Consider the following 242,537-nt stretch of genomic DNA (forward strand, 5'->3'; position numbering starts at 1 on the left):
CCCCTTGTAATGTCCATATTTAACAAAGTACAAGGATTGCCTTATATTTAATAAAGTACAAGAATCCACCTGCAATGCAGAAGCCACAGGAGACGTGGGTTCAATTGCTGGGTCAGGATGATCCCCTGGAGAAGGGCATGGCAGCCCACTCCACTATTCTTGCCTGGAGAATCCCATGGACAGAGGAGCCTGGTGGGCTACAATCCATAGTGTCGCAAAGAGTCGGACACGCCTGAATGGAACTTAGAATGCACACACACACAGATATTACAAAGGTATAGAGAGGTGTGCAGCAAACAACCATGTATCACCACCTGGCTTAAGGAAGAACATCTCAACAAATGCAGTGATCTGGTGCATCTTGAATTGAAATGACTTTTCTCCCAGTTGTTCAAGTCTCTATTCAAAGTGCAATACATGTTTTGGCATGAAAAAACAATATTTCCACTATGGAAAGTCATAACTAACTTGTCGACGTTTACACAGAAAATATTTTTAGTAAACAAATCCCAGTGCAGTGTTTCAGGAGGAAAGTGTGAGGGTCATGATGACAAAAACAATGGAAGACCAGCAGATGTGGCCCAGGCCTTCCTCTCTGTCATCAATCATAAGCCTGTCCTGCCCTGAGCTTGCCAACCAGTAGGTCTCGGGCCCCTAGGGGGAGCAGAATTTATTGTAAGGGGCCTGTAAATCCATATGCACACTGAGTATAGTAGACTAAATAAATAATATGTCATATACACACACACCACTATTTTTTTAAATGTCTGTGGAGGAAATTTTGAATAAAATACAAACTTGCTTACTTGGTTTGCAAAATTAATAGCAGCCTTTGATCAACATGTGTTTTCTCAAACTACACATGTTGAGAGTATAATGTATAGCATGATGCTTTACCTTTTAGCCCTCATACTCAAAAAGGTTGGTCTCTCATTATTGTTATTGCTAGAAAACATCTAGATGATGATTTAAACAGGAAGCAAAAAGTGTTCTTTAATATTTTAAAAATTATTTGCATTATAAAAATCTTTTCTTCAAAACGATAGTGGGGTGTGTCAACACACAACGTTACTTTATTCCCTCTTTGCTTCTGAAGGATGCTTTTGTGCTAAAGGCCTCCTTAGCACACTCACCACAGCAAACACCATCAGATCTTGGAAAAGAGAGCGTCCAAGGACCAATGCTTTAGGAGTCTGACCGGAGTTTCTCTCCGTCCTTTGACCGCAGAGAGTACTTCCAGCGGTAGAAAAGTAGGATCAGAAATCCCACCTTGTACTTCCCTGGTGGTCTAATGGTTAAGAATCCACCTGCCAATGCAGGGGACACGGGTTCGATCCCTGGTCTGGGAAGATTCCACATGCTGTGGGGGCAACTAAGTCCATGTGCCACAGCTACTGAGTCCACATGCGGCAACCACTGAAGCCCACATACCCTAGAGTCTGTGCGCCACGACTGGAGAAGCCTGCACACTGCACCCAGAGAGTCAGCTCCGCTCCCTGCAGCTAGAGAAAGCCCATGCATAGCAACAAAGACCCAGTGTAGCCACAAAAAATAACATTTAAAAAAATTTTTTTTTAAAAATCCCACCTTCCCTTTACTTGCCTTCTTTTGCCTGTCCTGGACCCCGCTGGGCTGCTTCTTTCAGACCTGGCTCATATCTAATTTGCCCAGAAGGAGCTTCGTTTTATGTTTTATTCATACAGAGGAGCCCAGAGGCTTCTTGTGCACTTCCATCTAGTCAGGTGCTTGGATAAATGCACCTTTCATTGAGTGTTGATTTGTTTAGTCGTTATTTGTTTCAAATACATTTGTCCCTTCTCACCAACAAGAGAACAAGCTGCCCAAATATCTGAGCACACAATTCATACTGTGTGTTGAGGAGCATTGACCGTGGAGGAAAAGCGGCAGGCACCCTTGTCTCATGTTCTCGTTCTCATTAGCATCTAATTGAGCAGCAGAAATGCTCTTTCAATCGAGGCAAGTTTTACAAAAACTCTTCCTGTAGCGTTTCCCAAGGTAAGATAGCGCACAAGGTGGCACAGTGACCCAGCATCATTACTCTGAATCCTATAATGAAAAATTGATTTCTTTAGCAAGGTTCTTTCAACCCTCTGATCACACAAGAAAAATCTTAAGTTAGTGTTATCAAGTATTTGACTTTCCTTATGGTGTTCCCTGCCCTCTCTGTTTTTATTTTCTTTCTTCTCTTTCTTCTTTCATTTTTGCAACTGAGAGAGTATCTAGGCCTCACATTCAGAGTTTTAAGCACAAATTAACAATATGTACCTAATTTTTGAAGCATTGTTTCCTAGTCATTGTTGATATGTTTTCTAGCTACTCCCTATTGAAGGCAGATAATGTATTCTTTATCCATTTAGAGTAGTGATACAATCTTTTAAAATAGTAGGAAAAGTGAGTCAATTTAAAGAAAAGTATTATATAGATATTAGAGGTTTCACAGTACAGCAAAAATCATGTGAGTTATTCAAGAAAAAGTTTGTGTGACCCTGTCCTGTCACAAAGCAAATAGATAAAAAAGAGACAAAATACTAACCTGTGAACACAAAGTAGTTTATCAAAGTGGAAAAGCCATTCATCACTCAGCATCCTTCATAAGAGGACCCAGAATAGGTCAACGTTATGGCCATAAGGTGGTGAGTTCTGGCTTGACCCTCTCTGCACAACAGCAGACACCATTGCCACTCGCCATTGGCCCCAGCATCTTTGAAAGTAAAGAAGAATGAGAAAAGCAGTTTATATTCCATCATAGTTTTAACCTGGCAGTGTATCATTTTTCCCAGGCCACAGAGTCACAGGCTCCGTTAATATGAGGGGTTAAAGATTATGTTCTGAGTGGCTGGGAGACTAGTTCTCAAGTGCATTACTCAGCTCAGGGCAGACATCACACGGACAACTGGCTATCGTTTTCAAGAAAGTGGGTGTAAAACTTGCTGTTCCTTTCTATTTGTCTGTGAGATAATTCTGGCTCTCCCTTCCCCTCCAGGATATGGCTGCCAAAATGAATTAATCCCATACCTACCCCATTCATGATGATCTCCGCAACAGGAGAAGTAAATGTTTCTTACTGCTAACTGGAAACATTTCCCCCAAATGACTGCAGATAGCGTGGGTGCCTGCTCCATTGATGGATAATTGCAGCAACACTTTTTTTCAGCAGAGTGGAGACAGCGTCACAGTGGGATCAAATGGGTTGGACTCACTCACTCTGACGTACAAACTCTGGCTGTCTTGCTGCCGAACTATCTTCGCCAGCCAGCCACTTAACCTCTTTTTGGAAGGCAGCTTCCTCTAGAGTGAGACCTGCTCACATGGCTTCTTGTCTGAGCACAGATAAGGCAGATACTGTACAGAGGCGGTACCCACAGCTTAATCCACCGTGCAAAAGTGCTTTCCAGAAGTTTTTACTTTCTAAGTGATTTCTTAGATCAGTTAACTTCAAATACTTCCCACCAATGTCCGAGACTCCTACCAGACAGAAAGACCTTGCTTGTACTGAAGAGCATTTCTTTGTGTGGCTGTGGGCTCATTAACCATGAAGCGTGGTATAGAAGGAGGGGACTTGCTATTTTTTCTGTCTCTATGTTAGTGTGTGCGTCACTAAGTCACTCAGTTGTGTCCAATTCCTTGCAATCCTATGGACTGTAGCCCACCAGGCTCCACTGTCCACGGAGATTCTCCAGGCAAGAATACTGGAGTGGGTTGCCTTGTCCTCCTCCAAGGATCTTCCCAACCCAGGGACTGAACCCCTGTCTTTTACATGGCCTGCATCAGCAAGCAGGTTCTTTACTATTAGCGCCACCTGGGAGGCCCCTATGTTGGCGGGTATCATCTAAATGGAAAGTTTTTCAGTTATTTTGTTGTTTGTTGCATTTTTTGCCTTTGTTTTTGTTTGCTTTGAGACTGAATTTCCTGATATCTGCAGAAAACTTGAGGAATATGCTTTACTTCCTAGAGAAATAGTTTTTATAAAGCAGAGATATCATTTGTGATTCACGGAACATGCTTTACCTTTAGGAATCACCTGGAATGTTGAGAAGATGTACTCATGTATCTACTTAGCCTGAGAACAGATAGTCAAACTTTATTATGGAAATATTCATACATAAAGATGATACTGTTACCTTTTGCCTCAGCCATTACCAAAGAACTGGTTTGAGTTGGAACAGATATTTGCTGGGCAATAAAGAACACATAAAGAACAGATTTTTATTGAAACACTGGCAAGCTTGATGTGGTATCTTGTGTGGACAAATTAGCTTGTGTGCTTGAGCCAAATAGCAGAGAACAAGAGGTACCTAGTTTTTCAGAACCCTGCCCTGTAGATTGTTGATAACCCTGCTGGTTACTTCCTACATGATACTCTGGTAGACTGAAAAAGCAAATTGATTTCCAAAACTTAACCTATGTTTACATAAAAGCACAACATACATGGAATGTTTTAGTCACACTAGATGCTTTGGTTTCTCATTTGTAATATGGAACTAACTGGATTAAATTTAAATCTCTTAGGTATAAAGTAAAATACATTTAATGCATTTCTACAACTTTTGTGACTATAGAACGTGACAAATGGTTGTAAACCAATTTGTGAACATGACCTTAATACCGAGGGTTCAAAGGAAAAGGTTACGGCAGACAAGACTGATGAGAAATTGTGTGTGTGGAAGATTATGGTGAAATGAAATAAAAGAGACCTCAGAAACATTTTTTTGTACCTCATTTGGCCCAATCTGTTGACCACTTTGGCTTTTCATCTGTCTCATTAGAAATAATTTTCAACAAATATATCCATTAGGCAAATTACAAATGGTGTGTTAATGTGTTTGATGAGGTTTTTCATTCTTCTTTCTTTGAAGCTTTGAAAACAACTTCTGTTGATTATTATAATTGAAGTCCACTTGCACATTGGATTCTCTTTATTTCTCATTAACCATGATTTGGGGCTGAATTTCCACCATGGGGAAGTAGCACTGGTGCTAATCCCAACTTGGCAGAATTATTGGGTCCCACCCCGGCAGCCACCAAAATATTTGGGTTTAGTCAGAACACCAGTTCATCACTTCCTAAAACCAAATCTCTTCTCCATCCTTCAATAACCCATTCATAGATCAGAGGGGGAGTGAGAGAGGTGTGAGCCCACTCATCGAATAATAGGAGTCAGCCCTCTGAGATGTCAAAAGAGATCTGAGGTACTCATTTTTTGAGTCTCCTGGAATATTTTTAAAAAATAAGAAGAAATGCCAGACAGGAAAGCAAAAACTGTATTACAATTTAAGTACTTAAAATCATGCTTTAAACACATAAAAAATAAACTAACCTTTTTAGAATGCAGATCAAATGGCCACATTTGAGGCCCTTTGTGAATATAAGGCCCTGGCTAGATGGCCCTTCTGAAGATCTCTATTTCCCACTCATCATGACTCCTGCTCAGATCTATATGGAAGTTCAAAGATCTTTTAGCCTCATCTGATAGGTAAGAAAACTGAGGCCAAAGACTGTCAATTATGTGCTTTGCAGCATAGCCAATTAGTTGATGATAAAGCATATCTCAGTATACTCTGTATGTAGGCAGAAGGCAGGACAGGAGGTCTTGTGTGGGTGGGATGACTACTATCAATTGATCAGGTGATGAATATTGAGAGCATTATTGCAGGGAAATAAAAATATTGGTCAAAGGCACCATAAAATGGACTGAGTCATGGCCAGATGTGGTTAATCAAGACCCTAGATAGAAATTTCCACATAATTTTACTGAGTGTTGCAGTTACAACACTACTCCATAACATGAACCCAGAAGTTCCTTATTTCTAATATTCTTACTCTGTTTTTGGTCCTCCGTTTGGGAATCTATGTGAGATCCCCATGGAGAGCATTCGGGCATGCTAAATCCCATGGAAGAGGTGATGGCTTTTTCCAGTGAATGTCTAAGCTAGGAAGCAGGGACGTTAGGAGTTGATTTTGACTCAGTCTTTTGTGAGACACTCTCTTCTCTGAGTCATGCATTAATAATTTGGATCTCAGAAATGATTTTATTTATTTAGGGGAATTTTACTTTTCTAGACAGCCAAAATAATTCCTCCCTTTTAGCTATCAGAAGCAGGCATTGGAAAAGCTGCTTTCTGTGTCTCTCTCATATTGTTGGGATTCTAGGCTCCTTGGTAACTTGGCCAGCCATGCTGAAGCAAATGTTAGGCAAGCACTATTGGCTCTATCTCCTCAGAGATCATTTCCAGCTGTTAGCACAACACGAAATATAAGATCTTCTAAGCCAAGAAAGCTGGAAATTTTTATTGACTCCCCCATACAAAGTTGGATGCAGTGATTCAAAGGAAGTGTCAATCCCCTGTGTTTTGAGGGTGACAGGATACAGGTATAATACAAATTAAAGTGTAATTTGCTTTGTAGGCAAATTAATTATATGTATCAAAAACTTAAAATGCATATATTTTCCAATTCAAAATGGCAGACTGGACACATGCCTTGAGCTCCCATTTCTTCAAAGATCTCATTGGATTGGTGGTGGTGGTGGTGGTCAATCTCTCAGTCATGTTTCGACTCTCTGAGGCCCCACGGGCTATGTAGCTCACCAGACTCCTCTGTCCACGGAATCTTCCAGGCAAGAATACTGGAGCAGGTTGCCATTTCCTCCTCCAAGGGGTCTTCCTGACCCAGAGGTCAAACCCACATCTCTGGTGTCTTCTGCATTGGCAGGCAGACTCTTTACCACTAGTGCCACCTGGAAAGCCTCCTCACTGAATTAAAATTATGGAAATATAGAATAGAATATACCTTTTATATCTGTATCTCTGAGAGTTCAGTCAGGAAAATTGAGCCAAAGAGTTCAATAGAGAGAACTCTCAACATGGGGAAATATTTATGAAGGCGCCGGAACATGTTAAAAATAGAAAAGATAAATTAACAACATTGGGTGCTACTACCCCTCTAGGGCTTAGAAGGACCAAAGAAGAAGCTATTACGACCTGGAGTCCAGGAGTCAGTACTCTGTGGCAGGAACTGGAACTATGGGAAAAGGAGCTGCCTGGAATCAAGAGATATTGACCAACATGGAAAAATGCAGCCACTTTTAGAGATGTTGCCCAAGGCAGAAAGAAGAGAGAGAAATATCCTGCCTCCTCCCTTCTTCCCAATATCCTATCCGTTTTCCACTGGCTTAACCTAGGTCGAAGCCAGTTGGCATGGACATGTCATTTGCAAGAGTCACCTCCCTCTGATGGAGATGAGAGCCGAGGAACAGTGCGTAATGGCTGAAAGCAAAGCGAAAAGGCTGCTGCCTGGCACAACAGACAGGAGAGTATGTGGGTGTGTGAGTATTGCTAAAGGGTGAGGTATTTAATAACTTCTGGACTACAAAATATAGACTGGGAGCCATTAGAAGCAAAGGGCAGAGAAATCGTCAGCCTGGAATAGACTCTGTCAGCTCTGTACGCAGAGGAAGAAATCTAATCTGCCCTCTGGAGCCCCAGATGCCTTCGGTGCAGAGTCAGCAACATATCAGAGGGAGAGAGTGAAAGATGGAGCTAAAAAGAGAGATTACTTAAAGGTCTGAATATGTTCTGAATTCTTCCAGTCGGCCCCACATCCCCAACATGTACGCCATGAGCAGGCAGCCAGCTTTTTACCCCCAGGCAAAACTTGTTGACTCTTTAAAGAAATTAAGCAAACCAGGAAAAGATAGCGTTTCTAAATGTGTTGGTGCCCCAGAGGGAAGCCATTATCATTGAGGCATTTTGGAGGCACTCAGCTTGACAGCCAACTCTTCGATCGGAGTTCACCAGTCAACACTGCCTGACCCATCCTAGGAGGAAATCTCAGAAGGGAGGAGACCCACTAGGAAAACAGTCTTGTTCACACAAAAGCAGAAACATCTCTTCCACCTACCCCAGCCTCCTTTTTTAATAACTGAAGAAGTCACTAGAATGTGAGGAGAACTAGCAATATAAAAGGAGAAATACCAATTTCTAAAAAACAGAAAAGCACCCTTAGAGTAAAAAAAAAATAACTTATGGAACAAAAAAGAACTTTAAAAATCATCCTTTATGGTTTCAAAAAGTTGCAAGGAAGTATTACACCTATAAAACAAGAAATAGGACAAGGAGGGAACGAGAAATGGAAATTGAAATGTAATTGCCAAAATAAAAAATTTAGTAGAGACCCTAGAAAGATAAAAATCAAAGAAATCTTCTAAAATGTTAAGCAAAAACCAAAAGAGGGACAAGAAGAGGAACAAGTTGAGAGGACCTATATTCAACTAACAAACACCTCAGAGAGAGAGGAGGGCAAAGAAGTGTTGAATTACTCAAGCAAATGATAAAAAAGATACGTTCTGGAGCCAAAGGATAGAATCTTTGGTTTGAAATGGTTCACTGTATGTTTATTGTTTACTCTAGGTGGAAAGTAATTTTTCACCTAGAATTCTCTGTAACTATAATCTCAAAGATACAAGTCCTATATGTGTTTAGGTCTAAATGTCATCTTCTGAAAAGCTTCTTGAGAGTGCTTCAGCAGAACAGATCAGGAACCTAGGAACTGAGGAACAGTAGTTCTGATCCAAAAAAGGAGTAAAGGCATGTCCCAGGTTGCCAGAGGTCTAGGGCAGTGAGACCATAGACCAGGGATATGCTTCTGGGACAATCCATGGCTTGTGCAATAGCAAATATGGATTAGAGTGTGGAAAAACTGACAGTTAACAACAGGGATGGGGTGGGTAGTAATTGAAATTCCAGGGGAAAATATTATACTTGATCAAAATAGGAAGCAACCTAAATACTATGATTTTATGGACTCCATGGACCTTCTTGCTAAGAACAGTATTCTTTGGGTGGCCCAGATTCTTATACAGCAGCCCATAGAGGAGGCTCTGGAAGCTTAGTCTATCACTTGACATGGCATAGATCTATTTTTGCACTAAAGCTTGATAGCTCAGCTGATAAAAGAATCCACCTGCAATGCAGGAGACCCTGGTTCAATTCCTGGGTTGGAAAGATCCGCTGGAGAAGGGACAGGCTACCCACTCCAGTATTCTTGGGCTTCCCTTGTGGCTCAGCTGGGATAGAATCAGCCTGCAATGTGGGTGACCTGGGTTCGATCCCTGGGTAGGGGAGATCCCCTGGAGAAGGGAAAGGCTACCCACTCCAGTATTCTGGCCTGGAGAATTCCATGGACTGTATAGTCCATAGGATCGCAAAGAGTCAGATACGACTGAGCAGCTTTCACTTTCATGACTCCAGCAAATCTGTTTGTTGATTTCTGTTTTAAGAAATAACCTAAGGGCATAAAATGGAAGGTTTAGTTTCTCTGGTGATTCCAGGAGAGAACAGAATAATAACTACCTCGATTGTTTATATGTCAAAGTAAAGCTAACAAAAGATGTAACAAAATTTTTCTGAGAGGAAAGATGGAATAAGAAATAGGATACTAATCATCTCATCTTTAAATGGGGGTCAGGTATAAAGAAATACTCTCAAAATAGTAGAAAGAAACTGGAATGTAGTTATATTATCTAAAATTATAAGAGTAATCAGAACTAAAAGTAACGTTTAGTTTTGTAGAACTAAAAGTAATAATATAACAAACACTGAAAGAAGGAGGTAAGAGGGGTTGATAAAAATAAGTAAATCCCTGTCTTTATCTCAAGGAGTCATTGCCTATTGTCGAAAGGAGTTAAATAGAAGAATATTCGTGTTATCAATCTCTTCAATACACGAAAGTGTGGTCTGCGAATCAGAAGTCTTGACATCACCTGTTAGAAAAGCCAAACCTCAGCTCCCCTAACCCCTGCAGAACTACTGAAGTGAAATCTGCATTTTAACAAGATCCATCAATGCTTCATATGTGCACTAGAGTTTGAATAACACTCTTTCTTAACAGTGATTCTCACATTTAGCTATGCGTTTTTATAGAATCAACTTGGGAGATTAAAAAAATAAATTATTTTAAAAAGGGCAAAGCCCAGACCCCACCTTAGGAGATTACATTTTAAATGGTCTGGGATAGAGTCCAGAAATATATATATATGTATGTATGTATATATATATATATTCATATTTTTTTAACAGTTTCAGAAGTGGCTGCAGTGTGTAGTCATGGTTGAGAATTAGTGACCTAGAATAACTGTGGTAAGTGACCAAGAGGATAGAAGCATAAACAATTTAGAAAATTTGCTTCTGGATCTATCTAGTCAATGGGGAAGCATGGGAAAGAAGAAGATTATTTGGATTATAGTAAGTTATGAAATGTTTGATCTGTACCTTGTGAATGTATTACTTTGAAATATAGGTCAATTTTTTATGCATATACCCTTTGACTCAGCAATTCTACTTCTAGGCTTTTTCTTAAGAAGATAATTCACCAATTATACAAATATTTATGTTCATAGAAGTTCATTATAATGTTCATAATTTTAAGAATTATAATCTATAAATACTGCACACCCATGTTTATGATAGCTAAGAGGCAAAAGCAACCCAAGTGTCCATCATATGATGGAATATAGTTCAGCCTTAAGAAGGAAGGAAACCCCTTCATGTGTTGTACCATGAATGAACTTTGAAGACATTAAGCTAAGTGAAATAAGCCATTCACAAAAAGACAAATACTGTATGATTCCATTTATATGAAAGTGAAAATTAGTCACCAATGGTGTCCTACTCTTTGCAACCCCAAGGACTATAGCCCACCAGGCTCCTCTGTCCACGGGATTTTCCAGACAAGAATACTGAAGTGGGTTGCCATTTCCTACTCCAGGGGATCTTCATGACCCAGGAATTGAACCCTGGTTTCCTGCATTGCAGGCAAATTATTTATTGTCTCAACCATGATTTATGTAAATAGTCAAATTCATAGAAACAGGGAGTGGTATTTACCAAGGACTCGGGGCGGGGGGCAGAAGCTGATGCTTCATGGATGTGGAATTTTAGTTCTGTAAGATGAAAAGTCCTGGAAATCTGTTTCAAAACAATGTGAGTAAACCGTACACTTAAAATGGTTAAAATTACTAATTTTATGTAATGTGTTTTTCATCACAATAAAAAGTATGTATTTTGGTAAGCAACTGTGTGTTTGAGTATTAAAAATTAAAGAAGAGTAGACAGCAAAATAGTTGTAATGCCTAGCACAACTACAATTAAGACCGCATTTCTTACCTTTCTAGATCCTCTAATATTTGCAGAGCAAGCACAAAATATTGTTACAGTTATGAGGAACAAAGAAGCTCTTTTGACTTTGAAAATATAAAACAAAACTTCCATTGGGGCTTACTATGAGTGAATGACTCACGTACTACAACCCCTTTTTTGCCAAGGAGTCTATTCCATTCTCCTGAGATAGTCAAGGCTTCTCTGCCCTGTAGTAGATCTTTAAATAGTGTCTGGATCTTCTGAGACTTCTGCATTTCTGTCTAGTCTTAAAAGAAGAAGCAAAAGCTAGGTAGCCCTTTTGCACATAAAGTAGAAAAACAATAATCTTCAAAGAACAAACTGTGTTGCATAAACTCCTTCAACTTCAAAGAATCATGAAGCAGAGGTAGTGGGGAAAATAAGAGGTGGGGAGTCTGGTGGGGACATTAATTGCTTTAGACAAAATGGCCCAGCCCAAGTGTAAGTTGACACTTTAGCTTTGTGTTGCAACTGTTTTATCTTGACCCTGCCTGTGTACCCCAAGTCACAGTAACAAGTGGGTCATTACATCAGCGTTATTTCACTGCTATCTGTGTATTTGCCCTTGGGCACTGGAGGCTGTGGTCCTTGGCTATGTAAGCTATATTGTGCTAAAAAGGGATTGCTTACCATTTTTATTTTAAAAGATTGGCCAGATAAGTGTCTATGAAAGTATAAGAAAGAGTTAAAGATTTAAAGAAAGTTAAAGAGTTCAAGATTATTAAAACCAAATGTTCAGAAAAGGAGTTTCTCTGTGAATGTCAAAGTCTCTCTGTGGCTCATTATGTAATGCTTTTATATTCTATCAGATATTCAAGTGCATCGATATGACAATGTATATCTCAGTCAGCAAAATCCATGGAATATACCTGTGCAGGGCTTCTTTTGTGATGTTTTTAAGCATTCTAATAAAAATGGCTCCAGATGTCAACACTGAGTGCTTTTTAACCTCATAAAAATCAGATGATATTGCAATAATCTTGGTAACCAAGAGTTTAAAAAATTTGAGAAACATATCATAGAATGAAGATAGCAGTTAGATATATTTCCATCAAAGAATTTAACAAATCTTATCTTCAATCTAATGTTAGACTTGTTATCTTAACCTATTTCTATTCTTGTTATTAGGCCTGAATATACAACTTTGGCTTGTCATTGTCATCTCACTTTTATTTTTAAGGAATAATTCTGAAATTTCACACTTCTGGTTCATCTTTTCCTTCCTATAATCCATTATTCAGTTTAGAATATATCTGACATCTTTTGAAGAGCTTGAATAGAGTTGCTGAAGGTAAAATGATTTCAATAATTCACTAATGATTTTTGCAGTGTAAGTGACCCAAGGTTTTCTATACTTACATAATCTTTCATGATATTGGTTGTTGATATTTTAGTCATGAATAAAGACAGGGAGTGGGGATAAAAGTAAATGAGAGAAAACAGAAGCAAAAAAAGGAAAGAAATGAGGGGGGAAAGCAAAATAAGAAGGGAAGAAGGCAAGCAATCAGAACTGACTTTTCAGATACGAATTTCTTCTAATATTGGCGATAGTCCAGAGCAATCAGTTGAATTTCCACACCAAACCCGATTTGAACATAGATTCATATCTTTACAATAAAAGCAAAACACATAAAAATAGCCCCAAGTTGTTTTATTAAATCTGAGAAGTTTTTTTAATCATAGAGGTAAAATGTTGCTACAGTTTTGCAAAACATTATAATTTTTAAATAATGTCATGCAAAGGAAAATAAACATATTTTCTTATTGCCTCCGGAAAATCTGAATAGCAAGCCACACAAAATTTTTGAGTGGATTTGTGCTGACTTAGAAAACAGTCTCAATATCTGGAACTTAAAAAAATTGTGCTAAGCTTGCAAGTCCTTAGCAGATCAAGAATAAGAACTGTCTTAGGACGTTTGTTGGTTTTTCTTTAGTTTATATGTAGCCAGCTGGTTTCTGACCCCTCTGTGTAAATATCCAGCTTTTCATATAATCAGACTCCATATTACCTTGTTATGACATCATTCTGGTCAGACTTTGATCCCTTACTGACTTTTCCAAACTGTACAACAGAGACTTAAATAACAATAAGAGGATTGCTACTTATCCACTAAATACCAGCTAGTGGTATTTTTTAAAATGCACATATGTATATATATATATATATATACATTTTGAAAAGTATATCCTATCTGATGCTAAGTTACTAAATTTTTGAAAATGTATGTCTCTAGTGAAATGTACATTTAAGTTCCCTCTTGCTGCAATTGTAACTATTTTTGTTCATCTGATATTTTTAAAGCAGGTGAATTGAAATGTAGGATTCAGAAACCCTGTCACTTGTTATTTTTCCATGTGGATAGATGAAAGTAAAGGTTAAGCTGTATTCTTTGGTGATCTGGGAGCCAGGATATAAAACACAAATGATCTTGTAAATTATTAAAAAATGGCTTATTTAGTGTCTGATCAAGATAAATGACACCAGGCAGCTGTAAAAAGAATTCCCACTAGCCATTGACCCATAAACAGTAGTGTCATTTTTCATTTTAGAGAAATATCAAAATCAATTTAAAGTAACACCAAATCTTTAGTTATAATTAAATGTCCTAAATTCTGCTTCACAGGATATTATTTTAATTAACATTTTTTTAAGTTAAAAATACATTAAAACATTCTAATTTCCACAGAACTTGGATGACTGTTAAATATTTATCGTCTTTCTCTGGGCGCACTGTATTTCCAACACCCAAAACAGTGCCTGGTACATAGAAAGTGTTCAATAAATACTGTTGAATGAATGAATATGAGTATAGTAATATATTAACTCATGTGGAAACTTGGATACAATAAGTGTTGTCACACACACCCAAAAGGCAAATGTACAGAATTAATAGACACATAATAATAATGAATGTTTATTGGCCACTTTTAATGTGCCAGGCATGATGCTAGGCCTCTACCTGCCTTCTTTTAAATAATGATCATAATAACCTTTTTTAAAGTGGTGGTTGGCTATCTCACATGGAAAATTGTGGCTTAGAAATAGTAATCATGTGTTAAAGGTTGCAAAGCTAGTAAATAGAGTCTAGTTAAAATTCATACCATCCTGGCTCTAGAGCATATATATTTTTAGAAAGTAGGTACACTCTACAACAGACTGTGGTTTCATGGTAACGTCATGTTCTCTAGGATCATAGACTATAGCCACAAAGAAAAGCAAAACTACATTTACTACTTCTAGAAGAATTAAGGCTCTTGTGAAGTATTTTCTATCAACTGATTAAATGTTTCCATTATTATAGTATATAGAAAATTTAAAATCGATCAATTACATTGTGCTTTTTTCTGCTCAGTACATAGGAATTTATCCTGTAAGTCCATTTGCACAAATGGGACAAGAAGTAGGCATGAGGATTTAATGGTTGCATTTTTTTTCATAATGGCACAAAATTAGCAACAGCTTCAATGCAACTTAGTAGAAGTCTGGTTAAGCAAATTATGAATGTGTACTGGATGGCTACACAGTTATTAAAAAGATTGACAAGGGCTTGCCTGGTGGCTCAGTGATAAAGAATCCACCTGCCAATGCAGGGGACGTGGGTTTGATCCCTGATCCAGGGAGATCCCACATGCCTGGGAGCAGCTAAGCCTGTGTGCCGCAACTCCTGAAGCCCACAAACCCTGGAGCCCATGTTGCCCGACGAGAGAGGCCCCCACAGTGGGAAGCCCAAACACCGCAGCTCGAGAGCAGCCCCAGCTTACTGCAGCTAAAGTCCACGCAGCAACAAAGACCCAGCGCAGCCCAAAATAAATTTAAAAAATTATCTTTTAGAAAAAGATTGACACACAAAATTCCAAATTAAAAAAAAAAAAATAGCAAACTGCACAAGTCTGGGTACCAAAGACTTGGAATCAAATGAATCTGGGTTCACGCCCACTTACAAGATGTGTGACCCTAAGCAATTATTTAACCTTTGTAGACCCCATTTCCTTCATCTGTAAAATGTGGATGCTAATAGTATCTACCACATGGAGTTGTAAATGGTATTGGTGAAGAAGGTGTTGGGGGAAAGGGAGGGGGGTGTAAATGCTGATTCAGCGTATATTTTTCTGTCTCTGTGTCACAGTATTTTAAGTGTCTGAATTCACGTCACTAGCTATTGACCAACAGCAATGGTAAGGGAAAGATGGCCAAATTGCTGGCCAGAATTGCAACACTGTCACATTATTTTTTAAAAAGACTATTTCTAATAGAAATTTTAAATTTTACTAACTGCATCATTTTTACCTATCAGTCCAAGTGCTTCTTTCCATGGCATACTCAATGGAACTCCAACCAGATTCTTTTATTGAATGAGGGAAATAGTCATCAAATACCTTTTTCAAGAGAGGGAGAGATGTCTGACGATATTTTCTTATTTTCCTTTTACATCATTAATACTGCTCATTACATCTCAGTAAAGAAAAGAAGCCAGACAGACATTCCAGGCAAAACAAGATCAACTCTTTGCACCCAGAACTTCAACTCCATTCTTAGTTGCAGCTCTCTGCCTGTCAACTGTACAGTGAAGACATTCAGTTTGCTCATAGAACTGGCTTCAGGGGAAAAAAAGAAAGAAAGAAATCTGCTAAATAAGCCAGCTCTCTGAGCCAATCTTATTATTAGAAGCACAATGAACTCATTAATCTTATTCAGAGTTTTACCTTTTGTCATCATGTTTTTGTTTGTTTTCCTTCCTGAAGAAAAACATGTTTTTAATTCTGAATCCAAACTCTTGATCATCTCCTCCCTTAGGACAAGCTAGTCTGCATCCGTATAAGGAAAGCAAAGCTTCCAAGGAACGTCCTAAGTTCACTTCAATCTCAAAATAGGAAAATTAAAATGACTACATTTCCAAATTTTACTCCTTTACAAATTCCCTGTGACTCACACTAAAAAATCGGGAGGTAAATGAAGGTGAGATTGGGAGCAGGTGGAGCAAAGGCTGCCGGGACTCCCAGGCCTCTTCATAGGCAGTTCCCCTTAGGATAAGTTCACATTCTTTAACACAGCATACACACAGCCATTCCTGATGGACCCTTGCCACGTTTTCTACTTCGTTCCCACTTCTAATTTCAGGTTTTGGCTTTTCTGAACGTACTTCATTTCCTTGCAGGCTAACAGGGCTTTCAAAGTGCAATCCCTATTGTCTGAAACTATTTGCATCCTTCCCTGTTCTGTGTGACTTCTCCTCTTAACTCCTACTTACTGCTCTTTCTTTATCCTTCAGCCAAGATATCACTTACTTCGTGAACTCTGCTGGACCTGACTGGCTGAGGGAATTCTTCAGTCTGCTGCCATGGTTCTGTATAGTTTTGGTCTCTTGATATAGTTGTCACAGTATACCATAGTCCTTCCTGTTCACTGATGAGTTCCTGGGTCTTAGCACAACATTGTTTTTGTTGTTCAGTTGCTAAGTCATGTCTGACTCTTTGAAATCCCATGGACTGCAGCGCCAGGCTCCCCCATCCTTCACTATCTCCAGGAGTTTGCTCAGATTCATGTCCATTGAGTCAGTGATGCTATATAATCTTATCCTCTGCTGCCCCTTTCTCCTTTTGCCTTCAATCTTTTTCAGTATCAGAGTGCTTTCCAGTGAATTAGCTCTTTGCATCAGGTGGCCAAGATATTGAAGCTTCAGCTTCAGCATCGTCCTTCCAGTGAATATTCAGGGTTGGTTTCCTTGCACTCCAAGGGACTCTCAAGAGTCTTCTCCAACACCACAGTCTGAAAGTATAAATTCTTTGGTGCTCAGCCTTCCTTATGGTCCAACTCTCACATTCATACATGCTACCAGAAAAACCATAGCTATGACTAAATGGACCTTTGTCAGCAAAGTAATGACTCTGCTTTTTAACATGCTGTCTAGGTTTGTCATAGCTTTTCTTCCAAGAAGCAAGCATCTTTTAATTTCATGGCTGCAGTTATCATCCACAGTGATTTTGGCACTCAATAAAATCTGTCACTGTTTCAACTTTTTCCCCTTCTGTTCACCATGAAGTGATGGAACCAGATGTCATGATCTTTGTTTTTTGAATGTTGAATTTTAAACCAGCATTTTCACTCTCTTCTTTCACCTTCATCAAGAGGCTCTTTAGTTCCTCTTCACTTTGTACCATTAGAGTGATATTTCTTCTTGCAACCTTGATTCCAGCTTGTAATTCATGCAGCCTGGCATTTCACATGATATATTCTGCATAGATGTTAAATGAGCAGGGTGACATGGACCAACTGACTGGTTCAAAGTTGGGAAGGGAGTATGACAAGGCTGCATATCGTCACCCTGCTTGCATAGTATGCTGAGCCCAAAGGAGAAGTTTAACAAGTAAATGAGTGAACACTGGATCTACTAATACTGGGCGTGTAAAATGTGTCTTACTGCAAACCTGCAGAAGAAAATATAAGATAGTTTGCTATTGAAAAGTATGCTGTATGCTATTGAAAAGGAGAATTCTTGTGTAAACTATTCATGCAACATGTATGAGTCTTCATTGCGTTTCATTAAGTGAAAGAAGCCATACATAAAAGAGTGCATATAGTATGATTTCATGTATACGTCATTCTGGGAAAAGCAAAACTATAAGATCACAAAATACATCACTCATCTCCAGGGATTCTGGGAGAAGGGATGGGGAAACTGACCGTAAAGTGGCAGCCCAGGGATATTTAGAGTGATAGAATTGGTCGATGTGGCACTGTGGAGCTGAACATAGGACTCCATTGAATTTGTCAAAAATTATACCACTGTATGCTGTGCAAGTGTAAAAGAATTACCCCAGGATATTGAGAGAACCCAGACTGGGATGCAGAATGTGACAAATGAATCTAACCATGAGAACACCACAGAACCTGCACTGCAGGCAGGATCCAATGACAAATGCAGAAACTAGTGGTCAGAAATTTTAAGGAGCAATGAAATGTTTGCATCGATTGAAAGTATCTCCTTCAAAATACCTACTAATTACTGTGGTGGTTTTATGTCCATAAATTCAAGAGGGTGAAACTTGATATCCTCTTATTGTGTGGGGGCGGAAGTGGGTGACTTGCTTCTAACAAATGCAATATAGAAAGGAAAAAATAGCAACTTCACATTGGAGAAACCTGGCAAACACCAGGTTAACCTGCGGGCCATAGTTCACATCATCAGTGAGAAGACCTACCAAAATCCTATGCCTCTTTTTTTTTTAAAGATTATTTATTTTGGCTGTACTGGGTCTTCATTGCTGTACGTGGGCTTTCGCTAGTTACGCAACTCTCCAGTTGTGGTGTGTGGGCTTCTCATTGTGGTGGCTTCCCTTGTTACAGAGCATGGGCTCCAGGATGCATGTGCCTCAGTAGTGACGGCTCTTGGGCTCAGCAGTTTCAGCTCCCAGGTTCTAGCACACAGGCTCAGTAGTTGTTGCCTCTGGACTTAGGTGCTCCGAGTCATGTGGAATCTCCCAGGATCAGGCACCGAACCTGTGTCTCCTGCATTGGCAGGTAGATTCTTTACCATTAAGCCACCAGAGAAGTCCCAAATCCTGTTCCTCTTGACGTGATATACTGAGAAGGCACATCACTTCTGTGGATTCCTCTTTCAGGATCCATAAGCTCAGTCTAATCATGAGAAAACATCAGACAAATCCAGATCAAGGGACATATTATAAAATAGCTGACCACGGATGTGTCACAGCCATAAGAGATGAGGAAAGACCGAGAAACCATGACAGACTGGAGGAGATTGAGGGGACAGGACAAGTAGTGTAGTGTCATGGACTGTATCTGAAACAGAGAAAGTCACTAGTGGAGACTCTGAGGCCACCTGAATAGAGGTTAGTTACCGTTTTGCACCAATGTTAACTGCTACTGTTGGTTGATGTGCCATTGTTATGTAAGATGTTAATATTAGAGGTAGCTGAGTGAAGGGTATTTGAAGGCTCTCTTTACTGTTTTTGCAACTCTTTTGTAAATCTGAGATTATTCCAAGGAAAAAATTTTAAAAAGAAAGGAAAAAGGATATCAGATAGCTCACTGATGTGCTGAGATAATGGGAGTATCAGGCTTAAAGGCCATGCAGCCAGAAGCAGTGTCCCTAGCGGTGCAGCGGAACTAACCTCCTCAGTTGAATGGCTCTCTCTGCTGCTTGAATTGCCAACACTTCTGGCACTGTTTCACTCCCAGGCAACTATGGTCTTTGCTGCCCTGGGAATAGGGTCTTGTTCCAATAGTCATTGACTCTAGAAAGAATTCCTTGAAGCTCCTGCTTTGTATCAATAGCTTTCTATTCCAAATATGGCATATGTATGTGATTAGTGGATGTCAGGTCTTATGCCTGTATCTTGCTTAGAGAAACTGGGGAAGTGAATGTCTGACCTTTATTCAGTTTGTCTAATAATGAATAGGTAATACAAGAATATATGAAGGAGTTCAGATACTTGGCAGCCAAGGATAATGAGAAAAGATCTGCTGTATTTTGTGAATATAATGTTGGTATAATTAGAATATTCAAGCTATGATAAAAAAAATCTAAGAGCAATTCAACTTAGCATGTCTGGTTGTATAAAATGGAAAACTAGGTAGAAAGACAAAGGTAAAGGGAAGACAGCTTTGTTTAAGCTTTGGAAGATACGTATTTTGCTTTAACTTCCCAGTATTCACTCTCTTACAACTCATCGTTTTTCTTTATTGACAATCCTGCCCCTTCACTTAAAAAAAAAAGGAAGTGCAAACAAAAAGCACTGCACTGCTTATTTCCAAGTGAAAATATTTCTTTCTCTCTCACTGAAGACAAGTTTTTGCCACAAGATTTCTCCTTGGTTTAAAAATACACATCACTTTGTCTCAAAACATACTTCAATGATTTAATTTATGAAGCAAACCAAATAGATATTGATTTGTACTCAAGCCTTAAAAATCAAGTAAATATCTATTTGTTCTTTTTTTATTCCCTTTTTTTTTTAAATCTTCTGTGAGCAATGAACTCAGTGCAGACAGACTGTAGGCAGGTCTGAGCAAGTATCATCATCCCAATATCGATAAGTTTCCCTTTGTTGTCAGCATGTACCTTCGGTCACATTCATGGTCTCTGCTTATACCCCATCTGTTCTCTTTTTAAACGACGGACAGTTAACTAGCTTTTGAAATGGAGAAAAATGGAACTAATACTCTCTGGCCAATAATGACTTTTTAACTTTCGTAAGAGAGTCTGGTTGCTACCATGGTGAAATGTCCAATGAAAGAGAAAGGGCAACAGTGCCCTTTCAAGCATTAATCATTACCTGTGTCCAGGGATTTGGGGAAAAAATTATGACTGTCTTAATGTGTGAAAATTCATTATAAATTCTGCCCCCCTCAACCCAAACCTTGGCTCATCATGGAGTTATCCTTTGCTCACAACCATGATAGGAAAACTGGCTTTGAACTTCCCAGTGTAACTCAGTCATACTGACAGATGTGACAAAGACTGGGTAGGCTTGGGCAACAGAAAGCTAAGCTCAGATTCATGCCTTGTAAAAATGCCTTCTCAGCTGCAGGAAGCGAAAGTCGTTCAGTCATGTCTGACCCTTTGCGACCCCACGGACTATACAGTCCATGGAATCCTCCAGGCCAGAATGCTGGAGTGGATAGCCTTTGCCTTCTCCAGGGGATCTTCCCAACCCAGGGATCGAACCCAGGTCTCCTGCATTGCAGGCGGATTCTTTACCAGCTGAGCCACAGCAGGGAAGACCTATCTACCTGGACCCAGATCTCACCTCCAAGTTATTGTAGCTTGTGTTTTGGGCCAATTAGAATTTAGAAGTACTCTTTTTTCCTAAGTCTTAATGTGAAGACAAAAGAAGATCCTTCGCTTCTGACTGTGTGAGAACATGGCAGAATGAGCTCAAAGACTAGAACTGTAATAAAGAAAAATTTTGTTACTGCCTCTCAGCATCCCGAGACAAATAGAGAAAGTCTTTTGCTTAGAAAAGATATGAGAGTTATAAGGCTTAATATTCCAAACAGGAGAGAAAGAATGACTCAGGTATTATGATAAAAATGCTAACAATAATAAATAACATTGATTGAACGCATACCATGTGCCAGACACTATTTTAAATGCTTTATATTGATTAACTTGTTTCATCCTCAAAACATCTCTATGATATAGGTACTATTATTTTAATGACCTAACAGATAAGAAAGGTGATCACAAAGAATTTAATAAAACTTCCAAGTGACACAGCCACTAAAAGGTAAAGGTAGGGTTTGGACTCAGGTAGTTTAACCCAGACTCTACCATGTAAGTCTTTAAAGAATCACAAGTTCATATGACTTGTCAAAAGGAGAGCAACAGATCAATCCCTTAGCAGGTTCCAGCAGATTTACTGGAGAGAGAACCAATCTCACTACATGGCCCAATAGGGCCAGAGTGGTTTCTGGGAACAGTCGTGAAACTTAACAGGATTGGCCCTATCTTTGTAGATGAGGCCACGTGTACAATTAGCTCACCCATTTCCCCAAACTGACATCATTAAATACCAATCATAATCTTTATTTAAAACATAACATTCACCCCAGTGTTCATACTCCAGGACTATTTTAGTTCAGATAAATAACGTTATCTGCCATCAAAATCTCAGTGACCTAATAGAGTAAAAGTATATTTCTCGTTCTTGCCATTCTCTGATGCGGGTTGTCAGGAAACCCCTGCCCCGCCCACTTGATCAGGGACCTAATATGCTTCCTTCTTCGATACAAGACTGCCTAGCAAGTGGACGAGGAAAGGGAATGAGAATGGAGGATCCCAAGAGACTTGATAGAGACAAGGCACACGACTTGTATTCATGTTTCATTGGTCAGACTGTCAGGAGGCTAGGAACTGGTTTTGTGTTGGTTCCAGGTAGAAGAGGAGAGCTGTGTGTATACATAGGCATATGCATGGCATACACTGGCCTTCTGTGCTACAAAAATTGCAACCGATCTTACCACTATATTTATGTGGTAGGGCATAGAGTCCTCAACTAATTTAGGGGATAATCTGGGGACCAAGGAGAGAAAGTTTCATTGCAAAATAGCTTGAAGGGTCTGCTGTGCTCACCTGTCCTCTGACCACCCTCCTTTGTTAGGTTCTCTTACTTCCTCATGGGATCAGCTGATGAATTGCCTTTTGACTTTAAATTGGTTTGTTCTTGGGTCTTCCCTGGTGGTCCAGCAGTTGAGCATCTGTCTTCCAATGCAGGAGATGTGGGTTCAATCTCAGGTCAGGGAACTAAGATCCCACATGCCATGGAACAACTAGGCTCATGTGCCACACCCAGGGAAACTCACCTGCTGCATCTACAGGTTTGTGGGCTCCAGAGCCCGTGTTGTGCAACTAGAGAGGCCTGCGTGCAGCAATGAAGACCCAGCACAGACAGAAAAAAATCCATTTGTTCTTCAAGCCTGTGTTAATCTCTTAAATTCTGCCAATGAAATGTCCCACCATAGATTTCTCCACTAGTAAAATACTCACAATTATACTTGAGACTCTGTTTATTTGTCTCCCCAACATTTCCTTAGAGTGAATTGCTAACTACACAAATATTTTTTATTTTTATTTTATTAAAAATAAAATATGACTGATTTCTTAAAAGGTAGGCTTTATCGCTAACTTTGTTTTATAAAGTTAGTGGTAAAACATATAAAAAGACATGAAAATATAAGATATTGTGAAATCATAATTTTTAATGTTTGTGCTTAATGACATGGGCTGTATCCAAACCCTGAGACAAACTCTCTAAAATTAAGATATCACAAATATATTAGGAGAACAAAATGACTCATAATGGGTGGATCACTCCATTTAGCATTTCTTATTATATTTGCTTTGGAAAGTATCTACCTTGCTTTAATGATGAAAGAATTTTGCTGGTCTCCAATAGTTACAGGAGGAAGCAGAGGTTAAGAGCTAAGGCGCTGGTGACAGACCTCTTGAGTTTTATTACCTTGTGTTTTGGGACAAGTCACTTAACCTTTCTGTGCCTCAGTCTCCTCAACTATAAAACAGAGGTAAGAATAAGTACTCATCCCATAGGGTTGATGTAAGAATTACATAAATTCAGTTCTCATAGCAATCTAATGGGGTGGCTACTATTATTTTATATCGACGTGTGAAAACACTTAGAGTAGTGCTTGACCCATACTAAGTAATCAATCAATATTAGCCACGGTCACCGTCATCATCATTATTATTACTACCCCTCCCAATCAAGAAATAGTTTTTGCATTTTCAGATAAAAGTTTTACTTTTATTTTGAGACAGTTGAAATCCAAAGTATTAGGCTGGGGTCCAGAAGAAAGGCTACAGTGAGAATTACTTGTTAATATATACAATAGTCAAAAGTCAGTCAACTTGAGCCCTCATTTTCAACCATAATTTATTTGTTCATTTATTCATTCAATTAATACTTACAGAATGCCTACAATGTGTCAATATGGGAGCTCCACCACTTACTAGCTATGTGCACTGGAGCGACTCTCTACCTCTTTTGAGCTTGATTTTCTCCATCTGAAAATTGGAATAATATCAACTTTTATCTCTGCCGTGGAGAGTAAATTAACTAAGAATTAAGTAAGTTAAGTGAAGTGCTGGCATAGTGCCTGGCCTATGATAAGCACTCAATAAATTATTATTTTTGCAAAAATAAATATGAAAAGGTCTTTGTCCTGGGATATAGTTTTTTCCATACAGTTTTTCAGACTGAAAATCATGATTCATTGGTAGTATGTGGTAAAATCAATTTTTAACATGATATCAGCTTTAAAAACCAAAATTTAAAATAGGTAAACTAGGTTACAGTAAAATAGTATACTTGAAAGGAAGAGATTAAAATAGAACAGTCAAATGACAGTGTATCAAATGTACTGAAACATTAAGTTTACCTGTGAAATGCCTACATGTATATGGATATTGATGTGTGTAAAACATATTGCTTACTATGGGTTGCAACAAGCTGGAGTCAAGATTGCCAGGAGAAATATCAATAACCTCAGATATGCAGATTACACCACCCTTATGGCAGAAAGCGAAGAAGAATTAAAGAGCCTCTTGATGAAAGTAAAAGAGGAGAGTGAAAAAGTTGGCTTAGAGCTCAACATTCAGAAAACAAAGATCATGGCATCTGGTCCCATCACTTTGTGGGAAATAGATGGGGAAACAGTGGAAACAGTGGCTGACTTTATTTTGGGGGGCTCCAAAATCACTGCAGATGGTGACTGCAGCCATGAAATTAAAAGATGCTTACTCCTTGGAAGAAAATTATGACCAACCTAGACAGCATATTAAAAAACAGAGACATTACTTTGCCAACACAGGTCCATCTAGTCAAGGCTATGGTTTTTCCAGTCATCACGTATGGATGTGGATGTGAGAGTTGGACTATAAAGAAAGCTGAGCACCAAAGAATTGATGCTTTTTCATTATGGTGTTGGAGAAGACTCTGGAGAGTCTCTTGGACTGCAAGGAGATCCAACCAGTCCATCCTAAAGGAAATCAGTACTGAATATTCATTGGAAAGACTGATGCTGAAGCTGAAACTCCAATACTTTGGCCACCTGATGTGAAGAACTGACTCACTGGAAAAGACCCTGATGCTGGGAACGATTGAAGGCAAGAGGACAAGGGGATGACAGAGGATGAGATTGTTGGATGGTATCACCGACTCAACAGACATAAGTCTGAGTGAACTCCAGGAGTTGGTGATGGACAGGGAGGCCTGGCATGCTGCAGTCCATGGGGTCACAATGAGTCGGACACAACTGAGTGACTGAACAGAACTGAACTGATGGGTTGCAGACAAGAAACTTTGAAAGCATTTTAACAATGACTGACAGTACTGTTGGCACCTTTAATTGCCCAGAAGTCAAAAGATTGTGTTTGTTATGAAGCTAGTTTGAAGAAATATCTTTACCAGCATGTGGCAGAAATTGCACATGTAGAATTCTTATATCAGTCAATACTAAGGTCTCTTGGTTTGGTGGAAAGGATTAAAACCATTATCTAAAAGTGAAAAATCAAGATTATTGATAAACTGCATTTTTATGCACCACTTCTGCTCACTGTCATTCTGTAAAATAAAAAAGTCACTTCTCGTGGAGATAAGTCATATGGATGTATGGTATACTTGAAACATTCTGCATTAAACCTACTTCCTCAGAGGCAAGGGGAAATCCGGCAGTCCTCTGTCATTCCTTGTGTTTAACCACAGAGACTACTGGGAAGAGAGCTGTCACCCATCGCCTGAAAAACTAGGTGAATAATTGCCGTCTTCTTAGGAGAGTCCTTTGACCTAAAAGCCTTCAATTCCAGATCATCCGTCTTTACAGTTTCTTGGGCACAGAGTCCTCCTGTCTCTTTTTCCAAATTAAAGACATTCAGCAGAGCTGCCACACTAGGCACTAATGAATTCTCTGAGACTAATCTACACAGTAATGAGAACTGGAATCTGTCACTCACTCTCCCAGGAGGTACCAGTTCACACACAGTTACATCACCCTATTAAAATAACTTATTAGCTGCGTTGCTTGTCCCCTGCTATTCATTAAGAAGGTGCGACCAAAGAGACATGTATTTGAACAAATGACGAGATTTAATCTGAATTGTTCTCCATTTTGTTTTTATGCCTGAGTGCACACATTCTGTAAGTAAATGTAAGCATTTTATACAGATCATCAGTACCTTAGAAGCATCAGCAGAATTATGACTTTTCACCAAGTAGATGAGAATCTGCAACCTATTCAAAATGTATATTTCATTCTCTGTATTTTTGTCTCCCAGGAAACATTTGTTTTTCCAAGAGGCTTTTGTTATAGGCATAATGTATTATACCATCAAACCATTGATAAATCATTCTGAGAGCTAAATTGTGGCATAATAGTGAGTTGGTACAATTTTTATCACAAATGCACCAAATTATGTAAACATTTCTTTGCTGTTTATTTTTGTCAGTGTACTATCTCACTAAGAGCATAGCCTTTTGTCCGTATATGGAAGTTACTTAGGTCCTGGCTCTTCCTTTTAGTGGTCGTGTGATCTTAGGGGAAATTATTTAGCTTTTTAATCCTCATTTACTTCATCTGTAGAATGAGAGTAAAATAATATCTATCTCATACCTGAGGTATTTAAGAGGATTAAATGTGTTTAAACACTGCTTGGCTTGACAGTGCTTGGCTTGAGTAATATCTACTATTATCATTATCCAGTCTTCCTCCTCTGAAGAAAAAAATCAGAGATTTTTTTTTAAGTAATGTTTTTTATTTTTCTTTTGATGCAGTTGTCTGTAAACTGCAACTCTAGAGTATAGCTCAAAAAGTACTGAAAAGCAACATCAATGCTTTAGTAAGCTTTGTGGCCCCATTGCATTGCTGGTCCATCCTCAACATCTTTCTCTGAAGAAGAGCATTTCTTCCATGCAGTGCTATGTCTCTGCCAGTTGATAGCTGTGTGGTTGTGACCATACTTCTTTAACTCTCCAAGTTTTATGTTCTTCTTCTTTGGAAAGGGGTTAATAACACCTTCATTGTGCTGTTATGAAGATTAAATCAAATTAAATAAACTTTGTAAAACATCTGTCACTGTGTCTAGCAGGTATACGTATTCAATAACCTGTGATTGTCATGATTATTGTAACTCATAATGCCACTGACTCATCATCTGTAAGAACAGTCCTCAGTAACTTTCTAATAATATTTACATAGATGCAGGCTCTACCCTGTCCACCCTTCCTAGTCTTTCCCATGTTGTCAAAAGCCAGCATTCCCAGGAGTTTTCCTGGAGGCTCACTGGTTATAGAACAGAGCTTCTCAAACTGAACCATATCATACTTAAATAGAATCTGTAATTTTGACCTCATTCACTGCAACCTTATAGCAAACTATATGAAGCAGCCTATGTTAATATCCTAGTTGTTTTATTATTAGGTCATTAGTTGGACTAATACTATTTCAAGAACTTTTATTTTTTTAATTTTTTTATTTTTTCAAGAACTTTTAAATTAATATTTGGATTCATTTCATATGTGGACAACATAAACCACTCACACACTTTCAAAACTATTTGAATTAAAAGGATTTTCCAAAAATAACAATCACATAAGCACAATTATTCTGTAACATAATAGGTTGAAGAAGAAAATTGAATAATTTTGTATTTTTCAGAGTCAAGCTAAATTTATGAACAACTGGCCATTACAATTGCACCCAAATGCTGTTTAAAACAAACCAGATTCTTTCTTGCATGTTGGGACTTGGCATGAGTATGTCTTGGGAGTTTTATGGCCACATGATGCATACAAAATGAGGTGTTGAGTTTCCATTATTTTGCATGAAATATGTCTTTCCAGATTCGCGTTTCCCACAAATCTTATCAGAGTTTTCTAAAATGCAGTATAGTTTTGTTAAAAACAATTCTTAACAGTCTTGAAAATACGTATAAAAAGTTATCTCCACTCTTATTTTTCTTGTCTAGACTGAAACATCCACAGTAGATGGCTCAATACCTTAAAGTAGAAGAAAAGTAATAATAATATGATCAGTTCAGTTCAATCACAGTCATGTCTGACTTTTTGTGACCCCATAGACTGCAGTAGGCCAGGCTACCCTGTCCATCACCAACTCCCAGAGCTTGCTCAAACTCATATCCATCAAGTTGGTGATGCCATTGAGTAATGTAATAATAATAGTAAATACTTCTTTTTCCACACTCTGCCATATTCTAAGTCCTTTACATATATCAAGTCATTTAATCCTCATATCAACCTTATGAAGTAGGTACTATTTTTGACTCCTTTTTACCTTGCAGGAAAATGAGCCACAGAGAAGTAAAGCAACTTGCTGAAGCTCATACAGATAGAAATTGGAAGAACCAGAACTCAAATATTTAAGTTTTTACCCTAAAATATCATCTGGCTAAAATTGTTAACATGGTCAAAACTTACCTATCAATATGAAATTTAGGGCATATCAGTTGGTGATTAAGACGTCTGTCATGGGATACAGTTCAGATCAGTTCAGTTGCTCAGTCGTATCTGACTCTTTGTGACCCCATGGACTGCATCACGCCAGGCCTCCCTGTCCATCACCAACTCACAGAGTTTACTTAGACTCATGTCCATTGAGTAGGTGATGCCATCCAACCATCTCATCCTCTGTCATCCCCTTCTCCTCTCACCTTCAATCTTTGCCAGCATCAGGGTCTTTTCAAATAAGTCAATTCTTCACATCAGGTGGCCAGAGTATTGGAGTTTCAGCTTCAACATCAATCCTTCTAATGAACATTCAGGACTGATCTCCTTTAGGATGGACTGGTTGGATTCCCTTGCAGTCCAAGGGACTCAAGAGTCTTCTTCAACACCACAGTTCAAAAGCATCAATTCTTCGGCACTCGGCTTTCTTTATAGTCCAACTCTCACATCCATACATGACGACTGGAAAAACCATAGCCTTGACTAGACGGACCTGTGTTGGCAAAGTAATGTCTCTGCTTTTTAATATGCTGTCTAGGTTGTTCATAACTTTCCTTCCAAGGAGTAAGCGTATTTTAATTTCATGGCTGCAATCACCATCTGCAGTGATTTTGGAGCCCAGAAAAATAAAGTCTGCCACTGTTTCCACTGTTTACCCATCTATCTGGCATAAAGTGATGGGGCTGGATGAGCTTTAAGCCAACTTTTTCACTTTCCTATTTCACTTTCATCAAGAGGCTCTTTAGTTCTTCTTCACTTTCTGCCATAAGGGTGGTGTTATCTGCATATCTGAGGTTATTGATATTTCTCCCAGCAATCTTCATTCCAGCTTGTGCTTCATCCAGCCCAACATTTCTCATGATGTACTCTGCATATAAGTTAAATAAGCAGGGTCACAATATACAGCCTTGACATACTCCCTTCCCGATTTGGAACCAGTCTGTTGTTCCATGTCCAGTTCTAACTGTTGCTTCCTGACCTGCATACAGACTTCTCAAGAGGCAGGTCAGGTGGTCTGGTATTCCCATCTTTGTAAGAATTTTCCACAGTTTATTGTGACCCACACAGTCAAAGGCTTTGGCATAGTCAATAAAGCAGAAGTAGATGTTTTTCTGGAACTCTCTTGCTTTTTCAATGATCCAGCAGATGTTGGCAATTTGATCTCTCGTTCCTCTGCCTTTTCTAAATCCAGCTTGAACATCTGGAAGTTCACAGTTCACGTATTGTTGAAGCCTGACTTGGAGAATCTTGGGCATTACTTTACTAGCGTGTAAGATGAGTGCAATTGTGCGGTAGTTTGAGCATTCTTTGGCATTGCCTTTCTTTGGGATTAGAATGAAAACTGACCTTTTCCAGTCCTGTGGCCACTGCTGAGTTTTCCAAATTTGCTGGTATATTGAGTGCAGCACTTTTACAGCATCATCTTTTAGGCTTTGAAATAGCTCAACTGGAATTCCATCACTTCCACTAGCTTTGTTCATAGTGATGCTTTCTAAGGCCCACTTGACTTCACATTCCAGGATGTCTGGCTGTAGGTGAGTGATCACACCATCGTTATTATCTGGGTCATGAATAATTTTTTGTACAGTTCTTCTGAATATTCTTGCCACCTCTTCTTAATATCTACTGCTTCTGTTAGGTCCGTCCTATTTCTGCCCTTTATTGAACCCATGTTTGCATGAAATGTTCCCTTGGTATCTCTGATTTTCTTGAAAACCTCTCTATTCTTTCCCATTCTATTGTTTTCCTCTATTTCATTGCACTGATCACTGAGGAAGGCTTTCTTATGTCTCCTTGTTATTCTTTGGAACTCTGCATTCAAATGGGAATATCTTTCCTTTTCTCCTTTGCTTTCTGCTCCTCTTCTTTTCACAGCTATTTGTAAGGCCTCCTCAGACAGCCATTTTGCTTTTTTGCATTTCTTTTTCTTGGGGATGGTCTTGATCTATGTCTCCTGTACAAAGTCACGAACCTCCGACCATAGTTCATCAGGCACTCTGTCTATCAGATCTAGTCCCTTAAATCTATTTCTCACTCCCACAGTATAATCGTTAGGGATTTGATTTAGGTCATAGCTGAATGGCCTAGTGGTTTTCCTTAATTTCTTCAATTTCAGTCTGAATTCAGCAATAAGGAGTTCATGATCTGAGCCACAGTCAGCTCCCAGTCTGGGATACAGTGCTCATACATAATTCCTAACTAGGAAGAAAAATCCCTTCTTTCTTATGGCTTGGTTTCTCTCAAACTAAGCTAAAATTTCTTTCCTGTTTTTCTGATCTGGGCTAATTTGCATGACTCGTTTAGATAAAGCAATGAAAAGAAGATAATTTTAAAAATCATATTATAAATCCCTAACTCAAAATTGAATGGGTTATTGGCATTTGAAAGCAACATGGTGACCGTATCAAGCTAATTAAAAACCAATATAGTTTACTTAGAAAAAGCTGGTTAGGGGGTTAATGTGGTCGACCCTCTAACAGGCAGCATCCATGTGGTTTGGGAGCTGACCCTAATTCCAGAGGCAGGTGATGATTTGACTAAGCCAATTATAATAATCCTATCTTCCTTGCCAGTATTTCTTGAGGAACCAGTGCTTAAACCTATTAGAATACAGCATTCCCCTGGCTGTCATTTAGCTCTAGAATCTGTGGCCTAAGTTGGTCCAGTCAGATTCCATGGAGGGACTTATGGTTCAGAGGAGCAACCTTTATTCTCACTGAAGAAAGATGTGGAATGAAGTTAACCCTGTGGACAACACAGGAGAAGGGGAAGAACCTGTATGTTTGATGACATTGTTACAGTTGCTAAGTCAACCAGCCCCAAAGGCCACACTACCTTGAAGGAGGAAATACATTTTTATCACAGTTTAAGCTGTCTTAAGTCTGGCTTTCTGTTCATTTTGCAGCTCAAGCACAGATAGGAAAAAGGTATTCACCCCTTACCGTTTGCCCTATTGTCTTGGTTTTAAGGGGGCAGTTAGGATCTGTGCGTTGTGAATCACTGATTTAGTTCAAACATATAAACTGAACCAGATTCATGTCTATATTTACTAAGCACATAATGTAACACATGCTGATGTAACAGTGTAGTTATCTCTAAGTACATTCGCAACAGGTTAAGGAACAAGGAGATCCTTATCTGCATTTTTTTTTAGGTGAATAAGTAGAAATTCAGAGTGGTTACATAACTTTCTTCACACTACACTGTTACTTGTTGGAAATTTCTTACTTGAGCTCAGGTCTTTCAAATCCAGTTTCCATTACCCTGGCACTTTGATTCCGGGTGGGAAGATGAGGTTGCATGAAGAACTCCACTTTGTATCATTTGGAGGCAATTTCTGTTCATAGGATAGACCTTACCTACCACTTTGAACATTATACATTAATACCACCCCACCCCCCCACGGCTACTGTATCTTATGGAAAATTACCAGAGTCATCATATGTGTAACAATCTGCAACACTATGTAAATTGAAGTAGGAATATCTATTTTAGCACAGCTAACACATTTCTTAAGTCTCTTCATAGTCACATAAAAATTATGTGTGTGTATGTATGAAAACATATATAAATATATATAGATGTAGTATATCTGAAGCATATTTAATTTAGCATTTAATTTCTTTGTCTCACAGTTCTCCCTGTCTTGGGTTCACTAACTTTAAACATTCTAATGCCACTCTAAATGGAAAATATTTGTAATTCATTCTAGGGCTGCATACTGAATTAGGTTTGAATAACACCGAAAATAAAGATGATTATCACACATGTGAGTGAACCAACCCACTGTCAATCACAGATGACACGCTGTCTGTAGAGCTCTGCTTATCGCTTCTAAAAGCCTGAAGTTCTTCAGAAAGTGCTACCACGGATTCTCTTGATTCTTATAAAATAATTGTTCTGGAAAAGTAAAACCTCAAATAACCAAACATCTTTCCTTTGCCTCTCCCATCCAGCACTTTCTCCTGAGTGTTTCTTTTAAAGCCAAGATAACTTGCTTTTGTTGCAGTCTGGGACTTTAGCATGAAATTAATTTTTTACCATAGCCAACAACTGGCATTCAAGGCCAAGTGTGGCATGCAAATTGTCCAGAGATGCTGTAAACCTAGATCTCAACCATAAGGCTGGGGAAATGCAGGACTTGGGGAAGCAGGGTAAATTCAGACTTGACCAGTCATCCTAACAAGGACTTCACTTCAAGGAGCTCAGTAAGAGTCTTGGTAAGGCTGCCCAGAGCGTGTTAGGCTGAATAGAAATTCCACTGGCTATTCACAGGTAATATCTATTCCATGGATAGGAAGTGCTCCATGGATAATAAGCATTCCATGGCTACAGTATGTAGGCTTGCCTAAATTTGTTTATCCAAAGAACCTATTGTGTGTGTGGGAGGGTGGGCTATAGCATCTTAGCAGACTAGGACTCTATAAAACACACCTGGAGAAGTGTAAAACACCATTTTGGAGGGCTCCATTCAAAATAGGTTAATTACATGAAAATGAAGGGGATACAATAGAGAAAACTTATTTCATTTTATCTATTTTTGTCTGGAAGTTTTACTTTGAATCTTTTCATTGAAATAATAACATTTTGTATCACATTAACACTACTTTTTTTCTAAATAAATTCCTCTCCATTTCTTCTTTTTACTCTCAAGGAACCTCTGATAGGATAGTTAGGACAACTGTGTTTTTTTTAACCCCTGGAGGAGGAAATGGCAACCCACTCCAGTATTCTTGCGTGAAAAATCCCATGGACAGAAGAACCTGTCCAGCTACAGTCCAAAGTCACAAAGTGTCGGACACAACGGAGCATGCACACACAGATTCTCTTTTATGGTTGAAAAAAATGATGCAGGGAGAAGTAAATGCCTTTTACACCAGTATGGGCTAGGTAAGAACATTGGAAGACTAAGAATAAATTTGGCCTGCAGCTAACTTTTGTGCAGTCTGGAACTAAGAATTTTTTTTAAACGTTTGTTAAGAAAAATAAAAAGTGGAATATTCGCTATCTGGCCTTTTATCCCCCCAAAATATGCCAACCTCTGGTCTAGGTTATGCTGTGGTAACAAACAATACCCATAAAATCTCAGTGTTTTCCCAGACAAAAATGTATTTCTTGCTGACACTGCATGTCCAACACCGGCTGTGGGAGTCTCTGCTTCTAGATCACTCAGGAAGCAAGACTGACAGACTGTGTGTCGTCATGTGCTTCTGTGGTTGCCACAGCCATTGCAAGCGAATATGAGTTGAACACTGGCTCTCAAAATTTCCACCTGGGCATGAAACATCCTACTTCTGCTCACATTTCACTGGCCAAGCAAGTCACACGGCCTTATCTCACTTCAAAGGGGCAGAGAAATCCTACCCTGTGAAGAAGAAGGAAATCCAAAAATATTTGGTGAAAAATAGCACTAATATAGGGTACACATACTTGCACACACACATATGTGTTTAGAAAACTAATTCAAGAATCTATGTCCTATGAAGCTTGATTCATTGATTCTCTCTATATATACACATGTATACATATGTATATTTAGATAGATGTGTACCTCTCTATGTATATAGAAATATATAAAGAAATGTCTATTGTATATAATTCTTATCCTATGTATAATTCCATTCATATCAGCATGTAATAGTTATCTCTTTATATAGGTAGATCTATGTATCTATCTGTTGACAAATATTAACATTAGAAGGAAACCTATCATTGGTTGGTGGCTCAGCTGATAAAGAATCCGCCTGCAATGTGGGAGACCTGGGTTTGATCCCTGGGTTGGGAAGATCCCCTGGAGAAGGGAACGGCTACCCACTCCAGTGTTCTGGCTGGAGAATCCCATGGACTGTATAGTCCCTGGGGTCGCAGAGTAGGACAGGACTGAGCGACTTTCACTTTCAGTAAGTTGGTTCTAAGGAACCTCTTATTGTATAGACAAAGACAGGGGGAGTTAACAGTGACGGATTCAAAGTGCTAGTTTCTTATAAATTTTAGGTTCTGGGTAATCTCTCGATGTTATACTTCTTACTGTATAGTAAACTTCTTTTCTAAGTAAAAGCTGTATATCATTTTGAAATCATGCTAGATAGATTTTTATATGGTCTCATGTTGGAATTAGTTGCTCTGTGTGACAAAGAGAAGTCTGCATGCCCTGCCCCAATACACACAGTAAAGAACAATCTTCTTGGTTTCTAAGTCATTGTGGAAGGACTGATGTTGAAGCTGAAACTCCAATACTTTGGCCACCTCATGCGAAGAGTTGACTCATTGGAAAAGACCCTAATACTGGGAAGGATTGGGGGCAGGAGGAGAAGGGGACAACAGAGGATGAGATGGCTGGATGGCATCACCGATTTGATAGACTCCTGGAGTTGGTGATGGACAGGGAGGCCTGGCGTGCTGCGGTTCATAGGGTCGCAAAGAGTCGGACACGACTGAGCGACTGAACTGAACTGAACTGACAGTGTCCTTACTACCTGCCTGCCTGCACTAGGTTGAGCTGTGCTCTGAAACAATTCCTCACCTGAGAGCACAGTGTCCACACCCTTCCTGGCCTAGTGGCAAAGCATGACCATTTCAGATGATAAAGAAGTGAAGGAATCATTTTTTTTCCTTTTCACATATACATCCTTCTTTCAATCAGAGATCATCAGAGGGTTTGTCTCCTTCCATCTTCAACCCTTTAGGAGATGCCAAATGAGAGAAATCTCAATTGTGAGGTTTCTTAACCATACACTAGGCCATTCCATTCATGTATGCTTTGTCCCCAGAGAGCTATTTCCTGCCAAAATGACAGGGTTTACAAATAACCAATTCCTGCTGCGGGAGAAAACCCCTGAAAGATACAATTTCTTTTCAGGAAAATAAGTCACAATATTTAAAGAAAAAAGATCTTAGGGAAAAGCCACCGGTGGAAGAGTCCAAGCAGGTCTTCCATCTGTGTTTGGGGAATGGTTAACAGCAATGTGTGGGAAGTCAAACAAAAATGGAGAGCAGAGATTTTCTTTCCTTTTTTTTTTTTTTAAAGGATGTTTGTTTAAGGAAAGTATGTGTGGGGGCAGGAAGGGGGAGAGCCACAGCTCCAGTGAAAGAGAAGGGACTTGGTGAAACAAATACCAACAGTAGTTCAAAGGTGATGAAGATAGTAAATAAACTAAAGAGGCAATTTTTGTAAAAAATACTTGCCCAGCCATAGAAAGACAGTGAAATTGTAAGGTTGCTGCTGAATAATTAAACCCATCAGTGAGGGCTCAACTCATGAACATCACTGATACCCATCTCAGTTGGCTTCTCTGGGTTTTTCCTTTTTTTTTTTCCTCTGAAACTCTCCATATTTCCATTGAATTTCTTCTGGAATTAACCTGTACCTCTGAGACATATGATTAAACTGCTTTAAAAAGCCTCTGGTTTCCATCTTGAAAGAGAAAATGTAAATGCAAAGAGAGTGCCATAGCTCCTAGCTCTTATTTCTAAGGCATCTGGATGTCAGCAATTTGGAGAATAAAGTGAGGAGGCATTTTATCAGACATTAGAAAAGTGATACAGAAATCCCAGAGAAAATGGCAACTTTTTCTGAGTACAAACATCCAGCCATAAAGGCTATATTTTGATTAAAGATTATGTACACTGTAATGATGAGTTGGAAGAATCATTTTATATGACTTTATGGCTCATGAATATAAACAACTTAAAAATATTTGTAAACTCTTAACTTTGAAAGGAGCCAGTAATAATTTTATTATTTGTCTTCAAAGAGAAACAAGCTTAAGATTCTCATCTTTTCTCTGTGAAATTACAGGGTATCTGATTCTCTGTGAAGTTATGATAATGATAAAGAAACTTATGTAAAAATCTTATCCCCACATATTTAAACCTCTCTTATTGACGTACATTCAAGTCGATGAAAGTAAAAGCATATCTCATATTTGGACTGAAATCAAACTTATTTCAAAGAAAATATTCAAATATACAATGTATCATTCAATTTCAGAAAACAGAAAGTCTTCAAGTGTATGTCTTGCAGGCTTTATATGTTAGTGGATCATACTCAATCCCTGAAGAGTTAATATTCTATGTATACTGTAATTAAAAATAAATAGATCTCCTAAGTCACCTCGTTCTCAAATGTGCCACATGAGGCAAACAGTTCATTTCTATAAAAATAAATTTCTAATTTTGAAGCATTAATTGAGCCTCCCATCAAGAATTCTGTGGTGTTTGTTCATTTATCTAAGATACTTTTTTTTTTCAGACTCATGAATATTTATGAACCACTGGGTTCAATTGAGTATTATAAGAAGTGAGAGGTAGTGTCTTCCAGACGTAAAGGGTGCTTTTAATTCTATTGCTCCTCCACATACTCACTGGCATCTTGTCATGCTTGAATGAGCCATTCAAAATAGAGCTGCCATCTAATCGAAGTACCTGAAGTGGAAAGACGAGAGGAGAATTTAATGAAGCATAAATTGTCTGTTCAGTTGGAGATATAGACTCCTTTACCATAGCACAATTAAATAAAACATAATGGAGGCTTCTATTAATCAACCCCAGCCACCTTCTGTTTTGCAGACACGAAACCTACAGGATTAATTAATGTCTTAATTGTGAAGTGTAATGCAGGGACAGTAAATGTATTCTCTGTGTGCATGTGTGTGTGTGTGTGTGTTAATAATCAAGAGTCTACCATAACAAATGCCCCATTCTGGTGAGGGATATTGGGGAGGACCGTGGAAGGAGGTTGTGCATATAGGTTAAGGGAATATAAAGGGATTCTTTGTACATTTCACTCAATTTTATTGTGAACCTAAAACTGCTCTAAAAAAATGAAGTCAATTTTAAAATGTGTAAAAGAAAGAATCTACCATGTGTAAGGTGCTGTGTTCAGTGCTGGTGGAGGATACTAAGATTGATCACAATGGTTCCACTAGCTATAGAAAACAGTAGCCTCTATCAGGTATCAACAAATTGGCTTTTTTTTTTAAAAAACAAAAAGTCATCATTTAGCTCTTCTGGCTCTGGCTGTGAAAAGTGCAGGCATTGGAATTTGGAGGAATGGGAACTAGAGTGGCTCAATGGAAGAAAATCCCAGCTATTTGGGAGATAGTGAACATCTTTCGATTGTGAACTGTATTGAATTTCTTAATCTTCTGGGTGTGCCCATAAGGGATGACTATGCATGAAAGTCAGAAGCTTAGTCATTAAGAGAAGGGGAAGCTGAGGGCTGTGGGAGGAAGGGTCACCCTTAAGGTCACCCCCTCCCCACTCGTACTTCTACAGGAGCCAAGCAGCTCAAGACGTGGAAATGACAACTAGCAGAGAGACCAACCAAGTTCAGAAAATGGGAACAGCAACCAAGAGATCTAAAAACCCACCAAATAACACCCTATTCATTCAAGTATTCCCTTTGTTAGGAACTATTTCTTTAGCGCCTGTTGTTGTCATTGTTTAGTCACGAAGTCGTGTCTGACTCTTTTGCGACCGCATGGACTGTAGCCCACCAGGCTCCTCTGTCCTCGGGTTTTCCCAGGCAAGTATATTGGAGTGGGTTGCCATTTCTTTCTCCAGAGGATCTTTCCGATCCAGGGATTGAACCCGTGTCTCCTGCATCAGCAGGTGGATTCTTCACCACTGAGCCACCAGGGAAGCCCCTTTGGTGTCTATACGTATATGTAAACATTTGGAGATGCTAGTCAATAGGTATAGATCCATGAACAAGACTGGAATGTTTCCTGTCTTTTTGCCATTGATAATATAGTGATGAATCAGTGCCAGGAGGCTGTATCACCTGCCACTTTTCCTTGTACCATCACAGAGCTCTGGGATCCAATTCAGGCTCATCATTGGATTTTCATCTAGAATAATACTTCAGTCTTCCTTTTTATTGTCTTGACCTTGAATCTTTGAAAAAATATAGGTGTTTTATGTTGTAGAATGTCTCTTTATTGTGGTTGTCTCATGTTTCCTTATGATTAGAATCTTGTTTTCCTTCCATGGCTGTGTAGATCGGTCCTCAGCCTAAGACTCAGGGTGAACCTTCTGCAGAGCCAGAACTTTTTCTCGGTGAACTTCCTTCCTCTGATAACTCTGTCGCATGAATTCTAATTTCCTTGACTTTCCTAAACTCTGATTTCTGTCTCCTCAGCTCAGTGAAATCAACGTGGTTTGTACATTACACATTGTACTGTGCTATAACCTGTAAACTACCTCCAGGAAATAAGCTCTCCCTTTTCTTGCCCTTCTCTGGGATAATGGTCTTGTGATTCCTATTGTCCAATGTCTTAAAATTATTGTTTCATATGTTTTGTCACATTTTCTGATTATTTAAGATGAAAGGATTTATTTGGTTCTTGTATCCTATCATGACCAGAAGCAGAGGTCAATTATTGTCTTCCTGACAATTGAATGCGTGTGTGTGTGTGTGTGTGTGTGTGTGTGTGTGCGCGCGCTCAGTCATATCCAACTCTTTGTGATCCCCTGGACTGTAGCCAACCAGGCTCCTCTGTCCATGGGATTCTCCAGGCAAGAATGCTGGAGTGAGTTGCCATTTCCTACTACAGGGGATCTTTCCAACCCAGGGATCGAATCCCCCTCGCTTGCGCTTCCTGCTGCAGCAGGTGGATTCTTTACCACTGCACCACCTAGGAACTAGAGCATAAAATTTTAGTGCATTGACAGATGCTAAAAGCAAAGAATGACTGTAGTTACCTTCCTACTTGGCCAGAACCTTGTGCTTGTTTCTGATCAGCCCCTCAGAGCCATGCCTCCACGTCACCACTACATTCTCTGCCCAAATCTCCCCAAGGGCCCACCCCTCCCAGATTAGACAGCAGTCATCTCTTCTCAGTTACCTGCTATTGTGACCACATCCTCCTTGCAGGTGCCCGCAAATTACCATCAGGCCTGCAGAACCGAAAAGGTGGACACACATGCCTCAGGGTATCAATAAAGCCAGCCCTGGTGATGGGAGAGCAGGCCGCTCACGATGGACTGTGCGTGACACCTAGACAGCGCGTGAACCTGTTAATCCTGGAACTACAAAAGTCCCATTTGTTTGACTTCCTTGAGACTCATTTCAAACTGATGAAGTCCCTTTTTTAAAAAATGGATGATTATGTAACAAACTTGTGTGAGACAAGGGTTCGGAAATCTTGGCCTCACAGTATGTACCTTTGGCAAGCATACCCTGGGAGTATTTACACTTTCTGTAAGCTTTACAGAAGCTCCACTTCTGTTTTCTTCCCATGTTGGAAGAAATTGGAAAAATTGGACTAGTCCTTTCAGTGAAGTATTTTGGTACTAAAAAGGTACTAACTTGCAGGCCGAAGATGTTAAATTAGTAGCAGAGTTTAACAACTTTTACATAGTAGTTGATTATTGGCAGAAGAAAATTTGATCTATGTATCCTGATTTCCAGCCTGAGCTTTTCTAATGTAAATTTAAAAAGTTATTTCCTAGAGTTTCATGACATTAAAACACTTCAGAGATAAATCTTAGGGAATGGGGTTTTTTTCTTTAGTAATTTAAGTATATACAATTATAAACTATTGTTTTTTAATGTTTTAGACTTTTGTTAAATACAAGTGATTTTTGTCAAGTACAACTTCTTTGTGTTTCCTTTTTGATTCTTCCAGGCTTTATTTCATTGAAGTGTATAGAATTTATTCAGATTTACTAGGTTCACTCATACAATGACAATTGGCTTTCTAAGAACTATTAGATGGGCAAGAAGCCTTTGAGCCTAATAATAGTTCATTCTTAGAAACAGGAAACAAAACTTTGCCAAGATTAAACAAGCCCAAACACCAAAGGTTCCAGGTCAGTTTGAAACAAGAAACCACAAATTTTGATTGGATCTAAACTTGGCAGTGTAAGACTCACAAAGATTGTTTCTAGTATTATATAGAGGAGATATATACACAGTCTAACAAAGGGAGACAGGAAGGCCAGTTTAAACTAGCAGAACATTCCGGAAAGGATTTAAAATTTGAGTCTGTTGTAGCGAACATACGTCTGGAGCCCCAAGTCTCATGTTCTGTCACTAGCACACCTGGACTGAGTTAACAGAGGGACAGATGGCTTTGCAGACATCAACCAACTTTGCTGAGGTGAATGAATGACAAACCAAGTATACAATCTTCCACAGAAATGAGAGTTCAAAAGATGAAGTTTAAACATGAAAAATTCATTTCAGAATTCTCATTTTCTTAACTTACATGATGAAGTCAACTGGGACAACAGCTCCTTTTTTGGGTACCAGGGGGCTCAGAAAAGCAAAAAGATATTTGTGAATTATTTTTGAGTCACTAAAGAGAAAGTAGAAATAAATATACATTAAAATGCTTTTAAAGTGTAACTATAGAAGAAATTATTATGTAGCTGGAAACTAGTGTTTCATTGTCAGCGAATCTCAGGAAATACCTTTGAGTTTGTTAGCACTTCCCTGTGCTTCTTAAAAGGCCTCACCAATTCCAAAGCACAGAATATAACATTTTTAAAAGCGTTTTCTTAAAACTATGACATATAATGCACATAAAGAAAAGTATAAAATAAAATAACAAATTATTATAAAACAAAATAACATGGTAACATCACATATGTCAAGAAATAAAATAATGTCAGCCACCCACAAACCCTTTCCAAGGTTTGGGACATATTGAGTCCCAATTTGAATGAATATTATTCATTCAGATAATCCCATAATGTTTTCAGAGGATAAAAATATTGTAATTCATATCTTCCAAAATTCATATCCCAGATAAGAAGCATATTCAGACTCGAACAGTTCTGGTAAGTGTGAACCAACAGTAAGCCAAGATTTGTATTTGGTTTGAGTGAAACATGTCAAGTGAGGACTTAGAATAATGAACACAGTCAGCATCCAACAGAAAATTCAAATCTGCCCCCCTGGTACTTTGCTTCATGATGAAATTATGCTGTTAGGATCTGAGATCCACCTACAGCTTTTCTTTGTGGCCTGAAAGCCAGTTTCCTGTCAAAGAGAACAGGGAACTATCATAAGGTCTAGAGGCAAAATTTGTGTAGGAGTAGGTTAATATTAGCCTGATCCGGCATTCACTTTCTAATATAAAGGAAGAACTTGTCTTTCCCACAGACAATTTACTTGTTGTTTCTGCTCCCATCTTTCCCAGACCCAATGCTTCCTCTCAATGGGAAATTGTTTCTGGCAGCATGTATGTGGCAGGCCAGACACACAGCTAGAGAGTCTTCACAAATGGATTCCAAGATAGCATCTTTTCAAAAAGGGCCTTGTGCCTACTAGACTACCTTTTCCTCAACTCCCTTTTGCCAAATCTTGTTCAGTATGTTTTGAGATGAGTATAGATTTTTTAAAAAATTTTGCATACTGATTTTGTTAAACTTTTAAGAAGGATAATACCATGGCTGGGTACAATTATTAGGTGAGTAAACTCAATCTCTCTGTGTATATATGTAGCTTTATGAAGAAAAAGAGAAAGAAAGAAGGAAGGATGGAAATCAAGAAAGAAAGTAGGAAAGATGGAAATCAAGAAAGAAAGAAGGAAGTGAGAATTGTCTTCCTGTGTGTGCTTTTCAGCAGATTTCCAGGCTGCTCATGTCTTAGAACTCTTTTTTGTCCCAGCAGAAAGCATATTAGAAGCTTCCTGACTAGCACAAAATTGACTTGCACGCCAGATTCTCGACTCCTTATTGGTTACCTGATCAACTGATCCCGGTCTTCCCTGTCAAGGTGTCTACCTCATGCCCTTGCCTGACCTCTGGCTTCCCTCGTCATTGCCTCCTGCGGTCTTTCTGGTCTCTGCTCACTTGCTGGGGTTTGCTTGTGCGGCATCTGAGTCCATCATGGATCCCGCAGTTGGTCTGGTTACAGCAGAGCCCTGCTGTCAACTTCTGCATCGATATGTTCCATTTCCAACCAAACCACTCGCTCACACCTCACCTTTGCCTTGTTTGAGTCAGTGAGCAACTTCTGAGCTCACCTCCTCTCCCACATACTCAGCCTCACTTTCCTCAAGCCCTGCCCTTGCCTTATAACTTGACACATTCTGTTCAGAGCACCAGGCAGGCAGCATCACTGGCCATTGTTTAATGTACTCTGTACTGCTATTACCATGACTGTTTCTTCAACTATTCTATAAGGGGCTAGTTTAAGACAGGCGCCATGTCTGCACCCGCAGCACCCAGCTTTGTGCCTAGAACTTAATGTGCCTATGCGTACATTTATTGACGAAAGCTTTTAACCTGGACAGGATGATTCAAGTAACATGGAGTCTAATTCCGGATTTACCCCTATCTAATGTTATAATCTTACGCAAGAGATTTGATATACTTGGTTCTCAGAGTCTTCACTTGCAAAACAAGGATGATCACTGGGAAGGTCAGCTTCAAAATTCAATTCTGCTTGCTACTCAGAACCCTAATTATGAAATCTTCCATAATGATACTACTCAATTTTCATCCTAAAAGGGGGATCTGCATTGTTCGCACCATTATTCAAAACTGATTTTCATTAAAAAGCCATTTTTTAAGGCAAACGATCCATATCTACCTTTCTCATGCCCATCACAATGCTGAAGATAGGTTCTTCAAATCCTGGGACTAATGTAAGAGATGAATCGCCACCTAGTGGACACGTCCCTAGCCTGAGCCCTCCCCACCGGAACAAGAGGAAGCTTTGTTCTCTGGATGATGGATCCCACCCATAGTTTCTCCTTCCTCCACCGGACTCACATCTCAACCCTATAACTGCTTTTGCTTTCTGAAAATAATAATAATAATAACAGAAGCATTCATCTTGATAAGAAAAGACGTATTTGTTTTGATGATATCTGGTTTAATTTTTTACCCATTTGTGTTTCACATTTACGGTGGTAGGCATTTTCAGGGAAACGATAAGGTCCAGCAAACTCAGACGGGATCTTTTTAGTCTCTTATCAATTTGGTTCGAAAACAGTCCTTGAGCGTTCAAAGACGCCTTGGCTAGACACGCAGAAAATGGACGGTAGAGTTCACATGTCTCCCAAGCAGAACAGACTATAGACAGCCCAGCCTTTCACCCAGTTCCTCACCTAAGGCTCAGAGTTTTACAATTCTTTATTTTTGTTTGTTTGTTTAAAGGAAAACCACTTAGAAGCTAATTTAGGACTTTGGTTTAGTAGTTATTTCCATGTACAGTGGAATCTTTGCCAGGGTCATATTTTCCCTGAGCTTGACGAAATCTAAGTGACCTCTACTTGGAATGAACAAAAGGATACGATTGCACTAGATTTTCTTTCTCCACCTAGGAAAAAAATAGCCATGAGTTCTGTCAGTGGAGGTTGAAAGGAGCTTCGGAGAAGGTGGTCTTGGTTAATTCATGAAATATCAAGAGAATTGCTGCAAATCTTTAACGCAGCTTTTGATGCCTCTAAGATACTTATTATTTTAGCAGCAGAAATGTATTCATTTAACCAGCGCTAATGATTCCTTCCCGCAGCTTCAGATTGGCCATCTATTCATACTGTAATTGCACCATGAGACTACATTTCTCCAGCCTTCTCCACAAACACATTTTCTCCCTTTTCATTAGTTTTTCTCTTGCCTCTTAAGTGCCTCCAGCCAGCTCATGACATTCTGATAATTTAATTCCTCTTTCCTACAACCAACAACCCAGTACAAAATTTCTTTTGCCTCTCTACAGACTTTTGTTTAATTTCTCTCTCTGACATTTCTTACTCTGTCTCAAAAAGACTTTGGAAGTTCTTTGAACCTAAAAATAACTTTTCTATTGATCCTAATAGATTCCAACTGAAGTCCTCTCCCACCCTGTTTTCTTACTCCCTTCCTTCCTTCCTTTCAAGATAATCATTTGAAACAGTTCTAACCAAGGTATTGACCCAGTCTCCCTGAGTTCTGCAGACATATTCCCAGTGGCAGTCCTGTAGAGCCTCAGTCCTAACTAAATCATTCATAGGATTTTGTCAAGATTTCTAAGTCGTAGTCTCATACCTCACTCTTGAACAGACTTTTCAGACTTGCTCTTTTCACCTGCACTTTCTAGAAGCAGGTATATAGGTCAATCCAAACAGCCAAGTCAAAAGGACTGGTTGGGAATGGAGGGAGGAATGAAGAAATTATAAACTTGGAGCCAGCCTTGCTCATGCTTTCACCCCGCAGCCCCCAAAGGAAAATATACCGTCATAAAAAAACTACTCTCGCTCTTGTGTTCCATTCATACCATAAACAAGATCTCTACAGAGATCAAGGACAAAGACTAATTTCAGAATGGATGTACTAATCAGTAAGCATTCAATAAATATCTATCAGTATACATAGGCTATCTTAGGTGAGTAGAAAAGAGAAATAAATATAAGGCACAGTTCTTGGATTCTCTGAGTTTACAATATTATTTGAATGGAAAAACTAATATTTAAAGATTCATGGAAAACAGATGTGATAAATCATATCTAGTTTTTTCCTATAGAAATCATGGCAGAATTAAGGCTTGTGTTGTTGACCAAAACTTGATGCTAAGCCCTTCATGGAATTCACTATGAGCGCTACATTAAGTGTAAATAGTATACCTGTATGGCATAAATGTTTCTAAGAAGTGTATCAGGAGCTAAAGCCGTGAAACATGGTATATTCTGTCAGGTGGTGAACAGGCAAAAAAAAAAAGAAAAATATATGTTTACATCTTAAGCCCTAGAATCTGGGAATGTGACTTTATTTAGGAAAAAAAGCATCTTTGCACATGTAATTAATTTATGGATCTTAAAGTGAGATTACCCTGGATTGCCATGATAGGCCTTAAATACTGTGACAAGTATCCTTGTAAGAGACAGGAGAGAAGACACAGGCCCAGAAGAAAAGATTATGCGAACACAGAAGCAGATATTCAGATCTTACAGTCACAAATCAAGAGACCCCTGATACCACCAGAAACTAGAAAAGACAAGGAAGGTCCATTCCTTGAGCCTTCAGAGATAGAACTGCCCTACTCGATTGCAGACTTGTAGTTTATAATTCTGAGAAAATAAACTCCTGTTGTTTTAAGCCACTAAGTTTGTAGTAATTTGTCTTGACAGCCCCAAGATATTAATACACATGGTAACTAATTACATAAAATCTTCTGATGATCTTACTTAACGTAATTTCTGCTTGACCTTTACAGTAATAAATCAGAAATTAAAGGTATAGTCATATAGGATTAATGATCAGATTTTCTCTGGGGAGTGTGACAGAATCTTTGAAGAGATGTCTGGGGATGATAAAAGAGTTACAGAAACTTATCCATGTGTATCTGCTTTGCGCTCACCTTTTTTTTTTTTTTTAAAAAGTTCTGGGTAACACCCAAAGGAATTAGAGGGTAAGCTTTGGCTGATCTGTTACCCTCAAATCCAAGCATGTCTGGCTTCTTGAGGCAAATCTAATTTATAAAAAAAGTGGATTGTGTTCCTTATATGTAACACAGTTGAGAAAACCACATCACAAATCTTTAAGATATGCAAACCAATCCTTTGATCTACCACAGTATTACTTCATCATTTTGGAATCCTTAAAGCTATGCTTGGATTTGATGACCAAATCATTGTTGAAATTTGACACTGAATGTGTATAATTAAAAGCATTTGTATCCTAATCAATAAGGCTGAGTTTTATCAGACATTGTTTATAATCATAATCATTGGTCATCTTAAGGGACATCTAAGATCTAATTCTAAAGTAATGGGATTGATTCCTAAACAAATGCCAGGCATATAGTAGGCATTCAATAGATAAATATTTGTTCAATGAATGTATTTATTCAGCTAAAAAAAGAGTTTGACATCAGTTTGCCCTCTGATCAGGATGTGCTTAATTAAAATAAACCCATTAAATCTCAGGATACCTGTGGAAAATCAGAGACAAACCCATCTTGTGTCTTTGTGTAGAAGAAACAGCCGAGAATCCCTGAAGAGGCTGGAAGAGTGATGCTGCCTGGAGTGAGATAAGACAGCGGCTGGGACCGGGGTAGCTGGAGGGCTCACCCTCCGTCTTGAGGGAGCCACCACTACTCAGTTACAGCCAACTGTCGCCCTGCAGAAATTTAAACCTATTTGGCCATTCCTCTTGTATTTTCAAGAGAAGCCAGAAATATAGATGAGAACACTTGCCATTTTAAAAGTTGGCAATGAATTCACTTTTTTAAAAAATGCTCTGTGGTGGCCAAACAAAACACATCTGCTGGCCAGATAGAGCTAGAGTCCTCCGGTCGTGGTCTCCCTCAGCATCTTTCCCGTTCTCTACCTCCCTCAGATTTCTCTCTGCTTCCTTTTTCTCCCGCTCTCTTTCCACAGCCTTTTAAATCACTGATTGTCTAGAAATTAGTGCCTGGGATAAAAGTCATACAGGGCAAAAAGACCAGGGAACCGGATGGGTTTTCTATGTCACAACAAGGCTTACCTTGTGTTAAGTCAGAAAACAGATCAGGAAGCAAGTAAATGGGCTTTCGATGTCATAAATATAGCTGGGGTTTAGTCCATAATCTAATGAATATGTAATCACTGGAAAATTCCTGCTTTGGTTTTTGTTTGTCCTTCAGTAAAATGGAGATTCTTGTTTAGTCACTAAGTTGTGTCTAACTCTTTGCAACCCCGTGGACACCTCTGTTTATGGGATTTCCCAGGCAAGAATACTGGAATGGGTTACCATTTCCTACTCAAAAATGAGGATAATTGCACTCATATCAACGGCACCATTATTGTGAAACCAAACGAGACAATATGTTTGTTTGTTTGTTTTAATGCTTCTAGGGCTTCCCAGGTGGTGATAGTGGTAAAGAACCTGCCTGCCCATACATGAGACATAAGAGATACAGCTTCGATCCCTAGGTCAAGAAGATCCCCTAGAGAAGGGCATGGCAACCCACTCCAGCATTCTTTTTTTTTTTTTCCTTTATTTTTATTAGTTGGAGGCTAATTACTTTACAATATTGTAGTAGTTTTTGTCATACATTGACATGAATCAGCCATGGATTTACATGTATTCCCCATCCCGATCCCCCCTCCCACCTCCCTCTCTACCCGATCCCTCTGGGTCTTCCCAGTGCACCAGGCCCGAGCACTTGTCTCATGCATCCAACCCAGGCTGGTGATCTGTTTCACCCTAGATAATATACATGTTTCGATGCTATTCTCTTGAAACATCCCACCCTCGCCTTGACTGGAGAATCTCACAGACAGAGGAGCCTGGTGGGCTATAGTCCATAGGGTCGGAAAGAGTCGGACACGACTGAAGCGACTTAGTAGACATGCAGGGAGGAGCTTGCTTTTATTTCTTTATTTATGACTGTGTTGAGTCTTCGTTATAGCATACGGGCTTTCTCTAGTTGCATCAAGTGGGGGCTACTCTTCCTTGCAGTGCGTGGGCTTCCCATTGCGGTGGCTTCTCTTGTTGTGGAGCACAGGCTCTAAGGCACGGGATCAGTAGTTGTGGCACATGGGCTTAGGTGCCCTGTGGCATGTGGACTCCTCCTGGAGCAGGGAGCGAACCCATGACCCCTGAATTGGCAGGCAGACACCCAACCATTGGACCATCAGGGGAGTCCGAGATAATAGCTTTAAATGAACCTCATCAGTGTAAAGGGCCAAACAGTTATTAACCATACAGTAGTTACTAATAATGAGAGGTGTACTGGTGTGCTGCATGTTTGTTACCATATGATAGTTATATTCAGAGAGAGAGTAGCCAGAAGTCAGAGAGTCATAAATAAAACCTATAGGAATTCTTGTAGTGAGTTCTACAAGACTGTATATAATTCAGTGCTAAATTATGTAGTAGAGACTAAAAGTGCTGTAAAATTTCAAAGAAGATTGATGACAACTTTAGTAATAAGAGAAAGAGTCTTGGAGGGAGACTCACACTAGACTTCAAAGGCTGCGAAAGGTATGCATAATATTACTGGGTTGTTTCAGGTATCAAAACAAATTTCACTTTAGAATTACATTTTTATGAAAACATCCTGTGTAGAACACCAAACATTTAGTTGTTGGTTTCCCAGACCTCATTCATTCATTCATCCATCCATTCATTTATTCAGCTGATACTTATTGACATTTATATGTGCCAGGTACTTTGATAGGTGCTAGGAAGACAGGAAAGAGCAACCTACTCCAGTCCTCTTGCCTGGAAAATTCCATGGACAGAGAGCCTGGTGTCGAAGTCCATGGGGCCACACCAAGTAGAATATGACTGAACAACTGAGTACACACACACACACACACACACACACACACACACACAGAGGCACACGTGGTCTATGCCCTCAGAGAGCTTACCATCAAGAAATTACGTTTGGGGGCTTTCCCTGTTGATCCAGTGGTTGAGAAACCGCCTGCCAATGCAGGCGACACAGATTTGATCCTTGCTGCAGGAAGATCCCACATGACACGGGGCAACTAAGCCCTCGGGCCTCAATTACTGCACGCCACCCCCCAGGCCGTGGAGCCCACGCTCTGCAACAAAAGAAGCCTCCACAATGAGAAGCCCACGTACCACGAGAAAGGGTAGCCCCCACTCACTGCAGCTGGAGACAGCCCCCGCGCAGCAAGGAAGACCTCGTGCAGCCAAAAATAAATGAATACATGTTTTTAAAAAGAAAATTTAAGTTTGGAACATGCTAGGTTAATCAAGATGAAACCTTTTGGGGTGAAGTTACTGTTTGTATGTGTATGTGTATATATATATATGTCTGTTTACAATTGAAGGATTTTCAGACTTTTTTAGTATCCTTAAGTCTGAAAATATAGAGAAAATGGTATATTGAGAGTTATTTTATAGATCAGCAATTGGACCCAATGTTTAGACACCTGAGAAATAGTCTAGAGGTTGAAGAAAAATATGGTGCATATTATTTGAAAACATGATGTTAGATTCTTCGAACATAAATTTATCTTCTGTTTTCTATGTATATAATAACAGCCAATTTGTAGATTATAGAGATATTTGAAGGTATCCGGGAACTCACCTAGTTTCACTGGTTAATAGGGCTTATACAGATTTAAGAACACTGTGATCAACAAAATATGAAATCATCTAATATTGTTCAGTCACATTGTTATTACATTACCAATTTTTAGGATGTCTATCATAGAGTTGAGCTGTTTTTTAATTGTATTTTAGAAAAGGATTCTCTGACATACATTACCAGCAGTCTTACGGACACATTATAATACTTGTAATGTAAAATGTGCATACCTTTGCCACTTGACACTGCGGTGTTCATCCCATCTTTGGTTTCAACAAATCCAAGCCTGAACTATGTAAGTAATAAGTAGCAGAGGACTTGATTACTAAATCACTATATATCCAGACAGAAACTTAAAGTGTTTCTCAAAATGTTGTGTGAAATTGGTTTTTCATGAAAAATAAGTTCTTTTCAAATTATTTTATTTAATATTGCTATATTATTATTTATTATATTGATGATATAGTATCTAAATAATTTTACTCAATGTAAACTGAGTAAAACATACTACAGGAATGTTTAGAGTCTTTAAGATGCCAAAGCACATTATGGATTTTCAAAACAAAGATTAGTATTTAGTATTTATGGAATCAGAGAATCCTTTTTCCAAGACATAGGTAAAGGAATTAGTACTCTAGGAAAATAGTCTGGATTCTCTGCTTTCTAGCATGTAACATTTTCTTTTAATTCTATATCCCTCAGTTACTTCAACATTTTTAAAATTATAATACTTTTGAAGATAAAAGCAAACCATAAAATATTATATAGGGTATAGTATTTTTATTAATGCACTTAAAATATATGAAATATATTTTAAAAACATGTATATATACATAGCCTTGAAAATATGTAAATAAAAATGTCTAGAAAGCTATACAACAAAGAATTTGCAGTGCTTTTCTCCAAAGGCTGGCATGACTAGTAAAACTTCTCTTCTTTATTATATTAATATTTTCCTGAAAGATGTATTGAGATAATAATAATAATATAATAATAACATAGCATAGAAAGATTAGAAAGGTGAGATGTATGGGCTTAAACTTGGGATTTAGAGCAGAACATTAGGAGACCCATAAGAACAAGATAGGGGGCATTAGGAAAGGAGATATCTTAAGAGGAAGATGTCAGAAGGGAAAGCTGTATCTCTTGTAGAAAACTGAATAACTGATTCACATTGGAACAGTGGTTCAGTTGTATCCATTTGTGAGCTGGATCTGGCTTGTACCCTCAGCTCAGGGTCAACTGTATGCACCTCTTTCAAGGAACTCATTCAGTGATACCACACTGATAACTCAAAATTGACTATGATGAAAGTCCTTAAGCCATGAAAACTGGGTAACAGTATAAATCAGGGATTCTGCACCTCCAATCCAAAGAGCCAAATGTTAAACACTTACCATCACAGTACTGGTTATATCCAAGCTGTTCACGCACCTAAAGTGTGTTTTTCTTACTGCTGCTCAGCGCACATGTATCTCTTAAGAGAAAACCACCTCTGCTTACACCACTTAAAATCTTGAAAGGAAATGATTAGGTTAATTTGGTCAATTTCAAGTTGATAAAGCAGTCTTAGGGAAAAAACTTTGAGGAGTTCTATCTACTAAATGAAGATATTTTTCTTCCTCCACCTGGACTCCATCCAGCCATTCAGCCAGCCAGCCAGAATTATAACCCTCAGAAGTAAAAAAGGAAGGAGGCACTCAACGTACAAACTAATCACCTCAGATTATTTCAACCTGGAATACCTAAGGAGCTGATAGGGTGTTTTCTCTTACTTGGCTCTGTGAATTGACTTTTCAATTCCAGTTATTTCTATGGCCATAGATACTTATTTTATTTCTATGTTTGGTGTTAATATTGGTATTTAACCTAACAATAATCCTAAAAAAAAATTAAGAAAGCAATTCTATTTACAATAACATCAAAAAGAATAAAACACTGAAGAATTAATTTAACCAAAGAGGTGAAGAGCTCATACAGTGAAATCTGCCAAACATTGCTAAAATAAACTAAAGAAAATATAGATAAAAGGAAAGACAATCCATAGGCTGGAAAACTTAATATTGTTAAGATGTCAGTGCTACTCCATGAAATCTACAGATTTAATGCAATCCCTATCAGAATCCCAATGCCTTTTTTTTTTTGCAAAAATAGAAAAACCCATCCTAAAATTCAAATAGAATCTCAAGGGACTCGAAGTAGCCAAAAAGTCTTGAAAAGGAAGAACAAAGCTGGAGGAATCATACTTCCTATTTTCAAAACTTACTGCAAAGCTACAGTAATCAAAATAGTACAATATTGGCATAAAGACAGACATTCACTTATGTGAAATACACTTATGTCAAATTCATAGAGACGGAAAGTAAAATGGTGATTGCCAGGGGCTGAAGGCAGGTGGGAGGGGGACGGTGAACAGAAGAATCAGAAGTTATTGCTTAATAGGTATAGAATTTCAGTTTTGCAAGATTAAAAGAGCTTTAGAGAGGGATGAAGGTGACAGTTGCAGAGTCATGTGAATGTACTTAATATCACTGAATGATACACGGGAATGGTTATTTAAAACAGTAAATTTTATATTAAGTGTATTTTGCCACAATACAAATATTGGGGGAAAATAGTAAATTGATTTTTCAATAATTATGGTAAAACATTGACTATAGTTTTTAAAGATTTCCGCCTACACCGCTTAAGCTTTCTCTTCTATCTCACTCATCATTCTTTACTATTGTTTTTGTTTGGCCTCACTTCAGAGCCTTTGGATGCAAAATGTTGATATTTAAAGCTCTTAAAATGCGGACACATTTATTCACAGGCCTTTCACACACAGTGAGGGCATTTCACTTGCCCAGTTCCATCCCCAGTCTGAACCTGCACTGGAGGGCATTATCACCAATGAAAGCCTTATGGTCCCGGCCTCTTTGCCTTGGGACACTCAGCACCTGTGAGAGGCTCCCCCAGAGATTGCTCAACATTCTGGAAACCATTTCACTTCCCCCTCCAGGGGCTGCCACTTTCCACCCCCACTACCTCAGATGTGTGCCTGTCAGGGGTTTCACCCAAAGGCTAGAATCATTTTCTCCTCTAGACTGGCTTTCATTTGAAACAATACAAGAGAAGGAAGAATAACATGAGGGGAATGGATATTTAAAATGTGCACTGATTAGAGCCCTCCGATCCACGAGTCCCTGAAACTCTCACTCTGTGACTTCCCAGAAAATGATAGCCGGTGGCTCAGATCAGAGCATCTCAGGGCTGACCTTCCTTTAGAGTTGTTGGAGAGTGGCATTTAACTTGCAGTAAATCCCCAAAGCTACGAATATACTCTTCACAGAGGAATCATCCTGCTGACAGCAGAAAAGATACAAAGCATGATGTGATATCTGTTAATCAGCCACCAGAGTGCCTAGGGCAAGCACGTTCTTTACAAACCCTTTTTAATGAGAGTTGCTTGATAAACTGCCTTAGTAGTAAAGTAAAATAAATGATGACAGGTCCTTAGAGGTCTCTCTTGCAGCTCAGCTGATGTATAACTGAGTTTCTAAGCTACCCATCTTCATTGATTAAGTTCTTACAATTGACTGGGTGCAGCGCTTTTTCATGTTGCAACTCTGGACCCATTAATATGACTGTCATTCGCATTTCAATAAAGCTGTTGAAGGAGCGGGAGGAGAACGGGGAGGGGGAGCTTGCCACAAAGTAGGGATTTTTTTTTTCTCAGCTTTTAAAAATAAAAATAGATTGTTAGACACTAGCCTGATAATCGGTTATTGGTTCCATGTTCTGGACCTTGGCTGAAGTCCTCTGTGTACATTAGAACCTTCAATATCCACGAGAACCCTGTAAGGTAAATAGAATTATAATCCCTATTTTACAGATGAGTATACTGAAGACTTCTCTTTCGGGGAGAGGGTAGAATTAAGTTAGTTTCCCTAGTTTATTTAGCTAGTGAAGTGGTGAAATCACATTTCATACTCAGGCAGTCTATTGCTATTTCAACCTTTATAAAGTCCATGGGTGATTTTTCAATAACGACAAAATAGGTACACTAAAGAGTTTACTTCATTTTGAAAACTGAGAAGGAAACAAAAGAATATCTAAATAGAAATCAGATGTATTCTTTCTCATCATTTATTTTTTCACTAAAAAATTTTTCAGGATATCTCACTGTCAATCACTGCTTCAGAAATCTGGAATATAAGTATAAAACAAAATGAAACCAGCCAAACAAACAAAAAAGTCCACAATCCTTGGTTTATAGTCTATGTAACTCATGAGTTGTAGCCTTCTGGAATAAATGTAATAAAGGAAGTGCATATAATTTATAGTAGCTACCTCTTCTGAGAAGAAACAGGAGGTGAGGTGGGGGTGAGCATTGGGACCACTTCAGAAAAACTTCATGGAACACTAACGGCTTAATCCAGTCTTGAAATTTTGGTCCAAGTTTTCCAGATAAAGCAAGGTAGGAAGCAGAGAAAGATGTTTGCAGGCTATAGAAACAGTATGAAGACAGGCAGGATGTTGTGACGGAGTAGGTATTTTCAAAGGTAGAAGTTATAGGGAAATTAAATTTTAAGTCAATTTGTTATAAGAAAATCATGTGTATTAGAGTTGGAAATTTCTGGAACATATAGAGTATTCATTAAGCTATAGTAATTTACAGAAATAAAGATGAAAGCCCATTGTGCCTTGTGGCCAAAAGGTTAAAAAAAAAGTAAAACTTGAGGAGGTTAGCTATGATAGACGCTGAAGGTCACAATGTGTGACCCGGGATTGCTCAGTGCATGGTATCTCTAAGTGATATATCAGTAAAATGAAAATAATTTGGGTCTGGACTAAACTTTTCCTAGTAAACTGAATTTTACATGGCAACAGAACCACCTCAAAGTTGTTTTAATAAATGAACTAATGTCTATTAAACCTGCTTTACAAGCTTGATACTTTTATGAAAATGTCATCAGCTACTTTTCTAAATCCCACTTTCTTTTTAGGTAAATGGAGCGCTTGAAATGCTAAAACTTTACTGTTCATTTTTCACCTTATAGAGTCTTATTTTTATGAAATTGCTGGCCTACTTTTGTTGGAAAATTTTAAGTCTAACATTTTTCATACCATAGAAGCAGACATTTCTTAGTTGTCTTCTTAAATAATTTCTGGTTTTATTTTTATAGGTTATTAATATTAACTTAATTTGTAAACGATGCATTAACTTTAAAGAAACCTCCAAAGACAGTTTTTTTGGTGTGGTTTTTTTTTGTTGTTTTTTTTTTAAGGCCAGAATTTCCTGAAGATTTTGAAGCTGCAGTTCATGTTTATTATGACTACCTCAGGGACTGATAGGAGTCTGAGAACATGAGTAAGTTATTACAAGAAGTCCTATTGAGCTTATTTCAAGAACATTTCTATCTGTGAGGGCTTATACCCAAGGCTGATGCTATCATATCGTGTTACTTTGAAGCATGGTAGAGGAAAAAAAAGAGGTAAAAAGAAGCATTTAATTGACTAAAAGCAAAGGAACAAAACACCAATTGATTTTTCTATGTTCTTGCGTAAAACTGAATGAGGTAGAAGACAAATTATCAAAATCAAAATAATAAATCCCCAGAACAGAGTCTATCATTATGTCCAGGGTGGTAAGGATTTACAGAGCACTTAACTAAGTCTGGGGCCTTCACTGTGATAAGTAGTTTGCTACACACTTCCCTCCCTTTTTTCTTTTCTTTTCTCTTCGGAGGGAAGGAATAGGGCAGTCACTATTCTCCTTCAGCTTCAGTTTAGAAAAGAAGGGGGAAAAAGTGGCCCCCTATCTATAGAGTAAAAACTTCCTAGGAAAGTTAAAGAATACTTATTCTTTGGCAATTCCATAGCAGCCTTTTCCTAGATTATTTTACTTTGAACCAGATGATATCTCAGGTCTGAGAATAAAAACAAAATGTGTCACAATAAATTCACATTGTCATGCTCTCATAAGACATACTTGAGCTTGCTTGCCTTCTGTAAGCTCCCTCAGACCCTCTCTGCCCTCACTTTCTTTCTCTGTTTCTCCAAAAACTGTATAGAGACATATATGGTATGTTGTACATGGAAGTAGCCGGGGAACGAGCCATGTCTCAACTGCTTGAGGTAGTATCTTTTCTCTCTGAACTTCAGTTTGCCCTTCTGTGAAGTTAGAAAAAGCATTCGCTTTTCAAGATTATTTTGAAGATACACTTGGCTTGTATTAAATACTCAACAGTTGGTGGCCACTGTTACTATTACTTTTATTGTTATGATTATTTTTATTACTGTCATAATCATGTCTGGAGAATAAATGAAAGAAATTTGGAGCTCATCTGAGATTGTAGCATCTTTTGTGTCTTTTAGACAAACACTATCCTGGAAACAAAATATTTTGGTTTCCATAACAGCAAGCGAGTACAGTGATTAGCAAAATAGAAGAAATCAATGCCAGCCTTGTATATTTACTTTAACCAAGAAGAACATCCTTTTTCAAATCTGATGGTCATTGTTCCATTCCGCTTAAAAACTACTGCTGGCTGCAAACTTTTTGAATATAACTTAACCCAGCATTTTAGGTTAAAATTGTTCAAAGATCATTATTTCAAGATGGCTAACAGTACTGCCCCATGAAAGCCACGAGCAGCCACGTGAAACCAGAACTCCCAGGGACCTTCACCTCAGCCATACAAACACAAAGCTAATTTTCAAGCAATATGAGAGTATTTGAAAACACTTTTATTATTACTAATTACAACAAAGAGCCAACTCATTGGAAAAGACCCTGATTCTGGGAAAAATTGAGGGCAGGAGGAAAAGGGGACAATAGAGGGTGAGATGGTTGGATGGCATCATCGACTCAATGAATATGAAAGTGAAAGTTGCTCAGTCATGTCCAACTCTTTGTGACCCCGTGGACTATAGCCTCCCAGGCTCCTCCATCCATGGAATTCTCCAGGCCAGAATTCTGGAGTGGGTAGTTGATGCCTTCTTCAGGGAATCTTCCCAACCCAGGGATCGAACTCAGGTCTCCAGGTTGCAGGTGGATTCTTCACCATATGAGCCACCAGGGAAGCCAAGAATACTGGAGTAGGTAGCCTGTCCCTTCTCCAGCGGATCTTACCAATTCAGGAATCGAATCAGGGTCTTCTGCACATGAGTTTGAGCCAACTCCAGGAGATAGTGAAGGACAGGGAAGCTTGGCATGCTGCAGTCCATGAGGCCACAAAGACTTGGACACTGCTTAGCGACTGAACAACAGCCACTTATGATATGGTGGATATAGTAGCATTTTATTTATAGTCATATAGCACTAGTTAGGGTAGGAAAACTTCTGAATTAATAAAGAATGCTTTCTTTTAGGACTATTTAATTTCCTATGGAACATACTTGCACAAGAGGGAAAAAAATGTGACTTTTCAAGGAAGGGGGAAACTTGTGAATTAAACTATGAATTTTAAGGTGTTTTTGGAAAAGTATCTCAGGTCTGTGGAGATAAAATTCAATTTTGTAGTTGCTACTATTATGCACATGTATTTTGGAACAACAGGCAGATAATTGCAAAGCATTATTACAATTCACAAAAAAAATTGACACTTTTTCTTACAGCTGCAGAGTTGATCTCATATTTCCCACAGATAAAACTGATATTTTATACTTGTTTTCTTATTACAGATTATTTCAATCATCACCTAACTACATCTCCCAATTATAGCACAATTTTAAGTACCAAAAATCAAACTGGGCCCTTCCAATAAATGAAACCCCAAGTATCACATGTTTAAATAAACTGAATTTGAATCCAATATCTAATCTTTCTTTCATAAAAAGCCTCTAGTCATTTATGTCAAAATTGGACCTCCCAAATGGAGTTCCTATGTACCTATTTCCATCCTCAAACCACTCATTTGGTTCACAAATCACATAATTATGAGTACAAAGGGATCTTGGGAAGTGCAATCACTTCACTGGCACATGTAAGTAAAATATGGATGCTCAATTTCCATCTTAATGCATGCAAATGATAGACCCACACGTCCAGGCATCCTAACTGCCCCTGTGCACAGCCTGTCACGTGGGCTATCAAATTTAAGGAGAGAATCCTGTTCCTCGGAACATGTTGAACAACATTCAGCAGAATTGTCTCCAATTCTAATTTTGTTCAAATGTCTTACTTTCATTTCTGAGTACATAAATATTGAATTCTAGCCCTTAACATATTTTTATCTTTTGCCTAAGAAAGTTGATGTGTTACTGTATTTTATTTTATAAAGAAACTGGCATATTGTCCTCTGTATATTCTATAATGCTTGTAGGGCTTTAGATCTAGGATTCGCTAAAAGTGTAATCTAACCTCCTTGAGCTTTGGCTGTCCTGATGGGAGAAATGAGACTGTATTCAGGGCTGCCTTGTACAACACAGAGGCTGTACACTGTGCAGTGTGGAAGATCCTTGCACACCTGGACACCACCGCTCAACTCTCTGTTAAGATACAGGTTTAATCCTTGTAACAGAGACTCAAAATTAGTGAGTTAACAAGCTATGCGTTGATTTCTGTCTCGTGGGTCAATCTGATTAACTGCATGTAAGCAGATCACCACTGCCATGGCAGAGCTCCCTCTCCCTTGCTTCTCTGCCGTCCCTAGGCTGTTGTCCTTACACACGTGATCCAAGAAGGCTAACAACCACATCTGCATTTCAGGCAGCAGAATAAATCAAGGAGGGAAGAGGGTCCATGTTGCCATCCTTAAAGGACATATCCTAGAGTTTGCTCACGTAATTTCCCCTCCTTTCACATTGGCCAGAATTTAGTCATGTGGTCCTGTGATTGCAAGAGAATCTGGGAACTGTTGTCATTTTCCCAGAGTGATGATCCAAGAAAGCTGTGAAGGAAAGAGTGACCTATTGGAGAGACAATTAGGGGAAGCGCGCTGACTAGATTTCTTTATTTTCTATATTCTTAATGCTCTGGCATTTGAGGCCTTGATCCTGGAGAGAGTTCTCCTCTTGAAGCTAGCTAATTCCTAGAAATGAGCATGCCTCCTATTCAAAAACCAACCTATCCAGAGCCCAAGCTCCCATTTCCTTTATCAAACACCCACACACCAAGCCAACACCTACCTAAACCTTCCCGGAGCCAGGGACCTGACAACTAGGGAATACTATTCAACTACCCAACCCCACATTGCTTAGTGACCCTGCCCTGTCTTTCCCATACCTGCCCATAAAATAGTAACAATAAAAACTCCTGGTCACATTCTGCTTTTGCTCCTCTTCTGACTCAGACCATGTCTGGTCCTTCCCGAGGTGGCCCTCTGGGGCATGCCATCTGTCTAGGGATCTGTGAGTGCAAACTTCTCTCTTTATGACAACCATGCCCATGTCTGCTGTCTTACCATACCTGACTAAACAAATTCTGGGTACATTTGTAACAGAGGGAGCAGTCAGCCTGTTACTATCTTCCACATGTACTACACAGGGATAGTTTGAGGATTAAGTGACTAGTGAATACTAACTTTGTAAATACTAACATTCTATACAAACATAAAGACAGTTATATAGTTAAGTTCAGTCACTCAGCCGTGTCCGACTCTTTGCGACCCCACTGACTGCAGTTACGCCAGGCTTCCCTGTCCATCACCAACTCCTGGAGCTTACTCAAACTCATGTGGGGAAATGACACCTAAATAATCCATGAGTAAAAGATCTTTAATATGAAAGTCTTTAATTTTAATATCATTTATTATGTCATAAAGCTGAATCTAACATCCTTCACCACTAACTTTTATTTGATTTAGCAAACACTGTAAAAAAGAATGGCCAGACTTGAGAGATGGAAGATGAATTCTTATCCCAAGGTTGATGATAAAGGGGCAAGAAGAAACTAGATTCCCCGAGTTTTAGACACTTTCCAGAGAGCTGACTTGTCTTTATTTGGGTTGGTTGTAGGGCTGATGATAGTGGAATTTTCTACCATGAATTGCTGAAATTTTACTTGGTTTTTCTTTTACTACTTTTAATTTTTATCATGAGCACACTAATGAGAAATGTAGAAAGATAGAATCTCTCAGGTAGTTGCTTTAACTATTAACACTGAGTTAGGTTTTTTTGCTTCAAACTATTTCTCAACTGTTGAACATCAGATGCACATGTATTACATGGAAAAATCTCCCAGCAAAAGCTACAATGCAAATATAACACAATTTATGTGCAGGACAAACTGGTTGTATAGTTGACAAATTTAATACACATGAGAATGACACGGTATACTTGTTTATATTGCACATTCCTGGATTTCACTCACAGAACTTCCAACTTAGTGAGTTTGAAGAGGGCTCAGGCAACTGAAATTTTATAAGCATCACAAGTAATTTTTTTAAATATAGGTTTACCATTTTTGATAACATACTTTGTGATATAATTCATATACCATATAATTCACCCATTTAAAGTACACAATTAAATGCATTTTATTATAATCACAGTGTTATGTATCCATTAGCACTAACATAATCCAGAACATTTCCATTAACACAAAAAGAAACGCCACCCCCATTAGCAGTCAACCCCATTTCCCCAGCCCTAGGCAAAACACTAGTCTATATTCTCTCAATATACATGTGCATATTCTGTTTCATGTAAGTGGAATCATATATTATGTGGCCTTTTGCGTCTGCTTTGTTTCCTTTAGAGCGATGTTTCTGAGGCTCATCCATGTTGCACCATGTGTATATCGGTACATCAGTCCTTTTTATTGCTGAATAATATTCTTTTATATGGATATACCATATTGTATCCATATAAAATAAAACTGATGGGTATGTGGGTTGTTTCCACTTTGGGCTATTGTGAATAATGCTTCTATGAACATTTGGATTTAAGGTTTTATGTGGATATATATTTCATTTCTCTCATATATACACCTAGAAGTGAAATCACTGGGGCAAATGAGTAACTTTATGTTGAAACTTTTGAGAAATGGCCAGACTGTTTCCCAAAGTGGCTGTGAAATCTCATATTCCCAACACCAGAGTCTGAGGTTCTGAATTCTGCACATCCCACCAACACGTGTTACCTGACATTTTGGTTCCAGCCACCTTAGTGCATGTGAAGTAATATCTCATTGTGGTTTTGAATAATATTTTCCTGATGGTTAATCAGCATCTTTTCATGTATTTGCTGGTTGTATATCTTCTCTGGAGAAATACACATTCAGGTACTCTGCTCATTTTTTTAAAATTAGGTTATTTATCTTTTTGTTACTGCATTGTAAATTACTTTATATTCTTTATATATACTTCATATACTCTAGATACAAGTTCCTTATCACACAGATGATTCGCAAAAATTGTCTCCTATTTTGTGGATTCTTTTCACTTTTTTTAAGCACAAAAGTTTTCAATTATCCTGTAGCCCTGTGTTTCTATTTTTCTGCTATTACTTGTGATTCTGGTGTCAGAGCTACAAATTCCAAATGACTTTTTGTAGTGGCACAAGATATATCTTGAGAAACGCTGACCTAGTTGCAGACGGTCCTTGACTAGCTCATTCTTTTGGAGCCTGCTTTTGTGGATGTATTGAGAGCTATTGTCAAGGATAGCAGGGAAGATTAGCCTAATCACCCAAGTTACAAGACAGTCTTCCATTTAGTCATCCATCTAGTAGCTATTAGAGACATTGTGAAAATTAGAAAGAGGCGCCAGCTGTGAGAAAATGGAATCTTTTATACAAGTCTTGATGGTAGGTTTGTATCAAAGGTGGAAGATAGTTTGCCCCTCCCCCCTGTCCTGTGTAGCCCTGAGCTGGGTCAGTGGCTTAACTAGCAGACCTTGGGAGCTATTTCAAGTCCTGTTCATTCACTCGGCTGGACACTTGTATAATGCACAGACTACACAGCTGTACATGGTGGCCTGGCCACTTTACTGGGGGCTTTATTTTGTTATCTCATCAAATTTAGTGTTAATACCTCTATTGTGTAGATATCATTGTCCCTCTAGGGCCAATGAGGAAACTTGGGTGGGTCAATTGGCTTCTTCAAGTTTACAAAACTTGTACATAGTAGAATGGAAATCTGTGCCCTGATCTTGTAAATTCAGTTCTAACCGTTTTTCCAGTATGCCACTTTCTTGTATTCTATGTGTCATTCAAGTTTGAAGACCTTAAAGTTTATTAAATATTTCTATCAGAAACCAGATCAGAAGCACCCTGACATGTTGGGAACCTATTTACCTTGCCTGAGTCTGCACTCAGATCACTACTTCCTTCCCGTTGCTTCCCTATGTCAAACACCTGCCCTTTCCATTTGGGGGTTTGGCAGTTCTCCTCTTCCAGTACTGCTGAACCACAGGAAGATCTCTTCTACCTTCACGAAGTTGCCACAAGGCTGTGAATCAGAAGAAATGCTGGAATTTGGTATGGGATTACCTGATCCCTGGACTGCCTGGAAGGTTTTATTCAAATGAGACATGAAGGTCTAGGATATGAGGTTCATGACCACACACAGGTGCACAAGGGCACAAGTAGAAAACCAATGGGCCATGGCAGGGAGACTGGAGGAAGGACTTTGACAATTCCTTTCTTTGTAGGCAAATCTTTTTTTTTTTTTCACCCATGAGATACATGTGGCTACATCTTTGGACAACCCAGCAACTTGGTTTTTACCTCACCAATATCTCTCATGCTGCCTTCCATCTATATTATATTTCATTTGTGTGTGTGTATGTGTGTGTGTGTGTGTGTGTGTGTGCGGAGGGCTGTCTACTTTCTTTCTTCTCCTCAATGGAGAAATGAAAAGGAGCCTATAAGAAAATAATTCACAGAAATTCAGGATGTCTATAAGAAGTGGAACTCAGCATAGAAAGTGGATTTGTTGTTCATCCTTGAACCTACCTGAACAGGAGCAAAAGTATTTGGAGAGAGGCAATTAGATGGACAGAGGGTAGTCTGTGTTCCCACTATGTGGCCTGGCAAGAATCAGGGTTTAGGTATTTTGATGAGATAAGTGAAATCGACCCTGAATATTCACTGGAAGGACTGATGCTGAAGCTGAAGTTCCAATACTTTCGCATTCACCTTATGCGAAGAACTGACTCATTGGAAAAGACCCTGATGCTGGGAAAGATCGAGGACAGAAGGAGAAGAGAGTGAATGGGATGGTTGGATGGCATCACTGGCTCAGTGGACATACTTTTGAGCAAACTCAGGGTGATAGTGAAGGACAGGGAAGCCTGGCATGCTACAGTTTATGGGGTCACAAAGAGTTGGACACAACTCGGTGATTGAACAGCAACAACACGGTGATAGAACAGGAGGTAACTGCACTAAGCTGCCTTGCTGGTGTCCCAGGGGTGGTCTGTCAGAGTAGGGGATCACAGCACCAGGGGAAACAGGGAATGTGAACTGAGATGGAGTGGAGCAGTGTGAAATAATCACAGTTCCATCTTCTAGAGCAAAGAATTGCACAGGGGGGTGTCCCTGAAAGACTCTTGAAAAGTACATATGTGTGCTCAGAGGCCAGCGTTGGGACACCTGCCACACCAAGGACATCTGCTGTCACTCACTGTTTCGAGGGAAGCTTTCAAGATCCCAGAGAGAATTGTAACAGCAGACAGTTAAGTGAGACAGCCTTGTCCCTTTCCTTCACCCTCACTTCTGCAGTTCATAACACAGATGCTGAAGACAGGAAAAGACAAGAGCAGAGTCCCAGAGCAGTCTGCCCCTCCCTGCCCTGTGCCTGCATCACAGAGGAGCAGGACTAGTAAAAAAGTTGATGGCCTCTCCCCTGTTACCCCCCTGTCATGACCCTTGAGCCTCAGAAATAGAAGCTCTAGTAGAAAGAAAGCCTTAATTCATATATGAGATTCACGCATTAAACTGTAAAAACAGGAATATATTAATGAAAAGTATACAGATTGTTATGAAACCTGCCCAAGATCAAGAAATTTATTGTCAGTGGGAGGGGGACTTTTGAAATAGTCATTTGGGCAGTGACTAGAAAAACCCACTGACTTCCAGGATTTTAATTCTCATCTCACTGAGTAGAGTCTGCAAGATAAGCTGGTTTTAAGCAACCTAATTTTGTACTCACCTTTGCTCTTTACCACTCCCTCTCCCACTGTTTTCCAAACATCATCTACTCATCTGTTCCCAGATTAACACTGTCTTCACTCTGGTTCTTCTGTTTGTCATCCTTCTGTCTTTGTTAGGTATCTCTGGGTCATCCTAGGAAATAATTCTCAATTACAATTGAGTTTCTGACTTGTTCCTCCGGTGTGTGCATTCTTGATCTCTGTTTCACTTCTTCCCCTTCTGCGGATGTAATCGCCATTCCAACAGGAGGTGCCCTTGCCTATTTTGTTTATAGCCAGGTGTGCCAGTCTCTACTTATGTATCACGTAAAATTGTTCTTTTAGATCTCAGAACACATTGTCTCAAATATTTAAAATCATGAGGCGCCTACTGATTAACAGTGTACACTGAGGACTGCAAATACAGAAGTAATGGGAGTTTACAACTCCCTTACAAAAATGTCACCACTGTTCCTATTTGGTTTGCTGGGGATTTGGCTTCCTCAACTGCAAGAGGAAAAGGGATTCTCTTGGCCCCTGGAACTGGGGCCCAAGAGGAGTCAAGGCTGCTGATGGCACATGGTGAGGACAGATGGCCCACAAAAGGGGAGCTGGGTCAGGATGGGGAATCTTCCCTGCTTGTTATATTTTGGTCCCAAGTGAGAACTGGACCATAAAGAAGGCTGAATATTGAAGAATTGATGCCTTTGAATTGTGGTGTTAGAGAAGACTCTAGAGAGTCCCCTGGACAGCAAGGAGTTCAAACCAGTCGATCCTAAAGGAAATCAACCCTGAATATTCATTGGAAGGACTGATGCTGAAGCTGAAGCTTCAATACTTTGGCCACTTGATGCTAAGAGCCAACTCATTGGAAAAGACCCTGATGCTGAGAAAGATTGAGGGCAGGAGGAGAAGGGGATGACAGAGGATTAGATGGTTGGATGGCATCCCTGACTCAATGGACATGAGTTTGACCAAACTCTGGGAGATAGTGAAGAACAGGGAAGCCTGGCATACTTCAGTCTATGGAGTCACAAAGAGTCAGACACGACTGAGCTACTGAGCAACTTCTAATTTCTCAGAGCACAGAAAACACTCAGCAGAGGGTTCATTCCACATCTGCTGAACACATATGGGCTGACTACCTACCGCGAGCCGGGCACTGGGCTAAGGAACTCTACATACAGCATGAACCTGACATACAAAGGCCCTGTTCTTGCAGACCGTCCACCAGTGACCACATGTCTGAAGTAAGAGGACTTCACAGAAGGTGAATTTACAGTTCTTCTAGACCTTAGCTTCCATGAATTTAAGATTCATTTGATTACCAGGAGGCCACTTTTTAGGTCTCATCTTATCTGGTTATTTCTTCCTGGGAGTTGAGATGTGTGAAAGAGGAGACTGACAAAGCTGGCCTAAAACTCAACATTCAAAAAACCAAGATCATGGCATCCAGTCCCATCACTTCATGGCAAATAGATGGGGAAAGAGTGGAAACTGACAGACTTTATTTTGGGGGGCTCGAAAATCACTGCAGATGGTGACTGCAGCCATGAAATTAAAAGACGCTTGTTCCTTGGAAGAAAAGCTATGACCAACCTAGACAGCACATTAAAAAAGCAGAAACATTACTTTGCTTACAAAGGTCCGTCTGGTCAAGGCTATGGTTTTTCCATTAGTCATGTATGGATGTGAGAGTTGGACTATAAAGAAAGCCGAATGCCAAAGAATTGATGCTTTTGAACTGTGGTGTGGGAGAAGACTGTTGAGAGTCCCTTGGGCAGCAAGGAGATCCAACCAGTCAACCCTGAAGGAAATTAGTCCTAAATATTCATTGGAAGGACTGTGCTGAAGCTGAAACTCCAATACTTTGGCCACCTGATGTGAAGAACTGACTCATTTGAAAAGACCCTGATGCTGGGAGAGATTGAAGGCAGGAGAAGGGGCTGACAGAGGATGAGATGATTGAATGGCATCACCGACTCGATTGACATGAGTTTGAGTAAGCTCCAGGAGTTGGTGATGGGCAGGGAGGACTGGAGTGCTGCAGACTGTGGGGTTGCAAAGAGTCAGACACGACTGAGTGACTGAAATGAACTGAACTGAGGCAGACATACACCTTTAGAAAAGCCCTCAACTGACAATAGGCGTGTAAATACTCCAGCTCCCTCTCTCTCAGATAGGAGACCTCTGAGCTTCCTGTTCTCCTGGGTTTCTCAGCGTCCCATAGTGAGAATATGCTCCAGCGGACCTCAGTGGCAATCTGCTTGAAGTGCACCCCTCCCTGCCCCTTCTCATTCACTACTTCTCCCTGGACATTTCTTAGTCTCTCCTCCCAAGTAAACTACTTGAATTCAAATCCTTGTTTTAGGACTTGTCTCCATAAGAAAGAGCCCAAACTAAGATAGACATTGTGTTGATCCCATTTCTTTTTTTAAAAAATGCCATTGGAATTTTGATAGGGATCCCACTGAATCTATTGACATCTTTTGGTAGTATCATCAATATTAATTTTTCTAACCATGCACACAAGACATCTTTCCATTTATTTTTTTCTTCAAATTTCTTTTCTTAATGTCATGTAGTTTTCAGTGCATAGGGCTTTCACTTCATGGTTAAATTTACTCCTAAATGTTTTATTTTTTTTTATGTTACTGTTTTCTTTATTTCTTTTCTTTTTCAGGTAGTGGTTACTACGTAGAAATGCAACTGATTTTTGTGCATCCTGAAATTTTACTGGTTTATTAACTCAACAGTTTTTTGATGACGTCTTTAGAATTTTCTATAAACAAGATTGTGTCATCAACAAATAGAAACAGTTTTAGCTCTTCTTTTCTGATTTGGATTACCTTCTTTTCTTTTTCTTGTTGTCATGGCTAGAAATTCTAGTACCGTTTTAAATAAAAGTGGTAGCAGTCGGTGCCTTTTCCTTGTTCCTGATCTTAGTGGGAAGGCTTTCAGCTTTTCACTTTTGAGTATGATGTTAGCTCTGGGATTATCATATGTGGCCTTTTTATTATATTGAGAGTAGGATGGTGGTTGCCAGTGGCTCAGAAGTGGGGGGAATAGGAAGAGATTAGTCAAAGGGTACCAACTTTCGGTTATAAGATGAGTAAGTTCCAGGGATCCTTGGTGACTACAGTTAACAATACTGTACTGTATACTTTAAATTTGCTATTAGAATAGAGCTAATATTTCATCATAACAACAACAAAATGGTGACTACGTGAGTTAAAGGATGTGTTAACCAAGCTTATTATAGTAAAGATTTTATAATATAATCATGTATCACATCATCATATTGTATGCATGTGTGTGTGTGCTCAGTTGCTCAATCATGTCCAGCTCTTTGCAGCCCCATGGACTGCAGCCTGCCAGGCTACTCTGGGGTTTTCCAGGCAAGAATACTAGACTGGGCTGACATTTCCTACTCCAGGGTATCTTCCAGACCCAGGGATCAAACCCATGTCTCTTGCATCTTCTGCATTGGCAGGCAGATTCTTTACCACTGTGCCAACTGGGAAGCCCCCATTATGTTGTATAACTTAAACTTATACAATGTTATGTGTTAATTACATCTCAATAAAACTAGGGGGAAAAGAGATAGATATTGTGTGAGATGGTATGGTGAGGAGGAGGTAGTCACAGGCAGCTACCAACGAGAGAAAAAGAGATAAAAATTCTCCAGAGGAGATGCAGAAACCGGGAAAGGGAAAGGCCAATATTCATTCACAACTGCATTTCTGAGGGAAGCTATAAATTTGATACTATATTTAAAATCAGATTCTTTCGACCTTCTGAGGACTAAGAAGAGTAACAGTTTTTAGCACAACGTTCTTTTCTCTAGTTTTCTAATGTCTACATTTAATATTCATGTCCAGGAGCCAGAGACCCTAATGTCCTTGGATTGATCAATTTCCTTGACTTCTTTTCTCATTAGAATGACATTTAATGCTTTCCTTCCACCATTCAACTTCAGTTTGATTTATCAACTCTGGAAGGCTTTCAGAAACTTGAAATGAATTCTGAGTACATACCATCTAACTAACTTTTTATTATGGGAAAATAAAAAAATACATTTTTTTCATCTATGACAAGATTAATCTCAGGATTCAATGTCAGTAGAATATGTGTGTGAAGAGATTTTCCAGTGAAGGAAGTAGCTTTTTTGGGCTAGCATTCTTCCCTGATTCACTTGTAGTTGATGGCATGTTTTTAAAAAGTGGCTGAGTGGACAAGCCACTGGACATGCACACACAGACAAATACTTTTCCCCCTCTAAGTTCATTTGTCATTATGTAGAGGATAAGCTTGACTACTCTAATAAATATTTGTTCTATAGACATTGTAAACTTCTTTAGGATGGGAAGCAATTCTTCCCTTTTGAATTATGCCTGAACACCTAAGGTCTAACACAGTGTACATAGAAGGTACTCAGGAAATGTTTGTTGAATTGAACAAAGAAAACAGAAATCAAATTGAGAGTGGTCTGTTTGTGACAAGTATTTGCACAGCCTTATAGATAGTCTTCTTTTTCTTGGTGAGTTATAGCAAATATTTGATCTTGTTTGTATCACAGGGTTGAAATGTGATTGCTCATAATATGTGATAAGAGCCTAAAGTCCCTGACATTCAACTAGTCCTGCAATTCTTTCTACTGATAGAATAAAAATAGTAACTGCTGTTACTGCTATTCCTTGTTCTGATACCCATACTGGAGTTCTCCAAACATTCTTCTTACTGAACTTCCTTTGTTTCCTGCCTTGCTTCCACCTTTGTTCACAGATGATACTAATGATGCTATGCTGGCTTTTTGCCCCATCCTTTGTGCTTTCGGGCTTCGCAGGTGGCGCTGGTGGTTAAGAACCCACCTGCCGAGGTAGGAGACATGAGATGCAGGTTCGATCCCTGGGTCTGGAAGATCCCCTAGAGCAGAGCACGGCAACCCACTCCAGTATTCTTGCCTGGAGAATCCCACGGACAGAGGAGCCTGGCGAGCTATGGTCCTCAGGGTCACAAAGAGTTGGACACGGCTGAAGCGACTTAGCAGACGTGCACGCCTGCTTGATGCTTTCATTAAGCTTCTTAACTCTGGGTTTCATTGTCCTCTAATTAAATGAATGGAGCCTGGTTCTCACTGAAAATACACAGCAAGTTTTGGTCCTTACCCGTTCATAGATTCTAAGATCTCTACCTCTTCCTTGTGTTCAAAAACCATATTCTTCATTTAGTCTTGGTTTGTTCAGACAGACGCTTTATATATGTATAAAAAATTAGCATATTTGTCAGGCTGTGCAGAGGAAAAGAAAAGAATTTGAGAAAGTGACTAAGGAGAGGAGGAAGGTTGATACCTGTGATTTGATTTAGCTGGACTACTTTATTTGTGCCTTGATCTTCTCCTGTCTAAAATGATGGCATTTTTGATACTCTGCTCCAAGCAGCCTCCCCAGGGCAAGTGTAGATGTGTTGAGCCATTTGGCGGCTGTGTGGACCGACTCAGAGATCCTCTCTTCTCCCTAATGAAGTCATCTCCTCTCGGCAGCCCAGCCTTTCCCATCACTCCATGTTGGAACTTGGCTTTGGCTTGCATAGTTCCATCATGATGTAGATGGTCTCCTACTTCAGTTCTGGAGAAATCTACCCAACCATGAACAGGACATTTACAGGAAAGAAAAAAAAGAACTCTTTATTGAAAGAAATATTTTACTGTAACATTTTGATTTGGAGGTTGGGGAGCAAAGGCTTGGTATCTGATTTCTGGGGAAAATCACATTTTTCATGGCTTTCTAAGGATATTTGTCTGTATTTCATTTCTCTGAGTAATTTATTTATTTCAGGCTAAAGTGTAATGAGATTGTCACCACCACTTTGCCTTTTGTAGGGTTTCTTTTCTTTTTTAAAGAAAGCAACAAAGAGTATATATTACTTCCGCATTTCCTAGAAACCAAAGATTTGAAGTGTTGGATAAAATGTCTATCCCTAATCTGTAGAGTTATTTTTGTTTTTAGAAAGCAGTCTTAGAGGGTTGACTTCCTTTTTCTAGGGTCTTTGAAGTTCGTTAAAGGTGCATTTTTAATCTTTCACATTCTTTCACCATCCAGAAAGGATATTTGCTTACTTGTGCCTAGAATCAGCCAGATCAGGGATGTGAAATATGAACTGTTTTCTGAATGTGGATGGGACTGGAGCCTTGTCATTCCTAGCGCAGCCACAGATAATACGATGTCTAAGAACACTCCACCTGATCAATAAAAAAGGAGAAGACTGCAATGTGATCCCAAAGGACCTCAGAAGGAGGTTTAGATAAAGATAATGAAATTCCCTGGAGACCCACCTGACATCTACACCTTTCTTCTCTAAGTCATTGGCTGGCTGCCCCTGACCTCAGCCAAGTTCCTAAAGACAAGATCAAGGCAATGAAGCAAGGCATGTAGCTTCTGGCTTCTAGTTTCTTGCAGACACCAACCCTGGGAATGAAGAGTTTGTTTTAATCTATGTCTGGGACCATGGAGTTTACACACAGAACATGATTTGAAGGGGGAGACTCAGAATGATATTTTAATTACTGTTTGATTCAGACAAGTGTATTGGGCAAATACAGTTTTAGTTATGCATGCCTGCTTGCTAAGTCACTTCAGTCGTGTCCGACTCTTTGCAACCCTATGGACCATAGCCCATAAGGCTCCTCTGTCCCTGGGATTCTCTAGGCAAGAACACTGGAGTGGGTTGCCATGACCTCCTTCAGGGCATCTTCCTGACCCAGGGACAGAACCCACTCTCTTGTGTCTCCTGCATTAGCAGGTGGGTTCTTTACCACTAGTGCCGGTTTTAGTTATAAAAGCTGCAAATATATATTTTCTCATTCAATAACTTGGGGAGAGAAAGAGAGGGAAAGGAAGAAAGGAGGGAAGAAAGGAAGGAAGGAGGGGGGAAAGAGAGATAAAGTCCTCAAGGACAGTTACAGTTGCCTAGAAATAATAGAGCTGTAGATTCTGCTGAATGTACCAGGTATGCTTTCCTTTTTATTCCTTCTCTATTATAAATAGCCAGAGGGGAAAATCTGCCTTAGAAAAAGAAAGCAGATATTCAAGGGTGTCATTTCATTCTGGTTATCTGACAGCCTGAAGAGTGTTTAATTTTCTAAATAATAATGTTACAAGCCAAAGTAAAGAAAAGGTGTGTAGTATAAAGCTTTCCAACGTTGTCCATGTTCTGACTAGTTACGTCTGCCTAAGACAGTGCCTTTGCCCTGTAGAACTGCTCAATCAAGAGTTGTAATGTCTGTGGACATAACAAGGTGCTGTAAATGTTGGAAGGCTGGAGAAACACATTTGGCAAGATAAAGGAAATTATCTCAGGATGTAAGGAGTAGCTGACCCATAATTTTAATCATGTTCCATCATGTACAGATGGTATTATTTATAGTGAATGTTAACCAGTAACATTTGCTTGAAAATGGATATTAATCTGCTATTAGCTGCTTGCTGCTGCTCCAGGTCTCCTTTGTAGAAAAGTTTTACTTAACTGAATTATGAAGGGAGAACAGGATAATGGAGCGATAATAAGCTTTTCAGATTGGCAGATCTACCACTTAGAAAGTGGCCTTGGGTGGAACATTAAACCCAACTAGGTTCTACCAACTAGGTAGAACCAACTAGGTTCACTCAAATTTAAAAATGAGATTAATAATACATACTTTGAAGTGTTTCAGAGAAAGATCTAGCCTAATGCTTGGGATACAAACTTCAATAAAGACTGTTTTATTTCATTTTTCTCCCTTTCTGAGTAAAGTCTTTACACAGCATAAAATTGCTATGAGGAGCACTGAAAAGACCACTGGACCAGAAGTCAAGAGTTGTGTGCCGGTAACAGCTCTGCTATTAACCATGTGACTTTAGAAAAAGTCACTTTCTGGGCCTTAGGTTGCTTATCTGTTAAATGTAAAGATGAAAATCTGTTTCTGTTCTATGACTCTCTTATTCTAAATATATTTTAATGGACTGGAATTTCAACATTGGGAATGGTTGTCTAATAACGGTGTGTGTATGAGTGCTCAGTTGTGTCAGATGCTTTGTGGCCCCATGGACTGTAGCCTGCCAGGCTCCTCTGTGGAATTTTCCAGGCAAGAATACTGGAGTGGGTTGCCATTCTTTCCTCTAGAGGATCTTCCTGACCCAGGGATAGAACCCGCATCTCTTGCATCTGCTGCACTGGCAGGCAGATTTCTTACCACTAGCACCACCTGGGAACTCCCTATAATAACTGTACTAAGAATAAATAAATCATTGTGAAAATAAATATGTTGATTTCCAAAGCCTATAATTAATAGGCTATAATTAAAAGCCTATAATTATATTAATAATATAATAATCATTCACAGTATTGAACTGATAGATCAGTCAATCAATCACATTTTGAGGACTGAAATTCTCCTGACCAATCTTCTACTTGTTTATTAATTAAAATCTATGATCCTGGAGACCACATACAAATTGCAAAAGAAATATTACAATAAGAGTCTAGGCTACTACAAGCTTTAAAGTATGAACTTAAGTCAACTTACTCAAAGAAATTCAATGTGAAAACGGACTTTCTCCTTTAATTATCACTGTTGTGAGATGTTGAGTTTGATACAATTTTAATAGGGACTTCAGTGAGAAGAATTATCTCATTTTCCATATTTGGAATACTTCTATTTTTGTGTAGAAAGAAAAGTGTGCTACCCACTCCGGTCTCCTCCGTGTTAAACTGATATGCACCTCGGATTTATTTTGTTCTCATTGTATAAACTCACACTTGACTTCAAAGAAAAGGGAAATACAAAGTCCCTCTTTTCTAAGGGGCAGAAATCCTTTGTGTCAACTGGTTGACCCTTGCTCTGTCAGGTCCTCTTGGAAGGCTTTTGTGGCAGGAGGCAGGGACTCTTCCCTGTGTTGATATTGTTTACATAGTCCAGTGGACCTGGCTGAGAATAAAATTCACATAAACTCAGGAAAGATTATGGCCCCATTTCCTGACCACAAGGGAGGTGATTGATACAACCAAGGAACCTCGGCTGCTCAGAAAAATTATTAAATATTCTGCCATGAGGGACACTTGGAAAGACTGAGGGAAAAAAAGAAAGAAGAAAGCCGAATATAGCCTTCTGGAGGTTTGTGGCAGGGGAAGAGGATCTGTTTGAGTCTGACAAGGGATTTGCCTCGGGGAATTTCCTGTCCAGCCCCGTTATTAGCAGGGTCTTTGTAGATTGCTCAATGACGCTGGGCTCCCCATTGGGTAGCCCCGGGGAAAGGCAGTGGGGGGATTCTTACACTTCCTCTCTAGGTCTCAGAAGGCCCCCCTGGTCTCAGGGTCTCTTTCAGGTTGGCAGAAGCCAGGACCCTGACACTTGCCTCAGATGGGACAGGCAGGCTCGGTGGCCGCGTAGGCACGCTGTAACCAAGTTCTGGGCTAATTTTTACAGAGTTTTGTTTGCTCCCCAGAAGAACCGACGGTACGCAGTGGTCTCCTGCGGGCCTGGCCCACGAGAGCCTGGGGGCTCCTTTCCCCCGCGCCAGCACGGGCAGCGCGGGGGGCGGGGAAGTGGGGGGGCAGCGGTTTCCCCGCGCACTGCGCGATGCTCCTTGGTGAGCCGCTGAATGGGGAGCGCGGCTGTCCCCAAGCCGATTGGTACTTGCTTGTCAGGAAGAAACGCCGAGAGGTGGGAGTGCCTGGGGAGGGAGGCAGGCGGTCCCTACCGCCAGCGCGGAGAGCTGCCTTTCCTCCCCTCTGCCTGCTTTCCCAGCCTGGGCTTTGAGGAGTGGCTGAAGCTGCGGAGCGCTTGAGGAGCCTGTGAATGAACCCTCCTCCTCCTCCTCCTCCTCCTCCTCCTCGCCGAGTCTCCTCCTCGGCGCTGACGGTACAGTGATATAATGATGATGGGTGTCACAACCCGCATTTGAACTTGCAGGCGAGCTGCCCCGAGCCTTTCTGAGGAGGAACTCCAGTCGGGAGGGCGCAACAGCCGCGAACCTTCTTAGGTGCTGCGGACAGGCGCGGGGACGGGGATTTGCGGCCAGCCCCGCATCCTCCAGCACCGTCCCGCACGCTTCCCCAGGACACCGCGCTTCCTATGTGACCCGCCCCGGCAACGCCGAGCCCAATCGCGCAGCGCTGAGGTGAATTTTTCCCCCCAAACTGCAATAAGCCGCCTTTCAAGGTAATCACGTTTCTTTTGTTCCCCCTTAAAAAAAAAGAAAAAGAAAAACTTATAGGAAAAAAAAATCGGGTTTAGAAAAAAAGTACATTGTGATTGGTAGAAGGCTTTAATTAAGGCAAAGAGAACTATCTTTGAGAAGTTAAGAAAATATAGGCACTGTAAAAAATGCAGGTAACTTTCAGAAGGATGTTTGGAGAGAGGAATAGGAGGGACCTTGGTGCTGAAAAAGATCCAGACAAAAGAAGCCCGGGGTGGGGTGGGGGTAGACCGACTAATGGAATTGGGGGAAGGGAGGGAAGGAAATGCGGAGACCCCCTAGAAACGTCGTGGGGTCTGGAGCTGGAGAGGACGGAGGGACCCTGGCACCTTGATCTTTTTTGTTGTCGTTAACCTGCTCGAGGCAAAAGTTTGAATGGGGACTCCCGAGACTTGCCCACACGCAAATCCCCGAAGCCGCCTTGGTGCAGGCCACCTGGTTCCCGGCCCCTGGTGTGTGGTCAGGTCAGTGCCCGGCGTTCCTGGAAAGCCGCTCTCGGGCAGCTCCTGACAAGGCGATCCGGGTTCTGAGCGGACGTGACCCCCTCATCCCGCGGGCTGTCTGGGAGGCGGTCCGGTCTGGGGGAGCTGCAGGGCTCCCCGTCCGCGTCTCTTTGGCGACTTGAGGGCTGTCACGGCTCTCTCCGGTGCCCGTGGGTTCTTTTGTCCAGCTTGCCGTGCTCTGGAGCCGGCCAGGAGGGAGCGGGGGATGGGGGTGGTGTGTCTGGAGCGCCGCGGAGGTCTGCTAGGCGCCAGGGCGGGAAAAGCTTGCTCTGAACCAGTAGGGATGTGCAAGAATTTTAGCTCATTCTGAGAAAAGAGGTGGAGGCTTTTGCTCCCGTCTCAAACAGCAAGCCAGCGCTCAGGGCGCTTTTCAAACAAAGGTGGCGTGGGGACCCGAATCTGGGGCCTCTAGGATCAGCCCTCTTCGCCCAGACTACTGAAGCCCTCCTTTGCCTTCCATTTCCCCACCCCTCTCCCCGCTCGCGGCCCTAGTTGAGCAACTTTACTGGCGAGTCTTGCAGCGGCAGAGAGCGAGTGCCGGCAGCTCCGGGGGACGCCCTGGGCTGGAGCGCCCCACCGCCCTGCGGAGGCGTGGGCGCCGCCGGGCCGTATCCCTGGTGCGTGCGGGCTGGGGGGCATCAGGGTTGTCTAGGCTCACTGTCTGTGTCACTGGGCGTGGAGCGATCACTGTGTTAGGCAGCGGAGAGCGAGGTAGAAAACTAGTGTCATCGCTTAAACTCTTTGCTCTGGGATCCAGCTGCGCCCTAAGAAGTCCTGCAAGTTCCCGGGAGATGCTACGGGAGGGAGGAGACATCTACAACGCGCCTGGAGAGCTGGCCCGCCATGCGCACACCCACAGGCGGAAAGACAGTCTGGCTATCTCTGTCCGCTTTCTCATCTTTGTCTCTACCTTTCTGTCTCCATCTTCTCTGTTTCCCTTCCCTTCTCCCAGCCTCTGCTCCGTCTCTTTCGCTCCTGCGTCCCCTCCCCCACCGCTGACAAATGAATGGCTAGTGTGAAATCCCTGCCTCCTCTGTCCGCGGAGGCCGGCAAGAAGGGAGGAGCGAAAGAGGCGGTGCGCTCCTTCGGATCGGCCCCCAGTTGGAGAGCTTCGAGCTTGCAGAACCCAGATGTCTAGGAATAGGGAGTTTTGTGACGGGTGTGGGCGCCCCCTGATGGAGAAATCCGGTACAGGTGGAGAAAAATGAGCTCCCCCTCCCCCCTCCCCCGCCCCCAAACCAAACGAGCCTCTTTCACAGCCCTGTATTAAACGATGGAGGGCCATAGCTTCCCGTTTAGTTTTCTACTTCGGAATCTGCGAAGTAAATCTAAGCATTGGCAGGCCCAGGAAGGAGACGTCTTTACAAAAGGCCGAAGCGCCTTCTCTTGAGTCCTCTGGGGTGTGCGCGGCGCTCCCGGTTCAAGCCTGCAGTTTGGTAGACTAACACACGTGGCCAGGTTTCAGAGGGCTTGGTGCTCTATCTTGGGCGTCCCTTTAAGAAAGATCATACAGATCTTTGGGAGATTTTACTAAGGCTCATGACCACTCGAAATCGATGCTAGGGCCCCGCCCAGACTATTGCCTCCAACATTTAAACTTTCTCAATTTCACAACACTCTTCGAGGACGGAAATTTGGGAGGAGGGCTCCGGGTGGAAAACAGAAGGGAAGGACAGGAGCAGTGGGGAGAAAGGGAAGAAGAAAGGATGGGGCACATGCACGCAAACAGCCAGGAGCGGATCGGCTGGGTTCGTTTCAAGGTTTTGGACTGAATTTAGCGTCTCGTTTTAAGCCGTTGTTTTAATCCCCAGAGCGGTAACAAATCCTACTGAAGCGGCGTGCTGGGGTTGGCGGGGGTCGGGGGGAGAGGCGGAGGAACTAGCCTTAGAGAGGGGGTGCTGGGGGCATCTTTCCAGTCCCCTGTCCCCGCGTAAAGGAACCGCATGGAGCGCTTCCCACAGCGCCGGGGTTCACCAGCCGCCGCCACGTGGGCTGGGGCTTCAGCTCCCGGCCCGAGACGGGTGTGACTTCTTGGACTCGGAGACAGCAGCACTGCTGGACCGGCAGTCGTTCAGAGCCGCGGCTGGCAGGGCGCCTCCTGGGTCACCGCCCAGAGGCCGGTGGGGGCGTGGCTTTGGTCCTTCCGCGGGATCGGGGCGGGGCGGGGAGAGCCCGGCGGCCGAGCATCCCTTGCAAAGGGCTAGTGGAGACTGACTTCTATCTAGAGGGCGCGAAACACTTTTATTAAATAAGACCCCTTTATATATATATATATATTTCCCCTCTTGCTTCTTGCGAGTGATTGGAGTAGTTTTTCGCCTGGCGACAGGAATGAAGTAAAGATTTACTCCAAGCAAACAGTTTTGGGAGAAATTTGAGATGAGTTTATCCTATGATCTATATATTGACTTTTTAAAGATCGTTTTTAGTCAATTACAAGATATTCACGTTCCAGATGTCATGAAGAGTTCGTCTAGCACGACAAGCAATTGCCATTTACAGGACTGATAGATTCCATGAGCACAAACCTTAGGGGCTGTGGGTGTAACCCTGATCCCTTTGCAGCAGGAGCTTTAGCTTCCCGCCCGGCCCATAGTTGGAGCTCAGTTCATATTTATGAAATGACTGAGCGAAAGACTGCGGAATGTGGCGCAGAGTAGACGCTGCCACTTAGAGCTGCATTTTAGACTCGCCTACTTCTTCACTTTATCTTGGAAGAACAGGGTTTTAATGATCTGGTGTGTTAGTCACTCAGTTGTGTCCGACCTTTTGCTGCCCTGTGGACTGTAGTCCACCAGGCTCCTCTGTCCGTGGAATTCTCCAGGCAAGGATCCTGGAGTGGGTAACCATTTCCTTCTCCGGGGATTGAACCTGGGTCCCCTGCATTGCAGGCAGATCTATTCCATCTTTTTGACATCTAATTGATACACTTGCCGTTCCGTTTTGACTCCTTCTAGAAGCTGTGACCTAAATTCTTTTAAGCATGCTTGGCAATTTTACCAAACCTACAGTGAAAATATTCCTTCAAAGACTTAAAATAGGATGTTGTGAGATTAACATACAAATAGGAAGGCATCAATGGAAGCAACTAGTGTTTGAGATGGAATCTGTTCCAATTGGAGGAATATGTAACTTGGAATGTGAGAACATACCAAGCAGAAGGTCTCAGACTGAACTTCTGGTTCTGGTGCTATGTTTAAAAAAAAAAAAAAAAAGGAAGATTTTACAGTTGTATGTCCCAGCTAATACTGCAAAGGCTTCCATGGATTCCAAAGTAGTTGAGCAATTACTTCCTCCAGCAGGAAGTCCATGATCCTTAATCTTGTGGGTGCTGGGAAAAGGGATGAGAGTCAAGACAATTGCTAAAGATTTGTGTAAGAATTCAAAGTTTTATTATGTTTTTCTTAGTAAAATAATGAAATTTAAAGTTAGCCCTAAATTTTATTTCTTACTTCTATTAAAGTTTAGAAAGAATTTTTAACTTTAAATCAAATTTAAAGTTTTAAAAGAATCCCCCTGGATTTATATATGTTTATAGACATAGGCTTCGGTTTCTTCTTTTTCTCTGTGCCTACAAACTGGAAGGAAATACCTCTGATATCCTAGGATACCTATATCTGCACCCTTGTGAGTTGTTTGGAAAAGACCTAGAAAGTTAATTTAAGGCTGAATATGATTAATGTTAAAGATATACTCATTGTTCTTTCTTTCCTCACATTATTACGCTTAAGTACTTTGTGGTTAATGATTGGTCAGTAATTGAACATCAGAGCACAAAGATCAACCAACACTGTCACCCAACAGCCATATAACTAAACTCTCCTTACCTGGTGGGATTTAAATATTTTTGTTGACTTTATTCATGGACAAACATCACTAGATATTGTATTTAAAATGGTATATTTCCCTGTGACTGAACAGAACTTTTCCAGACACATGGTTCTTTTGAGGAAAAGAAAGAATGACTGAAGTAGGTTATTATTCCACCACCCACCTAGAGAAACCGGTTAGGAGTCACAAACACTCATTGTTGGGGGTGACTGGCTCTGGGATGAGAAAACATGTTGACTATTGCATAGATCTGTACTTACCCAGAAAATACAAGGTCTGTACTCTGTCCGATTCGAAATCAGAACAAGGAGAAGTAGAGATAAATGTCTTGACCAAGCTCCGCTTCAGTTAGGGAATGTTTGCCAGTTTCCTCTGGTAGCCTATATGTTGCTAATTACGTATATATGCATTTATACATTTATATTACGGATATGTGCTCCAGGATTTTTTGACAGCTGTGTTCTTATTACTGAATGTGCCAAGGGTAGTTCCATTTCCGTGGTCAGTTCAAAGCATCTTTATATGATGAGTTTGTTTCCCTGAAATTATCCTGGATAGATTGATCATCTTTAAAAGGGTATAAATTAGGGAGCTACATTTAAATTTATCTTTTTTCTGTATCTATATACATCCTACTTCATTCTTCTAAGAATTTTAAGAGGGGTTTACATCTATAAATGTATGATTGCATAGTTTATAATAAACTATGTAAACATATAAAATATGTTATCTTTTTATTATTAAATTACTGAGTTGGTATTTATTACCTGTGGTATAGTAGAATGAGCACTAGGCTTAGAATCAGAAAGCTTGAGTTGTAATTCCTAGTTTAGAAAACCAAGTTAAGTCACAACTTTTGGGCATGTGGTGTCAAAATCTATTAAATGGATATACATTTATAAACATCAAAAGGGTAAGTACCTGTGAAAGGGCTCTCATAAATAAGAACTCCACAAATAAATAGTGTTAAGATATATATCTCTGAGGCTCATCTCGATCTAATTCTATAATCTTAACAGCATTACCCAAATCATGTATTTCCTACTAAACCTATAAAATGAATTAGAGAGGGACATACTGTTCCAAGAATTGCCTAGTTTCGCAGTAGTATGTGGAATCTAAAAAAAAAAACAAAAAACACAAATGAACTTATTAATAAAACAGAAAAGAAAAAGAAATAGGCTCATAGACATAAAAAACAAATTTAGGTTTACCAAAGTGGAAACAGGGGAAGGGATAAATTAGGAGTTTGTGATTAACAGTACAATATATAAAGCAGATGAACAACAAAGACCTACTGTATAGCACAGGGAACTATAAGATAGTCAATATCTTGTAATAACCTGTAGTGGAAAAGAATCAGATAAAAGATTATATATATAACTGCATATATATGTATATACATAATGTACATATATAACTAAACTCACACAACATTGTAAAGCAAGTATACTTCAATTAAAAAAAAAAGAATTGTCTAGTTTCCTTGACTAGAAGACAGAGTCCATAAACAGACTCAAATAAACATGGAAATTCAGTGGAAATGAAAAATTATTCAGTAAATGACTTGGGCACAACTGACTGGCCCACTCAAAATACAAATCAATCTTTACCTCATTTATCCCAGAATAAAATTAAGATGGCTCTAACATGAAATGTAGGGAATAACCTTTAAAAAAAAATAACTAGAGGAAATTATAAAATTTTTAAAATAATAAGCTAGGAGAAAAGAAATCCCTGATAAGGAAAAGGTGTAACCCAGAAGCTATACTAGAACAGTTTGATAAATCTGACTAAATAACAATTAAATTATTTACACAAAACACATAACACATCTAGAAAATATCAGCAACATAAGGGAAGCAAAGACCTAACGACTATTTTTACATACCAGGAGCTTTTACAAAAGAATAGAACACAACCTATCAAAAAGGAAAATTGGCGAATGTTTTGTGTGTAGACTGCTGGCAGAAAGAGAACAATAAATGTTTTAAAATTATATGAAAAATTGCTTAGTCTCATTCATAAAGAAATAATAATTGAAACAGCAGTTTATTCTGTGCCATTTTCATCAATCGGCTGTAAAGATAAAGTTTAATAAAAGTTTGTGTTGGTCACGTTGTGGGGAAACTGGATCTCTTATATAGGTAAATAGGTTCATCTTCTTTAGAAAGTGATTTGGTAATAGCTATAATTTTTTTTAATGCATATACATTTTGACCCAGCAATTCCTTTTCTAGGTAGTGTCATGTAGATGTTGGTAGGAATGTCACCCAAGGCAACTGGACAACGATGCCCTTTTGCAGCATTGTGTCTCATTGCAAAAATCTGGAGACACCTTAAAGGCTCATCACAGGAACTGTATAATAAAAGATGATACGTTCATGTAGGAGAAAATTATGCAGCTGTTAAAAGTAACACAGACAAGCTGTATTAGCTGATTCAGAACATTCTCAGAGATAAACTATTTTAAGTGAAGAAAGTAATGTGCCAAATAGTGTATAATGTGCACATATTGAGCAACTTCACTTTCACTTTTCACTTTCAAGCATTAGAGAGGCAAATGGCAACCCACTCCAGTGTTCTTGCCTGGAGAATCCCAGGGATGGGGGAGCCTGACGGGCTGCCATCTAAGGGGTTGCACAGAGTCGGACACAACTGAAGTGACTTAGCAGCAGCAGCAATTGGCTTCCCAGGTAGCTCAGTGGCTAAAGAATCCCCCGAAATGCAAGAGCTGCAACAAATGTGGGTTCGATCCCTGACTTGGGCAGATCCCCTGGAGAAGGCCATGGCAACCCACTCCAGTATTCTTGCCTGGAGAATCCCATGAACAGAGGAGCCCGGTAGGCTACAGTCCATAGGGTTGCAAAGAGTCGGACATGATCGAAGTGACTGAGCACGCACACATGCATGCACATAATTACATACAAAATGGGCATATTCATTCATTCCACCAATATTTACTGGGTGTTCTGGGCATTGTGGATACAGCAAGGAACAAAAAACATCAAAGATTGTCTTCCTGGAGCTTATATCAATATTATGGAAGGCAGAGAAAGGCAGTTCCCAAATATGCATATACAACGGTGAGGTGTGCTATGATGAAAATACAGCATAAGAAAGGGAGTGGAGAATGCAGTGTGTTTTACATGAAGGAGGACGCAGGCAGTGAACACCGCAATACTAAGGAGCAGTGACATGAAAAAACTTAGCCAAGTCCAGGTGCAGGAATCCATACATATGTTTGTGGTAAATTCACATGGTGCTATTATTCGTGGGAAGCAAATTCATGACACTGTGCTTAAACCATGCTATCTCTCTCTGCGTTACAGCAGTCCTCATTTGTGTAAGCACCACGTGGCAACATGATAGACAATGCTCTTTGCATCCACTTTGTGGCTGAGGTATTCTGAACAATTGGTTGTCTAGGGTAACTAATTCGAGAACTGGAAGACAAACCACCGAGTCTGCATCCTTAAGTCACCCTTTGCTTAGTGGAGCTTCCCCAAGATCAAGGGAGAATACTAAATATCTGTTTACTAAAACCTTGGCTTTCCTTTCGCTGAGGCAGCCTACCCCTGGCATGACCCTTATCCCCGTTGCAGACATTTCTCATGGATAGGAATCCTGTTGACCTTGTCTCTCATGTCTCCTAGGCAATTAAACAGCCTCAGTCAGCTGTGACTTGATTGTTCAATGACTTTTTCCTCTTCTCATTGACTTCACTGGAATAGAAGACTAAATATAGGCACTGGTTCTCATATCTCCCTGGGCTTTCTGTGCAGTCAGACTGGTTATCACTAACAGATAATGCTTACAAGACCCACACAGAAGAGCAGAAGAATAAAAATGGGGGTTGGAGTGGTGCTAAAAACAAGGAAGCTTCAGAAAGTTTCTCATTTTGTAAAATCAAAGAAGGCAAATGGTGTGCTTAAATAACCATGACCATGAACACAGACTTATGAAAATTAGAGAAATGGAGTGATGTCCATGGACTGTAAGGAAGAGGAAGTGGAAATATAGTTCTGAGATCAAAAGTTTGGGAATTTGAGTTTCAAACTCTGGTGACTACAGGGAATAGGCATGGAGTAGAAATGGATGAGAGGCCAGCTGGGGCCATTGATAACCTTGAGCTCACGAGCCAAGGCCAGGGCCTGCTGCTTGCTTAGTGCTAATGATTGGCCAGCTAGAATATGGACCTCTAATTGCTCGGTCTGATTTTCCAAAAGAAGTCAGAGATCGGGGTGCCTTAGTGTGAACACTCCAATTTTTAAATATTGGCAACTTGATTTACGCAAATGTATTTAAAATATGACTGATCTCTCCCTTGCACTTTTAATGCACCAACTTCCTTACCTAACCTTGCCTTACTGGAGTCTTACTTGGGCAAGTGATGAGTATACTTGTTGAATAGATGAAGAACTACTTCCTCCTCTCTCGCAAAAAAAAAAAGCCACTTTTATAAGGATGGAGTATTCTTATAAAAGAGTTAGACTTTTAGTATCTGCTTTGGGTGGAAAATTGCGATGCAGAAGACCCATTCTTAGTCAGGATTGCATCTTCTCCACTGGTTTTGTTACAAGATTTGACACTCCAAATATTGCAAACATCAGTTATTATTGAGTCATGGCAAATATTAATTGTATTTCAGGTGTTAATTAACCCACTCACCCATGTTTAAAGCGATTGCTGATGCTTCTCTTCAGAGTGTATTTCTGCATAGGAAATGAGGGGGTGTTGGTCATGCATTTGGTCAGCAAACCTCCCTCAAAGCAACGACTCAAGCTGGCACTGTGGAAACATTGTGGGAATTAGTAAGTTAAATATGACACTGACTCTGCTTTTCAGAAAGCTACTGTTCTACATAGGAGATAAAATATATTTCTAAATAATGATTCAAAGGACATTGTGATAAATTATAGGACAATTTACTGTGAGCATGAAGGTGTATAAAGTTATAGTGTATAAAGTTATATATATATATATATGTATAAAGTTAAAATGTATAAAGTTATATATATATATATAACCCAGGTTATAATTTTCAAATCCAAAAGCTTTAAATATACTTTTTACTACTAGTGATATGAAACCAGGAAGTTCTCACTGGTAGAAAGCTTGAGTTAAAAAATTTAATAATAAATACTGAGTACTGAATATACTGTGTATCACCAAGCTATATTTTATATGCATTATTTTATCAGTTCTCATTGTACTATTTAGTAACTCACCCCAAATCTCAGAGCATAAGCAGAAAATTCAGAACTCAAATTCAGGGCTCTTTGACAATGGAGCCCAGACTTTTAATGTTAAGCTTATAAATGTTTTCTGAAAAAAAGAAAAAAAATTTGAGAAAAAATTTTTCTTGAAGGAGAATAGTAAGTTATTGTTTGTAACCACAATTAAAGAAAAGTTTCTTATTTGGATTCAGTACTCATGGAACACATTGTCTTTATGGTGTTATATGATACAACCTAAAGTTTCATTTTGTTGGAAGCTTTAGGGTGTGTGAAATTGACATCTTTTTTTTTTTCCTGAAATACTGTTACAGTAATGAGATATAGGTATATACTTCCTACTTGCTGTGATATCTTGTAAAAAAATCAAGGAAAGTAGAAACCTAATTCCCAGTTCGTGTATAACAACACTTATTAGCATATCTCAGTGATTATATGGTAAATAATAAGCTTAATTAGCAAGGTTAATTTAGGATTATCAACTATATACTTTTCATTGTGACGTATCAGATGGCTCATTGATGGAAAATATGAGATATGTAATGTGTTAGCTAAAAAATTGGTCTTCAGGAAATATGTAGAATTCTATAATTTTCTTTTAGAAAGATTCTAACACTTATTTCAAGATATATAAAATAAAGCAATTAAATGGACAAGAATATCAAGGGAAGAGGAATAACTGATGTAAATTATTAAATTGAATTTGAGCCCAAATTGGACTTGGATTCTTACAAGATTTTAATCTAGGTTTTCTAAATAATACAGAATTTAGATAATTTCTGGGAAGTTATAGGGCACCAACTCAAATATATGTCAGTTAGGATGCCTTTCAGTGACACTGGCTAACAAAAAGCCCTGACTTTATTGGGTTTAAATAATAAAGGAATTTATTATCTAATAAAAGAAAGTTCAAGGGTATGGCTGGCTGTCAGTCTAATGCCGGAGCACTTCAGCCCTGCCTCTCCTGATTGTCTCTCAGCTTCATCCCAGAGGGTACCTTATATGCTCATGGATGCAACATGGGTACAACAGTTTCACAAAACCATATCCAATCTTGATAATGTCCAGTGAAGAAAAGCAACCATCATTTCCCTTTTGCTCTTCTTAAAATGAATATACCTTTCCCAGAAGCAACTACTCCATTCAAGATCTTCTCACATCTCTTTGGCCAAAATTGCATCACATGATCATTCCGAAACCAGTCATTGGCAAAAGAAATAGGACCTGTGTAATCGGCTTGGAATAACCAGGATCATCCATTTGGGCTGGGGTTTGACCCAGGTTCCACCAAAGTATGGCCATGTGAAGAAGCATAGATATTAAAATGGAATCAAAGTTTTATTGGAAAAGAGAGAGGATTGGCTATTGGGTAGCCAACCACTGAGGGCTGTTACAGAGGAGTTCTACATGTAACTGGGGAGGAAACAGCTGTTGAGATCAAATAGTCTTCTGTGGTTTGTTTTGAGTTTAGCTCTTTGATTTCGAGATGGTCCCCAACAATGATGCTTATCCTCCTCATAATTATAGCAGAAGGGGAATGTGAGCTGGAAGGGATCGTTCTGAGACCCAGATTTGTTAAATGTCTTCCTCAAAGTCACACAATAAATTAATGGCAAAGCCAGGGCAGGGCTTATTGACTCTCAGTACAGGGTGTTTTGTTTCATCCTTTACCCTTCAGACCATTGGAACTACTTTAAAACTCATGGCTAGCACTGGCATTTTCTGTAATTAACAGCTCCTTATAATACATTTATTTTGTTTGCTCAGCCTCCTAGAAACTAAATTGAGTCTGTGCTTTAAAAAGCCTGCTGTGGTCCTTATTCTCTGTCCTGGTACCATGTGCATGAATCAGCAATGGGTTTCCACATACTTCACATTTGGTGCAAATCTCTTTCTTTCCACATCTCTCCCAACTGCTTCCCCATCTTCTCTTGCTCCATCTATGATCAGCTTCCTGTTTCTAAATAGATTTTGTGGTCGCCCTTCCCTCCTTGTTCCAGTTCCTAGCCACTAGTTACTTAGGCTGTGGTCTATATTGTTCTTCCAACAGCCTACCCCGTTGCGGTTGCCCCACACATCCACATTGTTATATGTCCCCAATTTGGGCTCTGGAATTATTTTGGTAACGACCACATTGGGTGAGAGTCAAACTAATAATTAAAGTGTTGGGACAACTTCTCCTATTGCAAGTCTCCTCCTGTGTTTACAACCCAAGAGGAGCAGCTTCTTGTACTCTTGTTACATATAATGCACAAATAGCACGTGACGTATGGCCTCCCACAAGCCTGAATGCTTATGATTTACTTTGTGTTTTTTTTCATTTCTAGGACAAGATGTTGATAAATATAAAGAGCATCTTATGGATGTGCTCTACCTTAATAGCAGCCCATGCGCTACAGAAAGGTGAGTGTGGTAATCATTTTTTAGGACTAACTGAAATAAAAATTAAAGTATTGGGGCATGGAATGTGATTATGGAATCATTAAAATAAAGGATGAATTTTTTATCTATTCATTGCAGAACACTTTTAGCTAAAATATCATTAGGCTGAAAACGGTGGTTTTAAATAAATCAGTTATAACAAAATAATGAACAGGATGCTAAAGAAGAAAGTGGGCTTTCAGTAACTTCCCAGATTACTTTCAGACTGTGCAAAAAGGCTCATTTGAGTGGCTGGGCATATTTTAAGGTTCCACTCTTTTTGACACCACTCAAAGGCTTTTCTACATTCAAAAAAAGACTATCGAACTTTCAGAGGGATACAATTTGAAAGAAATCAAGAACATATAGAGAAGCCTGATAGACAAGTTTTTACCCCTATCTCCATTTCTTTCTTTTTCTCTTTTCTTCTCTCTCTCTTTCTCCTTTGTAACTGGATAAGTACACATGCACTGTTTTTCTTAGCTTTAAATTATATGTCCACCTAATGAGAGTTTTGTGATTCCAAATTTGTAGACTCTTGGTCCATGAAGAAGGAATCTATGCTGAGTATCAGTGACCTGCTCCCATCAAGGGTCTCTCTAGACTCAGCTTCTGCTTCTTTCTCACACTCACTGCCTGCTTCAGAGTCTCTGAAATAATTTATGATTTATAATTTCCATTCTTATTCCTTATTTTTTCCTTATACCTTATTTCCCTTCCCCTGCCCCCATGCAGTTCCTTCTGCTTAGCAGTCCCTTCTTTTGTCCTCTACAGTTCCACTTCAGTTCATTCTAAGATTCAAAACTTGTGTCACTCAATCTATTTCTTCATCCATCCTTCCTATCCATTCATTTATCTATCCATTGTTTGAACAGATTCTACGTGCTATGTGTTAGTCTGGGTCTCCAGGGATATATCAGTGGATGAGTCATACATTGTCTTAGATTTCATTAAGCCTAATCTCCTTAGTTACATGAGGTAGGCGATAAACAAGTAAACCAACAATCCAAGTACTTCTGAATTGATGAAAATAAAGCAGAGTGACGTCATAGAAAGTGGCTTAGGGTGGAGGCAGGGGAGGTGGTAAGGCATCTTTGAGAAAGTAATACTTACACTGACGTGGGAATGACAAGAAGGAGCCAGCCAGCTAAGATCTGGCCCAAGTTAGGTAGTGTGTTTGAGCAATAGAAAGGTCACTGCCCTTGGAGAGCAGTGATCAAGGAAAAAGCAGGAGATCTAGATAGAGAGATAGGCAGAAATCAGCTCATGTAAATAGAAACACTATCTGACACTCAGAAAAGAGCTTCCTATGTTTATTTTTCTGCATCCATGTCTCTATTTCTACTTTGCAAATCTGGGTGGACACCGGTGGGGTGGGATGAATTGGGATATTGGGACTGATATATATACACTACCATGTATAAAATGGATAACTAATGAGAACGCTCTGTAAAGCACAGAGAATTCTACTCAATGCTCTGTGATGACCAAAACAGAAAGGAAATCCAAAAAAGAGGGGATATATGTATAGGAGTAACAGATTCACGTTGCTGCCAGCAGGAACTAGCAGAACATTGTAAAGCAACTATACGCAAATGAACTTTTTTTTTTTTTACAAGAAGGAGCTTCCTATGAGCCAGGAACAGTTTTAACACTTAACATTAGTTTATTGAAACATTCACTATCCATAGAGGAAACTGAGATCCAGAGAACCTAAGTGACTTGCTCAAAGTCACAAGACCAATAAGTAGCAGAACTGGGAGAAGAACCAAGGCTGTCCCAGGAGTGTGTGAACTTTACCATGGTTACACTTCTTATCCATGTAAGCATGGTAAACTTTAGAAATGGATTTTATTCCCAGGAAGCACTAAAGGGTTTCAGCCAGTGAAAGGTAAGCCGATGAATGTTTTCCAAGTTCCATGTTTGCTGTTCTATGTCGGTTTGACTGTAGGAGAGAAAGAGTGGCCGCAGGGAGATGACTTAGGAGGTTACTGTGATCACCTGTGTGTGAGATGGGGTGCTTGTATCACGTGGTGGCAGGAGAGCTGGGGAGAAGGGAACTGGATAGGTGGAGATGGAGGATTAGGACCAGTGCATGGATGGGATGTGGTGTGGTGAGGGTGAGAGAGGAATCAAGGATGAGCTGACTTCTGAGATGGCTCCCACCTCTCATCCCGCAAATTATTTCCAGGCAATTTTAAAGCCCTTTCTCTATTTCTCATTGTCCCTTGTGCTGTGACAGCTACTATATAGTCCATACCACTCATTGAGGATAAGTTATTCCTTGTTTTCCTTCCCAAGCAGACTATGACTTCAAGAGAGCTGTTTTTTTATTTTCTAGCAGAGTTCCTGACACACTGCTAGCACTTAATCAATTTATGGTTGAGTGAATAAGTGAATTAATAAATAAATAATGAGTGAATACCACAATGAATGACCTGGATGGCCATCAGCGTCTAGGCTCCACCAATCCAACGGCCAAGAAGCTGTCCTCTTCAGCATTTTTAGGAAGTAAAGGTGACAGAGAGGAAGGATAACAGCATTGAGTGAAGAGGGAGGACACAGAAAAAAGATGGAGAAAAGGGAGTTGATTTGGTTGGGTCGTAATAGAAGGAAATTACAGAAAAAGTAGTGGGAGGACTTTGAGAAACAGGATCATCACCCTTTCACTTAAAACAAAGAAGGAAAGAAGGAACTCACACAAATAATAGGGAAACCAACCCTTATGGTATAGCTCCTTGATGATATTTTAAATAGTAATAACAGCTAACAATGTTGAGTAATTTCTACATGTTAGGCTTTAAGTATTTTACTTTGTTAACCTTTTTTAATCTTAACTCTTCCATGAGACACGTGCTTTATTCTCCCCAGTTGGCAAATGAGGAAACAATAGTACCAAAAGATATATCGACATAACTAATGTAGAAGATCACACAGCAATTTAGTGATGGAGCCTGGAGGTGAACCCAGGCAATCTGGTTCCACTGTCCGTTCTCTCCACCAGTGTACTGCACTTTACCCCAAGCATCAGGTTTTTTTGTAAATTGGTGAAAACTATTAAGCAATATCATTAGTTTGGGGCTAATTTCAGAAGAATCTTCATTTTTTCAAAGGGATGAAGTTGAAAATGTAAGATACTTATGAAATATATATGCCAAGTTCACAGTGAAGCACAGAGTAATAGCTAGTTGGGTCAACACAAGTACTCTCATCTTAAGGGTTTTTCTGTTTAAGTCTAGGCACTTGAAAGGTGAGTAATTAATGAACACTTTGTCTCTTGGTTACTGGCTTTATTTTAATGCATAAGGAACTCTGATTTAACAATACCTTTTTTATGGATTATTTACCATTGACTCTGTTATTTGGATATTCCTCTAATATAATAAATGGAGTCATGCACAGTCACAAGTAAATGAATGAAAGAGGGAGTGATATTAATACTTGAGAGGGTAATAAATTCCCTTAGTCTCACTCTGGCACTTCTAGGCCAAGGTCGGTGTGTGTGTTTGATTAAATTGTGTAGACAGAATTTGCATCATTCTTGCTCTGCAGAATTTTCTGACATAGAATGAAGCATAATTGATTATTCATTATTTGGAGTATTCTCCCTTACAGTATTCATTTAGACCACAGACTTGAATGGTGAACTCTTGTTAGCATTCATTTTTATTTCTTGCACTGTCAGAATTTCAGACAAGTTCTTGCAGGTAGCATTCTTTTTTAACATGCATAGTCGATAAACATTATCCTCTGTGCTACTAAACTTCTTTCTTAAAATATTTGTGTTTCGTAAACTTAGTTCTCATTACCCAGTGCATTAAGACCCAAGATTTCATATACAAAAGACTTGGCCACACAGCTTTTTGTTAATCTTGTTGATAAGACTGGATTCTCCATGAATACATATTTACATACAACTGCAGCTTTTAGCTTTCTTGTATCTGTAAATACCCAGAACAATAAATAACCCTTGGAAAATTGCCTTTTGACATTATTTTGTTCCAATATATCTTTTCATTACAGCACAGTTATGGAGAAATGCTCTTAAGTGTCAAAAACCTCCCAATTGAATAGATTGGGCTGAATCAAAGAGTCTTATAAATTTATACCACAATTGATGTCGATGGTAAAGATGTTTATTCTCCATTTAAAAAGCTGTCTTTTATTTGTGAGGTTAATCATCTATAATTCTTCAGGGAGGAAGTAGGAATTCCTAGAACATATGATGGGTACAAATTAAGACATTTTTAGTTCATAAAATTCTCACCTCTTTCCTTCTCAGGACCCCTATTCTCTGCCAAAACAACAACAACAACAACAAATAGTACAAGATGTCTTTTTGTTGTCTTTAGCTCCCTAATGGGATCCAGTCCTTTTGAAGTTAAATTTTAGTCTTTAGCATCTGTATCATTTCTAATGCATGTTCATATTGAGATGTGTTACTAATGCCTTTAACCACTAACACACCAAGTGTTAGATACACATCATTTTGTCAATTAAGAAATATTATTTTACTCCACCTAGAGGTTACTGTTACTGTTCATCATATTTGCATGAAATGGGAGTTCCCTGTGCACTATAATTTATATTCTATTATGAACACATTGTCTCACCAACAAGGAGAGACTGGGAGATGGGTGCAAGATGGGGAGGAGAGGTATAGATCCCTATATGAGTGAAAGAATGTGGGTTTTATTTATTTATTTATTTGTATGTAATGGTATTGAATTATAGTCGAAGTGTTCTTTCTCATTAAAAGTTTAAGGGCTTAAGCAGAAAGGCATTCTGTAGATTAATACTTTAGAAGGGTTGCATGTGTGCATGTTCAGTCGCTCAGTCATGTCTGATTCTTGCGACCCTACGGACTGTAACCCGCCAGGCTCCTCTGTCCATGAGATTCTCCAGGCAAGAATACTGGAGTGGGTTGCCATGCCCTCCTCCAGGGGATCTTCCCAACCCAGGTATCAAACCCACATCTCCTGCATTGTAGGCAGATTCTTTACTACTTAGCCACCTGGGAAGCCAGGCTTAGAAGGGTTAGGTGAACAGAAGTCAACATTACCCCCCAGGATATATTGGAGAGGTAATGTTTCACTGCAAAGCGACTGCAGCTGGATTTGTCATTACGATGAAAGCCTTTGATTCAACACTGAACCATAGTGGGTCCTTCAAGTGTTGGACATTTTCCTGCTCTAGTCTACTGAAGTACTTTTGATAATTTTCACTTCCTCTTGAAGTTATTTTCATTTCTTCTAAAGTAATGTGGTAGTTATCTTAATCATTTTTCTTCTTCTCACCTGTTGACTTAAATCTGCTTTTTAACTATTCTTCCTAACATTGGTCAAGTCTTTTAAACCCTCATTGCTTAGTCTAGGTTCCTCTCACCCTTGATTTCTTGCCTTCCTACAATGGCCTTATTTTATCACTTGTTTTGTTCATGTTAAAATCTAAGTTACAAATACTTTAAAATGAATGCTCATATTTTAGCACATAAAAATGAGCATTATCCATTTGCAGCAACATGGATGGACCTAGAGATTATCAAAGTGAGTGAAGTCAGACAGAGAAGGAGAAATATTGTATAGGAAAAGTGTTATAAGTATACCCGGATGAGGGTGTGTATGGAATCTAAAAAGAAATTATAAAAATGAACTTATTTATAAAACAGAAATAGACTCGTAGACTTAGAGAATGAACTTTTGCTTGCCATGGGGGAAAATAGGGGGAAAGTGATAGGGAATTTGGGATCGACATATACACTCTGCTATATTTCAAGTGGGTGCCCAACAAGGTCCTACTGTATAGCACAGGGAACTCTGCTCAGTATTATGTGGCAGCCTGGATGGGAGGGGAGTTTGGGGGAGAGTGGATACCTGTATATGTATGGCTGTGTCCCTCTGCTGTCCACCTGAAATTATCACGACTTTGTTGACTGGCTATACTCCAATATAAATTAAAAACTTTTAAAAATAAAAACAAAAAAGATTTTTAATGAGCATTATTAATTCCTGGCTTTGTTATAAAACATTATTGAAATGATATACTATTCTCTGTATATAAAATCACCCTAATTATTTTACATACTGAAGATGTAACCAAATCCCTGTAATGGTTCTTATCCTTTCACTTATTTAATAGACTCAGCTTGTCGATTTTGTATGTTCTCTTTCCTGTAGTCAACATGGAAAAAAGCCCACCTGTTAAGGGCTCCCTCTCTGGAAAAGTCAACCTACCATGTCATTTCTCAACCATGCCTACCTTACCACCCAGTTATAACACCACCAGTGAATTTCTGCGAATCAAATGGTCTAAGATTGAATTGGACAAGACGGGAAAAGATTTAAAGGAGACTACTGTTCTCGTGGCCCAAAATGGGAATATCAAGATTGGCCAAGACTACAAAGGGAGAGTGTCGGTGCCTACACACCCCGAGGACGTGGGCGACGCCTCACTCACCATGGTCAAACTGCTGGCCAGTGACGCAGGCCGCTACCGCTGTGACGTCATGTACGGGATTGAAGACACCCAGGACACGGTGTCATTGACCGTGGAGGGTAAGGCTTGGGAATCTAGAAGAAGCTAGTGTTACAGGACACCTGATTCAGAAGTGTGGGGAAACAAGATTCAAAAGTAGCCATTGCTCAGGGTTTGAACAAAGGGAAAAAAACACCAATCGACCCAGTAGTCCATGGCTTTCACTAAAAATGAACTGTTAATTGTTCAGGAGTCAAGGGAAGTGACTTTATACCAGATGTAATGAATACCTCAAGAATCATTACTTCATTATTGAGAGCTATCAGCAATTATTTTTTAAGACTGCAAAGGCTGATCTACAGTTTAATTGTTTTTACATATGTGTATATGTGCGTGTACACTCACATGCATACATACACACACATATACACATATATATACATACACACACACAAACCCTTTTTCTCACTCTCCTAGCATGGTTATTAAAATGCTTGAGTTTGCTTTTAAGAAATATAAATTATATCTTAACTTTCATTGAATAAATAAGGCACCTAATAAGTACCATGGTATATATTAATATAGTGCTTTGAAAAGGGGGCTCAATAAACATTTGAGTTGGATCAAAACAAGAATTCAGTGTATTTTTTTAAGGTCAATACACTAGTTATCCACTGTCTTGCAATGAGACATTTTAGTTTCAGCCCCCTTTCAGTGGTGGTTTGTATGTCATTTGAATTTAAGTTAGGAGACAAAGCAAAGAAAAATTGCTTTAATTGGGTACACACATAATGCCACAGCTCTTGGAAGCAGAATATTTTGGCAAGTTATTAAGCAAAATTCTCATACCCAGACATGATGGAACAGATTTTTCTTCCAACCCTCCATTTGCCTATAAAATATTTACCTTTCAGAAGCATATACAAAGGGTTTTATTAAAACTCTTTCTTGTGTAGCCAAAAGGAAATACTCTGAATTTCAGATGTGACAGATTAATTTCTGAACATCCTTTTCCATTCAGATCCTATTGCTATCCTCTATAAATCCATTTTTATGTTTTCCAGGCATCCACTGAATACCCTAGGCTCTTTACTCTTAATCTTTTTATCATTTACTTTGATTAGTCTTGGTTTATTTTTTCTACTGATCTATCTCTTCCTCTTTTTGTGTAATGTAACATACTATATATATATATATATAAAATATATAAACTTAGATACACAATATACATATATTTTATATATATATTAAATCCCAAAAGAAGTTTAACAACTTCTTACAATCTTCATCATTAAAGAATTAGCAATGGATTTGCCCCTTGCTCCTCTGAAACAATGAAAATTCTCCACTTAATCTCCTTAGCCCCATGAGGTCTTCAAATTATCCAGCAATTATAGATACTTATACAGCCTGATATTCCCTGCCTTGGTCATGGAGGCCCCTTTGTGCCCCCTTACTGCCAATCCTCAGTGCACAGGGAAGATTTTTAATTACCAAGAAGGCTATCTGAAGCTTTGATCAGCAGAAGACTAATTTAAAACCATGCAAAGTCTTGCTCAAGTCTTAAAGGTCATTATAAATGTACTTATAGGACCATATATACTTCCTGGAAGTTTTAAAGTTGTTCTATAAAGATACAGATTTTATGAAGAGCATTCGATCGGTGTTTTTGTTTTTTTTTTTTTCTTTGAAATATCAGAAATGGGGAATAAGTACTAGTTGTCAGTGCATCCACTTGGTACCCGTGCTGGCCTTTTTGTATTGACACTGGTCAGAGGCACTTATTGATGACACGTCTAGTCTGTTCCCTGTAGATGCTTTATTGGCACATACCTGTTTTGGAAGAGAGAAGCAAAGATAGGCATGCGGAAAACAATTTAATAGCTAGAAGTCAAGCTGTGTGTGGGGAGTGGGGGGGAGGGAGCCTGTTGTCAACTCCAAGAAATTACTAGGAATAAAAGGAGAGTGAAAGATATCTTGGAAACCAAAATTAATTCCACATAACAAATATGTGGTGTTAAATGATATGACAATCAGATCTCATCCATAAAACCCAATTACCCCAATTTCTATTTTCCAGTGACTTCCTAGGCACATGAGCTTGACTCACTTTGCTGTCTGATGAAAATGAGTCACCATATTTACTCCAGTTAAAAATGGAGATGCCCTTGCTAAAGTGGGAGGAGGGGCCCAGGCTTCACCCCCTCAGTTGCTCTTTCCTCAGGCTTTTGACAGTTCTTTGACCCTGAAACACAGTTCAAGAACCACTAGTTTATGCAACTCCTAAAATACAACAAAGTGGAATTTGAAGCACATATCAGGATGCCTGGCTTCTACCCGCGGGAGTCTGAAGAACTTTATTTCAGGCCTTCTTTTGGATAAAAATCATACATTTTACCTGTCAAAGTGGAGATCCTACATTATGCAAATCAGTTAGTGAATATGATAAGCATTTATTAGAGTAGCCTATCCACTATTTTAAGATATTTTAAAATTCTTTATCTAATTTGATCTTCATTTTAATAAAATAACATAAGCACTGTTAGGTATACTTAATAGAGGAGAAAATTAAGGCTTATACATGATTTAGGAGCAAATCAGGAATTGGAATGGGCCTTCTCTTACATACTCCAGTGTCTTTTCCATTATAATATATTGTCTCTGTAAGTAAATATCACAATATTTCATGTTTGGAAGAAGTGGTATTGGTGAAGGTTCTATATGCTTCTATGGAGTTGGCCCTGAGTACAAACATGAAGTAAGAGGAGTTGATCTCGTGACCTCCTTAACTCTTTCTATCTCTTGCAGCACCTACTCCCCTTAGTTGTCCATGGTTCCCCTGATAGCCTGTGCGTGCTCAGTCGCTTCAGCCGTGTCTGACTGTTTTGCAACCCCATGGACTGTAGCCTGCCAGGCTCCTCTGTCCATGGGATTCTCCAGGCAAGAATACTGGAGTGGGTTGCCATTCCCTTCTCCAGGGGATCTTTCTTACCCAGGGATTGAACCTGCATCTCCTGCATTGCAGGCAGATTCTTTATCCACTGAACCACCTGGAAAGCCGTGATAGCCTGAATACTACCTATAATTAGGACAACTAGTCACCAGTTGGGATTTAGCAGCTTAAATCTTTTTTTCAGATGGTTTACGTGGGAACAGAAAATTCCTGACTAGGAAACTCTCTAATGGAGCAGAATGGGATACCTGAGTGAACAGCATTTCTGGGGTTCCTCAGATCACCATAATTTTGCATAATGCTATATGAAGTAAAAATAAAGAAATTATCATGGTCTTAAGACTGTATTAGTCAGTCATTTGATGTATTGCTGTGATGAGAAACTGCACAGTATGTGGGGAGCCTTGAACTTGCCTGTAATTGTTCGCTGCTGTCTTTGCAGGGGTTGTATTTCACTACAGGGCGGCGACCAGCAGGTACACCCTGAATTTTGAGATGGCTCAGAAGGCTTGTGTGGACATTGGGGCCGTCATAGCCACCCCAGAGCAGCTGCATGCCGCCTACGAAGATGGTTTTGAGCAGTGTGATGCAGGCTGGCTGTCAGATCAGACTGTTAGGTGAGTGGTCTGGGGCCACAGGCTTTACTTCATCACTGCGGGAGTGAGAATAAAGGGTTACTTCCTAGTCCTTTATTTTCCCAGGTATCCCATCCGGGTTCCCCGAGAAGGCTGCTATGGAGACATGATGGGGAGGGAAGGAGTCCGGACCTACGGATTCCGTGCTCCTCATGAAACTTACGATGTGTATTGTTACGTGGACCATCTGGATGGTAAGATGTTCACATTTCTCTAGCTTCATTTGACCCAAGAAAATCAAGAAAACACTGGGAGCACGTGGGGATAGAGTGAGTCTTCATGCTTGTTTGGATTCCAAACAGCAACATTTAGTTTAAATAACCGTATGATTCTGTGGTGAAATAAGCTTAAATTAAAGTGGAAAGAGAAAGAGGGCTGTGTAAATGGTTATGTAGGTTTGAAATGTCTTTAGTTAATGGCAGGTTTGCTTTCAGTCATGCTGCCATTGGAACGTTTCCAATACACTTTTAGAGCATTAAGAATAGAAACCTGTAAGGGCGGTACCTATTCTTGTAAGAACTTCAGGTAGAACCCTGTGATGACAAACCACTGTGAATCCAAGAGCTGATAAACATCCCAAAGTGCAACTGAATAACACACGCTAGCCAAGGAAGGATTTTCATGGTTTGCTTCTCCTTGTGTTCACTTTGCTACACTCATATTTAAGGCAATCGTTTATTCATTCAATCAATCAGCACACCAAAAACAAAACCAAACCAAACACCCACTGTGTTAGAGATACTCTGCTTGTTGTTAGAACTATGAAGTCAGGTAAGATACAAGCCTTGCTTTAGAGATTCTTAGAGCCTGATTGATTCTGGCATCATCATTTCTTCCTCAGTGACAGAATGAGGCTCTTAGAGATAGTAAGTTTGAGTTCTCTTCTGGCAATGTTACCGAAGGGCACAATACAGTTTTATTATAAGACACATGGAGTGGAAGTTTCTGTGACTTTTGAAATGGAAGTTCACTCATAGTAATAGCTATCTTAGAGGCCTAAATATATAAATAGAGGTATCACATTGAGTTATACATTTAATTTTAGCTGTGTACCTATAAAAGAATGATCTCAATTTTCTTATGTTTAAAATGAGGAGGTTGGACTAGAAAATTTCCATGGTCCCTCCCAACATAATTAAATTCTCTGATTCTATGAATTGAATAAACAACCTCAGTGACTGAGAGCTAGAAAATAAGCAGCTTATATTTGCCTGGGGTCCTAAATTTGAAAAGGATAGCCTGATTCCAAGAAGGTTTCTTAAATGTGGTTCTCTAGCATCTTAATATTCTTATTATGACTATTATTTAAGACTGATACATGTGTTTTCTAAACCATAACTTCAGATACTAACAATTTACATTTTTCACAAAGATAAAGGGAAAATAATCTATAAAATTCTAGCTATAAGATATAGCTTATCTCCTTCCTTTAAGTTTAAGTTTAGTTAACTTTTTCCATAGGATAAGAGATGGTTGATAGGAGATTCTGATTCTAGGAAACAAATTTTGTTATTGCTATCTCAGTAAGATGGAAATTTGTACCTAAATTCAGTAAGGTGGAATTTGTTTTATCACTGTTGTTTTCTTTTGGAATAATGTCTATTAGAGTGATGGCAATAGAAATTTCTGGAATGCTGGTAATACTGGAACTAAATCAGAGACAGATTTTGCAAAAGTATATATAAGTCATAATTATCTAAAAAATCTTTACCAAGTGTAATTGAAATGGTGGCTTTCGGGTATAAATCTGTGGCCAATTTGATCCCAATATGAATAAACATTAACATCACAAGCCAACCTTTGTGATAGAAAGTTAGGATTATGTATTTACATGCTCCCAGAAGGTGTGCCTAGGGGTCCCTCTGTATGCCTCTTCTTCAGTCTTATCCTGATGAAGGTACTGAAACCCCATTCTCTAAGGCTACAGAATCGCTAGCTTCTTTGAAGTCTAGAGGACTTTCTGCAGAAGCTCCAGAAATTCCATGCCCTCCACAAATTCTGTGTGAGATACTTTTGACAGGTCTTGGTGGGAAAAGCCCTGCCAAGGATTCCTAGCCATGCTGTTCCCATCAAGAGCCGGCTCCCTAAAATCTGTTCAGAGTATCATAACTAGTATTTGGGAAAAATTGAGCTGTCAGAAGAGCCATTCTGAGGATGTATGCATACACCACAATGAGAAGGATTTATTAGTCATATAGGAGTTCTTCTCCACCTCCACAAACATTGTCACTTCTAGGGCCACTGTTGTTTGTAAAACCAGTCTCTGCTCCAGGGTAAACCAACTGTGTAGAGTTGTGTATTTACTTGGGATATATGTTCATGTATTTGATAACTGAAAACTTGTAGTGTATAACACAGCATAACTCTAGTTGAGGTATTTATACTAAAACGACAGAATCTGAAATTTTTTGTCTTGCCACATAGAAGTTGGAAGACAAAAATGAAAGAATCAGTATAAACACGAATTCAAGCACTGCTGAAATTTGTGTCAGCAGAGTTACAAGGCTTTAATTTGTTTCACATAAGGAACTTGACCATGTCAGAGGATATTCAATATGTTTACAATGATGTTTATTGTGAAGTGGGGTCAGTAAGGATAATTCCCTTTTCATCACGGTATCTTCATACCTCATAAAATGAGTTAAGGTATAAAGTGTTTGTCACACTGTGTGGCACAAAGTAAGTGCTCAATAAATAATAGTTATTATAGTTTATAGATTTTCAAAAGGTTCTTACTTCTGCTGAATTCTTAATTAATTTCATTGTTACTCTTTTGTATGTAAGTCAAGTGCCTTGAGGGATGAACAGGACATGAAAAGACACCAAAAGAACAAAAAAAATTGAAAAACGAAAATGATAATTTTTAGTTTTGCATGTCTAGCCCCGAACTCTCTTCTGAATTCCACACCTGCATTTCTTGTTTGTGAATCATTTTGGTGTCTCATCTCTGGTTTTCTGTCTTACCTCACAAATAATCCCCAAGCCTTTAACAGTTCTTCAAGGGACCTGTTTTATGACCATCAAAACAGGCAATCATCATGGCCAAATCATTCCCCTACTCAACCTGGTATGTGTGAATTTCCTGTTGCCTTCCTCCTCAAGCAAACGCTGCCTGGTTCAATCAAGAACCTCAATCCTGGCTCAGGGGTAAACTTTTCAGCTGTGTTTCCCTCTCCCTGATATGACCTTGCTTACGTGCACCAGCTGTCCATAGACCCTCCCCTGGCTCCTGCCAACAATTGTGCTCTGAGCCTCTCTGAGAACAAGCCTCTCATCTCCCCAGCATTCCACTCTTCTCTATGCCTGTGAGCAGACTGCCTCCAAGATCCCGTCTTTGGCCCTTCCAGCTCACACTGCCATTTTCTGATTTTGAACTCCCACTTTTCTTAGGGTTAGGGTCACATAGCTGGTGTTTAATTCTTCTTTCTGGTTGTTTTATAATCACCAGACATAAACTATTACCTAATATTTTTATTTCTGAAAAAACTTTTGTCAGATCCTGGTAGAAATAAGGGAATAATCATCTTCTATAGCTCTCCAACCACAGTGAAGAATCTATTCCAGTGTAAGACACACAGCAGAACTCAAGAACTACATGGTGGTAATTGCAGTATTTTTCCAACTTTGTCTCTTTCGGAAACCGCCTCCACCACCCTACCATTTCTACAGTACTTGAAAACAAATGCCAAATTTTGTTCACCAGACTTACTAAGGATCTGTTTTTTTCATTGGATCACCATGGTGCTAGTTTTTCTCTCTGAATTTCTCCTTTCTTTTCTGTGGTGTCTCTTAGAAATAACTTTTTCCTAGAGATACTCCTTTTTCCTTTCTGGCCTCTCCAGTCATTTCCCTTTTTTGCCTTCCCAGGCAATTGTCTTTTCTGGGATTGGTCCCTTTGTACCTATTCACAATCATAGGTTTATTTTTCTACTGCTTCCTTATTTCAAAATCAGAATAACTTTGTCACCTCTCTGACTTGTCTAACGCTTCCATGTCATCCAGGTGTCTGACCTAAACCAAAAGCAACTTTTCCTTTTTGTCTTATGAGCTCCTTTATAAATGTAAGCTTCTGTAGTGGCTCAGTCTATAAAGAATCTGCCTGCCAATGCGGGAGATGCAGGTTCGATATGAAAACCTAAAAATATTTAGGTAAAAACCTGAATGCCACTAAATAGGTCTTAGAGCAGGGCTTAATTCCAGCTTCTTTAGAGGATTTGATAGGATCAAAATCAGATACCAAATCTGTAAATTGTGTGATTTCCTGCCTGTGGATTCTCAGATTGACTTTTAATATTAATGGACTTTGCAGTGTGTAATCTACAGATTACTTTACTGCTGGGAGTTATTTAAGAATTAGTGATAATTGGGTTGATTCAGTTAAAATGCCCCATGTCAACTAGAATAGCTTCCTGCACACTGTGGTTCAGCAGATGGCTTCAAATATTGATTCCGGATTATAGAACCTCTCCACATTGATTGATGTTGGTGCTCGAAGATGCTGAAACTTTTTATTGTCTCTAGAACTCACAGAATCGTAGATCACAGTTAAGGCTGTGGGTTCCCAAAGAGGCTTTAGGCATGAAGACACCTTGCTAAGGGTTTGAAATTGAACTTGGAGTTCTTTTTGTTTAAGTGTTTGAATGTCTCTCTAAGAGTCACTGAGGAAGGTGTCCAGGAGTGGACCCCGGCAGAACCTCTGGAAAATGATGTCCTCCTTCAATATGACTTGAGTAGATTGACTATGAAGTAGCTCCATGGGTAGGATAAGAAAAGAAACTATTTGTTGTATGGTTGTATTGTCCTTTAACTTAATTCTCACAAAAACCTTGATAGGCATTTTTGTAAAACCTTTGTTTTTATACATGAGGAAACTAAGGCACAGAAGTTAAGTGACTGGATATACCCCTTTTTTAGTTGTCCTCCTGGAGTAGCTTTTCAGGACCACCAAAGATCCCCCAGAAGAGCAACAAGCAGTCTTACAGACCAGGAGGTGCAAAGTACTCTTACTGCTCCCCCAAATCTCTGATTTTTCACATAAAAATATCCTAATTCTTATCTGAGTAATGATTGCATTCCTGTTTGGATTACAGTGATTGGAATTGCTGGGTTAAATGGTAACTCTATTTTTAACATTTTGAGAAACTGTTTTGAAATTCTTACCAGAAGTACCTTAGGGTCCTGATTCTTTCGTTCTTGCCAACATTTGTTTTAATCTGATTTTTTTATTATAACCATCCTAATGTGTGCAATACTATCTCAGTGTGGTTTTGATTTGTATTTCCCTGATAGCTAGTGATGTTGAGCAACTTTTCCTATGACTGTTGACCATGTACATAATTTTCTTGGAGAATTATCTATTCAGAAGCTTTGCTCATTTTTAACTGGGTTTTTGTCTTTCTATTACTGAGTTATAGGAATTCTTTGTATACTCTAGATTCAAGAGTGTCTATTCAGATATATGATTTGTAAATATTTTCACTCATTCTCTGATTTGCATTTTACTCTTTGAATAGGACCTTTTGATGAACAAAGTTTTTAATTTTGATGAAATCCAATGTCTAATTTTTCTTTGATAATTTGTGCTTTTGGTGTCACATTTAAGAAAACACTGCCAAATCCCTAGTCATGAAGACTTATTTCTGTTTGTTTCTAAGAACTGTAGAAGTTTTAACTCTTATTTTTATCTATTTTGAGTTATATTTTGTATATGGCAGCTCTTTGCAGAAGAGGTAAAACAATTTTGAAAAAGAAAAGCACAGTTGGGAGTCTCATATTTTCCAATTTGAAAATTTACTAGAAAGCAAGAGTAATCAAAACAATGTGATAGTGACATAAGTATGGTCATATGGATCAACGGGACAGAGTCCAGAAACAAACCCATATATTTGTGATCGATGGATTTTCACCAGGGTGCCAAGGCCATTAAATGGGGAAAGAATAGTCCTTTTTAACAAATAGTGCTGGCATAATTGAATACCCACATACCAAAGAATGGATTTGGATTCTTATGCCATATACAAAGGGATTTCCCTCGTGGCTCAGATGGTAAAGAATCTGCCTGTAATGCAGGAGACCCCGGTTCAATCCCTGAGTCAGGAAGATCCCCTGGACAAGGGAATGGCTACCCACTCCAGTATTCTTACCTGGAGAATTCCATGGACAGAGGAGCCTGGCGGCTACAGTCCATGGGGTTGAAAGTGAAAGTGAAAATCGCTCAGTTGTATCTGATTCTTTGCGACCCCGTGGACTATACAGTCCATGGAATTCTCCAAGTCAGAATACTGGGGTGTGTAGCCACTCCCTTCTCCAGGGGAATTTTCTTGACCCAGGGATGGAACCGGGGTCTCCTGCATTACAGGCAGATTCTTTACCATCTGAGCCACCAGGGAAAAGCTTTTGTATATGGCATAAGAATCCAAATCCATTCTTTGGTATGTGAGTATTCAATTATGCCACCACTATTTGTTAGAAAGACTATTCTTTCCTCATTTTAATGGCCTTGACACCCCGGTGAAAATCTATCGATCACAAATATATGGGTTTGTTTCTGGACTCTGTCCCATTGATCCATATGACCATACTTATGTCACTATCACATTGTTTTGATTACTATTGCTTTGTAGTAAATTTTGAAATTGGAAAATATGAGACTCCCAACTGTTTTACCTCTTCTGGACCCCTTGAGTTCCTATATGATTTTTGGGATCCGTTTGTCAATTTCTGCAAAAAATCCAGCTGAGTTTTAGTTGAATCTCCAGATCAATTTGAGGTGTATTGTCATCTTGACAATATTGAGTCTTCAAATTAGATCCATAAACATGGGATATTTTTTCATCTTTTGTTTAGATCTTTACTTTCTTTCAGCAGTGTTTTATAATTTTAGAGATTTCAGAGTACAGCTTTTGCATTACTTTTGTTAAATTTAACCTAAATATTTTGCTCTTTTGATGTAAATGTAAATGGAATTTTCTTTATTTCTTTTTCTAATTGTTCATTGGAGGTGTGTAGAAATATAACTGATTTTTTAATATCGGCCTTGTATATTTTATCCTACAAGCTTGTTGAAATTATCTATTAGTTCTAATATTTTTTTATGGAATCCTCAGGGTTTTCTATAAATAGTCCCTTTTATTTTACACTCTAAAATTAAATAAGTAGGAATGTCTTGACAGAAACCCCTTAAAACATGTGACAGTCATTTGCTTTAAGGTTTGATGTCAATTTCTAGAATTCTAAATTGAAAGGGCTTCTTTGCAAATACAGGGCCATTTAACTCTCAGCCGTGAAAAGTTAAAAAAGAAAAAACTAGGCTGATCTTCCTATGTTGACCTGCAGCCATACTGTGCCTGTCAAACCAAATAACACATTCGATCTTTTGTATATTTTGAAGACTCAGACATCCAGAAATTTTTTAGAATCTCTTTCGCACTTTAATTAAAGTCTTACTGCTCTGTCTTGGGGAAAGAATGAGATCTGACATCCTGAAAACCATAAAAATATGTTTAAATTTTGGTGGGATTTCCTGTGTCTTTAATCCCTTCAAATGACATATACAAGATCTTGTGTAATAGCACATCAACAAATATGTGGATTCCTTTTCCCATGAATGTTATCTGATTTAAAGAATGTTAACTGATTATCACATGACTGATGACAATTCTCTAAAATTAATTAAAGGTTAAAATTTTCAAAACCCAATGTCTATGCTTTAAGCCACATTTTGTTTCTACTTCGGCCTAAAACAAGTGAGATATTTGAAAGGTGCTGACCTGGCCATTACACCCCAAATTAGAAACATTGCCAGCCTAACACCAGAATTGGATGAAGCTATCTTGGCAGCCCCAGAAGTTTTCTTGTCATTGTTAACAGAAGATTGGTTTCTGTATAGGTTAAAAGATCAGATCTTAGGGGGAATTGACATGCTTTTGAATTATCTACAAATGTTGACTGTCAAAAGATTATATAATAGTGTACGCTGACTGTTAACCAACCACGTATAGCTGATGGATTTTGTGATCCAGGATAATGAGTATTAGTCTTTATTGCTTTGATCTTGTGTATATAGACATGGGCAAAAAAAGAGAAAGAGCAAAAGGCAGAGGGGAAAAAACAGGAAACTTCCTTTGAGAAAACTTAGAAGTCCAAAACTTTAAACCTAGTAATAATTATATTGAATTGTCTTTATTACCATAACACTTACCATATATTGTAAGTGGTTTTATCCTTATGGACATGTCTTGTGACTATTTCCAGCTCATACACCATGTCTACTTTGGCATACACTTATTGCATGTATAGCATTTTGGCCCAGACAGCAGGGAAATGTAATAGCAATCACAAATCTTGATCTTCCTTATAGTGAACAAAAAATCATGAAGTTCTATCCTCAAATGGGCAAAGAGACTCATGATTAGTTTATAGGAGCTGATTTTCAGACAGTTCAGGATAGATAGGTTATGAGCACGCATGCACACACACACACACACACACACACACAGAAGAAGCATACATATTTATCACACTATCCAGAAAATAGACCCATCTAGGTAACTGTGGTGAGACCTCAGCTCTGACTACCACAGACAGCAGCCCATCTAGGAAGGACCTGAATAATTATCTGTGATCTGCTGATGCCAGTTTCCTGTTCACCTTGGCGATCTCAGGGAATTGTCTGTGAAAGAAAAAGATCCTCTCTCAATTTGCTCTGGACTCAGAGTCTCTTTCATAATTTTTCTGAGTTACTCCTGAGTATAAACTCTTAGTTTTTGAACATTGTAGGTCATCTTAATGTTTTGATTTGTTTTCATCATTGCTTGCCACATTTTAGTATGTGTCATTTCTAAGTCTGCCAAGGAATAGCTTTTCCATTTAGCAATCAAAAGTGTGGAAAAAGAACATGCATGATCCACTTTCCAGGGAGTCTTTTAGCAGTCACTTTGCAAATTTAAGTATTTTTTTTCCTTAATATTTTTGATGATGTTAATTCCTGTAATTAAGACAAATTTAGCTTGTAGAATGTCACCAGATATTAAAGTCTCACCAGCAGTGTCGTCCAGTTTCTTCTATGGCATCCCTAGAAAGTTGGAAAAACAGGAATAATTTAAAGTCACAGCATTTAATTTGATATTTTGGAAACACAGAGGTTAAGCGACTGCATATATGTTTACCATATGAGCATGCAAATTATCCCATGTGTGAAATCTTCTCTTCTACATTATAGTTTATGTGTGTTCTAATGAGAATGTGTATATATATATATATACATGTCAATAAATTCTTACAACAACTTAAGTTAACTTGACATTTTACCTGAAGTCATGCACTGTTTTGTGTATAAAGGATATTTTGTGTATTTCTTTCCTGACAATTCTTCAGAGCAAATAATTGTTATTACATTTGGACACTTATGTGCTCACCTTACATATGGTCCTGGACACCATCAGAGTCTTTGCTCTGGTCCAGCTTCTTATGCTCGTTTATGCTCGTTTATGCTCTTTGACACAGCCCTGGTAGGCAATGGACTTCATATGACCTTTGCTTTTGTTTTTTTAGTTCCTGCTTTGATTCTGATTACGTGGTCTATGTACTCTGTTTCTGTCTTGAACAGGTTAACGCATAGGCTATGAGAAACCTAATATGTGCTGAGTTATCTTTGTTATGGCTCAACTGGGATTCTTCTTCTTGATTGAAACATACATGTCTCTCAGTTCAGTCACTCAGTCATGTCCAACTTTTTGCAGCCCCATGGACTGCAACACACCAGGCCTCCCTGTCCATCACCAACTCCCGGAGTTTACTCAGACTCATGTCCGTTGAGTCGGTGATGCCATCCAACCATCTCATCCTCTGTCATCCCCTTCTCCTCCCACCTTCAATCGTTCCCAGCATCAGGGTCTTTTCAAATGAGTCAGCTCTTCGCATCAGGTGGCCAAAGTATTGCAGTTTCAGCTTCAGCATCAGTCCTTCCAATGAATATTCAGGACTAATTCCCTTTAGGATGGATTGGTTGGATCTCCTTGCAGTCCAAGGGACTCTCCAGAGTCTTTTCCAACACCACAGTTCAAAAGCATCAATTCTTTGGTGCTCAGCTTTCTTTATAGTCCAACTCTCACATCCGTACATGACTACTGGAAAAACCATAGTTTTGACCAGATGGACCTTTGTTGGCAAAGTAATGTCTCTGCTTTTTAATATGCTGTCTAGGTTAGTCATAACTTTTCTTCCAAGAAGCAAGTGTCCTTTAATTTCATGGCTGCAGTCACCATCTGCAGTGATTTTGGAGGCCCCCAGAATAGTCTGTCACTGTTTCCCCATCTATTTGCCATGAAGTGATGGGACCGGATGCCATGATCTTAGTTTTCTGAATGTTAAGTTTTAAGCCAACTTTTTCACTCTTCTCTTTCACTTTTATCAAGAGGCTCTTTAGTTCTTCTTCACTTTCTGCCATAAAGGTGGTGTCATCTGTATATCTGCTGCTGCTGCTGCTGCTAAGTCACTGCAGTCACGTCCGAATCTGTGCGATCCCATAGATGGCAGCCCACCAGGCTCCCCCATCCCTGGGATTCTCCAGGCAAGAACACTGGAGTGGGTTGCCATTTCCTTCTCCAATGCATGAAAGTGAAAAGTGAAAGTGAAGTTGCTCAGTCATGTCCGACTCTTAATGACCCCTTGGACTGCAGCCTACCAGGCTACTCTGTCCATGGGATTTTCCAGGCAAGAGTACTGGAGTGGGGTATCATTGCATATCTGAGGTTATTGATATTTCTCCCGGCAATCTTGATTCCAGCTTGTGCCTCATCCTGCCCAGCGTTTCTCATGATGTACTCTGCATATAAGTTAAATAAGCAGGATGACAATATACAGCCTTGACATACTCCCTTCCCGATTTGGAACCAGTCTGTTGTTGCATGTCCAGTTCTAACTGTTGCTTCCTGACCTGCATGCAGACTTCTCAAGAGGCAGGTCAGGTGGTCTGGTATTCCCATCTCTTTCAGAATTTTCCACAGTTTATTGTGATCCACACAGTCAAAGGCTTTAGCGTAGTCAATAAAGCAGAAGTAGATGTTTTTCTGGAACTCTCTTGCTTTTCAATGATCCAGTGGATGTTGGCAATTTGATCTCTGGTTCCTCTGCCTTTTCTAAATCCAGCTTGAACATCTGGAAGTTCACAGTTCACGTATTGTTGAAACTGGCTTGGAGAATTTTGAGCATTACTTTACTAGTGTGTGAGATGAGTGCAATTGTGCGGTAGTTTGAGCATTCTTTGGCATTGCCTTTCTTTGGGATTAGAATGAAAACTGACCTTTTCCAGTCCTGTGGCCATTGCTGAGTTTTCCAAATTTGCTGGCATATTGAGTATAGCACTTTCACAGCATCATCTTTTAAGATTTGAATTAGCTCAACTGGAATTCCATCACCTCCACTAGGTTTGTTCGTATGATGCTTCCTAAGGCCCACTTGACTTTCCATTCCAGGATGTCTGGCTTTGGGTGAGTGATCATACCATCATGATTATCTCAGTCATGAAGATCTTTTCTGTATAGTTCTTCTGTGTATTCTTGCCACCTCTTCTTAATATCTTCTGCTTCTGTTAGGTCCTACCATTTCTGTCCTTTATTGAGCCCATCTTTGTATGAAATGTTCCCTTGGTATCTCTGATTTTCTTGAAGAGATCTCTAGTCTTTCCCATTCTATTGTTTTCCTCCATTTCTTTGCATTGATCACGAGGAAGGCTTTCTTATCTCTCCCGGCTATTCTTTGGAACTCTGCTTTCAGATGGGAATATCTTTCCTTTTCTCCTTTGCCTTTCACTGCTCTTCTTTTCACAGCTATTTGTAAGGCCTCCTCAGACAGCCATTTTGCCTTTTTGCATTTCTTTTTCCTGGGGATGGTCTTGATCCCTGTCTCCTGTACAATGTCACGAACCTCCATCCATAGTTCTTCAGGCACTGTATCTCTCAGATCTAATCCCTTGAATCTATTTGTCACTCCCACTGTATAATCATAAGGGATTTGATTTAGGTCATACCTGAATGGTCTAGTGGTTTTCCCTACTTTCTTCAATTTAAGTCTGAATTTGGCAATAAGGAGTCATGATCTGAGCCAGAGTCAGCTCCCGGTCTTGTTTTTGCTGATGTATAGACCTTCTCCATCTTTGGCTGCAATAATATAATCAATTTGATTTCGGTGCTGACCATCTGATGACGTCCATGTGTGGTCTTCCCTTGTGCTGCTGGAAGGGGGTATTCGTGCTGCTGCCATACTTGTCTCTAGGGCAGTTTAGTCAGTCTGCTCCAAGAAATAGATCCATGGACTACTAAGTAGTCTTCTATGTGAAAAGGAGATTACTCTTTTCCTCAAGTGGTCAAATGGCTTAAAAATCCTGACTTCTTTATAGGAACTCCAAGTAAATTCTATAATATTACCTGCTATGAGAATTCTTACAGAAATGAAACCTGTCAGATGACTTGTATGTATTTGTTTTCCAAATGCCATTGTCCATAAAACCTCTTTTCATTGGATACCTAGTCATGTTTCAAGGATTACCAGTTTTTTGTATAAGGCATTTTTGGAAATTATATTCTTAGAACTTGGGCTATAATAATCTTCCCAATCCACATCTTCAGCAATAAGCTTTTATTTGGTTGTGTACTAGCTCAGTCGCTCAGTCATGTCCAACTCTTTGCAGGCCCATGGACAGTAGTCCACCAGGCTCCTGTGGCCACAGGATTTTTTAAGCAAGAATACTGGAGTGGGTTGCCATTTCCTCCTCCAGGGGATCTTCCAGACCCAAGGATTGAGCCCACATCTCCTGCATTACAGGTGGATTCTCTACCACTGAGGTGCCTGGGAAGCTCAGTGGTAAAGCTTTTAATAGGCTAATTCTGACTTAAACAACAGATCATCTATATTAGTATTATATTAGATAATAAATACATAATGTCTAAGATTGTCTATTTAAAACCATGTAGCTAGTGAATCAAAAAGTACTTGACAGAAGATTATTTTAGTATCATCAATAAAAACTGAAAACAGATGTCTTAGAAATCAAGAATACTTAGGAATATGAATTAATTCAGTGATTGCTATCTGTGTATTACCCTTTAATTTACCTTTTTTTCTTTGGGTTTTAGTATGTGAAACTGATGCTGGGATATTCTGGCATATTTGAGAACAGTATTAGATGTCTGACCTTAATATTTTGAGGTTGTTACATAGAAAGATCACAATTTAGACATTCAACTTAGTTTCTTTTGGTAGAGATTGAGTGTCAGTTCTAAAAGCTTCTAGACTCAGTAAGATAGTTCCGTAGTATGGATACTTCATTGTATCATTAGAATTCTGAAGTAGACAAGGTAATGTTTATGTTAAACAATTATGATTTAGGAAGGCTTAGACATTTATTTTTTGTAACAGAGTTAAAGTAGTTGTTTTTTTAATTATTATTTTAAAATCAAGCAACAATTATGCCATGTATAATGATGGGCCGCACATATGGATCTTTATAGATGAGTTGTTTTGATTCTCACCTGAAGTCATATTAATGCCAATTAATGTGACTTCCTTTTTTCATTGGAGTTACATGAAACCCGATGGTGACATCACTCTCAATAAGTTTTTTAAATTTCATTTACAATGTTTGAAACGTTTTTACATACAAATGAAAAGGAAAATAGGGGAATAACAGAATTTATACTTAAATAAGTAAAATCATTATTTTTTGGAGCCTGGAGAGATAGATATTGTATCCCCTAAACAAGCGAGTTAAATAATTATTTTAATATAAAGTCATATTTAATGAGTTTTTAATGAAAATTCTGTAAGTAGATCTTTATTGAGTTGATAATAATAAGAGTATTTTTTTTTAACCTGCCAGTACCTACCAAAACCTTTCCTTCCTTTAATACCCCAAACATGTTTGCTACTTAAAACAGAGAAACCAGTTATCCAGAAAATCATGCTGTCATTTTTCTTCATTAGTCCTTTGGTCTGGCTATATGTGGAGAGGTTGATTTCCCCCATCATGTGGGTGAAAGTCGCTATTTGGAGAAGCAGAGGTTTACTCATTTAATTTATTTCTCTGCCTTGCTCTGCTTGCCTGATCAGTCTTGTTACTGAAAAGGAACAGTACTCTTGCCGCCATGTAGAAGCACCTCACCAAACAGGAAACAAAGGCACCAAAATTGATATTCCAGCTGTAATAACAGACCCAAGGCTTCCACCTCGGAGGGAAGCGTGCTGGCGGGCTGCCGTCTTTCACACTTCCATTGCTTTCAGGCCAAATGCAAGCGTAATGCTCAGGTGAATAAGACTGCTGAGGCTGCTTGGGGTGACACAGTCTGTCTGTCTGCCTTTCCCCAGGTTTTATTGTTATTTTCTTGTTATGTAGTCACTTAAGCAGTGTCTGAGTCTTATGCGACCCCATGGACTGTATGTAGCCCATTGCTTTAAGCCAGATCCACAGGCGAGATGAATCTCTTGTCCCAGATGGCAGCTACCCAGAGCACTGTAGCAGACGGAGCACTCTTTAATGTGCTGCTTGGGAAGGATGGAAGGAAAAAGGGCACCTTTTTTCTGAGTAAGAACCTGAAATGCCACTCACGTAACAAATTATTGAATACGTGCTATGCAACTGGTTTTATGACCTTACGATTTTAAAACCTGCTAGGAAGGGAGACATTCTAGGAATGGGGAGGGGGGAGCCTTTTTCTTGCAGTATATTTTTGGATTTGAGATTACTGTCCTTTGCCAGCCTAGATAATTAAGGACAAAACCCCATTCTCACCTCTGCCTTACTTTTTGCAGTCAGGTAAAAGTCATTTTTCTTTTTCTTCATCGAATAGCTCTTATCGGGATTTGTCCTCGTTTCATCGGCAATGTTTTTAGATTTGTAGTGAGAAGAGCAAATCTGGGTGGCTTGACCTTTTTCTCCTGACTAATTTTCTGGTTTTATAAAGTTATGACAGCGCATGTGGAGTAATGGCTGTATTCATTTTAAACAGTAACTTGTTAAATCTGGATTTAGTCAGGTGAAGATCCAGATCATGAGAGCGCTTGTGTCTGACAGATCATAGAATCAAAGACAAGTCTCAGTGAAATGGAAGCAGGACCCATGGCTGCTATAAAAATGGGCTCTCAATGGTTTAGCTAGCTCTCTACCTCATTTTATGCTCCTCCTCCTGCCTGCTCTGTTTGCTTAGGTCTTCTGTAATTCTACCTCTGTCTTTTAGCCACTTGTGAAAAGCATCATTTAATTCACATTGCATTCATTTCAGCCAGTTGTTACGTTACACAAGTAACATTCCAATTTAACAAACTCTCTGGCATTTCCAGAATATTTTACTGTGACATGTTAAGTGATAATGAGCATACTAATTGGGTCTAATTGAGCCTGGTGATGAACAAAGGAAATGTTCAGTCTTTCTTTGTTAATCAATAAATAAACATAAGAGTTTCCCCAACCTAGTTAGAGCCCCTTATGGTGACTTTGTAAGAACCGGAAAGGCAGACAGATTTCATGAGGTATCCACCTTGGGCAGAGCAAGTGAAAAGAATGGTGCCCCTTCTTCCAGGGGGATTTTTGGTCCCTTTGGCTGGTTGACTGGGAGCTGATACTGGTCCTCATACATCCTCAGCCCTGCCCAAGGGCAGGCCATGACCTGCGTAACTCTCAAGGCAGCCTGTGCCTAGGACAGGAAATCAGGAAACTGCATTCCATTCTGCCCCTTTCCCTCCCCCCTCTTCAAACCTTGGAAGTCTTGTTTTGTTGTTTGCTTTGCTGGGAGTTAATCCATTTTGATGGCAGAAATGGATGAGAGAGTCAGAAAATTGCTATTTGATTTTAGGATAAACAAAGAAAAATGACCTCAAAGACATTTCAATGCAGCTTTCTCTTTCCGGCATGCAATGTTAATAAGTACACCACAGCATCTTTCATTGGAGAGGAAACCCGTTTCCTGGACAGTAAATCAAAGAATCAATTGGAAAAGTTTGTTCACTTTAAAGAATCTATTGTAACTGTATTATCAAATGACTGCTTCTATACCCTAGGGAATGTACATATATGAAAGGAAACTTTTCTAGTGTGTGTGTTTATTGTGTTATTTCTTATCATACACTAATATTAATAATAACAAAATTAGGTAACTGAGTTTTTTGCTGTAAATATCAGAAGATGCTTCCTCACCATGAGAAAAGAAGGGTGTGCTTTCCCCCATCTCCTATAAACAGGGAAAGACTGCCGAGTAAACTTTGGACCCTTTTTTCTTCTTCTTACTGCAGGTGATGTGTTCCACATCACTGCTCCCAATAAGTTCACCTTTGAGGAAGCTGGAGAAGAGTGTAAAAACCAGGACGCCCGCCTGGCGACGGTGGGGGAGCTCCAAGCAGCGTGGAGGAACGGCTTCGACCGGTGTGATTACGGGTGGCTGTTGGATGCCAGCGTTCGCCACCCTGTGACTGTGGCCAGGGCCCAGTGTGGAGGTGGTTTACTTGGGGTGAGAACCCTGTATCGTTTTGAGAACCAGACAGGCTTCCCTCCCCCTGATAGCAGATTTGATGCCTACTGCTTTAAACGTAAGTGTTTGATACCTTTTAAAACATTCTCGATTAAAAAAAAAAAAAGGTTCGAAGGCATGCAATTGATGTTCAGCTAGCCATTGGAATGATTCCATGTCTTGCAGTGTGTGCACGGAATGGAAACAGTTCAGTGACTCTCAAAAATAAGGAAATGAAACAGCAGTGATGTGGTTAAGACAAGTTAGACAAATGGTTTTTAGAGAGGATGAAAAAATGTCAGGCAAAGGCCTTAACTGTGCTGCATTGCACAGAACATGTTTCTGAGCACTTGTTTTATGTTAATTGCAGTCCTTCAGTGCAATTGGATTGTTGGTGCTCTTATAATGCTAGGGCTGGTCATGGCTGAGTTGAATCCCTGAGTTGTGTTTTTTTCCCTCTTTGTTTGGTATCACCCTTTCTTTCAAATGGCAGAGGATTTAAATTTCAGTAACCGCAGGTGAGTACTTGGAGTTGACATGGATAATACCTAAAAATGAACCATGCTATAAGTAAAATTTTCATTTTATCTCAGTTTATTTCATGTAAGGGAAATATGTTCCTTCTAATGCTCTAGAATCATATTAAAGTATAGTATATGTTTTTTGGCAAACTCTAACATGAATAGACTACCTTCAGTTAAGTATGGATTTAAAATAACTTAAAATGGATTTGAAGTAACATTTCTCAACATTAATGATATGTTTTAATTTTTACATGTCCTTAAATTACTGTAGCACTAGTAGCCACATACCATAGTGTCATGCTTGTAGAATGCTTAATTAAACAAGCAACTAATCCAGAGTCTCACTGTGATATTTACTGTAGGATCTATATTATGCCAGCAAAACAAAGATCTGCTAGAAATTTTGGTGACCTTTAGTGTGTTCAAGATGGAGCCATATTATATTGAATTAGTGAGAATTTTTTACTAAGTTTTCAATACATATATTGTTTTAGCAATACATATAGTCATCCGCTTGGTATCCATGGGAGATTGCTCCTAGGGCCCTCAGGGATACCAGAATTACTTACAATACCTCTACTGTGTACTGGGATATAATATCAACTATGTAAGTAGTTGCCAGCACACAACAATTTCAAGTCTTGCTCTTTGTAACTTCCTGGAGGTTTTTTTTTTTTTTTTTTTAAATCAGAAGTTGGTTGAATCCTCAGATATGGAACCCATGGGTACAGAGGGTCAACAGTAACTGAAATTAGTCAAAAATACACGAGCTTATTTTGTAATTGACTTCTAAATGTACATACTTTCTTCATCAACCAAAAAGACACAGAAGTGGGATATCTGAGTAGTCAGGAGAATAGATGTTAGTGCAATGGAAAGGTGTAATTTCATACCTGCTATCTCCTAGCTAAGATATTTCTGTTTGGATCTCCTCCTGTAAACTCAACTTTCTGAGTGTTAAAGCCGTGTGTTTGTGTCAGTGCAATACAAGCTGGCCATGAAAAGCCTTTGAAATTATTTGTTTTTGTTCTTAGGCCCTGAAACTACAGAAAAAGTCTTGATCATTTTCAGGAAAACAAACAAAACAACAACAATAATAGCAAAACCTTATCCCCAGAAGTAGGAAGATATTATTCTTTTAAGCCACATACCCATAACAGTAGTTCCGGGAATATTTTCAAGTAGTTCAAGCTTTTAAATCAGTTTTATGTTCAGTGACTGGTGTGATTAAGGGAGAAAATCTCATTTTTATGTGTGTATTGGGGAGGGGAGGGAACAGGTGGGTTAGAGAAGTTAAATTAAGGAAGGAGTTGAATTATCCAGTGTGACTGACTACCTTGTTTGATTTTATTTTCTTGTGCTTTATAAACCTGGCACTAAAAGACTTTTAAACCTTTTTGTTCTCTATGAGAGAAAAATTTCAAACAAAGCCTGACTCTAACCCCAAAGAATTCATCCTGATGTGTTTTAAATTATTTATTTAAATAAGGAATTCACATGAATGTACAAAATAACAAGATACTTAGATTCAAGTAGAATAACCACCTACTAAAACATCTGTATAAAACGTGAATAAAATTTGAAAGTTTAGGTCTGCTTATTTCTCCCTAATTCATTTGAATCTATATAATTTGGAAATATATAACTTGCAGATATAATAGATTCAAATTTTTGTTTTTTACCCAAATTAAGCTAAAGACTAGATTCTTATTTAGTTCTTCCCTTAGACTCTACCATACTCAAAATCTATTCAGCACATAAAAGGTTAAGAAAGTTTAGTCATACATAAAAGCCTTCCTTAACCACACACAATGCCAACACCCTCCCCAGATTTCAAATTCATTTTTAAAAGATTCTTTTTAAAACATATACATTTTTTAAATTTGAAAAATATTCTCAAAATGACTCGCCTGCTGTAGTTTCCCACAGAGTTGAGTCATGACTAAATCTGTAGGGTTAAAGCTGATAAGAACTGCGACCTTAAGGACAAATTCCAAACGTGATTTCAGGGATGTACAGTTAGTTGGTTAAGTAGAAGAATTTAGAAATAGAACCGTATTTTTCTTGTTTGCTTTTACCAAATGTCAAGTGTTTTAAAGGCCACTTCATGGTGAATAAACAATGCCAAATCTCACTTTGCTATAATTCCCTCTTCCTTCTAAAATCACTGAATAGAACATTAACAATGGCCGATGATAAATATAATTAGTATCTGTTCTTGTCAAACAGATTTGAAAAACAAGTAGATTAATGTCCTTGTGAAATAAAGTCTTCTTGCTCATTTCCCCTTGATTAAATCGTGCACTTTTCATTTTTATTTGACCTCAGAGTTAAGCAAGTTTTGCGAAATAGAGTTATGCAGTGCTCTGAAGGTTCATCCATACTCCCCAAACTTAAGTGAATCAAAACCATTAAACAGTCGTGATAACCTCTCATTTAATATTATTAAAGATCTCCAGGAGAGGAAGAGAGGGAATGTTTCCTAGAAAACACATTCCAATATCCTATTATTATCACTCTCAGATTGTTTTCCTAATTATCTAAATCCTTTGCATTAGAATCTGAGTCCATCTTTCCTTCTCAAGTTGGAAACCAAAATCTAAATAACAGCACTTCTGCTATTGAAAACAATTGTTCAGTTGGCCCTCAGTGTCTCCTTCAGCTCAAACAATTTTCTTGTTTTGAAATTTTAATTTATAGGCCTCTAATCACCTATGCCATCTTGCTTTGAACCCTCATTGTTTTTTACAGCCCTCTGTTCAATTAAGCTTGGAGCTAGAGATAGTGGTCTAGAGAAGACTAAATAAATACCCACCACTTCCTATGATGTCTTTCTTATGTATTTGTTCCCTTTTACAAGCGATTTGCCCTTCTAAACTATGATCAGCTTGTTATCTTTTTTGTGCCCTAGATCATAATCTGACCATAGCTGTCAAAACTTATCCTTCCCTAACTGGTCTTTTTGAAATGTTTTCTCTTTATTGAATTTGAATCGGTTGGCATTCAATCACTCATAAAACTTTAGGTATTACTTAGAATTCTAATCCCGCGGTTCTGATCGTTACTCTTTCTGCAACCGTGAACCCCAAATCAACTTTTTGAATATCTAGTCATTTCCCTATAATAAAGGCAGTATGGGTGTAAGTTAAATCGACTATTGTGCTGCTAATAGGGTTTTCATATTTTATTAGGGAAATCTGCCTTGTGTCTCACAATAGAAGCACTGGAGAAGATAGTCCATAGGATATAAAACACCATAAGTACAGTGATGTGAAACATCTGTGTGGCAAACAGCTGCAAATGTTGGAAGGGAGCTTTTGTGGGAAAAGCCTGCTGCTTTCCCTTGGCTTCCTCGATAATGAAGCTGAAGAAGGGACACTGGTAGTTTTCCAGAACAAAAACTTCTCCATGTGAATTCTTCTTGTGCAGAGACACTTTCAGAAAAATCTGGATTTGTGTTTTCACTTTTGTAATAGTCATCATTAATACACTGGTATTTATTCTTAGGTTATTTCTTTGTAGATATTTATGTGTGTGTGTGTGTGTTTTAATTAGTTCCTTTTTTTTTTTTTTTTGGAAGGGTTGAAACGAATGGCGCAGATGCTTAGATATACTGAGTTGTGATGGAAATCAGCTGTTAAGTTGATGAAAAAGTAACCCAACCCCAAAAGGAAGTCTGAGGTTTTCCATTCCAAATAGTAGAATTAATCAGCTTAATTATAAGCAGACCCTTAAACGGGGCTCTCATTAAAAACCCTTGTTCTGAAAACAAAGTCATGTAGCTTTGTAAAGGAGATTCTGAGACACACTCATGTCGTTTGACTATGTTCCAGGCCCACAGGAAGACTGCACCAAACAGTACAGTACCAATTGATAATGACATGCAGTCATGTAGTTTTTGAAATCTGAGTCTTTCATTTTTAAAATGATATGAAAAGTATTTTCATAGTACTGTAGAAAGTTGCTGGCATACAGATTGGGTTGGAACATTAGGAAGACCTGATTCACAGGCCTTGTTTTGGCTCTCAGGCAGTTATCACCTCCTTTTAAGTGAATTTCATCAGCCATGGAAATACTCAGAGGGAAAAAGCAAATTTAACTTTTGTGTTGTTATTGATAATAATATGATTAAATTTTCTCTAATATGCAGTGTACCAAGTGTTTATATTATGTTTCCTTGGGAACTTTCTCTGTATGTACATTTTACTGCTTCCCCAAAGAATGCAGTTATAAAACAAACATGATATTTGGCAGTTAAATGAGGTAACAGTTGTGGAATTTCAGGGGATAGAGAATTGAATGAAAAGAAAAATAATCAACCTCACTTTGGTTCCTTAAGTTGTTCATGTCAATCAAAATAGACCAAAGCTTCTTCCAGGAAATGATTGCAGAAAAAGCTTTCTTTAAAAGTGGGGGGGAAGAAACATTATTTGACATGTTTTTGAAGAGTCTAATTATTTTTGTTTTTCTTGTTTAGTTTTGTTTTAAGATAAAGAGATAAATAGTGACAGACTAAAGAATTTTTAAATACAGCATAATGAAATGGTCACCAAGTTTTTGTATAATATTAATGAATCTGGGCTTTAAAATGGTCTAGGGAAATGAACACAACTAATAATAGCTCATACCAGACCAAAAAAAATGAGGAATCTGTTACACCTCAAGTCTGATTTACAACAAAATCACATCATTTTATCATTAAATTTTTAAAATAGGCTTTATTTAATAGTTTTAGGTTCACAGTAAAATTCAGTGGAACATTCAGAGATTTCCCATATATGCCCTGTCCTCACTCATGCACAGCCTCTCCCATCGTCAACATCCCCCATCAGAATGGCACATTTATTAGACCAATGAACCCACGTGGACGCAACATAATCACTCAAAGTCCGTAGTTTACATTAGGCTTCACTCTTTGTGTTGTACATTCAACATTTGGGTTGAATTTGGACAAATACATAATGACATGTCTTTGCCATTCTCTTATCACACAGAGCAGTTTCAGTGCCTTAATATCATTAAGTTCTGACAGAGTAGATGGAGCTCAAAAGTAATCAACCAGTTTTGTCTTCCAAGGACTCTGGTTTGGGGATTATTAAGAGTAGGCCACAAGATATTATAGATACTACAGATATTACAACTTAGCAAAGCAGTGACCACAGATGTCCTCAGATCAGTTCCTTCTGAGTCTAGTGGCAGTTTTTGATTTTTGAAAATCTTGAGTATTTTTTTTCTTTTTTTTTCATTTATTTTTATTAGTTGGAGGCTAATTACTTTATTGTAGTGGGTTTTGTCATAAATTGACATGGAAATCTTGAGTATTTTTAAAAAGACAAAATCTTTATCTCACTACTGCGTTTTCTTTATGGTGAGATGGAATCCTATCTACAACACTGTCATTTTTTTTTTTTGAGTCATTTTTATATACAACTTAAATTTCTTTAAACAGGCCAGGGCTTTCTCTGTAAATCTGGAGGCGTTATAATGTAGCATTTTATGATGACATGTTACTTTTTATTGCCTGAGCCCATTCTTTCTGATGCTCAGGGTTGTTTCCAGTGATTTGTAATTACAGAGCTAAAATATATCATGTGGGTACTTTACTTCCTGTTCTCTGTTTGCATTTCCTGCTGAAAGTAAGCCTGGACCCAAGACTCGTAAGAGTTATAAACATAACGTGTAGAACATAGAACAAGATGTAGAACTACAACAAATGCCAAGCAGCCTCTGTCAGAGGCATTTTAGTATTTATTATAAACAAGGCTACCCTGTAGAGTTGAAAGGAACATGAAGACAAATGTCCAACACCTGGGATCAAGCAGCAAGTGGTGTTAAAACGTTTAATATCCTGTTTTTATGAAAGCTTCCACATTATGGACCATGTAATCGTTGATATGTAACTCGGGTACATTTGATGTGGCTTTTTTGTTATTTTGCAATCTGAGGCACTCCCTATCCCTGGAGACATTATGTAGCTAGAGACAGAGGCCTCCAGAATACTAGTATTGAGTTCTCCTACTAAACTTCAAGTTGGTGCTGTAGTTTCTGAGAAATAATGTGCCTACTGTTTCCAAACTCTGCATTTGTTTTTTGAACTTCTTATCTGAAAACTACATAATATTCACGTTTGTTAACTAAGAACAGTCTTTTGTGATGATTAAATGTTTAGTTTCTGTCTTTGGGTTAAATATAGTTTTTAGACTTCCCTCCATCGCAAAACACTTTTGGGTCACTCCAAATTACACACAGCACTTAACAAACACTGGACGTACAACTTTTTATTAGTGATTTGTCTAATCAACTCTTTGAAATTATTTTTCTAGCTAAACAGAATATATCAGAGGCTACAACCATCGAACTGAATATGCTTGCAGAAACTGTCTCATCCACTTTATTGGAAGAACTACAAATGGGACTGGACAGAACTACACCAATCGTCCCTTTAATCACTGAATTACCTGCCATTACAACAAAGCTCCCTCCTATAGGAAATATTGTCAATTTTGAACAGAAATCTGCAGTTCAACCTCTAACTAGTACCCACAGATCAGCCACAGAATCACTCCCACCTGATGGAAGTACAAAGAAGCCTTGGGATATGGACTATTATTCACCTTCTGCTTCAGGACCTCTTGGAGAGCCAGACATATCTGAAATTAAGGAAGAAGTGCCCCAAAGTACAACTGTCATCTCCCATCATGCTACTGATTCATGGGATGGTGTGAAGGAAGATCTACAAATAAAAGAATCAGTTACACAAATTGAACAAATAGAAGTGGGTCCCTTGGTAACATCTATGGAAATCTCAAAGCACATTCCTTCTAAGGAATTTACTGTAACTGAGACACCATTTGTATCTACAACGATGACCCTGGAATCAAAAACTGTAAAGAAAGCAATAAGCACAGTCTCTGAATCAGTGACCACAAGCCGCTATGGATTCACCTTGAGAGAAGATGATGGTGAAGACAGAACATCTACAATTAGACCAGGTCAGAGTACCTCGGTCTTTAGCCAAATACCTGAGGTCATTACAGTATCAAAGACTTCAGAAGACACCACCCACAGTCAACTAGAGGATGTGGAGTCAGTCTCAGCATCAACGATTGTTTCCCCTGATGTTGATGGGTCATCCATGGACCACAGGCAAGAGAAACAGACTCAGGCTAGGATAACTGAAGATTTTCTTGGCCAGTATGTGTCCACCACACCTTTCCCATCACAGCATCATACAGAAGTAGAATTGTTTCCTTATTCTGGTGATAAAAGATTAGTCGAGGGAACATCCACAGTTATTTATCCCACTCCACGAACAGGAAGAGAAAGAACAGAAACACCAAGGCCAGCGATGAGAACAGTTACTTACACCAATGATGAAATACAGGAAAAGATCACCAAAGATTCATTTATAGAAAAAATAGAGGAGGAAGGCTTCTCTGGAATGAAGTTCCCTACAGCCTCCTCAGAGCAAATTCATCATACAGAGTATTCAGTGGGAATGACCAAATCTTTTGAATCCCCAGGACTGATGACAACGACAAAGCCAGGTGTGACACCAACAGAGGCAACAGATGTGGAGGAAGACTTGACAACTCCAAGAGGATTAGAAACAGATGACTCTCAAGATACCACAAAGGATGAGGAGGGGATTACAACAGTGCATTTGATCCAGAGCACTTTAAATGTGGAGGTGGTTACTGTATCAAAATGGTCATTGGATGAAGATAATACAACATCGAAACCTTTAGGGTCCACAGAACATCTAGGCTCTCCAAAATTGCCCCCTGCCTTAATCACCACCACGCGAGTGAGTGGGAAGGATAAAGAAATCCCAAGTTTTACTGAAGATGGAAGAGGTGAATTCACTCGCATCCCAGGTAGTACTCAAAAGCCACTAGCGGAGTTTACTGAGGAAGACACAACAGACCATGAAAAATTCACAGTTAGATTTCAGCCAACTACATCAATTGCTACCACAGACAAGTCACCTTTGAGAGAGTCTATGACTGAAGAAAGAGTTCCACCTTTTACAAGCACGGAAGTCCGAGTTACTCATACAACCATAGAAGGAAGTGCTTTGGATGAAGGAGAAGATATGGATATCTCTAAGCCTTTATCTACTGTCCCTCAATTTGCACACCCTTCATATGTGGAAGGATCAGCCTTTGTTAATTATAGTAGCACCCAGGAGCCTACTACTTCCGTAGACACTTCCCATACCATTCCTCTTTCTGTAATCCCCAAGACAGAATGGGGAGTGTTGGTACCTTCCATTCCATCAGAAGGGGAAGTTCTAGGTGAAGCCTCTCAAGACATACGTGTCATTAATCAGACTCACTTTGAAGCCTCTATTTATCCTGAGACTGTGAGAACAACAGAAATTACACAAGAAGCAACGCGAGAAGATTTTCCTTGGAAAGAACAGACTCCAGAGAAACCAATTTCTCCTCCCAGTTCTACAACTGACAGAGTCAAGCAGACCACACCACCTTTGGATGAACAAGAGAGTGATGGGTCAGCATATACCGTCTTTGAAGACAGATCACTGACCAGTTCCGACAGAGTCTCAGTTTTAGTAACCACTCCAATTGGAAAATTTGAGCAGAGTCCGTCTTTTCCACCTGGTGCTGTCACCGAAGCAAAAACAGATGAAGTGGTAACGCTAACACCAACCACAGGGTCAAAGGTATCTTTCAGCCCATGGCCTGAACAAAAATATGAAACAGAAGGTAGCAGTCCAAGGGGATTTGTATCTCCTTTTAGCATCGGTGTTACCCAGCTTATGGAAGAGACCACTACTGAGAAAAGAGAGAAAACATCCTTGGATTATATTGATTTAGGCTCAGGATTATTCGAAAAGCCCAAGGCCACAGAACTGCCAGAATTTTCAACAGGTAAAGCCACAGTTCCCAGTGACATCACTGCTGCCGCCAGTTCAGCAGACAGACCTCACATACCTTCAGTCTCCACTGAGAAGCCGCCTCTCATTGACAGAGAACCTGATGAAGAAACAACCAGTGACATGGTAATCATCGGAGAATCAACATCTCGTGTTCCTCCCACTACCCTTGAGGATACTGTAGCCAAGGAAACAGAAACAGATATTGATAGAGAATATTTCACAACTCCAAGTACGTCTACTACACAGCCAACAAGACCTCCCACTGTGGAAGGCAAAGAAGCCTTCAGACCACAGGCACTTTCTACTCCAGAACCCCCGGCAGGGACAAAATTCCACCCTGACATAAATGTTTATATTATTGAGGTCAGAGAAAACAAGACAGGTAAGTCTTTGCTTTCTAGACATACCCATCAAGGCAATCAGCATTTTATCTTGACAATTACTTTTGGAAAAAAAAAAATCAACATGCCAAATGCTGCCATTAGAAGATAACTGGAGTGTGAAAAAATTCTGTTTTAGCTTCAGATATTGTGTATTTGTACATGAATTGGAAGAATATGTTAAACAGTTTGGAAGAATGTTAGATATGATTTTATTTTAAAAGTCATAAGAAGCCCTGCTTTGTCATCTAATATAACCAAATCATCAGTTACATCACTTCAGAACATGCAGAACAAGATGTTTTAATTTCAGTGTCTTTCCATGCGTTACTACTCAAGTGTAGTACTAGACTGTGTTAACATTTCATTGGTCTTTAACTATTAACCTTCAGTACTTACACTGTGGACAGCTAAAACTGTATTGCATATCCCTAGGGCTGATAGAAAGACATCTAAAGGTTTGTTTTGGTTTTTCTCTTCCATGATTTGCAGGTTTATTATGCAACTTGTGGGGTGGGTAATAGGTATGCAGTTTAAATGTTACTCTAAGGAAAGTTCAACATTATTTTCAAGCTGTTGTCCTTGGATATTTTCATTAAGCTTTAAATATTTAGAACAAATAAGGTCTAGCTCAATTCTAGGAAATGCTGTAATCTATTTTATCAAATACAATTTCAGAAAGTGGATTACCTCTGTTCCCTAAAAACCCAGGCTGTAATGTTATTTATTTTGTGATTTAGTTATAGGAATATTCATGGTGCCTTTTATTCTGCTCAAGTATTTTATATATCTCTCTGGCAAAATTCTTAAAAGCTGTTTCTTCACATTGAATAATACTTGCAATTTTTATCATTAAACTTAACTTATTTCTTCTTAAAGGTCAGTACACTCTATCTTCCAAATTTGGTAAGCTGAATTGCGAATATGTGTTATATGCAGTTCAATAGATCTATTCAAGTTTGTCTTTTTTTAATTTAGAAGTTAAGATCAACGATTTTAGTTAAGTTGCTGTATTTTAGTTTTAGTGTGTGGATTAGAGGAATAAATGCTCGTATTTCCTTAACTTGGCTCTGGGAAGTCAAGCTAGAGGAATATTTTTTGAGAGGTTTTTTTCCTCTTACTGTTGGGCTATTCCCCTAGAGGTGTCGTTTTTCGTAAGAGGGATGCGATACTCATGAGCCTGCTCGGGATGCACTTGTTGGGAACACAGGTGGCTCTAATGTCGAGACAGCTGGCTTCCAGTTAGATGCTAATTTGGCCTCTACCACCCAGAACTTTCTCCATGTAAAAGCTCTTGTGGGACAGTGAATAGCAGAGACGAGAATACACTCTCAGAGTATTGACATTAATCTCCACTTTCCAATACAGTTGAATGAGGTCAGGATTGGAGCATTATTTTCCTGTTAATGATGCTGTTTCTTGGAAACCGTTGTTTCTTCTCTCCTACATTGCTCTTGCATCTCTTGGAACTGGAGATGGAGAGAGAGGACAAGCTGCCAAGTATTGGAAATGAGGATTGCTGTTAGTAGGGCTGGAAAAGTGACAAGAAGATATTACTATGAAAAAGAAAGGAATGAAGAGAAGCTTAGGGATTCCTATGAATGCTTAATTTGAGAATTAAAAAAAAAATTCTTGAATGACTAACTATACATAAGTTTTTCCCAACTTAGATTACTCTCTTGTTAGTGTAGATACTATGTTGAATCAAATGATAGATAAAGCAGGAAAACATGTCCTGCATTTAAAAACTCTTCTAAATGGGAAACTGTGCATTGAGGTGAGGGTAATCAAATTACCAAATGGGAAAAGTGAAACTCAATCTCCCTGGAAGAATTGGCAGCCATCAGAAAAAAAAAAAAAATCTAAGTTTACAAATGGCTACTTGAAATGGAGAGTCTGAGTAATTTAACTCATAAACCATTTATACAAAGTGTGTATTTTTATCTGAATCGTAAACTTAAGTCAGCTGGGTCTGGGAAACACAGCTAGGTATTTCCTCCTGTTTTTTCTACCTTTTTTTTTAAACTTTTCTTTTTTCTTTTATTTGGAGTTTAGTTGCTTTACAATGCTGTGTTGCTTTCTGCTGTAGGGCAAAGTAAATCAGCTCTGCATATTCATCCATCCCCTCTTTGTCACAAAGATGTTCAGTAGAGTTCCCTGTGCTATTCAGCAGGTTCTCATCAGTTATCTGGTTTATACATAGTAATGTATATGTGTCAATCTCCCTTTTAAAACTCATGGCCTTGATTTGCCTTCAAACTAATTTCTGTTCAGCACAGATAACAATTGGTCAGAAAGTAAAGGGAATACTTGTTTACCTTCTTTGGCAGGGGGTTCCAGTGAGTGCGGTGGGGGTGCAGGAGGGGCTAGGGATGAGAATAGAACATGTATCTATCTATTAATTCCCTTGCTCCATCTCTCTCTTTTTCTCCCCTGTCCCTACATCTATCTATCTATCTTTTCTGTATGCTTTATATATGCTCTTCTTAAGACTAAAAACACTGTTGATTGTCTTGATAAGACAATGAGGGTGGTGACTCAGGTCCAACTGCTTTCTACTCATTTTATTTGTTTTCTATGAGAAATTTAATTTTTCAAGCATTTTTCACTTTGGAAAGGGAAAAACCTGAGAGCAGATGTTAAATTAATGAGTTTTAAGGCAGGTGTGCATTAATAAGGAAAAATACATATGTGCCTGGAAAACTAACCTTTTTATGCATCAAGGCACATTTTTCCAAACTGGAAAATCCTTGGTACATGTACAAATTTGTATAAATCTATTCAAAAACATAAAATTGACCTCTACACATACTGTATATTCAAGTAAGCAAAAATACCACCCATGTTACTCTAAACCAAGGCATTCATAATTTTTTTTGCTGCTCTCAGCAAGTCACATAAATCTTGATTTTTAAAAAATTTTGTACTACTATTAAACAAAACAGACTGTGCAGGACACGTTTATGTTCTATTTGCTCAAATGGATCTTAATAGCAACTTAGGGCGCTGTTGCCGGAGGGCAACTGTAGTTAGCAGTTAGAAAAAATCTGAAGGAACTTTTCAGCTCATAAAACTTTTATGAGCTGAAAAATGCTATAGGGTGTGTTTAACAGTGGTTCAGGGGATACTGAAAACACGGCTCCTGTCTGTTTCAGGAGTAATTTGCACACCTGCACTTTGAAAAGTTATTGAAAGGTTTTCTTTGTGAACATGTGATGGCTCAGATGGTAACGAATTTGCCTGCAGTGAAGGAGACCCAGGTTCAGTTCTTGGGACAGGAAGATCCCCTGAAGAAGGGAATGACTACCCACTGCAGTATTCTTGTCTGGAGAATTCCATGGACAGAGGAGCCTGGTGGGCTACAGTCCACGGGGTCGCAAAGAGTCAGACACCACGGAGTGACTAACACACATACACGAAATCTAGAGAGTGTAGAGGCATAGGAAGAGTTAGCTCAATTCTGGACTCTCTCCCTTTTTTAAATGAATGCTCCTCCTTGAAATCATCTGAAATGTCATAAATTAGTGTAACAGGATTATGAATGTTTTTAAAAGTTAATACACTGTAATTTTAACTCAAAGAATAATTTAGACGTCTACAGATATTGAATGTAAACATTATTATGCAAATGCTCATGGTTATAACCTTAAAATAAGTGACTTATTTTTTTTTTAAAAACAAGCTCATGTATACGGCCTATTACTTGTCAGACTTGCTTGGTATTATTTGCTGGTCAGGTGTTCTTTTTTGCTAGTTTTATCATTTCTCGCTATCCAGTCTAAGTGTAAGACAGGTATTAAACCAATATGAAACTAAAATGATAATAAATATAAAATATTGATGAAATTATTAATGAAATGGCATTAAGGATTAATTTGAGAAAAATAATTTTGGCCTCTAAATTAGAGTTTATTTTGCTCTGTTTCCTTGTTGAGAATTATGGTACTTTATTGCTTACATCATTCAGAAATAATTCTCATATGATTAATCCCATCTGCATTTTTGTTTGTATATTTGAGAAATGTGCATAGAGCTAAATATTTATTTTCTGAATATGATGCTTTTGAGGGAGGATAAGGAATAAGGGTTGTTAACTCTGAGTATAGGAGATATCTGGGTAAATGCCAATATTTATACCATTGAAAGCACAGTCATCAGTTTTTAAAAAGTAATGTTACCCAAGATAACCTTATATAATTTTTTAAAATCACATTTTTCATTTTTATATAATTTATTATGTAGAACTACTTTCAGATTTTTAATTATAGAATCAGATTCCTTTCTTCAAACAAAATCTTATTCAGGGCCTCCATATTTTGAGCACATAAAAGAGTGGCTGTTCCGGTTAGTGTTTGAAGGGGGGATATTAGGAGCCCCACTTTCTTGGGACCCCTCTCTCATCCCTAATGGTAGTTTCTAAAGTAACATGTACCTCAGAACACAGTTAGAAAGAGAATGAGATTATTTGGGTAATTCAAAATAGAGCAGCAAAAAATTTACTCATTCTCAATGAGTTGATTTTTTTTTTAAGTAAAAACATTTTTTAAATTGGTCTCTCACTATGTGGGCTTTCCTTGTGCCTCAGATGGTGAAGAATCAGCCTGTGATGCAGGAGACGTGGGTTCGATCCCTGGGTGGGGACGATCCCCTGGAGAAGGGAATGGCTACCCACTCCAGTATTCTTGCCTGGAGAATTCCATGGACAGAGGAGCCTGGCTGGCTGCAGTCTATGGGGTCGCAAAGTGCTGGACACGATTGAACGACTGAGCACGCACAGTTTTCACTACATGTATGTATATATCTCACTATAATGATACACATTTATTGACATTTACCTTTGAATAACTCTCTACATGATTCTGAATAAAACAAATTAAGCAAATCTAACTTTAATCCTATTGATAGCTATATGTAGTCAAAATTATATATAATTATATTTCAGAGTATGTGCAGAGCAAAATCATTAAGCATGCACTTATAGCTTGATACTTTCAGACCACTCATTATATATTTTATCATGTTTAAACTTCAGAGGTAGTTTGTGAGGCATCTAGGGGAAGTGCGGCAGATGGCAGACAGAGGCACACTGGGTCTGACACTTTGGCACTGGTCTGAGTCTTGGCACTCCTTGGAGCATTTTTGCAGTGAGGCAATTCTCTCCCCTGATGAACTCACAGGAATAATGACTCCCTGTTGGCTTAGGTGCTGCTCTATCTGTCAATTTCTGAAAGAATATAGAGTCTGGAAAGCCTGGCTTCTCATTGGCATTCTACTGGTTTAAGAGGAGATGGCTTAGATTTCATTTGCTGCTAATAAGGGGCTCTGTGTAGGCTATTCAGATACCTGCTACGACAGGAGAACCGCACGCTGAAACCAGTAGCTCTGGTTCTGGGCTGTTTCTCTCCTGCGGAATGTTGGAGCACATCCCTGAAAGTGGATGGGGCGGGTGCCTACACACTTGAGTGGTTCCCTTTGCTGGGCTCCAGCTGTGGCTCCCTGCCAGAGAAGCACATGTTTTTTTTTCCCCTGAAGGGAATTAGGATGGCTTCCCTCATTCCTCCTTGGCTGTCTAGAAAAGGACTGAATTCTTCTATTGGTAAAATAATGAAAAAAAGAAGAGACTGTCTCTTTTCCCTTCATTTCTATAGTAGGAAAAAAAAGAATTGGCCTTAATATTTTTAAATTATTAATGAGCTTAACACTACACTACAGATCAAAGCTTACCTTTTTACCAAGTCCTTCTAAGTGAAATATTTTGTATGTCTAACACATACACTCACATAAGACACACATACAAAACACATAGAATCTGAAACTTTTAAATGCTCTATAAATATTTTATTAACCCACTAATCTCAAGAAAATCTTGAAGACAGTAAAATCGTGTTTCTCACAGGTTGAGGCTTACTAATAAAAGATGTTCTGTAGATGGGTAAAAGGAACTTTGTTGTCTTCTTCTTAACATGAACCATTGCCTCTTCTTTCTAAAAATGGCCCTTTCAATTACAAGTTGCGAGTATCAGAGCTGCTATTGAGGTGGGGCATTAGCCAAAGACAAATGCCACTTAGTTGTCATTAGCAGTGACCTTGAGAGAAAGGCGCACACTGTCTTCTAGCAGAGTAGTCAATCAAGAGTTATCCTCAGGTAAAGCTACAACATGCTTTGTTCTTTAACAAAATCAAAAGGGACACAAAATAACTGTAAACCATAGGCACTGCTCCCAAAGTCTTTAAATGCTTTTGAGGAGCTTATATTAACATAGTCAAATGTAATAACAGTACAGAAATGCATAATCACACACTAGGTATGAGATACTGACTAAATGGCAGATAATGTCAACGAAGAAGAAATCAATGAAGGCAGGGGATTCAGAAAATATTTCATGAGAAGGATGAAATATAAGCTGGTTATTGTTGGAAGGGTAAGATCAAAAACAAATTACTGAAAACTCATTATTAGCTTATTGCTTCACAACAGAGGCTCACCAGCTGGGCCAAGGAGCCCCAAGTTCTATCAGGCATTTTTCTAGACTGGGCTTAAATGACAGAGTGGCACCCCTGATTCAGATGAATGCCTTCTTAGGATTCACCTAGAAGCCTATACAGATTCATGGAAACTTCGGGCAACTTCCTCAGGAAGGAGTGTTCTCTCGCATTTTCCTATTTTTCAATGATTGATACATTTTGATAAAGAGAGCATCATCTGTAAGTTAAGTACGTTTAGCTTTTCAAAACACAGCCCATGATGTATCATGGTTTAGAATTACACATTTGTAAAATTAAATGATGGAAAACTACTTTTTAGAGTGGGCTGCATACCCTAAAATGTGATTTAAGGTTTTATAATATCTTAATTCAAATGCAGTTTGAATTAGCAGTATTACAGAAGCAGGTGATGTAAGTTGGGGAAACTACAATTAGTCCTTCCTTTGATTCCTGGCAATGTGGACCCAGGAGTTTCTTAAACTTTCTGTAGGAATTTTTTGCCAGTAAAATGGATGTAGTAGTGATTATTGTATAGAAAGAATAGTTCCTAAATTCTGATACATACTCTTTTTTTTCCAAATCACAGGGATTATGTAACAAAAGATGACTGGGTATATGTATATATGCATATATATATATATGGATCTTCCCAACCCAGGGATCAAACCCAGGTCTCACCGCATTGCAGGCAGATTCTTTACCAGCTGAGCCACAAGGGAATTCCAAGAATACTGGAGTGGGTAGCCTATCCCTTCTCCAGCAGATCTTCCTGACCTAAGAATCGAATCGGGATCTCCTGCATTGCAGGTGGATTCTTTACCAACTGAGCTATACATATATGTATGTATCCAAACATATATTAACATACATGTATTCAACAAATAGTCAAATAATTGCCATTCACTAAGTACTATACTAGAACTGGATTTTTGGAGCACACTCTGTGATATTCTGAAAGTCCATGGATAGGTAGTTGATTTGATCCATGGGATAGAGTTTGATGGAGTGGAAAGAGCCTTTGGAAACAGACTTGGGTTCATGGTCAACATTGTTCTCTGCCACCTATTTGATCTTGGGTAAATTGCTTGATCGCCACAGGCCTCAGTTGTTATAATAGTAATCATATGTGCTAATGCTACAAACTCACCAGATTACTTAAAAGAGAAGGGGATCTGTTCTTGAACTTGCAAGACATGGTGGCGAGCACATCACACGTTTAATACCTCCTAAGTGACTAGAAAGCCCCCAGCACAGTGCCTTGCACATGGCAATGATGTAGTAGAAACGAATCCCCTCTCAGCTATAGCAGTTGTTTCATTGTGAACTTCTAAATGTACGAAAATGTAGATTGTTTTGTATTAAATGTGTTAAAAATGCAATTACCTTAAAGCTTGAGATGATTTATACCACAGCGAGACAAATATAATTATACTCTAGTATCTGTCTGACTGCAAGAGCTTGTTAAAATTTTAATCATCTATGGATTGTGTTTGTCTAGGGTGATGCCATTTTGGGTGCAAATCAGAAGCAGCTGCAGCCCTTATTTAAATTTTAAATATAGTTGTAGTATTGATTCTATACTATCAACATGTAGAACTCATTAGCTTTCTGCTCTTTTTCATATGTGAAAATTGGACTTGTGATTTTTGATGATTACAAATTTAATTTTTTGCAAAGAAAAGATCTTTTCACAAATTCTTTATAAATTTTTCCAGGTGCTGGGCCAGGCCTCTTCTTGCATATTCATAGAAAACATGGGCATTCCCTGCTGTCTTTTTGTTGTTGTCAAGGAAACCCCCTAGTTCTCTACACAGGGATTACATTCTTCTTTCTTAATAGCTCTTAGATCATTCATTTGTGCAGTGAATAAAAAATGTATTCACGGGCCCAGACAGTGTTCAGAACTTTTGGAGGGGAGGGGTGTAGCTAAGGGGAGAGACGTGTGGTGAGAGGAGCAATGGGATAAAAGAAACAGAAAAAGAAATGCTTTGTAAAGGTTTCATTTTAATGAGGTAAAATGAAAAAATAATTTAAATGCATTATCTGTTTTTGTCAGTTTTTAAAATTTATTTGCAAAATTTATTACATTGAACCTCAGTGAGGCCAGTTTGTCACATATAAAAAAAAAAAAGCTGGTTAATAAGTGACTTATTGATAGAAAGATTCCAAGAATGGTGCTCTGGTTGAGGGGGCAGGGGAACATTTTTTAGTGAAAACTGTTGTATATATTTTTTTTTTCGTTTGTATGGAAATAGTTTGATTTTTTTACAACACAATTGGGGCAATGGAAAATGTAAAATATTGTTTCAACCTAGGGTATCCTGTGGACAATTGAGCACCTATTGCATGAGAAACTGTGTTCCTTAGAGGGATATGCCAATATTCAGACCTTTTGAGTGTGAATCAAGAAGGAAACCCTGATCCAGTAGCATGAAAGCTATAATTATTCTTAAAAGGAATGGTTTGATTTGGAGGAGGAAAATAAATTATGGCAAACCTTCTAAATACTTGCTAGAATTATTGTGAGAATGTATAAATAAACTCTTCCATAGATAAGTTAAAGTAGGAGATGTGACACCGGAAAGAAAGAATCCCTTGAGTGAGGGGGAAAGTTTAATTGTACTTCAACATTGGTGTCTATGAAAGCTTGACATATTATGTCACAGTCCGGTACCCAGACCTGCTTGCCCCCAGGATGTAATCAGCATACACTACCTTGTCGGGCTTCTAGTGACTTCATCTTTTCATCTTACACCACAGTATTCCTGGCATCTCACAGGGTGAGTTAGTTTCTTTGGCCACGTGCTGTTCGGAGTAGGTTTGGGGTTCTGTAAGTTGAGGAAGGGAAAAGAGAACACACCCGCGTATGCTTCTGTAGAGTACAACGGGATATACTAGAGTTACCATCTTTTATTACGTTGTGATCTTACCTTGCTCTGCTTCCTGAGGGAGCCATTTCACTCTCTGAAGATAAAACATTCTCTGCCCATCTCTTCACACTCACTCGCAGGAAGTATTTTAAAGGCTTGTTGAAATAGAGCCATTCAGTCAAGCCACTTTAGCTGAAGTGAATTGAAGTCAGTCAGTCATGTCCAACTCTTTGCGATCCCATGGACTGTAGCCCACCAGGCTCCTCCGTCCATGGAATTTTCCAGGCAAGAGTCCTGGATGGGGTGCCATTTTCTTCTCCCGGGGATCTTCCCGAGCCAGGTATCAAACCCGGGTCTCCCGCATTGCAGGCAGACGCTTCACCGTCTGAGCCACCAGGGCTAGGGAAAGGAAAATAATGTCCTCCATAGCTTGGGAAGGCAACTTGAAATAATCAATAAGCAAGAAGAGTATACAATAAAAGATAGTTGCTTTCTTTAATAAAAAGAAAAATAGAGGTAATATTGGCGTGAGTTTGAGCAGACTCCAAAAGATAGTGAAAGACAAGGAAGCCTGGCTTGCTACAGTCCTTGGGGTCGCAGAGTTGGACACAATTGAGTGACTGAACCACATCAGCAACAATGAGGTAAGTTAACATAACAGACAAAGTCTCAGAATCAGCCTCGCAGGAAACTCTGGGCCTTCATCCTCTTGCTGAGCAACCATCAGGTTGCCCAGGAGGGCACAGAACAGCATCAACCAGGTATCAACAGCTGGCCGACAGTGATGCCATTCTGTGGAGCCCCAGGAGATCCCCCAGTGCATAAATTCTGCTCATGTTGCTTCTCAACCTTGGCTTTATATCAGAATCACCAGGGAGCCTCCATATAACAATATCCACTCCCCCATTCCCCATTAGACAACTTGAATCTGAATTTCTAGTGGTGGGACCCAGGCCTTCATATTTGTTGTTTGTTTTCTTAAACTTGCCTTCTTTTTTTAGTATTAGATGTCTGTATTTTTTAATGCATGCAGTCTTTATTCCTGGAGAATGTTGAACCCTACAGTAAAGTAAAGGCTTTCTGACCTTCAGACAGGGGTTGAGATATAGACATATACCTGGGGCAGGGGCTGCTTTAAACCTCTGCAAGTTTAAGTTGTATTTTACCGGTTTTAAGGAGGGAAAAAAAATGTTTAATTCAGTCTCCCCTAAATGAAATGGTGGCCTTTGATCACATTTTGGGAAGGGTAGCTTTTCTCACACATGTTAAATGAACCTATAAGGTTCATCTGTAAGGAAGGAAGAAAATAGAAATAACTGTAATTGAAACTATATGTTTTTTAACATTGCAAAATAATTGTAATTGAATCAAAAGTGATTGTGAGGGGTGGAGAATATATCTTGAATTACCCTGCCATACCCATATCACTTTCTCTCTATCAGCATGGAAATTAAAAGGAAATACATATGCTCATGGCTTAAGGATTCTTTTGACTCTACTGACAAAGTGAATTTGTTCATTATATATTTCCACTTGAGAAAAATAGTGAGTATTGCCCTGAGATGAACCTATATGGATTCTATGTTTGGAAAGGAAAGGAATGATAAAAAATAATATTGAGACTATGCCTGCTACTTAGATTATCTGATTTTCATAGCCATAGAAGTCTTTAATATTTGCGTAATCTGTGTCTCTTTTAGCTGTGTCTCAGAATTTGAGCTATTATTGAAGCCAAAAAACAGTTTCTGCAGTACCAGAAAAAAATGCAGGTATTTCAAAGAAAGTGTCCAAGTAGTAAATGTAAATGTTTCCATTCCTGATGATAAATAACTACGTAGACATTCTTTCAAAAAGAGAAGCTAAGTGGCTAGAATAAGGAGAGCCTTACATGTTTAAAAGATCCTTGCACTTTACGGAACATAGAAGTTAGTAGGGAAGGTGAGACAAGTATATAATAACCACTAGGGAATTTATAAATAAGAAACAATATGACATAAGTCCTATGGCATACAAATGAAAGACACAACCCGTTTGGTCCGAGGAGTTTTAGTGGAGGAATGGAGACTTCAGCTGGATCATGCATGAGTACAGGAGAGAAGCTCCAAGGAGGGTTTATGAAGCATTCCAAGTTCGGGGCAGGAGGATTCTTGTTGAATAGAAATGTGAGTTGGGAATGAGGAGGATATTGAGATGGGGGCATAGATTTCTCTGCATCCAACTCAGAGATGCAGAGAATGAGAACAAAGAATGAGAGGGTGAGGATAAATGTGAGGACAGTGATGGAGCTGTTTGAACATGCTATTGAAGAGGTCAGTTGGAAGAGGTAACTTTTGAAGAAAGGAGTGTTGTAATTAAAACAAAGTGATGTTTGGTAAAGTTCAGTTTAGTAGCTTTAATTTGAAAGCTTGGAAGGAAATATTGAGATACACACACACACACACACACACACACACACACACATATGAGGGGCATTTGTTTTACTTATGTCAAAGAGTTTTACCTAAATTTTAAATCCTTGATTTTGAACAAAGTATTTTTCTGGTGTTGGGCATCTAGTCATTATCTGTCATCTATTTATCTATGAAAAGCTTTGACAATCATGGGGAACTAACATAAAAAAGATAAGAAAAGTAAGCATTGCCCAATAATTGGTTTTTGTCATTTGCTCTGCTTTCAAGGAAACATTTACAAACTGAAATAACCTGCCTTCTTTTTCATACAGCTCTTTATTTTACTGTTCAAAAATGCTTGAAGGGCCCAAAATTACTTGATTAAGCTCTCCAGGAAAGCCCTTATCCTTTAAAAATTGGAAGTTAGGGAGTCCCTTGGGCCTCTTCCATAAGCAAGAGAAGCCCACACTCAGTGGTAACTCCTTAAGCGCACTTAGAGCGGATGACTGTATCTAAACACATTCTTTCCACTTGAAAGAACAGCATTATTAGAGGATTATCTGAAGCTGGGAAAAGAGATGATTCCCATTTATCATCCCCATAACATGTCTGCCTCAAAAGTGAGGCCGTCAGAAACGCTTATATTGTTTATTACGCTTTCTGGGTATAAAATTCATGAATTGAGAAATATTGAGCTCCTTTCTCAGCAAGCAGGAGCTGTCAGTGTCCGATAGCATGCATGGGTGGTGCACCAAATGAACCTCAGCTCGCAGAACTAACAGGGAGACACAGGTCACAGAATCCAATCTTGATCTCTGGCCTCTGGTTTAATCTCTTACCTCTGGAGGGATTGGGCATTGATCTAAATATCACGTGATATTCAATTATTAAAGTAATTTAAGCATAGGGAAACAACTGACAAGATTTGGGGATGATATTTATATCTCGATCACTAATGTCATTTTTTTTTTTTCAACATCCTGAGTTGGCACCATTTTTAGTGTCTCAAATTTTGAAAACGTTGGGAAATTTGGAACGTCTGAGACAACCTAGTGGAAAGGCACATTAGGTAGTCTTCTTTGCTTTACAAGGTGGCAGCTAGCATTTTATTTTAGTTAAGAATATGTCAATGGTGAATGAAATTGAAGCATTTGCTTATGTCTGGATATATTAGATTCATAGGTATGTGTCAGAAAGCTTAAATACCTTAGACAACTTCAAGTTTTCTCTATTTAAATTCTGTAAGTGTTTCTCAAGTACTTCAGTATGGCTGTCTATTGTATTTTTTAAATAAGGAACCAAAATCTTTTTTTCCACACATTAAAATGAAATCTATATTAATAGAGAAATGTGATCCTAATATTTCTCCACTGAGTGGATTGGTATATACTTAGATTTAATTAAAAGCTCTTAAATTGTAGAATTCCCTATAGAAAACATGGACTTTAGCCAGCTGCCTCTGCATCTTAGCAACTATGTTTTGTGTCTGCTAACAGTGTGATTGTAAGACTTGTGCTATGTCTACAAAACTTTGCCATTAAGTACTTAAATATACTTGATGAGTAATTTGAGGTCAGCTAGCAATAAAGCTTTGTGTGAAATGCCGTTAAAAACATCTATTAGCGTGGTATATTCAAGCTGTTAAAATACATTCATAGAAACAGGGAAAAGATTATACATATGCTGTGTAGAGTTCTGTGGTTTGACTCTTGTAGTCCAAATAAAACTTATATCACCCTTAGAATAAAATTCTAAAATAGAGTTGTATTTTATAAGAATTTGTTCACCTAAGAGTTGGGGTCATTAATTATTCCATGAGGTTGCACTGTTAGTACAAAATAGAGCAGATCACAATTTCTTGATGAAATACTTGCTTTCACAAAAACACAGGTGTTCCCTACTCCCCTCCACCCCCCGCCGGTCACACACCCTGCAAAGAAACTTTTCTGCTTTGCAATACTTATAGGTCTTGCAACTCTCTCATAATATGCGTGGTGGGTGAGGGTGGTGGCCAGAAAGGGGGATGAAGAAGTAACTTCAGAAACTAAATAAAGAGGAGCAAATTGGAATATGGGTGAGATGGCGGTGGCGGTGGCAGGAGTGAATTGACTTGTCTATCCTAAGTAGATTTTGTGACTTTTTACAGAAATTATTTATTGATTTATTTATTTTTGGCTGTGCTGGGTCTGTGGCTGCTCAGGCTTTTTCCCTAGTTGTGGTGAGTGGGGGCTCATGTGGGCTTCTCATTGCAGTGGTCCTCTTGATGCAGAGCATGAGCCCTGAGGCTCACAGGCTTCAGTAGTTGCAGCTCGTGGGCTCCATGGTTGCGGCTCCCAGGTTCTAGAACACAGGTTCAGTCGTTGTGGTCCATGGGCTTAGTTGCTCCTCAGCAACTGATCTGGGATCTTCCCAGATCAGGGATTGAACCCGTGTCTCTGGCTTTGGCAGGTGGATTCTTTAGCACTGAGCCAACAGGGAAGCCCTTCATGACATTTTAAAAGTATGAAAACAAGTTTGCCATGCTGAGAATAAAATATAGATTCATCTGTAGAGAATCTGTTGGCCAAAAAAATTGTCTTCAGAGCCCTGGGCAATGAATATTTTCTTCACCCTTGAACCAATATTAAGAAATCAGAAGAAACCATTTGGAACACAACTTACTTTAATAATAAATACTGATTAGTTATTAAGACTTCCCTGGTGGCTCAGATGGTAAAGCATCTGCCTACAATGTGGGAGACCTGGGTTTGATCCCTGGGTCAGGAAGAACCTCTGAAGAATGAAATGGCAACCCACCCAGTATTCTTGCCTGGAAAATCCCATGGATGGAGGAGCCTGGTGGGCTACAATCCATGGGGTAGCATATTGTTGGACATGACTGAGCAACTCCACTTTCACTTTTCACTGACAAGTTAATTGTGAGAAGATTCCTTTCAGAAAAGGAAACCAGATAATTTCATGTCACATTTCATATCTTTGCTTAAGAATTCTTGCTAAGTGGAGCATTTTTACAGTGCTTATATTTAATGAGCACTTTTTGAAATGTATCTTCTCAATCCCTGTTTATTATGATGCACTGATAGTCCTTTGGTCAGTGCCAGCTTCAAAGAACAATGAGAAGCATAAGATGAAATTGCTTAAGTATTTCTGTATTTTCTGCCATTCTGAGGCAAGGCAGATCAGGTACTTGGAAGGCAGGTGGGAAAAGGAATTCTAATTTAAATGTAATGATTGGTACATTTGCATTATGCACAATCAAAAAGTGTCCTTTGCAAAAACGAGTTATGAGAAGGTCATTTCTCTAACCTATTGGCAAGAGGACTTGTTTCAGAGAGAAAGAGAAAGATTTGGAAGACACCCTTGGAGGCTGTAGGTTTCTGTGAAGTTGGTAAATATGAGTCTGCCAAATATTCTCATAGAGAATAGGTATTTAGTAAATTTTGTGCCATCAGTTGGTCTTAGGGAGATTGCATTTTTGGGTGCCATGCATGGTTGTGGGAGTTTATTTAATTTTGCATGCAAAAACCAGTACGATGCTGAGCTATGGTGTGAAGTATAATATGGCTGTGACTGAAGTATTGTGGTATTTATTTAGGTTAGAAAATGGAATAAATTACATCTAACAGTTTAGTCCTGATACGCTGGTCTAAAATGCTAAGGGAGTCCTCAGATTTATGAGCAATAAGAAATGTCAGGGTTCCTTATCCAAGTGGAAAATGGACTAAACGAATATTATACTCTGTTCATTGAACTGCAATTAGAGAACATAAAGTGAATGTCAGGGACTGTAATTAATTGAATTAAATAGACTTAATGAGTTGATAATCAATGAAATTATTATAAAAATTGTTGATTTACAATGAGTTCTTTGTTTTCTTTGCTAGGAAAACATTTTATTTTAAATCATTCTTTTCTTTTGTAAAACATGTAATTGAGCATCAGAGTGTCAGTTCCTTTGACATGCTGACATTTGACACTGACAGGCCTCTATGTCTTCTTTCTGCTTTTTTCCACCCCACTTATTTTTAGAGCTACCAACATCATACCTAATGGAACCTCTATCTATAATTATTCACTAAAAAGTTCATGGGCTATGTTTATATCCATTTTGTTTTTCTAAAATTTAAGGAATTTATTTAGAAATTCATACAAATCTATAATAACATTGAATATTTTTACCCTATTCCCAGCCTAGAAGTTTATAAATAAAGACTATCAAGCAGTTATTTCCTTATTTATCCTTGTGTTTGGCTGGAGAAGTTTGGCTGAGTAGTTAGTTTAATCTCTATTGCTTATACAAAGGTACAAAATGTGATGGGGATTTTTTTTAATATGCTTGACACACACCTATGCTTCTTATTGAAATTCTTTCTGTATTTAAGTGCAAGGTGCTGTGGAAATTTAGACTGTATGTGTGATCATTTTTAATAATGAGTTCTTATGATATTTATACCTAATGAAACCTAATGAAAAGGGTGATACACTAAACGGCACTATAAGCAATTTAAAATTGGCATATTTTTGAAGTTCCTGTTAAATTCTACAAAGTTTCACAGAATCGTTTAACTGAGCGTAGCTTCGTGGTAGCTCAGACGGTAAAGAATCTGCCTGTAGTACAGGAGATCTGGGTTCGATGCCTGGGTCGGGAAGATCCCTGGAGAAGGAAATGGCAACCCACTTCCAGTATTCTCACCTTGAGAAGAACTCCATGGACAGAGGCGCCTGTGGGCTGTGTAGTCCATGGGGTTGCAAAGAGTCGGGCACAACTGAGCAACTAACACACTTTCACTCAACTATATTCAAACAGTATTCTCAATGAGACTACTTGATTTAGTGATTAGATAAGGTTATAGATGTGATATTTCAAAAGATTGATTTGCACAGAAGGCATTTAACAATGCCTTCTCTCATATACCTGTATAAGCATATGCATATATATTCTCTCACATTCTTTTTTCCTTTGTGAGAGGTAGCCTTCAACACAAGCTGAATTAAAAGGTATTTATCATCTGAAGATGTTTTCTTTTAAAACATACACCATGAAACAGTATAAGATCACAGTAATTACTTCTGTGATCTAATATTAAATGGACTTATTTGAAAAAAAAGGTATGGCATTTAATTATTTCCATGAGTTTGGCAATTAGGAGTAGCTATAACTTCTATGGCAGAAATCATCGATATTAGTTTTACATATTTTTTATTTTTTTAATTTTTATTTTATATTGGTTTATAGTTAATTTACAATGTTGTGTTAGTTTCAAGTACACAGCAAAGTTATTCAGCTGTACATACACATATGTAAATTCTCTTTCAAATTCTTTCCACATTTAGATTATTACAGAATATTGACCACAGTGCCCTGTGCTGTAGAGTAGGTCCTTGTTGGCCATCTGTTTTATTTATTTTTTAGTTGTTTATTTTTTCTTAATTGGAGGATAATTGGTTTACAATATTGTATTGATTTCTGCCATACATCAACATGAATCAGCCATAGTTAATACATATGTTCCCTCCCTCATGAACCTCCCTCCAACCTCCCACCCCATCCACCCCTCTAGGTGGGGTTTTATATTTTTGTAATATGCCAGAGTTATGTATTGATCACATTTCTGTTTAGGGTAGCAGTATTTTTTGTTCATTTGAATACCTATCCCACTTTGTTTCCATGATTGAAGCAGTGAATGTATGATAAGGAATGATTTGTACTGTGTGAAAGTTAAGTAGGCTGGACATGGAGTAGGGAAGAGTAACCTACTCTGACACAAACAGTATTGATATTTTATGGTGACAAGACGGTGAAGATGGGATACAGAGAAAAAAAGTTTTCTTTTTTGTTTTTATTAGAGTGAAAGGGATTAATGTAAATACAATGTATCTTCTAGTTACATAAAAGTTTTGTGGTCTTTTTTTTTTTTTTGTATTAGCAAACCATAGTTAAAAAAAGAAGGAGCTCTGTAGAGTTTTTATTGGGTGTTCATATACTTCTGTATTTATGTTGATACAGAGAATACAATGGCAAAGAGTCAGACATGACTGAAGCAGTGAGCACACACACACAAAGAATACAGACAATATTGCTACCGTCTCAACAGAGTGTTTTTCTTTTTTGACATCAGGAAGTGCTAGATGTTAATCCTTTCATGGGTGAAGGGGAGTGGCTTCTGACAACAGAAGCCATTTCCCTACCAATTAGGGGCAGGAGTGATTCCGTTGTTGTGATTATTATTCCTCCTGTAAGTTCTCAGGTTCAACCTAAGCATGTGTGGCATGGATCAGGGCTAGGCTGAAAGCTGTCTCTGCAACAGTGTTCCCGGGACCAGAGGGCGAGACCCTGGGCAACCCTCCGAGCCTCTCTGTCCTCTCCTGGGGTCAGCACACCTACAGGTACCTTCTGTGCTGCCATGATTCTGAAACTAGGACATCTGCAGTGGTGGGAACCTCTCCAAGGACCACTGAATTCCACTCCGATGCAAATGAGGGTGCAGAACTCCCTCCTGGTGCCAGATGAGAAGCTTTGCTAGGGGATTTCTGGAGAGAGAAAAGGCAGATGGGCTTAGTGGTTGGTGCCCTGTGGCAATCTACAATCTAGGAAATGTTCCGAGGATAGGTGTTATTTCAGGTATGCTAGGTCTAATGTTTAGAAGTGACTCCTGAATTCTGTTGGAGAAAAGGTTAATAAAGAGAATGACAATTGCCCCAGTCCAGATCACCTCTCATTACAGATAAAGGTGTAAAGGTGTGGAGGGCTCTTCTTTCCTGGTGCTTTCTGTGAGACAGCCCTGCATGGAGACCCCCAGCCCCTCCTCCCCAGGGCTTCCTGCCCTTGTGCATGGAATGTGGCTCCAGTCTGTTAATCAGCTAAGTCTTGTCTTACTGTTGCACTGGGACAGGATTGTCATTACACTGTGAAAGGGCTATAAAGAAACCTCTCTTTTACTTTTCTAAAAAGTCTTCTCTAGGATAACTTATGACAAGAGGCCAGAAGAAATCGCTTCTCACTTCCTTATTCAATAGAGGGCATCTTCGCATTCACCGACACAAAGGACAGCAATCAGTTACTTTGTATGATCTGGTGAAGTGATCTTAACTTGAAATTTTTTTTTTCCAGTTCGCACAGAGATGAATTCCTCCATTTCATGATTACACTGTGTGTACATGGTACCTTGTCTCATTTTAAGGATGTGGTTTTGTTAAACATGTTGAAGAGCTTTTGTGACCTGTTGCTACAGTTGGATTTATTTTTCCCATTGTTAATATCAAACAGCAAATGCGAAGACTGAGAACCATGTGTAGAAGGGTGATTGCTCTTACTGTGAACAGATTTGAATCCTTCTTTTTGTGTGAGAGTGTGATCAGCCAGCCTTGCTATCGATTTCTTCTATCGTACACTGCCAAATCTTCTATTTAAGTATTGTGAAAACTCTTTGTTTTTTTCAGGTCGAATGAGTGATTTGAGTGTAATTGGTCATCCAATAGATTCAGAATCTAAAGAAGATGAGCCTTGTAGTGAAGAGACAGATCCAGAGCACGATCTAATTGCTGAAATTTTACCTGAGTTACTTGGTATATTGCACAGTGAAGAGGATGAAGAAGATGAGGAGTGTGCCAATGCCACAGATGTCACGACCACCCCATCCGTGCAGTACATAAATGGGAAGCATGTAGTCACCACTGTTCCCAAGGACCCAGAAGCAGCAGAAGCTAGGCGTGGCCAGTTCGAAAGTGTGGCACCTTCTCAGAATTTTTCAGACAGCAGTGAAAGTGATAGTCATCAGTTTATAATCACCCATGCCGGATTGTCTACTGCCATGCAACCCAATGAACCTAAAGAAACAACTGAGTCCCTTGAAATTACGTGGAGACCCGAGATTTACCCTGAAACACCAGAGTCTTTTTCAAGTGGTGAGCCTGATATTTTCCCCACAGCCTCTATCCATGAGGGAGAAGCCACCGAGGGGCCAGAATCAATCACAGAGAAAAGTCCTGAACTTGATCATCTGGTGCATGAACATACTGAATCAGTACCTCTGTTTCCTGAAGAGTCTTCAGGAGATGTTGCCATTGACCAAGAATCTCAAAAAATCATCTTTTCAGGGGCTACCGAAGGAACATTTGGTGAAGAGGCAGAAAAAAGTTCTACCACACATCCTCCAAGTATAGTTGCCAGTTCTGTGTCAGCACCTGTGTCCGAGGCTGCATCATTTATCTTAACAGGGACTCCACAGCCTGAGGAGCCCTTGTCCACAGTAGAAAGCTGGGTGGAAATAACCCCTAGACACACTGTCGAGTTCTCAGGAAGTCCTTCAATTCCAATTCTGGAAGGCTCTGGGGAAGCAGAAGAAGACAAAAATAAAATATTTGCCATGATAACTGATTTATCACAGAAAAATACTACAGACTCCCTCATTACTTTAGACACCAGCAAGATCATGATCACGGAGAGCCTTTTGGATGTCCCTGCAACCTCCGTATATTCAATTTCTGAACAGGTTTCTGCAGTAGAGCCTACCAAATTTGTAAGGGAGACAGACACTTTTGAGTGGCTTTTCAGTCCACCTCTGGAGGAAACAACAAGGAAAGATGAGGAGAAGGGAGCTACAGGAACAGCTTCTACAGTTGGGGTACATTCCCCTACCCAGCGATCAGATCAGTTTGTTTCACCCTCTGAATTAGAAAGCTCAAGTGAAAGTCCACCTGATGATTTAGCAGCTGCTGCTAGGAAGACCTTCATGTCCCAGATGACACCCACACAGTCTGAAAGGGAAACGACGAGTTCTACTGTTGTCTTTACAGGCGCAGAAGTTTTAGACAATCTGGCAGCACAGACCACAGATCCCAGCCTTAGCAGTCAACCTGGGATTCTGGAAGAGTCATCTACTGTCCCAGGGAGCCCCGTCTCTCTCTTTAGGGAGCAGGGCTCTGGAGAAGCTGCTGTTGACCCAGAAACCACCACCGTTCCTTCACTTTCATTAAATTTAGAGCCTGAAATTCTAGCTGAAGAGGAAGCAGTTGGCACTTGGTCTCCACATGTGGAAACTGTATTCCCTTTTGAGCCAACCAAACAAGTCTTGAGTACTGCAGTGGACAGAGAGGTTGCTGAAATTATAAGCCAAACATCCAAGGAAAACTTGGCTTCAGAGATCTCAGGAGAGCCAATTCACAGGGCAGAAATAAAGGGCTTTCCTACAGATTTTCCTTTGGAGGAAGATTTCAGTGGTGACTTCAGAGAATTCTCGACAGTATCTTATCCCATGACAAAAGAAGAAATAGTGATGATGGAAGGCTCAGGGGATGCAGCATTTAAGGATACCCAGATGTCACCATCTGTCACACCTACCTCGGACCTCAGTAACCACACTGCTGACTCTGAAGGACCTGGCAGCACCTCGGTCAGCACCTCAGCCTTCCCTTGGGAAGAATTCACGGCCTCTGCTGAGGGCTCGGGCGAGCAGTTGCTCTCAGTAAGCAGCTCTGTCGACCAAGTGTTTCCCAGTGCCGCGGGAAAAGCCTCTGGAACAGATTCCCCATTTATTGACCAACGATTGGGAGAAGAAGGTGCTATCGATGAAACTGATCAAAGATCCACCATTTTGCCAACAGCAGAAGCTGAGAGTACTGAAGCTTCAACCAAAGAGGGGGAGGTGAAGGAGAATCACACAGTTGCAATGGACTTTCCCCCAACTGTGGAGCCAGACAAATTATGGCCTAGACAAGAAGTCAACCCTGTAAGGCAAGGAAATGGAAGTGAAATAGTGTCAGAGGAAAAGATTCAAGAACAAAAATCCTTTGAACCCCTTCAAAGCTCTGTTGCACCAGAACAAACAACTTTTGATTCACAGACATTTCCTGAACCTGGACTCCGAACCACAGATTATTTCACACTAACGACAAAGAAAACTTACAGTACTGATGAGAAAGTGGAGGAGGAAGTCATTCCCTTAGCTGACGTGTCCACTTCAAATCTGGATTCAAAGGGCTTGGCATTGTACACTGCTCTCCCAGAAGTTACAGAAAAATACCATTTTTTCTTAGCTACTGCCTCAGTGACTGAATCAGTACCAGCTGAAAGTGTAATTGCAAGTTCAACCATCAAAGAGGAAGAAAGTATAAAACCCTTTCCCAAAGTTACGAGCCCGATAATTAAAGAGTCAGATACAGATCTTTTATTCTCTGGACTGGGATCTGGGGAAGAAGTTTTGCCTACTATAGGATCAGTGAATTTTACCGAAATAGAACAAGTCCTTAGCACATTATATCCCCTGACTTCTCAAGTACAAAGTTTAGAAGCCAGCATCTTAAATGATACAAGTGGAGACTATGAGGGAATGGAAAATGTAGCAAATGAAATGAGACCACTCATTTCCAAAACAGACAGCATTTTCGAAGATGGTGAGACAGCATCCAGCACAACGTTACCAGAAATTTTAAGTGACGCCAGAACAGAAGGGCCATTCACGACACCTCTCACTTTTTCCACAGGCCCCGAACATTCTCAAAATCAGACACATGGTAGGGCAGAAGAAATCCAGACCAGCAGACCGCAGCCTCTGACTGATCAAGTCTCTACTGAGAATTCTTCAACAGCAGAAACTAAAGAAACAGCAACCTCTTCCACTGATTTTCTGGCTAGAACGTATGATCTTGAAATGGCCAAAGGATTTGTTACATCAACACCAAAACCATCTGACCTGTTTTATGAACATTCTGGAGAAGGTTCTGGGGAATTGGATGCAGTTGATGCAGAAGTCCACGCTTCTGGAATGACTCAGGCGACTAGGCAAGGAAGCACCACATTTGTTTCTGATAGATCCCTGGAAACACATCCCACGGCTCCAAGTGTTGAAGCTGTTACTGTTGATGGATTCCCGACAGTTTCGATGGCGCTGCCGCTTCATCCCGAGCAGAATGAAAGCTCTCCTGAGGCAGCCAGCACACCGGCAAGTACAGCGTCATATGAGAGGGCCACAGAAGGTGCTGCAGATAGTTTCCAAGACCATTTCGGGGGATTCAAGGATTCCACATTGAAACCCGACAGAAGAAAAGCTACTGAAAGTATTATTATAGATCTGGACAAAGAGGACAAGGATTTACTATTGACCATGACAGAGAGTACCATCCTTGAAATTCTACCTGAGCTCACAGATAAAAATACTATCATAGATATTGATCACACTAAACCGATATATGAAGACATCCTTGGAATGCAAACGGACTTGGATCCAGAAGTACCCTCGGGGCCTCCTGACAGTAGTGAAGACAGCACTCAAGTTCAAGAGAAGTATGAAGCAGCTGCTAACGTGTCTTCAACCGAGGAAAACTTTGAGGCTTCCGGTGATATTCTGCTGGCTAATTACACTCAGGCAACACCTGAATCGAAGGCTCCTGAAGACAGAAATCCATTAGATCACTCAGGCTTTATCTTCACAACTGGGATCCCCATCCTTAGCTCAGAGACAGAATTAGACGTTTTGCTTCCCACAGCCACCTCTCTGCCCATTCCTAGTAAGTCTGCCACGGTTAACCCAGAGTCAAAAACTGAAGCCAAAACCCTGGATGACATCTTTGAATCAAGCACTTTGTCTGATGGTCAAGCTATTGCAGACCAAAGTGAAGTCATATCAACGGTGGGCTATTTGGAAAGGACACAGAATGAGGATGAAGAAAAGAAATATGTAAGTCCCTCTTTCCAACCAGAGTTCTCTTCTGGGGCTGAGGAGGCACTGATAGATCCTACCCCCTACGTAAGTATTGGTACTACCTACCTAACGGCTCAGAGTTTAACAGAGGCACCTGATGTGATGGAAGGATCCCGTCTGCCGGATTCCGCTGACACATCCACAGTTTCAGCTTTTGCAGAGCTGCTCTCTCAGACACCATCATCTCCCTCACTCAGTGTCCACTTAGGCAGTGGGGACTCTGAGCACTCAGAAGACCCCCAGCCAAGTGCTCTGCCAAATACAGATGCCAGCACATCCCCAGTACCCTCAGGAGAACTTGCAGATGTTGAAGCAACTTTCAAACCCTCGAGTGAAGAGCGCTTTCACCTAACTGAGCCTCCATCCTCATCTCTTGACACAGAGCCTTCAGAAGATGAAAGTAAACCTAAACTATTAGAACCAACGGAGGCTTCTGCCACAGAACTAATTGCTCAAGAAGAAGTTGAGATTTTCCAAATTTCTCACAGCACAACCAGTGTCCAGGTTTCTGGGGAAACAGTCAAGGTGTTTCCCAGTACTGAAACACCTGAGGCTGAGTCTATTGTCACAGCTGCAAGTGAAACGAAGTTAGAAGGTGCTACACTGCGGCCACATTCTCCTTCTGCTTCTGTGATTCATGGGGTCGAGGCAGCTGTGGGGCCTCAGCCCAGCCCACAGACTTCTGAGCGGCCCACCATCCCTTCTCCTCTGGAAATAAACCCTGAAACACAGGCAGCTTTGATCAGAGGGGAGGATTCCACAGTAGTGACCCCCAAACAGCAAGTACCGACGAGGATGCTTGATTCTAATAAGCAGGCAACACTAGGCACCACAGAGTTAAATACTGAGCTTGCAACTCCGTCATTTCCCCTTCTGGAAACTTCTAATGAAACCAGTTTCCTGATTGGCATTAATGAAGAGTCAGTGGAAGGCACAGCAATCTATTTACCAGGTAAGGACACAACGTTGATAAATCTGTTTCCAAATGTGGAAACAGTCCCTTGGTCCTAACATATTTATTTATATAATTTTGTGGTACTGTGAAAAAGGGTGAAGGTTCTTTGTATTGTTCATGTACAGCAGAACAGGCCATAGTATTGATTCCCTAATGAGATGCAAAGAAAGTAAGTATAGACTGTTTGGGGGCTTCCAAGATATACTTTGTATTTTTCTGGGTTTAAGAAACATGTTGTTTCTTTTTTTTTTTCTTTTTTTTTCAATTGCAACATGGAAAACCTGAAATTGTTAATGGTATAAAAATTCAATTTGACTTTACACACAACTTAAGTATGACTTTGTCTTAGGTCCCATAGTTATACATCTTAGCTTTAGGAACAGGGAAAGTATCTTATTAAAAAAAAAAAAATCTGTCATGAATGGGTGCTATTATGGCAATATTAAAATCTGTCAGGCCTTTACAAATGAGACTAGTAAGTAACTCTAATAAATACTTAACATGGTTCACACAATATCAGTTATAAGTTCATACTTTTGTGTAATTTCCTTGCTTTAGATAGGTAGTCTACATAATGCTTCTAACACAGTGCCTAGCCACAGTGAGTATTCATTCGGTATATATTCAAACTCTGCCTGTTGAGAAAAGATTTCTAGGTTTTTACTGAGTAGACAGGAAGCATGAATTTGATACTGGTTCATATAGACTATGTCATTTAAGCTTCACAGAAAGGCCACAATGCATACATTATTATCTCCATTTAAAAGGGTAGGGCGTGGAGATTCAGAGAAGTTCTGTAATTGGCCCAGGGTTGTAGCCTCACACGTCATGGTAAAGTGGTATTTGAACCCAGATGGGCCTGACTCCAGAGTAGGTGGTTTTTTCCACTGGTCTTTGGTCATTTTCTGTTAATATAATATAAAAATGAATAATATTTAATTACATGTAAAGCAGAGACCTTGGAATATTTACTCTGTAGAATTTAGTTTCCTTTTAGTCTAGTTGATAATATTGAAAAGTTCAGTTTAATAGTGTTTTCCAAGAACAGTGGGAATAATAATGTTAGTGGAATCCACAAGTAGCTATTACCACCTAGTTGCTACCTAGAAAAAGAAAAAAACAAAAACAAAAAACAGTACTTCTAGGACTGTGTTGATTAAAAATATGTTTTATTTTAATGAGTATGTTTTTATAGCATGGCCATACTTAGAGTTATTCTTCTGAGCGTTGCAACCTTATCTTTTGTGCTACCAATGCTTCAGTTTTGTTGTGCTTCAGATAGAGTGAAATAGTCATAAAGTGTAACTTTTATAAATGATTAAGTATTTTGTGAATACAACTGATCAAAGGTGGCTGATGGATTTTTTTTTTTTTTTGGTCACTCTTTATTGAATCTGTAAATGATAACCTAGTAATCCGGCCAATATTTTTTCTTTTGTAATTTAGCTGAAATATAGTTCAGGTTAGAGGAAATATGATAGAGAAATCCCTGGTAGTAACTATATCTCTAGAGAGTTGGATTTGACAAATGAGAAATGTGTACCAGTCGCCCAATTCATAATGTTTACCTAGAATCAGAGCTTGCGTCTTTGCAAAACAAAGCGTCACATTAGGTGAATTCAGTAAACAACGGCTCCTATTGGATTGCCTGGTCTATTTGCTGCAGTTTCAACTTTCCGAGGTGACTACGCACTGTTTAGGGAGGAATAAAATGCGTGAAAACAGAGCTGTTCTCCTAATCGAAGCTACTTGCAGTTCACAGCCCCTTCCTCGCCACGCCCTTGTCCTGGACTCTCGCATGATGTCTCGTGTCTGTGGTGGGAGTAATGCTGTGCTTCACACTTCTGTGGCACGTCACACTTTACCAGCCACTTTCACTTTAGTGTCCTTTTGGTTTTGCACTGAGAGCAGCAGGTAGAAGTGTTGTGGACCGTAGCCTTGTCATCTAAGCAGCGTGTTTTCAAAAGCAGAAGGCGGAAGTAGGGAGATCTTTAGAACTATAGGGAGCCTTAGCAAAACTGGGGTCACTTTGGAAGAAACAGTTGCAAGCATCTGAATTAACCTAATGATCGTGAACCCACACAGGCAAATGTGCCCCTATCAAGTCTTTCTCATAGTCCAGAATTTGCTTAACACTCAGAAAGTGTGAGTTTGACTTTCCTGGGTGGGAAAGGCTGTTATTTTCTATAGCCATACCTGTTTCTCATGTTTCCTAAGTGGATATCTTTTCTTGGTATGCAATTATTTCTGACTTTCAGGACTTAAAATTTTTGAAACTATGGTTTTTATTCCATATATAGCCTATTTATTTCAGTTCTTTTGTAAAAATGGTTAGCTCTCATTTGGATTCTTAAACATTGAAGCAAGTACTTCTGGAAAAGTATTCAAATAATATATATAAGTTATTAATGTAATATAATTACCCATGCAATATTATAGAATAACATATGTGCCTCAATTAGTCTAAAAGTACTTACATTTAGAAAATATGTATTAAGCTGTTTTCTCCTCAAACATTTGTATCTCTGGCCTTTATATTGATCACCTAGAAGTGTCAATTTTGTGTTTTTAATAAGAAAATTGTAATAAAAGCTTGGGGTTTCACTTAAGGTGAGATTTTTGTATTTGGGTTTGTTTTTACACAGTAGAGTTTAATCCATGTGTTGCTTTTCTTCAAGTATAGTTTAAAGGAGTACAATTGGAACGTGTTTTTGGAAAAAGCATATTAATGTAGCAGAAGAGACTTCAGTGCACACTTTCGAAGAAAAAGTTTCTGAGCATTAAGTGGTAAAAGGCAATAATAATTTAAATGATGGTAACAAGCCAATGCTAAAAAGAATGCATGTTCTGTGTATCCAGCCATTTCACATGAACTAACCTCGTTTAAAAGAATACATTTTCCATTCACTGTGCACATACGTGTAATCATTTTGACTAAAATCAATTGCCATTATCATGCCAACTAAATCTGCAGTAGAATATATTAATTAGTTGCCAGATACCATACAAAATACTGTTTAAAAATAATGATGATTGATTGGATCCCAGAAATGAATAGATGCAATTTGTAATAATTAGTTATAATGCCAAGAAACACTCCAGAGAGTAAAGTTAATGTTAATTTTTTATGCATAGTGCTATGGTAAAGCCTATGTTATGGTAGCAAAAAATGGCATTTTATGCTAAAATGCGTTGAAACTGAGAGATGAGCCTAATTGCTCTTCTTACTTTCCTGAACCTGATAGGACCTGATCGTTGCAAAACGAACCCGTGCCTCAATGGGGGCACCTGTTACCCTACTGAAACTTCCTACGTGTGCACCTGCGTGCCAGGATACAGTGGTGATCGGTGTGAACTTGGTAAGATGTTCTTCCCTGAAAGACTGTAGCGCTTTTCCAGATGTATCGGGCGAGAGTTTATGTTGCTTGAATCCATCAGAGGATTTCAGAGAAGCCCATTGTAGATGAATGGCATGTTAGATGAAATTAAAATCATAGAGTAATTTAAGTACTCTGTGGGAAACAGGGATAGGTGTTTATTGAATTTTCTTGATATCACCAGGACTCAAGGAAGATTACTGAGATCAGTTGTATTTATGTGTGGTTTTTACACTCAGGCGTTACAAATGTGAAGTTTGATAGAATATTTGCTTAAATACTGACAAAAAATGTTATTCTGTCTCCAAATCTGCATATCAGTAAATTATCAATTTAAGTACAAATTTCTCTTAGAAAGCTCTATTTAAAAAATAGGCTTCCCAGGTGGTGCTAGTGGTAAAGAACCTAATTGCCTATGCAGGAGACCTAAGAGACGCAGATTTGATTCCTGAGTTGGGAAGATCCCCTGGGGAAGGAAATGGTAACCCACTCCAGCATCTTTGCCTTGGGTAATCCCACAGACAGAGGAGCCTGGTGGGCTACAGTCCATGGGGTCACAAAGAGTCAGACATGACTTAGTGACTAAACAACAACTTAAAAAGTAGGCAGTTTTTATGTTTTGAGATGACTTGCTGTTCTGGCGTGTCATGGGAAAGCACCTTCTCTGGCTGTGCCCAGAGACCAGCCTAGTCCACCTCTCCCTCTAGGGTCTGTGACATTGTTGCCTTCCTCCTCTCTTTTGGGTTCCAAAGAATGTCATTGTCTCTTTACAAAATCAGTCCCTTTTACTTCCATTCTTATTTGGGGTTCCTTTTCCTGAAGAAAAATTGTAAAAGGACTCCAGTTTTGATTTGGCTAAATATAGACCTTGACCCTAAGAAAATGACGGGAGCTACTCATCAGGTGCTGCTTCTAGCAGCACCATAGTGGTTTTCTCATAATGACTGAGTAAAGATTACACTTTAGATTACACAGAAATGTTGAGACAAAACCCCCAGGATTCATGTTAAAAGAGTGTTTATCTTTAAAAAAAAAAAAAAAGCAAAAGTCAATGGAGCTAGTACGTCCCATTTGTGTGCTAAGCAGTGAAGACAGGGATCACAATAGATAACATTTAAGAAATAATTATATCTTAAATACCAAATTTACATATGTTGTGTGTGTTTAGCTGCTAAATCCTGTCTGTCTCTTGGCAATCTCCTGGATTGTAGCCTGCCAGGCTCTTCTGTCCAAGGAATTCTCCAGGCAGAAATACTGGAGTGGGTTACCATTTCCTTCTCCAGGGCACCTTCCTGACCCAGGGATCAAGATAGGTCTCCTGCATTGGCAGGCAGATTCTTTACCACTGAGCCACTTGGGAAGCCCTCAAATTTATGTGTGTAGTATAAAAATATATGTATGACCCCCATTCTTTTTCACATTACAATCAATTGAAAATAATTTAATGAGTTAATATATGTGAAACTGTTCGATCAATGGCTGGCACTTAGCAAACAATATAAAACCATCATTATGATATTAATATAATATCATTTCTACTAAGGTCATTTCTTTAGGTAAGAATACAACATATACCTCTTAGAAATTTAATTTATTTTTTATATTCATTTTTGGGCTTCCCTGGTAGCTCAGTGGTAAAGAATCTGCCTGCTATATGGGAGATGCAGGAGATGTGGGTTTGATCCCTGGATTGAGAAGATCCTCTGCAGGAGGGGATGGCAACCCACTCCAGTATTCTTGCCTAGAGAATCCCCACTGACAGAGGAGCCTGGCAGGCTACAGTCCAGGGGATCACAAAGAGGTGGACATGACCAAAGTGGCCGAACACACATAGATTCATTTATAATACTTAAAATAAACATTAACTAAATTTTTAGTGTAATTGCAAAATGCTATGGAGTAAAGGCATTAATTTCATCACAAGAGATCACAGATGTCTGTTAGAAAGGTTGCATTCGATATAGACACTGAAATTAGGGAAGATTTTCTAGTGGGAGAGGAAGACTCGACATAGCAAGCCAAAGCACAGAGACTGCAAACCGCAGGACGAGCTGGGGGACCGCGAGCATTCTGGATGCCTCCTTAGTGGGTGTGAGAGAGAAACACTGGGAAAGAGCAGTGGAAAGCTAGTTGGATCTAGGCCTAAAGTCTAAGACTTTAGTATACGTGAGAATCCCCTGGACGGCTTGGTAAAACACAGTTTGTTGTTCCCATCCTCCAAATATCAGAGTCAGTAAGTCTTGGATGGGCCTGGGAACATGCATTTCTGATATTCTCAGGTGATACCGATACTGCTGGTCCAGGGACCACATTTTGACGACTGCTGCTCTGGATAATCGGGGTCTTCGGAATATTTAGATGCCAATGAGGGAGAATAGATATATGTATATGTATGGCTGAGTCACTTGGCTATGCACCTGAAACTGTCACAGCATTGTTAATAGGCTATACGCCAATATAAAATTAAAAGTTTTGTAAAAATTGAAAAATAAATTTAAACATTTAAAAAGATTTTTTTTCTAAAAAGCAAATGAATAAAATTATCTTGATGGTGTCTAAAGAATATGACAATCAGCTGAATGAAGGATGTATTGGAAAGGGAAGGGTCTGGAGGCTTTGAAGCTAGTGAAGTATTTTCAGTGTTTCACAAGTGAGGTGCTCAGAGCATGAACCAGAATTGGTGGGAAGGCTAGGGGGATTCTTTATTGATTTTAAGGCTCATGGGACTCATCTAACAGCAGTGGAGATAATGACCTTACTCTGAATATATCTGAAATTTTCTTTGGGTTTCTAGATTTAACAAATAAAAATATTAGATCAGTGACATTTAAGTTTAAAATTTAAAAATGAATAGTTTTTAGTATAAGTTTGCCCTAAATAAAGGATGTGACATATTAAAATTTCTTTTTTTTTTCAATCTGGAATTCAAATTTAACTGGCTACCCTGTATTTTATCTGGCAATCTTACAAAATAGGATCTTTTGACCTTTTACTGAAAGTACTTTTATGGCTTTTATGGTTTTATTTCAGATTTTGATGAATGTCATTCTAATCCTTGTCGCAATGGAGCCACATGTATTGATGGTTTTAACACCTTCAGGTGTCTCTGCCTCCCGAGCTATGTTGGTGCACTTTGTGAGCAAGGTAAGAGCTTTTGCATCATTTGCATGAAGAACAGTATTGATACTTCATTTCAACTATTAATCCTAGACAGCCCTTTGTCATAATTATTTGGATTTTGTTGTTGTTAGCAATTTTGACCATACTGTATATTCTTTTCTGCAGAGGAAATTCACAGGCTGCCAAAATACATTAGGTTTCCTGATGCGTTTTTAGCTCACAACATTTGAACAATAATGTTCATTTGATCATTGTTGTTTTGCTGATAGAATGTAATTTTGCAGACAGGCATGCTGAGCTGAATTTAAGGACATCCATCCACCAACAGGAACATTGTGGTACATATTCTTCCTGGAGACAGACTAGGCATGGACCTTAGTCACGTATGTGGCTTGTACCAAGGATATTGAATTCAAGTGTTAATTGCCTTTATTTTCTCCTCTCAGCATTTGAGACTCAATGGTCTTATTGTTCATAGTTGATCATCTCTGGAGAATGAGTTAATGCAGTTGTGTGAATACATTCACCTTGGCTTGGCAAATACTACAGAAAAGATATTGTGAACCAGGTTTCTTTCCTACTGAAGAAAAACCTATTTTTTCTGAATGAAAAGCCTAAATTCATGATGGCTTGAATCGAGTGATCCCTGTAGTTTGCATTTTATGGCCAACCTGAGAGTGTATTTTGGGTGGTTAACGGTAACAGTTTTGAGCCCATCAATCAGAAACAGATCGCATATTCCGCACACTCCGTTTTGGAACATCGATTTCCTCTTCTTAAAGTCATACAGTGGTTTGGCTTTGATAAAAGTGCTTAATGCCAAACTTCCATTCCACCAGACAAAATGAAAATGAGTGTCTAATAACTCAGACACATTGGTCTGGCCCCCATTCCACTTTGCAGCATGAATCTGGATGTCGACACAAAGCAAAGCTAAAAGAACTGTGCGTTAAATTGCCATTGGAAAGGGATGGGTGATGTTTGGGTTCTTTAGGGTTTTCTTTTCTTTTTCCTTATTGCATAGGATGGGTCTGTTTTAAAGTTGTAAAATATAAATATGATAATTGACCAAACAAGATCCTCTTCTTTAAAGAAAACAGTAGGAGAGATGCTATTTGTTGAAGAAAACAAAAGGGTGAGGTCCTTGAGCCTTTTATGTGTTAAAATGATTCTGGCTTCACTTAGTTCCAAGTACAAGGAGTGATTCAAAAAATCATTTGTGCCACAAGTGTTCTGAACACCTGCAGTCTTACAGGCACAGTTCTGGGTGCTGGTGAGAGAGCTCTGAGCAAAGCAAGGGCTCTGATCTTCTTGACTCAGCGTAATTCTTGGCAGGGAATACAAAGAGATACTCTTTGTTGGTTACTTCTTAATTTACCGTGTGCTTCAAGGTACATCATTTCCTTTGGCTGACAGCAATATTTCTGTGGGTTAAGTGGACCAGAAATTGAGGCCCAGGAAGGAAAAGTGATGTGTTCAAGGTCACACAACTAGTAAATTAGAGAGTGGGAAGAATGAACCTCAGTGGCCTTGGAAAGCCCAGATTTTTTCAACATCTTCACTCTTCTAAAGTATTAAGGAGAAGCATTTTATTTACATGTGAAGCAGATAGATTCAGCAGTAACATCCTTGGAAGGGAGTTTGGGGGCAATTACCTTTTACTTCCTTTTAAGAGAATATTAAAAAGAAAACGTTTTCATTTTTCTTCATTTCTGGTATCGCCTTTCAGGTACCTTCTATTTTATCTTACAACGAGTTTAACTTTCATCCACATGATTTGCTGAGGACTAGCTACGCCAGTCTGTTTACGACATGCAGCTGTGCTCCTGTGATTTACTGCCAGGACACTGAAAGATTTTTTTCTCCTCTTTTCAGGTTGCCTAAGAACAAATGTTTTCTTCATTAACAGCGGCATTGTTGTCTAAACAGTTTTCTATCCAAATTTCGGTGATGACTGTGTTGTTGTTTCTTCAGCTGACCTTTTCTGTTCTCTGCTTTAGTAACTTCCCAACTCCCAGCAACTCTGAAAGAGGGGACACATTTGGTGGAATGATAAGAGATCTTAAAATCTAGAAGGAGGTTTTAGAACTGTGGAGGGACAGTTCTATGCACACAATTTGCCCCCAAGTCAAGATACATCTTGCCAACCAGAAGTGCCAGAGTGTTGACAGTTTCTTAAGGCTTGTGGGCTATATGTTAGGAGTGTTGAAAATGTTACCTATATAGCATAAGGAGAATAGAGTTTTAGTGAGGTTGTTTGAGATTGACAATTTCAGCCTCTGTGGTCTTGAACAAGTGTTGTTGTAATCTCCCCATCTTCCCCCAACACACACAGGCAAAACTAAATGTGGGACTTTGTAATATAGACTATAGGAGTCTTAAAGTATAAGAAATATTCCCAAATGTAGACTGATGCCTAAGAAAGCATCATCTGAAAGCGTTGCCTTTTAATAAATGTGTATCACATTATTTTTAGCTAAGATTGAAAAGACAAACTGCTTCTGATAACTCCTTTCAGAATTGCATCCTAGAAGGTGCTGCTTGACATATAGTCCTTCATTACGTATTTGTTGAATTCACGAATAATAAAAATGAAGTGAATCGGTGTGGATATTTGGCTTCTTTAAAAAAAATTCACTCTGTTAAGTATTTGCACATCTATTTACAATCATTGGAAGAGTACGGATAAATAATCTGTCCCTATTTAGTTTTAGCAGAAACACTGCCTCTGTTTTCTGTACACATGTGCTAACTGAGAAAGGGACCGAGGCACTGTCATGGTCATGCATCTAAATTTTTAGGACCATTTGGTTTTCTGTGCATAAAGAGGAAAATACTTTCTCTTAGTGATAAAAGACGAAGAAAACCAGACTAAAACCATTTAGGTTAATGGAAGATAAGAAAGAGGGTAGAGAATAATTTTTTTCTGATGTATTATTCAGTAAGTTAGAGATCCTCTAGAATCTTAAACTGTGTTTCTTCAAATAAATGATAATTTCCAAGGTTATGGTTGGATGATATCACCAACTTGATGGACATGAGTTTGAGCAAGCTCTGGGAGTTGGTGATGGGCAGGGAAGCCTGGCGTGCTGCAGTCCCTGGGGTTGCAGAGTCAGACATGACTGAGTGACTGAACTGAACTGATGCTATTACAATATCACAGCACTGACTGTCAGGGTATTTTAACAAATTTCCCGATTCTACCCCCTGCCCCCATAACCCTTTCCTATATAAAGATCTGTTTCCTCTACACCCCTCGACTTTTCCTCTGAAATCTTCCATGTGAACTTCCCAAAAGAAAACGCACTACATCCAAGTAGCCAAAGCAGGCTTCCTTCTTGGGTGCTGAGTGTTACTGTTATAAAACTGCCTATCTGTGTCTTGAGTCCTTTCCTATGAGATTGGTGGTGTCCAAACAACTCTGTAATACTCAAAACTTCCAGTGCACATTGTTGAGATCAATTAGTCAGCTGGCTCTAACTAAACAACAGGCCTGATAGACTAAACTGAAATAAGGACTGTTCTCAGAGATAAGCTGCATCTGTTGTATGATTCTGGCTTAATCACTGAAGCCAGGAAAAAAGTTAAGTCTCTCATCATGCATGATTTCCCACAATGAGTTATAGGAGGAGGAGTAAATGGAGTGAGAATCAGGGGACAATCTGACTTTCAGGTTGGCCCCCAAGTCAGACATATAAAATGAGCATTTATTTCATCTAGTAGAGTTTTGTTATCTTCATCAATCAGTAAAACTTAGGGGAGGGGGTGTCTCATCATTAGGTAATGTGGAATTTTCACAGCGTCTCCAGTTTCATAAACTTGGTCATTTTGTTCGTTTTTACATGTAACTGGTTCAATATCTTTGTGAGATGCTTTATGAGAGTTAAAATGATTTCTATTGATCATCATTTAATCCATATTTTAATTTCACCTGTGAGTGGGCTAGTCTGAAAGAAGGTTGCCAGGGAGAGGGCAGTGCTATGTGCAAGACTACTTTCTTTTGAAATACTTAAAAACTGGCAATCTAGAAAATATAGCTGAAGTTTACTGCCAGTGTAAAATTTAAACATATTTGACAAATGTTTTCATCTCACCAGGATACTGGTTATAGTGTGCTTATTTCAAAAGAGAAAAAGTATATGTATATATTAACACACATACAAATATCTACATATGTGCATATGGCTTGATGGAATGAGGGGTACTAAGTTAAAGTCACTCTTGATAAACTTTAAATCCTGATGCTTTTGCACTGGGAGTTACCTATATTCCCTCTCCTTTTGGGAAAAAGGCTCACAGTTGTTAGTTATATCCCAGCAGCTACCAACTGATGAAGAATTTTTTGCTCTTAGTAAATCTACGTGACAAGAACCTGTGACCATGCAGCTCTCTCTCTAGGAAGTGGGGAAGGACTATTTCCAGAGCCTTTGAAGTCCTTATGCAAATAGAGCATTCATAATCCTTTTAGCAAGAATTCTTGTCTTATCATTTGACTGATTTCTCTTTAGAAAAGTTTGGTAAGGAATTATTAGCCCAAATTGCTTCACAAGTGAGTCAGTAGACTCTGCAGCCTATGGAGGTTTTGATTGGCGCCTTCTCCAGTTTTTCTCCTGCCGAAACTGGCTTTCATCAAGGAAAGTGCAGTTCGATAGCGCCTTTCCAGTCCTAAGAGGTATTGTCACTCACTTGGCAGGAATCACTTGGGCTCTTTTTATCAATGTTACTTTGTCAATGTAACCAAAATTGGTGAATCCCTTGCTTCAGGGACATTGCACTGATGTGGCTTGGGATTTCTATGAACTTTTGGATGAGTGAGCCAAGTTTGAATGATATAGGTGAGTTTAATAAGCTCATCCTTGTTTCTTCCCAGACACGGAGACATGTGACTACGGCTGGCACAAATTTCAAGGGCAGTGCTACAAGTACTTTGCCCACCGACGGACGTGGGATGCAGCTGAACGGGAATGCCGTCTGCAGGGCGCCCATCTCACCAGTATTCTGTCTCACGAAGAGCAAATGTTTGTGAATCGTATGTACCAAATATACATGGGTTTTCATTCAATCAAATATACATGGATATTCTTTCAATCTTACCACCTTCTTAGTTTTTCCTGTATCGAACTGAAAACTAGTAGCGCTCTCAGTTGTGACTCAATTTATTAAATCCCTCATCTGTAAACTGCTTAAAATCATCTCTCCTATGTGAGTCCCCTATTTTGAGGAACATTCAACTGTAACATAGGCAGACATTTCTTGATTTGCCACCAGAAATAATTGAAATAGCACGCTATAGGTTGAATCATGTGAAATTGCTATTTAATCATTTTTTAACTTATAGAAATGACCACCTCTTAAGTTTCCAATCTAATTCTTCCCATACTTTTTGGTCTCTGTTTTGAATATGTACATATGTTGTCTAAAGTTAAAGAGAAAATTGCTTTCAGTTATTTTTATCCCACTAATTAAAATTAAATTATTAATAGCACCCTAATGTTATTCTCTGTGCATAATTGGCTATGGATGCTGAAAGCTAATGAAACTTATTACCAGAGCTGTTTAATAACTATGGCAAAGAGGAGGGCAGCTGGCTTTTATGTAGAAAATACGTAGAAATTTTTTGCTCATGAAGCATTGTTTGATGATCTGTTTAGTACGTCCTCATGATGCCTGCTATCTTTTAGAAGTTTGATTGTTACTTTGCAATCTAGGCAGAGGTTCATTTAACTCTTTTCATGATGTCTTTGCCTGTGACTCGTTTCATGGTGAAAGTCATTATTTTTGAGGAAGTTTTACAGAACTGTCCAGTCTAGGTGCTCACCATTAAAAATGCTTTGAGAAGAAACATGTGGCTTCCAAAATGAGTCTAGTATGGGTGAGATCTGTCACGTTTTATTGGTTCACTGAACTTTTGCCAGTTGCACAGCTTCATAAAAAAATAAGTGGAAAGTTTCTATCATGAGTAAAGATGGAAAAAACTACTTAATTGTAGTAAACTGCTAGGGAAATAATCGTCCATGTCTGATATTTTAATGTTTCGTGATATTTGCAAATTAGCTTTTTAGTTTAAAACACGTTGGGCAGAAGAACAAAAGATAGTTAGGCCATGAGAGATTTTTATGAGCAACTAAACAGAAATTCAGCCAGGAGAGGATTCATGATTTGGTCCAAAAATAATTTTCTCTGATCCATTTCATCCATAAGTGTGAGAAAGGTAATCAAGATGTCTGTGTTTTTTCCTTCTCAGGTGTGGGCCATGATTATCAGTGGATAGGTCTCAATGACAAGATGTTTGAGCATGACTTCCGTTGGACAGATGGCAGCACACTGGTAAGTTGCTGATGAAAATGATACCGATTCTAGAACTTGGTACTGTGGGTTGCTGGCATTTTACTGAGGCACATTAGGCTGCAAACCAATCAAACATCTTGCTCAGTGATGTTTTCATCTACTCGATATAATAGTTCATCTACTTGGTGAAACAGACAGGGGTTAAAATAGTTCATTCCCTGCGAACAGATCCATCTATCAATATTGCAGTCAGGGTGGCTGTCTTAAAAGAAGAGTATATTAGATTTCCATTGAACAGGTAAACTGCACAATCAGCAGAATTGCCTCAGGCCTGTCTTTCAGATGATTATCTTTGTTTTTACAGCTTCAAAGCAAAAAGGGAAATAATAAATGTAACAGAAAACGTTCTTTAAAAAAAAAAACAACCTTTTCTTCTTACATAATTGCACTGGAAATCTACTATTATAAGGCATGGCTCGTTTTTATCTGAGCAAAAAATGCTCATTTTTTTTTACATCTTAGAAAGGATTGTTGAATTATGGTCTTGTAAATTTCTTTCTATTCAAACTCTGCTGACTAATTATATGGTCTCTTAGATTTTTCTACCTCTTAAAGAAAGGAGTGATTTGATAATACTGCCCACATCCTTGAGTAGGCTTCAATAAGGTTCTTTAGTCAGGATGGGTGGAGCTGATTGGAATCGCTGCTAGTAAATGCATGAGTCTAATTCCTAAGAACTAGTTCAAGTGTGGCTAGCTATAGTGGTTGTTCTGGGCTCTGGCTGTTCATTAAAATCACCTGGGGAGCGTAATTAAAAAAAACTGGTGTCTCGGCTTCGGCTCAAATTCATTAAAGCAAAACCTCTGGCAGCTATATTTTCTAAAGGTTCCCTGGGTGATTCTAAAATGCAGACAAAGATTTGGGATCTACTGGGCTAGACAGTTAAGTGTAAATTCAATTCTAACTTAGATAAACAAGAGGAAAACCTGAAAATAATTTTTAAACACTTTTTGTGCGTGCTTAAGTTTCATTCATTACTGCCTCTCATCTGGATTTAATGAGTTTGGCAAAATGTGAAGTTCATTCTAGAACAGATGCCAAACTAATCATTGTTTTCAGAAGTTCTGCTCTGCCTGTTCGGGAAAACTTCTCTGTGCTCTCCTGGATGTGCCCCTCAGTTCATCCCTGTGTCCCTCATTGTACTCAGCATTTTATACTCATCTATTCTCCACAATAACCTGTAAGAAAGGCGTTAGGTGGTTTATTTTAATAGTAAGGAAAATGAAGGTCAGTTAGACTAAGCTTTTGCCCACAGTCATAATGCTATAAGGGGAGAAGCCATAGGCTTTCTCCTAGCTGATACCTCCTTGACTTTAAAAAAGGTGTCCCTTATGACATTTTGCCTTTAGGAACCCTAAAATACTCTGGCTTGCACTGTCTCTGTCATCACTTCTTATATTTAATCAACATTGTTTGTCGTTTGTGTCCATAAGTAAGTTCTTTGGCAAGAGATATAAAAAGTACAGAAAGTAGTTTGTCCATAAAATATATTCTCAGTAAGGTATAGGATTTCAGCCCTTGTATCAAGAGTCTTAGGCTTCCCTGCTGGCTCAGACAGTAACGAATCTGCCTGCAATATGGGAGACCCAGGTTCAGTCCCTGGGTTGGAAAGATCCCTTGGACAAGTGAATGGATACCTGCTCCAGTGTTTTTCCCTGGAGAATTCCAAGGACAGAGAGCCTGGTGAGCTACAATCCATGGGGTGGAAAAGAGTCCGACATGACTGAGTGACTAACACTTTCACTTTCCACTTCATCAAAAGTCTCATTTTCTTCTACTTGTCCTGGGTGGATGGTATTAATGTATCCACAGTTGTTACATCTGTATGTTTTCATTTTGCTGAAATGAGTAATAATTGCAGGCTGATAATTTTGTTCAGATTAATAGTGGTTGGTGTAGACGAGTTCTTATATATAAATTTTAATTTAAGATAGACAATATTGTTTTTATTAATGTAAGCAGAGATTAAAGATTTTTCATGTATATTACAGACAATTATAACTTTTTATAATTTTGTTGAAGTTTATGTAATATCAGTTCAGTTCAGTTCAGTCGCTCAGTTGTGTCCAACTCTTTGTGACCCCATGAATTGCAGCACGCCAGGCCTCCCTGTCCATCACCAACTCCCGGAGTTTACTCAGACTCATGTCCATCGAGTCGGTGATGCCATCCAGCCATTTCATCCTCTGTCGTCCACTTCTCCTCCTGCCCCCAGTCCCTCCCACCATCAGGGTCTTTTCCAATGAGTCAGCTCTTCGCATGAGGTGGCCAAAGTACTGGAGTTTCAGCTTCAGCATCAGTCTTTCCAATGAACACCCAGGACTGATCTCCTTTAGGATGAACATAGGCATTTAGTAAGTTTTCCCTTGTTGAATGTAGGCTTCATTCCTGTGGGATAAATTGGGTCTAGGCTACCCACTATTAAGTCTCCCCCTTATAAATAGGCAAGTAAAAGTGCAGGTTCTTGTGAGCTCTATTACAGAAGCTGGAATGCCAGGCACTCAGGTGACCAGTTCTGGTGGGCACTTACTTGTGCTCTGCAGACCTGGACCATGACTTATCTCTAAGTGTACGTGTTAGTTGGGTACCTCTATGCTCCTGCCCTGAGCTAGGATAGATGCATCTGGCCCAGTCGAGTACTTGTAAAGTCTGTCATTTGAAACATACTGATCTGATGGCAAAGTCCCTGACTGTCTCCAGCCTGTCATTGGTTCTATAGACTGGATTTGTATATCCTCATGCTCTGTACTTTTCCGTGTTACTAAATGTTTTTTCTGGTCTCTCCATGAGCAATCGAGCTCTTCAAGGACGTGGTTCTCTTGCCTGCATTTTCTTTCTGAAGGTGTGTAGAATAAGGCTCTATACTCCCTCTGAGTTTTGTTAGTGAGCTTGAATGTCGGTTTATAGCTGGCAGATTAAGTGAGGTCTGAAAAATATCCTAGGGAATTTATCTTGCCTGTCAGGTGCCATTCAGATATCCTTGATTCATCACATGTCATTATTCCACTCTTCTGAAGCAAGTCAACTCAATTCGATTTTTTTTTTAATCTGTGTCCATTAAGTTTTAATGGACTGTACTGTGAAACATGCCTGAAAAAATAACTTACTTACCATTTCCATAGTTTAGACTGGTCCTAAACTTGGTAAATAAGTGAGCATTGCACTTTTTCAGAGGAGAAATAATGATCTTCCTCTGATATTTTCTGGGTTTCCCTGGTGGCTCACCTGGTAAATAATCTGCCTGCAATGCAGGAAACCTGGGTTTGACCCTGAGTTGGAAAGATCCCTTGGAGAAGGGAACGGGACCCACTCTAGTATTCTGGCCCGGAGAATTCCATGAACTGTATAGTACATGGGGTCGCAAAGAGTCGGACAAGACTGAGCAACTTTCACTCACTCCGATACTTTCAGATGAAGGTAATGTGATCTAAGATAGATAACTGTACCACATAAACAAGAAACTTTCCCTTAATTAATTCACATTTTCTAATGGAAACCCAAGAGTTTTGGAGAGAGCACCAAGTAAGGGGCTTAATTTGAAGAAGGCAGCAAATGAATGACATAAATAAGGTGAAGTTTATCAAAGAAATGCCGCAAGTAAATCCAGGAATGACTCTGACAGACCCCTGGTTTTTTCTTAATTCACTCATTGTGTAAAATAAAAGCGTGCTAAGGAGTGTCCTTAACTTTGAACATTTTGGAACAGAAGAGGCCATCTGCCCAACAGTCTCTCTTCCTCCTATTTGACTGATCTCTGGCCCACTTTCTGCTTTTCTAACCACCCTTGCTTCCATGCTTCCTTTCCGAGGCTGCCTAGGTGTTTCTTCAATTCGTTTGTAGTTCTTTCTGCAGCCACCATCCCCTTAACAGGTTCCATATGTGCTCAGGCCTTGGAATAAAATAGTTCTCCTTTGTTTCGCTGTTTACTCCAAGTGTCCTGCTTTTGAAAATATCCCTAATAGTAAACTCTTCATTGGGAAAAGCAGTATCTGCTTACACTTGGGAATGGTGTTAACTTGACTGTGTGCAATTTCAAGGACTTTGTTTATGTTTTAGAGTGATTTCTCCCCTCTCCCCCCACCCCCCATTTTTTGTTTGAAAGGTTTATTGGAGCTTATCCTTCTTGGGAGGTAGAGCAGTATTAAAACAAAAAGAACCTTTGATATTTACCGTATATTATCTTTTGTCATTCAGTCTTACAGTAAAAACAAACAAGTTGATACTGGGTCTCAATTTCAATCATTTCTTTTCTCAAAATAATTAAACTTTGCTTCCAAAAAACTTGCAGTGTATCATATTTAATGTGATTATACTTTATAGCTGGATTAATTCAATTTATATGCTCATACTAAATTAATAATCTTATTTGGCCAAGTTATTTACTTTGCCCTTATTCTTCAGATTCTGATGGATTCATTCCACATTATTGGTTTATATAATAGGATGTTGCTACAATGCCAAATTCTTGCCTTTGCTGAATCTTTAAAATATTTTTTGTTATTTATTTGAAGTGTTTATCCAATAAATTTCACAAAATTGTACTCACGAACAATATTTCTTCTAGCCTTACCTTTCTGATTTCTATGAAGGCTATTTTTTCTTAACACATTTCAGTTTTTATTTTGTCGCTTGGTTTCCTACTAAGCCGTCACATTTCAGTTTGCCCTTTGGTTTTCTACTCACCAGTCATTCTTTAACTTGACTATTGATTTCTAACAGCAAAATGCCTCAAGTGCTTGTTAGAAAGCCTGACAAATAACTTCCATAATGAATTACTTTCCTTGTCACCCAAGTAATGTCTTCAAAGACACTAAGTTAAACCATCCAAGCTAAATACACTTTAAAGCTGGTGAACTTAAACAAACACTCCTTATCTAGCTTCTATACTATTAGCTGACTTTTAAGTTTTTTCTTTAACCTATTGTTAAATGAATGACTAGTCTGAAGTGTTTTTCCCCCAGATCTTGTTTTCCACTGGCTATGACCTTCCTCTTCCCTTGCTCTGAACTATTGTTACTCCCTTTAAAATTCTGCAAATGTCTTCCTCTTGCCTTCAGGATAAACTTCTGTAATTATTTGTGAGGCATGTCACACCCACTTACTCCATCTGCTACTTCCTAAGCTGTCTTATCTCAAAATACCCTCAGTTCCAGGAATAAGCCATGACATCTCACTCTTGCAGATCTTTGCATTCACGTGCCCTCATTCTCAAAATGTTCTCACCTCTTGCCCTAAATTCATTGATAAATGTTTGAATATGTTGCTTAGCCAAGAGTCGCCTTCTTCCAGGAAACCTTTCTAGCGGATGTGACTAAGGACTCCTCCTCTATGTTGCAGAAACATTTGTGCCCTCTTCCCATCCTACCACTGAACCCTGTGGTGTTAATTTCCTGACACTGAGCTTTCTGGGGCGGAGATTAACTTTCATCCTATTTTCTTGGCACCTAGCAGAGTGGTTGACGAAAACAGATATTTGAATGATAATCAGTATCCATTCATTGCTCAACCAATTCACTGTGTTATCTTTTGAATCCTGAAAAGACTCATTATGTCTTTCCACTGAATCTCCATGTGACAATTCCTGTTTATCTAAATTGTTTTATTTAAAGTTGTATCAATATGAAAAACATTAAACCATAAAACAGGTGGTATTTCAAACATGACAAAAAGAAAAAAAATTGTTTCTGTGAATCAGAAGTATGTTGCTGAGCATAATACATCTTACAAAAGTTATTAACTCAAAGGAAAACAGATGTTCCTCCTGGAAATGATGACAATTTTGTCCATGGTTGTCCCAAGAATACATATAAGCCTTGGGAAGAAGAAATGGAAAGCAAACTTTTCAAAAGTTTGAGTTATATCAGGGCCGATTTTCCATGAAGTTTTGGGAAACTGACAATTACTCAGACTTTTAAAAACCTTATTATCCAAATCCAAAATGTAGTGAAAAAAGCAAAAGGAATCTCACTCTTGAATGTTTTCAGCTTGTTTCATTTCTTATGGGTTGCTTCCCTAAGGATGACGTGATTGCTAAGTTGGACAGGGCTTCCTTTATCCATCCGCTATCTGAGTCCGTTCTTTCACGCACAGAGGGAGCCAGACCTCAGGGAGCATTATGGAGTCACTTATGTTTCTATACCGACATAGAAACATATGAAATCATTTCATGGCTTGCTTTTCAACTACAGATTATAGTGTGTCCATGGTCAGCAAAGTTAGGAAGATGTTGGAAACTGTTAGGTGACTTCGTCACACCATTTTTTATAACACAACTCCCCAGCCAGTGGTTTAAAATCAACCGTGGCCCTCAGAGACTTAAAGCTTTTACTGTCTTGCTCCCTCCTCTCTCTAACCCCCAGGAATAAAACTCTCACAAAATTCTCATAGAATTCTCCTGAGGTCTGTATTGCTCCTTCCAGTCTGCTTTTTAGTCAGTTCCTGCAGCAATTCAAAACTCCCCCCTCACCAGTGGGGCTCAGATGCTTCAATGGATCAGATGCGATTACTTCAAAGGAAAATGTCACCTTCGATGGCGTTGTCCAGAGGTTGAGGATTGAATAGAACTGACAGTCCAGTCCCCTTTAAAAGCTGTTGAGGAGCTTGAGGAAAGTTTGATTTGTAAAGGGAAAAACCCTTGGCTTTATCCTTATATATTAAAAAGAACATTTTCTACATCTCGTTTATACTTTTCTCCTGTCATCTCTATTTTGTCAGCCCTCATTGTCACTCTGTGAAAGACTGCTAGCTTGTCGGCTTCCTAAGAAGTAGTCACGGCCTCCTTCTCACTCTCCAGTGTCGTGTTTGGAGACAACAGCTTCCTTTTCCCTGCATCTGTCTGGATCTAGTCAGAAAGTTCTCCAAGAAGTTAGTAATTCACAGATCTATAGATGTCTTATTTTCTAGCTCTAGCTAACTTATCTTGTGCCTTTATGTTATGAGATAGATTATGAAATGCTTATTGATATCCTTTTTGTGCTTAAAAAAATGCTACGGGAATAATATTCTGAAAGATATCTGAATTTTGCAATTTTTTTTTTTTAAACATGGTCGAGCATTGGCAAACTGGCCCTCCTAGAATTTGGGATGCCCACTTACCCTCCTGGTCATGATGCAGAGTTGATGCAGAAAAATAGCCAAATCAGTTGTGGATTTGACTTTAAATCCAGAGTCCCCTTTTCTTCTTTCATGAATAAACACCTCAGTCTGTCATGCAAAGTATGGTGAGAAAAAAAAACAACAACACTGTTTAAAAAGGTAGAAACAATAAAGAAATGGCCTTTAATCCAGGAAGAGACACTTAAAAGGGACAGAGAAAAAGAGTAACAAATTGCAGGCTGTAAACCATTATTTTTTTTCCTGCAGGAATGTACCGTTATTACCCTTTTATAAACACAAAGGTTCCTATCCTCCTCCCCCTCCCATATGTCTTGGCCATTGAAAAGAGAATCAAGAGCATTAACTAACTGTGTCTTCCAAGTTTGTTTGTAGATTTGTAGGTTTGACGGGATTGAGAATGATTTGGCAGAAAACAGTGATGCAAAACAAACCCCCCAAGCCAAAACTTTCAGTTTTACTTTTTCTACCTGAAAATCTGAGACGACTTCCTGTCAAGTGTTTGCAGATGGATGTGTGTTGGCTGTGCTGTGGTTTCAGCTCAAAGTCAAATGCCGCTTCCCTGTGAGCAAGTCACACTGCATATCAACATTAATTTAATTATGTTAAATCTCACAGGCTTCATTACATTACCCTAAAAGCCAAGGAAAATGTAGGCTGTTTCCTCTTCCTTTCACACATTGCTCATGGGTAGAAGAATTTTCAGTTTCTTGTCCAAAAGACCATTGAACTCTTAGTGAAAATTTTTACTTGTGTTGCAGTTCAGTTTGATTTGAAACCAAGAATTGATTCTTCTGATTCGACACGTGAGATAGATCGAGCCATAGCGTAGTTGTAGAGCACAAAACCCTCATCTCCGCCTTTCCCGTCCTTGAGTACAGATGGCTTGTGACAGGCAAACAGCTGGAAGAACCATATTTACCCTCCACCAGAAGATCACTTCATACTTGACACAATTCCCCTTAAAAAAAGAATTGATGGATGCAGTAGTTCCTTCTCCCAGAGGCTTTTCCAACAGTGCCCTGTGAAACTTGAAAATCACACACGGTTATTTAAATTTAATTGCTAATTAGTTTAAGGCAATGCATAACCAAGGAAAAGACCAAGAAAATGTTGAATGGATTTGGCAGTTTCACATTGCATTTGGATCCTTAGCACTTCCTGACTGAAGACCTGTACAAACAAACTTGGGGCGAAGGAACCCACTGGCATCATTCATGGTGGGGCTTAAACGCAAGTGGCTTGCGGGGCTGCGCTGGGGGCCCCGTCTCCCAAGTGCTCTCACAGTGGGAGGAGCTCACATCCTTTGGAAACTGCTGTTGATAATTACTACTTTGTAGGGCAGTGAGCTCACACTATTACACAAGATTAGCACTGTGCTCCAAAGCTGGCAGATCATCTCTCCCGCACGGAGACTTGCCAGCTAGGAAAATAATGGGCATATTGCCACTTTAACAACTATCAGGAGACCCCAAGTTAGTTTTTCTTCCCTTCGATGTATTCATGTTTGCAGGATCCGACTCCAGGCTGCCAGCCTAGGGCAGGAACACCAAAACAAACGTCTCTTTCTCCTTTTAAAACAAAGCTGCTCTTTTCCTTTTGCTCGTTGGACTAAAAGACAACGGCAAAACCATAACCTCCTTTAAAACATAAATAAACAAGGACCAAGACAAGAGTAACCCGAAGCAAGTACCAGGATCAGAAGAGGGTATATCTCTACCTCGAAGTGAGGTCATGTGCCCCCGACAATTTAAATAAAACAAAATTAAATACAACTTCCTCCCCCTTCCCCCCATGCTGCAGACTGCAAACAAACGCCTATTGTGACCAGAGCCATCTAGGGGAGAAAGGCATTTTAAAGTTACCAAATGTTTTGATTTCTCTAATAAGTAGTCCTCCTAAGCTCCTGGCAGATAACCATTTGACCTGTGTTCTGAAAGGTGGAGAGCTGGGGGTGGAGGTAAACCCAGAGTGGTTTATCTGAGTCCTTCATTTAGTGCAAAGGTAGTTTCTTATCAGCATATGTTTCAAAAGGGTAAGCAGTCCTCTAGGGTCGGTGTTTTCTCTTTGGAGTTTGCTTTTATCCTTGTATCCTTGGGTGATTATCTGCTTACCGCTGGCATCCTGGCATCATCTGCATTTGACCATGGGAAGAGCAGCAGTGGGCCTACCAGTTCCAGGTGATAAAAGGAATTTGAACACAGAGAAGTCATCTTTTAGTACAAGTGTCATCTTTTTATAACTAATCTACATAAGTTTTTAGTTAAAAAGAAACTAAATCACATGCAGACATTAACTTGTTTGCATATTGTTGTTCAATAGCCAAGTCATGTTCCTGCTCCATGGACTGCAGCAGGCCATGCTTCCCTGTCCTTCACTGTCTCTTGGAGCTTGCTCAAACCCACGTCCATTGAGCTGGTGATGCCATCCAACCATCTCATCCTCTGTCTCCCTTTTCTCCTCTTGCCCTCATTCTTTCCCAGCACATGGTCTTTTCCAGTGAGTTGGCTGTTCACATCAGGTGGCCACAGTATTAGAGCTTCAGCTTCAGCATCAGTCCCTCCAATGAATATTCAGGACTGATTTCCTTTAGGATTTACTGGTTTGATCTTGCAGTCCAAGGGACTCTCAAGAGTCTTCTCCAGCACTATATGGAAAGCATCAGTTCTTCAGTGCTCAGCCTTCTTTATGGTTCAACTCTCACATCCATATGTGACTGCTGGAAAAACCATGGCTTTGACTATCCAGACCTTTGTTGGCAAAGTCATCTCTGCTTTTTAATACGCTGTGTAGGTTTATCATATCTTTCTTCCAAGGAGCAATTGTCTTTTAATTTTGTGGCTGCAGTCATGGTCTGCAGTGATTTTGGAGCCCAAGAAAATAAAATCTGTCACCATTTCTACTTTTTCTTCATCTATTTGCCATGAAGTGATGGAACCAGATGCCATGATCTTAGTTTTTTGAATGTTGAGTTTTAAGCCAGCCTTTTCGCTCTCCTCTATAGGTGTTTATTTTTGATGTGCCCTATTTTAAGGATTTTAGGTGGCTATTATAGATTTGGCTTATTTCTGATGCAGTTTCACCATTGACGTAAGTCATCTGATAATTTTAAAAGGCCAAATAGTAAAAATAAACTTTTGTAGTTGAATGCTTTTGTCAAGTAGAAAGTTTAGATTGTAGCTACATTGGCCTGTAGCCAAATAGAATGTAATGGGATTGGTACTTACTGTTTAGTTGAGGTCTATTTTTTAGAAAAGTGTTCTCTTCTTACTTTTCCTCACAAAACTGAGAGAACATAACACAGATAATTTTAATTTTTTTTTTCCCCATATAGAGTAAATAATCATAGTTTGGGGGGGATTCTACATTGTTTTAACAGTGACTTAGTTGGTAATTCAAAATATAATGATGGATGGATATCACCATCTAGTGGCCAGATAGTATTCCGCATTTCAAAACTTCACATTCCCAGAACAGCACTTAGGTTCCTGCAGGAGTAATATTCTCTGTGAGTTAAGTCCCTATAGCTTTAGATTTTAAAACTCTAGTATGAGTTGCATTATCTTGTGAACTTGAAAATTACATGTGATATGAGATGATTTTTCAAATACAATTGAAGCTAACGGATGAAGTCATATGCTTAGTAAAATCCTAGCAACTGAGGCAAATATTAGGACCAGTCTTTCCCGTATCTTCACTTTATACACAGTAATAACAGCAGAAAGTTTTCCTTGGCTGGTTCTCTTGGCGTGTGAACCTAGAGGATATTTTTGGTTTTCTTATGAAAATTTTTTTACAGTGAATTAAATCAGCAGTGTTTGGGGGAAGGGAGAGTAGGTAGAAAGTAGAGACTGGATTGTTCATGGAAAAAAAAACAAAAAAAAAAACCACCAAATTATAACTTGAAGCCTTAATAAATTGTCCCAACAATTACAATAATATATTATATCATAGAATGACTTTACTGGACAAATGTCAAGTGTGGTTTTTATCAATGGAATGTATGTGATTAATTGTTTAAACATTCTTGGCAAAACCCAAAGTAGTTCTAAAACACAAAGCCATTAAGATAATCTAAATTCCAGTGAATTTTAAAGAACAAAAGATTCACTCTAACTCAATCGAAGCTGAAAAACTGTAGATAAATATGTGCGTAGGTCCAAGGTCAGTGTCAGAGGAGGCCCTTGGCAGATACAGATTCAAGATTTGCAGTTCAGATATACATGAGAGATTTTGGGCTCCAAAATCACTGCAGATGGTAACTGCAGCCATGAAATTAAAAGACACTTATTCCTTGGAAGAAAAGTAATGAACAACCTAGGCAGCATATTAAAAAGCAGAGACATTACTTTGCCAACAAAGACCTGTCTAGTCAAAGCTATGGTTTTACCAGTAGTCATGTATGGATGTGAAAGTTGGATTATAAAGAAAGCTGAGTGCCAAAGAATTGATGCTTTTGAACTGTGGTGTTGGAGAAGACTCTTGAGAGTCCCTTGGACAGCAAGGAGATCCAACCAGTCCATCCTAAAGGAAATCAGTCCTGACTGTTCTTTGGAAGGACTGATGTTGAAGCTGAAACTCCAGTACTTTGACCACCTGGTGTGAAGAACTGGCTTATTTGAAAATACCATGATGCTGGGAAAGATTGAAGATGGGAGGAGGGGACAACAGAGGATGAGAGGGTTGGATGGCATCACCGACTCAATGGGCATGAGTTTGAGTAAACTCCAGGAGTTGGTGATGAACAGGGAGGCCTGGCATGCTGCAGTCCATGGGGTTGCAAAGAGTAGGACACGACTGAGTGACTGAACTGAACTGAACTGAACTGATGATACATGAGAGAGCCTCAAGATCCATGATGTGAAACAGTTTGTACTTTTTGCTCAGGCTCAGGCACAAATTCAAACTCTGCCCAGGGACTACTGTGTAAAAATTGTTTAGTTAGCTGACAAGTTTGCCCAAAGGACAGCTCTGTTTTCCTATCTCAAGGAGTCTGCTGCTGCTGATTCTGCTGGTCATTTAACCATTTTGGAATTTCTCTATCATCTTTACGGTGGGAACCTATCCACTGCACAGGTCTGCGTGAACTGGGGCACTCCCAAAGGTCTAGCCTAGATATTGCCTTCCCTGAGGTCAAGAAATACTGTATTTGTAGGGGTGAATGTGTGTGTGTGTGTCTGTGTGTGTGTGTGTGTGTGTGTGTGTGTGTGTGTGTGATGGTAATAAATGTCAAATTTGTGTCACAGAAAGATGAATTACAATTTCATTTAGTGTGTGAAAATTCTGTTTTTTTTTTTTTAAATTTCATTAGAGAAGAAAGGAAACCAAGAGATTCTAAACAGAGTGTCTGACTCTTTCGCAGAACTAATTTGTGTCCATCGATTATTCTTTGTAGTTATTTGACTAAATTAAGAAATTGTAAAATCTCAATGAAAAGAATTTGAAATGAGTCAAATATTATGGAGAAGGGCTAGTTATCAACCAAGTTTTGATAAGGTGCATTGCTTTGAAAATATCTTAGCTTTAAGATGTGGATAAAAGGGATTTAAAAACAAAGCTGTTTCATGTTCCAGGAATTCTTTCTCTACTAGAGGTTGAAGCATGACCTTGTTATCTTCAGGATTTTGATTTTTGAATTGACATTATCCTTTAAAGACAAAAGATTTCCTAGACGAAGTCTTCTCTAGTGGCTCAGACTGTAAAGAATCTGCCTGCAATGCAGGAGATCTGGGTTCAATCCTTGGTTTGGGAAGATCTGCTAGAGAAGGAAATGGCAACCCACTCCAGTATTCTTGCCTGGAGAATTCCATGGACAGAGGAGCCTGGTGGGCTAAAAACAAAGACTGTTTTGGAATGTTGCATGTGAGGATGAGAGTAAGTCATTCCACAGTTCAAGAACCTTCCTTGATCCAGCCTTTTCTTTTTACCATCCAGCTGCTTGCCCATTTCCCCATAAATTGATTTACTTATATATGTTTCACATAAAGGACCAGCTGGGACATGACTGTCACAGAAATAACTGACTAATATTGGATGGTATGTTTCCTTTCTTGAACTGAAAGCAGTGCTCAAAGCTGAATCAAGCTAACTCCTTTTGTAAAGCAAAGCAAAATACCTGATTTATTTCTAAACCTTGTCTACTCATGAAATAATGCTTTTGAAAGATTGCAGTGTAGTGGATAAGCGGCATTTTGTTTCAGGTGTGTAGCAAAGTAATTCAGTTATATGTATGTATGTGTGTGTGTTCTTTTCCATTATAGGTTCTTATAAGATATTCAGTGTAGTTCCCTGTGCTATATACATTAGGTCTTTCTTGCTGTTTATCTAGTGTAGTTATAGTAGTGTTTATCTTTTAATCCTAAAGTCCTAATTTATTCCTCTTTACCTTTTCCCTTGAGTAGCCATACGTTTCCCTTCTGTGTCTGTGAGTCTATGAAATTATGCTTTTTAACCTTAGAAAAAAAGACAGTGATCTATCTCTACTTAAGGAAAAAGTCAATTACTTGCATTACAGTTTTATCCTCAGTTTATTTTGTTCATGCTCATGATGCTAGTTATCTGCTGAGATTTCAGGGCCATTGATCATGGTGGTGTGTATTTTAAAGATAAAAGTCGGCTGGTATCTTTGAATGACAGGTCAGGCTCCAAGACGCTACAATCAGAGTCACCTTGAAAGGATGTAAACCCTGTCTGAGTTTAGTAGGTTGCTGATAACTTTCAAAAGCAGAGACTCTACCCCCATCCCAGAACACAACACATACATTTTCCCTTCCAGTATGTTGACTGAATCAAGACGGAAACTTTCAAAGAGCTGGGGAGGAGAGAATAGCTCTTCAGCCACTCTGCTTGAGAGAACTAAGTCAAGTTCGTCTTAGACCCGTGGAACTGAATTCAGTCTCCAAGGGTGGAGAATGTCTGTAGGCAGGGGAGCCCTGCAGGGTAATTCTCTGCCTTTATGTTCATTTAAGATAGGAATAAAATTTTGACAGGAAGATGCAGATTATTTGGAAAAAAGTAATCTAAGCATTTGTAAAATTTGATAGGTTGTGGTGAATGACTTCAGTCAATATTAGGATTGATTCAGAACGAATTCTCTGGTTGTGGAGACAATTTTCACTTGAGAGAATGGTACTTAACTATTGGATTTTGGCCAGGGTGTTTAGAATCATTTTATGTTTTTGGCAGCTAACTTGTTTGAATCTGATTGAGGGGAAAAGAAAGAGAAAACAGTAACTGAAAAGATAATAAATTCAATTTAATTGAAATGGTTGTCTTTGGGGGCACATTTTCCTTTTGTACAGATATGTAGAGGTAATCATCTAATTGGGACTCTAAAGTAACTTTTTCATACAGTATAGAGCATTAAGCAGTTCATACAACATTTAAATAATTACCTTTTAATAAAATGCAAGTCCATTACAGAACATGTATAAAAGTTTACATCTGCTCTGGCTTTCCTTTATATCAGCTGTGTGACTTTTATGTCATAATTTCTTCTCCCATCAGCAGAGAACAAAAATGCAAAGAAATGTAGGGGTTTCTTTTCAAACATGGTATTGATCTAACTCTGGTCTCTAGAGGAAAGAACAAGAGTTCAAGGTTTAGAATGGTGAACATGAGTCTCGAGATAGGACCAGGCTGAGGTCTGGTCAGCATTTATTTCTGTTAGCAATGTTAAAATGAATTCTCCCCAAACCATGCTGGTGTTTTGGGTTAATTCTTAGTTTGTCCATCCAGTCCTAGAAGAGGGCCAATCTGGGCTGGATCACCCAGGATGTTGGCTTATAATCCTAATGAAAAGATAATCCACATGGAAGTGGAGAATTTTTCTCTGCTCGATCCAAGAGTCTGCACTTCTGTATGTATGAGACACGGCCTATAAGAGCAAGGCTTGGTTACATTCTTATAACTCAGAACTGATTTCCTCACATTTAGCTTTAGTGGAAAAAAAAAAAATTATTAAACCTAAAATCAATGATTTATTTTTTCTACTCTTTCTTCCTACAAGTGATATTAAATAAGGCTATAAAGAATTCAGAAGGATACAAAGAAAGTTGTTCAGAAAACTGGAGTTTCCTTTGCTAAGTCAGTTTGGCAGTAACATGGAGCAAAATCAAAGCATCCAAGCCAAAATAAATGTGCACAATGGAGCAATCAGATATGAGGTAATAGTGTGACATGCCTGTGGCTATCAGACATTCTTGTAAAAACCACAGACTTAAAATTTGGTCCTGCACCATTAAGCCACAGTTCTGCCAAGCAACAACACAGAACACGGGTTTTAAATCACTGTTGTGAGCCAAATGCAATTCCCACCCAAAACAATTAAATCTTTTACCAGAGGTCTGAGTCTGGGCAGCTTAAGGCCTGAGAATTACTTTGGTGGCATGGAATCAGAATCTAATTTCAGTGTGAAAATGAGATGGTTATTGTTCAGATCAGGAGGAAATGTCAGCTGCAAAATACATGGCAGTCAAGGGACTTGGATGACTTGAAATGATATTTGTTGAGGTTAGATTTAAAAAGGGTTAGCTGAGAAGTTGGTAAATTCTTTCTGATCACTGCATAGATCATTTTATACTGTTCATTTTTACTAATTACAGAAGTAATTCATGCTCACTCAAGGGAAGTTGCCAAACCTGTAAGAATATGTAGAATAAAATATTATCTTAATCTCATATCACTGGGTGTAAACTTTATATATGACATTTCATCACATTTTTTTTGATCTTTTATGTGCACACATACACACAGCTACATCTGAGAGTATGTGTAAAATTTGGATCATTGTGCATTTTTAGTACTTTGCTTTTTAACTTAACTTTTCTTTTAGTATCTTCCATCTTCTTGTATAGTCCTCAATAACAAGATATTTAATGGTTATATAATATCCCATTTGTCTGGCTGTACCCAAGATTTATTGAATATATGTTTGCTCTATATATTTTCCCCACTTACTACTGGTGTAAGTAATATTTTAGATAAAATATTCACACCTCTGGTTATTTTTTAGGATAGCACTTTAGAAGTAGAATTACGAGGTCCAGTGCTGAGAACTTTTTAAGACTCTTGATGTGTATTGCCAGTCGTTTCCCAGAATGGTTGTTAAACTCTGCTGACTTTGTGATTGTCTTGCTTACAGTTTACCGGGGGTAAACAACATCTTCAATCAGGGGCCAGGCATAGCTCCTGAGGATACAGGCATTGAGGATACAGGAGTAAACAAAAGAAACCCAAATTCCTGTCCTTAATGAGCTTACACTCTGCTAAGGAGAAAAAAATGCAATAAGTCAATAAGATGCATAGGATGTTAGAAGGTAATCAGTGTTATGAGGAAAAATAAAGCAAAGAAGGGAGATGAACAGTGTGACAGGGACAAGGAGAGGGGAGTATTGCACAGTATACCATGGTGTTGGGATGCTGGAAAATTTTCCACCTTTGAGGACGTTCACTGGTTTCCTGGAAGAGGTTCATTATAAAGTAAGCTAGAAAATATTGAGCTCCAAGTTAAGTATATGAGGAACTCTGGAATCTTTTACCATAAAAGTATTAAATGTAGATCTTTATTAGTTTTAAGGAATTCTTATTCTTTTGCTTATTAATTTTTAATTTTATCCTACTTTAATTCATCTATTAAAGACAGTTTTGTTATATAGCAGCAGGCTGAATGTGACATTTCTATCTGCAATGTTGCTCCGTTTCCTTTTTCATTGTCTATTAAAGGAGGATAGCAAAAACAAAAACAAAAACAGGCTTGGTGGGCAGAGGGTAAGAGATAATAAAGAAAGGAAAATAAAGAAATAATTAGAAACCCAAGTCAGATCAAACATCAGTTCCTTGTCGCAGGAAAACCTGCCAGGCAGAGTGCCTCGGTGCGTATGGTCCTCTAAGCATCTTTCCAAGGGTCACCTAGTGGGTAACACGAGTTACCCTCCAGGCTAAGAGAATGGATTTAAATCCATGTAATTTCTGAATTTACACACGAGAAATAAAAACATCCTTAATTCTGTGTTTTGAGGAAAAAAAATCAAACCTTCCCTTAATTCTTTGCAGTTGTATCACTTTTCAGAGACTCTTCTTTACATAGCAGAGGTCTCTTGTCTCCTATCTTAATTTTCACATGATTGAGGTGTATTTCAAAGCAAAGTTAAGCAAAGAGATTGAAGGAAAAGAAGAAGATCTTTTAATCTTCTACCTTTCAAACTTGAGGTCTTCATCTCACAAGTTATTTTTTCAAAAATCTAGGTTGTTTCACCATATTTTAAAGTTTTAAAAACCACATTTTTTTCTTTTTCTGAGCAGAAAGGAAAATTAGAACCATTTTCTAGTAAATTTACTATACAATTTTTTAAAACATAAAAATAGCCATGGTACTTTTGGGAATAACTAGCAGGACCACCTCTTGGCATGCTCTGAATTAGGAACAGTTGCCTTCAGTAATATTCACTTCTTTCTTCTCTTTTTTCAAACAGAATCTAATTCATTGTTGCAACCACAGACTTATTTTTTCCCTGTTTTTTTTTTTTAATTTTTATTGGAGCATAGTTGATTTACAATGTTGTTAGTTTCTGGTGTACAGCAAAGTGAATCAGTGTTTTATATATACACACATGCTCTTTTTAAGATTGTTTACCCATAGAGGTCGTCACAGCATATTGAGTAGAGTTCCCTGTGCATTATAGTCTGTCCTTATTAGTTATCTATTTTATGTATAGTAGGGTATATGTATCAATCCCAACCTCTCAATTTATCTCTCCCTCCTTTCTTCTCCCCTTGGTAACCATAAGTTTATTTTCTACATACAAACTTATTTTAAATTTAATTCAAGGTGCATGCACACTAAGTCACTTCAGTCGTGTCTGTTTGTGATCCAATGGACTGTAGCCCACCAGGCTCCTCTGTCCATGGCATTCTCTAGGCAAGAATACTGGAGTGAGTTGCCATGCCCTTCTCCAGGGGATCTTCCCAACCCAGGGATCAAACCTGCATCTTTTATGTCTCCTGCATTGGTAGGCAGATTCTTTACCACTAAAAACTAATTTTAAATTTAATTCAAAAAGGAGGCAAGGATATACAATGGAAAAAAGACAACCTCTTTAACAAGTGGTGCTGGGAAAACTGGTCAACCACTTGTAAAAGAATGAAACTAGAACACTTTCTAACACCATACACAAAAATAAACTCAAAATGGATTAAAGATCTAAATGTAAGACCAGAAACTATAAAACTCCTAGAGGAGAACATAGGCAAAACACTCTCCGACATAAATCACAGCAAGATCCTCTATGACCCACCTCCCAGAATATTGGAAATAAAAGCAAAACTAAACAAATGGGACCTAATGAAACTTAAAAGCTTTTGCACTACAAAGGAAACTATAAGTAAGGTGAAAAGACAGCCCTCAGATTGAGAGAAAATAATAGCAAATGAAGAAACAGACAAAGGATTAATCTCAAAAATATACAAGCAACTCCTGCAGCTCAATTCCAGAAAACTAAATGACCCAATCAAAAAATGGACCAAAGAACTAAACAGACATTTCTCCAAAGAAGACATACAGATGGCTAACAAACACATGAAAAGATGCTCAACATCACTCATTATTAGAGAAATGCAAATCAAAACCACAGTGAGGTACCATTACACGCCAGTCAGGATGGCTGCTATCCAAAAGTCTACAAGCAATAAATGCTGGAGAGGGTGTGGAGAAAAGGGAACCCTCTTACAGTGTTGGTGGGAATGCAAACTAGTACAGCCACTATGGAAAACAGTGTGGAGATTTCTTAAAAAACTGGAAATAGAACTGCCATATGACCCAGCAATACCACTTCTGGGCATACACACTGAGGAAACCAGATCAGAAAGAGACACGTGCACCCCAATGTTCATCGCAGCACTGTTTATAATAGCCAGGACATGGAAGCAACCTAGATGCCCATCAGCAGATGAATGGATAAGGAAGCTGTGGTACATATACACCATGGAATATTACTCAGCTGTTAAAAAGAATTCATTTGAACCAGTCCTAATGAGATGGATGAAACTGGAGCCCCTTATACAGAGTGAAGTAAGCCAGAAAGATAAAGAACATTACAGCATACTAACACATATATATGGAATTTAGAAAGATGGTAACGATAACCCTATATGCAAAACAGAAAAAGAGACACAGAAATACAGAACAGACTTTTGAACTCTGTGGGAGAAGGTGAGGGTGGGATATTTCAAAAGAACAGCATGTATACTATCTATGGTGAAACAGATCACCAGCCCAGGTGGGATGCATGAGACAAGTGCTCGGGCCTGGTGCACTGGGAAGACCCAGAGGAATCGGGTGGAGAGGGAGGTGGGAGAGGGGATCGGGATGGGGAATACGTGTAAATCTATGGCTGATTCATATCAATGTATGACAAAACCCACTGAAATGTTGTGAAGTAATTAGCCTCCAACTAATAAAAAAATTAAAAAAAGAAAAAAAAAATTTAATTCAAGAAAAGATGAATAAATTTGTGTGCCCAGAGAGTTGTCATATTTGCTCTTGTCCCATAAATCTGAATCTATATTCCTTTCAGATGAAGGAAATGTGTCTCCACCAGTCTGGTCAACATTAGATGTGATGTAAAAGCTGACAGTAAGCAAAGCATATTGGGAAAATGGTACCCAAGTTGAGTCAGACAGACCCTGAACAAACTTGTCCCATTTCACATTCTAGTTAAGAGTCTGGAAGCTGGGCAATTGCTCTCTTATTTATAGCCCAATATTTTCATCTCACTAAAATCTGTTAATTTTCAATAGGCATAAGGACTGTGTTTTCATGTAATTGTTGCTTGATACGGATGCTACATTTTAAGGTGACAAAAATTGAATGTAAACCCAAAAGTTCTGGGTGTTTAACATTTCTAAGGTCCAAGTTATTCCCAGTCTTGCTGGATCATTGTGAAAGATAATGCATACCAAGTACCTAGAAGAGGGCTTCATCTATTATTGGTGCTAAAATAAAAGGCAATTATCACTGTTCATTTCAGTTCAGTTTAGTTGCTCAGTCGTGTTTGATTCTTTGTGACCCCATGGTGTTCAGCATGCTAGGCTTCCCTGTCCATCACCAACTGGACAGATTGGCATTCAACAATCTCATTCTCTGTCATCCCCTTCTCCTCCTACCTTCAATCTTTCCCAGCGTCAGGGTCTTTTCCAATGAGTCAGTTCTTAGCATTAGGTGGCCAAAGTATTGGAGTTTCAGCTTCAGCATCAGTCCTTCTAATGAATATTCAGGACTGATCTCCTTTAGGATTGACTGGTTTGATCTCCTTGTATTCCAAGGGACTGTCAAGAATCTTCTCCAATACCACAGTTCAAAAGCATCAGTTCTTCGGTGCTCAGCTTTCTTTTAGTCCAACTCTCACATCCATTCATGACTACTGGAAAAACCATAGCTTTGACTAGATGGACCTTTGTTGGCAAAGTAATGTCTACGAAGTCTAGGTTGGTCATAGCTTCTCTTCGAAGGAGCAAGCGTCTTTTAATTTCATGGCTGCAGTCACCATTTGCAGTAATTTTGGAGCCCCAAAATATGAAGTCTGTCACTGTTTCCATTGTTTCCCCATCTATTTGCCATGAAGTGATGGGACTGGATACCATGATCTTAGTTTTTTGAATGTTCAGCTTTAAGCCAACTTTTTCACTCTCCTCTTTCACTTTTATCAAGAGGCTCTTTAGTTCTTCTTTGATTTCTGCCAAAAGGGTGGTGTCATCTGCATATCTGAAGTTATTGATTTTTTCCCATCAATCTTGATTCCACCTTGTGCTTCATCCAGTCTGGCATTTCTCATGATGTTCTCTGCATATAAGTTAAATAAGCAGGGTGACAATATACAGCCTTGACGTACTCCTTTCCCAATTTGGAACCAGTCTGTTGTTCCATGTTCCAAGTATCACTGGCGGAAGCTAAAAGATATTTCTGGTTACATGTCATTGCTCAAACTAGAGAATCAATAGGAATTATCTAAAATATAAATATAAAGGCAACCAGTAGAAAAACATCAGATCAATAAAATTCCTTTTAATTATCCAAACATTTATGAAAAAAACATTTTTAGTAAGATGTATTTTAAAAGCATTATCTTATATATCAATATACAAAAATATGATAAATGTTCCTATTAAAGAAACTTGCAGATTATATCATAAAGCAAGACACAACTGTATGGTACACATGAGCATCATATCTAAAGCAGAATTACTCGGAGAAGTTTATGTAAAATGATGGGCATAGGTATATTGGATCAATAAAAAACAAATATAGCAAATATAGCAATTTACATATATATCAATATATCAAAGAATTTGGATAAAACAATTTAATTCAATAAGACAAAGAAAGTTACTTTATAGTGATAAAAATATAAACGAAGGACTGAACCTTTTATCACACTATAATCATAACTACATAAAAGTATATGTACGCATAGGGATTGGAAGAAAATGTGTAGATTAGAGTGCCGAGTTTATGCATTTTTTCTCTAGTTGTTGCACTGCCATTAATGCTGTTACAATTAAAAATAATGCCATGGTTAAAATTCTTAAAATGAGTGTTGATTTCATATTTAGAAATCTAGGATACACTCATGCACACTAAATCATTTCAGTTGTGTCCAACTCTTTGCAACACTGTGGACAGTAGACCGCCAGGCTCCTCTGTCTGTGGGATCCTCCAGGCAAGAATACTGGAGTGGGTTGCTATGCCCTCCTCCAGGGGATCTTCTTGACCCAGGGATTGAACCTGCATCTCGTCTCCTATATTGCCAGGAGAGTTCTTTACCACTAGCACCACTGGGAAGCACTATTAATAGCACCAAATTCCTTAGATATATCTCATTGTCAAGGGAAAAAGTATGCATATTTCTTAAAGAGAGACTTTGAGATAACATATATTTTCCACTCAAAGTGTAAAAATCTTTACCACCAAAATTATTTGAGCTAAATTGTTCAACAGGAATTGCTGAGCCCATTCCAATGCAATTGTGCTGTAATGGAGCCACCACTTTTATAGTATGCTTCAACAGTTATTTTTCCCTGCTTTTTACAGCAATATGAGAACTGGAGGCCGAACCAACCAGACAGCTTCTTTTCTACTGGAGAAGATTGTGTTGTGATTATATGGCATGAGAATGGCCAGTGGAATGATGTTCCCTGCAATTACCATCTCACCTACACCTGCAAGAAAGGGACAGGTAATGGTTAACCCATCATAATGTATACTTAATCTGCATTTCAATTATCAAGCAAATTCAGGAAGAATAAACATCATTCTTTGAGACATAAGCTGGATGTCATATACAGCATCCTTATTGCTCTGGAACAGTTTACTTTCTCAATATAATTGAAAAGTTTGTTTTCAGTAATGTCTTCATTTTAGATTTCAAGTGCTTAGGATAATAATGTAGCATTTATGTAAAAAAAAGAAACTGCCTGTCAGTATTTTTAAGAAAAACAACTGCCAGCCCCAAGGGCCCATAGATCTGTTAATTTTGATGAGGAAAGCATTAAAAAAATTACTTGTCAAAAATAAAAAAACTGGGATATATCATAAGATAATGTGAATTATTTTTACTTAAAAATAAAAAAGACCACTTAGTGCCATTTGGCCCATGTTCAAATTTATCAGTGGCTTAAAGTACTGCAACTAAATAACACCGCCCTGCCTTGGTGGGGACTGTGGTCCCCACCTCATTGCGGTCCTCATTCAGACTTTCCCTCCTTTTTTGTTAAGCTCCTGGTCTTCATAGGCATTTGAGTTTTTCAATCAGTCCCTTAGAAGCTCAATCTATGCTCATAAACCATAGAACAAAGATACCATCCCTATATCTATTATGACTATTTTCAAGAAATGATAAAACAAAAACATTTATAATGTAAGCTCTGGAATGAGGAGACCTGCTTAGTTGACATTAACAGATAAAATTAAGAAAGCTGATTTTTCAGTATTTATCATTGACCAATATGTTCGAATTCTAAGCCACGCTATGTAGACTTCTTCCTTAAAAAAACAGGAATTGCATAACAATTTTTAAACCTGGTTACAATTGATAATGGTGTTAGAACATGCATATTTAACTTCTAGACCAAGATTATACCCACCTCAATTAAGAGTACAAAGTACAAATGCAAAATATAAAATCCATTTGACTTAATATAAAAATGATAAAATTAAAAATATATACTCTATAGATATTTTAGAAAAGACTTAAATACCAGTAAGAAATTCTGTTAAAAGACAGAGAAGAGTAAGTTACACAAAACTAAGTCAAAACTCAGCTATTATCTGTGATTACTTCACTCTGCTATTCTCTTCTCTAAAGTAGAATTTATTCTGAATATCCTTTCTATGTGAGCAGATTTCCTGACTATGTATGTTACTTTAGCACTTATGCCATTAAGCTTGTGAAAACAGCAAATCAAGGTATTTGCTCTTTTCCCTGTTTCTAGTGTGAGAAGTCCTTAATGAGCTGTCTGTCTTTAGCCAAATGTCATGTTTGCCTTCTTAGATCTCCAAATACCCCCTGGAGTCATACTCTTCAGTTTATGACCCAAACATTCGTTTATTTCCAGTGTTATTTTTTCCTATACCAGGGTATATTACAGCAGCACTACTGACACTTTGGACAGACAGTCCTTAGTTGTGGGGGGCTGTTCTGTGCCTCAAAGGATGTTTAGCATCCTCTCTGCCCTCAATGGCCTCGAAGGTGGCTCAATGGTAAAGAATTCACCTGCCAGTGCAGGAGATGCAAGAGACATGGGTTCGACCCCTGGGTCAGGAAGATCCCCTGGAGAAGGAAATGGCAACCCACTCCAGTTATTCTTGCCTGGAAAATCCCACAGACAGAGGAGCCTGGTGGGCTATAGCTCACAGGATTGCAAAGAGTCTGCTACAACTAAGCAACTGAACACGCAACACTTCCCTCTATGCACTAAATGTCAGAGGCATTCTCCTCCACTCCACATCCTCCTCCTCTGCTTTGTGACAACCATCCATGTCTCCAGCCATTGCCAACTATCCTTGGGGGAGGGGGAAGAGGAAGAAAACTGCCCCCACCCCGTTGAGAACCACTGTCCTTTATCTAAAAGGGATTCACAAAAGCAGCATCATGGTATACATTTCCCAATGGGGAAAGATTTACAAAACATTAGGTCTACCTCCCTAAAGGAGGAAGAAACCAAGACAAAACAATTCATATATTTTATCTCCCTACTGTCTGATTTTTATTTATGTAAACTGAATTCTTTGTTAATCATTACCCTGGGGGCTTTTATGAATTTTATAAATGTCTATATAGACTCATTTCTCTTTACAGATAATTTATACATCTTTACAGACCTAGGTAGTTTTAATTAATTACAAAGAAGAATTATATTATTTACAAAAGACATATTAAAAAAACAAACCTCAGTGCATGCCATTCATGCATCTTTGGATTGTTCTGCAGGTTCTTTCCAATCCCATCCATTTATCTCCAAATCCAGCCAAAGATAATGACGTAGTTCCTTTACTTTTCCCTTTAAAATCATCACACATGCTTGTATCTGTAAGCAAATTGTTTAGTTCTGCACATTTTTGAACTTTAAGTTTGTATTTTGTGCCTTGCTCTTTTTGTTCAGCATATGTTTGTCAGATTAATCCACGTCGATGCATGTAGCTATATTTCTTCATTGTTGCTGCTGTGTAGTATTACATTGTATGACTGTATAACATTTTATTTATCAGTTCTGCAAGTGGACATTTGGGTTATATTCAGTGTTTTTGCAATTATAAACAATGTCTCTATGCGTATTCTTGAACTTGTTTATGGTAGATCTCTGCAAGTTTCCATAGGGTGTTTCTCCAGGAGTGAACTGCTGAGTCATAGGATATATATACACCATCAAATTTACTAGAAAATGCCAAATTATTTTCCAAAGTGGTTGTACCAATTTGCACTCCCACCAGCAATGTGTGAGGGGTCCTGTTACTCCACATCTTCTCCAACATTTGATCTTATCGGACTTTGAAATTTTTGCCAGTCTGGTGGGTATAAAATGTTATCTCTTCTGATTTAACTTGCATTGTCTTGGATGATTCTTCTTGGAAATCTTTTCATGTACGTATAGCTCTTCTTTTGTAATGTATCTGCTCGTTTCTATTGCTTATTTTGAAAGTTTGATCGCTTCTCTTGTATATATTGATTTGCAGGAGTTTTTTGTGTTTTGTTTTTGTTTTTAATGTCCTAGTTTCTAATCCCTTGATAATTGTATGTTGCAAATATCTACTCCTAGTTTGTAGCTTGTCTTTACCCTATGGCATTTTTTGATGAATAGAGTTGTTCATCTTGTTGAATTTTCTTTTATGGTTTAAACCTTTTTGTGCCTTAAGAAATTCTTACCTACCCTAACATTAGAAAGATATCCTATGTTGTTTGCTAAATGCTTTATAGTTTTATCTTTTACATTTATATATGTACACCATCTAGAATTGATCTCCCATGGACTCTCTGAGGTAGGGAACCAAACACATTTTTTTCCATGTGAATACCCAATTGTCCAAATGAAAAAACCTACCTTTTCCCTACTGCTCTGCCATGTTGCTCTGTCAAATATCAAGCATATATATGTGGGTCTATTTCTGGTCTATTTGCCTCTCTTTGCCAATACCATACTCCTTGAATTATTTTAACTTCAAAATAAGTCTTCATTTATAGTTTTGGAAGAAATCTATACATTGCTTTCCTCTCAAATTTAAAGACAACTTTTAATTTGCCAGAATCAAGTATGAGTTATCTAATTGATAATTTTTAACCTTCCATATCATTGCCATCTCATTCTGTCTGATACTTACTGGTATCTGGGCCCTAGCGTAGACTTTCCATGTTACAATAAAAGAAGTGTAGATATCCAGATGGGGATTATCATTGAACTATATATAGTGTAGACTATTAATTGAAAATAACATATTTTAGAATTCTCAGTTTACCTTCTAGGAATTTGTGAAAATGAAATATGCGCACAAATACTTCTAATTTCTTAGTTTTAGATAGTAGGATTTTATAATCTATTTTTAGGTTATGTCTATCTGAGACAATTTCTTATGCGAATGAAAAGATATGCCTGGTTTGTGTTTTATTAAAGACAATTTTGTTTGCTATTGGGTCAATAGTTTCTAACTTGTTTTGTTAGGCAGAAGTAAATTAAAGAGCTAAATATTTAAGTTAAACCTACATTTGTCACTGCAAAAGAATATGGTTGTAAACAGCCTTCTGGATATGTAAATAAATTTAACATTCACAACCTTTTAATGGGATTCCCAAGTAGTGCTAGTGGTAAAGAAACCGCCTGCCAATGCAGGAGACATAAGAGACACACGGGTTCAATCCTTGAGTCAGGAAGATTCCCTGAAGGAGGGCATGACAATCCATGCTAGTATTCTTGCCTGGTTATATTAGGATGTTGACATCTAAACATCTTGGTACCAAGGTTTCTGGTAATCATTCTCCCATTGAAGATTTGCATTATTTCATGAGAGACTATGACATACCCTAGTAGGCTTTATGATGGCATTCTTAAAGTAAACTATGAATAGGAAATGTCATTTAGGGAAATTATGTTGAAGTTAAGTTATATTTTTATTAGAGCTACATAGCAAAACACAGTCACTTAAAGTTAAATTAGTATATTTTTAAAGTAAGTACACTAATATAAGTAAAATTACAAATTAATACAAATGCAGTTGAATCAATTTTCCCACCTTCTTGAATTTCAAAATTACAAAGCTTTTTTTTTTTTACCTGCTATTTCATTTTTACTATTTCTACCATCACTAAGTTTGTTGCTATTCAGCATTTTTTATTGTAGGTTAAAAATGGTGGTTATATATTCTAAGATTTACCTTTACTTAGTTTTCTTAAGAGTTGCAATTTATATATATAAGGTAATTACAAAATTGAGGCATGAATACTATGTCCTGACTTGCTCTCTGTCTCCATAGAGAAGACAGAAAGAGCAAATAAATATAATTGAACCTGGATATATTTTATTTACACTGAAAAGTCTATATTTTAGAGCTATATGTTATTATACATTGTAAATTTTTTCAGGGAAGTGGAAATAATAATTGTTACAAATCTATTATCATTTGAAGTAGAAAGTGAAAGTCACGTCTGACTCTTTGCGACCCTATGGACTATACAGTCCATGGAATTCTCCAGGCCAGAATACTGGAGTAGATAGCCTTTCCCTTCTGCAGGGGATCTTCCCAACCCAGGGATCGAATCCAGGTCTCCCGCATTGCAGGCATATTCTTTACCAGCTGAGCCACAAGGGAAGCCTGTTTGAAGTGAAGGTGAGTGGTAAATAAAACCACTGGGATAGAGACAAAACCAACAGACTGCATAGTGACATGAGACAGATGCCTTTTAATTTGGAATTTTTTCAGAAAAGTAGCTCTTCCAAACGGACAGATGAACATATAACCATATGCCCTATGGTTCTTTTTTAAAAAAAAACAATAAGCACAATTCAAGATGACAGAATCTGAGATTCAAACTAGGCTGAAAGCCTCAATGTTTCACTTTGTCTTCAAAATTTTTAATTTCTTAATCTAAATGATTACTGAAGGCACTTGATTGAGTAAAATAATGAAAGAAAGAATAAAAAGAGTGTCTCATACAAATAGAAACATTTAGATTATTTGGAAATAACCCAATTTACTTTTCTTTAGTTGCTTGCGGCCAGCCCCCTGTTGTAGAAAATGCCAAGACCTTTGGAAAGATGAAACCTCGTTATGAAATCAACTCCTTGATTAGATATCACTGCAAAGATGGTTTCATTCAACGCCACCTTCCAACTATCCGTTGCCTAGGAAATGGAAGATGGGCTATGCCTAAAATTACCTGCCTGAACCGTAAGTGGTCCTTTAGAAAGAATGGACAACCATGCTATAACAACTACTAGACATCCTCATTTTACGGCTACGGTATTGGTAGTTTAGGGTATGGAGCAAGTAATATTGTTGTGTTTTCTTTTCTTTCTTTCTTTCCTTCCATGTAGCATCTGCATACCAAAGGACTTATTCTAAGAAATACTTTAAAAATTCCTCATCAGCAAAGGACAATTCAATAAATACATCAAAACATGATCACCGTTGGAGCCGAAGGTGGCAAGAATCAAGGCGCTGATCCCTAAAATGGCAAACACATGTTTTCATCATTTCAGCCAAAGTCCTAACTTCCTGTGCCTTTCCTATCACCTCGAGAAGTATTATCAGTTGGTTTGGATTTTTGGAACACCGTCCAGTCCAGTCATTTTGGGTTGCTGTGCTCCCAAAACATTTTAAATGAAAGTATTGGCATTCAAAAAGAAAGCAAACAAAAAAAGGAAAATGAGAGCAGAGTGGAGCCATTTCCAGCCTAATTTCTTTAGTTTCCTATTTGCCTCCAGTGCAGACCATTTTATAATGCATACCAGCCTACTGTACTATTTAAAAAGCTCCATTTCAGCACCAATGGCAATGTAAATAAGATGATTTAATGTTGATTTTAATCCTGTATATAAAATAAAAAGTCACACTGAGTTCAAGCATATTTAATGATGATTACGGAGCCTTAGAGGTCTTTAATCATTGGTTCGGCTGCTTTTTGTAGTTTGTTTAGGCTGGAAATGGTTTCCCCTGCTCTTTGTCAGCAAGACTGAAGACAGCTTTTGCTGGACAATTAACAAACACAAAGTTTTGTAGGTCACTGTCCCATCTCCACCACAGGTAGAGTTGGCTTCCATGTGATGCTGAAGCCTAGCTAATGGGATCCCAACGAAACTAGAGACTGCAACATGGAACTCTTTATTTTTGGTTTTTTTTTGCTACGTTCCTTTTTCTTCACTTACAAGAAAGGCCTGAATGGAGGACTTTTCTATGACCAGGAGCATTTTCTAGGGGTCAAAGTGCTAATTATTAACTGGGTCTCATTTTTAATGGCTTTCATAACACTAACTTGCAAGATTACAGATCAACACATTTCAAATGGATATAGACCTAGGGTTCTGGAGGGAGGGGGTTTGTTAAAACAACACACATTCAAAGAAAGAAATTTTGTATATATAACCATTTTAATCTTTTATAAAGTTTTGAATGTTCATGTATGAATGCTGCAGCTGTGAAGCATACATAAATAAATGAAGTAAGCCATACTGATTTAATTTATTGGATGTTATTTTCCCTCAAACCTGAACATTGACGTAGTTGGTAGTTATTTTTCGGTTTTAGCCTTTATACTTCCCTCACAGTTTGGAATCATATAATCTAGGTACTCTGTCCCTGATTAAATAATGTGATGGATAGAATGCATTAAGTGTTTTATTATAAAGAAGAGTGGAAAAGTGTATAGCTTTCAGCAGATGGTGTTTGCCCATTCTAAGCAAGGAGCACATATATAGAAATAGTATGGGCATTGCTTCTTATTAGGTGGAGTGTATGTGTTGAAATTTCTCCCTATCTCTTCCCACTCCATTTTCTCCCCTTAATTTGAATAAAATGACTGCTAAAGATGACTTTGAATTATTATCTGCTTAATTTAATGTTTAAAGAAACCCTGTGATGGAAAGAAAGCATTTAGGTGTCTTTTCCTAATTTTAGTTTAGAATGATCTTGAGAGCACAAGACAATAAATAAAATGCGAATAGAAAAAGAGCAGACACGACATGGATTCTTTTTCTCAAAACCTCTTTTAACTAGAAGGAGCCACAGTAGCCACAATCATACACGCTGTCTTTAGGCAAGTTTCCTTGGTTGCTGTGTTAAATGTGATCCACCTTTGGGTGTTCTAGAGCACAGAAAAACTCTGTGTCTACCTATGAGGTTTTTATTTTTCCTCTTTCATTAAAATGCACATAATACGTTCCTGTATTTATATTATAACATGTATAGTGTAAAATGTGAATGAATGTTTTTTTTTTGTGAATGAAAATCTAAAATCTTTGTAACTTTTTATACCTGCTTTTGTTTCACCAAAGAAACCTAAAATCCTTCTTTTACTATACTGTGACTGGTCTGGTTATTTACATTTTTTATATTTACATGTATTTATTTATATATTTATAACTTTAAACCCTAATGTGCACCAACATTTTTACATTCTAGATCTATCATGGAGTCCAAGCTGCTGGCTTGGATGAAATGATTTTATGGCTAGCAGAGAGATGATTATAAATGTCCCTGCAAAAATTGGAGATAGTAATTCTGATAATGTTTACAACCACATTCTTAGGCACTGATCTCAAAAATGAAAGAACATGCAATAGGAAAAGTGATAGGTCACACTTACACAATTCTTCCTATTAACCAGGCCAAGTGTTTCATGTGCATCATCTCCCAACAAGCCTAAGAGAGAGGCTGTTACTGTCTGATTGGTGAGGGAACAGCATAGAGAATTTAAGTCATTTGTCCCCAGTTGCATAGTTTGTTTGTAGAGGATGCAGGTCATCTCTACAACCTGCATGATATTCTCAATAAAAATACAAAATAGTATATTCTCAGTTGTTAAACATTCAGGAGGTTAATTTACGGGCTAGAAGATCATATCTAACAAAGTGATCAGAAGATGTCACAAACACCAAGTTCCTATCCATCCAGATAATCATTCATCCCTTTATTTTCATTCATTCACTATTACTAAGTACTTCCTATGTATTAGGCACTGGACTAGGCCCTGGAGATTCTAGGGTGAGCGAGCTACACAGGTTTCTGCCAATGTAAGGTTTTTTATACTGAATGCATCCCATGTGAGTTATTTTATAGCCAATTCTATTCAATATATTTATTGATACTTTAAAAGAACAAATCCATTGTACATTCTGCAGTTGTATAGAAGATATCATAAAGGACAAAGGTGAGTGGAAAATTATTTTGAGGTTTCTTTCTTGGAATATCAAAAATATATGGGAAGGCATGATTAGACGCAGAAGAGATACTTTTCCTTGTTGAGCTTGTCCTTTTAATGTGCTGTCATATCTATACAGACCTTTAAATAGAAATTACTCAAGGGAGTATGTAAGTATGTGGCACAGTGGTCCACCTGTATGTGCCAATGCAGGGGACTCAATTGTGGATTTGATCCCTGAGTTGGGAAGATCCCTTGGAGTGGGAAATGGCAACCCACTCCACTGTTCTTGCCTAGAGAATTTCATGGACAGAGGAGCCTGGGGGGTTATAGTCCACGGGGTCACAGAGTCAGACACGGCTGGATGACTGAGCACAAGCACACATACACCCTATTAGATGTTTATAAATCAATCAAATAAATTTTTACTGATCTAGGTGCAAATACCAGAGGCTATGAGATGTTCCATTACCTATAATACTAGGACAGAGCGAGAAGTTTAGGGAGACTCAGCACTACTCAGTATCAACCAGAGGTGGTTTTCTGTTCATTCCTAAAAGCTGGATTGCATAGCAGGGGAAGAATATGCCCTTCCCATAAGGAGCTATGTAAGAAGAGGCGATCTTCTGGGGTAGCTGAAATAGAAAAGAGACATGACAGATTGTATAGGGAGGAATGTTGTTCAGTTGCTAAGTCCTTTCCGGCTCTGCAACCCCTTGGACTGTAGCCAGTCAGACTCCTCTGGCCCTGGCATTTTCCAGGCCTGAGTACTGGAGCAGGTTGCCATTTCTTTCCCCAGAGGACCTTCCTGACTCAGGGATCGAACTTGCGTCTCCTGCATTGGCAGGTGGACGCTTTACCACTGCACCACCAGGGAAGCCCCACGGGGAGGAATACATCATTTGGATGTGATAGCAACTTTGCTGATCTTAAGTGAGTTTTCAATTACACAACAGGAAATAAGAACTGGATTAGCCTTGAGCTAATTGTCCAGAAGGCATATATCATGCAAACTAAAGTTATCAGAGTTTGGAAATGGACAGAAGAGAATATAATAGGTTGCCAAAAAGTGCAGAGTTGCTTTCATGAATGGGCTATACATGAGGTCTCCCAAGCAAAGAAATCTCCAAGAGGAAATATATCTTAGATAAAAGCAAAAGATGTTACTATCAAGTGGTTAAAGACTCGGTGATTGGCTTCAACATGTTTTATTGTGTTTCTTTTAATGTTTCCTAGTATTACAAATGCAGTGAAATAATTTCTGAAGAAAAAGGCCCTGCAGTGATGGTTTTGTACAACTTGTACATCTTTTTTTTTTTAATTGTGTGCAGTTCCAATTTGCTAAACACACCAAACTTCATCCAAATGATTCTTTTCTAAAACATGTATATACAGAAAGTTGATAAAGGTCTTTGAATGAGTCATTCAAGAGTGTGTAATCTTTTCCCATTATTACTCATTTCAGTGTGTTTGGATCCCAGCTGGACTAGAAAGAGCAAATGCCAAACAAGAACAAGAATGGTTTTTGTTGAGATGTTTACAGAATAAGCAAAGCTTGGGTTTTAATTGGAATTTAATTCACAGTCCTGTCTGAATCCATCAAATGATCCCTATTGAAGATTTAAAATTGATTGCCTTAAGGCAGTAAGTTGTAAATGATTTTGATAGTATTTACTTTAAAATAAAACTTTAAACTGTTCCCATCACATCTGACATTGTCAACCAAAATGTTTTTCATCATAGAGTGAAACAATTGTAAAGGATTTTATTTTTGGCATATTATACATATTGCCATTGTAAAATAAACATGTAACATCACTCTTAAATATATTCAGCAGGACTGTAAATACCATACTAGTTTGATTCCCACGCTCATCCATCTAAAAAACAACTAAAGAAAAAAAATCTTTTAACAGTCAGATATTTTATGTTTTTCTTATTTTGGGACTTGGTTTTTTAATTCACTTCCCCCATAGAATTGTATCTAAATATTATACATTTATGTGCTTGAAAGTCTTCTATTGATTAAGCTATCAACACATATACATCAAAATTTGTACTTTGAAGTGAAAACTTAATTTTATGAACATAAACATAAAGGTGTAAAGTTAAAAATCTGGATTGAGTTATCATTGTAATTTACAGATATAAAATTGGTCAAAACAACATAATGTTCTTACAAAATTTGAAAAGTCATTACACAAATTGTAACATTTTATTAAAAATACAGCTCAATGAGATGATTAGGACTGTTTATCCCAATTCACATTTCCATGAAACTAGAATGTGTCATGGTTTAGCATCAATTCTATTCCTATTTTATTCTTATAGATTTAAAAATTGAAAAAAACTTACTTAAATAAGTAAATGGAAATGATAGTTTTATAATGCAAAGCTGAGTAGTATAATGTAGTATAATAGTATAGTAGTATAATGCAAAAATTGAGTAATTTTTTTAAACTTCTTTTTTAATTATATGCCAAAAATCACATAGTGGTCTATCAAAAATTATTTTCAATTACTTGTCAGTTGACATCTCAATGAAATCCTTCTTAAAATTTATTGGTGTCACTAGAGTCATTCATTTGGATTTGTCCTTTTGTTTTTTCGTAATTTCTACATCCCAAGTCAGTGCATCCTAAAATTCAGGACAGATGAAGAGTGTGTTTGATGTGGTGGGATTTTTATTTGTTTTTAATAAATGGTTTTGGTTTATTCTAAAGCTTTTGGTTTTCAAAGCTTGTTCTCTGAAACAACAGCATTAACATCACCTAGAAATTTGTAAGAAATGCAAATCCTCAGACCCTGCCCTAATGAGATAGAAATTTTAGGACTGAGAAGAGCAGCCTGGGTTTTCACAAGCACTCAGGGTGATTCTGATGAATTCTAAAGTTTAGGAGAACTGGTTTTAAGAAGATGCAAAAGTAAAACCAATGGCCTCCACCACAGACACCTTCTTAGGCAGATGAATTTTATAGGAAAGAGGCCAGGTAAAAGTTGAAGTTTTGGGAACTTCTCTGGTAGTCCAGTAGTTAAGAATTTGCCTTCCAATGCAGGAGATGTGGTTTTGATTCCTGGTGGGAGAGTTAGAATCCTACATGCCAAGCCTGCATCTAAGCCTGAGTGCCACAACTAGAAAGCTCATGCACACATGCATTCATGTTAGGTCGTGTCTTGACTCTTTGCAACTCCTATGGACTATATCCCATCAGGCTCCTCTGTCCGTGGGATTCTCCAGGCAAGAATCCTGGAGTGGGTTGCTGTTTCCTTCTCCAGGGGATCTTCCTCAGCCAGGGATCAAATTCACGTCTCTTGTGTCTCCTGCATTGGCAGGCAGATTCTTTACCTGGGAAGCCCAATGTGCTGCAACAAAAGACCCTGTGTGCTGCAACTAAGACCCAATGCAGCACAAAATCAATATTTTTTTAAAAGTTGAAGTTCTGGAATTTGTTTCCTTTTGTGTGCCCATGTATCTCCCACCCCTCCACCCCAGAGAGTCTTGGGGTATTCCCAGGATAAACAACCCTGATTTGGAGACCACTGCTTTAAAATATACAGTACTTAAAGTATTTTTAGATTTTTAGATTTTCATTATATTATCTATCTGTACTTATGAACATGTTTGTTGATTACTTTCCAAATTTTGAATGGGTCTCTGGTTATACAAAAAAGAAAAAAGTGAGAAAAGCTTTCTATACAGAGAAAATTGAATAAAGAGGTATGGTTAAAAATAATTGTTTCTTAAAGACAGACCTGAAACAAAGCCTTAAATGAAAGAACCAAGACAAATGTAAAAACTGAGAAATAGAAGCAAACAAGAAATAACTTTCAAGCAAAAAATGGGGAGCCCTAAAAGAGGTATAGATGGGAGAATCCTTCAGGAATTAATCTATAAATAAGTCCAGTTCTTAAATCACATGACCCTCTCCAGTGCCCATTAGCCAGATCAAATCATTCATTCAGTAATGTATATTGAGACTTACCATGTGCCAAGCACTATGCTAGATATTGAAGATACCGTTAAAAACAAGCTAGGCCAAGTCCCTATTCTCACTGAAATTTACTGTCTGGTGGGAAAGATTATCAATAGAACTAAAGCAGGAAGAGATCTGAATTCTTAAAATGTTGCTAAAGCCTCCATTCTTGGACAACTATGTGCTCTGTTCTCCATTTCACCTGATTCCAGATATAACCGTGTATCTTAACTCATTCCTACATTATAACTTCCATATCTCTTTCTTGTGTGGGAAAGGTATATATTCAGCTGGTTGGATTTCAGCAGTACATTAAGTTCTGTATATCCCAAATTGAACTATTATTGACCCCACCCACTAATTGGGTACACTTCTTATTTTTTAAAACTAGGAGGAGAAGGACATTGCAACCCACTCCGGTACTCTTGCCTGGAAAATTCCATGGACTGAGGAGCCTGGTAGGCTACAGTCCATGGGAAAAAAAAAAAACAAAAAACTAGGAGTCTAAGAGTCCTAACTCTGGACTCCTAATTTCTGTCCACATTCAATCAAGCACCAAATTCTATTCATTCTACCTCCAAAAGTTTCCTGTATTATCATCATCTCTCTATCCCAGCTGTCCACAATATCTCATATAGTATTACTGTCTCTAGATGCATCATTTTCAAAATGATCTTTTAAACTACTATGGAGTATTTTTTCAAGTGTGCAAATCAGAGCTTGGCATTCTACAACTCAAAATTCTCCAGAAGTTATTGTTTACAAAATAAAATTAATTTTACATGCATAGAAAAATGTTCTGGGCAGGAGCAGCTGTTCTAGGTATTATGTGCTTAAGAATGGAGGAATTGATTTAGAAGTCTTAAGCAAATCAACATAATGAATTTTAATTAATTTGTTTTAGCCAATTAAAGTTTTAGGTTTTTTTCTTCTAATTAAATCCGTTTGGTTTCCTGTTCACTCTCTGATGAATCATCATGTTCCCCTTGTAGCAACTGGTTACAGGGTAAAAATGGAAGACCAAAAGTGTTCTCTGATATAAGACATAGGCTTGCCCCTCCGGGTACACTCTCCACTCTTCTCTTCCTACTTTGTGCCCTGAGAGATGCAGTCCCATCTCCACATAGCCCTCTCTGCCTCTGAGTCCCTCCTGCTCTCTCAACTTGACCCTTCAGGACTGAGGTAGGAAGAGCTCACTGTTCTGGCCCAGGGGTACTGCAGTATTAATTGTGATTTCCTTAAGCTGCCCACCTGTATATTCAATAGTCCTCTGGTTAAATTCTCTTCAACTTACCCTGTTTGATTGGGTCCTCTGTTTCCTGCTGGATTCCTATGTGTTTTTAGATGCAGTTCAGGGAAATTTTGGGACTTTCCCAGTGTTTCTGCAGTAAAGAGCAGTCTGCAGTGCAGGAGTCAAAGAAGACACAGGTTTGATCTCTGGGTCTGGAAGACCCCCAGGAGGAAGGCATGGCAAACCACTCCAATATTCTTGCCTGGAGAATCCCATGGACAGAAGAGCCTGGTGGGCTACAGTCCATAGGGTCACAAAGAGTCAGACATGACTGGAGCGACTTAGCATGCACACAGGCACCAGTACCTATCAATGACTGGATGGGCATGCCACATACAGTCTGCAAGCAGCCACACTGGATCTCTTGCTTTCTTCCACAGCATCTTATTGTGAGCTTTTGTGAGGTTGTATCTTTACTTCTTCCTTATAGCCACTAGACACTAATTGTGATTGCTGCAACTGCCAGCCATTTTTCTGCTTCAGTTATGAATAAACATACCCACACTGCACACTACTTGGTCCTGAGGCTGTGTTCTCTGGCTTGAATTTCCAAAATTAAAAGTCATACTCCTCAGCTTGAAGTCACAATCAAGCTCAGTATTCAATGCTTGTCTTGAAATAAGGAGCAAAGAAAAGAGTAGATGTCAAGTTATACATGTACATGACTTTCTCTGAGACTAAACATCAATATTGTTGAAGCTTTATGACCACACATGGGGAGCTGGGAAGAGAAAGGAGCAGAGACTGCTATTTTGAGGCTGCCAACCCATTTTGTTTCTCTGGATAGAGGTCTGCTTCTGTTTTTCAGAGAAGAAGTTTTTTTTTTTTTTTTTTTTCTCCATCCTTTTGTTTTTGGAGGAGTCATTCCAGGCTGTAAGTTATACAAGTTTAAGGCCGCGCTTCTACTTTGGAATGAATTGGTAAAAGGAGGAGCTGAGTTGCCCAGCATTAAAAAGTAGATGTTATCTTCTCATACAAAATGTTGTAATTTTAGAGTAAAGTTTTACTTTAAGAAATATTCTGTTTGTTCTCTCCAGGGTATTAATTCTGAGGAGTGGAAAATTATTGGCAGAAGGGCCTTCCGATATTGAGAAGGGAAGCTGGCTTCAGTAACGCGCTAGCAGAGGTGCTGAAATTCAGAGAAACAGGTGTCTACCTGAGGAGGGGCCTGTCAACTCTGGAAACAGTTGCTAAACTACACAGTTTAAGACTTGCTTAGCTGTGTTAGAATTCTTTACTTTTCTTCACATCCTCAGCATAGTTTTGTTAAGTTAGGGCTTAACCGAGCTTTTCAGAATTAAGGGATGGGCCGTGCCCTCCTATGGGAAGAGTGGAGAGGCAAAGAGATCAGCAGCAGCCTTTGAGAGCCAGGCAGAGATGGCACAATGGGGTGGAGAGTCATGCGCCAGGTACCAAAAGACTGGCGGGGGTCTGAGCGACAGGCCAGGTAGATCTATGGGACAGGGCAGCGGGCCAGAAATGTTCAGAAGGAGTCAAATTAAATTTTTTGTCAAGTAGCAAGTGGTCTTGGGAATATTGTTTGAGCACTAAAGGGAAGTGCAATTTCTTAAAACTAAATGTGGGGACATCTGTTTACCTAGGCTTTCTTATAAGTAATATCATTGTGTAATACATGGCAATACTTAGACTTAACCATGTATAGATTTTATAGTATTGGTATAGACTTTACCAATACTTTACAATGCACTGTCTTCTACCGTAAGATGTGGGGTGAATTAACAGATTCTTTTATTTTGTACAGGATATGTAGGGCAGAGTGAGTAATTTGGGAATTTAAAAATGAATACACACACACACACACACACACAAAATGAATACACAGGCAAGAACAAAAGTAACCCAGTAAAATGAATAGAAGAAAATTAGCTAAGTAATTCAGGAAGAATGAGAGTAATACAACAATACCATGCTTTTTTGATAAGGATTTAGGAAAGGAAGAAGACTTGCTGAGACTTTAGAGGCTGTACTAATCTTCAGTTCAATTGCTCAGTCGGGTCCAACTCTGCGACCCCATGGACTGCTACTAATGTAGAGACAAAACATGTCATTAAAAGGCAGGCATTGAGATTTGGTGATGCTGTGATTATGATGGAGAATAAAAGAAAAATATTAATTATAACATTTCCCATATAGTATTAGGGAAAATAGAAATGCTATAACACGTTCATGCTAAAAAGAGAAGACAGTTCACCTGGAAAACCAAGCAATATTTGAAGCTCACTAACAATGGGCAAATATCAATTGCTTGAGAGTTTCCAATTATATAAGAATGGAAAACATGTAAAATGATTTTTAATAAACCGAGGGCTTAAAAACACAAAAATAATGATCCTGTACATCCATGAAGAAAGAGGCTTGGGATGGAGACTATACCAGATGATGAGAGATCCTGAAGTTACCAAGCATGAATGGACCACTGTGCTGAAGTTGGAAAATACACATCCAAGCTGAAAACCGTGTGGGCAATTACTGTTTGTTGAATCATTACCTGAATCATAATTCTCTTTTAGACACCATGAAAACTCTTTTAGATATTTGTTAAATTATGTCATTGCTCTTTTATTGTTCTTAATTTATTACCTTATCAATCCCTGCTCATTGTAAATATGTTGGAAAATTCAAAAAGGCACAAATAGGAAAGTAAATGTTCAAGAGAATATTTGCTTGAGGTCACTATTTTTTACCCATACTACCCCAAAGAGTGCTCAATTACTATGTGTTGAAGGTACTATTTATTGGGTGCTGGTCACTCTCATAAGCGAATTGCCATCTGTTTTCTTTCATGAAAATGTAAGTTCCATAAGTACAGGGACTCCTCTGTCTTGATCATCACCATGTTCCTAACACCTGCAACAGTACCTGGCATGCAGCAGGCACTCAATAAATATTTGCTAAATGAATGACTAAATCACCTCTCTTAATATACATGACAATTTTACTGTCATTCCTGTTTACTGATAGAGATATAAAGGCTTGGGGAGATTATGCTGACAGCCCCAGGTCTCTTAGTACAAAACCTCAGATGTGCACCCAGAAAGCCTAACTAGAGCTCAGGAATATATTTGGATGTTGCTTCTCAGATAGAGGGGGAGCTTGTTGAAGCTAAGGTAGGATGAAGTTAATAACAGAATAATGAAACTAAGACAGAGATATCTTGTCTCCTTGCCCCAGGTACCATCAAGAGCCTCTTATGTTATATTCTTTGAGCAGTTTTATTAACCAGCAGCATCAGATGCTGAGGACAGAATAAAAATGTGAAGCCCTTTCTCTCTGTGTCTCTCACCACTCTTTGCTCCAGAAATATGCCATCCACTATTGTCTGTCACCTAAGTTAGTGGACTGAGTGATTTAGCAGATGAGACGTTGTTGGGATTTCTAGAAAATCACGTGAATGTTTAGAAAAATACAGCTGCAATTTATGTCTATCTGAGCCTGAGAGTCAGAGTGAATGAATGTCAGTGTTATTTCATGGTGGATGTCAGTCCTTTGTGACTTTCCCTGTTGCCTGTTTAACCAAAGTAAATATTCTCCATTAGAACAGAACCAGAAATTGCTTTCCAGCAATGTGTGAACAAATCTCCAAGCAGCCTCCTAAAGATCAAGAAATTATTGCATGAAATTTACAGATAGAGCCGTGTTACAGCTATGCTTTTATCATGTGTCCTGAGAATGTTTATGTATATGAATTTTTGAAGTGCGTGTCAAGATTTAAATAAAATACCTAACGTATTTCTTCAAAGAAAATGTAGGAGAAAAATAAATGTGCTCCAAATTTTCATAACCCCTGAGATGTATTTAGATTTAGGGTACAAATGTGAATGCATACATTTATTCATTTGTGCACTCACTTTAAATTCATTCAATAGATATTTTTTTGAGTAAGAGCTATACTCCAGGAACTATTCTATTTAATTTCTTAGATTCATTTCAGACTTCATTATATTGTTCTGACACTAGCATAAGGCTCATGGTTTTTAGTAGTTGCTCCTGACAAATGAAAGTTTTCAGCTGTCCAGAATATCCTACACCTATAAGACACACTTAAAATACACATGATCGGCGTTAGGATTAAAGACAGTTTAAGAGTAAAACAAGCTGTGTTGGCAACTAGAAATAGCCTGTGAGTTCAGGATGGAAATAAATGTTTGGGGTTAGGAAGGAAAATTTGTATCCAAGCAACAAGTAGTTTATAATAATTCTGTGATAAAGGACCTTCTTCTTGAATTTGTTGTTGTTGTTTAGTTGCCAAGTCATGTCCAACTCTTTGGCAATCCCCTGGACTGTAACCCGCCAGGCCCCTCTGTCCATGGGATTTCCCAGGCAAGAATACTGGAATGGGTTGCCATTTCCTTTTCCAGGGGATTGTACCGACTCAAGAAATTGACTCTGCGTCTCCCGAGAGTCCTGCATTGGCAGGAAGATTCTTTACCGCTTGAGCCAGCTGGGAAGCCCCAGATCCAGGGTAACGCCTGATAATTCACATTTCTAATCAGTTCACAGGCAATGTAGCTCTGGAATGATCGTGCAGGGCAGTAGTTCTCAAACTTGGCCACACCTAGCAAAATTATATAGCATACTCAGGCTAGGCCCTCCACTCCTCTGCAGTCTCCCCACCTGCCTAGACCCGCCTCTCACAGAATCTGATCTAAAGTCCCCTGCGTGATCCTAACGTGTGCCCAGGCTTGAGAACCATCAATAGAAACCTTCAAGGGTCACATAAAGGCTCCAGATTTTACCCTAAATATGAGACTATATATTTGTTTTCTGTGCTTTCAGAAATAATTTGTGAATGGATATAAAGGTATTTTAAGGCAGACCACTGATGAAATCCTGACAACTGAACTACATGCCTTTATCTCAAAAGGTGAATGAATAAGCCCTCTGAGGCAGGCACTGTCTTCATTATCTCCTTTATTACATACAAGGGAGACTCAGAAAGGTTAACCAAACAACTCTTTAATTCCTGTGAAGAAATGTATTTAAAGGGACACAAATTGGTTAATTTTGAAATCTGCTCACACCAAAACTGGCCCAGTGTGATTTGCTCCTGCTTTCTATTAACTTCAATGTGTTCCATTATGGGTTATGTGGCAAAAGCTAATTACTGGAAGCCTGTAATTTGAAGTGACTGGTAATTGAAACTTGGGTTCCGTAGGAATATCTATGTGATGCATAATACATTATTAAACACAAATTATTTAAAATACAAGTGAAGTCAGTTGAAGTCAGCTTCTGCAGTTGGTGGTTCATAATGAAACTGAAACTACAGATAATTAACATGGGTGCAAAAAAGCTCATTCCAAGTTGGCCTGCAAAAATTATTCTTTGTCATTTGATATTAATTATGACATGCTAATATGTTTAATTTATTTGACCCATCTATATTCACATCATGTACTCAGAATGAAAAGCAGAATAAAGCTCTAAATCCAAGAAAGAAAGAAAATAATCTATCCCACACTTCTATTAATATTTAATCTTCTTTACTGGACTAATATTGCAAGGTTGCCAACACAAACCTCTGTGGAAATGGTGACTCTTTTGAAACAATATGAAATCGGATTTTCATTTCAAATGGGATGTTATTATCTTATAAAATTTGATCACTTGATTTTTTTCTAAGTGGAAAAGTCTCATTAGAACAATGAGATGTGTATCACCTGGTGATAATAACATTCCATTTGAAACAAAAATCTAATTTCATAGTCTTACAAATGAGGCACCAAAATTAACCAATTTCTGTTTCAGGAATTTCTGAGGCAGCTACCATATCTACAATTGCTGCCTTGCCACTTACCTTTACTTTGTGAATGTTAGCTCTAGCCTTGAACCAATGAAACCAGGCATGGCTGGCATTAAAAGATGCAACCTCTGATTCTTCACCATTTTTCAAGTCTTCATAAAGGCTTTTAGCTTTCTCCTGAAACAGCATTAAATTGAATCAGATTCGACACTGATGCTGATCCTGCATCCACACACTGAGAAATTCCTCCATCACCTTCATTACTTTTCCAAGCTTCTTTGGTATTATTGTCAACATCATCACAGAGCAGACTTCACAGGTTCCAAGATCTTGTCTTTGTTCTGTAGAACCGTGCCAATGGTTGAACTATTCAGATTAAAAGAATGAGTGACGTCTACCATCTTTTTGTCTCACTCCATTCTCTCAATTATTTTCACTTTTGTTTCCATCAATATTGCTTGGTGTTTCTTAGCAGTACCAGCTACATCACTGTTATTTTTATGCTTGCCTCCAGACATCCTGCGCTTGAAATAAAGCTACTGTACCGCTGTACTCTGCACAGTATTGTACAATAAAGTACACGACCGCTGTAGCGGATGCATGCATGTGAGGATGTACACAAGACACATGAACTAACATCACTGGCACTTGTGAATGCACATTCACATCTTTCAAAGTTCACAACTTGAAGGTTTGTATGCAGGGGACTTATTGTACTGCTAGGAAAATAACAGCTCTTGCACTGAGGCAGGTTCTTTACCACTAAACCACCTGGGAAGTCCTGAAAATGACATCTCTAAATTCCTCTGCCATCCATTTGCAACGTTGGGCATTGACAGTGAAATCCACTTCTAGCCTTTAACATCCTTGTTTGTTGTTGTCGCTGTTGTTTAGTTGCCAGGTCATGTCTGACTCTTTTGTGACCCCATGGACTGTAGCTTGCCAGGCTCCTCTGTCCATAGGATTTCCCAGGCAAGAATACTGGAGTGAGTTGCCATTTTCTTCTCCAGAGGATCTTCCAGACCCAGGGATGGAATCCACATCTCCTGCATTAGCAGGTGGATTCTTTACCACTGAGCCCCCAAGGAAAAGAGAGCTTTAAAACTCTAACTGCCAGTATATAGTTTTCTACAAGAGCAACAATCTAAAAGGCTAATTACCTTTGTTATGAAAACAAACTTACCACAGGTATAAAGATTTATACTAATGTGAAATGAAAATATCTCCTGCTATACCAATAAACAAGACATGTCACAGCCATCAGCGATTTCTGGCCTCCAAAATGTGAATGAGGGCTCCTCAAACTGTGATCCAGAAGATGCTGCTACTGCCTCACCCCCACCCCACCCCCCACCCCCTTGGTGATTGCCGAGTTGCTGAGGTGGGGGAATGCAAGAGGCAGCCATCTGCTACTTCTTAAAGTGAACAAGGAAACAGTGTTTGGCCCCAGATAACTGAGGTGCATATGAAAGGAATGAATTCAGTGAACCCAGAGGCTTGCATCTTTCCATACAAAGAATGCTAAACTCCTTAACTTGACATCTGATCTCTGATGTCCAGACTGCCTTCTCCCTTTGTTGCAAACTTGTATATAGCCTGACTTCCCCTTCCGCCTCCTTGGAACAATTTTCTCAGAGCTACTGAGATGTTGTCTCCTGAGCTCCTAAATATTCTCACCAAATAAAATAACTCTTTACTTTCAGGCTGTGACTATATTCTGTAGTTGACACTTATAAACTGTAGACCTTTCTGAACTGAGGTACTTCTGTAATAGAGCACAGCTGAGTGCCGCCCTTAGTTCTCAGCAGGTGTTGTGTGCCCTTATTGCTGCCTGCAACCCTGTTATGAGGCAACGGTTTGGAAGGACCGTTAGTGGTCCTGCTCAGCCATTGGTGGGTGCGGCAATTGGGCCCCGCCCACAAGCAACTGTCAGTGAGCGACTGTTAGCCGTCCCTTTCCGCCATTGGTTGGTGCTGCAGTGGGTCCTACAAGCAACCAACTGTCAAGGAGCGGCCATTAGTGAGGAATTCAGCCAGCGATTGGTGGAGTGGTGGGCATCAGGCGGAGAGTGAGGTAAGAGTCAGTTTCCGGCCTTCTCCCAGGGCCCTCCAGCTCACTGAAGCTGGGGCCAGTGGGTAAGCTGGGTGGCCCATGAAACAAGCTTGGGGCTGTGTCCTGCAGGACTCCAGAGTCCTCACCAGGGCCACCCATTGGCCGCGGCCATGCCTTGAGGAAGCAGTGAACCTCTTCCTCATCCCCATTTCTGTGACCTAATGGTAGAGTCAGTCGGCCTGGACCTGCCCCTGCCTTCCAGTGGCCTAGGAGCCTGAGGGTCAGTTGGATTCTGGGTGCCTGACTCCCTCAGTGAAGACAGCTGGGCAGGGTCTGGGGACCTGGCCCTGAGAGAGCTACCAACTGAGATCTGCCTCCTTTTAGGCAGGACTTGTGTTGGTGATCCCAGATGGGATCCAAGGCATAAAGGGCCTTTCGTTCCCTGGCTCCAGCCTGCATGCTCCACTGAGACAGACAGGAGCTGTAACAGTCCTCCTTAGCCATTGGTTGGGCACCCCAGTAGGCCCTTCCTCCCAACCAAGTGAGCAACTGTCAACCAGCAAACAGTTAACAGCCCTATTCTGCCATTGGTCAGTGCCACTGAAAGCCCTTCCTCTTCCCTAATGTATATAAAAGGTCCCTGAATTCTGACTGGGATGAGATGGTTTTTAGAGACACTAGTCTGCCATTTCCTCGGTCTGTTGGCCTTCTGATTCAAGTCATTGTTCCTTGCTCCGACAACTCTTCTGCCGATTTGTTGGCCTTGTCGTGTGGTGAGCTTGGGCTTGGTAACACTGGGACCTTAGAAGGTGAAAGTTGTGCCTCGGACCTCGCCCTTTTTTGTCAAAACAGGGAATAACATTTGTTTGGTGGAGATTTACAGGAACAGCATTACCTGACCTCAAGAACAAAGGGTGTGACACAAAAAGGTTTGCAACAACTACACACGCCCTTCCCTCACCTTTCCTAGAAAAGGGCTATGCTGAGAGCTTTCAGGGCATTTAGGGTTTTTAAGGCATGAGTCACCCATCTCTTTGCATGGCCCTGCAACTAACCTTTCTGTACTCCAAACTGACATTTTGGTATTATTTGGCCTCACTGTTTGTTGGGCAGAGGAACTTGTTTGTCAGTAACACTTCTTGTTGGCTATCCATAAATAAATAAATTCTCTTCCTAGTTCAATATTTAAAAAAAAAAAAAAGGCAAGATTTTCCTAAGGTCCTCTCTCCATAGAACACACAATAGCTGTGTTGTATGCAAGTACATTTGATCCAACTGGTCACTCATTTAAACCCCTCCTGTAAATACTACATTCACTTGACTTCCAGGAATCACATTAACTTGGTTTTCTTCTACTTCTTTGGCATCTCCCTTGCAGGTTCCTCCACATTCTTTTCTATTTATACTCTTTTTCCTGTTGATCTCGTCTAGTCTTATGACTGTTAATACCATATATGTTGATGACTCAGCCTGAATATTTCCCTTGAACTCCAGACTTATACGGCCATTTGTCTACCCTACATCTCCACTTGAATGTTAACACATAGCTCAAATTTAACACGTCCAAATACAAACCCCTGCTTTTCCCTCCTACTTCATCCAAGGAAGAAACTGAGTCCTGTGAGGAAGAATAACAGATGGGGAGGGGGCAGGATATCTACTTTTGATGAAATGGGAATACAACTATAAGGAGGTGACGTTTAAGCTGAAGGGAGGTCTGAAGGACAAAAAGGAACCAAGAAAACAAAATATAAATCTGGGGTGGGGGAGGGTATTTTAGGGAAAGAAAACAATCTTATGTGAAGACCCTGAAGGATTAAAGAACATGGTATATTTGAGAAACCAAAAGAAAGTCCATGTGACTGAAGTGAGAGATTGGCAGTTCCTGTAGGTTCCACAGCATCTGTAGTGTAGGAAATCTAGAGTTAGATTGCTGAGGTCAAATCCAGGTTTGCCTCTTAACAGCTTGTAATATTTGACAAGTCACTTTAACTGCTCTGAGCCTTCATTTCCTTATCTCCTAAAATGGGAATATTTTTAGCACCTAACCTATAGAGTCGGACATGACAGAGTGACTAACACACACCCTATATAGTAGTTGTACCATTAAAAGAGCCATTGCATTATTCTTAGAACAGCAACTACAATGTAGCATGTCTTTTAGTAAAAATGGGAACATCTGTTTTGAATTTAATTACTTCTCACCACATGGACAACTGCCACTCTAGTCCACTATCATTTCTGGCCCCACTTCTAAAACTGCCTTCCATTTGGTCTCTAGGTATTCACTCTTAACCAAATACAATCCATTCTCCACACAGAAGCCAGGGTGATTTTTTTACTTAAGAGAAGTCTGTGTCCTTATTGACCAGCAGGCTGCTTGAGGGGAATAAAGCAGGAGTGGGTAGCTCTGATGCCGGGCAGCTGTGCTTTGTGGGCTTGTAGGTGATTGAGAACTCGCCTAGGGAATGGCCAATCATTTCAGGCAGTACTTGGGTGCAACCTCAAAAATGACAGAATGATCTCTGTTTTCAAGGCAAGCCATTCAATATCACAGTAATCCAAAACTATGCCCCAACCAGTAATGAAGAAGAAGCTGAAGTTGAATGGTTTTATGAAGGCCTACAAGACCTTCTAGAACTAACACCCAAAAAAGATGTTCTTTTCATCATAGGGGACTGGAACACGAAAGTAGGAAGTCAAGAGATACCTGGAGTAACAGGCAAATTTGGCTTAAAGTACAAAATGAAGCATGGCAAAGTCTAGCAGAGTTTTGCCAAGAGAATGCACTGATCATAGCCAACACCCTCTTCCAACAACACAAGACTCTACACATGGACATCACCAGATGGTCAATACTGAAATCAGATTGATTTTATTCTTTGCAGCCAAAGTTGGAGAAACTCCATATAGTCAGCAAAAACAAGACTGGGAGCTGACTGTGGCTCAGATCATGAGCTCCTTATTGCCAAATTCAGACTTAAATTGAAGAAAGTAGGGAAAACCACTAGACCATTCAGGTATGACCTAAATCAAATCCCTTATGATTATACAGTAGAAGTGGCAAATAGATTCCAGGGATTACATCTGATAGACAGAGTGCCTGAAGAAAAATTGATGGAGGTTCATGACATTGTACATGAGGCAGTGATTGAGACCATCCCCGGGGAAAAGAAATGCAAAAAGGCAAAATGGTTGTCTGAGGAAGCTTTACAAATAGCTGAAAAAAGAAGAGACATGAAAGGCAAAGGAGAAAAGGAAAGATATACAAATTTGAATGCAGAGTTTCAAAAAATAGCAAGGAAAGACAAGAAAGCCTTCCTCAGTGATGCAAAGAAATAGAGGAAAACACCAGAATGGAAAAGACTAGCGATCTCTTCAAGAAAATTAGAGATACCAAGGGAACATTTCATGCAAAGATGGGCTCAATAAAGGACAGAAATGGTATGGACCTAACAGGAGCAGAAGATATTAAGAAGAGGTGGCAAGAATACACAGAAGAACTATACCAAAAAGATCTTCATGACCCAGATAATCACGATGGTGTGCTCACTCACCTAGAGCCAGACATCCTGGAATGTGAAGTCAAGTGGGCCTTAGGAAGCATCACTGCAAACAAAGCTAGTGGAGGTGATGGAATTCCAGTTGAGCTATTTCAAATCCTTTCAGATGATGCTGTGTAAGTGCTGCACTCAATATGCCAGAAAATGTGGAAAACTCAGCAGTGGCCACAGGTCTAAAAGAGATCAGTTTTCATTCCAATCCCAAAGAAAGGCAATGCCAAAGAATGTTCAAACTACCGCACATTTACACTCATCTCACACGCTAGCAAAGTAATGCTCAAAATTCTCCAAGCCAGGCTTCAACAGTATATGAACTGTGAACTTCCAGATGTTCAAGCTGGGTTTAGAAAAGGCAGAGGAACCAGGGATCAAATTGCCAACATTGGTTGGATCATCGAAAAAGCAAGACAATTCCAGAAAAACATCTACTTCTGCTTTATTGCTTTATATGCTACACCAAAGCCTTTGACTGTGTGGATTGTGGAAAATTTTTAAAGAGATGGCAATACCAGACCACCTGACCTGCCTCCTGAGAAATCTGTATGCAGGTCAAGAAGCAACAGTTAGAACTGGACATGAAACAAGACTGGTTCCAAATCAGGAAAGGAGTATGTCAAGGCTGTATATTGTTACCCTGCTTATTTAACTTCTATGCAGAATACATCAAGAGAAATGCTGGGCTGGATGAAGTACAAGCTGGAATTAATATTCACGGGAGAAATATCAATAACTTCAGATATGCAGGTGACACCACCCTTATGGCAGAAAATGAAGAACTAAAGAGCCTCTTGATGAAAGTGATAGAGGAGAGTGAAAAAGTTGGCTTAAAGCTCAACATTCAGAAAACTAAGATCATGGCATCTAGTTCCATCACTTCATGGCAAATTGACTGGGAAACAATGGAAACAGTGAGAGACTTTATTTTTGGGGGGCTCCAAAATCACTGCAGATGGAGACTGCAGCCATGAAATGAAAAGATGCTTCCTCCTTGGAAGAAAAGCTATGACCAACCTAGATAGCATATTAAAAAACAGAGACTTTACTTTGTCAAAGCTATGGTTTTTCCAGTAGTCATGTATGGATGTGAGAGTTGGACTATAAAAAAAGCTGAGTGCCGGAGAATTGATGCTTTTGAACTGTGGTGTTGGGGGAGACTCTTGAGAGTCCCTTAGACTGCAGGGAGATTAAATCAGTCTATCCTAAAGTCAATCAGTCCTGAATATTCATTGAAAGGACTGATGTTGAAGCTGAAACTCCAATACTTTGGCCACCTGATGAGAAGAACTGATTCTTTGGAAAACACCCTGATGCTGGGAAAGAGTGAAGGCAGAAGGAGAAGGCGATGACAGAGGATGAGATGGTTGGATGACATCACCAACTCGAGGGACATGAGTCTGAGCAAGCTCTGGGAATTCGTGATGTACAGGGAAGTCTGGCGTGCTGCAGTCCATGAGCTCACAAAGAATTGGACATGACTGAGCGACTGAATGGAACTGAACTGAATCATGTTGCTCATCTGCTCAACTTTCCTAAGTTTAAAGTGAACTCATTGAGAATAAAATGCAAAGTTTTTTTCCATTACTCTCAAGCCCTCCCGCTCTGGCCCTTTCCTGTCATCCTAGGCTCATTTTCATCCAGGTTCCCTTCACGCACTCTGTTTTCTGTCTTTTTCTTATTCTTATCTTATGGCCTTCATGTGTCATGTTTTCCATGGTATCTAGAATGTTCATTTTCTAGCTCTCCACACCTCATTTTTCAGGTTGTCTTCTTAAAAATGACTTTCCTAATTATTGCACTTACACAGGCACATACTTGGGCTTCCCGGGTTGTACAGTGGTAAAGACTCTGTCTGCCAGTGCAGAAGAGGCAGGCGACTCAGGTTCCATCACTGAGTCGGAAAATACCCTGGAGTAGAAAATAGCAACCCACTCCAGTATTCTTGCCTGGAAAATCCCATGGGCAGAGGAGCCAGGAGAGCTGCAGTCCATGAGATCACAAAGAGTCGGACACGACTGACAGCACTCATTGCATGCACATATACATTGTCCTTGGTCCTTGTGAAACATTTACTTTTAAATTTTTTACTTTGCACTTTTCATCACTGAAATCTCATTACTTATTTCATTGTTTACTTGTTTCTTGCTTGTCTCCATTCCTAGCTCTCAGTGTTTATAACTGTAAGTACCTATATGTTGAATGAGCGGATGCTTTTCCATATTCTGATAAATGAAAGAAGAATAATTGAGGATGTGAATTATTTTCACCTGTCAGGGATTCAGATGGAACAGCATCTTTTTAGTGGCCTCAACTGTTTATCTTCTATCAGGGATTGCAGTCTTGTGCTATTGTTCAATATCTGAAAACCATTGTGTGTATATATGTATATATATGTGTATATATGTATATATATATATACTATACATACTATATGTATACATAGGTATATATATAGTTGCTGTTGTTGAAGACCAAAAAAAGTAAGTCTGGTCCCCATTTCTCTATCTTGATGGGAACTAATTGCGCATGTCTGATTTTTATGACTTCACATGTTTGTACTTTGTATGGACTTTTACAAGTAGAGAGCATCTTACCTAAAGGCAATTCATGCAGATCACTGTGTCCTTTGTCCATTTGTCTCCAGGTTCTGAATATCTAAGTCACTGTGCTGCCATCTTGGGACACCATGCATGATAATAGAAATTCTATGAATACACATTTAGAAGGGTCTAATAGCATTTCCTGAGTTTTTCCCCAGGGCCCATCTCTTTTATGTCATATCTGATTGGTTGAAGAATCAGGGCAGATCCCAGAAGAGAGATTTCTGGGAGACCTATAATCCAAGATGTGACTGAACCCTACACGGTGCTTTGAACAATTCATGCTTATTTATTACTAAACCAGATAGATTGTTTTAAATCTGAATGCTAGAAAAGAGAACAAGCTAAGTTAATATCTGCATGAATTTAGTTGTCCTGAGTCAACACAAGATCTTTATTGCAAGAAGAGTTACCCTCTTCCCATCTTGGAGATATATTTAAATGATAAAATTGAATAGAAGTGGATATTTATTCAATGGATCTATACTTGGAAGGTAGCTATGCTCACCACTATACCACCAACGCTGCTCAGCACTATACTTGGAAATTTGGAATGGTTCAAAATAATAAGAAATATTTTCTATAGAAAATCAAGTTTCTATCAATTTCTAGGCAAACTGTTTCAATTTAAATATCCTGGAATTGTGTTTCTACAGACTGAAAAGTGATAATTAGATGTGACTTAATCTACTAGCACTTACCATTTCTATTTTCATTTTGAACAAAACAGATTTTCTCTATCAGTTAAAAGGCTGGAAATGGGTGATTTTATTACAGCATAGAAAATTCTGTGTTACTTAATCCTTTGTGTAGTGAAAGGGAAACATATAAAGAACTTTGAAAAACACTTTGCTGTTGGTAATTGTTCTGCTATATGATGCCAATTTCTGCATTCAGACCTGGTCTGGAGCCAGGAAATTGTATATGAATACTCCTAATGTATTTTTATTATACTTAGAGAAATAAGGCATGAAGAACATAATGATACCCTGGAAGGAGTGGGGGGAAAAAAGCAATGTAGACTGAAAAACCAATTCTAACATGAATGAGGGATATCAACTAGTGAATTTTTTAATAATGTAACTTGAGTGTAGGTGTAAATATAGTATTGAAAGTTAGTGTTCCATGTTACTAGGTTAACCCTAATGGCTTGAAATCAGTGTCTAGCTTTTGACTTGGATTAAAAGCCTTACTGAAGTATTTTGGTTAATGAGTTTAGAAGACTTGTGAAAATCTCATTTATCAGAAGTCTCTGGGGGACACTTGCTATTGGTTGGGTAGGAAAGAGAGGGACAGTTACCACAGGGAAGGAAGGGAAAAATGATTTTCTCAGTCAAACTTACACATGGACCAATCTCCAAATGATAAATCCAAGTTTCCCTAAAAATATTTCCACGACACCAGAACAAAATGTGAATTATACACTTTTATTCAAGAAATGTATAAATATATGATATGCAGGAACTGTGTTTCAGTCATTCTTCTAGATATTAATATTTTCAAAACATCAGTTAACAGCAAAAATCCCCATAATTCCCGCTCTCTTAGAGTTTAGATCCTATTAGGGGATACACACACCATAAAAATAAACATAACTGAATACGTTACAAAGTAGAGAAAGTGAAAACAACTTTGGGAAAAATAATAGTGAGCAGAATGGGGGCAATCCAGCTGGAAGCACTGTCACTGATGTCTGAGTAGTCTCAACTCTTTGTGACCTTATGGACTATAGCCCGCCAGCCCTCTGTCCATGGGATTCTCCAGGCAAGAATACAGCTGCCATGCCCTCCTCCAAGGGATCTTCCCGACCCAGCATCTCTTGCACTGAAGGTGGATTCTTTACCACTGAGCCACCGGGGAAGCCCTTGATCATGCCTTGTGGGGCTTCGTTGGTGGCTCAGGGGGGCCTGCAATGCAAGAGCCGTAGGCAATGTGGGTGGGTTTGATCCCTGGGTCAGAAGGATCCCCTGGAGGAGGGAATGGCAACCCACTCCAGTATTCTTGCCTAGAGAATCCCGTTGACAGAGGAGTTACCTGTCTCTTATTTTCTGTTTTGTTTCCTTTATATAATTTTTTTTTACTATGATTCTTCTCTTGCTTATTCTTATTCACCCATCTTATAGTTTGCCAATCTGTCTTATACTGTGTTCAGTCTGCTGGAAAACTCATCTAATGATTTCTTAATTTCATATATTATATTTTTACATTCTAAAATGTCCATTTGATTTTTTAGTAAATTACACTTTTTTTCAACCTTCATCCTTTTCTACTAGTTGGTTAACTTTTCCTCTAGTATCTGAACCACATGTGCATCTTTTTTTCCCTTCTTCTTAGCTTTAGCAAACCTACTGTGTCTTATCTGTTAACATACCTCATAAGTTTAGATACCGAAGGTAAACACAAGATGAATTATAGACGATCTGTTGATTTCTTTTATTGACTAAAAGAAATGCACAACATGAGAGGTAAATTTTATTTGGGGCAAAATGAAGCCTGTGGCCCAGGAGACAGCACCTCAGATAGCTCTGAGAAACTGTTCCAAAGAGGTAGTAAAATGGTCAATATATGTGATTTTGGTGAAAGGGGAGTTCATGCAATCAAGCGCTTATCCTACGAAAGGTTTTCTGCTAGTTGCAAGGAGCTGATGTCACCATGAAGGGATTTAGTGTTTTTCTAGACATGAAGAGATGCAAAGATTGGGATCATGAAGTCAGTTTCTGAAAATATCTATCTAAAGACCTGTTCCACCAGTTTTCCTGGAGCACAGAGTGCCTCATTTTCCACCCTGGATTCTCTTCAGGTTGTGTTCAAGGTCACCAGCTGCAGCAGCACAGGATTCAATCTACAGAGGCAGATGGCAAATAACCTTGCCAAGTGCCAATATGTAATTGACACTTTCAAAGACAACTATTTATTTATTTTGAGGGGAGCAAGTAGATCAGTCCTGCTGAAGTATGATTGAAAGTGAAAGTCGCTCAGTCGTGTCCAACTCTTTGCAACCCATGGAATTCTTCATGGAATTCTGCAGGCCAGAATACTGGAGTGGGTAGCCTTTCCCTTCTCCAGTGGATCTTTCCAACCCAGGGATCGAACCCTGGTCTCCTGCATTACAGGTGGATTCTTTATCAGCTGAGCCACGAGGGAAGCCCAAGAATACTGGAGTGGGTAGCCTATCCCTTCTCTAACGGGTCTTCCCAATCCAGAAATTGAACTGGGGTTTCCTGCATTGCAGACAGATTCTTTACCAACTGAGCTATCAGGGAAGCCCAAAGTATGATTAGATTATTAAATTTTTACCTGACTTGAGCTTATTTGGCAGACCTTATTTCTCACTGATTTCCCCGTCTGAGGTCTTCACTAAAAGTTTACTGATGGATCTTCTCTTTGGTAGGGCATAAACTCTAACCTCTCTTTTCTCAGTACTTCATGCTGCTGAAATATGTGATCAGCTTTTTGGCATTCAAGCTGCTGTTTTCATCTGGGTTTGTAGAGTTCTTCCCTACCCATGTGCAGCCTAGGCATTGTCCAACAATGTACAGGAATATGTACATCGTTTTCTCAGGGCTCCTTTTCTGAATTTCTCCCACTTTCATAAATCTCCTTCTGGTGTGCCGTGCTTTTGCAAGAGAGTCACTCTCTATTCAGGCCCTATTTTCCCATGCTTGAATGTGGAAAACTATCTCAGATGAAAATCCAGGGGGGTCTATGAACTCACCTTCTATGCTTCCTTCTCTCAAGAATTACAGGGCCTGTATTATGGTTTCTCAGGGTCAAGCAGTTGTTTGGTTATATTTTATCAAGTTCTTATAATAGTCTCAGCCAAAGCATCAATCCATTACAAAATATTCTGCCACGGCCAGAATGAGGTCACCTTTATGCTTCAACGTCATGTAGGATAATTTCCATCCCACTGTTTCATTGAAACTGTTCTTGCTAGAGTCACCGATGACATCCACAGCACTACTCCAGTGGATTCTTTTCAGGCCTTATCCTATACCATCTCTTAATAGCATTTGAAACAGCTGACCACTTTCTGTCTTTGGCTTTCATATCATACATTCTTGGTGTTCCTTCGATCTCTATGGTCATTTTTTTCTCAATCTCCTTCATTGACTTAATTCTCCATTACTCAGCCTTTAGTTGTTGGAGTCCCCCAGGCCCTCTGATAGCATGAGTCTTAGGAGCTTTTTTCTCCTCATTCTACATCCCTTGTGTGAAGTGAAAGAACGTGAAAGTGAAAGTCGCTCAGTCCTGTCCGACTCTTTGCGACCCCATGGACTATAGAGTCCATGGAATTCTCCAGGCCAGAATACTGGAGTGGGTAGCCTTTCCCTTCTCCAGGGGATCTTCCTAACCCAGGGATCAAACCCAGGCCTCCTGCATTGCAGGCGAATTCTTTACCAGCTGAGCCACCAGGGAAGACCTTGTGTAGGTGAATTCATTCAAATCTGATGATTGCCATGGTATGCTGGAAACTTAAAATTCATATTTCCACCACAGGCCCTACTTCTAAGTTTCACAACTTAGGACTAATGGCCTACTCGATAGCTCCACTTGGATGCCTCGCAGGGTTTTCCAGATTTAGTATGTCTAAAATGGAACTAGTTTTGTGCTGTACGCTGATCTCCCTCTACTTTCCAAGTTCTTCCTCTCAGCACAGGGCAGACTTCGCACCTCTCCCCTGTAACTCTTGCCAGCCACTTGGGAATGATCCTTGATTCCTCCCTTTCATTTGAATCCACCAGGTTTCAGTAGCTCACCTTTTGATCACACTTTCAGCATGATAAGAATCCATCTCTTTGCTGGCTAATGACCTTAATTTGCTTTGTCCTGGGCCAAGTGCATTGTGCTGGAGCCTTTGGAGTCTTTTTTTATTATAGAGCATATTAGGGTATGGGTTTCCCAGGTGGTTCAGTGGTAAAGAATCCACCTGCCAAGCAAGAGATGTGGGTTCCATCCCTGGGTCAAGAAGATCCCCTGCAGAAGAAAATGGCAGCTCACTCCAGCATTCTTGCCTGGGAAATCCCATGAACAGAAAAGTCTGATGGGCTATAGCCCATGGGATGGCAAAAAGAGTTGGATACGGCTGAACCACTGAACAGCAAGAACAACAATGCAAGGGTATAGGGGCTTCAAACCCTGAAATCTCACTGTACAGCAAGCAACATAGGACAGATACAGATACTGATAGGCAAGACCAAAGTCGTCAAATAAAGTTTAATTTGTGTTCTCTATGCTTTTATAAGACATTTAGCACATTTAATGGTTAGTTTTTAAATCATTTATTGGCAACTTTAGAATTTGGAGGCTAATTTTCTGTAGATTCTATAAGGCTTGTCTTATGGAAAATAGTCACCATCACATAGAATTGTATTTACAATTTGCGAAACTGCTGCTAGCTAGATAAGCTATCAATTTATATTGCACAGGCTGAAATCTTAGGCTTCTTTTAGTCATGCATAATTGGGGGTTTTAGACGTATTCATGCCATCTAGTTTAGTCAATGTCTTAAAAGTTAAAATACTTATTAGGAAGAATAATATGTTTTAACTAATGAGAAATGGTCTAAGTAAAATTCTACTCATATTTTATATATTTTCTTCTGAACCTCTAGTCACAGCACAGTACCCATTGACCCTGAGTGAACTTGGGAATATCATTGATCTGCTCTATCTTCATTTTCCTCACATACATAGTGATGATACTAGTGCCTGCCTCATAGGTTGCTATGAAGCTTAAGTGACTTAGTATTTATAAAGTGCCTAAAACAGTGCTTAGCCCAGGACAAACATGATAACCGTTTGTTAAGTAAATAAAGTGTTCCTAGCTTCTCCTTGTTGGTTTCTCTATTGTTTTGTGAAAGAACTAAGGAGTCAAGAACCTTGGATTTTTACCTCAGAGGTGTCACTGCTTAGCTGTGTGGCCTCAGTGAGACTTAATTTTTAGTGGCATTTACTGTAACATGATAAGGAACACTTACTAGATCCTTTTCTTGTGCCAAATACTCCATGAAACACTTGACCTAATTATCTCATTTAGTTCTCACAACTACCTTGAGATACGTGGTAAAATAATAACCTTCATTTCATCTAAGGCTTAGAAAAGATAATAACTTACCTGAAGTCTCACATCGAGTAACTGTGGTAACAGGCAACCTGTCCATTTCCAGAGCACAGAGCTCCAATCACCTCTCTGAGATCCTGAGCCTCGCTCTTCATTCTTTCCCAGTGGCTGCTTGTTTCTTACTTACAGAGCATTCAGGCATTGAGAAGCAAGCCCAGTTGCAGCCAGGCCTCAGCCTCTGCCAACTGTCTTGTTCATGGGAGGAGTCCTGGAGATGGTCTCCATGTCCGGGTGAGACATGTCCCTTGCCTCCTGGTGCAGGCTGGGGTCCACCCACTTCAGCAGCTCACTAGTTCTCTCCAGAGATGAATAGTAGGAGCCTGGGTGGGCCTTTGTTCCCTGGCTTTGGCTCTTCTCTGTCACTGCTTTCTTTCTAGGATGCCTTTGCAGTTTTAACAAAAATCATGCAGACTCAAAGCCTTGTGTTGCCTCTCTGGCAGTTTTTCTCTGAACTGAGTCTTGGTTTCCCTTGGCAACCGTGTAGCTTGACCCCACACAAAGCAGTTCTCACTGTAGTGTTAGCATTTCAAAACTGAATCCCTTGTCAATACAATTGTTTGTTGTTGGAAATCCAGATTGTCCTTACAGTAGCCTTCAGGAGACAATATGTCTATTTGTTGTCTAATACTTTTGTGACCCTGATGGTAAGAGGAACAGGCCAGCAAGGAGGGAAGCATCACAAGGGTGGAGTGTTCTCAGAGCAGCAGAGTCTTGTGTGAGTGGGGGGTGGGGAAAGGCTTCATCTATTCCTCCATTCAGGCTCAGCAGAATCATGAAATGTCAGCGCTGGAAAGGATCAGGGACTCCATCCCAGCCACCGTAAAGATGGAGAAATCAAGACCATTAGTGGCTAACTGCCTTGCTCAAGGTCACATGTCACCTTAACATTGGACTGGGACCAGCCTTCCTGACATGGGTGCTCTCAGCCCTTCCACACCAAACTGATCTGTGTAGAGGTATCAATCCCAGACCACAGATTCAGGTGTACAGTGGGTTGAATTGCATCTCCTTAAAAAGAGGGGACCTTGGTATCTGTGAATATAAACATGTTTGGCAATAGGGTCTTCTCAGATGTAATCAAATGGGATTTTCTAGGCAAGAGTACTGGAGTGGGTTGCCATTTCCTTCTCCAGAGGATCTTCCCAACGCAGAGATCGAACCTGGATCTCCTGCATTGTAGGCAGACTCTTTACCGTCTGAGCCACCAGGGAAGTCAATTTAAGATAAGGTCCTATTGATTAGTATGGATCCTGAATCCAGTGGCTGATATCCTTTTAAAGAGAAGAGAGGACACACCGGGACACACACTGAGAATAGGTCACATGAAGACGGAGGTGGAGACTGGTGTGATAAAGGATTGCCAGGACCTGCTGGCAAGCACTGGAACTTGGGACAAGGCAAGGGAGAAGTCTCCCCTAGAATCTTTGTGGGGAGGACGGATCTGTAGCCACCTTCATTTTGTGTTTCTAGCCTGCAGAATGCAGAGATTAAATTTCTGTTATTTCAAGCCACCCACTTTGTGGTAACTCGTTATGGCAGTCCTAGGAAACTAATACAAGGTGGCTATTAAATATAATTTAATTTTTCTGTAATTCAACATGACATTTATTTTGTCCTTCAGTTCTTCCAGGGGGTAAACATTTAAACACAGTCAATTTAGGTTTCTGCCACCTCCCAGGGCTGTGCCTAAAGTACAACTTGCCCAACCCAGTTGTCTGGGAACATGCTTTGCTTCCGTGCCCATGGCCTCCGCAGCTCTCATGACTCCAGCAGCTTCCAGACTGCCACAAGGCCCAGCCGTCTCAGACAGGGACTTCGCTCTTGTGTACACCCAGCTGGGGCTTTCTGGACACTTTTGCAGTGGGTGCTTCTTTGTCATGATGGCTTTGCAGGAAGAAAGGCTTTTAGGCTTCACTTTCCAAGACCCACCTGTGTCTCTTCTTCCATCTTTATCCCAGCTCTGCAGTCATGGAAAAACAATTACACCCACTTCCCTCCACCTCTTTTCTTGGCACTCTTGCTATACTCTTTATCTCTGCCTTGATCCTCTAACTTCCTTACTTAGACTTTTGGGATCCAAAAGCCCAAATATTTGCTGGCTGTTTTAGCTTTCTGTCTGGCCACATCCTTGTCCTGAGGCAATGAACCCAGAATATTTGTTACAGGGGACTAGGAGGAGGAGGGCAAGGAAGGCAGAAAATAGCAGTGGAAAAACAAAAAACATTAGTTGGTTTATCAAAGCTGTTATCTGGATGAATGTGATATGGAAGAAAAATGTACTTCTGAAGCCAAGAAGACAAGAAATCAGATGCCAACAATGCTACTTTCTAGCTGTAAATAGGGCAAGTTTTATTTAGCCTCTCTGAGCCCTTGTACTCTCACTTACCAAAATAGAGAATTAAAAGACCTACCTTTTGGAGTTGTTGTGAGGATTAAATTTAATAAGATAATATATGCAAAGCTGTAATACCTTCACTTAGTAAAAACACAAAGAAGATTCCAACTAACCAAGCCACTGTTGTCACAGAAATTACATAAGAGTGGATCAATGTCCAAGTTCTTTCCTGAGCAACCAACATCCATGAAGACACCAGCTATTGAGCCTGAAAATTCATTCTAAGAGTGACCTCCCACTATGAAACAAGATGCTGCTCTAGAAGCTGGCCGGCTCCTTAATTGTCTTTCTGATGCTAAGAAATAGCCTGAGGATGGGAATCAGCTTTTTAGTTCTTCCCTATCATTATCATTTTCAGCATTTGGAGCACTTTATTTTTTGTGCTTTCCTGAATCCAGATGAATACTCTGCAGACAGACAGATGCCTTGTATTTTAATCCATGTGGCTCTTAAACTGGAACACTGCTGAACTCTTGTGGGGGAAAAGGAGTGCTCTGGTGTTTTTTCAGGAGTTGGAAGAACCCAGCAGAGGCCTGTTGCCAGATTTTCCTTTTCTGCCTAAGAAGTTGTCATGCAGATGCAAAGCCACTAGATGTCACAAATGGGGAAGTGTTCTGCCCTGCTCCCTGTGGTTTCTCCTGCAAGGACAAATGGTGATGTACTGTAATCCTTCTTTTAAAAAAAATCTTCTAAAACACTTTAATTTTTAGGGCAATTTTAGGTTTATAACAAAATTGAGTGGAAAGTTGGGAGTTTCCCATATATGCACTCACACAAACACACTTGGCCTCCCTTATTGTCAGCATCACTTGCTAGAATGGTACATTTTTTTAAAATCAAAGAAGAACCCACACTGACACATCATTATCACCAAAAATCCATAGCTTACCTTAGGGTTTATTCTTGGTTTTGTATATTTTATGGATTTAAACAAATGTATGATAACATATGTCCATCATTATACTATCGTTGCTATTGTCTGAGTGGTTGTATATCCTACCAGATTCATATGTTGAAATCCTAACCTTCAAAGGTGATGCTTTTAGTAGACGAGGGCTTTGACAGGTCACCAAGGTGGAGCCCTCATGAATAGTACGTTGTTGTTGTTCAGTTGTGTCCAACCCTTTGTGATCCCCTGGACCGCAGCATGCCAGGCTTCCCTGTCCATCATCTCCCAGAATTTACTCAAACTCCTGTCCATCAAGTCAGTTGATGCCATCCAACCATCTCATCCTCTGTCATCCCCTTTTCCTCCTGCCTTCAATCTTTCCTGGTATCAGAGTCTTTTTCAATGAGTCAGTTCTTCGCATCAGGTGGCCAAAGAATTGGAGCTTCAGTTTCAGCATCAGTCCTTCCAATGAATGAATATTCAGGACGGATTTCCTTTAAGATTGACTGGTTTGATCTCCTTGAGACTCCAAGAGACTCTCAAGAGCCTTCTCCAGCACCACAGTTCAAAAGCATCAATTCTTCAATGCTCAGCCTTCTTTAAGTCCAACTCTCACATCTGTACATGACTGCTGGAAAGGCCATAGCTTTGACTATATTGACCTTTGTCAGCAAAGTAATGTCTCTGCTTTTTAATATGCTATCTCGATTTGTCATAGATTTTCCTCCAAGGAGCAAGTGTCTTTTAAATTTCATGTCTTCAGTCACCATCCACAGTGATTTTGGAGCCCAAGAAAATAGAGTCTGTCACTGTTTTCATTTTTTCCTTATTTGCCATGAAGCGATGGGACCAGATGCTTTGATCTTTGTTTTTTTGAATGTTTTAAGCCAGTTTGTTGTGACCCACACTGTCAAAGGCTTTAGTGTAGTCAATGAAGCAGAAGTAGATGGTTTTTCTGGAACTCTTGCTTTTTCTATGATCCAATGTATGTTGGCAATTTGATCTCTGGTTCCTCTGCCTTTTCTAAATCCAGCTTGAACATCTGGAAGTTCTCAGTTCACATACTATGGAAGCCTAGCTTGAAGGATTTTGAGCATTACGTTGCTAGCATGTGAAATAAGTGCAATTGTGTGGTAGTTTGAACATTGTTTGGCATTGCCTTGCTTTGGGATTGGAATGAAAACTGACATTTTCCAGACCTGTGGCCACTGCTGAGTTTTCCGCATCTTCTGGCATATTGAGTGCCTTACTTTCACAGTATCATCTTTTAGGATTTGAAATAGCTCAACTGGAATTCCATCACCTCCACTAGCTTTGTTCATAATGCTGTTTCCTAAGGCCCACTTGACTTCTCAGTCTGGCTCTAGGTGAGTGATCACACCATCATGGTTATCTGGGTCTTTAAGATCTTTGTACAGTTCTTCTGTGTATTCTTGCCACCTCTTCTTAGTATCTTAGCTTCTGTTAGGTCTGTACCATTTCTGTCCTTTTTTGTGCCCATCTTTGCAGAATGAAATATTCCCTTGGTATCTCTAATTTTCTTGAAGAGATCTCTAGTCTTTTCCACTCTATTGTTTTCCTATTTCTTTGCATTGTTCATTTAGGAAGGCTTTCTTATATCTCCTTGCTGTTCTGTGTAACTCTGCATTTAGATGGGTATATCATGAATAGGATGAATATTCTTATTAATGAACTCCCTGGCCCTTTTTGATATGTAAGGAAATAAGGAGAAGTCAACCACTTAGAAGGGAGGCCTTCACCCTAGCATACTGGCACCATGATCTCTATCTTTTAGCTCCTAGAACTCTGAAAAATTAGTTTCTCTTGTTTAAAAGCTACCTGGTCTGTAACATTTTGTTTTAGGTGACTGAATGGACTAAGACAATCAAGCGGAGTATTTTCGCTGCCCTAAAATTCCTTTGTGCTCTGTCTGCTCATCTCTTCTCCCCTTTCCCCAACCCTGACAACCATTTATCTTTTTACTGTGTTTATAGTTCTGCCTTTTCCAGAATGTCATATAGTTGCATTTATACAGTACTGTGGCCTTTCAGATTGGCTTCTTTCACTTGGTAATAAAATCACTCTGCATCTTTTCATGGCTTGATAGCTCATTTTATTTTAGCACTGAATAATATTTCATTGTCTAGACATATCATAGTTTATTTATCCATTGACCTACTGAAGGACATCTTGATGGCTTCCAAATTTTGGAATTATGAATAAGCCTGCTGTAAACATCCATGTTTAGAATTTTATATGGCAGAGGTTTTCAACTCCTTTGGGTAAATACTAAAGTGTGTGATTGCTTAATTATCAGTAAGGGTATTTTAGTTTTCTAAGAAACAGCCAAACCATCTTCTAAAGTGGCTATACTGTTTTTCCATTCACACCTGCAGTGTTTTCTGTTTTCCTACATCCTTGACAGCATTTGGAGTTGTGAACAGTCTAGGTTTTGACCATTCTAATAGATGTATAGTGGTATCTCATGATTGTTTTACTTTGCATTTCTGTGGTGATATATGATATTGAGCATTTTTTCATATGCTTATTTGTTATCTTTGATGAGGAGTCTATTAAGATCTTTGGCCCAGTTTTAAAATCAGGGTTTTTATTTATTATTATTATTGAGTTCTAAGTGTTCTTTGTATATTTTGAATTAAAGTCTTCTATTGTTTGCAAATGTTTTCTTTGTTGTTTGTCTTCTCATTCTCTTAATATTATCTTTCACAGAGCAGAAGTTTTAAATTATATTAAATTCCAGGTTAGCAATTGTTTCTTTCATGGATCGTGTCTTTTGTACCTAAAAAAGCATCATACCCAAGGTAATCTGGGTTTTCTCCTATATTATCTACTAGGAGTTTTATAGTTTTGCATTTTACATTTAGGTCTGTGATCCATTTTTGAGTTAATTTTTGCAAAGGTATGAGGTCTGTGTCTAGATTTCAGTTTTTGCATGTGCATGTCTAGTTGTTCCAGCATCTTCTGTTGAAGAAACTATTTCTGTTCCATTGTATTGCCTGTGTTCCTTTGTCAAATGTCAGTTAACTGTATTTATGGGTATCTATTTCTGGACTCTATTCTGTTCCTTTGACCTATTTTCTGTTCTTTCACCAATACCACACTGTCTTGATTACTGTAGCTTTATAGAATGTCTTGAAGTTGGATAGAATCAGCCCTCCTTTAATATTGTATTGGTCTATTGCCCCTCCATATAAATGTGTTAGAAGTTCACTGATATCCATACAATAAAATATTGAAATTTTGATTAGGATTGCATTGAATTTATATATCAACTTGGAAAGAATTGATATCCTGAGTTTTGTGAGGCTGCCAGGGCTAACGCCATGACAGGCAGCCTAGATTAGGTGTAGGCCTGGTTGTCTGGGGTAACATGATTATCAGGCCACCTGGAGCCAGCCAATCAACATGCGCCTAGTAAGAAAGAGGGAACCTATCAGGGGAAAGTTAAAAAGCCCGCGAACGCCCAAGTTTGAAAAAAAGCCCGCGAAAGTTTGGACCAATAAAATTGCTTTGCAAACATGTAACCAATCCGCTTAAGCCAGCTACCAACTGCTTATGCACACCCTATAAATTTGGGTAACAGCTTGGGCTCAGCGCTTTCTGACCCTGCACCACTGCGTTGGTTGTGGCAGAAGCCCTGGCTCGAGTCAGTAATAAACTTCCCTTTTTTGCGAATTGCATTGTCTTGGAAGCCTTCTCTCTTCCTGCTCGGGGATTCGGACATCAGGCAAAACAAGTTTTATGCCAGTTTCAACCTTTAGATAACCAGTGTTGTAGCTGGACCTGCTCTTGTTGTTCTTATGATTACAAAATGCTGTCAGCAATAACCATTAAAAAACTTTAAAAAATATGTTTATTGTTTAAAGTCCTGGAAGTTACAGTGAGCACACAGTGAGATCACAGGTAGAGAGGGAGAGAAAGCATGGACCTGGGTTTCTGCTTTTATTGGGATTGAGGGTGCAGGTCTAGGGAGGGTGCCTATGGTCTCGAGGGCTCACTCTGTACTGGTAAATCTAAACATAAAAGTGGGAATTTAAAGTATGAGAAGAGAAGAAATAGAAACAGTCCAAGCAGTCAGTTATTGAAATCAACCAAAGGTGTCAGGGAAAAAGCTAGGGGAGGTGGCAGACTGGTTCTTTATCTAGCAGTGTGGTTCTTACTAAGGACAAATGCTGAAGACAAGAGTATGTCAAATGACTCTTTCTCTCTAGAAGGTGGTGGGACAAAAGGTGGACAGGGACCAAGCATTTCAGGGCTGGGACTGACTGCTGCTCGGTGTCCTGCCTTACATAGAAATGTACCTTCCTGGGGAGCCCACAGCCAATGCCTGACTAGAGTATGAAAACCGTCATTTCAGTGCAAAGTGGGACAACTCAACAGGGCCATCTAAGCTCCAGAACTCCCCTCAGCATCGGCTGAAGCTATTTCTGAGACCTGCATCACAGCTTGACTTGTCCCTCAGCTAGACTTCTCCCTCAGCTAATCCTGCCTCCTTCACCTCCCCCTCAAGGCACTTTCTAATAAACATTCTACACACTAACCTCAGCCTCCAAGCCAGCTTCTTGAAGAACCTCTCCTGTATCAGTGTGCATGGAGAGACATCCCATGAGCCGCATTCAGGGTTCCCTTCCCCTCTGGAAGCAAAACTAGGTATTCCCAAGGGTGAAAAGGCCGAGAGAACAAAATAATTGACTTATATTGAAAACTAGCTGTGGTAGTCTTAGCTGATTATGGATGGAAGTAATACCAAATATGGGCTTCCCAGGTGGCTCAAGTGGTAAAGAACCCACCTACCAATGCAGGAGTCACAGGAGACTCAGGTTCAATCCCTGGCTCAGGAAGATCCCCTGGAGAAGGAAATGGCAACCCACCCCAGTATTCTTGTGTGGAAAACTCCATGGACAGAGGAGCCTGGTGGGCTACAATTTTATGGGGTCACAAAGAGTTAGACATGACTAAGCAACTGTGCACACACACACAATACCAAATACAAGTGTAAATGAATAGAAGTACCCCACCTAGAGCAACAAGGTCAAATGTCCTGTAGGGAATTAATATTTTATAATATTCTAATTCAAAATAATTAGGTGAATTCTTAGTTCTTCTCAAAAGTCAGTTTAAATGCCAGTGATCCTGTGATTCTTTCTGTAGCTTCCTCAGTAAAGATCTGTTTCTTCTTTCACTCTGCTCATACAGTTGGCATCAAAGGGATGGGACGGGGGAAGGGGGAGAGCAGCGTGCCCTGGTGGCAGGCACAAAGCGGGTATATTGTCTGTGGAGAATTTAAAATGGTACTAAAACAGACTAAGGGTCAGCCTGGTTTCTGTTATCACCACGCATTGGTGATTCTAAACAATGTCAGTAGCAATATGCTTCTTCCTCCAGTGAAGAGTGCTCCACCTCCCACCGCCATTACTTAAACATTCCTTTCTATCTTGGTCAACTATGAGTCAGTGTATACCTTAATTATGGCAACTTGTATTAATACTATTTTCCCCATGAGTTCTTTATATCTGATCTAATTATGGCCGATCTTTGCCCCTTCTTTGTCATCTCTGTATTATCCATATTATTATTCCTGGCAAAGTAGTCATCAGTAATATAGTTGAATAAATAAAGGGTAGTAGTTCTTCATCTATATGTGTGTGGCAGATTGTTACAGAGATAATAAAGTCTTCTAACTTGAAGCTCAATTAGTGTCCTAAATCAATATCATTGTGATCCCCTCAAACTTGATTTTCTTTTAAATTTCCAGTTACTGAATCAAAACAGTTTTCTTGGTACTGAGGCAGGAGATAGATGGGCTCCTGGTTAGACATTTATAGCCAGCCTCCTGTTTATATTTCCAGATAGAAATAACAACAGGAACAGGATATATAGCTGGACTTTGCCTCTGGTGGACACTTTAAGATAACAGTAAAGGCAGGGACAGAGAGGAACTAAGCCCTGCCCAGATAAGAGATAAAGAGACCACATGTTTCTCATTCTCGAGGTCAAGGAGACCTTCCCAACTGGATGTTTTCAGAAAGGCTCCTTGGGGGTCAAAAATGGAGGGGGCATCACCCCATACAAGGTGATGTCAAACTACCTATAGGCCTTTTCCATCTTGGCTAGGATGCTGCGCATACAGGGGAAAACTGTCAATTCAGTTCTGTTCAGTCACTCAGTCATATCCGGCTCTTTGCAACCCTATGGACTGCAGCACTCCAGGCTTCCCTGTCCATCACCAACTCCTGGAGCTTACTCAGACTCATGTCCATTGAGTTCGTGATGCCATCCAACCATCTCATCCTCTGTCGTCCCCTTCTTCTTCTGCCTTCAATCTTTCCCATCATCAGGGTCTTTTCCAAGGAATCAGTTCTTCGCATCAGGTGGTGAAAGTATTGGAGTTTCAGCTTCAGCATCAGTCCTTCCAATGAATATTCCGGACTGATTTCCTTTAGGATGGACTGGGTGGATCTCCTTGCAGTCCAAAGGACTCTCAAGAGTCTTCTCCAACACCACAGTTCAAAAGCATCAATTCTTCGGTGCTCAGCTTTCTGAGTCCAACTCTCACATCCATACATGACTACTGGAAAAACCATAGCTTTGACTAGATAGACCTTTGTTGGCAAAGTAAAGTCTCTGCTTTTTAATATGCTCTCTAGGTTGATCATAACTTTTCTTCCAAGGAACAAGCGTCTTATAATATCATGGCTGCAGTCACCATCTGCAGTGATTTTGGAGCCCCCCAAAATAAAGTCTGTCACTCTTTCCATTGTTTCCCCATCTATTTGCCATGAAATGATGGTACCAGATGCCATCATCTTAGTTTTCTGAATGTTGAGTTTTAAGCCAACTTCTCCACTCTCCTCTTTCACTTTCATCAAGGGGCTCTTTAGTTCTTTGCTTTCTGCCATAAGGGTGGTGACATCTGCATATCTGAGGTTATTGATATCTCTCCCGGCAATCTTGACTCTAACTTGTGCTTCATCCAGCCCAGCATTTCTCATGATGTACTCTGCATATAAGTTAAATAAGCAGGGTGACAAGATACAGGCTTGACGTACTCCTTTTCCTATTTGGAACCAGTTGTTCCATGTCCAGTTCTGTGGTTCCATGTCCAGTTCTGACTGTTGCTTCTTGATCTGCATACATATTTCTCAGGAGACAGGTAAGGTGGTCTGGTATTCCCATCTTTTTAAGAATTTTCCACAGTTTGCTGTGATCCACACAGTCAAAGGCTTTGGCATAGTCAATAGCACAGAAATAGATGTCTTTCTGGAACTCTCTTCCTTTTTCAATGACCCAACGGATGTTGGCATTTGATCTCTGGTTCCTCTGCCTTTTCTAAATCCAACTTGAACATCTGGAAGTTCCTGGTTCACATACTGTTGAAGCCTGGCTTGGAGAACTTTGAGCATTACTTTGCTAGCATGTGAGATGAGTGCAATTGTGTGGTAGTTTGAATATTCTTTGGCATTGCCTTTCTTTGGGATTGGAATGAAAATTGACCTTTTCCAGACCTGTGGCCACTGCTGAGTTTTCCAAATTTGCTGGCATATTGAGTGCAGCACTTTCACAGAATCATCTTTCAGGATTTGAAATAGCTCAACTGGAATTCCATCACCTCCACTAGCTTTGTTTGTAGTGATGCTTTCTAAGGCCCACTTGACTTCACATTCCAGGATGTCTGGCTCTAGGTGAGCAATCACACATCGTGATTATCTGGGTCATGAAGATCTTTTTTGTACAGTTCTTCTGTGTATTCTTGCCACCTCTTCTTAATATCTTCTGCTTCTTTTAGGTCCATACAATTTCTGTCCCTTATTGTGCCCATCTTCGCATGAATGTTCCCTTGGTACCTCTAATTTTCTTGAAGAGATCTCTAGTCTTTCCCATTCTATTGTTTTCCTCTATTTCTTTGCATTGATCACTGAGAAAGGCTTTCTTATCTCTCTCTGCTATTCTTTGCAACTCTGCATTCAAATGGGTATATCTTTCCTTTTCTCCTTTGCCTTTCAGGTCTTTTCTTTTCTCAGCTATTTGTAATGCCTCTTTGGAAAACCTTTTTGTCTTTTTGCATTTCTTTTTCTTGGAGATGGTCTTTGCCTCCTGTACAATGTCATGAACCTCAGTCCATAGTTCTTCAAGCACTCTATCAGTTCTAATCCCTTGAATCTATTTGTCACTTCCACTGTATAATTGTAAGGGATTTGATTTAGTTCATTCCTGAATGGTCAGCTATGAACTCAAAGTCAAGCAAAGCAAGATGATTGACCAGAGAGAATGCAGAAGAAGTGCCCCATGTAAGTGAGTGAAACTACCACAAGGGCATGACTGTCTCTCTCAGCCCGCTCATATGTGCCTATTCAAAATACTCTTTTTCCTCCTAATAAACACTTAACTTGTTTCACTACTTTCTTTCTCTTTGTGGAAATTCATTTCTACAAAGCCAACAAGCCAGGGCCTTATCACTAGCCAGTGGTCCCTGGTGGTCTAGTAGCTAGAATTCAGCACTCTCACTGCCATTGCCTGACTTCAGTCCCTGGACAGCAGGTTGAAATCCTGTTTCAAACCACTGCAGGCTGAGGTCACCCAAGATCAATACCACCAGTCTTTTGGAATAGATTAAGTTATATAACAATAATAACTTATATGTCACTAGTCCTTGTCCCTATCTGCCTGCCCAGGACCGCAGACCATATTTGTTCATGTATTCAATTGTGCAGTGGGTAAGAATGCATATAATGAATATTGACTCCCATGTGCCAGGTGCTGTGAGCTAGCACCTCTGACATCTCATCCAGTTATGTCTGAGAGTTCCAAGTAGAGGTATTAGCTATGATCACAGACAGAATGAAACTTAAACACTTACATTACTCTCACTAATACTGACCTTCTCATATAATACAACTTCAATGCGTTATTTAATTATTTTAATAACAATGGAGAAAAGGGCAAAAAAAGAGAAAATTATCTATACCCACTCATCACCCTTCATTTCTCCAATCTAGCCTTTACCTTGTAGCTAATCTTCCAATGTCTATATATAATTTTAAGTCCCTTTCTTCATCAAATCTCATCAGTGGTTTCCTGTTACTACAAAATAACCCCCCAAACCCATGACATTTAAGGCCTTTTGAAGGATTAAAATATACAAATAAATGTCACAGAATCAAAATGACAAACATATGGGAACTCTCAGACTTTTTCTTCTCCCTGCCAACTGCAGAGTGGCCTGGCTTTCTCCTGTTCAGTTGTTTCTTTTCCTTTTTCTTTTGAGAAGAGTCCTTCCAGTGCCCTGTGCATAACTGCTTGTTTGGTAGGTATAATTTGGGGCAAGAAGGAGAGTGGACCTGAGTTTCAACGTGTGCTCAGCCTATTACGTGGTGGGGCAGGAGATTGCCCAGAACTGCTGAATAGTTTATTTTTGTGAATCAAAATTGGGAGAAATGATGAGAAATCTGTACAAGAAAAGAGAAGGAATGGTGCCAGAGAGAGGGTGGCTAGGTCTGGGAAAGGAGATTTTTAGGGTGGTTAGTGTGAGAAGGGACCAGAGTGGCTGTGGGTTGGGAGGGAGATGGATGGGGAAGAAATGGGATTTTAAGAAGCATTCATCAAAGTAAGAAACTGAGTTACTTCGAAATTTCTTTTGGTGGCTGGCCTGTGTTTTCTTTGTCTGCCATCGTGTTAGAAAGATCATTTTACACTCCAGACTTCTCATCTCAGTTTAACTAGCTAACCAGTTAATTAAGGTCCACGGCTGTCTTCCAGGTCAATGAGTATGAGGAAAAGAAATCCTCTCATCTTCCCAGTTATCAGTTATCTGACCTTTTGGAAGTTAACACTTTTCTTAATTTCTGTTTTTTCATCTGCACACTAGGGTATTAACAGCACCTGCCTCATCAAATGGTTTTGAGGATTAAGTGAAATCACGCATATATGAAGTCCTCAGCTCAGTCTCTGACATAACGTGAGTGATAGATGAATGATAACATCCTGTTATTGTTCATATTGTTAGTTGGAGAGACTCAAGCTGAATCCTTGGAAGTCTCCACAATGAAATTATGTGTCCTGGCAAGTTAGATGGGACCAGAGGACACCCTGGGGCTTGCTGAATAACAGTGACTAGAATCAAAGCATTCTGTGCCTTGCAATGGTTCCTGTAGTCTGTAGACACAAACATGGTTTTGTATCTAACTTCTAACATGTCAGATTTCCTCTAAGTAGTAGTTTCTTCTGTTAAGCCTTTCATATAATTTTAACATTTTTCTGCATCTTATTTGCTTAAGTGTGTTTTTATTTTTTTTTTATATTCCATCTTGTTTGCTTTCTCTTACTCAACCCCACTTCTAAAGGATTTAAGGATTGCAAAGCTCCTCCAAATTTGAATTTAGCAAGGCAAAAATAAGCTAACATCTCAGCTCTCTTCTCTCCAAGCCATTGCCTTCTCTCCTTCCTACTCACTACCCCACACCTTAGACATTTCTCCCAAGAACAACTTGCTCCTCAAGATTTTAGCTCTTTTACCTTCAGAGGTGAAAAGGATGGAGGTCTTGAATCAGTTGTATCTTTTTGTTTTATAAGACAACAAAAAAAACACTGCCTCATCAGGTAATTGTAATTATAAGCCAGATACAAATTAAAATAAAATTCAAAGAAACAGACACTGGGGCAAAAGCTTTTTGAGCCCAAGTGGTCTAAAGGGACTATCTGTCTTTCCCTTGGTTTTCTTTCACTTTCTCCTAAAGCTTGTTCTCTGGTTATTGAAATTACAGGATTCTATCCTCTCATACATTTTCAAAGGCTCAGTGTTCTTAATTTGTGGTCTGAGAATACCAGCATGAGAGCTCTCTACTAGAATCATCCATGGAAGGGTTTCCAGGGGATAAGACCCTTTATAACTATCGTAAAGATGTGTCTGTGTGTTCATGTGCACAAGCAAACTGTTTTCTGGGAGAAGGGTCATATCCATTAGTAAAATCCCAAAGATCCCTCCAAAATTACAATTTGTGCAACTTTAACCATTCATCCAAATAATTATAATTATTTCGGTTTGTTCCTGTTTTTCTCATTGCACTTATACATATATTTTTTTACTATGGTAGTTCTATACAGGCATTTTAGATCTCGAAGAAGAGATATTTCTTTCTTATTCACTATCATTTGAGAGGATTAACTCCCAGTTCAGGGCCTATGTAATAGACATTTCAATTAAAATTTTCAAAGAGTGTGGATGTGTTGTGATAAAAATGTCATTAAGCTTGATTCTTTCTGTGTATGGGTCTATAAGTAAAACAAGAAGACAGATATGTTTTTTTTTTAAAAACCACCACCAAGAACAATAGTCACAGCAGTAGAGAGTCCTATGGGGAGTAATGGGAAAAATAGGTACGTTTCTGAACCTATTCCAGGAGGTTAGGATGGACCTGTTGAAATAAGTGATATTCAAATGTGTCTCAAATGGCTATGAGGAATTTTTATAGCGAGACCAGGTGGGAATGAGCATTCTTGGCAAGAAGGGGGACAACAGTCAGTTTGGCTCTATCTAGAATTTGAGGGTATAGTGGGACCTGTGACTTGTTGGGGGCAATGTAGTCAGGTGAATGACCCCAGGTGGATGACTTGGGATTTCAGGTCAAATCATCTATACATGTATATGGTGTGTGTCCTGACATAAAAGTCTACCTAGAGAAAACGTACTTTGAGAGAAGTCTGCTCAGTTGTTGAGAACTTCCAGGGCTTGGGAGAGAGGGAGACAGAGAGACAGAGGATGAGCAGACAGAGACCATATGGGAATTGAGCAGTTCAGGATCTAGAAATGAAGGTCCAGGTCCAAGGTAGAGACACAGACCGTCCTCTGAAATCTGAAAGGACCCGAATCTGCCAGAGGAGAGAGAGGTCAAAGCTGCTATATACACAGTTCAATTCTATGAGCAGTTTACAATGCAACAATGAATGTAGACCCTTAAACACTTCAGTTTGATTGTTTAAACAGGGAGCTTTCAGCTTATTTTATTAAGAAGTATCTTGGGCCTTACAAAGAGAATTGTACAGAGAGCAATGGTTTAGGTCAGGCAGTCATGTTCTAAATGAAACCCTATTATTCACTGTAAAATCACTATTTTTGAAAAGGTGACTCTCACATAATTCTTTTGCATTTTAATAAATAGCATATTCATGGATACTTTATTCTGAGCACATTTTTGGTGCCTTGGCAAATACGGCCATGTAGTATTTCCACTGATAAACACATTACTGATGGCAGGGACTATAGACCACAAAGAGCAAGACTAAACATTGTAAAGTTGTTTGTATGCTATGGCTCTTTGCGAGAGAACCAGACATTTGTATCCTTTGCCTGAGGCTGCTTAAAGACAGTTTAGCTGCCAAATAAAGTTACTAAATGGGCTTTTAATGTACTGTATGTATCTGAACCTGAGGATAATGTTGTGAGTATCTGAGAACTGGCTTGTAGAAGAAGCTAAATTTGACTGTTATCACCATATAATTGGTCATAGTTGTTTGATTCTTTTAGTTTGGAGAAAAATATTTCTACAGCAGTGCTGAGATAATGTTTGAATTAAATGTAATGGGCAGAGTCACTCTGGAAAGATTTTGCTCTGAAAATGACTTTTTTCTAAGCCCTTTTTCATAATAAAGATAGAAAATTTTATAGGCTGTTTCCCCCTATCAAATAATATTTACTAGTTATATTTTTTGATGACACAGGCCTTTGTTTCTTTTCTTCCATTGCTACCCTTGATGATTTTGCCTAAGTAGGTTTTCAGTATATTCCCTTAAATCAAGAAACCCTAGGGTCTGGCAGGCTGGAGGAAGTGATAATGTTTTACAGGATAAAGTCGCAGAATTTAAGATTCGTTAGAAGTGAGGGGGCAGTAGAGGGAAGCGGTTGAAGAAACAGCTGCCTGGAAGTTGCTTTCCTCTTCTCAGAGCTCCAGTAGTCTGTGAAATGTTGACCAGTAGAGTCACAAAGAGAGGACCGCCTTCCTGTGTCCTCCTAGGCACCCCCAGGAGGACACATTTCCAGATGGGAATGAGCAGACAATGAACCTCTTAGAGTCTGGCCCTGCAGGGCTCTGGACATGCTGTTTACAGACCTTTTCCAAAAAAACAGAATTGTGTTAATAATGACTGAATGGCATTTTCCATGGTTGGTTGTTGGTAATGACTGAAAGGTATTTAAAATGCAGTTTACTAGTCTGATGTGCATCTTGTCATTACCACTTAACTTAGGTTCTGGTACTCTATGTTGATTTTTAGTTTTACCTATCCTTTGCATTTACATTGTTCCTAAGAAGCTTTTAGTCCAAAAACTTTACCAGTTGGCAATTTGATTCTTTCCAGAAATGTCTCTTGTTTAAACATAAAATCACAGCTTGCACTTTTATCTAAGAACTGCTTATTTTGAACATAATCATTTTGAATTTTTAAATTGTGGATAAACCTAGTCACATAAAATTGTGAATACTATTGTGAATACTTCAAAATATTACCACCTTCTATTAGCAAAATCTAATATTAGCAATGCTTGTGACCTGTATTTTTGTAAAAAAAGAAGTATTTTGTTTAGAAAAGCCTTTCTCCTAAAGATAAAGATGCCATTAATGCTAGCTCAAAGGGATCAGTTTAGCAGCTGATGTGTGGCTTGCAGTATGTAAACATTTTTAATATAAAAATGGCATGAGTCTAATAAAATTATTCATGTGTTCGTAATTTTAAGTGCAATTAAATCAATGCATCTGGGTACATATCATATTTTTAAAATTTTCTTATCATTTGTAGCCTAATCTTGAGTTACTTAGCATGTTTGTTTTGAGTCTCTGACTGCTAACCTTCATCCCATTTCTCCAGCATTTTGTTCAGCACTAGTCCTTATATTATCAGGAGGTTATTGCCATACTGAAAGTTTAGAATTTGCTTTAAATTTCAGAAATTTCCCCTGCTCTCAATACTGTAGAAAAATGTGTATATGTGAAAAAAAGATTTTAAATTCCTCTTCAGACTTACAGGGCAATTGTTTACCTAAGCACTTGGGAGAGAGCGAGGAAGCCCTCAAGGTATAGATGAACAAATTCAGTGTTTGGGAAGAAAGATGCCAACTAATACTTCAAAATATTGCACTATATCACAAATGTCTGTATTGTCTGTTATATGTGAGGTGGCATAGGCATAGTTTGAGAGCTGCTGATATATATAACATTGTCTGGCTAGACCAATTTGGAAACATTTCAGTCAAACCTGGAAGTTGGTCTGCTTTCACAATTGGTATGTTCTCACAAGTTCCACTGGGACAAGTTACATGCATTTCTACTCCTCTGTCCAGCTTGCAGAGGAGCACCTGGGGACTTGGAAATTTGTCTCATGACCCTAATTTCTTCACATATTTACCAAGCCCAACTCATAATAAATCACCCAATAAAACCTGAACAAGCCTCAATAATTGTGTTTTCCTGAACACAGGTTCCCTTTCATTTAAGGCTACAGGGGCTTCCCTAGTAGCTCAGTTGGTAAAGAATCTGCCTGCAATGCAGGAGACCCAGGTTTGATCCCTAGGTAGGGAAGATCCCCTGGAGAAGAGAATGGCAACCCATTCCAGTACTCTTGCCTTTAGAATTGAATGGACAGTACAGTCCATGGGATCGCAAGGAATGGGACACGACTGTGCGACTAACTTTCCTTTCCTTTCAAAGGCTACATGAAGAGGAGAAACTCAATTATTTTAAGATGAAAAGTTAGATTAGGTGGAACTCTACAGATTTGCCAGCCATCTGGTTCTGTCACAAACTCCTCAGGGATCCTGAACATATTTGCAACTGAAAAGAATTTGAACTTGAATGACTTTTAAATTGGGACGTAAAATGTGGCTAACCAGACTATGCACAGATACTTATCAAGGACTAAGGAATAGATTTATTTTGAGGTTTATGCCCCATGATATTTTCTTTTCTTGAGAAAATTAAAAAGAATGCATACATGTTAATAATTGAATAAAAACTCTTTCCCTAAAATTAAACTATACTTAAAAGCTATATTTTAAATCAATCCAAAAAGCCTTCTGCTCTGTGACATTTCTCATTTGCCAGTTTGCAGAGAACCACGTTATCAGTAGTTAAATTGTTAAGTAAAGGAAACTTCTTGTAAAGAAAATCCAAAGTGTAATTAGATTAGTTTAGAGACTACAGCTTATACTTTAGATTAGTTTAGAGACTATAAAGTAACATACCTCATTTTCATTTTGGAAATTTTATCTTTTTTTAATTGAAGTAAATTTGACACATAACGTTGTATAAATTTAAGGTGAAATGTTGTGTAATCTGGAGTCACAAAACATACCTCAGAGGACACTCAAGACAGTGGAAAGTGAAAGTGAAAATCACTCAGTTGTGTCTGACTCTTTGTGACCCCATGGACTCTACAGTCCATGGAATTCTCTAGGCCAGAATACTGGAGTGGGTAGCCTTTCCCTTCTCCAGGGATCTTCCCAACCCAGGGATCGAACCCAGGTCTCCCACATTGCAGGCAGATACTTAACCAGCTGAGCCACAAGGGAAGCCCCTCAAGACAGTGGAGTACAGTTTATTATGCCAGCGGGTCCAAGGGGACTCAGTTTACAACAAGGACCCTGATGTTTCTGAGAGGCCCAGTTTCATACCCCCCACCACGTGACTGGTTACATGTTAGCAACCTCTTTGTTGGATATGATTGAGTTTTACAACAAGTAGGTGCAAACAATTAAGGTTAAGTGTGGGGGGGGGGACAGTGATTATACATCAAGGGGAGATGTCTCCATGGTTAATCTAACAGGGCTGCCTGACCTCAACTATAATCTCCGTTTGTCATCTGTAGGGAGGGAAGTCACTAGGAGACCTGATTTTCACTAGCAGTGGTTTCCTCACTCTTGGGCAGAGTTCAGGCCCAGTTCACATCCTGTGTTTAAGAGCGATTACGGCCTTCAAGGTGGCGTCTCTCCTGCTTTCTTCACACTGGCCCCAACAATACAACATGTTGATTTGATACATTTATATACTGTAATCTGATAATCATGTAGTGCTAATACCACTATCACATTACATAATTTTCATTTCTTTTTTTGTGTGTGTGATGAGAATAAGTTCTAGGAAGGGATTATTTCATTTTCAGATCAGACACCTTTTCAGTGCTTTCTCCCTCAATTAAGCTACACCTGTTTTGGGATTTGCAGTGAGCAGTATGTGACAGCCTGGGCTGCTGGAACCATGTAGGAAGTGGAGAAGTATGTAGGGGGTTTGCTGTCAACAAATGTGCAGTGTTTCTTTATCAGAAATGTCACATATCAGAACACAGGTGACCAAGTCATGTGTCAGAACGTAACTTTCAATTTATGGCAAACTGGCATACACCAATTTTGGCTCTCTTAAGAATCATTAGTAAGAACCTCACACCCCCTGCCTACCACAATTCCCCATTAACTACCAAAATTGTATTTATCTCCACTAAGGGGCTTCCCACATGATGCTAGCAGTAGAGGACCCGCCTGCCAATGCAGGAGACATAAGACACACAGGTTCAGTCCCTGGGTCAGGAAGATCCCCTGGAGAAGGAAATGGCAACCCACTCCAATATTCTTGCCTGGAGAATCCCATGGACAGAGGAGCCTGATGGGCTACAGTCTATGGGGTCTCAAAGAGTTGGACATGACTGAAAGTGACTTAGCACTTAGCACAAGGGAGTGATTTATACCAACACACACCCAGACAACAGGTGTTCCAGGATTATCATTTAAAGATGTCTCAAACCTTTCATGTACGTAATCTACAGTGGTTTCAAGACAGTTAATTCTAATTTTGAATCCTAGAGGGGTGATCTTTTATCAATGAAAAACAGCTTCACTTACAACAGGAAGATACGTTAAGCCAAGAAAAAATATTTTTGGTTCAAATGTCCATAGAATTATATGTTGAGAAAATACAACTAGTTCAGCCCATGCAGAAAACTTCCAAAGGAACATGTACAACATAAATTTTACATTGTATTTGATTTTGCAATTCAGTAAATGTTTGTAAAAACATACATTCGTGGAGAATTTTGATGATTCACTTGAAAACTACATTGACAATGACAGAATCATTTTCATACTAGAAATATGGGTACAACTTATGAGGTCCAGATTTTGACTGTGGGGCAAGAACTGTTGAGGTCTTAAATTGATCATTACCAGATTAAAGAAGGAATAACTTGCTTCGTACAGAGCACAGTATATAGTCGACTAAAGGGCAATCATTGTAAGTTTAAAGTCTTGGACTTTTGGACAGAATTGCTATTTGGTATACTGTGCTTGCAGCCATGAAATTAAAAGACGCTTACTGCTTGGAAGAAAAGTTATGACCAACCTAGATGGCATATTAAAAAGTAGAGACATTACTTTGCCAACAAAGGTCCGTCTAGTCAAGGCTATGGTTTTTCCAGTGATCACGTATGGATGTGAGAGTCGGACTGTGAAGAAAGCTGAGCACTGAAAAATTGATGCTTTTGTACTATGGTGTTGGAGAAGACTCTTGAGAGTCCCTTGGATTTCAAGGAGATCCAACCAGTCCATCCTAAAGGAGATCTGTCCTGGGTGTTCATTGGAAAGACTGATGCTGAAGCTGAAACTCCAGTACTTTGGCCACCTCATGCGAAGAGTTGGCTCATTGGAAAAGACCCTGATGCTGGGAGGGATTGGGGGCAGAAGGAGAAGGGGACGACAGAGGATGAGATGACTGGATGGCATCACTGACTTGATGGGCATGAGTTTGAGTAAACTTCGGGAGTTGGTGATGGACAGGGAGTCCTGGCGTGCTGTGATTCATGGAGTCGCAAAGAGTCGGACATGACTGAGTGAGTGACTGAACTGAACTGATGCTGTGCTTGAAAAGGAAATCACAAATAATTATGATGATGATGATGATGATTAATGATAAATATAGCATTTATTGAACACTTACTAATGACAGACTCTTAGAAGCACTTAACTCATTTAATCAACAAATAAACTTAACCAGTGGATAAATGCTGAGATGAATTTCCTGATCTTAGGCACTTCTATTGGATCACTGCTGATAAGATACTAGAGATGGGTAAGATGTCCTAGGACTTTTTGGAGAAGGTCAACTTTGATTGAGTCCCTGGAGGTAGCTGGTTTCAGGAAGAGCACACCTAGCTAGCTCAGATGGACATTAAGACAAGAGCTTGACTCTGGTTTCCTTACAGCTGATTTAACAAAGCTTCACTGAGGCTTTAGTTCCACTGTTTCTTTGTTCTCTTTTTACTCTGATCATCCACCTTATAATAGAAAACTCAAGCTGTTCCCCCAAAAGGCCTTATTACCTATCTTGGGGATGTAGGGAAACTTGGGGGGTATGTTTTGAGCTGTTAGATTGATTGGAAGGGAGTAATCACTAGCAGTGACTGGAAAAGTGAGGGATGTTAAGTGCCCTAAAAGGTGAGATAATCCCACACAGTAAAGAACCATTTTATCCAAAATGTGCATGGCATTTCTGAGAAACACTGCAGGTGATTCAGGTCCTCACCAAGAGATATCCAGGGAGGCTTTATAGTGGCAGACCTGTAATAGAAGATACAGTGGAGAGCAATTCGTAAAATCAAGTCTGGAATATTTTTTCCAAGTTTTCTTTCTTTTTTTTTTTTTAGAAATTGTTAGATTCCAGTGAGACGGCAATGGCACCCCACTCCAGTACTCTTGCCTGGAAAATCCCATGGACAGGGGAGCCTGGTGGGCTGCAGTCCATGGGGTCGCTGAGAGTTGGACACGACTGAGCGACTTCACTTTCACTTTTCACTTTCATGCATTGGAGAAGGAAATGGCAACCCACTCTAATGTTCTTGCCTGAAAAATCTCAGGGACAGAGGAGCCTGGTGGGCTGCTGTCCATAGGGTCGCAAAGAGTCGGACACGACTGAAGCAACTTAGCAGCAGCAGCAGCAGTGAGAATGTACTAATATTATAGCACGTTAATTTGTTAAATAATTTTTGTGTAATGCATCTTTGCTGTGGAGATTTCAGAAGTAGAAGGAAAAAGGATAACCCTTGTGAGTATGTTAGTGTATATCCTTCTAGACTTTACTATGCATATTAATTAATCACACAAAGATGACATCATAAAGACATCATAAAGTTTTTTAATTGCCATTTTTTAGTATTTGCATGGAAGGAAGGAAGTTTCATAGCCTCAGATCAATACTCTCTACTTGTAAATTTTTGAAGTTTTTAAAAGAATTTTATATGTGAAGAGACTTCAAATATTTACATTTCAAATATTAGTGTTACTGATTTTTTTTTCCAGTGTTTTATTTATCTTTGCATTATTCCAAACAAGATTGGAAGTGATTTATTTACATCACATGTCAAAACTGACTTTTGAAGTAGTGCTTTGGTCAGTAAGATAAGGGCATTTCTGCAGACTACTATCACAACGATAGCTTTCCTCCACTGACTCTCTAAGGCATTAGGCAGCAGACTCTAGATACTTTTATGCTGTCTATTGATCTGAGAATTTCTAAGTTTTCACAGTTCATCCTGAGCAGTGCTCTACCTCCAAATCCTGATGCCTAAACTTTCCTCCAATGATCATTTAATAGGGAGCCAGTTCTCAAGGGAATTGTCATGCTTCAACAATTTGCTTTATCTTTTTGGTGGTGGCAAATTGTTATATTGTTAGTGCACTTTTCTAATTAATATTTATTCTTTTTAATCCACTCAATACGGTAGATTTTTCTTTAGAATTTAGAATTCTTCTTCTTGGTGGGGAGGATAAAAATAGAACTTTATGCTCTGTTTTTGCACAGGCAATATTCTGGTAGGAAGCCTCATGGCTTGTGCCCCTAGTACTAGTCTTTCCTTTGTCAGTTGAAAGCCAGGGAAGGAAAGGTCAGGTTCTACCTCCTCTGTCAGTGCTAGAACATTGACCTCAGTGCTCTCTCTGTAAGGGCCAGAGAACTAAGGAAGCTGAAGAATGGCTGGAGGATATTTCAAACTAATTTATTATTGAATTGTGTTGTTCATGTCTTCCACGTGCCTTAGCGTGAGTTGCAACTGACTCAGCTAACTCTATCAGATTCATAGGCCAGTTAGGAAATTACTTATAGCTTTATTGACATAGTTTATACTTCATCTGTCTAGTCAAGGCTATGGTTTTTCCAGTAGTCATGTATGGATGTGAGAGTTGGACTATAAAGAAAGCTGAGCACTGAAGAATTGATGCTTTTGAACTGTGGTATTGGAGAAAACTCTTGAGAGTCCCTTGGACTGCAAGAAGATCCAACCAGTCTATCCTAAAGGAGATCAGTCCTGGGTGTTCATTGAAAGGACTGATATTGAAGCTGAAACTCCAATACTTTGGCCACCTCATGAGAAGAGTTGACTCTTTGGAAAAGACCCTAATGCTGGGAAGGATTGGGGGCAGGAGGAGAAGGGGACAACAGAGGATGAGATGGCTGGATGGTATCACCGACTCGATGGACATGGGTTTGGGTAGACTCCAGGAGTTGGTGATGGACAGGGAGGCCTGGTGTGCTGTGATTCATGGGGTCTCAAAGAATTGGACACAACTGAGCGACTGAACTGAACTGATACATTGTATATTTTCTAGAACTGATTACTCAATTTAGCAGGTGTTTATTTACAGACATAATAGAAAATAAGATATTATAAAATTTAACAGTACTTTTCTTCCTTTTCCCCAAATATTTAGATTATGAGTAATTTTCATTTTCTTTCTTCTTTATTGTATATTGGCTTTTTGTTTATTTATTTATATTTTTGATCTAAGGGTCCATGTTGTAATATGAAGCTCACTGTGAGATAGGTTCTTCTTCCTGAAATATAACTAAATCTCAGAAGCAATTGGCTTCAAGTGGAGTTTGAATTCTTGTCCCCAAAATGTTTTACACAGTTATTGTTATAGCCCTCGGAATTTGGTAGTTTAGATGGGAAAGAATTTGATGTTAGGATATATGTGGTTTATAGTAGTTTTTACAGAAGTGATAGTGATAGGGAAGGCAGGCAGACAAATAGCTTATTAGAACATATCTGCTAATATAATGGAAACTACTACTTGGAGAAAAAGAGCAAATCAAATGAATCCAATGTTCACATTTGAAGAATTTCTGAGTTTGATCAAATTCGAACCAATTATACTTTTTAAAAATTATTTTAAATTGCGAACTATAAATATCAGTCCAACCATATCTCAGTAGAGTGGTTTTGACTTTTTTCCTGCTAAGTCTGTTAAGACCAGTGTTTCTCAACCCTGACTATATATTAAAATTTACCAGAGGTCTGTGAGGGAAGATTCGAACAATCCTGATGTCCAAGTTGCACCTTTGACCATGATCTATGGGAAAGAGACCCAGGCCTCAAAGTTTTTCTAAAGCTCCCTAGGTGATTCTAATATGCTGCCAACTGCTTTAATATATTACTAAATTTTCATGTATATTGAACTGAAAGGTTGGCTTTTAAAAAAACATTTTTTTTTTTTCCATTAGAGCAACAGACTTTGCTTCTCAGCCACTTGAAGTTAGGCTCTCAGCACAGGAATTAAGTGCTTTCCCATGGAGCAAGGATGTTCAGTTTGGCTGACCTCGAGGACAAGCAGAGCCACAAAGTACTTTATTTATCTTTTCCCTGGGCTCACAGCAATCATTACATGCGAGTATGTTTATTTATCAGAATAATAAATGAATGGTTCTGCAGTTTTGTTTCAGATTCACATGTAAGATTCACAGCATTTTCAAAGGAGGGCCTTTCAAAGACTTAAAACTTCAAAATTCCCTGCTTTTTGTTTTCTACTCATATGTATGAGCTTTGGCAGGCAAAATTTTCATTGACTAAAATCAAAGGGAGAAATAGTGAAAAAAATTTTAAAAACAACAAAAACCCCAGATATTTTGAGCAGAATGAAGAGCTGCCAATTGAGCCCCTTACTTAGAAAGAAAAATATGGGAATGTGGTATTCTCAGAATTTACCACCATCTGAGAATCTCATATTTGTTGATCAAACCAATAGGTTCATCATTAGAAAATGAAGAATCTGAGCTTTCTCTCCACCTTGAGAATAATCCCCTGGATAAACACAGCTCACGCTGCAGTCAGACACCAACTGAAAGAAAGAGGCATCTTTTAATAATGGAGGCATGTGGAACTGGACAACTTCAGTGGATAGGGATAAACTGAGAAGGAAAATTGTTTAATTTCAGAGAAGACATGGAGCTACTCTCTGGGCTGACCCAGGTTGTCTCAGATGATGAGTGGCTATGGAGGTGACAAAGCTTTATTGGTGTGAAACAAATATAGAGAAAATAAGCTTCACTTGCTTTTAGTGGAAAAAAAAAAAAAAAAAGTGGGCTCAGTGAATTTCCTCCTGAAGATTGGAGCAAGTAGCCTGTTGTGTTTCCTAAATACATCACCTACAAAGAGATAAGGACTCCAGAGTCATCTTATGCTGTGCCCTCTAAATAATGCTAAATGAAGGGCTGAAGAAATCATACTATCCAGCAATGCTTTAATGTAATGCTTTGCTTTTTGGTGGCTCAGCAATAAAGAATCTGTCTGCCAATGCAGGAGATACAGGTTTGATCCCTGGGTCAGAAAGATTCAGTGGAGAAGGAAATGGCAACCCACTCCAGTATTCTTGCCTGGGAAATAAGATGGACAGAGGAGCCTGGAGGACTATAGTTCATGGGGTTGCAAAGAGTCAGACACAACTGAATAACTAATCAACAATTCTTGCATATCTGATCATCCTGGACAAGGTCCCTTCTGCTCAAGAACAGTCTTAGTATTAAGCCTTGACACTTGATAGGGAATTAAGGGCACCACATCTGAACAGTGAACTTGTTTTTATTTAAGCACTATGGAAACCCATAGGAACTTTCAGTATTAGTACCAAGCAGGTTTGTGTGTGACTTGGCCATAATACAAGAGGTTTGCTGGAAAAGTTAAGATGATACTTTTCATCTGTGTGAAAACTTAAACATTAAAGAAAGATGATTTAATTTCATGTTACCCTTAGACTTTCTTCTCCAAGGTTGTTCAAAGTATTCCAAGTAAGTATGGGAAAACATTTAAAGTAAGCTTTTCTGTTTGAATGTCAGTAACCCAAATTGTTTTAGATGTGCTTGCATTCAATTGTTGCACCAGTAATAGACTCTTGCACTCAAGAATCCATTTTTAAATACCAGAAATATCCAGAAACTGTCTTCCACATTGAAAATTCAGAAGGGATGGAAATATTAACAAATATGTTCTTTTTTATTGGAGTATAAAGTGCTTGAGAAGAGCTTCAGCAAGAAAATTAAAAATGTTTTTTTAATATAGCTACATATGTAGCTTAAATATATAAATCTATTCAAGGATACTACAGATTCCTGGCACTGCTAACCAGATGAACAAAATAAATTACACTTTGAATCATATCAAAAGAGAAAAATAAACAGTATATTTGGGGATAATACTATTGCTGATTTAGTAACACTACAGATATATTCCTTTTGTTGCTGTTTTGTTAACTTTGCAAAATATAGGAAATGGGAATTGGTAGGTGTTTACAATTTGAAGTCAAATGTATCAGAAAAAGGATGAGTTAAACGTCTTTTCTTGAAATAATGCATTTATGGGGTTTGACACAAAGAAGAATAGCTAAGATTCTACAACTCAGAAGAATCAAGAGATACTGCAGTAACACAAAATTGACTTTTAATGTTTGTTTACCAGTTCATTGTATCTTACAGAAAATGAAAACATTT

At 39.0% G+C, this 242,537-nt stretch overlaps 1 protein-coding gene across 2 annotated transcripts; it reads left to right on the forward strand.

Moving 5' to 3' along the window:
- Positions 1 to 73,017: 73,017 nt before the first annotated feature.
- Positions 73,018 to 188,754, forward strand: VCAN (versican). Of its 2 annotated transcripts, XM_043913544.1 has the most exons (15): positions 73,018 to 73,434; positions 85,370 to 85,445; positions 91,640 to 92,017; positions 95,333 to 95,507; positions 95,592 to 95,719; positions 111,807 to 112,100; positions 118,869 to 121,829; positions 141,014 to 146,224; positions 149,473 to 149,586; positions 152,635 to 152,748; positions 157,595 to 157,753; positions 158,969 to 159,051; positions 181,271 to 181,415; positions 186,932 to 187,114; positions 187,261 to 188,754. In XM_043913544.1, the coding sequence occupies exons 2-15, from the start codon at positions 85,376 to 85,378 to the stop codon at positions 187,386 to 187,388; spliced, it is 10,143 nt and encodes a 3,380-aa protein (XP_043769479.1). In that variant the 5' UTR covers positions 73,018 to 73,434; positions 85,370 to 85,375; the 3' UTR covers positions 187,389 to 188,754. The 2 variants fall into 2 exon arrangements, with proteins under 2 accessions (XP_043769479.1, XP_043769480.1); XM_043913545.1 differs by lacking the exon at positions 118,869 to 121,829 and having other exon boundaries at positions 73,025 to 73,434.
- The last annotated feature ends 53,783 nt before the right edge of the window (positions 188,755 to 242,537 follow it).

This window comes from Cervus elaphus, chromosome 9 (assembly GCF_910594005.1).
Source record: "Cervus elaphus chromosome 9, mCerEla1.1, whole genome shotgun sequence".
Classification (NCBI taxonomy): Eukaryota; Metazoa; Chordata; class Mammalia; order Artiodactyla; family Cervidae; genus Cervus; species Cervus elaphus.

Bases quoted from the DNA above. Each gene is read 5' to 3' on its own strand.
- VCAN (XM_043913544.1), top strand. From the start codon at position 85,376: ATGTTGATAAATATAAAGAGCATCTTATGGATGTGCTCTACCTTAATA. The intron at 85,446-91,639 runs GTGAGTGTGGTA...TCTTTCCTGTAG, and splicing joins AGCCCATGCGCTACAGAAAG to TCAACATGGAAAAAAGCCCA. The intron at 157,754-158,968 runs GTATGTACCAAA...TTTCCTTCTCAG, and splicing joins AGAGCAAATGTTTGTGAATC to GTGTGGGCCATGATTATCAG.